The following is a 288,358-nucleotide window of genomic DNA, read 5'->3' as shown; positions in this document are numbered from 1 at the left end:
CGATACGTTTTATCTATAATTTCTCTCCATTATTTATCTTCATATGACAAGGATTGAAAAGGACTTGATTCATGATGAAAGCTACTGTACATATAACGTGATTTCATGTTATTTTATCTGTGGCCAATGACGAGCCTTCTTTGATGTACACTTCTAATGTAACTCTATGTCAGCACCCAAATGGCTAGAATTTTTGAGGTCTCCCCTTAGACTTTGCGGTGACGTAGTTTCCCCATGAGTGATAGAACACTGAGTCAATCACAGCGCAATGCTATGTATTTTCTGCTGGCTTGCCCCACCACCACAGAGAGCACTGAGCTGGGCTGAAGCACCTGCATTTTGGAGCTGCCTTACTCAAGAAAACAAAAAAGAGACCATGTTTGTATGCGGCTTTATTAACTCAATGATATACACTACCGTTCAAAAGTTTGGGTTAATTTAGAAATGTCCTTGTTTTTGAAAGAAAGGTACATTTTTGTCCATTAAAATAACATCAAATTGATCAGAAATACAGTGTGGACATTGTTAATGTTGTAAATGATGTAGCTGGAAACGGCTGATTTTTAATGGAATATCTACATAGGCGTACAGAGGCCCATTACCAGCAACCATCACTCCTGTGTCCCAATAGCACATTGTGTTAGCTAATCCAAGTTTATCATTTTAAAAGGCTAATTGATCATTAGAAAAGCCTTTTGCAATTATGTTAGCATAGCTGAAAACTGTGGTGCTCATTAAAGAAGCAATAAAACTGTCCTTCTTTAGACTAGTTGAGTATCTGGAGCATCAGCATTTGTGGGTTCGATTATAGGCTCAAAATGGCCAGAAACAAAGAACTTTCTTCTGAAACTCGTCAGTCTATTCTTGTTCTAAGAAATGAAGGATATTCCATGCGAGAAATTGGCAAGAAACTGAAGATCTGGTTAAACGCTGTGTACTACTTCCTTGGGCGAGCAGTTTGCTGATGGGCGAGCGGTTTGCTGATGTCAATGTTGTGAACAGAGTGTCCCCATGGTGTCGGTGGGGTTACGGTATGGGTAGGCATAAGCTATGGGCAACAAATACTATTGCATTTTATGATGGTAATTTGAATGCACAGAGATACCGTGACGAGATCCTGAGGCCCATTATCGTGCCATTCTCTGCCATCACCTCATGTTTCATCATGATAATGCACAGCCCAATGTCACAAGGATTTGTACACAATTCCTGGAAGTTGAAAATGTCCCAGTTCTTCCATGACCTGCATACTCACCAGACATGTCCCCCATTGAGCGTGTTTGGGATGGATCGATTCCCGCCAATACCCAGCAACTTCGCACAGAGGAGTGGGACAACATTCCACAGGCCACAATCAACAACCTGATCAACTCTATGCAAATTAAATGGGTGGTGCTGCATGAGGCAAATCATGGTCACACCAGATACTGACTGGTTTTCTGATTCATGACCCTACCTTTTTTTATTTAAAGGTAAAGATATCTGTGACCAACAGATGCATATGTGTATTCCCAGTCCATAGATTAGGCCTAATGATTTCATTTCGATTTACTGATTTCCTTATATGAACTGTAACTCAGTAAAACCTTTGAAATTGTTGCGTTTATATTTTTTGTTCTCTGTATATATATAAATGTGTATCAAATGTGGGCGATTGGCGCTCTGGGTTTCAATTGCTTTTCAAACAGATAAACTGGTCAAATTGGCCAACATAAATGATGTGAAATTATATTCGCTACAATATTTTGATGCATAGTTTACTAGCATGAAACAAGCGTTTTGACAGCTCTCTCATTACACGACTGTTGAAATGAATCCCCGTGATAAAACGGATGACCTACTTCGAGCTTGTTTTGAAGTGTTGAATGGGGGCACAACACGCGGAATCGTTCTCCAGTGGAAGCGAAACCACATAAGGTTTCAATAACAAAAGAATGAGAAACTCCCTCAAACAAATTGTCGAACGCCCCCCCTCTCCTTACTTGATGCTCTGTCTGGTCTCTTGTCTCCAGCGCTAGGTTACCCGTGGTCAAGAATAGCAACAGTAGCAGCAGGATGGGCCGCCTTCTTTCAACGCTGTACGTCACATTCAGCTTCCTAGTAAGGGAATTCAAATAGAATACAGCCCCATCTTCCCGCAACACTGACAAGGTCAGCGACCAAGGACCACATACCACATTTGGGGATAGACCGCGCCTATATTCGCAAAAGGTAATATGCGTTTCCTGAAAGTTATGCGTGATGGAATAACACTTACGAAGCTGCCCGTGCGTTTTTTTGTTGTCCTACAATGAAACGCTTTGCTTCGTCCGCATTAAGAGAGCTGCTTGGTCATCGGGGCAAGAATAGTCTACAACGCGTAGGCTTAATGCTTTATAAAACAAACAACCGGCTGGATTTTGAATTATATTATGTTTCAGTTTGAAATTCACATATATTGTGCGTAATCACGGAGTTAACCCAATGTGGCACCGACAGACATGTTCTTAGAATACTCCCAAAATTGTGCGAATGATGCGTATAGACTACAGTAGTCTAGAGAATTATGAGTACTTTTTTATGTAGGCCCAGTGTAAATTATGGTATGCATATTTGGCTGGTTCCATCCGGTTTCTATCAGCAGCACACGCACACAGAGTATCTGACCACACGGATTAGGATCTACACGCGCGTAGTGCATCCTCGTTTGAGTCATCACTGATCAATCAGTAGGTCTATTGTACATCTCTCTTCTCATCACGTGCGTCTCGATACCTAATGTGAAGTAGCCATTTTCTCACCGAGAGATGACACAGTTACTAAATCCTACTAGTCTATTATTATCTAAGGATCTGATCTGAAGGTTTTTCCTTAAGCAGGTTTGGGCCAAGCAGAGGATGTTTCACTCCCCGGGTCAGCTGGTGGGCTTTAAATATAACACCGGTCAGTCACATTTGGCCTGCCTTGTTTCCACCTTGATTTGATATAGGGAAGGGAAAGGGGGATATTTAGCATGAGATAAACCTGTTTTTTACTAAATGACCTGCGAAGTCTGCCTGGTTCTTGGGTAATGCGAGATGTTATGGGAAATTGGGCAATTTATGACTTGCATTGTTGAAAGAAATGTAGACAAAGAACAATGGGCCAAAGATCTGGCTATGTGCACATATTGATTATGAATTAGTAATGCACTTGAGGTGTTTTCACGTTCCTCCCCAGGTCATTCTTTGCTCTATGGTAGGCCCATTGGAGAAGTTCTGGTACTGGCGTAGGCTGGTTCTGCCTCTGGTACTGGACTACTTTCTTTGGGTTAATAAAGGCAGGGTAGTATGTAGACATTGCAGACATGATAATCCTTTGTAGCATTGGTGTACTGTAACCCACATATGGGCCTCTCCACTTTGTTGAGCCACCACTTCATAGTTGACCTGGCAGATGGCTAGGAACCATTAAAATCCCAATAGAAATGGTGCATGCTAGTGCGCTAGTCTATGTAGCTAAATAATACATGGATGGTTATTTTCATGCTTAGCTGACTCATCTCCACAGCCCTTTGTCATCAGCCTCGTAGCCTCACCATCCATCTCCATCTGACTTCCCAACCCCTCTGGTGATAAATCAGTTTTATAGACATCCAACTCACTGGGGAAAGGGTTTGTAATCTGGACTAAAATAAACAGTGACCAGCCAGCCATCGTCAGCAGCCCGTAGGCCGTCATTCACTGGTGTGATTAGGGTAATATGACTTCTGACTCGATCCTAAATACTGGACTGTTGTCATAGCCCTCAAGCCACATTCATTGTCCTCTGCACTAATGTGGTTCACTGTTTTCATGTCAACAAAAAGCAGTGTTCCCCCTGAGCATGTGGGTAGAAAATCAAGCCTTAGGGCTGCTGAGTTGCTGAGGTTTTAGGCCTTATGTGTTACAATAATTCCCAAACAAGTTTGTGGTGTTGACATAGTATTTACAAAGCAGTAGTTATGATTATTGTTGCGCACACAATAGTGACTGGGGAAAAATCCATAGAGTTGCATTTTGCAATATTGTTTAGGACAAATATATAGATGTAATAATGTTTTTCTAATCAGCGTTAGCTAGCACTAGTCAGCTGTACCTGCGCCAGAACTCTGGTATTGTTCATCCTTAAGCTTGTTCTCTATCTTCTTTTTAAATATTGAAACAACATGTTTCCAGCACTTTTATTTCCATGACTAATCAAAACAAATTTTCTCATGCTCTCTTGTCTCTACAGCAGATTTAGTGAGCAATATGTTCCCATATTTTTGAAAATTTGGAACATCAAATCGTATCGAATCGCAATACATATAGAATTATGAGAATCACAATACATATCGTATAAGCAGCTTACCGTAAATATTGTGATAATATTTCATGAGCTCTCTGGCAATTTCCAGCCCTAGTATACATGATGTTTAATAGGTGCTTGCAAGATTCAATATGAAACCCTTTCCAGTATCCTACACCACAGAATATTAGGCATACAAATGTGCAGTTGATGTATACCCTGTAATATGTCAACTGGAGTCAGGTAGGTATTAGGTTGCATACCTTCAGTAAGTCCCTAGCCTGGCACAAGAACCCTTGATCAACAACGTGGCTTAGGTGCTGTGTCCAGTGCACCAGTCCCATGGTGCCGTCGTAGAAAACAGGGAGGGAAGTGGAGCTCAGACTCTAATCCCCTGTGAGTAGTTGAGCAGTCCTCTACAGCCGTAGTTTATTAAAAGAAGTTGTAAGAGACAGTTCATGTTCGGTCAGAGCCCAGTTTGTTTATGCTTTTTCTCCAGTTATGAATGTCCTGTTTGGTGTTTACGTAGCCTAACACTTACTCAGTGGTCCCCTTTGACCCCCTCTCAAACAAATACTTGGATTAAATGTCCCTCAAATCAATGTAAGCTAATTAAAAAATGTTTGTTGTAGAAGAATTTAGAAGAATCCTCTACACACCGTTATCAAACTACTAAAACTTTACTCTTAAAATGTGTGGTGTAATATGTCATGTTTTCCCATACCATTACTTAGGCGTTGACGCTGCAACAAATATTGGCATGGATTAACAGGTTGGTTCTTGGCACTGGCAGCACTGGATGTTGCTCCAGGGGCCATGACACTCTGCCTAGACAGAAATCACCACTTGATTTAGCTCGCTCTGTGCGCCAGGAGGGCAGGGCTGGCACTTAAAGACCAATGGAACGGTTCCAAAAGTTACACCACCTACCTGGCGTGCTGGGTGAGCTAAATCAATCGCACCTGCTGACTATGCACAAACACCGCTCAAGGCCTTCCATGGTAATTAAAGGTACTTACTTAGCAGCTGAAGACATGTCTAATAAGTAGTCTAAGTGGGTGTGGTTAACTGGTAGATGGTAGATTAGTCACCAACCATGCATTTGAACAAAATCAGCTTGGTAATGGGTTAAGAGAACCTGTAGTAAAAGGTATCCGGTAACACTTTACACCAAGTTGTTCTCATACCTGTGTAGTAACTTGGCATTTACTCTTGTAATGCCATTATATTAACAGGTATATTGTTGCTCAAAATGTCTCCTTATAGCCCTAAATGTGGTAGATAGACTTATTGTGTGCTTTGCCATTACCAGTTGTTCATGTAAGACTACTTTCTGTGTGTGTTGCCCTAGAAGTTAGAAAGCAGAAACTACAATAATAAGGTATCGGACACCTATTGATTATTTTCATGGAAAGACCCCTGACTGCTGGGCAGGGTGTGTCTACTCTGGCTGTCAATGCCCCCTTTGTCTCTCAGTAGTCTTTCTTCTATTGAGAAATCATTGAGGTTGTAGTTCCTGTTGCGTCTTTACTATACAGGTCTTCAAAGAGGCAACTGTATACTGGATCAGTGTGTCTGGTAGATTACTTTCCATCTTGATGAATGTTTATGTCAACGTTGAATCACTTTGTGTGACATGAGAGTTGGCAGTTGTGGTTAATAATGAACTAGGTGTAAGAATACACTTTAGCTACAGTACATGCATTACTTTAAGGTGACGTCGAGGTCAGGTGCCTGCTATCGAAAAGGCTTCAAGCCCCTTCAACCCTGGCTTACACTTTTGACATGCCAAGTCCTAGAATGACTGTATTGAGAGAATGAGAGTTCATTTGTTTGCTTTCAGTTTGCTTTCATTATATAATTGAAACACATTCTTATTTTCATTGACGGCCTAGGAATGGTGGGTTAACTGCCTTGTTCAGGGGCTGAACGACAGATTTTTACCTTGTCAGCTCGGGGATTCTATCTTGCAACATTACAGTTAACAAGTCCAACTCTCTAACCACCTGCCTCTTATTGCACTCCTTGAGGAGCCTGCCTGTTATGCGAATGCAGTAAGAAGCCAAGGTAAGTTGCTAGCTAGAATTAAACTTATCTTGTAAAAAAAACAATCAATCAATCATAATCACTAGTTAACTACACATGGTTGATGATATTACAAGTTTATCTAGCGTGTCCTGCCTTGCATATAATCGATGTGGTGCGCATTCGCGAAAAAGGACTGTCGTTGCTCTATCGTGTACCTAACCATAAACATCAATGCCTTTCTTAAAATCAATACACAAGTATATTTTTTAAAACCTGCATATTTAGTTAATATTGCCTGCTAACATGAATTTTGTTTAACTAGGGAGATTGTGTCACTTCTCTTGCAACAGAGTCAGGGTATATGCAGCAGTTTGGGCCGCCTGGCTCGTTGCGAACTGTGTTAAGACTATTTCTTCATCGCCAAACGGGGGATGACTTAACAAAAGCGCATTTGCGAAAAAAGCACAGTCGTTGCACGACTGTACCTAACCATAAACGCCAATGCATTTCTTAAAATCAATACACAGAAGTATATATGTTAAACCTGCATATTTAGCTAAAAGAAATCCAGGTTAGCAGGCAATAATAACCAGGTGAAATTGTGTCACTTCTCTTGCGTTCATTGCACGCAGAGGCAGGGTATATGCAACAGTTTGGGCCTCCTGGCTCAATTTGCCAGAATTTTACGTAATTATGACATAACATTGAAGGTTGTACAATGTAACAGCAATATTTAGACTTAGGGATGCCACCCGTTAGATAAAATACGGAACGGTTCCGTGTTTCACTGAAATAATAAACGTTTTGTTTTCGAAATGATAGTTTCCGGATTCGACCATATTAATGACGAAAGGCTCGTATTTCTGTGTGTTATTATGTTATAATTAAGTCTGTGATTTGATATTTGATAGAGCGGTCTGACTGAGTGGTGGTAGGTAGCAGCAGGCTCGTAAGCATTCATTCAAACAGCACTTTAGTGCGCTTGCCAGCAGCTCTTCGCTGTGCTTCAAGCATTGGGGCGGCAGGGTAGCCTAGTGGTTAGAGCGTTGGACTAGTAACCGGGAGGTTGCAAGTTCAAACCCCTGAGCTGACAAGGTACAAATCTGTCATTCTGCCCCTGAACAGGCAGTTAACCCACTGTTCCTAGCCCATCATTGAAAATAAAAAAAAATTCTTAACTGACTTGCCTAGTTAAATAAAGATAAAATATATATATTTTTAAATGGAGCTGTTTATGACTTCAAGCCTATCAACTCCCGAAATTAGGCTGGTGTAACCGATGTGAAATGGCTAGCTAGTTTAGCGGGGTGCGCGCTAATAGCATTTTAAACATCACTTGCTCTGAGACTTGGAGTAGTTGTTCCCCTTGCTCTGCAAGGGCCGCGGATTTTGTGGAGCGATGGGTAACGATGCTTCGAGGTTGGCTGTTGTCGATGTGTTCCTGGTTCAAGCCCAGGTAGGGGCGAGGAGAGGGACGGAAGCTATACTGTTACACTGGCAATACTGAAGTGCCTGTAAGAACATCCAATAGTTAAAGGTATATGAAATATAAATGGTATAGAGAGAAATAGTCCTATAAATACTATATTAACTACAACCTAAAACCTCTTACCTTGGAATATTGAAGTCTCATGTTAAAAGGAACCACCAGCTTTCATTTGTTCTCATATTCTGAGCAAGGAACTTAAAAGTTAGCTTTTTTACATGGCACGTATTGTCACGCCTGAACCTTAGAGATCCTTTTTATTCTCTATTTTGGTTAGGTCAGGGTGTGACTAGGGTGGGTAGTTTAGTTCTTTAATTTCTATGTTGGCCTGGTATGGTTCCCAATCAGAGGTAGCTGTCTATCGTTGTCTCTGATAGGAGATCATATTTAGGCAGCCTTTTCCCACTGGGTTTTTGTGGGATCTTGTCTATGTATAGTTGCCTGCGAGCACTACATTGGCTTCACGTTTCGTTTTTGCGCTTTATTGTTTTCTGTGAGTTTCATCAAATAAACATGTGGAACTCTATGCACGCTGCGCCTTGGTCCATTAATTCAACCAACGTTCGTGACACATATTGCACTTTTACTTTCTTCTCCAAAACTTTGTTTTTGCATTATTTAAACCAAATTGAACATGTTTCATTATTTATATGAGGCTAAATAGATTTTTATTGATGTATTATATTAAGTTAAAATAAGTGTTCATTCAGTATTGTTGTAATTGTCATAATTACAAATACATTTAAAAATTCGGCCGAATAATCGGTATCGGCGTTGAAAAATCATAATCTGAACCGAGGGCACACTGATATTTTATTGATGACCTTATGAGCTTTGTATGAATTCATTACCCAGTGTCTGGTGGAAAGCAGCCGGCAAAGTTACTGTCTTTTGTTGTGACTTTGTACAAGACTCTCTGGCTGTTGTTTAGAGAACATTGGTGCTGTGAGGTAAAACAAAAAGGGGGTGGGGGGAATATGTTTAATTGTCACATACAGTGAAATGTGTTGCTTTAACAGGGTCAGCCATAGTAGTACGGTGCCCCTGGAACAAATTAGGGTTAAGTGCCTAGCTCAAGGTCACATTGACAGGCTTTACACCTTTTTCAGCTCAGGTATTCGAACCAGCGACATTTAGAGATGGTAGAGTAGACATTTCTTTTGACTTCTGCTCTGGAGATGTTCTCCCTGAATTGATGTGATCAATAACTGCTCTCCATTTTGTTCTCCTGGAAAGTCCCCTTTACAAGCACTCATCTTCTCCCTCTCTATCAGTCTATTTGCTCTCCATCTCTTCCTCATGTCTTCCTCTCCCACAGGCTATTCAGACCACATAATCAGGTAGTGTATGATGCTTATGAAAACACTTGGCTCAAATCTCCTTGTCAGTTTCATCCAAGGTGACACAATATTCCTTGAGGACTAGACTGTCACAGGAGTGGCCTGTACCTGCCTGAAGGCCTGTGGATACACAAACCAGAGTACAGCATGGTGACGCTAGTGACCTCGCAATGCCTGAATGCCATTCATACCTCTGTGCAAGGGCCCAACAAGAAACTTCTACACTGCCTGTTTTACATTTAGGCAGTGACTAGATATGAGAAAAATGTAAGTGTTTGTTTATCATTGTTTTACTTCAACTCTACAACGGTGGCAAATGGAGTAGCTGCTATTTATAAAACCAAAATTATAACACAATGTCAATGGAAAAAAGGGTGATTATCCTGTAAATTGCACAGCTCAAAACCGCAACCAGCCTCAGAGTGGCTCTATATTTACTAAAATTGTTCTGTCAGCGTGGTGCCAAGATAGCTCTGAGTAGGTTACCTATCCATTTTTGTTTTCACTCTGCACACTCTATCCTACATAATCCTGTTGGGTGTACCAAGAGACACAAAGCCACCAATCCTGCTCGTCATGTGGCTCATGGGCAGTCAGTCGTGTTGCTGCAGGTGGTGCATTGTGTCCGTTAACTCAGTTACACGTCTTCTCTGTGTCAGGCTCCATGGTTACTCAACGTAGTTCACCTGAAACAGAACACAGACAGATTCACACACACACACACACACACTATTGTGTTACATGCTTTGATCAGCTTGTCATTGAGATAATTAAATTAGAGGAATGCTGTTGTAGTTGTTGGCTGCCTGCCTCTGCATTCTAATTCTAAGGCTCCATTGTCCATTTAACCTTCCCCGAAGTTTAAGATAACAGGAGTGTTTTGAGCACAGGTAGACCTAAGGTAGGCACACTGTTTGCTCAGTTCAACAACGGGCAAGGACAGGCATCTGAGGTGCCTTGTGTTTGGCTTAGTCGGGACACATCCCTCTGGCTGGGCGGGACTGTGGTTGGTTGTCTCTGGCTGTGAAAGCATCTGCCCATCCCTCTGGTTGGGTGGGACTGTGGTTGGTTGTCTCTAGCATCTGCCCATCCCTCTGTGTCAGCTGCTATTCTGAGACACCAAACAGAGGAAAGACACATTACAGAGGACACATGATGACATCATGGGGACAGGGGAGAAAGTACTGTGGGGCACAAAGAATGTATAAACTTCTCTTGAATAACAGTAGGCTCATGTATGTCAAATAGCCTAAACAAACTTGTTTTGTTTACTCAGAGAAAGTTTTTTTTTGTGCGTGACCGCACATTTTTGTGTGACTTATCATCGCTTACACTGTGTGTTTTGGTATTTTCAGTATACTATTCAGATTTATAAACCTAAGCAGCTTATGAGTCCTGAGACCATGTTATGCATTGTCGTCACGTTTAATCAATCAGCCCCACTATCAACCCCAGACAATAATCAGATTAAACTGTATTACCATATGGATGTTTTGAAAAATAGACAATCTCTTGAGTTTAATTAAAAGAGCAACACGTGGGAATATGCACAGAGGATTATACAGTATATTTTAGTGATTAGCAAAATTTTTAGCTTAAGTTAGAATTGTAAAAAAAAAAAAAAAGTAAGTCAAGCACCTGAACAGAGTGACGGGAAGATGCCCAGAATGCCTGTAAGAATACATGTTCAGGACCACTTCACCCTCCGTTAAGCCCTCATAATACAGGTCACAAATACTCATGGTGTCTGTTAAATAACAACCGTGTTTACATAGTTGTGATGAAACAAAACCTTTATTTAGAAAAGCTAGGCTGGAGGTATTCCTTACCTAAACAATGTTATGTGTGTGTGTGTGTGTCAGAAGTCATGTAGTAGTTATAAACCAGCTGATAAAATCTCAACTTTCAACTACTATCAGTTTTAGCATTAAACTAAAATAGACTTTTTAATGTCTTTATAGTGACGTTGAGCATGCACGGACCAACTGTCAAGTGTCTTCACTGACATTTTCAACCTTTCCCTGACCGAGTCTGTAATACCTACATGTTTCAAGCAGACCACCATAGTCCCTGTTCCCAAGGAAGCGAAGGTAACCTGCCTAAATGATTACCGCCCCCTGGCACTCACGTCGGTAGACATGAAGTGCTTTGAAAGGCTGGTCACGGCTCACATCAACAGCATCCTCCCGGACACCCAAGACCCCACTCCAATTTGCATACCGCCCCAACAGATCCACAGATGACGCAATCTCAATCACAATCCACACTGCCCTTTCTCACCTGGACAAAAGGAACACCTATGTGAGAATTATGTTCATTGACTACAGCTCAGTGTTCAACACCATAGTAACCACAAAGCTCATCACTAAGCTAAAGACTCTGGGTCTAAACACCTCCCTCTGCAACTGAATCCTGGACTCCCTGATGGGCCGCCCCCAGGTGGTAAGAGTAGGGAACAACATGTCTGCCACGCTGATCCTTAACACTGGGGCCCCTCAGGGGTGTGTACTCATTCCCCTCCTGTATTCCTTGTTCACCCACGACTGCGTGGCCAAACACGACTACAACACCATCATTAAGTTTACTGACGACACAACAGTGGTAGGCCTAATCACCGACAACGATGTGACGGCCTATAGGGAGGAGGTCATACAACTGTCAGTGTGGTGCCAGGACAACAACCTCGCCCTCAATGTGAGCAAGACAAAGGAGCTGATCGTGGAGTACAGGAAAAGGCGGGCCGATCAGGCCCCCATTAACATTGATGGGGCTGTAGTGGAGCGGGTCGAGAGTTTTAAGTTCCTTGGTGTCCACATCACCAACGGACTATCGTGGTCCAAACATACCAAGGCAGTCGTCACGACAAACCCTTTTTTCCCCCTCAGGAGACTGAAAAGATTTGGCGTGGGTCCCCAGATCCTCAAAAGGTTCTACAGCTGCACCATCGAGAGGATCCTGGCCGGTTGCATCACCGCCTGGTATGGCAACTGCTCGGCATCTGACCGTAAGGCGCCACACAGGGTAGTGCATCACTGGGGCCAAGCTTCCTGCCATCCAGGACCAATATAATAGGCGGTGTCAGAGGAAAGCCATAAAATTGTCAGAGACTCTAGTTTCCCAAGTTATAGACTGTTTTCTCTGCTACCGCACGCCAAGTGGTACCAGAGCGCCAAGTCTAGGACCAAAAGGATCCTTAACAGCTTCTACCCCCAAGCCATAAGACTGCTGAACAATTCATAAAATCGCCACCGGACAATTTACATTGACATTGCTGCTACTCGTTGTTTGTTTGTTTTCTATGCATCGTCACTTCGCCCCCACCTGCATGCACAGATGACCTCAACAAGCCTGTACCCCCTCACACTGACTCGGTACCGGTGCCCCCTGTATATAGCCTCGTTATTGTTATTGTGTTACTTTGTATTATTACTTTTTATTTTAGTCTACTTGGTCAATAGTAAGCATTTCACAGGAAAGTATACACTTGTTGTATTCGGCACATTTGACAAATAAGATTTGATTTGAGTAACTGTCTTCATTCACGTTTTCCTTTTTCCTTCTGAGAGGTCAACCAATCACAGCACATGGCGACTAGTTTAACTAATTGCCTGCCATTGACAGCTGAGACAGGGCTGAATATGAATGAGGCTCCACAGCAGTGCAATCTGATCTGGCCACGTCTTGATGAGAGACAGAGACATATAATTTATTGATGCCACTGACTTCAGTGCACCCTGTTGTTGTCATGGAGCCTGTTTTACAGCCACTCTTGAGATTGAAATGGGAGGTTCTAGTTTTAGTGTTTTTGTGCCCTTTGGTTTGGTTGGAACTTCAACCACTTTCCTCAACACTTTACCTTGAATTTATTTTTTTAAATTTTTTTTACCTTCATTTAATTAGGCAAGTCAGTTAAGAACAAATTCTTATTTTTTGAATAGAGTTAGTGTGCTATGGGTCGCCTTTAGACCTATGTGTCTCCCTTCAATCTTCTAACCCACCTAATCAAAGCCATGCCATACCCCAATCAAAGCCATGCCATAGCTTTATCGTCTCTAGAGTATGGCTGTGCATGTTTTGCTAAACTACGATAATCCCATTTGAATAAGCTTTTACTTGTGACGTTGAAATGCCTTCATAAGCCAGTGGTTAGTTGTGTCATGTCAACGTATGTGAAATCAGAATTATATAATTGATGCAATAGTTTTGTTGTTGTTGATTAAGCTCATTGGATCACGGAGGCACATATCAATATCACTCATCAGGTGTTGTAGATTGTGTGCCTGGAACTAAGCAGCTGCCTCTTACCCATGATATCTCTTGAACAATTTAGAAAGTGTGTATGTGTGGTGTATGTGTTTATATACGATCAGAGACATGTTTGCTTTGTCAATAAAGACAAGTGATCTTGGTCACTGCTGCCCGTACACCTCTCCCCTGTCACACCAGGGGGATACCCTCAAGGTGAAAAGTGGGTGGGGCAAGGGCTGGTCTGGTTTCAGGTAGAAACTCAACCTTGTGACAAGGGTGATTAACTTTGTTAGTGTGTGTGCGCCCACGTGCATTCTGGAGCTGAGATTTGGTCTTATGACCCAACAGTCAAGAGATTAAATGACAAAAGGGACATGGCCTCAACCGGTGGGAAACAATAGGGCATACACTTAAAACATGCCATTGTCAATGTGGTAGCTACAATTGTCTCCAAACAACCTTTAACCTGAATATAGTGCGTAATGGTCCACATAAGTGGTCCACCTTATGTAGGAGAGAATAGTCCACAAGTAGTCCACATATGAGACCTTTTTTTGTTACACATTTTTTATAAATTACACTTTTTATTTGTTTTTCAAGCCTAAGTTTACAGTACAGAAATTCATCTTAGAAGGAATGGAGACGTCATTATCATCATTATTGTTCAGTTCCCCAACCAAGAGAGCTTTTCAACGGTTTCTCTTCCTCTTCATATTTCCCCTGTACCCACCCTCTCTTCCTCTTCATATTTCCCCTGTACTGACCCTCTCTTTCCTCTTCATATTTCCCCTGTACCGACCCTCTCTTTCCTCTTCATATTTCCCCTGTACCGACCCTCTCTTTCCTCTTCACCCTCTCTTCCTCTTCATTTCCCCTGTACCGACCCTCTCTTGTCTCTCTTCTTTCCTCTTCATATTTCCCCTGTATTTCCCTTCTGTCTCCCCTGTACCGATGTCTCCCCTCTCTTTTCCTCTTCATGTCTCCCTGTATTTCCCTTCTGTACCGACCCTCTCTTCCTCTTCATATTTCCCCTGTACCGACCCTCTCTTTCCTCTTCGTCTTTCCCCCTCCAGTAAACAGTGAGTGCTGAGAGCCAGCCGGGCCAGAGATGCCACCCCCTGCCGCAGGCCCCCCAGCAGTGACCCCTCCGGACGGGGGCTGGGGCTGGGCCGTGGTGCTGGGATCCTTCATCTCTATCGGCTTCTCCTACGCCTTCCCCAAGGCCATCACCGTCTACTTCAAGGACATCCAGAAGATCTTCGACTGCTCCTACAGCCAGATAGCATGGATCTCCTCCATCATGCTGGCCGTCATGTACGCAGGAGGTAAGACCAAGACAAGAAGCTGGTGTCCAGGTAGTCTCTTGAGGAAGTCGTCTGTCTGATTTGTTAAGAAGAGTTGGGTTTCTGTATATGTCGTGCCCTGAGATTATCCTCACCATGTGACCTGTCCAGGGAAAACTCAGGCCCCAAGTATGGGGCAAGGTACCTGTTCTGATCTGATTGTGTGTCTCCTATGAGAACCTATGACCATATTTAAATTGACATTCAAGAAGAACACACGGTTTCTGTGACTAGTCATAAGCGTATTTTAGTAGTAATGCATCACGTTCTCCTTCTCAGCATGACTTTACCCCTCACTAGGTTAGCCAGTAGGCACCTTGCTTGGCAATGCCACGCTGGCCATCTGTTAGCGGATGCCATCCTATCCAGTCATTTCTAATGGTTGCTGTCAACAGGGTTTGTTGTATCCTAGACCGTTGTTGTGAGGATGGTGACAGTGATGGCCAGTTGGCCAAAGAGAGAGAGCCAAGGACACCCAATACCATCCTCTATATGTGACAAGCCTGTACAAGGCACTTGTCCCTCATTAAAATGTTTAGTGTAATTCATTCATATTGATCTCTGAGCAAAGGGGAGAACAGAGCTTCATCAGCTATTCATTAAACACCTGCTCTCTTGTCCTATGTGTTTGCACCAGCTGTAGGCTGATAAAGCAATTGTCCATTCAGTGTTTAATGCATTCTTTATTTCTACAAGCAACGGACATATGCTGCTCTCTGGAATAACATGGCGGAAAAACAATCACGCATCACCAAATATTTACCCCAATCAGAGAGCTGCTTATTGAGGGTGTTTGTCCTCTTGGAACAGGAAGGAGACTTGTGGCTATTTTACAACGCACCTGTTGTTTTCACATCGCCTGCTGTCTGTGCTGTTGACGCAACTGCCACCTCCACCACTAGTTCAGAGGTCAGACATTTACTGAATTCTCCAGGGCAGTCATCAGGCAGACAGACTCCCTAACTGATAAGATAGCAGTGCCACTTATGATGCTGATTGGACCGAATCACAGAGCAAACAAACTGGAAATGCTTGTCATATCCTCAAACATCAGGATATGCCAATGTGTGGCTCTTGCTGATTTCAAACAGCAGCCAACCTATTTTTTATGATGAACGGCCTCACACACATATAATTAGATACGACCACAAATGCGCAACAACTGGAAGTGAAGGCAACTATTTCAAATCTTCCTGGATGTTTGTCTCTAACACAGACACTGAGATTAATGATTAGTAATGATGATGATGGGTACAGAAAAGAGCCCAAAGGGAAATATTGTGAAATATTGCACACTATTGCATCATCTATATGCCTACTGCAGATGTCATGTTCTCCCGTCCCTCCCTTCTAGCCTGGCTGAGTGTCGCTCTGCAGTGACGTGCTAATATGGAGGCTGTGTGTGTGTGTGTCAGTGTTGGATCAATGTCACTAATCCACACAGAGAGAGGGAGAGTTCACCTTGACTAGGCTAGGCAGCATGGCTACATACAGTACCTTCCTCTGTTGACAGTCAGCACAGCAGAGCTCTCTCACTGCCAGGCACATTAGCCTCAATGCTAACGGAACTGTCCAGAAGAAATATGGCTAGCTAAGCTGTGTTATTAGTCGATCAACCACTGATAGAATTCATGTTTGCGTCCTTGTATGACTGCTCTGGAAAACAACTCTAAGCTTCATATAATATCAGCGCTTTTTCCATAATGAGAGAGACATTAATAGTATGATGGATTGCAAACATCAGTTTCCTGCATAGTCAGCTATCTTGATGGTTTATCAACCTTTTCTTTTCCAACCTCACAAATCAGGGAGTGGTATACAAACGTGTTACACAAACGTCCATCTTTCTGCTGTCTAGCTTTTATGTCCTGTGAAATAAATCACGGCTGAAAGGGTAAATGACGGGTGTACCCATCCTCTTGTAGGTATTTGTTTCCATGATTGAGCCCATATTTTGCCTCAAGTCTAGACACAAGCAACATTAAGTTATGGCATCTGATCATACTTCAATAAAATGTTTTATTAATGAGCCGAAGGATGTTGGTAGGGGCTGAGATACAGTATGTTCAAAGATGCCATGTTGAATGTCAATAGTAGTCAAATTGTTTGGCCTTATAGTTACTGTCAAAACAAACTCCTAATTTGCTTTTGGTAACCTGGAAAGTGTGTCCAGCTATTGCAGCAATTAAACTTCACTTATGAATTCCTTTTTAAAATGAGCTAATATGAAACCTCAAGGGCTCCCTCCACTTGGCCTATCCAGGTTTCACCACCAGACTCAGGAGAATACTGATAAGTGCTCTGTATGCAAATGAGGAGGGCTCCTCTCCTCAAGGTCGGAAAAAGATTCACGCAGAGCAAATGAAGTCAGGCGACTTCTTCCCCAACCTGTTTTTAAATAGCACCAGTCCCCGAGTCCGACACAGATACGGCACATCTTCTGCTTGCTAATGGGGGCATTATTCAAAAAAGGGGAAAATCTTTCATTACTCTTATCGTTTCTTATTCAATTTACTCCTCCTTTTGTTTAAAGTCTGTCATGAAAGGGGACATTGTGACATGCCATAGAAGCAGAGTCATGCCTCACCCTATCAGGTAATGGAGACCAGAGGTTCAAACATAACAGGACTTTAGAAATACAAAGGACAAAGTTTCCCTCAACAACAACTTTTAGAAATTTGACAAGGACACAATTTAAAAGGAATTGTTTGGACCTTTCAGATTGATGTACTATCAATGACCATAGAGAGGGTTCAATAACAGGGGTTGACTCACTAAAACCAAAATCTGCTAAGATTCACTTCCTGCCCGTTGTCTTGTGTTGTATGCCTCTACGAAGAAGTTGTGTGGCAAGCCCTTATTGAAGGTAACAAGGAAATGGAAAGTGCAGTGTGGCATAGTAGCGCGATGCTGGTCGGCCCCACTCAACTCATCTGTGCGTTTACTACCAATATCAAGTGCTTACTGTTACTCATGATTGTGAATTACAGAGAAACTGAGCTGAGGGACAAATGGGCCATGGAGCCAAGGTCTTCAGCTCACTTCAAGGTGTGTGTGTATCATAGTTCATGATTCCCCCTCTTTTCAGATATGAAAACATTGCATTGCAGTGCACTTTCAGCAAATATATCTGGGGATGCTCCAATTCAACAGAGTCCATTTACGTTAACCAGCATTCTCTCGCTGTCACATATGAAACCCATCTATGCCCATACAGTGTGTATTCATACAGTCAGTGTCTATCATCCACTTCATAAGATAACTGGTTGCCACGTTGGGTCTCTGTTTTGCATTAGCATGGCAGCTGTGCCTTGAAAGCTTATGAGACAGAGAGACCCATTGCGTGTCCAACCAGAGCTCAGTTCAATGTCTTCGCTCAGCGTGTCGATGATGCTTGACGGGCTTGATCGATTCTGACTCATTCCGTTTGACTAACACTCTCTGTTTGGCCCTCAGCTCTCAGTGCAACCTGTCCAAGGCTGACAGGCACCCATTGGTTAATTGTCTAGGTCCTGAGTTATGTCCAAGACCTCACATGCACTCTGTGTCATTGCTCTTGTTGGTCCAACAGTACATGTATTGCTTGTCGAGATGGGTTCTCTGATGCATATGTAGCTAATGTGGAAAATAACAGATTTTTTTTCAACGTGCTCTGTACTTATTGGCAATAAGGCCATTTGTTTGTTTGACTACTAAGATAATGCTGTGTTATTCCCATGCCTGTTTGTTACTGATCTCTCAATGCAGCCCTCGCCCCCTTAAGAATACATGCAGAACACACAACACGATGTTGTACATTGTTTACCAGTATCAACAAGGTCTTGTTACGGTACTTCTATTTCCAGAGCTGGGAAGTTTCACGCTGTCTTTCAACGCTAACAAGCTTAAATCGTTAAGTAATCACTACATGATTACCCGAGTCTATAGCAGGCTGAATGTATGGGTTGGATGAAAGACCATGTTTTTAGTATCTCATTTGTTTCTCTTCCAGGTCCCATAAGCAGTGTACTGGTAAACACATATGGCTGCAGACCTGTCATGATCATGGGGGGAGTACTGTCTTCTATCGGGTTGATATCCGCTTCCTTCTGCAACAGTGTGGTGGAGCTTTATGTTTGTATCGGTCTTATAGGAGGTAATTCCGATGAAATCCATTTCACCTCATTCAGAGTTCATTTGATTATAGTGTCAAACTCCTTAAGTGGCCGGTTGAAAATAGGCCTACAACTGATTCTGAGTTTTCCATTCTGTGTTTCACAAAGATCATAGTAAAATACTATAGATACATTACAAGAGTACAGTTAAGCTTGATTTGTCAAATCATTTAATGACCACTGTCTGGCTACTTGAAGAAAATGTATATTATTCCGAATGTGTACTTTATGCTCACTGTCATATATGCCTGAATTATCTTATCAGATCATTTTCTTGTTAGAAATGTTTGTTATTTTTTTTAAACTCTAAATCATATTATCCTGTCTCCTCATAAAGGCCTGGGCCTAGCCTTTAACCTTCAGCCAGCACTGACTATGATTGGCAAGTACTTCTATAAGAAGCGTCCCATCGCTAACGGAATAGCCATGGCCGGTAGCCCAGTGTTCCTGAGCAGCCTAGCCCCTTTCAACCAGTACCTGTTCAACTCCTTCGGCTGGAGGGGCAGCTTCCTCATCCTGGGGGGCATACTGCTCAATTGCTGTGTGGCTGGCGCCCTGATGAGGCCCCTGGGGCCACCGCTGGGCAAGATCAAGAAGGATGAGGAGTTGGTCGTTGCCAAAACTGCCACCAAGAAGAAGGAGACGACCACTTGTTTGGGGACTGTCAACAAGTTCATTGACCTGTCGCTTTTCAAGCACCGCGGTTTCCTCATCTACCTGTCGGGCAACGTCATCATGTTCTTGGGCTTTTTTTCACCAATAGTCTTCCTGACGGCCTACGCCAAGGACATAGGCGTGGATGAGTACTCGGCCGCCTTCCTGCTCTCCATCCTGGCCTTCGTGGACATGTTTGCCCGGCCCTCCATGGGGCTCCTGGCCAACTCCAAGTGGATCCGGCCCAGGATCCAGTACTTCTTCAGCTTCGCCGTGCTCTACAACGGGGTGTGCCACATCCTCTGCCCCCTGGTGGAGAGCTACACAGGCCTGGTGGTGTACGCCGTGTTCTTTGGCTTTGCCTTCGGCATGGTCAGCTCGGTGCTGTTTGAGACCCTGATGGACCTGGTGGGGGCTCAGAGGTTCTCCAGCGCCGTGGGACTCACCACCATTGTGGAGTGCTGCCCTGTCCTCATTGGTCCACCTCTGGCAGGTATGTCACTGATCTCTCAACTCATTACTACTTCATTCAGTTGTGAGACATTGCTTACTTTTTAAGCAGTTGATATGCCAAAGGAATAAATTAAAGTCACTCAATTATAGTTTTAATGAGTGCTATTGCTTAGTAGTCATTCACTTGGTTTGATCTTGGTTATAGAGTTTGCTGACTTAGAGTGGAAAAGCAATATTACATTTTGGAATTCTTATAATATGTGCTTATTTGTCTAATTACAATAACAACAAATGGAATGTTAATTCTGTGATTATTGGTCCTTGACAAAATGCTTCATTTATTTGAGATAATGTTCCTCATTAAAGATCAGTAGACATGAAGAAACTGATAAAGGCATATTTGGAAATGCAGAAAATAGCGATATGACAGACCTTCATCACATTTACCCTTTCTATGCTCTTATTTACAGGTAAACTGGTGGACATCACCAAAAACTACAAGTACATGTATTTTTGCTGTGGGGCTGTGGTGATCATGGCCAGCATTTGGCTGTTCATCGGCAACTTCATCAACTACAGACTCCTGGCCAAGGAGCGCAAGCAGGAGGAGATGTACAAACGGACTGAAACCGAGGACCCCGACCGGGACCAGGACCAAAAGGAGACAGACGGGGACGCCCAGGCCTTGGAGGACATGGTAGACCCCAAAGATGAGGACGCCATGCAGAGGGAGACCAACATCTAGAGCCCCTCCCTACTGCCAACCACACCCCCTTCACCACCACCTTCACGTCCCCCTCTGCCACTATCAAACTGCAGACTGAGCTCAAGGGGGGTGCCTCCTGGTCTTTCCCTCTCCAGGGTTCCGCTCGGGGGCCTCCCCGCAGTGGCCCCTCTGTTTCCGAAACACTCAAACTGCCAGAGTAACAATGACAACCATGTCGTGGGATACTGCGAGGCGTATTGCTGGAGGAAGGGGTGACTGCCCTGACTACTACTCAGACATCAGACTAGCCGGAGATAATGGTGTAAGATACAGAACGCATGTTAGGAGGCCACAAGGCTTGGAATATGAGAAAGAAGCTTTTGTCACGTATCTAGGAATCTGTGAAATGCGACCTGTCGACAGAAATCTAGTACTGCTCATGTATTTAGCATGTGCCACTAAACCTACCACACCAGCAGCCCAATTCAACTGTTCTGATTGAAATCAATACAGGTTAATATCCTAGCTTCCTATGCTGGGAGCTGACATGCGAGGACACATAATGTCTGTTAGTACCAGGGTTATGGTGAGAGATATCGTTGCAACACAGGAACAGAGATGAGTTCATGGTTTGGTGGCTCCAGTGACCATGTATTATACTGTCCTTTAGCGCACTGTGTCAGTTGTGTTCGTTAGCTAAACCTGCACAACAGCCAAGCTTCTAATCTAACGATAACACACCCACTGTTTTATTCACTATTGCATATTGCACATGGAGTCCGTATACGCTGCACTACTTCTAAACTGGCCATGTTTAGGCCTCGTCCAAAACAACAATGAAACAAATGCAATTTAATCATATTTAATGAGGTTGGATGTAAATTCGTTTTATTGGCTGTGTTTCCAAGGGCCTTATTAAGAATACTTGATATTCACAATCAATATCATCTAAATGTGCATATTGTTGGTTTATACCAAATAAAGAATCCATGAGCAATATAACCTATTCCTAGCCATTGTATTGATGTACGTATATACAGGGATATTCATTTTTGTAGTCAATGGTCATTTCTGGGAGTAGCTGTTTAACTTACACCAATGATACATTGCCTTACGTAAAGAATGCAACTAAGTTGTGTCAAATATACAGTACCAGTCAAAAGTTTGGACACACCTACTCATTCAAGTGTTTTTCTTTATTTTCTACATTGTAGAATAATAGTGAAGACATCAAAACTATGAAATAACACATATGGAATCATGTAGTAACCAAAAAAGGGTTAAACAAATCAAAATATATTTTATATTTGAGATTCTTCAAAGTAGCCACCCTTTGCTTTGATGACAGGTTTTCACACTCTTGGCATTCTCTCAACCAGCTTCACCTGGAATGCTTTTCCAACAGCCTTGAAAGAGTTTCCACATATGCTGAGCACTTGTTGGCTGCTTTTCCTTCCCTCTGCTGTCCAACCATCCCAAACCATCTCATTCGGGTTGAGGTCGGGTGTGGAGGCCAGGTCATCTGATGCAGCATCTCATCACTCTCCTTCTGGTTCAAATAGGTCTTACACAGCCTGGAGTTGTGCTGGGTCATTGTCCTGTTGAAAACAAATTATAGTCCCACTAAGCGCAAACCAGATGTGATGGCGTATCGCTGCAGAATGCTGTGGTAGCCATGCTGGTTAAATGTGCCTTGAACTCTAAATAAATCACTCACAGTGTCACCAGAAAAGCCTACTCTGCATCTCACAAAGACACAGTGGTTGGAACCAAAAATCTCAAATTTGGACTCATCAGATCAAAGGACAGATTTCCACCGGTCTGATGTCCATTGCTCGTGTTTCTTGGCCCAAGCAAGTGTCTTCTTCTTATTGGTGTCCTTTAGTAGTGGTTTCTTTGCAGCAATTTGGCCTGATTTACGCAGTCTTCTCTGAACAGTTGATGTTGAGATGTGTCTGTTTCTTGAACTGAAACATTTATTTGGGCTGCAATTTCTGAGGCTGGTAACTCTTATCCTCTGCAGCAGAGGTAACTCTGGGTCTTCCTTTCCTGTGGCGGTCCTCATGAGAGACATTTTAATCATAGCGCTTGATGGTTTTTGTGACTGCACTTGAAGAAACGTTCAAAGTTCTTGACATTTTCTGAATTGACTGACCTTCATGTCTTAAAATAATGATGGATTGTCGTTTCTCTTTGCCTATTTCCGTTGTTCTTGACATAATATGAACTCAGTATTTTACCAAATAGGGCTATCTTCTGTATACCACCCCTACCTTGTGACAACACAACTGAATGGCTCAAAAGCATTAAGAAGGAAAGAAATTCCACAAATGAACTTTTAACAAGACACACCTGTTAATTGAAATGCATTATAGGATACTACCGCATGAAGCTGGTAGAGAGAATGTCAAGAGTGTGCAAAGCTGTCATCAAGGCAAAGGTTGGCTACTTTGAAGAATCTCAAATGTAAAATATATTTTGATTTGTTTAACACTTTTTTGTTTACTACATGATTCCATATGTGTTATTTCATAGTTTTGATGTCTTCACTATTATTCTACAATGTAGAAAATAGCCAAAATAAAGAAAAATCCTTGAATGAGTAGATGTGTCCAAACTTTTGATTGGTACTGTGTGTACATGAAAAAGTATACATGAAAAAGTATTTATTGGAAGTATTATAGAAATGACCAAATGAACATGCTTATTCAGAAACGGTAAAACAGCTTCTTGTGTGACCTTCATTTCTAAGTACAGTATTTCTTCCTTTCAACTTTAACTCTCTGAAATGACTTTTTGAGGGAAGTTGTAGTAAGCATAATGTTTGCTTGAAGAATCTTGTCAGCAATTTCTATTAACATAATTATGAACAACGTTCATGTGCAGTACCGTATTTACACAATTCAAAGTAAGCTTCACTTAATTAATAATATCTCTTTCACCACAAATGTCAATATGATTTAATATATGTTTAATTATAATTTGTGCAAATAATTACCTAAATTAACAGTAATTAACTATATAATGTTATATGCAATATATTTCAATGTGCAATATACCATAACATTGTTTGACATTGATTCTAAATCCGCCGTTGGCTGGATGCCATCTACAGTGAAAATTATTCATATTTTTTTTTAGAATTCTTAACATCCATCACTTCTTGTGTTCTGGTCAAATAGCTCAACACAGCTTGAAACAGATTTATACACTTGTTAGATTGTGGTAATTTGCTTACCGTCCCAATTTATGTGTAGCCTATTTCATATTTAGAAATATATTTTTTCATATCATTATGTGGTTCCTGGTACTTTTTAACTTGACTGTGGGCTCGAATTACATTGGCAAGTGCCACTTGTTAACTGGCCTACTTTTCGCTTACGGCTGCAGAGTCTCTATTCCCAGTCACTGACAACAGGGGTCAGTATGCAGTAGTTCTTAAAGGATGAATGAACTGTACAATCATTTTTATATATCAAATAGCACTGCCCCCTACTGGTTTCAAAAGACCTAGACCAAATGTTACAATCTGAGCTGCCCTCAAATAGCAATAGTGACACATTGTTCTCAGTGGCTGCTCTTGTGTGATGTCAAAAGATAAGAAATTCCAAAATGAAATAAATAATAAATAAAAAATGATCTCTCTTTAGTTTCGATGTTCTGTATTTAATTTTTTAATTTTTTAATTTTTTTTATGGCCATTGAATATATTTTCTTTGTACTTTTATTTTCCTTCTATAGCTTCAACAGGTGTGTATATACTAGTATTTCACAGGGTGTACATTAACGGTAGATTGACTTAATAAACACACTGCATCCATGTGCTGCTGTGGCAAAGCAATTTGTAGGCAATTATGTTTGTTCTGGAGCAAAATCATGTTCATTTCCATTTTCAACCATGTGTAGTATGTGTATGATTTGAGTTTGTGTTTTGTATCATCAGAAGCATTATTTCTAAAATAATAAAATCCCAGTGTTGCTTTTCCCTTTAGTTACCATATCAATTGCTTATTGTCATTCCATAGACAATGTGGATGAGCTAAACTGAAGGATTTGTTGTGCTGTTTTTGGAATGATTTAACTCTTCAATATTCAGCGGTTTCTTTCCTTTTCTTATAAGTTATATCCTGTTTTTATTGTGAAGGAAACATAATCAAATAAGGTTGTAACACTGATTTATATAGTCTTTTCTTTATTCCAATGCAACGCAGTATAACGACCAGGCTGTAACTTTGATTTGTGCCACAATTACGTATTATATATATGACTTATATTGAAAAAATAATAATACTTCACTATACTCATTATATACAATGAATCTACAGTATCCAGATTGTTCTGTACATAGTAATGTGAAGGCGATGTGATGCGTTTTTAAATGTGTCATGTTGAAATGATTTGCATATTATTTGAGGACCAAAAGGAAATTATATTGATTCAGACTATTATTAATGTCAATATTTAAATTTGGGTCAATTGAAAAACAATTATGCACCATTAGCCTTATCAAATACACTTGGCTCCTATGTATGAAGGATTCTGTATTTTGGGCATGTTTGGTCTGTCGGTGACTTATAAAATATATATTTTTTCTGTACAGGTTCATCTGAACGAAATGCTAAGCCTAAATAGTTATACATGGAATCAGATGGTCAAACAGCATCCGATACATCACAAGGAATTTCAATGAATGTTTCTACTTTTTATTTTTGTTAATGCATTTTTAGTTTTGATCTCTTATACGCACATGTCTTTTATCCTGCTGTAGCTATTGAACATATGGCCTAATATGGTAAGGCTGTAACTCTAGTAATTATGTATTTAAAGATGGAGTTCTCTTGATGTGCTGACTCTGGACATAATGTAATCGACTCGGGTTGTGTCATAGCGTAACGGAAATTGTTTTTGGAAGTAAAACAATCCTCTTTTGATTAATTCACAGCTTAGACTGTATCTCAATTATGACTCAAACAGGACTTGTGACAAAACACTTTAATTGTCATTCTTTTTTTAATCAGAAGGGCTGAAAAACACTTAGCAGCTTAACCGCGCAATGGACAGTGTTGGTGTGTTAAGGAAAACACTCTATAAGTATGAAAATACATATTTAGCCGCAATCAATTTTTATTTCACACATCTGTTTTCACAGATGGATCTGGATATCAACATGGGGATTAAAAACTGCAGATGATTTGCAATTGCAGAAATGTCTCGCTGTACTAAGAGGCTAAAAGCTGTCATTCATTTCACACTATTGAAAAGGTATTATAAATAAATGTTTAAGTTAACAAGTTACTGTGCCTTATTAGACCCTGATGAATATTGCATTTAAATATTATCCATCCATAAGCAATTAACAATTAATTAATTAGGCTATAATCAACCTTGTTTAATTGGTGTTGACACTGCATTTTGTGAGAGTCAACTGTGACCGTATTTCTTTTCTTTGAATTTGTCCATTTTTTTCTCAGTTTACTCCTTGATGTTTACAAATCCTTATCCATCATCTGATCTAATGTGAGTAATTCATTTAGAGAAATTAATATGACATTTATTTTTATTTTCAGTCTTCCGCAGTTGTTATGTTCAGCACATTTTGAGACCATACCCTTGGATTAATGTGGTAGGGAACCCAGCCACAGTGACAAACAAAAATCCTAACATTTCAGTACTTGAATGTCTGCCTTACATAAGGGCTCCTGATTGGCACTGCGGTCTAAGGCACTGCACGAGGCATTGCTGCAGTTCCTGGTTCAAATCCAGGCTGCATCACATCTGGCCGTGATTGGGAATCCCATAGGGTGGTGCACAATTGGCCCAGTGTGGTCTGGGTTTGGCCGGGGTAGGCTGTCATTGTAAATAAGAATTTGTTCTTAACTGATTTGCATAGTTAAATAAAAAATAAGGACACAAAGAAGTCAATGAGCATAACACCTTGGTGATAACGCCTCTTAAACAATATAAAAGGCCATGTTTTCAACTACGTTGGTTGTATGCATAACAACACATACATTACCATACTAGTCTAAGGGTGCAAGCACGTAGGAAAGTTTAATGCACCGATTCTGAGCGAATGATGTATATGATATGGTTTTGTGTGCCCACTTCAATGATTTCACTTAAGCAGGTACAAACATTAGCTTCAGTCAGTAGCTGAGTCCCAGTGTTGTAATAGAATAGACAATCATACTATATGTCAGATTGTGTCAGTAATTCCACTACCTCTGCAATTGTCATTTCAAGGCAAGGATAAGTATCACACGGGTTACGCAGACGACCAATTACATGTTTGTAATTGTAATATAAAGAAGTTGCATCACAAGAGTCAAATAAAAGATTATGGGAACACATCCTCTGTTCACCGCACAGTGTTTCATTTATTCTGTCTGTATAATTGGTGTGAATCTCTGATTGATCGTCTGGGCATGATTTGCTTAATGAAAATGCTAATACTGGCTACATTGACTTTCATTGTTTGTTGTTCGAAAATGCTCATGTTAGCGACTTGTAATAGTGGCTAGATGTAGAAAACGAAAGCATGGATTACTGCCTCTCCTTGTCCATAGACTGCGTTCAGGGTAAGGAAATAAATAAGTATTAAGAAATGTTGATGAACTATCCCTTTAAACCTATAGTCTTGACAGGCGCCTTATGATGATCCCAAAATCAAAATGTGAAGTGGTATTTTGAGAGAGGCAAATCAGCTGTCACTCTTGTCGTGTCTTTGGCTATGCCGGATTAAGTGATATGACATGCTATTCTATAAATAATTTCTCCGTAATTAATATTACCTGATTGAGCTAATCATGTAAATGTAATTAACTAGAGAGTCGGGCACCACAAAATAATATTTATAGAGCTGTTATCTTCTGAATAAACTCTTAAAGACCTAGTAATATTTTACATCAATAGCAGTCAATATTAATCATCATCTTAATTCAGTCTCATCTGAAAGTTGTAAATTCTTGGTTATCTGCACAAACCCTGGTTAACAAGTTGAATCAGCAATACAAAATTGGGTTTAATTATTGATTTACTAAATACCTAACTAATCACACAGAATTACACATACACATATTTAAATCATAGCTTCATTACAAATGACGTCATAAAGGAAAACGTCCCTAGCGGGCGGAACATATATGACAGCTGGTTACACAAAAGAAAAGGGGCTGGGTTTGAGTGAAAGAGCGGGAAGACTGAGGAACAAAGGGCGAAGCTGTAAATACAGTATCTTATGCATTCTAAATTACCGCCATTTGGAAAAGGAAAATGCAATAAATATTTACTCTGAGCTGCACTTCGGTAGGTTGGTGGTAGATGGAAGGCCGTGTTGTCCTTTGACCTAAGAAGAATGTCTGCTGGTAAAATGAATACGTTGTAGTAACGTCGTTGTGTGGTAGATGGGATATTCTGTCTGTTCCTCCCTAACCCTCGTTTGCAGCGGCTGTTGCTAACTCAACGGCTAGGAGCTATCACTTCTGTTGTGAATAAGAGTTCAAAGTTCATACCATTCGCAACCAAAGCTCACGCTGATGTTGGCTTCGTTCTGTAGTTATTATCTGAACCATTCTGACATCGGACCGTCGCCACTGGTTGAGCAGGGCCCTATCTTATGAAAACCGAAATCTCACATTTTAGAAGCTGAAATCAAATTTCATCCCATCACGAATAATTTCATATTCAAACATTTCAATTGAACAATTCCATATGAATCCGATGAGAGTTTATGACATCTTATCATTGATGAGAATGTCTCAGATGACAACCGAACTGACATCATATTCATTATGAGGCGGCACGGTAGCCTAGTGGTTAGAGCGTTGGACTAGTAACCGGAAGGTTGCGAGTTCAAACCCCCGAGCTGACAAGGTACAAATCTGTCGTTCTGCCCCTGAACACGCAGTTAACCCACTGTTCCTAGGCCGTCATTGAAAATAAGAATTTGTTCTTAACTGACTTGCCTGGTTAAATAAAGGTAAAAAAATAATAATAATAATAAAAGTACCACCGCAAATATGTTCAATTGGTCGGATTACCAGAATATTGTTAATTTCCCCCCACTTTCTGATGTTCCCAGAATCTCTATGTTAACCAAGGGTTTGCAAATGTAACATCAGTAGGGTAGAGAGAGGAAAAAGAGGGGGAGGAGGTATTTATGACTCATAAACCTACCCCCATGCCAACATCATGACACCCTTCTAGGGCCTGAAACATTCTAAACCATCAACCACCTGATAACCCTATCAGTGAACAGTGTGTTTGTGTTTGACTTTTATTCCCTAACATTCACCATACAGGTAGCTTTACATTTGTATTCTATCAATAGTCAATGTGAAAGTGCATGAAAGCTTTCAGCACGCGCGTCCCCAGTTCTGATTCAGCATTTGCCTATAAGTATGAGAGATCGTTTCTATTGTCACATTTTAGGATGCAAGCCACAGTCTCCTCCAACTCTGCGCATACCCTCTCGTTAGTATGCAATGCTGTTTACCAAGGCATGCGTGCCGATGATGGCTGAAGACCCTCAGGCTGGGTTTCAGGCTAGATTTTAATGGGGCGGTAAGGGTCAACAGGAGAGGGGAGAACAATGAGCCTCTCTAGTTTCCTGTGATAGGCATTTTAACAGGGCAGGGGACCCCAAGGGGATGGTATGGGGTTTGAATGCAGGAGGAATTGACCTTCAAAACAGTGTCAAACTATTCCCTGGTAAGCTGCAGAGCCTCAGTTCAACACCATTCCCCCACGGCTTCATTTAGTCCTCATAGTTTGCAGTTAATTGTCCCCATTGTGTTTCGACGTAGACACAGAACCTATTTTCTTGACGTTGTTGTGATAAGTTGATGTACTAAAGGGGGGCCCCTGGCACATTAGGGGCAAGTTACACATTTCTTTAATGTGTAACAGACAGGACAGGGTTTTTACAATGACTCGGCTCCACGTATCTCATGTAACAATTGTGTAGCAGTCAATTACTCCATATTCCCAAGCAAAACAAATAAATTGCATCCTCATTTTCAAATTCATTCTGGATGTGCCAAATATAGCAAGTACATGAAAAGGGCCCATCTGTCCATGTCTTAATTAGTGATAAGAATACATAGATCTTTGAAGCACTGTACATATACCTAATACTTTACACCACTATATGTATCTAATACCCCTACACCACTACATCTACCTAACACCTCTACACCACTACATCTACCTAATACGCCTACACCACTACATCTACCAAAGAACCTTACACCACTACATCTACCTAATACCCATACACCACTACATCTACCTATTACCTCTACACCACTACACCTACCTATTACCTCAACACCACTACATCTATCCAATACCCCTACACCACTACATCTCCTAATTCCCCTACACCACTACATCTACCAAAGAACCTTACACCACTACATCTACCTAATACGCCTACCCCACAACATCTACCTAATACCCCTACACCACTACATCTCCTAATTCCCCTACACCATTGCATCTACCTAATACGCCTACACCACTACATCTACCTAATACCCCTTATCCACTATATCTACCTAATATCCCTACACCACTACATCTACCTAATACCCCTACACCACTACCTCTACCTAATACCCATACACCACTACACCACTATATCTACCTAATACCCCTCCACCACTACATCTACCTAATACCCATACACCACTACATCTACCTAATACCCATACACCACTACATCGACCTAATACGCCTACCCCACTACATCTACCTATTACCTCTACACCCATACATCTACCTAATACCCATACACCACTACATCAACCTAATATGCCTACCCCACTACATCTACCTATTACCTCTACACCACTACATCTACCTAATACCCATACACCACTACATCGACCTAATACGCCTACCCCACTACATCTACTTATTACCTCTACACCCCTACATCTACCTAATACCAATACACCACTACATCAACCTAATATGCCTACCCCACTACATCTACCTATTACCTCTACACCACTACATCTACCTATTACCTCTACACCACTACATCTACCTAATACGCCTACGCCACTACATCTACCTAATACCCCTTATCCACTATATCTACCTAATATCCCTACACCACTACATCTACCTATTACCTCTACACCACTACATCTACCTATTACCTCTACACCACTACATCTATCCAATACCCCTACACCACTACATCTCCTAATTCCCCTACACCACTGCATCTACCTAATACGCCTACGCCACTACATCTACCTAATACCCCTTATCCACTATATCTACCTAATATCCCTACACCACTACATCTACCTAATACCCCTACACCACTACATCTACCTAATACCCCTACATCTACCTAATACCACTACATCTAACTAACACCCATACACCACTACACCACTACATCTACCTAATACCCCTACACCACTACATCTACCTAATAACCCTACACCACTACATCTACCGAATACCCCTACAGCACTACATCTACATAACACCTCTACACCACTACATCTACCTAATACCCCTACATCTACCTAATACCCCTACATCACTACATCTACCTAATACCCCTATATCTATCCTAATACCTGTACACCACTACATCTACCTAATACCCCTACACCAATACATCTACCTAATACCCCTACACCAATACATTTACATTTAAGTCATTTAGCAGACCTCTACCTAAATCCCCTACACCACTACATCTACCTAATACCCCTACACCACTATATCTACCTAATACCCATACACCACTACATCCACCTAATATCCCTACATCTACTTAATACCCCTACATCTACCTAATACCCCTACACCACTACATCTACCTAATACTATACACCACTACATCTACCTAATACCCCTACACCACTACATCTACCTAATACCCTTACACCACTACATCTACCTAATACTCTACACCACTACATCTACCTAATACCCCTACACCACTCCATCTACCTAATACCCTTACACCACTACATCTACCTAATACCCCTACACCACTATATCTACCTAATACCCCTACACCACTCCATCTACCTAATACCCTTACACCACTACATCTACCTAATACCCCTACACCACTACATCTACCTAATACCCCTACACCACTCCATCTACCTAATACCCTTACACCACTACATCTACCTAATACCCCTACACCACTCCATCTACCTAATAACCCTACACCACTCCATCTACCTAATACCCCTACACCACTCCATCTACCTAATACCCCTACACGACTACCTAATATCTCTAAACCAACATCCTCCCTTCCTCTTTTCCCACCTGATAGTGACAGGTCAGTATCACCAGCAGCAGAAGGGGATGTTGGACACATAAGGTAGAACAGGCTGTGTGACCATCCCTCCGTGCTGCTGACTTATCCTCCCAGCTTTTGAGGCATTGAAGTAGTTGCAGCATCAACCAAGAGGGGATTGGGTGAAAACTGCCGTCTCAAGCCATTTGTGAAAAACCCTATTTATGTGCTAGTCGTCGTTGTTACTGGGTAAATGATACCTGTATTGCCAGGCCCTGAGGCAGTCGGCCCAAACTGGACCTCAGACTTGCCATACCCAAAAGCTACAAGCTGCTCAGCTGTCTCAACAACACACACATTAACCTTTTTTGTTATATTTCTGTGGAGGATCTCCCACTTTGAAGTGCTTCTATTTAACCTTCATTTAACTTTTGTGTTGTGCGCTCCCCGGTGCTTCGTTTCTGACAGTGGAAGCCTTTAGAACTGTTGAAAATGCCTCGGGGCAATCGATGGCATATTCCTCTGCACATCTGTCTCCTCTGCGGCGCCAGGTTCCAACTCGGAACTGGAAGCACCACATTATTCTGCTGTTGGTCGACACGCCTGATCCTTTTATTAATCTCAATCCTGTTCTTGGGTCGAACTGTTGAGGTCTTTACTCTTTCAATAGGATGTTTACTGCATGCCTGGGGTTCACCTACATTTGAACAGATTTTGTTCACATTTTGTTTACTTGCTAATTCCCCTGCATTAAATGCAAATGCTTACAATGTTATTTGTTTGCTTGATCAAGTTTTGTGCATCATGTGCTCCCTACTAGTATTAACTACCAAGTGTGCATTTTCATTTGGCTAAACTTCCAAGTGAAAAGGGAATGATTCATTAAAGGTGATACGTGTATTTGGAGCCGTTTGATAGCCCTCTAGAGACTACGTGACAAAAGCACTCAAAATCCCATCGCGGTCTGCACATTACACTGTGTATAACACAACACAGACCATATGTTCTCAGCAAACCATTATTTCCTTATCATGATCATTATGCTTTTCAAGAAGATCCTTGGTAATACTGTACAACCCAAGAAGATCCCTGGTAATGTTATATAACCCAAGACGATCCCTGATAATACTATGTAACCCAAGAAGATCCCTGGTAATGCTGTATAACCCAAAAAGATCCCTGGTAATGCTATATAACCCAAGAAGATCCCTGGTAATACTGTATAACCCAAGAAGATCCCTGGTAATGCAATGTAACCCAAGAAGATCCCTGGTAATACTGTATAACCCAAGATGATTCCTGGTAACACTGTATAACACAACAAGATCCCTGGTAATACTGTATAACCCAAGAAGATCCCTGGTAATACTGTATAACCCAAGATTATTCCTGGTAATACTGTATAACCCAAGAAGATCCCTGGTAATGCTATGTAACCCAAGAAGATCCCTGGTAATACTGTATAACCCAAGAAAATCCCTGGCAATACTGTATAACCCAAGAAAATCCCTGTTAATACTGTATAACCCAAGAAAATCCCTGGTAATACTGTATAACCCAAGATGATTCCTGGTAACACTGTATAACACAACAAGATCCCTGGTAATACTGTATAACCCAAGATGATTCCTGGTAATACTGTATAACCCAAGAAGATCCCTGGTAATGCAATGTAACCCAAGAAGATCCCTGGTAATACTGTATAACCCAAGATGATTCCTGGTAACACTGTATAACACAACAAGATCCCTGGTAATACTGTATAACCCAAGAAAATCCCTGGTAATACTGTATAACCCAAGAAAATCGCTGTTAATACTGTATAACCCAATAAAATCCCTGGTAATACTGCATAACCCGATTTGGGAATCCACTTATGTGCCTTATTGGATACACCTGAATGGTTTCTTTGATACATGTTTTATCAGCTATTTGTTGAATTATTGACCATTCTACTGTATTATATAAACACATATAAAATATCCTGCATGTGATGGGACTATGTATACCTGGGTTACTCAGGCATGATATAAATATAAAATGCAATAATACTGATTGAGCATTTCTTACAACGATAAGGGCACCAATTGTAGACACCCTGAATGGTTAACGAGTTAATTTCCAATCTATATTAGGAATATGTGATTTATCTTAGCAGGCACGTCGTGGATGAGGTCTTGACAGGGTCTCTCTTGGTTTAGTGGATAAGACAGTGGAGATCTGCTGGCGGAGCTCTTTGATCTGACCTGTCTCTTCATTTAACTCCATTTGACACTGCGCTTAGAAATGGCATTTTGAATGGGAACATTTGTGATGTATCTTTCACCTTCGGTACACCCTTATATCTGAGGGGAAGACCAAAATATGTTTAATTTAAAACGGAGTATCTGGGCTATTGGTTATTGGCTGTTGGTTATTAAAGCAAGAAATGTCAGGAAATGCTTAAAATGAAAACCCTTGTCTGAGTAAAAGTGATTGTGTTGTTATTTGATCGTTTAGAATCAATTGTAATAGGTTGTATGGAACCAGTTTGATTATTGCAGAACTAAATACCAATCCGAAATAAAAGCGAGGAGGAAAACATAGCCTGCATACAGGGGGCACTCTTCTCTTGTTTATTTAGTCTCTCTGTAAGCTCAGGCTGCAGATGCTCACGGTGTCATCCAGAGAGTCCACATTTAGCTGTGAAAGGAGAAAAGGTACAAATATATATATATTTAGGGAGGTGAGTTTTCTTCATGTCAGCAGAGCTACAAAGCATTTCTTACATTATAAACGTCATCAGCACAGATTACTATAAATAGCCCATATGATGAGAAACTAATGGTGCTCATACTAATCAGTGGCAAGACAGAGTATTTCAAGTGTTTGAAGTTCTGTAAAAGGATTTCAAAGGCTGTCTTTGGGAGAGATGTTCTGAAAGTGCAAACACCTTTTCTCTTGTTAAACTGTTGCATGGGGATAATTGAAATTTGCGATAACAAACGATCAATCAAAGTATGTACCTGGAAAAATTATAAATGGGTTCAGGAATGATAGAGTAATATTTGGAGAATTATTTGGGGAATGAATTGTGCTTTGTGCTGTATAGAGTCAGACTAGTTGGTACAGTACGTCTGGGAAATGAATAATTTAGACAATACTCCTATAACAATACACTATTCTCATGCAGATAGATGACACATATTTGTATTTACATTTCCATATCATTAATTATGTCCTTCAACTCAGCTGTGCACTGATTATTCACCGGCTGCCAAAGTTGGATAAAACTGGGACACCTCTGTTCAGTTCTGCAATTTAATTACAATCAAACTGCTGACTTCAAACTAACATGCTTCAAGTCCCAGCACATTCTGTGACATTTCTGCACCATCGAAAAGAGAGACAAAAAACACCTTACTGTTGTTTGCACTGGGTCATTTGTAATTCTACCCTATTTTACCCACATAGGAATAATCCACATGCATGTATTATGCAAGCTACCTACCCAGAGAACACAATTGTTGTCACAAAAGCTATCAGATAACCTTAACTCGTCTAATCACACATTTTATTTCCCGTAGATATGCTTGTTAGAGAGGTCTGCTATTCTAATTATGAAGACGCATGCAGAACTTAAAAAGCTACAGTATTAGTTGTGAATAGTTATAAGCTGGCAGATTTTAATAGAAACCTAACCAGGATATTGGCAATGTGAGGCTTGTTGGACGCTCTGAGCTGAATTTTGATCTTCAATCAAACACTCCCTGGTAATTATCTATGGCTTCACTGTAGGGGGCGTCACCTTGGGCGAGCAGAATCCACAGGATAGGGTCACTCCAGACTCAAGTGCCAGCGTGTCTCCACCCCCTCCCATGATGCAAGGTAAAAAGGCTATCTCCATTGCTGCGCCACGAAACACAGTCTCAAATAAGTTAATGATGGTTCGCTCACTCCTTCCAAGCTATAACAGATATTCCTCCTAAAATATTTGATCCTCATTCAATAGCTGCATTTGGCAACTTAATATTCCAAGGTAGGAGCTCTGAATTAAATTGGGGAGAATCTTCAGATGTTCCAAGTATTCTCCAAGTGAAAACACAGCAAGTGATTGGGTTTACAAAAGTCAGAGGACATCTAAATCAAAGAAGGCCTGTTTTTCTGACGAGGTAACCCAGACAGGCTACCCGCCGAACTGCTATCACACTGCAGGTGGCTACACTTAAGCATGTCCTCTCCGCAGGGCGAGGTTTCTCTGGATTCATCTAGCAGCAGGTTCTGGCTCTCTCCCCATGTCATTAGGTAGAAAGGTTATACCTCTGTCTGCAGTCACCTCTCTGGGAGGTGTTACAGCTCTGTTGACTATTGGATGAAGCTGGAATTAAACCCAGGGTACGTCCTAAATTGAGCCCTCTTCAATATATAGTGCACTGCTTTTGACCAGGGCCGATAGGGCTCTGGTCAAAGTAGTGCCTATTTAGGGAATAGGGTACCATTTTGGACACAACTCCAGAACTGCAAATGTGAAATGTGGTGGATAATATCGTAGAGTAGGACACACTGTAGACGTACATGGGAATCATTAAACACTTCCTAAATGCTAATTAACCAGTAGGTAATTGTGGAAAGCAGCAGCATAGCAACTACAACCGGTTCGGCAGAATTGACCCTCTGGTGACTACTTGATAGCACACTAGGCTTTAACACTTTGTCATCATCCCTAGGGTGAGAGACAAAACGGCACATCATTAGCTCAATGTCATCATGCCTTATCAGAATTCTGTGATATGCACAGTGTCTGTCTATACAGAAGATATCTACATTTAGTGATCTTTTACTGTGGTTTATATGATATATCTTATGAACAAACACAGAGAGAAGCTAGTCCTCTCCACCTCCAGCACCTGCCATGCTACCTCATCATTAAAACAGATGAAGGATCTCGACCATTTTAGCTACGAGCCATCAGTTAGTCTTAAGTGTCTGCAAAAGCCCTTTGCCAACCCAGGCATGAGAGTTGCACTGTTCCTCATCCATCCACATTTATGTCCACAGGGACATGACTAAAATACACTATGTCCCACAAACCTTACAAACCCATCCTGAAGTCCCCCCCAACCCTCCTCCAACTCCATTCATTTTAGCTTCATGTTGTCACACAGGATGTATAGTGCTGTAGTACCAATGATCTAGATGACATAGCGAATGTGCACAAGCTACTCTAGAGATGGTTGAGGTAAGGTCAGTATCCATGCTTTTCCCTGAGTCAGGCCAGAGCCCATGCTAACAGCTCCTCCCTGGTTCTGCTGGTGGTTTTCATGGATTCACCGTGCTCCTCTTCTGGAAGGAGCTCACCCATTGTTAATATGGCCTCCCAGGAGAATGTCCGTGCACTCAGCTCAGCGAGGAACGCTCTTCTTCGATGCCTCACTAAGCATTATCTGGCTATGATGCACACCATGCATTCAAATGGATTTATCTTCAAATGGAGCTGAACCGTTGCCGGTCCTCAGCAGTGTAAGAACAACGTGCGAGTAGGGATGAAGGGATGTCTGGAAAGTATACAGTACATCCTTCAAAAGTCAACCTTTCGTTTTCTGGAAATATTTTCTCAGATGGTGCTCAATTCTTGTCGTTTTGGAATGTCTACAGCTACATCTTCTTAAAAAAATGTATTTAACTTCCATTTAGCACTAGTTTCCACTAGACACAGGTTCTCGGTTTAAAGTTTGTTATCTGAACAGTTGGCCTTTGCTTACACTGTGACCAATGTGTTGATAGCCTCTCCTTGAAGGGAAGCTGAACTGACAGTGAGGTAAATCTGGTGTGACCAGAGACCATAGAAGGGAGTCTTGTTAGTGCCATTGCCCTAGGACGTGAGACAGACCCAAAGGAGAGGCAAACACGGAAGGTGAAGACAGTACAGAGAAGACTTTTAATGTATGCTGTTTGAAAAGCCTCTCTCTCTCTCTCCTCCTCGGCTCTCTTTCTCTTCTTGTTGAGGCAGAACTTGATGTGTCCACAGGCCAAAATAAAGTTGCACTCCAAACAGGTTCCCTGGAGCGAGTAGAGCAGAGGCCTCCACTCTATTCCACAAGGAAAATCGGACTTCCACTCAAAGACTCTGACTTGGGAGTACGGGAGTATGGGAGTACGGGAGTATGGCATGGAAATAACTTCTTCCCTTGCACTTTCCCTATTCCTTCTTTTTTCCTTCAGTGTTCCGAGTGGTTTGTTGATTTTGGGGGAACATATGCTGTTACGTACGGTGGTCCACTAGGGATTCAATGTTTTCTGTTCGTCTGGGCTTGTCATCCCAAATCTGCTGCCATCTAAGTGAAACATTCAGAGGCTCATGTAAATTCTGCCATTACTGTGTTGCATTGGTCAGCTAAAAGGGTCATGTCATCTATGGTTCACAGTTCAATGACTCTGCCTAGCTCAGTGCTATCTTGTCCTTTCCTGTCCCTATTTCTGCCTTAAGTGACATTCATACATTATATTTAGTGAACATTTTTAATGTGTACTTGAGAGGCATGCTCAGTGTTACCTAGGCCTACACAAGATTGTTTTCGTGCAGCTGTGTAAGACAAACGGCTCACCATATTTCAATGCTAATTCATGCTAATGTTATTCTTATGAGCTAGTCATGCTAGATTAGCTTTTGTTTGTTATCGCAGGGGCATGCTTATATCCTAAATGTACAATCATTTCAGGTCAAAATAAATGTATGCTATTATCTACATGTGAGTGATTTCATATAGGCCTATGCTCAGCTCATGAATGATGCATTAGCTAATGAATGATCATTTACTAGCTAATAACATATGATAATCACAGGGAGCATGATGTATATGATAGTATGTGTGTAGAATAGCAAGTGAACGCTGTGCCATTCCACTAGTCTGAGACTCCCAATTCTTCATTGTTGGTCCATGTGTTCAGCTATTCATCTCTCGAATAGAGCTAGATGGAGTCAGGGAAAATGTACTGCATTTATTAAAGCTTATGGGGAGTGTTACCGACTGGCATTGAACCCTGGTTTTCAGTGTTCCACTTGTCAGAATTGACTGTACACAACAACAGACTGTATAGCTAGCTTTGCGTTGGAGGATGCTTCTTGACATCCTAGTAGCCTACAGTACCACCTCAGGTCGGCTGCATCCTTTAAAACCCGGAAAGTTCTCTAATCAATTCAGAGTGCATATGATATCACACCACTGGCCATTAATCAAATATTACCCTCTCCTATCTATTACAGAAATATAATGAAGTTCTGGACTGTGTCGGATTAATGGGGACAATAACTTTTTCCACATGAAGACTGTCTGTCCACCAGCTCATTTCAACTCTTTCAGGCTCCTTTTCCAATTTGAATTTCTAAGTGAATGACATCTCTATATTTAGATAGTGGCGTGTGATCCTGATCTCTAATGAACATATGATAAGACGGTCTCTGCAGTAGGTCTCTCTGGATCATTTCCTCAGAGTGTGTGGTGAGTGTATGGAGGTTGAGCCACGACTTACACACCTGTCCATCATTCAATACAAACCAGTTGTTCAAAACGAAATCAGTATTGAAATCACATTAAATCATTTAAAATAATTGTGTTTTCTGGAAAGTAGTTATTTAAGGAAAACGGACTGCAATTAATGATATCTGTAGGCTTACATTCACTTAGGTGAATTTGCCAAAGGCGAATGTTAACATTGGCCGGTGGAAACCCTTGCCTCAATGACTTGCCTCACAAATAGGAATATATTAGCCTGGTTGCTTCACCAACTTGTTTTTCAAACAGAGATCGTCTGAAAATAGCGCCTAATGCATGAAAACATTTACATAAATAAAACGTACTGTAGGCTGTGGATAATCATTACTCAAGCCAAATTAATCTGCGTGCATTCATAATCTGTACTAACTGTGACGATGCTGATGAATTCGGAAACACAGATTTGTAAGACCTTTCTGGTTATTATTGTCCATTTGTGTGTGCGCATATATAACTGTTAATGAGCAAAACACTGTCATAGTCATGAAGACGTAATGTCCCAGAGAGACTTCAATACGTACAGCATAATATCAAACTGGATGTTGTGTTGCCTGTGTGCCTCCAAATATAGATCTATAACCCCTCTTTGTCCCTGTACTCAAGGATGGCGAGGAAACAACCTGTCAGGGTCATGTAGAGTATGAACGTGTTAGACAGAGGGATACTCTGTCACACATACACACACACACACACACAGACCACACACACCGAGACCTCACACACACTCACACTAGTGGTGGTGCAACTGAATTTCATCTCTCACTTTATCCTGTCTGCTACAGTATCCATTTTTCATGCTGCTTTGGCGCTATATTAGGCATCAATCAATGGGAGCCAAGGGCTGCTGTTACATGGAGAGGTCCTCTCTTAATTAAGGGCTTCTGTTACATGGAGAGGTCCTCTCTTAATTAAGGGCTGCTGTTACATAGAGAGGTCCTCTCTTAATTAAGGGCTGCGATTGAAACCATGAACCATGTATTTTATCGAAGGGCCCGTGAAGCAATCAGATAAACAAGGTGACTCATTCTTGTAATCGTTGTAATTCGTTTTGTTCAGAGGCCCTCATAGCACATATTAACCTGATCAGAGAGGAAGGATTCTCCTCTACACTTCCTGTCTCTAAAAAAGCCAATTGTGCAGAATATTGTCATGCACTTGTTCATCTCGGACCTATTTGTTCACTGTAATCCCAGGACAATGTGGTATGATCAACCAAAAATGGCATTCTTAGTTACTGCGAGACAGTTTTGTGACTGCCTTGGAATGTGCAATGTGTACGGATTGAATCCTTCAGCTTTTACTGTGGTCATGAAACGTAATTTGTGTCCATGTTGTTTATAGGAACTCGCTCCTGTAGCTCCAGAACTAACCCAAAGTGAAGTGTGTATGAGTGTGTGTGTGTTCCCATCCTGGGACTTACCTGGCGTGAAATAAATACTTGCTAAGACCAGCTGCAAGAGTATGGAGGCCACAGTCACCGCCAACACCAACTGCGCTGGCTCGGGCATGTCTTCAGGATGTCTCAGGAGCGCCTGCCGCAGAAGATTGTGTATGGCCAGTTACACCGTGACCGGCGGTCTGCAGGGGGGTTAGCGTTACGAGGACCAGCTGAAAACGTGGCTGAAGAAGTACAACATCAAACCCACAGACCTGGAGGACGCTGCTGCCGAACATCCCACCTGAAGGCAGCTCTGTCAGAGCAGTGTACAGAAGTGGGAGGAGGAGAGGAACACAAAGAGACAGCAAAAACAACCTTCCCCCACCAACACAGAATACACATGCCTTCCCCCACCAACACAGAATACACATGCCTTCCCCACCAACACAGAATACACATGCCTTCCCCACCAACACAGAATACACATGCCTTCCCCCACCAACACAGAATACACATGCCTTCCCCCACCAACACAGAATACACATGCCTTCCCCACCAACACAGAATACACATGCCTTCCCCACCAACACAGAATGCACATGCCTTCCCCACCAACACAGAATATACATGCCTTCCCCCACCAACACAGAATACACATGCCTTCCCCACCAACACAGAATACACATGCCTTCCCCCACCAACACAGAATACACATTCCTTCCCCCACCAACACAGAATACACATGCCTTCCACCACCAACACAGAATACACATGCCTTCCCCCACCAACACAGAATACACATGCCCCACCTGCAATAAAGCTTGTGGATCAGATTGGACTCTACAGCCACCAAGGACTTCACCCTTACCTCAGAAGTGGAAGTCATCATGGACAACCATAAGCAAGTAAGTGTGTGCGAACATGCCCTTGACTATTTTTGGGAACAGTTTTGCTCACAACTGGAAGGGGGCATCAGGGGCATCCCTATCAGCGTGCCCAGTGTAAGGGACAGCTGGCACAGACACCAACCAACGTCATATATTAGCCAGGTGGGTCCTCTCAATTCACCCATAAACACCGACATGAGCGATAGATGAGCAATAGAAAACAGAGAGAAGAAACTGAAGACTTTGCACCATTCAGTCAATTAGCTGGGGGTGTAAGAGTTACCATTTGGCAACCCCTGAAGAGGAAGACAATGCCTTTTGAATAATGTACTTTGTTGTGACACTGGACAGATGCAAGTTCAGAAGCTTCAAAGCTGTGGTAACTAAATCTGAAAAAGCACTTCTTGTGATTCGCAAAGGGTCGCAACATTCAACATGTCGGTTAATGGGTTTGAGTGTTCTGCATGGTGTAATATGATCAAGTCCACTCGTCAAAGACAGATTGACACTTCACTTATTGGTTGATACCTGAAATGCAAAGATAGCCTTTTCCATGGAAACAGAAACTACGAACATGATCTGAAGAGTGCTTTGGATTTCGTTCATGTTTATCGCTCCCATTCTTTGTTCAATCTAAATTTAAGCTTGATATCGATCAGCCTTTAAACAAAACCTCTTTCAATATCAAATACTCCAACCAAAAAAAAAAATATTTTCTAGATTAATACATTCCTCCACTCAAATGTTTACCTATACATCCATTTGACAGAGTCTGAAAGTGACAGTAAGCCTTATTATCAAACAATGCTGAGGTCAGGAGGCAAACCAGTCTAGTTGATAGTGTCACCAGTTTTTCACTGAAATACCAGCTGGACTATTAAAGGGGAACAAATACTTGTTGTGCTGGCAGTGCAACACTCTCTTTCATCTCATGTGTGGATGCTCCTCCATCTTCCTTTGGGATTTCCTGTCCACTTTAGACATTGTCCTTTGACCTCCTCTCTCGCTCTCTCTCCTATACACACTCTCTTTCTCCCAGTCTCTTTCCCTATCTCCCCCCACTCTCCCCCTCACTCTCTCTCTCTCTTTTGCTCTCATTTTCTCTCTCTCTCTCTCTCTCTCTGGCTCTCTCTCTCTCTGTCTCTCTCTCTCTCTCTGTCTCTCTCTCTGGCTCTCTCTCTCTCTCTCTGGCTCTCTCTCTCTGGCTCTTTCTCTCTCTCTCTCTGGCTCTCTCGCTGGGATCTCTCTCTCTCTCTCTCTCTCTCTCTCTCTCTCGCTGTCTCTCTGTCTGTCTCTCTCTCTGTCTGTCTCTCTCTCTCTCTCTCTCCCCTCCTCTCTCCACCTCACTCTCTCTCGTTCTTTTGCTCTCTCTCTCTCTCCCCATCTCTCCGTCTGTCTCTCTCGCCCCTTCTCTCCACCTCATTCTATCATTCTCTCTCTCTTTCTCCCCGTCTCTCTATCTGTCTCTCCACCTCATTCTATCTCGCTCTTTTGCTCTCTCTCTGGGATGGAAAGATCCTCATTATCTTTCAGTCACATTAAAGCTTATATGCGGCAGCCAGCAGAACCCCCTCGAGGTGATGAGGGGCGAAGGGCCAAGTAAAGGGTTTCATCTCTCTCAGCCTACAATGTGACTCTCAGCACACACACACACGCGCACACACACACACACACACACACACACACACACACACACACACACACACACACACACACACACACACACACACACACACACACACACACACACACACACACACACACACACACACACACATCATCTTGGTATTACTTGGTATTACCTGCCACATCAACTTAAAGGTACAACACCTACACCCATGCATATACGGTATTATTCAGAATCCAATGCATGAGGTTTTAGGTGTCCCTCAAGCTCACATTGAAGTTAACATACTCTTACCTTCTCTTTAATATCTTCATACCACGATACTCTCCCTATTTGTGTCCTAAATCAATCTCTCACTGTCTTTCCTCTCGCTCTCTGACACACACACACAGGTACACACACACAGGCACACACACCTTGCCTTTCCCTGGCGCAGTGGCACTGACAAGATACATGATGAACGCAACCACAGTGATTTATAATAAGTCACTTCAGAGCGATGCCATTGCAGAAGAGGAAATTGAACAAACAGGCCATGCTATCTGTCACCAGATGACCCAGTTCAAGTTCAAGAAGCTGCCTGTCAAGTACAATTGACTGCACAAGTGATATATTAGACCTTAATGGCAGCAGAAAAAAGACTGTCTTAACGATTGCCTTTGCTGGATATGCGAAGGTCCCACTGTAGGGTGGATTGCAAAGAGGAAACAAATGATTTCCCGGTGAAGCATCTTCCCTCAAAAAACACATTCGATACACATCCAGAAACGGCACTGGCAAGGAAGTTACAGTACGTGACCACTATTCAACCTGCTTCTTGATTGAAGCAAAGCCCTTTGAGAAGGAGTTTAGGTGAACATATTACTGTACTGTATTTGTAGTTTGCTCTTTGGCATTGTAGAAGAGGGTGTGCTATGAGAAGATGACAAGATGACAAGATGAAAACCCAACAGCTGCTCAGGTGTTCTAAGTATTACTCCTTCAGAATGTATTCACAACCCTTAACTTATTATTATTATTTTTTACATTTTGTTGTGTTACAAAGTGGGATTAAACTTTGATTTAACTACTATTTTTGTCAACGATTTACACAAAATACTCTGTAATGTCAAGTGGATGAACACATTTCTAACAATAATAAAAAATAATAAGAAGAATAAAACAGTAATACAGTATATCTTGATTAGATAAGTATTCTAACCCCTGAGTCAATACATGTTAGAATCACCATGGACTACAGCGGTGAGTCTTTCTGGGTAAATCTCTAAGAGCTTTCCACACATGGATTGTGCAACATGATTCCTGTCAAAAGTCTACAAGATCTGTCAAATTGTTTGTTGATCATTACTAGACAACCATGTTCAGGTCTTGCCAGATTTAAGTTTAAACTGTAATTTGGCCACTCAGGAATATTCACTGTCTTCTTGGTAAGCAAGTCCATGGTAGATTTGGTCTTGTGTTTTAGGTTATTGTACTGCAGAAAGGTGAATTCTTCTCCCAGTGTCTGGTGGAAAGCAGACTGAACCAGATTTTCCTCTAGGATTTTAGCTCCATTCCATTTCTTTTTTATCCTGAAAAACTCCTGACCTTAATGATTATGAGCATACCATAACATGATGCAGCCACCACTCTGCTTGAAAATATGGAGAGTGGAACTCAGTGATGTGTTGGATTGGATAACACTTTTCATTCCGGACAAAAACTGAATTTCTTTTCCTCATTTTTTGCAAAATTACTTTAGTGCCTTCTTGCAAACAGGATTCATGTTTTGGAATATATTTATTCTGTATAGGTGTACTCCTTTTCACTCTGTCAATTAGGTTAGTATTGTGGAGTAACTAAAATGTTGTTGATTCATCCTCCTATCACAACTGGTAAACACTGTAACTGTTTTGAAGTCACTTGTTGTGAAATCCCTGAGCGGTTTCCTTCCTCTCCGGCAACTGAGTTAGGAAGGGCGCTTTTGTATCTTTGGGTGAATTGATACACCATCCAAAGTGTACGTTTTTGTTTTACCCCTCTACCAGTAAGTGCCCTTCTTTGCAAGGCATTTGAATAACTCCAATGTCTTTGTATATAGATGAATCTCTGTTTGAAATTCACTGCTCGACTGAAGGACCTTACTGATAATTGTATGTGTGGGGTACAGAGATGAGGTAGTCATTCAAAAATCATATCAATCACTATTATTGCACAAAGAGTGAATCCATGCAACTTATTATGTGACTTGCTAAACACATGTTTACTCCTGAACTTATTTAGGCTTGCCGTAACAAAGGGGTTGAAGACATTTCATCTTTTTGTTTGTTATTAATTTGTAAAAAAAAATCATCTAAAAACACAATTCCACTTTGACATTATGGGGTATTGTTTGTAGGCCAGTGACCAAAAAAACTATATTTAATCCAGTTTAAATGTAGGCTGTAACACAACAAAATGTGTAAAAAGTCAAGGGGTGTGACTACTTTCTGAAGGCACTGTATGTAGTGGGACCATATCCAGGGGCATGAAAATGTGTTGACAAAAGATAAAATACCATTGACCTTATTGTCCCCAAAGGGGATTTTTACTTGGACACACGGTGCTGCTGTGTCCAAACAACACAAATGATATAAGATGATCTCATACAAACATTTGAAGCAAATGGAAACTGTGGAAACTCTTTCGATCAGCAGCTGCGCCACATACGATGCAGTGCTGTCTAATCATCATTAGAAAGCGGTCATGAAAGGCCTAGCAAAAAAGACTCATCATTTGTTCCCCTTACTAGATAACAACGATGAAAAATGGTTATGTCACAGGTGACATTCTCTAGCATCTGACATTTTCCGCTGGTGGTATAAGAGTTAAGGAGTTCTTTACAAGGTGACAATAACAAAGCAAAATTAAATTGAATGGCATTATCAGAAAGCATGGGGGAGCATATGTCGCAACAGATGGTCCAAAAAGTGGAACTATGGATTTTCCAATCAGAAGGGAGGATAGGGGTGTTTAACTTGGTTTAGAAAGTTCCCAAAACCCAGCACATGGTTGATTGTGAAATACACATTAACCTTTTCACTGAGTGGTGTGGAATGGAAGGCACAGATGTGTTGGGGAAATAGGAGAGCTGTGGAGGTGCATTCCGATTTGCATGCTAGTGGCCCCGGATGTGTAGTTGAAGCGCCCTTTTATTTATTTTTCTCATTACACTACACCAGACCTAATCACATGCCACAGTGAGGGCAATCTAGCGACGCAATTGCAGTCATGTCAAATTGCAATCAATAGACACTGAGGCCCACCCCTGGGGTCAGTTTACTGTTTCATTAGCCAACGGGAATAAAAGGCCTAGGAGGGCCTTGTGGATTCCATTTGAATGACAACCCGTAAAATGATCACTTTTCCCGTTGACACAGCAAACCCTCTGTACGTTCGCCACTTCCTCTTTGATCCTTGCAGAGGATTTCCTTTCTGATGTGAATTTAGCATATGATTATGCCTATCTAATCTATAGTACTTCAGTTATTACATCTGTTATATGAGTGTGATTGGTTAATGCATGTCTAAATGTTTTCATTGCTATTTCCTACCTTGAAATACTGCTGAGTCAGACAGTGAGTCAGACATTTTATGATAGGCGTTTGCTTCAGTAACATCTCCATAAATATTAATTATTTTAAATAATGGTTTGCCCAGTGAGGCTTGGTCCACCCTGCAAATAGAAATGAATGATGAATTAAAAATACTTCATATGAATCAGCATACAAGGCCCAATCGTTCAAGTGTTTACCTTGAATAGGCTTACTTTGAAACGTTGAACTCCATTGTATTCCTAAAGCAGTTAGTGCAAACAGAGCAGCAATGGTGTTAGTCCTCACACACCTGAATCAGCCTCCCTGCTCTAAAAACAAGAGAACAGTTGACGTCGGAAGTTTACATACACTTAGGTTGGAGTCCTTAAAACTTGTTTTTCAACCACTCCACAAAGTTCTTGTTAACAAACTATAGTTTTGGCAAGTCGGTTAGGACATTTACTTTGTGCATGACACAAGTAATTTTTCCAACAATTGTTTACAGACAGATTATTTCACTTATAATTCACTGTATCACAATTCCAGTGGGTCAGAAGTTTACATACACTAAGTTGACTGTGCCTTTAAACAGCTTGGAAAATTCCAGAAAATTATGTCATGACTTTTGAAGCTTCTGGTAGGCTAATTGACATCATTTGAGTCAATTGTAGGTGTACCTGTAGATGTATTTCAAGGCCTACCTTCAAACTCATTGCCTCTTTGCTTGACATCATGGGAAAATCAAAAGAAATCAGCCAAAAATTGTAGACCTCCAAAAGTCTGGTTCATCCTTGGGAGCAATTTCCAAACGCCTGAAGGTACCACGTTCATCTGTCCAAACAATAGTACGCAAGTATAAACACCATGGGACCACGCAGCTGTCATACCGCTCAGGAAGGAGCCACCTTCTGTCTTCTAGAGATTAACATACTTTGGTGTGAAAAGTGCAAATCAATCCAAGAACAACAGCAAAATACCTTGTAAAGATGCTGGAGGAAACAGGTACAAAAGTATCTATATCCACAGTAAAACGAGTCCTATAACGACATAACCTGAAAGGCCGCTCAGCAATGAAGAAGCCAATGCTCCAAAACCGCCATTAAAAAAAGCCAGACTACAGTTTGCAACTGCACATGGGGACAAAGATCATACTTTTGGAGAAATGTCCTCTGGTCTGATGAAACAAAAAATGATATGGATATATTGAAGCAACATCTCAAGACATCAGTCAGGAAGTTAAAGCTTGGATGCAAATGGGTCTTCCAAATGGACAATGACCCCAAGCATACTTCCAAAGTTGTGGCAAAATGGCTTAAGGACAACAAAGTCAAGGTATTGGAGTGGCCATCACAAAGCCCTGACCTCAATCCTATAGAAAATTTGTGGGCAGAACTGAAAAAGCGTGTGCGAGCAAGGAGGCCTACAAACCTGACTCAGTTACACCAGCTCTGTCAGGAGGAATGGGCCAGAATTCACCCAGCTGATTGTCGGAAGCTTGTGGAAGGCTACCCGAAACGTTTGACCAAAGTTAGACAGTTCAAAGGCAATGCTACCAAATACTAATTGAGTGTATGTAAACGTCTGACCCACTGAGAATGTGATGAAAGAAATAAAAGCTGAAGTAAGTCATTCTCTCAGCTATTATTCTGAAATTTCACATTCTTCAAATAAAGTGGTGATCCTAACTGACCTAAGACATGGAATTTTGATTAGGATTAAATGTCAGGAATTGGAAAAACTGAGTTTAAATGTATATGGCTAAGGTGTATGTAAACTTCCGACTTCAACTGTAAATGTGATTTTAGAATGTCTCTCTGTGTTATCCATACCACAGCAGGAGGTAAGACAGCTCTCAGACAAACACTAGTAAATAGTAATTCATCGCATAAAAGCAAATGTCTTTGGAGGAGGCGGGGTGAGTTATAACTCTGTTGGTGGAAGATAGAGGACGAGAGGCTTGAGGGTTGCTCATCTTTAAATAATCCCTTCCTTGTGTTCTCTTGTTTCATACAGCAGTGCATTTATTATCTGTACGCAAATTACTTCAAGAGTTCAATCAATTATTAATATTTGTGAATGTTTCATGAATCGTAGTGTTGGCAAACTGCAGATGAATTAGAGTTGTCTGTGCTATTGTGTAGCATGTCCTTTATAACTCAGCATTTCAAGGTAATACACACACGAGAGGGTTGTGACTGAGGTCGATTTTCACCTTCCCAGACATTGGGAAGACAGACACATGAGACAGCCCTGAGTCTCTGTGCTTGCAGGCAGAGAAAGCATTAAGTCACTCCTTTCCAGGTAAGACTGCCAAAGCAGGATCAATATGACGCTCTCCAAATGGGAACAAGTGCTTTCTCCACTCAGAACTAATCTATTTGTTACAAATTATTCCGGGAGACATTGGGGGGGGGGGGGGGGGGGGGTTGACGACAAGATGGATGCAGATGTCTACCCAGAATATTGGGAACATATATGCATCTGTAAATGAAGTTCCATTGTCATTATTTTACAGCAACACTGTCATTATTACTGTCATAAATTGAAGTTATGGACTCATGAAAATATATTTCTGTCTGGAAATAGCTGGGTTTAATTTATATGTAAATGTGCTCTGTGTACATTATTTGTCAGCAAATTGTTTGTTGAATTGTGACATGGGAGGAAAAGAGCTGGATTGGAGGCCTGCTCTCAAAGTAAAGGGGAGGGAGAAAAAGAATCCCAACATAAACATTTATACTCAAACCCCAAAGGAATTCATCACTGCTTTGAAGTATAAAACCAATCTATCCAACCCATATTAAACAACCAAATTCAACAGCTTTTCAATGGATGGAAAAATACAGATTACTCAAACCCTTTGCTTTGTGTATTTTTAAGAGAAGACAATGAGATCATTATGGAAACTAATATAGGGGCACGGGATTGGAAACAAATTTTGTGAAGAAGAAAATAAACAATATTGCAGTAGAGCTCACTGCAGCATTGAGCATTGAGTAAATTCTCCATTCTAGCTCTGGGAATAGAGATAAGCTTCACGTAAAGTATTACAATATTGCCCTGTATTAGTCTGTAATGACCATCGCCTCAAGTCACAAACCCACTCATAGTAAAGAGCTGTGGAAATATTGCAGTTAGAGGATCAGGGGGCCTTTGGCTTGTGGAACTATACTCTGTGGAATCACAAACAGAATAGTTTTATGGTTCAGATTGTATTATCTTAATGTCTATCTAGTGCCCTGGGACAATAGTGTCAGGCTCGGCCTGTAACAGTCAAACTGAGTGTGTTCTGGGTTTAGGAACCATTTTAGATACTGAGGTGTTGGATCTTAATCATGTGACAGAGTGCAGTGTGAAAGCATGGGAATTTGTTCAGTGAGCTGATCTAGCTGATTGACTATCTTGCACAAAGGAAATTGAACTCAGCTTGAACTAATGTTCTTTCAAGACTCTTAACAAGTCTCGGATGTTGTGTCCTACCTAGCAGACTGCAATCTAAGGAGGATATTCTTTGAGGTTCCGACTATCTGTTCAACCAGAGAAATGAGACTCTTGCATAGATCACTGCATTTCCTTTCGTCTCTGCACATTTCAATCCGATCTAACCTGTAAACCGAATAAGGACACGCAGACTTAGAGTTCAAACATCTTTAAGTGGAGGTGTCAATGTCCTCAACCACTCAGATGAATTATTGAAACAAACCATTACACACTTAACAAGACATGACCTCCTGATTGTGCTCATGTTAATTGACTCGATGCATTTCACAAAGGACAAAGGATAAGTGTCTGTATTCAATCAAATCTATTGAGAGCCTGGAGAATGGTTGGGGTCGAATATGCAAGGTAAACATGGAATTATGAGGATTCTATTTCCAGTCTTGGGGGTCGCCGGTGATGCTATCTCATATCTGGACTCGGTGATCTGCACAGCGCTCTGATTCCAGGGTTAATCAGATTAGTTTAGCGCCGAGGCCCAGATTATCTGATTGAGATTAGTTTAAATGTCAGCTTCCATAAATGGTCTCAAATGTCAGTGCTCTCTGAGGTGAGATTCCATTTCGTAAAAAAAAAAGAATACACGCCTAAAACAATCTTTCAGCTTTAATTATGTTATGATCCTTTCATTGGTGTGTGTGTGTGTGTGTGTGTGTGTGAAAGAGAGAGAGAGAGAGAGGAACCCAAGAGAGGTATAGTATGTACCTTGGGTTTATCATCCTCTTGGAAGTGTGTAATCACAGGGTTTCCGATCAGACCTAATGAAACAACATCCCTTGGCCAAGACCAAAGCTACCTCTCGTCAGAACAGAGCAGTGGGCACATGAACTTAAAGGAGGATCATGCATGATGGGTTCAAGGGTGAAGATAATCTCGGCACCCATAACAAATACGAGAGACTAGGGCCAAGATAAAATTGGAACCAAATCAACAACAAAAACATTTGTCACATACACGTGTTTAGCAGATGTTATTGCGGGTGTAGTGAAATGCTTGTGTTTCTAGATACAATAGTGCAGTAATATCTAACAAGTAATATCGAACAATTTCACAACACTTCACACATACACGCAAATCTAAAGTAAAGGAATGGAATTAAGAATATATAAATAATTGGGCGAGCAATGTCAGAGCAGCATAGACTAAGTTACAGTAGAAATGGATAGAATACAGTATATACATATGAGATGAGTAATGCAAAATATGTAAACATTATTTAAGTGGCCAGTGATTTCAAGTCTATGTATATCGGGCAGCAGCCTCTAATGTGCGAGTGATGGCTATTTAACAGTCTGATGGCCTTGAGATACAAGCTGTTTTTCAGTCTCTCGGTCCCAGCTTTGATGCACCTGTACTGACCTCGCCTTCTGGATGATAGCAGGGTGCAAAGCAATGTGAAGGGTTGTGAAGAAAGGGCCAATATAACAAAGGATTTCCCAAAAAGCACAGACACATTTTTTGTGAAACGCTGAAAATGTTCTCATTGTTTCCATTGAGCATTAAGGGCAATTATGCATTTCACTAAAGCTCTGTAGTAAGTGTAATTTGCATGATTTACGGTAAGTGTTGCATTGTTTGAGTCTGCAAGCAGTCCCCAAAGATATATATTGGAACTGAAATCAAATGAGGTCATGTGGGCATGGCATGCAGACACACACAATCACTCCACAACGAATCCCTTTAGAAAATGGCATTCACACAATTGCTTTTCCTTTCATTGTTCTTACAATATGTTTTCTGTTCCATGAAGGACTTACAACCCTCTACCCCCGAGTAGCTTTTTACTTCTAAAGGACCACTTAAAGCTTCCCAGCAGTCCACGAGTGCTGATGTGGAAGTAGCTACAGCAAAGTGTACACAGGAAGACTAATTGAGGGGCAAAATGGAGGTAAAGGGCAGGTTGGCTGAAGACTAATGGGAATGATTATGAATATGGACTGATTTACCATAAGGGAAAGCACTCTACGCTATAGTCTGAAGGAGCTCACTGTCACTGCAGTGATACCACTATATGCACTCAAGTAATCTGCTGGCCAAGTCCCAAGCTTGGCAAGCCAGGGCAATCTCCAATATCTCTCGTGTAGCACCTCAAATCCACATTGATCTTAGTCACGTCTTTCCCTCTGAGAAGTGCCTAATGCAAATGCTTTGGCTACGGTGGCTGGAATCAGTTACAGTAGCTAACTTCAAGGCACGTGCACACTTACACTGCTATGAGTCTAAATGTGTTACTAAGGTGTGGTGAAGTCTGTTTAATGTTATGTTGTTGGCATGCAGTGTTAACTCAACACTGCCTCATCACTGCCCTATCAGGTCTAATACGACGCGCTGGAGTGTAACCTCTTCAGCCGTCAATAAGTATTGATGGTGTAGAGTGGTCAGGTGAGGACAAAAACAGAAGTTGATCTGTTCTTACCTCATTGTGTCCTGTCAGCACTCTGGTTGTGTCAGCTCCATCTGACAGACTGGGAACTGATCTGGTGCCATTTCTGTTAACCTTTTATTGCAGTTGGCTAAATCAGGGTCAAACACAGTGATTCTTGGTACAATCAAATCTATTTTGAAACAAAAGCATACACCTCGCACACATGGTTATGGGCATCAAAAAGAAGACACCTGTACCATATCAGATAGAGAGATGAAATGTATTCCATTTTGAGTTTGCATCCCAATATTACACTTTATATACATCACAGAAGACTGAAATATAACAAAACTGTTTGACATAAAAACATCGGATTTTCATCAGGTTTTTTCAAATAATCTTTATTAAGTTATGAAATGATTAATAATAACATTCCACCCAGGAGACCAAAGAGGGCACTTTTGGTCATTGACTGCAGGTAAGGGCTACGCAAATGTCCAGTACAGTGTTAGACGCCATTGTTCTGTTGTCTTATCACGGTCTCAAACAGCAATTATTACTGTTCAACTGATATGACGGTTAGCTATATCAAACAACATTTGGAACTGTCACATTCTGACCTTGATTCCTTTGTTTTGTCTTTATTTAGTATGGTCAGGGTAAGAGTTGGGGTGGGCAGTCTATGTCCGTTTTTCTATATTTTCTATTTCTGTGTTTGGCCTGATATGGTTCTCTATCAGAGGCAGCTGTCTATCGTTGTCCCTGATTGAGAACCATATTTCGGTAGTCTGTTTTCCTTTGTGTTTTGCGGGTGGTTATTTTCAGTCTTTGTGTGTCTGCACCAGATAGAACTGTTTCGGTTGTCACTTTGTTGTTTTGTATTTTTGAAGTGTTCAGTTTCTTATTAAAAAGATGAACACTAACAACGCTGCGCTTTGGTCCTCTCCTTCTTCCATAGACGACAGCCGTTACAGGAACTTTATTAAACTGTGCCTATACCCCGAAATCAAATATATTCAGTGTCTTCCGAAAGTATTCATACCACTTGACTTAGTCCACATTTTATTGTGTTACAGCCTGAATTCAAAAATGTAATAAATAGATTTTTTTCCCCACCCATCTACATACATTATCCCATAATGAAAAAGTGAAAACGTGTTTTTAGACATTTTAGCAAATTTGTTGACAACGAAATTCAGAAATATCTCATTTACATAAGTCTTCACAGCCCTCTGCTATAACACTCCAAATTGAGCTCAGGTGCATCCAATTTCCTTTGATCATCCACCTGTGGCCAATTCAATTGTTTGGACATAATTTAGAAAGAAACACACCTGTCTATGTCAGGTCCCACAGCTGATAGTGCATGTCAGAGCAGAAACTATAACATGAAGTCCAAAGAACTGTCAGTCGATCTCAGAGATATAATTGTGATGAGGCATATATCTGGAGAAGGGTATAAAACCATTTTTAGAGTGTTGAAAGTTTCCAAGAGCATAGTGGTCTCCAGCATTGGGAAATTGAAATAATATGGAACCACCCAGACTCCGCCTAGAGCTGGCCATCTGACCAAATTGAGTAACCAGGTAAGAAGGACCTTGCTCAGGGAGGTGACCAAGAACCCAATGACCACTCTGACAGAACTACAGATGTCCTTGGTTGAGATGGGAGGACCTGCCAGAAGGACAACAGTCTCTACAGTACTTCACCAATCGGGGCTTTATGGGAGAGTGGACAGACAGAAGCCACTCCAGAGAAAAAGGCACATGACAGAATGCCTGGAGTTTGCAAAAAGGCACGTGAAAAACCTCAGAGCATAAGGCAAAATATTCTGTGGTCTAATGAGACAAAAATGTAAATATTTTGCCTGAATGCAAAGAACCATGGTAAATCGGCAGGGACTGGGAGACTAGTAAGGATAGAAGGAACAATGAATAGAACCTAATACAGGAAAGTCCTTGATGAGAACCTGCTTTAGAGTGTATAATGACCTTAGACTGGGGCAAAGATTTACATTTTACGTTCTTACAGGACAATGACCCCAAGCATACAAAAAATCCTTGAGTGGCCCAACCAAAGCCCAGGATTGAATCCCATTGAAAATCTCTGGAAAGACTTGAAGATTGCTGTTCACCACCGGTTTCCATCTAACTGAACAGAGATTGAGAAAATCTACAAGGAAGAATGGGAGACAATCCCCAAATCCAGATGTGCAAAGCTGATACAGGTATACCCAAGATGACCCAATGCTGTAATCGCCACCAAAGGTGCTTCTACAAAGTATTGACTCAGTTTTGTGAATACTTATGTAAATGAGATATTTCTGTATTTCATTTTCAATAAATTATCAAAAAATTATATTTTTTTACTTTACGGGGGTATTTTGTGTATATTGGTGAGAAACATTTTTCAGGCTATAACACAACTAAATGTGGACTAAGTCAAGAGGTATGAATACTTTCTGCCATGATATTAAAGGTATGGTAAGGTCAGTATATGACACACAGAACCACATAGATTATTATTTAATGATTAAAGGAGCTCTAAATTACATCTGTCCATTTTAACATCCATATTTCACAATCCTTGTTACCAGGTCATTTTTAAAACCCAATCCTGCAAGCATCTACTCATATTTGACGCAAGCTTGCCCAGTTACCATGACATAATAAACGTTCACTGATCTTTGAGTCTATTTAAACTATAACATTAGAAATACATGGACACAGCATGCTATTGACTTTCTATTCCCTGGAGTTGAGATCCTCACTAACCTGTTCAGGACATGGTGGTTCATAGGATATCGCTTCCTCAGCCATATCTGACTGGGACCAGACGGGCTGCCTGGACAGCTAGTCCCTGACTGTCCCTGACCTGCATAAGGCAGTTGTCACATCTCTCTTTCTACGGAGAGAAATTGAGTTTGACTCTGCCTGTTTGTGCCCTGAATCCTCTAGGGGCTGTATTAAAAACGCATCGAAGCAATGTTGACAGGAATACATTTATCGGAATTGTGTCGCCTTTCAAGAGCCGGCTGGGGGTAGCGGGTAGCACATGCTGCCGCGGGTCGTCTTGGCTGGCTGGTATGGTGTTTGATCTCCATATCGTCTGGATTGGACAGCCCTGTTCTTGCTGGTTTGGTGCCGACTGTGGAATTTCAGGCAATGAAGAATTTTGAAAAAATATCAGGCTACTTTTTGTGTAATGCATGGAGACAAAACATTGCAAAACATTGTGTTCGTTGTTCATGTACTGCATGTTCCCTGTTTTGAATGTATGTCCTGGTTCAAGTCCGGTAATCAACAGTTACTGTACAATTATTTTTCATAAAATGTCTATCAATAACAAGAACGAGCTGTTCAACTGATGAACGCTACACAATTTCTATGAATTTTTAAAAACTCTAACGCAGGGTTATCTTTGGTCTGATTTAATTCATATACACAAACACACAACTGCATACACACTCAACACAGGACGTGTACAGGTCATGCTAGGCCGTGGTATGAATCATAAACGCAAGAACGTTTGTTGTTGAAGGTAATATTTTCCTTTTACTTACACTAAACAGGGCATGAGCAATAAGCTCTAGTGTAGTTCAAGGTAAAATGACAAGTATGGCAGGGCAGAAGGCTCGAATAGTATTGAACCGAGTGCTTGACCTTGCTAGTATTTCCATGTAGTGTATTCATTGATCTTAGCATATCCAATGCGTCTGTATGACGTCATGTTTCATCTTTAAAGAAATGAATCTGCACCACACTGCGTACCTTATGTAGGATGTTCATTTGAGCCAGTTTGCTACAGAAGGAAAATAATCCTGGAAATGTCCATTATTATTTGGATTATAATTCATGAACATTTTGAAGGTGTTGATACATTTTTTCATCAGGGAAAATCAAGTCTGAAATTTCAAAGTGGAAATGACAAACTTCAGAAGCCTTTTTAAACCTTAAATAGACTACAATTTAAAAAAGGTCCTGCATTGCAGGAAAGTACTCCTGCAACAGGGTGATCCAATTCAGATCCTACATCTGTACTCATTTATTTGAGGCATGGTGCCATGGAGAGGCTTGGGTTGCTTATTGCAGTCTCCTTGACGCCTCCTGTCAGGTAGCTGCACCGCAGCTGAAAAACTCATAAGCAGTGAAATCTGACAACATTGTGTGGGTTGACGATTTGGAACTTGTCACACAGTTAATGACTGTCACAGGAGGAGGCCCTTGGAGCTACGGTGAAATATGGGTGTCGGCTATGAGGAAAATGTTTGTGTGTGTCTATGTATGTCTCAGTCCCTGTGTGTGTGAGAGAGAGGACGAGAAAGAGAAAGAAAATATGCTTGTTTGTGCGCCATGCATGTCATACCAGTCTGTGTTGTTTGCCAAAGTCTACATGCTTGGAAGAGTCTACCTGTGTGTGTAGGCTAATATGCCTGCAATTTGAGGACATAGGGAAATGAAACTGAAAGTCATTCCTTAAACGGTGTGATTTCATAATGGCCTTTTATACGTGGTTGTCATTTCCTCTTACCTGTAAGCCATCGTGTGGTACCTAGGAACACCCCTCCAGGCTTTGAGAGGATATCATCTGAACAAGGTACGGATCAAATCTGACTCTGACGCAATTCCTTTTTGACGGGAAAGTCATTACCAGGCGATTATGAATCAAACATTTAGTCCAAAATCAGGTTCATGAGATGGATTGCTCGGGAACACCGGCCTCTTTTGCATTTAAATCACCTCTCGTGGCCCACTCAAACACTGTTTTATTCATGTTCACCGAGGCTAATGACGTCGAACGCCCTATTAATTGCTGGAAATTCAGGCTCGGGATTGTCATGTCACTCTTTCCGAGATATATCTGTTGACACAATGACCCAAGCCTGGAGACGATAGCATGACTCTGCTACGAGCCAATGAGGAAGGTTCGGCTCACGAGGATAAAGAGCCTTATCAGGAAGTAAGCCGTCGGAATTCCAAGTAAGTAGGCCTCTACAATACATGCTTTAGCGCTACCTCTTGTCTTTGGAGTCTAACCAGTGCACTCCATCAAATAAAACGATTGCCTGTTTTTGGCCAGGTTTTGCCTTGAAAACATCAGTACTGACAATCACTGGGGTGTTGCCGGAGGCCCCTGCAGCCCCAACGAGGTGAGGGGGGCCCCAAGCAATTAAGGGCCTCCACCCAAACATTCACCTATAGCCTTCACTAGAGTATTGCATGTTTGGATATGTCTGTTGAGCATATGTCTCAATTGTTGATTACAGTGCACTTAACGCATTCATAGACGCTAATTACCTTTAGCGCCTATTAGTGATAGTATCTTCTGGCCGGGGGAGTTTTGTTAAGAGACCTAACACTCATTCTGAATGTTAAAATGCAATGCTTGCGGTATGGTTTTGGAAACATGAGGAACATATCTTTCACATCAGTGAGAAATCATTTTAAAAAATGACTACATACCTTTTAAAGGGTAGGCTTCCCACACAGTCATATTTGTTACAACACTCGTTTACGGAAACAGACAGAAGACAGAGGCCTGCCGGGTCTTAATTAGCTATATGCGTCTCCGAACACCTGTGTGTAAATGGAAGACGGACGCCACAAACGTGTTGTCACTGAAATATACCGTCGGCTGCAACTGTGTTAAAACCGGTTAAAATAGTTACAGAAAATGTATATTTAGCATTTGTGAAAATATTTCAATTTGATATGAAAGTAGAGCACTTTATGTTTCGAGAACTGTACCACAATTGAGAAATGATTTGCGTTTAGATGGAGTATTTGGCTGTTTTTGGATGCCAGAGCCAATTCACCTCTTAACAGAACATGTAAGGTCCTTGGACAATAAGGAGTAACATTAGTCTCCTTTACTCTATTATTGGGCTAGGTCTTTGTAGAATGGAGGTGTTGCCCTGGTAACATGGTCCTTTGTAGCTTAGTTGGTAGAGCATGGCGCTTGTAATGCCAGGTTAGTTGTTTCAATTCCTGGGACCAATGAAATGTATGCATGAATGTAAGTTCCTTGGGATAAAAGTGTCTGCTAAATGGCATACACTATATTAGTAGGGCTAGCTATCACAATATACATTTTGAAATAAATGTTTTTATCATCACAATGAACATGTTATTTATTGTAAGTGTGTGCTGAACACATGCAGGCTAGATTGTATTGCCAGTGTTTGTTATTCCTGTTCTGTTTTGCCTTTGACAATCAATTTGACTGTAAAATAAAATGCTAGTGAGGTACTGCATGATCTCAGTCAGCCTGCATCCCAATCAATATTACATCCTCGTTAGAGAGACAAATTACCCCTTGTCTCAGTATACAGATGTCACCCCGTCCTCATCGCTGTAATCCTGGCTCTCCCATCTCCCCGTGTTGAGATCATTTCTAATTACACCTAAAAGGAGCATTTTGATAGAGATTAATTGCATCCCTTGACACCCTCCCTCCCATACCCATTGATCCCTTAACCCTCGTTTCTCCCTGGGGTATCAATTTAACCCTGGTAAAACAGCCCATACTAAGACAGGGTACAGTATCTGCAAGGAAGTGATCTCATCCCTGGGATCAAACTGAGTCACCAGGGAGGGTTGAGGCAGTTATGGAGAGGTGGATGCGGATTTTTTGATTGTGTGTGTGTGTGTGTGTGCGCGTGTGTGTGTGTGTGTGTGTGTGTGTGTGTGTGTGTGTGTGTGTGTGTGTGTGTGTGTGTGTGTGTGTGTGTGTGTGTGTGGAGCAGTAGTTTTACCAGTGTGTGCGCTGGTCTTTTTCTCCCCCTGGTTCATACTCCACACCTGAGTGGCTGCCAGATCTGACAGTTGAGCTTCCCAGAATTCCGGGGAGACCGACCTCTAGAGGTTACAGGGTCCCGTTGCTATGTGAACCACACAAAGCAAGATGCACTGCACCGAGGGCTATTTTTCCTCTCCCAGCGGCATCTCAGGGCAGCGAATGGAATATGTAAACCACTGGAGCCTTAGACAGGGGGCAACGTCGGACTAAGCAAAACAAAAGGACTTGCTGATGCTCGATAAACACATGCATAGTCCCTCAGGCAGAGAGAAGGAATGCGTCAGGAACATTACCTTCTGTCTGCTCATCTTTCTGTCTGTTAATCTCTGTTGGAATCATCTGTCTTTGTGTCGGCCGATATCTCGGAATATCCAAAGTTCTACTTCTCATCAATGCCAGCAGCACCCACTGTGTCTGTTTACCAGACGCAGCACGTATCTGACTATCTTCCCAACTGCAGATCAGACCCCAGGGGGTTCGTCAGACAGGGAGATGGTCAGATGTGTGAGAACAGGTGTGAGACGAATGTTGTCACTGCAGAGAATACCTCCTAAAGTCTTCATCATCTGCCTCATTTCATTACAGGAAATTAAATGTATCTCTCAGACACCCGAAAGGAAAATTGAGCTCTGGGTATCAACACATTTCACACTTCTGACTATTATTACAAGTCAACCATTTATTGTTGGATAGGATCTGATTTTTATACCTTTCTCTTACTTCATCTTTGTAAATGGTGATTTTATAATTGTTTTTTACGTTGTTTACAAGTAGTAGTCATTTTGGTAATACTGTATAGCTAGGCTATGCTTTATAGACAATCATACCACTGGACTAGGTCTTGCTCAGGCTAGGAAATATGTAGCGTTTGGGAGGAAATGGGTTCAACAGCATTTCAGGAGAAGGTAAAATACAAAAGGCCAGATTCAAAAGAAACCACAGTACAACAACAGGACTACAGTAATGTCTGTTGCATTGGATATTAGATTATTCCTTCCAGTGTGTTCCTTTTTTAAGATATTTATTCGGCTAGTCTGTGGGTTGTTCCTTTGTCCATTTAATTATGGACTTTACCAAACTTAACCAGACAGTCTTCGTGGTATCCTCAGTATATTGTATTGACTAACATATCCTGCATTTTGTCGAAAAACCCTGCATTTACCCAGAGAAAGTAATTTGCACATATTTTCCGACTGTTTATGCTTCTATACCCTTCAGGTATGCAATCAAACCAACCAATGGGATTGTGGTGGCACTTAAAAATCTGGAATCGCAAACCCAGAGGTATCACAGACGGAGATGAATGAAATTAGTGGCAAATTGAAATTCATGATTAATGCTTGGTCCACATTTCTGGCTGAGCTCCAACGAGTGTCTATAAAAAGAGCAGTGTGTGACTCTCTGGCCCCTCTCCCAGTTGTGGCCAGGTGCTTGGGCTTATACAGGCCAGGGGAAAAGGGGTGGAGGGGGTAGAGGGCAGGGAGGCTTAGGTGAAGACGTTTGGATGTCGTGAGAGGGACATCCTGTCCCTGACATAGTCACTTTTGCTTTCAAGTCATCGCTCAGGAAATGGGGGGCTTGAGATCGCCCCTATCATCAATTACCCACGCCTAGTCTCTGAAGGTATTTAATCCTGCCTCTTTGCTCCCTTAGTGAGCTGTGGCGACAGTGGTGTCAGTGTGCGTGGGTAGGGCGGGGAGATAGCTCTGTGAGGGATTGAGATGGGAAGCCTCAGAGGTATAACTGGCAGACTCTGTAAAAAGTATATTTGTAGATTTCACAAGCTGGGTAAGGTCCAAGTCATCTGGTGGCTGGCAAATCACCTTTGCATTCAGCCTGCGTCTATATTGTGCAATTCGATCACCATTTAAAAACAAAGTGTATTTGTAGTGCTTATTGGATTTGAAATGAGAAACAGAATGGAACCAGTCCAGGTCTTAGGCAAACTGACTTGCTAATGTCTACTCTACTCTACATCTCATTACTGAAAAGCAAACAGTTAAATGTAACACTGCCCTGTACTTACTGCCATAGATGCCTCACACAGCTACACAACACAACAGCAAAAAATAAATTTTATCAATAGGCTGCTTTGCCAGGAAATCATTCACCTATATAATTACAAATCGACAAAAGGCAATTTGCGCAGTATCTGATTGCAGGTGAGAAATGCATGTGTGCAGGGTAAATATTGTTTACCTCAACCAGATCAATATCCTCCTCAGTCCCTCTTGATGAATTCTGTACTCATGAGGATGTGTCTGTGTTTGGGTCCTAACACATAGGCCTAACCGTTTTCTCACCTCAGAGAAGCAGCTCTCTTTCACCCATTTTCACACTCTCCCTTCAGTTTTTCATCTTTCCTGGCATTCTTTCTCCCCTTCCTCCTTCCTCTCTCTCTTGCACCGTCTTTCGTTACCCCAATCTCCCCAGCTGTACCATCTCTCCATTCTTCTCTCATCCTTTCTCTGCTTGATTCTACTGAAAACCTGCCTATCTTTTCACCTCCCCCTCCCACTCCTCTACCTCTAACCCTCTCTTCCTTTGTCTCCCCCACTTTCTCTCTGTCTGTCTACTACCCTCCGTACCTGGGATGGAATGTGTGTCTCAGAATAATAACGTGTCTATCTGGCTCGCCGCTGCTCTTGATGATAAGAGTTATTGTGCTACCTGAGTCGGGCTGCGTCCAGCCTCCTGCCTGACAGGGCCACTGGGCGATACAGGCGTGGATGAAGGTGACTGGGTATGACAGGCAGCCAAATGCCTTTTTACCTGCGGCTGATTGCTAAATGCACACGTCCTGATTTAGACAAATGGGAGCGGGGGCCAGCCATTACGGCGTGGCCGACCTTCAGCCTGTGTCTGCGCGTCGGTGTTTGTCCCTCTTTGATGAAGCTGTCAGATGCTTTCGTGCCCGACCCTTTACCTTACTCTCTCCACAGACAAATGTACGCACACACACACACACACACACACACACACACACACACACACACACACACACACACACACACACACACACACACACACACACACACACACACACACACACACACGCACGCACGCACAAACACACACAAACACACACAAACACAAATGCACACTGAATCACACACATACTCAGATGCACACACTTCTCACCTTTTCACCTGGAAATACATTTACTTCCCTGATTTCTTAGGTATTAGGTGCTTGTATATGCAGAAATATTTCAAATGAAATTGATTTGCAAGCTATTCAGACATGTTCTAATTTGATGTATTCAACATTTTCACAATAAGCACTTTGTTTTATGACTCATTTTACCGATGAATCTTCTATTATGTTCATTTATTATGTAACAACAGGTTCTTCATCACTCTCCAAAGTTTCTCAGGAAATGAGAAAGAGACAAGGGGGAAAAGGCCCCTAAATTCTTCATGTAATGATTCAATTTAAATACAGAGGTCAAGAGCCCTCATTATTTGCACTTAAATATTAAAATACTGTTAATATTTCATGGGCCCAATTATGCAGCCAGGGGTGTAATGCACCCATTATTTTAGATGGGGCACGAAGTACGTGAAGATGGAGTGGAAAGTCAGAGAATGGAGCATTTTCCAAACACCTGAAACTTATTTTTCCTGGAATCTAGAGCCATAATCATTATGCCTAATTCTATGTCAAAAATATGTCAATTTCTCTGCATAGGTTATCTAAGCATACCTCTTTACCTGTTCAATTGTTAATGAGGGTGTCATTCTGACTGTTGGAAATCACACATCTCAATATACTGCACTAACATGCCTAGGATTTTACATCATAGTGCAAAATTAAAACATAGTACATGGTGGATCATGACACACATCATTAATACATATATATATCATAATATTCTCATTAGGTGCCAGATTACATTTAAACCAAGTATTTGTCTGCATATCTAAGCTAGAACTAGAATGTTTCTCTGCATCTCACCTAAAATACGGGTAAAAGATTGAAAGAATTTCTTCAGTACATGCTAGTAAATGCTAGTTTTTCTTTTTTTTTCAATTTAAAGTTTTATTAAGTTCTTGTTTTTCAATCAACCAACAAAACACATTCCACATTCACATTCACAGACATTCACAGATGTGACAGGCTTTAAAAAAAATAAAAAGTAAAAAAATAATACATTTGAAAAAATTTAAATACAATTAAAATGAATGATAAAGTCAAATAAAAGCATTTATTTTTCTTAATCTATATATTTTCCTTGGTACCTGTATATACATACATACATACATACATACATACATACATACATACATACATACATACATACATACATACATACATACATACGCACATATACATACACACACACATACGCACACGTACTCAAAAACTAAATTAAAATAAAAACACACACACAACAAAAAAAAAACATACCACTTGCAGCAGCACTATCAAGGTTCTTATCAGCTATTTCAAGCATTCGCTGAGACGATGGGCCAATCATTCGTTTTTAGGTTTTACAGTACCTTACACAAAATGTATCTGCGCATTTCCCTAGTCACCCCGTTCACTCTGTCCAGTTTGAAATATAGTTGAATAGTGGGGACCAGAGTCTATCAAACTTGGGCTGTCTCTTGTGGAGGTCATAAGTGAGCTTTTCAAGAGGAAGGAAGTCAACAATCTGGTCAATCCACATTTTAAATGTAGGGGGAGTATTAGAGGCCCACAATAGAAGAATACATTTCTTAGCAAAGTATGTAATAGTCATAAGCAAATTTTCTCTGTCAGGATCAAGAACAAAGTCCTGCTGGGCATTAAGAAGATAGATACATGGGGTCATATCAAACTGTACCTCTAGTATTTTCTGTGCAGCGGTATGTACAGATTGCCAGAATCTGGCAATCTCCCTACAGCTCCAAAATACATGCATATAGGTTCCACATTCAGAGGTACATCTTTTACAGTTAGGAGACATATCTGTTTTCATTCTATGGAGTCTCAAAGGAGTATAATAAAATTTGTACAAAAATTTGTAATTAGATTCTTTCATTTTTACACTGGTAGAGGAGCAGTATACCTTGTCGCAAACCTCCACCCATAACTCATCACTAATAGTCAGACCAAGGTCCTTTTCCCAGATTATTTTCAAAGGAGTAAAGGAGGAGCTTCCTTTCTCAGAAAGGAGTCTATAGATGCAAGATATTTTGCCTTTAATGGATTGTGCTGTGACAAGAAGGGTTTCAACTTCGTTCAACTGAGTTCTAAACCTCCTCTTGGAGGTAAATGAGGAAATTACATGTCTAATTTGAAGATATTTAAAAAAATGGGATCTTGGCACGTCGAATTCACTGCAGAGCTCTTGAAAGGATTTCAGTGTAGTGGTTTTCTGATGAAATAGGTCTGAAAAGGTCCTGATTCCTAGAGTATGCCAAAGATTAAAGTTGGCATCCCTCAGGGCTTTTGGCAAGTCTGGGTTGCCTACTATAGGCGAGTGAGAACATATTTGGGAGGAAATGCCCAGGTATTTCTTACAGTCCCTCCACGCTAGTAGGGTGCTGTAAATCACAAAGGATTTGGCTATGTTGCCCACTTCGCTAAAGTTATTAATGAATATAATTGAGCTTAAGGGCAATGAACCACAGGATTGGGCTTCTATCTGAATCCACGTTGACTCTTGTCTGTTTGTGATCCATGTTAGCATGTTGCGGATTTGGGCAGACCAGTAGTACAATTGAAGGGAGGGAAGGGCAAGGCCACCTTTAGATTCGGGTTTTGATAAAGTGGAAAACTTGATCCTAGGTTTTTTATTGCCCCATATAAATTTGGTGATGCTTTGGTTAGTTGTTTTGAAGAAGGAAACTGGGAGATAGCATGGGAGCATCTGAAATAAGTAGTTCAGTCTAGGGAGGACGTTCATACGGATTACATTAATTCTTCCTACTAAGCTAATTGGGAGGGAGATCCAGGTTTGGAGATTGTTCTTGATTCGATCCAGGAGTGGAAGATAATTTTCCTTAAAAAGGCTATTCAGATCTGGTGTTATGAAGATCCCGAGGTATTGAAACCCCTGTGTTTTCCATTGGAAAGGACAAAGTGTCTTCATAGAGCTGGTGAGTGTAATATTGAGAGGGCAGACAGTGGATTTGTTAAAATTGATCTTATAACCTGAGAACTTGCCATACTGGGCAATTGTGTCTAAAATGAGAGGGAGGGATTTCTCAGGGTTGGATATGTAGAGCAAGACATCATCCGCGTAAAGCGAAATCTTGTGCTGCAGGCCACCTGCAGAAACACCCATAATACTTGGATTGCTCCTTATCAGCTCTGCCAGAGGCTCCGCCCCCATCAAGTAGAGCAGCGGGGACAGCGAGCACCCTTGTCTTGTGCCCCGCTCCAGAGGGAATCTGTCAGAGTTCAGTCCATTAGTAGTCACCATGGCATTTGGATGAGAGTATAGTGATTTGATCCATTTAATAAAATTTGGGCCCATATTGAACTTTTCTAAGACTGAAAACAGAAAGCTCCACTCCATCCTGTCAAACGCCTTCTCAGCATCCAGTGAAGCCAGCAGGACAGGGGTCTTTTGTGCGTTTACTTGATCAATAATATCAAAAAGACGGCGAATGTTATCAGAAGAGTATCTGTCTCTAATAAATCCAGTTTGGTCCGCTTTTATTATTTTGGGAAGAAGAGTGTTTAGTCTTATGGCGAGCAATTTGGTAATTATTTTATAGTCGAAATCCAACAAGCTTATGGGCCGGAAGGACGAGCAGGATAGGGGGTCCTTGTCCTTTTTTAGCAACACTGTAATGCGAGCTGTGTGCATTGAGTCTGGGAGAACTCCGTTTTTGCAAAAATCCTCCAGCATTGGCATGAAGATAGGGCTGAGCTGGGGCCAAAAAGCTTTATAGAACTCTCTGGGGAATCCATCTGGGCCTGGGGACTTATTAGGTGGCATGGAGGTAATTGCCTCCAGGATCTCCTCAGGAGTGAAGGGGGAGTTGAGATCTTCCTGGTCGGTCTCTGATAGTTTAGGTAGCGAGATTCCCTCTAGGAAAGAGTGGAGTTCTGCCTCCGTGTGTTTTCTCTCAGAGGTATATAGTTTGCAGTAAAAATCATGAAAAGTTAAATTGATCTTTTTTGGGTCATATGTGACCTCGTCCTCTGCTGTTCGGATAGCCATGATTGTACGCTCTGACTGCTCCTTTTTTAATTGGTAAGCAAGCAATCTACTGGGCCTATTGCTACACTCATGGTATTTCTGTTTAGTAAAGAAAACTTTTTTTTATCTCCCGAGTGTAGTCCAAATTCAGTTTGGCTTTGGCTGCTTTAAGATGACTCCAGGAAGTGCTGTCTAGGGATTGTTTATGTATTTTTTCACAGCATTCCAGCTCCCTCTCAAGATCTAGCCTGTGTGCTTCCATTGCTTTTTTCTTAGAGGAAGCATATGCAATTAGATGACCTCTTAGTGTGGCTTTAGCAGCGTCCCACATTGTGGCCGGAGAAACAGGGGAATCTTTATTGTCTTGTGTGTAGTTGTCTATCCATGTAGTTACTAATGTATGGAACTCGTCATTTGATAGCATGGAGGTGTTGAATTTCCAGCTCTTTGACCTCGGGATGTTTTTGCAGAGGTCAAAGCGGAGGTGGACAAAGGCGTGATCTGAAAGTGCTATGGGTCCGATTGTACAAGTGGCTGAATTTATGAAACTCTTTGGGATAAAAATGTAATCTATACGGGAGTAGGTGTTATGGACATTAGAGTAGTATGTATAGTCCATAGATGAGCTATTATTCTCTCTCCAGATATCTATCAGCCCCATCTCTTTAGTAAGAGAGTTCAACATCTTTGCAGATCTAGGATTTGTGGTGGGGACTTGAGATGATTTGTCTAGGGTTGGGTTAAGGGTACAATTAAAATCTCCGGCCACCACACCAAAGGAGACACAATGCTCATTGAACAGGGTTATAATTTTTGACATGAAGGCAGGAGTATCTGTGTTAGGGGCGTATATGTTTAATATAGTAATTGGTTGACCATATAGTGACCCAGTTATCAAAATAAATCTCCCCTCCGGATCAGATATGTTTTTGTCTATTATGAATGGAACATTTTTATGGATAAGTATGGCTGTGCCTCTACTGTTTGATTTGAAAGATGAGAAATACACCTGTCCCACCCAAGCTCTGCGGAGTTTGGCATGTTCAGCATCACAGAGGTGTGTCTCTTGTAATAGCGCAATGTCTGCTTTTTCCTTTTTTAGAGCACATAGTATCTTTTTCCGTTTTATTGCATGCCCTAGACCATGGCAGTTCCATGTCAATAGATTTAAGTTACTAGTCATCGTCATCGAGCAGTAATCGAACTTTAGTGCAAGTCATCGCTGGGTAAAAGTGGATAGTAATTACAGCTGCGTTCACATAAAAAGGAAAATAAATGGTGTACATAAAATAATAATCTCTGAACACCCCAGCCGAGTTCCCAAACAACTCGACACATCCCGTTGGATCTATTACCCCCCCGCTCAGTCTCAATTCTGTGTTCCGAATAAAACAAAAACCGGGAACAGTTAGCAACGCACAACGTCTCCCTCTCCCCACCAAAGAAATGCCTCATCCTCTCCACCCCGCATTGAGTAAGTAACACAGTTGCCCTCGTCCAGACCTCAGTAAAAGAGGGGAGAAAAATAAAATCAATAGCCCAGCCTACATATACCTCCCCCAAGGGACATAGGGAACCCCAGGTAATAATAGCAACAACAACAACAAAAATAAACAGGGAAATAAAAGTAGGCTGAAACATTAGTAGGCCTAGGTTAGGCTATACAGCCCATCCCTCTCAGTTAAAGGAAAATAAATATAAATTGGACGGCTGTAATGACATTTAGGGGGTGGGTCTCTGGATATCGGCTATATGTCGTCTTACCTCCTTTAGTAATGGCATTAATCGCATTTAGTCATTGGTCTGTTTCTCATTGGCCAGGATTGTCTTTCAAAAAACGTTTTGCCTCTTCGGGAGTTTTGAAGTGTCGCAAGGCTCCTTGGTGAAGAATCCTGAGCTCGTTTGGGTATTTGAATCCCCTGAAGATGCCTCGGTCAATGGAGTATTTCTTCACTTCGTCAAATTCTCGGCGCTTTCGGCGTATTCCAGCTGACAGGTCCTGGTGTAAAGCGAGTTTGGCGTTTCCCACTGTGATGGTGTTGTTTTTCGCCGCCTGTAGGACTCGTTCCTTGTCGGTGAATCTCAGGAAACGTATGGTGATTGGGCGCGGTGGTTGTCTGGCTGCTGGTGGGGGCCTCAGTGCTCGGTGAGCTCTCTCGAGTTCTATGGGCCTGTCGGTGGGCAGGTGGAGCCACTCGGGAAGTTTGTCTTGCAGGTAGCGGATCAGTGGCATGTTTCCCTCTTCTTTTCGCCCAGATTGAATAGAACACAATTATTCCTTCGCCCCTGTTTTCCAGGTCCTCTGTTTTCTCTTCCAGATGCTCGATTTTCTTTTTAGCATATGCTATTGTTTCCATGGCATCTGTCAATAAGTTTTCCATGGATAGGATTCGCCCCTCTGCCTCGTCCAGGCGCCCAGCGTTTATGGTTATCTTGTTGTTGATGTCAGGCAATGCGTTTTCCAGGATTGTCACCTTGCCCCCTATCGCACTGAGCTGAGAGTTAATGGCATCTAATTTGGTGTTTAGTTCTGTACGTTGGGATCTCAACTCAGAGAGGATGTCTTCGACAGAGTGCGAGGTTGGCATTCGTTGTGCCTCGTGGGGGAGCGGGTTCTCTTGCTCCTGGCTAATGGCGCTAGTTTTTTCTGAAGCTAGCTTCTTCTTGGAGGCTTTTTCCGTCGCTAATACTCGAGTCCGGGTAAAAATGTCACCTGTAGTGTCGCCTTTTGTAGCCGCCATGACTTTTTCTTACTAAAGCTAAATGAGTGTGAACTTGGAATGGAGGTAAGATTAGGAATTGGAAACTACTTGTGCGGAGCTCTTAGTTCACGCGGCCATCTCGTTCAAGGGTCACGTGATCCCTCAATGCTAGTTTTTCTAAAGTCTAGCAACCTTGCCAGCAGGCATGTCAGCTAAGATAGTTAGACAAGCTACTCTAACTTGATTTATAGTGTTTTGTATGGTATGTATTCATTTGTGGATGTCCATCACACATTTCGTATGATATGTTACGAATTACAATTTGTATTATATGCTACAAATCTTCAAAACGCATGATATGTTATGAATTCTAGCTAGGTGGCTAGGTGGCTAACGTTACCTAGCTGGCTAACGTTAGCTAGACTAGGGGTTAGGGTTAGAGTTAGGTTTAAGATTAGGAATTAGGTTAACGTGTTAAGGTTAGGGTTAGGGAAAGGGTTAGCTAACAGGGTTAGGGTTAAGGGAAGTTTTGTCTAAAACGGTTAGGGTTATGGGAAGGGTTAGCTAACATGCTAAGTAGTTGCAAAGTAGCTAAAAAGTAGTAAGTAGTTGAAAAGTTGCTAATTAGCTAAAATGCTAAAGTTGTCCATGATGAGTCTATGAGACCAGGCTGAGGTAAGGATTAGGTTTAAAATCCAATTTCATTACTTTTTGGCTGTGCTAGCTAGTGACCACTCTGCAGAGCTGCCTCCAGGTCAAGAGTCATGATAATGAATGCCAACCTGCCAAACATGTAGCAGAGGAATTTTTGCCCAAGAGAACAATATTGGGATTCTAAAATGTTCAGACGCACAGTACATTGCAGGTCTCCTCTTGCATCAGGTGAAACCAGCATGACGCAATGAATCATGGGTAAAAACATCTGGTGCACCTGCAGATATGTTTACCCTCAGCTTGATCACCTTCTCTTGTCTCCGTGTTTAGACAGACTGGAATTATCCAGGGGGAGAAACACACCCAGGGAGTCCTGAATTTTCCAATGCTAGACATTCAATAAGAAGCCTACTACTTCCATCACTTTGCTTTAAATGGTGATACCCAGAGTCACGGTAGAAAAAAATACAAAAAAAATATTAACAAAGATTAATTTCAGTTAAGCATTATCGCAACTTCCTGTTTCCAAATTATGTTTAGTGGTGCTTAAAAAAATAAACAAAATTACTTACATACTAGCTAATAAGCAATACTGTAAAATAAAGTCTAACCACTAAGACAAGCAAGTAAATTATTCAATCACAACATCCAGAAGTAACCCAGATGCTCCAAAACAGAAAAAACAACAACACAATTCCAGAAGTTTCTGAATAGAACAAGCTAGTGTGATGGACAGGTTTAGAAAATTGTCACATTCAAGCAGAAGCTTTTTATATCCTTGCATACATTCGGTAAGACACGTCGTGCATGGATAGTGAGGGAACTGTCTTTTTCAGCTTTAATTAGTTCCGCTCTAGAAACAGGGAAAGTGGCGAGATAATTGTCCTAACTGTGGCGGGAAAAACGCTTCTCTGGGACAATGGTCCTCTGGTGGGGCAGAGGGTTATGCTGTGGCACAGTGGCATTAGCTGTATTGTACAGAAAGAGGGACAACATAAAGCATAGGGTACATAAAGTAATACAGTAAGGTCAATTTAATCAATGTACTGTACTGACTACAGTAGGACAGCTACTGTAACCCACTGTAATTGTGTTGTGTTGAGTGTGTCACATCAAAACCATGTGTTGTGTCTTTGAACCGCCATGTTAAATTGCCTCTGTCAGTCACAATTTGTTATATTTACACCATACACCGGGTGTTCCATGTAAGTGCCACTGTATGAATTACTTGACATTGTACTACCACACTGTATGATTTACATTTGTGGGAGAATCTCCACATTAGTTTAATGAGATGAATCTAACAATACGCTTGGACATGTCATCATTGTCTTAGGTCGGTTTTGTTCCCTTAAAACCAGGCTTTTTTCCCAGGTTTGAGGTTTATCTATTCTGCACACGTGCCATGGTAATGTTTCAGCTGCCATGCAAGCTAGTAATGTGGAAAAATGGATCCCTCTCATTTTGACACACATTTGTTAGGCAGACAGCACAGGGGACAGATTGCTATTATTTCCCTGTATACTATCTCCCTCCCAGCACATTGTTTCACGCACAGTCACACACCCCCTGTGTACAGTAATAAGCTAGTGCTGTACGGTGTGTCGAACGATAGTTTAACAGGAAGAAAAATGACCAATCATCTTGGGTTTGCAGAATTCTGTATTCTTTATTATCATTTTGGAAATAATTGCTTATCATACTGTGTATATTTTTAACTTCAGATGTGTGTTTTAATGGGCTACATACAGCCACACTGCTATTTTATATGTTTTCCAGCCCACACAGAACAGTTTATAAACCCATTCATGTCACTACACCACACAGCTTCTCAAAACCTGTTTAACCCAGAACGCATTGGCACTGCATTGTGTGCCACCAGGAGAGCATCCTACAGTATAGCTAGAGGACATGGCAAAACACCAAGTGCAACTGTCACTGAGGTTTGTACCTGTATTGAGCTACATCCTCAGTCCCTCCAGTAACAGATCATAGTGCAGTCACAATGGTCTTCTTTTCACTGAAGTTATGATTGAATCACTCCAAACTACTCCCCTTATGTAGTCCTGCCCACTTGACTCAGTTCCTGATCGAACACAAATGTTTTTCTACTTCCGGGCTGGCTCATTGACAAACAAGTGAAAGCATCGTTAAATATGAGTTACATTTGTCAAAACTATTAAACAAAGTGCACAGAATTAAACAAATATTTGAATTCTCCGTTGAGGAAATGTTTTTAAACTTTTTTTTTCATGTAGTACAAGCACTCGGAAGTCAACGTTAGCATAATTAGAATTTCCATAGATAAATCCTCTTAGGGAAGCTGCGAATTTTCGCAGCTTTTTGTTAAAAATCGCGCAACATTTCAGCGCCCTGTTATTCATGCCAGGAATATAGTATATGCATATGATTAGTATGTGTGGATAGAAAACACTCAGACGTTTCTAAAACTGGTTAAATCACGGCTGTGACTATAACAGAACGTGTGTTTCATCGAAAAGTGCAGGAAAATCTGATCACTGAAAATGGAAATAAATATCCATGCGCCACTTCCATGAATTGTTAAAGGTGAACCGGATTAAATGAGGTCGAGGTTGCAGTACCTACAGCTTCCACACGATGTCTAGAGTATTGTCATTTGCTTCGGCTTTGTTTCTTGGTCAAACTGACACAAGGCCGAATGTTTCCGGACATTATTTCCAGACGGACACCTATAGAATTTACATCGCCTCCTGATGAATTTTATCGCTTATTAACGTGTACTAATACCTAAAGTTGCATTACAAAAGTATTTCGAAGTGTTTTGTGAAAGTTTATCGTCAACTTTTTTAATTTAAAAAAATGACGTTACGTTAGAAAACGCTATTTTTTTCCGTTGTTCACACAGTATTCATAGATCGATATCTAGGCTATATATGGACCGATTTAATCAAAAAATACCCAAAATGATGTTTATGGGACATCTAGGAGTGCCAAGAAAGAAGCTCGTCGAAGGTAATGAATGTTTTATATTTTATTTCTGCGTTTTGAGTAGCCCCCGGCTATCGCAAAATCTGTCGTTAGGTGACGTTGCTGTATTCTGGGGGATACATGCTATCAGATAATAGCTTCTCATGCTTTTGCCGAAAAGCATTTTACAAATCTGACTTGGTGGATAGATTCACAACGAGTGTAGCTTTAATTCAGTACATTGTATGTCCATTTTAATGAAAGTTTGAGTTTTATCAACCACTATAGGTGGCGCTCTTGAACATTTCCGCTGATTGATGTTCCCACCACGGGACCACGGCCCTAACAAGATAACATGGCAGGTTAGCTAGTTAGCTTATTTGACTGTATCTAATGGTCGTTAACCATACAGGCTGTATTCCTTTTCAATCAAAGATCAGTGTATGAAAGGCAATGTTGTTCGACACAGAATGTCAAAGACAAAAGACAGAAACTGTTCCAAAATGTTTTATGTTGATAACATTTGGATATTTGCAATCTAATGTGTGACAAAGCTAACTAGCTAACCCACCATGTTATCTCTGTGAGAATGCTTATTACGCTAACGCCGGCTTCCGAGTGCTTATGCTAGTTGAAAACGACAATTTTCCTCACCAGAGAATTACCATATATTTCAAATTCTGTGCACGTTATTTCATAGGTTTTACATTTCATTTATATTTAATCACCAACTGCGTGTCAACACGCCAAAAGTTGGAAAACAACCACAACAAATTGGCTGCACCCTTGTTGGAAGGCTGCATAAGGTGGGTAGGCCAATTGTGTAAGGACCGATGCTGGAGTAGAGAAGCAGGTACGGCAAGTCAAACATTTAATCGGAGCAGACATGGAACAAGACAGGAACAGCGTCAGCACACGGGTATACAAGGACATATGACCATCAATGCTGAAGTGGGGAACAGAGTGGGGGAACAGACAGATATAGGGGAGGTAATGACAGAGGTGATTGAGTCCAGGTGAGTCCAATAATCGCTGATGCGCGTGACGGGGGAAGGCAGGTGTGCATAATGGTGGTGGCAGGTGTGTGTAATGCTGGGGAGCCTGGCACCCTCGAGAGCCAGGGGGTAAGAGTGATAGCAGGCGTGACATATTGATTCAACTCATCTATTTTTCTTTCAAATATTGATTTGGAATTCAGAGTATGCTGACTTCCAAATGCACATTGTTCTTTGAGGGAATATAGGCTAGTCAATCCCTGGCCTGGTTGTCATGGCAGTCTTGTAAAAGACAACGCATTAGCTTCTAAACCTCCCACAGTACAGTAGGCTCAGAATGTAATCACTGCTACACTTGTCATCATGCAAATCATGATTTAGATTGGGGTCTTAGTGTTACAAATTGTCTTTTGTCATATCCCATCCAATCTGCCTGTGGGTTAGAGGGGTTATTTCAATATAACACGGAGAGCAGTTTGAAAACAGTAAACATTCTCACCTGTCGTGCCGTTTGAACAGCAAACATTCTCACTTTCTCATCCAACAACCTCTACTCTCAAACTCTCAACTATCGACTTTTACTCTTCCTATCTCGTCACCGGCGCTTTCCCTACCGGTCCCTGTATTACCTGTCCCCTCCCTGCCTCCCCCTGGTTCAATCTCCTCCCTCGCTCCCTCTTTCCGCTGACTGACTCCTTGAGATGGACGTAATGAGACAGGCCCATGCAGAGGGAGATGGAGCGAGGGATGGAGGGAGGGAGCACCGCGGAGGTGTGCAACCGTAAACAAGGTGAACAATAATCAGGGATTGGGTCTCTCTGAGGGCCATGCCCAGTCCAGGGCTCGGCTGAACAGGGAGCGATGGGACAATACATCACATTCTCTTTTAAAAATTACTCTTTACCTTCAGTCAGGTATGGTTAGGTATCCCTCCAGTATATTCTTCGTTGTGTTCCCCATCTTGTTTTCCTGTTTTTGAAGATCTATGTTGAAAGATTCAAACTGATCTATTATTTCAAATGAGTCATGATAACACACCCTTGGCATATAAGTGTTTGTGCCTGCTGCACATACAGCATAGACGTTTTAGCATTGACCACACTTGATAATGTCGTATTCTTATTCCATAGAGCCAAATTGTTATGCTTTGTACTATTATTATTTTTTATTTTTTTACAAATTATTAATTGTTTTGTCTTCCTTCACAACAACTCTCATGATTGTCTGCACAAACAAAACACAATTGTAGAGTTATTGTAGTCCCACATGTATTTGCTAGTTTATAGCACTGTTGAACTGTAATGTTAAGTTCAATTAAAGAAAATACTTTTTCTTGGTCAAAGGAAATGTAATAAAGTATGATTTTCTTTAAGGAAATGCAAAACAGATGACCCGTCCAAGAATATGCAAAAAAATATAAAAAATGGAAGAAGACTAACGTCACAATCACAACGGGCACAATCATGTCCTGTTCAAAAACACAGACCTCCATAGTCCACATTCACTCTCTCCGTATTTTCCCAGGACAAACCACTTCCAATAGACTGTTCTCAATCTCTCCACCACAGTCTTGGCTAAAAACACACTACTCATTGGCATTACAGTATGTAACCGAGGGCCTCAAGTACTGTTCTATACGAATACAAACAACCCAACACTTTTATAGGCCACCACCTCCCTTTCCCAGCCTAGAGGATTCGCTTCAAGCACCCCTAAATGTTGCTGACGCGAGGGCAGGTATAATCAGATCCTACTGTGGATGCTGCCTCCCTCCCTTGGCCGCAGATCCAGATTGGATGAGTTGAGTGGGGCCAGCGTAGTCTGCGTGGTCCCCAGGCCTAGTGTGGACTTGGAACGAGGTGTGCAGACACAGCACTAAGCCACCGTGACGAATGACCCAAGCTAACGGCCCCTGGAGGCAATTAAAAATAGCTGGCGGACAGACTTTCGACCAGTTAACCCTGGAAAATGTTACACTTCAAAACCCTCTCCCAGAGGTACTGTAGGCTAGGTTACCCACCGGCTTGTCTTGGGATACTTTGTTGTGATTATTCTGCTGGTAAGAAGCTTGGCTTCTAAAGGGAACAAGTGAGAGTTCTCATCAGAGTTTTGGCTCTTATACTTTTTGTAAGTAGTGTTATTGAGTTACTGTGTGCATCTCAAATAATAGGCTACCTCATCAATGGTAGTAAAATAGGTCTTTGATTTGTAGCTGTTAGCTGTTTGTTGATTGGTTTTACAAGTTCAGCACAGTGCCATAGTGAATAAATAGCGGCCTTGGAAGAGCTATTAAAGACACACTCATGATTCACTATTTTACGACTGTATACGGTACCTCTTTTGTCCAGTGTGTTGATGTGTCGGTGTGTCAACTCTCACTTCACTTTCAAGTGCTGAATTATTGGCAGTGTAGCTACTAGCCTTGCATTGAAGAATCAGTGTGTTCTGCAAATGATCTCTCAGGGTTTAGAGTAGAGTGAATGCTTTGATTTCCTTCTACAGTGTACATGCACTTTCTTCTTGTAGTTCCAAGGCAAAAATTATCCAACCAATCCAAGCTTAGTCATCTATATTTTCTTTTCACCGTATATACCAGGGGTATTCTGATATTACTGTACAAGGTCCTGACTTCTGCTGGTTTTCTGATAATTAATTGCACCATCCGAAGTTCCAGGTCTAATTCAGTCCTTGTTTAGAGAGGAAGAATGGGGAAAAAAGCAGTGACTGGCTTCGAATTTGAGATTTGAAATGAAGGGCTGTAGACTGTGACCAAGGTCCTAGTGATAGAACATTTTCTTCTTAACACATTAAATACTCTACTGATTTGGATTTCTGCCCAAATGATTACTACTGAGAATCAATTTAGCGGTTGGGTAATTGATTGGTAATTGATTGGACAAAAGGCCATTTCCACAACCAGCAGACCCAGTGGCTCCCGGGGTGCAATGGCAGGGGCCGCTGAGAACAAAACTACAGGCTACTGTTTGTGTAACAGACAGTGTAGTGGCACTTGTCTTTTGTAAAATATTTTGGTCTTGTGCAATATAATGTGTACCAGATGATTCAGAGAGATATAAAAGTTTGAAACTGCAATAGACCTATTTTTGGTCCATTAATTTACCTTGACAGTTATTCAATAATAACATTGGTTACATTGTATAACAGTTCAAACAAAAAGACTCAAATAGGTTGTTTCTAAAATATGTGGGGATAAAATATTTGTATTACCCAGCGGACTCAAAGGTATCATAATGCCCTTCACGCGGTAAAATGTATTTGTGTTTTACGAGGCCTCTCATAATTCGTTTAGTGGGCTTTAACGCACAAACACTGAGGAGGCTATGGTCATTGGCTCATGTTTAGCTGGGGACTGACCCAGCCATTCAACGAGTCCCCTTTAATCCTCCACTGTTTGAATTGAAAAATAAAACGCTAACCGGCCTTGATTGCTTCCCTGTGTAGACGATTAGAGGATGCAGATACGTGATTCCCTGCACTATTACGATACGTGACTCCCTGCGACATGAAGATATGTCTGAAGGTCTGTTCAATTAAAGACAATTCATCCTCATTGCCGTACATTTCATTAGTGCAGGTAGCAATCTGGGCTCTAGTCGAATTTGCGAACCCGCGCTCGACATTAGTGGCCAATAGCCTCAGAGGCCTCCGCCATTACAAGGGGAGAAGCCGGTTTTCCAGGAAAGCAATTATTCATTAAACAAGTGTGGAAACGAGGTAAGGGTGGTTGCGTACTGATGAATTACAGCGGCGAGTAATTTGCACGGTAATTAAAGATTGGGGGCCCATGCTGTGGAGGTGAGCATAAATCACATTTGCAAAGGTGTTGGCGGGAATCTGTGATGCACTTTACCTTACCGGTCACCACCAACCTGTGTGTGTTTTCTCTATTTGACTTAATTGTTTTGCAGCATAGTAGAATTATCTATAGATCAGGAACAAGGGAAGTACATAGCACAGTCTTCATTCCATTAGATTAGCCCATTACATTCAACAATTTGAACAGTAATATTCTATCACTGACAAGCTTGTAGCCTGTGTGTTGATTCATTTAGTGGGCAGCAGTACTGAATGAGATGTGTAGAAGAAATGCTGGAAAAAAGTCCCTCTGGAAAATGACAGTTTCTAAGAGATGCAAATGTACAGCAGCCACACTCATTATGGTATGTAGGATTTGGCAGTTGTCGAAGATGGTAACCTTCTCATAAGTCATCATCATCCATTTATGTCTAAGTTGCTTTATACAAGGTCATTTCACAAAGATCTTTAGAGAATGAAATGTATCATCTAAGCCTAAGGCAACAGCGACAATGCAATGTCTCCAATAAATAATGTTTGGTGGAGGAGAATATTCCACAAACTCTCAATGAAATTCTCTCCCATTCTCACATACTGTATACATTTGGCAATATGTACCACTCAAATCTCTATGACAAGGATTCAGTATGTTCCAGACCAGGACCACGTACCATATCTGCCAGAGATATAATTCTACATCTCTTTTCTTCCTAAAATATCTATTTGTTTTGCTCTAGCTTTACGTTGCTAATGAACTGGGGTCTCGTCTGATATGCTTACACTTTCTGACATTCTTCCTCTGCCAGACTACACAGCAGATACTTGGCATTGTTTAATTAAGAGGAGCTGCTTTGCCACAAAAGGACATACATATTCTGGGAAGATGAAGGAACTCCTCTGCTGGGATTTCTTTCTTCTGTAAAAGAAATGAGTGTGTGGGTGGAGGAGCAGAGATATGAACGCTGGAAAAACCGACTCCCTCCCCTATCTCACCAATTCCCCAGTCCCCCTCAATACTGACAGAGCCCCGGGGGAGTTTGTGCAGAGCAGAGCATTCCTCCCTCTCCCTGAATTCCCTTTCCCAATAGCTTTGGCAATGAATATGACTTGTGTGTTGCTAATTCATCAGGACCATTTAAGCTCTGTCTTCTTTAGCAGTGAAGGCTTTGAATGAGAGGGAACCGTTTTCCAGAACCCTGTCCCTGGAACTGAAGGTGTGATTTAAGGGACTGTGGGAACCCTGGAGGTGTGCAGCTCTTCCGTACCATAGAGAATAGAATAATCATGATATAGCATTCTGATCCATCATAGCATATTTCATGCCATCATATTCATCCTTATCTTTTTTTATAGAGAAAAAAACCCGAAATACAATGGAACCTGCACCTACAGGCCATGCAGCAACTGTTTAATCATGCAGTGCCTCCATCATTATTTCATTAAAAGTTACTCGGCTATATGATAGGCCTACGTCATGTGTGTAATAGGCTATATGATAGGCCTACGTCATGTGTGTAATATTGTCTGGAATGACATCATTTGTTGAACACTCAACATTTATCTACTTTACTCCACACTAGAGGTAAACTCTTCTTTGAGAATATTCTTCGAAGGCTTCCTGGAAGTGCACGAACCGAAATGGCTCAATATTGTCATGTCAAGCTGCCGGTGTCTACTCCCAGTTTTAATTACAACCCAAGCCCCGTTAGCACTGAAAGCTAATGGAAGCTCTGAGACTATAAACTGCCAAAGGCACCGAACACCATCTGTGACTTCGGCCAGACAGTTCCCTTGCCCAGCCCGATCAGCCAAGATCACACGCAAGATCTGCTGCATCAACACTTCCTGTTGAGATCTGGCGCCGCTCTCAGCGGCGAGAAGGGATTCTCTTTACCTGGAGCCAAGATCTGACTGCAGCACTTCCTCTCTCCAGCTCCCTCTCAAGCATTGGGGAGGGGAGGACCAGGCATGCCTCATGTTTTTGCAGAGGAGGATGCTGAGATGAGAGAGGCTGTCAAATTTTCTTTGGCACCTGATCCTCAAGATAGGATCATTCAACTGCTGCATGCCTGCAAACCAGTACACAGTGCTCCAGTCTTTTCATCCTCTTGTCTTGGAGATGCCCAGAAAACTTTGAATAGACTTTAGGCAATTGTTGTAGTGTCATGTTTTCAAGTAAGTGGATTTGAAATATTGGGTTCCTCTTACCACATCTGCACATCTGAACGAGACTTGTTGTTTAGCTGCAAGGCTGAATGATTGGCATAGAGTACATTCTGGAGGGAAAAAAACAATTTCCCCCCCCAGTTTACAGTAGGAATGAAAATATATTTGTGAATCACTTTAAGTTGTTGTGGACTGTCCAAACTAAAACAGACATATACATTCTATATTGGCTAAACAATGTAAAGGATTTGTTCTGAGCGAAGCTGGTTTACACAGTTCCCCCTTGATCTACTGTATCTTAGTCTTTCATCCTATATGGAAATAAGATGCTTTTGTTTGACCATGTAGGCTTACTGTAATTTGTGTACAAGGACTGATTTGCAATGCACGCAATGTCTTTTCAAAGGCTCCGTATTAAAGTTGAATCAAAAGAAGATTAGTAAAACACTGAACAACTAATTACAGTGTTACAAATGAAGATGTTGGATTCCCCATAAACGTGTCTTCACATCAACATGATTAAATAGCAGATGAGGGAAACAGTTGTGCCTTGAACACAAATAGCGTTTGGTTTACAGCCTCTCTGTGCGTCACAGGGTACGTAAGGGAGGGGGAAGCTAGCCTGTCGTGTGGCTGATTACTTTTAGGTGCTCACAGCGCCGGGCTCTTGGAGAAAGGGCCTGTGTGGTGCCTGGTACGGCATGAGGGCACCAGGTGGGAGTCGTGGAAATGAGAGGGTCTAATGTATTCATACAGGTGTCCCAGTACCCACTTCAGCTCAGCCTCTCACTAAGGCTCCTGTCTGCAAAACAAACAGTGACCTATAATGTAATGAGGGCATCTGTTATTGAGTAGCAGAGCTCACAATGAATCAGTGGGCTGCATCCACTCATCATGGAAAGTAGAGAAATTAGGAGGAGGGCGAGATTCATTGTGTGTGTGTGTGGATGCCCCATTTGGTGATGAATGTCGCACGGGTAACATAGAGTAACATAGAGTCTGTAACTTCCAAAAGAATCTTAATGACTCACTCTCATATTACACAATACTGGAAGGAGAAAGAAGGGGATTCCTTCTAGGAGGTAGTCCTATATCTACATTTAAGTAGCCTCTCTAACATCATTTTGTTGGCTTTATAATTTGTGGATTTTTTCATTTTGTGGGTTCCAAATAGAGGTTCCCAATAAAGAGTTCTCCTTTCTTTTGTAACCACCACTGATCTGCCATGTTGCTTTTGCCTATCCACACAGACTTGGAGTGTAGCAAAGGAGACAAGGAAGTGAACCCATTAAACTTATTGGGACATAAAAGGGATCTGCCTGGTCGCAGTCCGCTGTAGATCAATGCGAAACAGCTGATCAGTCTTCTCCTCTGAATTCTCTAAAGCCTCTGCGATAGGGTCACCTCAGCCAACCAAGTCCAATTTTTCGCCTTCAGTCAGACAGAATACATCTTACCAGCTCATCCCTCCAGAGGATGCTGAACCGAGTCCTCCAGCCCTGATGCCGATTGCTGTTCCGCTTCCATGGTTCCTCCCTGTTCTACCCCAGCCCCACCCTCCCATCTCTCTTTCTCGAACCAAGACCTGAGTCCAAATAGAGTTGTAGAAATGAGCGAAGGCCAGGCTTAAAGAACAAAAGGAGAGGTAGAGTTCAAGGGAGCCGGAGAGATTAGAGATGTCAATCCCAGTGTCTTTTGCACCATCCAAGGCCCCCTTGTGGGATCAACCAGAAAGTTGTAATGAAAGCGCAGGAACTTTTCTCTCCCTCCCTCCCCACAACCTCCTTCCCTCCCTATTCAATCTCACTTCATCAGTGTGGAGGTGAAGAGAGGTTTAGGCGGGGGTGAGTGGGTGGGGCGATTCTGATGCGGACCCGCAGAGAACTTTATCTGAACTTGTGTCGGCTTTGTGTCTCCTGCTTTCATCTCAGGTCACTGTCAGTGGAGGATTTATCGCAATAAAGATGAGACAGCCCTAAAAATGAGGTTGTCCGAGGCCAGGCTTCCATCAGAATCTAAAGGATCATGCTTTTCTTTCTTTCAAAGTGTAAAGTCCGGGTCATGACCTGGGATGTTGTCAAGAGGCTGATGTACACAGATGAGGGCAAGTAGTTCAGTATTGTCAAATAATTAATAAGTGAGTTGAAACATTCTTGAAAGGGAAAAGTACAAGTTTACTAATTATACTGTATCCCAAATTCAAATGACTTCAAAAACCCACCCATAAAAGTTTGAATTATAGTATTAGAGGTTATGATAAAGTTATGATAAATCTGAACGGGTATATAAAAAAAGAGGGCAGTCGTATAATAATGATTTGATTATGATTCACCATAATTCATCAGTGACAGACTCATCTAACAATACCACAAAACGACTTGGCCACCAGGCCTTGATCATAAATTGAACGGCATGCCTTCATACCATGCTTTAATCATGCAGATAAAGAAACAGGTCAGAAAACAAAGAACCTGACAAACTTAACAAAAGACACTACCCGCTTTTTCTGATGTTCCACCAGAAATGTGACAGTTATTAAAGTTGCCTGCTTTCATTGAAAACCCTGCCATTTCACTCATTTTAAATTGGTTATCGTCAATCTTTTTTTCACCATTGTTGTTGCAAGCAGGGTTCTCGCAAATGATCAATTCATAACACAACAATGGGCGATACAATAGCAGTGCAAATCACTGTGGCAGCCGTTGTCGTGTCTGCTTCTCCTCCATCGGATGCGTTGTTAGACAGGTATATAGTATGCTTGATGACAGTGATAGGGAGGGTCACCGGCTCATCCAAAACATCATTTGTTTGCTTTATTTATTTACAATTGGTTGAACTGCGAGCCAACACCTAATTTACCACCCCTTTCACAGGGAATGAATCCATTTTCCACACATTAATAAAGTGGGGAATGACAGACAATGAACAGATGGCTTTGTTAAATGTCTTTTCTCCCCAAAAAGCATCTTATGTCAGATGGCCAGATTTCTATTGTATATATGTTTGTTGTGTTGTTGATTTCTTGTGCTCACACCAGAATAATGTGACGCTTTTTAATACATTTATTTTGGCTTAGGAAGTTACCGCTGCCATGACGTTGGCCTCTTTGGGTATAGCAAGCCCCATCCCCCTCTCCCTGCCTCCCCCTTGCCTCCTTCAACTAGGCTGCTGTGGTCAGAGAGAGGTCGTAAATTCCTGAGAAGACCCTGCCACATGGCCACATAGTATAAGAGGCAGAGTAGATTTTCATGGAGCACAAAGGAATTTCTTCCACCTCACAGAACTTGAGGTCCGAACAAATTTCATGTTCCGGGGAAAGTATAAAAGATCGGTGAAGAATCCAGCTACGAACTGGTCCATTTGTTACAACTTGGGGAAGCTCATGGGAGACGGTGTGGCCACATTACCATAACACTGTTTATATAATAGCCTCAGATATGAGGTTTACATCTAATTGTTGTATAAGATGAATGAGTGAGTATGATACTGTTTGTATAATTGTGTAATATGATTTTGGACTGTTTAATGAAGAAAAATACAATTCCCTTTTGATTTGAACTAAATCAGAGGACCGCCCCTGAGGACAGTTAGGGTCAGGCGTCCTGGGACAGCCCTTTTCTGCCATTCCGAATAAAACCCAACTTTGAGAAATTATCACCAGGCGATGTTTTTCTCCATTAGGAGAGGACAAGGGTTGTGGACCATTGCTGAATCTTTTAACCATACCACGTGGTTAAACTCTTAGACTATCGATACCGACAGAACAAGAACAAGTCTTTGATACAAATTACTAGTCTGCAGCTAGGAATTCGGTATCATTGAACGCGAAGAACGACAACTGACGAAACATCCATTCTATAACAAATGAATGAATGTTACTCTGAACTATCCCCTCTAACCACAACCGAGAGAGAGAGGGAGAGAGACGGACAATTCTACAAAATAAACTAACTTTTCACCAGCGATCAAGACGACAGACTGAGCGTAAATATATATATATTGATTGCAATTGTTCCCGAATGAGTGAGCAAAGGATGTGCAAAGGATTAGCATTTCAATTGTTATAATTATCAACTTTGTAGTGTCTTATCTCAGTCGACCCCCACTTCCCTTTTGTCTAACAAGCCGCCATGCCGGTTTAGCCCACTAGGGCACATTCTCCTATCATTTCTTGTAAACACATTTACCTTGTTTGTTTGTTTATGCATTTCTGTGAATTACTTAGTTAGCAATAAATAAAAGATTTGACACTTGATGTATGCATGACTCATAGTGAAGACTGGGTTTGTGCAGATAACCAACAATTTATGACGTTTGGAATGAGACTAACGTGAGGACAAGTAAATAATTCATTAATTCGAAGAATAATTGATCAGATAAAATGTCTGAAAAGTTATTTTAGGAAATGATAACTTTTTAATCTGAATATTTTTCCTTGGTGCCCCGACTTCCTAGTTAATTACGGTTACCTGATTAATCAGTCTAATCGCGTAATACTAATTACAGAGAATCTTTGATAAAAACCATAAGTCTTCAGTTTAATGATAGCAAAGACACGACACCGCCTACGCAGGTTTATATTGATAATCAATTTTGGTGTTTTTCCCCAAAATAATTGACTGACTGCTCCTCTAACTACAAGGTTCTGTGTCCAGAAAAATTATCATAAAAATAACTGCTATGAATAATAATAAGGGTGGATGTGATGCAACTCTGAAAGCAAGAATTCTTGATGGCTGCCCTTCACTTAGTGATTCCATTGACCTGATTACATAGAAACTAAACTAGACAAACAAAAATCTATACTTTTGAAATCCAGTCAGTTGAACTCCCAACATCCCACTGGGCAAAAACTGGTGGAATCAACATTGTGTCCATGTCATTTCAACCCCAAAAATATATGTGATGATGTTGAATATATGTGGAAAACTGACTGGATTTGCAAAAAGTCATCAACTTAAGGCCATGTCTTTTTCTCAGCCAACTTTCAACTTAAATCCAATGACAGAGTGACATGTTTTGTTGATTTCACATTGAATTCACATTAGTTGACAACTCAACCAAATGTAAACCAAAACTAGACGTTGAAAACGATGTCTGTGCCCAGTGGGATCAAAATTCCAACATAGGCCTACAAATATGGCAAGGGCATCCCATCTTGCCATGACACCTGGAGAGAGAGCCTCCAATTTAACCATAACATGTTATCATGTTCACTAACCCTATCAACATACGGTTATGGAAGTACAGTGGTATCAGCCGAGCGGATGAGAACTTTGCAGACCTCCCTAGGCACTTGATTAGAGAGTGCACTGATGAAATGTGGAGAGCACAGCCAAGCCTGTACTTTGACACAGAGGCAAGGCATATGAGAAAGAGGGGCGAAAAGTATTTAATCTATCACTGGAAACGAATCTCCTCCGCCTCCTGTGTTATACCAGTATGTTCCCTCACTGTGCTGTATGAACGATGTTCCGGTGAGCTCGGGGGAATGAGCCTGCCCAGCATGATCCGTCATGGTCTTAATTAGTGTCTCTCGCTCTCACTGTTGAATTTGGACTGAGATAGACAGGACACATGTTGAAATATTATCAAATATTATCCAAAATTTCTGCTCAGTCATTTCCTGATCCTCCCCCACCCCCCCATTCCAATTCAGAATGTAGCTTTCACAGGGCCGGCTCTAGTGAAATTTAGTTGGGGGACCATGATTACTACAAGTTTAGATAGCTGGCTAATTGAGTGACTGACATAACAAGAGAAAAATTGGTGATGCACAACAAAATTTTGAAATTGCATATGCTGACAGATGGGCAAAGTAAAATAGGTTAATAAAAGTATCCTCTCTTAATAATTTATCACCTCTGTCAGTGCAATGTATCAGAGATCTGTGACATCGTGTGACCTTTTATGGGGTTAGCCCAAAAATAGATGTCGCACTAACTACTTTTTGAAACAGTAATCATTCCAGAAAAGGTAAGACATAAGAATAAGTTTAAATCTAGTCACTCTTTTTGAATTGGCAATGCAGTATCATACGGTACGATTGTCAGACTCATATATTGACATTCTTGTCAAGTGAAAATGAGTAGTGAGCTATGAACTGGAATACAACCTGTGCTAATTGACTCAGAAAGCTTACTCGTTTGGAAGTTCCCGCAACTCCTTTTGTCTTTGCTAGACTGACTTGTCTCACTTCAACAGTACTTTACTGTAACACTACCACACATGGTCTATTGTTCTAACAGGGAGATTTTTAGCCACGCTCTCCTTGAATATTAAAATGTGTCAAAGGCAGATCTAGTGGCCTTATCCTCAAGTACATAATGAAGTCGGAAAGTAACCTTCTTTCAAATAATTGCAAGTACTAGAGTACAATAGTACCCACGGGCTATATGAGATGGACCACTCTGAAAAACTCTAGATTTACAATTACCTTGGCATGTGGAAAAAATGCTGAACTGGAGACAGAGCCTCCAATTTGACTGCTGACATTGTCGCCTTATAACCATTTTGTCTTTAATGGCTTATTCATCTAGTTTGCTATCCTGCATGGCTTACTAGATCCATTATCTATTGTATAGGATACCTCCCATCCCCAAGAGCTAATATTTATTTAACATTGGCAGACTTTTTACCCCATTGTTCTCTGTTAAACGTGCTACACCTAGAATTTCTCAGAATATCTCCACTATGTGGAAGCTAGGTCAATTGCTACAGCACTAGGCTGCATTAAAAAAAAATCTCCCACCTCCCCCGCATCCCATTTCCCCGTAACATGGTGGAGACTCGCGCTTGAGCCTTTTACTTTCGTCCACTAGCTTCAAACAGCTGTAAAAACTATATGTTTTATTGTTGAAAATATATTTCACATCGATTTAGATGGTACAATGATTGTTTTCTCACATAAACTGAAATTGAGCGAACAGTGTAGAATGTTAGCAACCAGGAAATGACAGAGTGATTTCTACATTGGCCATTTGACCCAATGTCCACTAGATAACACAGCCACTAAGTCAAAACAGCTTTCCCATTTTGACAACAGATGCCGCTCCAGCTTGAGAAATCAATAGGCAAATATCACAGCCAATCACAACACTGGCAGGTAAGTAATACTGTGAAACACTATCATGACACTATTACTGCAGATATACACTGAGTGTACAAAACATTAGGAACACCTGTGTAATATTGAGTTGCACCCCTTTTTGCCCTCAGAACAGCCTCAATTTTTCGGGGAATGGACTCTAAAAGCTGTCGAAAGAGTTCCCCTGGGATATGTGTAGCACCTTTAAGGGAAGGGCAAGGCGCAGCTAGTATCAATTATTTCTATTGATTTTGTAGGCAAATTTGGTTTCGCTCAAATAATGTTCAGCTCAATTGAATGTGTTATAGCTGTATAATGGTGTGCCATGGCATTATTGTATTCTAAGTGAACTTTGCCATTTATGCTATGCATGATATATGCAAGCAAAATGTCCACTTGGCCATTAGGAGGGTTCAGAGTTTTTTTTGCTAGTCATGGTTGACTGGGTTTGCTGTTCTTTGGTTTCAACCCAGCAAACGCACCATTACAAGCCATGATTAGATAACGAAAATCGAACACTTGAAGTCTTCAAGAAGATGAAATAATGAGGTGTTTTACATGGTCCTTTCAGGAGAAAACTTAGGATTGTGGGGCTTTTCCATGTTGTTGTTGTTTTATACAAGTGTTGGTGTTGTTAAATAGGTCATGTCAAGATCGTATTCACGATCGAACATGGAAGCATATGCAAATGACATAATTAAGCAATAAGGCCCGAGGGGGTGTGGTATATCGCCAATATACCACGGCTAAGGGCTGTTCTTATGCAAAACACAACACGGAGTGCCTGGATACAGACCTTAGCCGTGGTATATTGGCCATATACCACAAACCCCCGAGGGTTACCAAAGTAATGTTTTGTCATACCCGTGGTATATGGTCTATTATAAACTGGGTGGTTCGAGCCCTGAATGCTGATTGGCTGACAGCCGTGGTATATCATACCACGCACCACGGGTGTGACAAAACAGTTATTTTTACTGCTCTAATTAAGTTGGTAAACAGTGGAATATTGGCCATATACCACACCTCCTCGGGCCTTATTGCTTAAATATACCACGGCTGTCAGCCAATCGTCATTCAGGGCTCGAATCACCCAGTTTAGAATTAAGCAATAAGGCCTGAGGATGTGTGGTATATGGCCAATGTACCACGGCTAAGGACTGTTCTTATGCATGACGCAACGCGGAGTGCCTAGATACAGCCCTTAGCCGTGGTATATTGGCCGTATACCACAAACCCCCGAGGTGCCTTATTGCTATTATAAACTGTTTACCTGTCACACCAGCCTTCGCTTTGGCTCCTCCTCCTGTCCAGCTCAGGCGTTTTGCGTCGCCGGCCTTCTAGCTGCTGCCGAACTTGCTGTTGGCAAACGCCCTTCACTCCTCAACCCCGGACTTGTCTCATCATCATTACACACACCTGGTTCCAATCTCCACTCTATCGCTGTATATATACTCCCTCTGTCATTTGTCTTTGTCGGTCAATGTAAATGTTGCTTGTTTTCCTGAGAGGAATCTCTCCTACTATTTCCTGAGCACTTTATTATTTTGCACATTGGATTTCGTCCTGCTTTTATAATTATAGTGCTTTAATAAACTCAGTAGTTCTAACCTGCGACTGCCTCCTGCCTACTCCTCTCTACACTTGTGACATTACCAACGTAATTAGAGCAGTAAAAATAACTGTTTTGTCGTACCCGATATACCACAGCTGTCAGCCAATCAGCATTCAAGGCTCAAACCACCCAGTTTATGATAGACAGTAAATCACAGTCATTATTGGTTATTGTGTGAGCACTGTGGTCTGCTGCCTTGAGCAATGATGCATTTTATGCCCCCAAACCAACTTCAAATACTTACAACCTCATATACACAACACTCAATTTGCGTTCTCTCTCTCTCTATATCTCTCTCGCACACAAGCATGCACACACTCATACAAATACCTGTACACACAAATGTATGGTAATGCAGCAGCTCGGTGGTGGGTTGTAACACACCCTTACTCTCACACTTACATTTACATTTTACATTTAAGTCATTTAGCAGATGCTCTTATCCAGAGCGACTTACAAATTGGTGCATTCACCTTATGACATCCAGTGGAACAGCCACTTTACAATAGTGCATCTAAATCTTTTAAGGGGGGTGAGAAGGATTACTTTATCCTATCCTAGGTATTCCTTAAAGAGGTGGGGTTTCAGGTGTCTCCGGAAGGTGGTGATTGACTCCGCTGTCCTGGCGTCGTGAGGGAGTTTGTTCCACCATTGGGGGGCCAGAGCAGCGAACAGTTTTGACTGGGCTGAGCGGGAACTGTACTTCCTCAGTGGTAGGGAGGCGAGCAGGCCAGAGGTGGATGAACGCAGTGCCCTTGTTTGGGTGTAGGGCCTGATCAGAGCCTGGAGGTACTGAGGTGCCGTTCCCCTCACAGCTCCGTAGGCAAGCACCATGGTCTTGTAGCGGATGCGAGCTTCAACTGGAAGCCAGTGGAGAGAGCGGAGGAACGGGGTGACGTGAGAGAACTTGGGAAGGTTGAACACCAGACGGGCTGCGGCATTCTGGATAAGTTGTAGGGGTTTAATGGCACAGGCAGGGAGCCCAGCCAACAGCGAGTTGCAGTAATCCAGACGGGAGATGACAAGTGCCTGGATTAGGACCTGCGCCGCTTCCTGTGTGAGGCAGGGTCGTACTCTGCGGATGTTGTAGAGCATGAACCTACAGGAACGGGCCACCGCCTTGATGTTATTTGAGAACGACAGGGTGTTGTCCAGGATCACGCCAAGGTTCTTAGCGCTCTGGGAGGAGGACACAATGGAGTTGTCAACCGTGATGGCGAGATCATGGAACGGGCAGTCCTTCCCCGGGAGGAAGAGCAGCTCCGTCTTGCCGAGGTTCAGCTTGAGGTGGTGATCCGTCATCCACACTGATATGTCTGCCAGACATGCAGAGATGCGATTCGCCACCTGGTCATCAGAAGGGGGAAAGGAGAAGATTAATTGTGTGTCGTCTGCATAGCAATGATAGGAGAGACCATGTGAGGTTATGACAGAGCCAAGTGACTTGGTGTATAGCGAGAATAGGAGAGGGCCTAGAACAGAGCCCTGGGGGACACCAGTGGTGAGAGCACGTGGTGAGGAGACAGACCCTCGCCACGCCACCCGGTAGGAGCGACCTGTCAGGTAGGACGCAATCCAAGCGTGGGCCGCGCCGGAGATGCCCAACTCGGAGAGGGTGGAGAGGAGGATCTGATGGTTCACAGTATCGAAGGCAGCCGATAGGTCTAGAAGGATGAGAGCAGAGGAGAGAGAGTTAGCTTTAGCAGTGCGGAGCGCCTCCGTGATACAGAGAAGAGCAGTCTCAGTTGAATGACTAGTCTTGAAACCTGACTGATTTGGATCAAGAAGGTCATTCTGAGAGAGATAGCGGGAGAGCTGGCCAAGGACGGCACGTTCAAGAGTTTTGGAGAGAAAAGAAAGAAGGGATACTGGTCTGTAGTTGTTGACATCGGAGGGATCGAGTGTAGGTTTTTTCAGAAGGGGTGCAACTCTCGCTCTCTTGAAGACGTAAGGGACGTAGCCAGCGGTCAGGGATGAGTTGATGAGCGAGGTGAGGTAAGGGAGAAGGTCTCCGGAAATGGTCTGGAGAAGAGAGGAGGGAATAGGGTCAAGCGGGCAGGTTGTTGGGCGGCCGGCCGTCACAAGACGCGAGATTTCATCTGGAGAGAGAGGGGAGAAAGAGGTCAGAGCACAGGGTAGGGCAGTGTGAGCAGAACCAGCGGTTTCGTTTGACTTAGCAAACGAGGATCGGATGTCGTCGACCTTCTTTTCAAAATGGTTGACGAAGTCATCTGCAGAGAGGGAGGAGGGGGAGGGGGAGGAGGATTCAGGAGGGAGGAGAAGGTGGCAAAGAGCTTCCTAGGGTTAGAGGCAGATGCTTGGAATTTAGAGTGGTAGAAAGTGGCTTTAGCAGCAGAGACAGAGGAGGAAAATGTAGAGAGGAGGGAGTGAAAGGATGCCAGGTCCGCAGGGAGGCGAGTTTTCCTCCATTTCCGCTCGGCTGCCCGGAGCCCTGTTCTGTGAGCTCGCAATGAGTCGTCGAGCCACAGAGCGGGAGGGGAGGACCGAGCCGGCCTGGAGGATAGGGGACATAGAGAGTCAAAGGATGCAGAAAGGGAGGAGAGGAGGGTTGAGGAGGCAGAATCAGGAGATAGGTTGGAGAAGGTTTGAGCAGAGGGAAGAGATGATAGGATGGAAGAGGAGAGAGTAGCGGGGAGAGAGAGCGAAGGTTGGGACGGCGCGATACCATCCGAGTAGGGGCAGTGTGGGAAGTGTTGGATGAGAGCGAGAGGGAAAAGGATACAAGGTAGTGGTCGGAGACTTGGAGGGGAGTTGCAATGAGGTTAGTGGAAGAACAGCATCTAGTAAAGATGAGGTCGAGCGTATTGCCTGCCTTGTGAGTAGGGGGGAGGGTGAGAGGGTGAGGTCAAAAGAGGAGAGGAGTGGAAAGAAGGAGGCAGAGAGTAATGAGTCAAAGGTAGACGTGGGGAGGTTAAAGTCGCCCAGAACTGTGAGAGGTGAGCCGTCCTCAGGAAAGGAGCTTATCAAGGCATCAAGCTCATTGATGAACTCTCCGAGGAACCTGGAGGGCGATAAATGATAAGGATGTTAAGCTTGAAAGGGCTGGTAACTGTGACAGCATGGAATTCAAAGGAGGCGATAGACAGATGGGTAAGGGAGAAAGAGAGAATGACCACTTGGGAGAGATGAGGATCCCGGTGCCACCACCCCGCTGACCAGAAGCTCTCGGGGTGTGCGAGAACACGTGGGCGGACGAAGAGAGAGCAGTAGGAGTAGCAGTGTTATCTGTGGTGATCCATGTTTCCGTCAGTGCCAAGAAGTCGAGGGACTGGAGGGCGGAATAGGCTGAGATGAACTCTGCCTTGTTGGCCGCAGATCGGCAGTTCCAGAGGCTACCGGAGACCTGGAACTCCACGTGGGTCGTGCGCGCTGGGACCACCAGATTAGGTGGCGCGGCCACGCGGTGTGGAGCGTTTGTATGGTCTGTGCAGAGAGGAGAGAACAGGGATAGACAGACACATAGTTGACAGGCTACAGAAGAGGCTACGCTAATGCAAAGGAGATTGGAATGACAAGTGGACTACACGTCTCGAATGTTCAGAAAGTTAAGCTTACGTAGCAAGAATCTAATTGACTAAAATGATTAAAATGATACAGTACTGCTGAAGTAGGCTAGCTGGCAGTGGCTGCGTTGTTGACTTTGTAGGCTAGCTGGCAGTGGCTGCGTTGTTGACACTACACTAATCAAGTCGTTCCGTTGAGTGTAATAGTTTTTACAGTGCTGCTATTCGGGGGCTAGCTGGCTAGCTAGCAGTGTTGATTACGTTACGTTGCGTTAAAAGAACGACAATAGCTGGCTAGCTAACCTAGAAAATCGCTCTAGACTACACAATTATCTTTGATACAAAGACGGCTATGTAGCTAGCTATGTAGCTAGCTACGATCAAACAAATCAAACCGTTGTACTGTAATGAAATGAAATGAAAATGTGATACTACCTGTGGAGCGAAGCGGACCGGGTTGTTGAGTGCGGAAGTTCTATTCGGTGGACGTTGGCTAGCTGTTGGCTAGCTAGCAGTGTCTCCTACGTTAACCTGTTGCTTCTACTCGGGACGCTTGCGTCCCAACTAGAGCTCTGGAAATGCAAATGCGCTACGCTAAATGCTAATAGTATTAGTTAAAACTCAAAAGTTCATTAAAATACACATGCAGGGTATTGAATTAAAGCTACACTCGTTGTGAATCCAGGCAACAAGTCAGATTTTTAAAATGCTTTTCGGCGAAAGCATGAGAAGCTATTATCTGATAGCATGCAACACCCCAAAAGACCCACAGGGGACGTAAACAAAATAATTAGCATTTCGGCGTTACACAAACCGCACAATAAAATAGAAAACATTCATTACCTTTCACCATCTTCTTTGTTGGCACTCCTAGATGTCCCATAAACACTATTTGGGTCTTTATTTCGATTAAATCGGTCCATATAAAGCCTAGATATCGTTATATGTAGACTGTGTGATAAACGAAAAAAACATAGTTTCAAAACGTAACGTCATTTTTTTAAATTCAAAAAGTCGACGATAAACTTTCACAAAACACTTCAAATACGTTTGTAATGCAACTTTAGGTATTAGTAAACGTTAATAAGCGATAAAATTCATCAGGAGGCGATGTAAAGATCATTAGCTGTCCGTCTGGAAAAATGTCCGGCTAGAAACTCAACGAAAATATCCGGTCCTAGACCGGATTAGATACGGTGTCCTGTATGTGTTTGACCAAGAAAAAACTCGAAGGGAAATGACAAGACTCTAGACACCCTGTGGAAGCTGTAGGTACTGCAACCTCAGTCAATTAATTGTGGTTCACGTTTATCAATGGGTTCAAGTAGCGCATGGATATATTTTCCCCATTTTCAGTGATCAGTTTTTCCTGTGCTTTTCGATGTAAATGCCGTTCTGGTAAAGCCACAGCAGTGATTTAACCAGTTTTTTAAACGTCTGAGTGTTTTCTATCCACACAGACTAAGCAAATGCATATACTATATTCCTGGCATGAGTAGCAGGGCGCTGAAATGTTGCGCGATTTTTAACAGAATGTTCAAAAAAGTAGAGGGTCGACTGAAGAGGTTAAGGACGACAAATAGCTGGCTAGCTAACCTCGGTAAATTAAGATAATCACTCTAAAACTACACACTCTAAACTACACAATTATCTTGGATACGAAGACAGCAAAGACAACTATGTAGCTAGCTAACACTACACTAATCAAGTCGTTCAGTTGAGTGTAATAGTGTAATAGTGCTGCTATTCGGTAAACGGTGGACGTTTGCTAGCTGGCTAGCTGCTGGGCAGATAGCAGTGTAGACTACGTTAGGACGACGAAATACGATAATTACGCAATTATCTTTGATACAATGACGGCTATGTAGCTAGCTAAGAAGAAATTGCTAAGATTAGACAAATCAAACCGTTGTACTATAATGAAATGAAATGAAATGAAGTGTGTTCCGGAGTTCCAAATTGAGCAGCTGCTGAAAAATGAGCTCCTGTATATATTGAGATTTAAATGTTTTTTTAGAGTGAAGTACATCGAAAAAATCAAGAGAAAACTGCAAGACTCAATAGAAGACAAAACAAGGAACAAACCAAAAAGACAGGCTTTTGAAGAAGTAACTATTTTTCATAAAATTGTACAGTTATCTTAGCTAGCTGAATTGCTAGCTGAATTGTTTACTTGTTGCTAAGCAGTTGCTAGGGACTCTCCTGGAAGAAGCTAGCTAGCTTACAAAGAATAACAACAAAAAATATCTAGTTAACAGAAGAAAGGAAGACAAAATAAGGACAGAAGAAAAAGGAAAAGGACAACAAAGTGAAACCTCTAAAGAAACAAGAGACCATAATACAAGAAACAGCACTATAGAGAGATAGAACAACAACAACACAGCCACTGCCAGCTAGCCTACTTCAGCAGTACTGTATCATTTGAATTATTTTAGTCAATAAGATTCCTGCTACGTAAGCTTAACTTTCTGAACATTCGAGACGTGTAGTCCATTTGTCATTCCAATCTCCTTTGCATTAGAGTAGCCTCTTCTGTAGCCTGTCAACTATGTGTCTGTCTATCCCTGTTCTCTCCTCTCTGCACAGACCATACAAACGCTCCACACCGCGTGGCCGCGGCCACTCTAATCTGGTGGTCCCAGTGCGCACGACCCACGTGGAGTTCCAGGTCTCCGGTAGCCTCTGGAACTGCCGATCTGCGGCCAACAAGGCAGAGTTCATCTCAGCCTATGCCTCCCTCCAGTCCCTCGACTTCTTGGCACTGACGGAAACATGGATCACCACAGATAACATTGCTACTCCTACTGCTCTCTCTTCGTCCGCCCACGTGTTCTCGCACACCCCGAGAGCTTCTGGTCAGCGGGGTGGTGGCACCGGGATCCTCATCTCTCCCAAGTGGTCATTCTCTCTTTCTCCCCTTACCCATCTGTCTATCGCCTCCTTTGAATTCCATGCTGTCACAGTTACCAGCCCTTTCAAGCTTAACATCCTTATCATTTATCGCCCTCCAGGTTCCCTCGGAGAGTTCATCAATGAGCTTGATGCCTTGATAAGCTCCTTTTCTGAGGATGGCTCACCTCTCACAGTTCTGGGCGACTTTAACCTCCCCACGTCTACCTTTGACTCATTCCTCTCTGCCTCCTTCTTTCCACTCCTCTCCTCTTTTGATCTCACCCTCTCACCTTCCCCCTCTACTCACAAGGCAGGCAATACGCTCGACCTCATCTTTACTAGATGCTGTTCTTCCACTAACCTCACTGCAACTCCCCTCCAAGTCTCCGACCACTACCTTGTATCCTTTTCCCTCTTGCTCTCATCCAACACTTCCCTACTCAGATGGTATCGCGCCGTCCCAATCTTCGCTCTCTCTCCCCCGCTACTCTCTCCTCTTCCATCCTATCATCTCTTCCCTCTGCTCAAACCTTCTCCAACCTATCTCCTGATTCTGCCTCCTCAACCCTCCTCTCCTCCCTTTCTGCATCCCTTGATTCTCTATGTCCCCTATCCTCCAGGCCGGCTCGGTCCTCCCCTCCTGCTCCGTGGCTCGACGACTCATTGCGAGCTCACAGAACAGGGCTCCGGGCAGCCGAGCGGAAATGGAGGAAAACTCGCCTCCCTGCGGACCTGGCATCCTTTCACTCCCTCCTCTCTACATTTTCCTCTTCTGTCTCTGCTGCTAAAGCCATTTTCTACCACTCTAAAGTCCAAGCATCTGCCTCTAACCCTAGGAAGCTCTTTGCCACCTTCTCCTCCCTCCTGAATCCTCCTCCCCTCCCCCTCCTCCTCCCTCTCTGCAGATGACTTCGTCAACCATTTTGAAAGAAGGTCGACGACATCCGATCCTCGTTTGCTAAGTCAAACGACACCGCTGGTTCTGCTCACACTGCCCTACCCTGTGCTCTGACCTCTTTCTCCCTCTCTCTCCAGATGAAATCTCGCGTCTTGTGACGGCCGGCCGCCCAACAACCTGCCCGCTTGACCCTATTCCCTCCTCTCTTCTCCAGACCATTTCCGGAGACCTTCTCCCTTACCTCACCTCGCTCATCAACTCATCCCTGACCGCTGGCTACGTCCCTTCCGTCTTCAAGAGAGCGAGAGTTGCACCCCTTCTGAAAAAACCTACACTCGATCCCTCCGATGTCAACAACTACAGACCAGTATCCCTTCTTTCTTTTCTCTCCAAAACTCTTGAACGTGCCGTCCTTGGCCAGCTCTCCCGCTATCTCTCTCAGAATGACCTTCTTGATCCAAATCAGTCAGGTTTCAAGACTAGTCATTCAACTGAGACTGCTCTTCTCTGTATCACGGAGGCCCTCCGCACTGCTAAAGCTAACTCTCTCTCCTCTGCTCTCATCCTTCTAGACCTATCGGCTGCCTTCGATACTGTGAACCATCAGATCCTCCTCTCCACCCTCTCCGAGTTGGGCATCTCCGGCGCGGCCCACGCTTGATTGCGTCCTACCTGACAGGTCGCTCCTACCAGGTGGCGTGGCGAGAATCTGTCTCCTCACCACGCGCTCTCACCACTGGCGTCCCCAGGGCTCTGTTCTAGGCCCTCTCCTATTCTCGCTATACACCAAGTCACTTGGCTCTGTCATAACCTCACATGGTCTCTCCTATCATTGCTATGCAGACGACACACAATTAATCTTCTCCTTTCCCCCTTCTGATGACCAGGTGGCGAATTGCATCTCTGCATGTCTGGCAGACATATCAGTGTGGATGACGGATCACCACCTCAAGCTGAACCTCGGCAAGACGGAGCTGCTCTTCCTCCCAGGGAAGGACTGCCCGTTCCATGATCTCGCCATCACGGTTGACAACTCCATTGTGTCCTCCTCCCAGAGCGCTAAGAACCTTGGCGTGATCCTGGACAACACCCTGTCGTTCTCAACTAACATCAAGGCGGTGGCCCGTTCTTGTAGGTTCATGCTCTACAACATCCGCAGAGTATGACCCTGCCTCACACAGGAAGCAGCGCAGGTCCTAATCCAGGCACTTGTCATCTCCCGTCTGGATTACTGCAACTCGCTGTTGGCTGGGCTCCCTGCCTGTGCCATTAAACCCCTACAACTCATCCAGAATGCCGCAGCCCGTCTGGTGTTCAACCTTCCCAAGTTCTCTCACGTCACCCCGCTCCTCCGCTCTCTCCACTGGCTTCCAGTTGAAGCTCGCATCCGCTACAAGACCATGGTGCTTGCCTACGGAGCTGTGAGGGGAACGGCACCTCAGTACCTCCAGGCTCTGATCAGGCCCTACACCCAAACAAGGGCACTGCGTTCATCCACCTCTGGCCTGCTCGCCTCCCTACCACTGAGGAAGTACAGTTCCCGCGCAGCCCAGTCAAAACTGTTCGCTGCTCTGGCCCCCCAATGGTGGAACAAACTCCCTCACGACGCCAGGACAGCGGAGTCAATCGAGTGCGAGTGAATCCCCAGTTGTAGTGAAACCACAGTTGCATTTGGGAGTGCCGTTTGATGATGACGAATGCCCCATGTTGATCTTTGATCTCACCATCATCATTAGAAAAAGAGCTTAGACAGAAAAATCATGGGTCCTCTGATAGAGGTTGTGTGTATATCATTTGTGTATGTGTGTGTACATGATCTAAATTTGATCACTCTTTTGTTGCTGATAATTTTCCTGTGCTGCAGGAAATGCAGTGTTACATTTCGGTGTTCCTCAAGGTTCCGTTTTAGGACCACTATTGTTTTCACTATATATTTTACCTCTTGGGGATGTTATTCGAAAACATAATGTTAACTTTCACTGCTATGCGGATGACACACAGCTGTACATTTCAATGAAACATGGTGAAGCCCCAAAATTGCCCTTGCTAGAAGCATGTGTTTCAGACATAAGGAAGTGGATGGCTGCAAACTTTCTACTTTTAAACTCGGACAAAACAGAGATGCTTGTTCTAGGTCCCAAGAAACAAAGAGATCTTCTGTTGAATCTGACAGTTAATCTTAATGGTTGTACAAATAAAACTGTGAAGGACCTCGGCGTTACTCTGGACCCTGATCTCTCTTTTGAAGAACATATCAAGACCATTTCAAGGACAGCTTTTTTCCATCTACGTAACATTGCAAAAAACAGAAACTTTCTGTCCAAAAATGATGCAGAAAAATGAATCCATGCTTTTGTCACTTCTAGGTTAGACTACTGCAATGCTCTACTTTCCGGCTACCCGGATAAAGCACTAAATAAACTTCAGTTGGTGCTAAATACGGCTGCTAGAATCCTGACTAGAACCAAAAAATTTGATCATATTACTCCAGTGCTAGCCTCTCTACACTGGCTTCCTGTCAAAGCAAGGGCTGATTTCAAGGTTTTACTGCTAACCTACAAAGCATTACATGGGCTTGCTCCTACCTATCTCTCTGATTTGGTCCTGCCGTACATACCTACACGTACGCTACGGTCACAAGACGCAGGCCTCCTAATTGTCCCTATAATTTCTAAGCAAACAGCTGGAGGCAGGGCTTTCTCCTATAGAGCTCCATTTTTATGGAACGGTCTGCCTACCCATGTCAGAGACGCAAACTCGGTCTCAACCTTTAAGTCTTTACTGAAGACTCATCTCTACAGTGGGTCATATGATTGAGTGTAGTCTGGCCCAGGAGTGGGAAGGTGAACGGAAAGGCTCTGGAGCAACGAACCGGAGGGGTCAGAGACAGCCCTTGCTGTCTCTGCCTGGCCGGTTCCCCTCTTTCCACTGGGATTCTCTGCCTCTAACCCTATTACAGGGGCTGAGTCACTGGCTTACTGGGGCTCTCTCATGCCGTCCCTGGAAGGGGTGCATCACCTGAGTGGGTTGATTCACTGATGTGGTCATCCTGTCTGGGTTGGCACCCCCCCTTGGGTTGTGCCATGGCGGAGATCTTTGTGGGCTATACTCGGCCTTGTCTCAGGATGGTAAGTTGGTGGTTGAAGATATCCCTCTAGTGGTGTGGGGGCTGTGCTTTGGCAGAGTGGGTGGGGTTATATCCTTCCTGTTTGGCCCTGTCCGTGGGTGTCCTCGGATGGGGCCACAGTGTCTCCTGACCCCTCCTGTCTCAGCCTCCAGTATTTATGCTGCAGTAGTTTATGTGTCGGGGGGCTAGGGTCAGTTTGTTATATCTGGAGTACCTCTCCTGTCCTATTCGGTGTCCTGTGTGAATCTAAGTGTGCGTTCTGTAATTCTCTCTTTCTCTCTTTCTCTCTCTCTCTCTCTCTCGGAGGACCTGAGCCCTAGGACCATGCCCCAGGACTACCTGACATGATGACTCCTTGCTGTCCCCAGTCCACCTGGCCGTGCTGCTGCTCCAGTTTCAACTGTTCTGCCTTATTATTATTCGACCATGCTGGTCATTTATGAACATTTGAACATCTTGGCCATGTTCTGTTATAATCTCCACCCGGCACAGCCAGAAGAGGACTGGCCACCCCACATATGCTCTCTCTAATTCTCTCTTTCTTTCTCTCTCTCGGAGGACCTGAGCCCTAGGACCATGCCCCAGGACTACCTGACATGATGACTCCTTGCTGTCCCCAGTCCACCTGACCGTGCTGCTGCTCCAGTTTCAACTGTTCTGCCTTATTATTATACGACCATGCTGGTCATTTATGAACATTTGAACATCTTGGCCATGTTCTGTTATAATCTCCACCCGGCACAGCCAGAAGAGGACTGGCCACCCCACATAGCCTGGTTCCTCTCTAGGTTTCTTCCTAGGGAGTTTATCCTAGCCACCGTGCTTCTACACCTGCATTGCTTGCTGTTTGGGGTTTTAGGCTGGGTTTCTGTACAGCACTTTGAGATATCAGCTGATGTACGAAGGGCTATATAAATTTGATTTGATTTGATTTCATGATTTATCATAATTTCAATGAAAACCCGCACTAAAAAATGGTTAAATTAACATCATTGCACTTTTCATGTAGCCACATTTTGGCAAACTAATAGCCTAACCACTGACATGTTATGGACTAAACGTTAAAATCCTTTTGCTGCAGGATTATTTAGCTGCAACAATAATGGTCAAATTAAGATCCAACATCTGTGTGTGTGTGTGTGTGTGTGTGTGTGTGTGTGTGTGTGTGTGTGTGTGTGTGTGTGTGTGTGTGTGTGTGTGTGTGTGTGTGTGTGTGTGTGTGTGTGTGTGTGTGTGTGTGTGTGTGTGTGTGTGTGGCTACGAGTGATTAAGGTTTAATGAGGGCTCTGGCTGCTGGCTGTGCATAAGAAAACTGGTACACCTTGGACTGACGTAGGGAACATGAAAACTATACAATTATCGGCCAATCTGACCACCAGTCCTACCACAATATGATTGTTTTGGGCTTTGTGTTCGAGCTTTAACTGTTTCTTATTGGAGGACACCATGTTGCAGTGTTTTTTATGATTCCCATGACCTGTTAATAGCAGCTAATTTTAAAGCATTTGAGAAGGAAAGGGGACCGAACAGGTGATCATCATTAGCAGCTGAGAAGCAGAATGAATCACAGGCTGTGACTCGTTCAGTCCGTCATGGAGCTGCTTCAATATAGCAGGTCAGAGGAGGGCAATTTGAAGTTTGGCAACAGTGAAATTGATGAGTAGGACAAAATGTTCTAGTGGCAGAAGGTTGTCCAACATACAGGTTGTAGGGACCATTAGCAATTAGAGTATTAGGACCTGGGTCTACAGAATGCATCAATATAAAAGCTGTTTTTTTGTGCTTAAAGTGCAGGTGTACTGTCACGTTCTGACCTTTATTTCCTTTGTTTTGTATTTATTTAGTATGGTCAGGGCGTGAGTTGGGTGGGCAGTCTATGTTTGTTTTTCTAGATTTGGAGTATTTCTATGTTTCGGCCTAGTATGGTTCTCAATCAGAGGCCGGTGTCATTAGTTGTCTCTGATTGAGAATCATACTTAGGTAGCCTGGGTTTCACTGTGTGTTTGTGGGTGATTGTTCCTGTCTCTGTGTTTGCACCAGATAGGACTGTTTAGGTTTTCGCACATTTATTGTTTTGTTAGTTATTTCATGTCTAGTTCCTTTATTAAAGAACATGAATAACCACCACGCTGCATTTTGGTCCGCTTCTCCTTCACCTAAAGAAAGCCGTTACATGTACTGCTGATCCTAGAGCTGTGCTTACCTGGGAGCTCTTATTATTAGCCCTGGCGTAGCAGAAACCCCTGCAGCCCCGCAAGGCACCAACTCTGGGGACCCATGCACCCCCATCTCACACCTATGTCTACATTTGATTTATTTTTTATTACAATATAGTTGTCATACATCTAACGTGCCTATTTCTCAGCGGCGGCTACAAAACGTTGCGGGGGGTGTCCAGAGAAACTGTGCTCGGCCAGTAATTATTAAGAACAGGAAATGGTGTAATTTTGCTGGTTCTCCACACATGCTGTTGACTAGTCAGTACACTTACTGTCAAATTGAATACTATGAATTGTCTAGGGAATGAAAAAAGAAATTGTCTGGCTAAATGCGTTATCCGAAAAGTTCATTATCAGCCAAATAATCTCCCCATATGCTGTCTCTTTACCAAGTCCACACATATCTCCAAGCCCGAGGAAAGTTTAGGGGGGAAAAACTATAGGCTATCAACACTCCCTGTCTTAAAATGATTAGAACGATTCATTCCATATCTATACTTTTTCCAACATGTAAGCTTGACAAGTCCTTTTGTTATGCAAAACTATCAAATGAAATGAAAGTACAAAGCTGGCGATAGCATCACCAATGTTTTACACTGAGCTTCTTTAATGAAATTTTCCTTTCCCAGAGAATCGACAAGCTCCATTCCCCTGGCGGAGCATTTAATTACAAAACCCACGTAAGATTATGAAACTATACAGCATATGGTTAGAGGAACGGGATTCCTTTGATGTACATTTGTAATGGCAGCAGTGGAAAAAAGAACGAGACAAATGCCTTTACCTCATTTGAATCAAGAAGCATCAGAGAAAGAAAGAGAGAGCTCCCTAGTTCAGTTCTCTCTTTCATTGCTAACTCCACCACCTCCCTCACCTTACCCATCACAGCATTGAGACGTGTCAGAAAGCGGCAGAGAATCTGTGAGGGTTGTTAAAATGTCAACCCGTTTTAATGCTCTGAGGCTTGCGGGGTGTCATGGCCTTCTGATGGTGGAGAGTATGTGTTGTTCGGAATGGGGCGCCCTTTGTAATCGAAGGTGAAGCTCTGTGTTTAAAGGAAGCACTTGCTCGTCTAAGAGGAATGCGCAAAACATGACAAACTGAGACGCTCGGGGCAGCAGCCCTTCGTCTTCTGCTGCCGCTTCAACACATTTCACAGACTTAAGGGTGGGAGTGAGTTAGCAGGCTTGGAAAGCCATGTCATTCAAGACGGTGTTGTTTGACATAGTCGGAAGCGGTGCATTGCAAAGAAACCTCAGTGGTTCAGTAAGAGAGGGCATTGAGGCTGCTGGGAGATGATATGAGTCAATCGTACAAGGATTGTACAAGAATAAAACATGTGTCCATGAAAATCTAAAGAGGAGCCAAATTAACTATATAAACATGAGGCACCACCTTGAACCTTACTGTATACCGTACCTTCGTCAAGTGGACTAGAGTACAGTAAAGGATTCATATTGCCATGACCTAAGAAAACAAAATAAGTAGCCTACTGTTTTGAGCCTAGTCCTTTCGATACAACTGACAATCTAAGTGAACATGCTGTTTTTCTATGTTATATTGCCCCAAAGCAACTATACACTCATAGAATTACTGCACTGGAAATACACATTTTAATAGCTTCAAGAAAAGCATTATTATTATGTTGACATTATGCCAGTACGCCATCCATTTACTGGTATTATTCTCGCAGTTCCATGCCTTTTCAGTTGTGATTTTATGAAGATTTTTTCTCTCCTGGCTGTCATGTTCTTGGAACTCAATAACCCCTAGATTTCATTAGCTCCTCTCTCGGTGTGATGTATTTACTCTGGTGACATCAATGTTTGTCTGCCCATGAAAGGCAAACAATGGTATTCTTGAGGGGGAGCATTTGAAAAGGTAGGTTCTAGTTGAGTGGGGATGACAACTGATTTTGAGTTTGTGGGCTTTGCTTTCATAATGGTTGAAAATGTCCCATACATTACCAATTTATGATTTGTAGTTTGCTATGTTTTTATCTTTTATCATGAAAATCTTTAATGTTCTGGATCTACATTTTCAAAGTGTGTGTGTACGTATTTAACTATTCTAGCAAACAAACAAAAATTTGACCAACTGGGGACATTTTGTTCATCCCCACAGGGTCAAATGCTATTTCTTGGGGGTTTAGGGTTAAGGTTAGAATTAGGTTTAGGGTTAGGAACTAGGGTTAGGTTTAGGGTCAAGGTTAGGTTTTTGGGTTAAGGTTTAGGGTCAAGGTTAGGTTTTTGGGTTAAGGTTAAGTATAGGTGTATACACATATTTGTCTTGTGTACACTATGTGTTGTGGCATAGCCCATAAAGAGGACTCTGAAAGGAATCAATGTTCCATTCCACAATAGAGATACTCATTCTAAGGGTTGTTGCATAATCATTATGAAGCCTTATCAGCTTCATACTGTAGCCTACACTGTGTGAAGCATAGCTAAACAGAGTCAATCTCTGGTTTCTTCTTCCTACACCTGAGGAGGTTAAGGGTCACAACACAAGCATTAAGTTAAGACACAACCACAGTTTATTATTCGAAGATGTTATCACTTGCAAAGACGAAGGAAGCGTCAGAGATACCTGTTGAAAAGTTATCAGCGAATCAGAAAGTAATTTTAAAAAGTACTTAACACTTAACCGGCCCCTACCAACCCCATGGACTATAGCCAGTATTGTAGAATGAATGCATTTTAGCTTGCATACATTAACATAAACATTACATGGACATTCGAATCTGAGCTTCAGCATTGTGCAACATAGACAAACTAACTGGATCAGCTAGCAGTTGATAGGAGGATTTTCAAAAGAACATAAGCAAACGCTAAGCACACGAGGGGTAACTCATTTGTGCACCACTTTCATTCATGTGTACATTTTCAAAAGTATGCACCTAGTGCCCCAATCTGCTCTAGACGAAATGAAAGATGATGCCCTTGGAATAAAACATGCAAATCAAACATGACCTTCAGTTTTCAGTTTTGGTGGTGGAAATCCTACATTGTAGCCTGCCTTATAGATCAGTAGTCTACATCGATTTGTCCTTGGATACATCACATTCTCTCAACTGTCATTGGTTGGCCATTGATTGCAACTCTCATTTGAATAAGCCATGTTCCCTGCGCGCAGCACCATCGAGAATGGCCACCCACAATGATGGCCACCCATTTAAAAAATATGGAGGTGTACATACGCCAATTCCAGTACCTGTGCCTTTTTTGTGCTCCTTTGAAAATCACCCTGCATGTTCAATGATTGGCTCAATACAATAAGGTTCACCAATTTTATATTTCTTCTTATTACCATTTTCTGACCATCATTTAATTGATAAAAACTGGAACGAATTCGACTCGTCCCTAATATTCATGGGGGAAATTCTTGATATTGATGATACTCTGTTACAGTAATGATGCACAATGCATTCTGAGGGGGAAAAAACTATTTCCCTAAGAAAAACTATCACTTTCCAAATAATGTTTTTAATGTTTTGGCAAAATTCACCATTGTAATCCACTATAAGCAGAACAATGTTAGAGAATAAAAAGACCTAATGTCCAATGTGGTGGTAGTCATGTCTGGGCTTTTCAAAATAAAGGTCCCCTCTACTGAGCAATCATTTAGTAGTGTCCACTCTTCTCTTCTCATCCAGATGTCCTTTGTTACCCTGTGCTTGTAAGTCTTCCAGAAGATTCATAGTATAGTCTCCAATAGAGGGAGTCTCTATTTACAAAAAGGGTCGCTGCAATGTTCTTGAGTCCATGATGGTATTCCACAGGTAAAGACCCAGTAACATTTATTGATCCACCTGTAACACAAACACATTTCCATGAACATCAGGCCATCCTGATTCCATCTCACAATTAATACAGTATGTGCAATACAACCAACGTCAGTGTTTTCACCACCCAGTTGTTGAGTTAGCAAAGGATTCTAAAGAGTGTCATTGAAGTGTAGACATAAAGGTTAATGAACAAATTAATTAAAAATCCATTGTTCTACATTCAATCCCGAGTGACTACAGAGTCAGTTTCTATCTTGTACTTTTCCCAGAAGAATTTGAGGTTATTTGGTGCAAAGTAATCACAAGTCAATCGCAAGGCCTTTTGCATCTAAAGTTTACGGTTCATCTGCCCGTATTATGAAATGACCTTTTTTGAAAAGTTTACAATTCTTAATCTCATGACCTAATCTTGTATGAATTAGGTGGTTGGTTTTCTTTGCTAGTTTTAATGACAAAGGGCAATAAAGTGAGCAAAGGAAAGCTATCAGGAGATATTAGCGTCTTCACTCACAGTGGTCAACAAACAAAGCAAACTCATTAGCGTTCTCAGTCACTGAAATTACCTCTGTCACACTGGCTGCACAAGTCACATGATTTTGTCCACTTCTTTTTCCAGATAGGGGCAAAACAATAATGATAAGCATAATACTAAATCAAGATTTGAAAGGCACAAGTGCTTTCCCCTGGATAAAAATGTGCTTTTCCAACAAAATGCCTATCCCCATCCGTGCTGGGAAATGATTTGTAGTTGTAGGCTACACTCAGTGGGAGGAAATTCCTTGAAGAAAATTGAAACAGAGAATATGTTTTGCAGTTAAGGCCAAGTTGTTGTTCAAAAATGTTCCTGTTCCACCTTCTATATAAGATTGTAGCCTATCCTGACAGGGATGGTGTTTTTAGGACTTGTGTGGATAGAATTTGCCTTACCTTATAGAATGAGGTTTTCTGCCTCCCCTAGTTTAATGCTGTCAGATACTCTCAGCACTTCGGACCCTTCACAAGATTAAATTGCCCGTCATGAAGCTCCGGCTCTGACTGACAGCTCCTCGGCTCAGGCAAAAGTACATTCCGGAAAGGGCTTAAGAAACGTGCCTTGCGAGGAACACCCATAACACCTTCATAACGACGTTCCACTATCGATTCCAGCAGACTGTCTCCTGACTAGGCCAGTCTGACAGCTGCCACGGGAGTTGTCAAGCTACATTTTTACTGCTGAACTTTGCAAAGAAAACAGGCACCTTTGACAGACTAATCAGACTGTGGACAGGCACATTTTTCACATGTCATAATACACTGCATTCTCTGTCTCTGAATAAATCATCTTAAAATATAGTGATCAAAAAATTAAATGACAACCCCCAGGCATCGCCTAACTTCATATTAAAAAATCTCTCATAATCATATCAAACATACTCTCAGTAAATTCCACAGATATTTAGGTTAGCACTACGCCACTTTGCATATGTGTAAGGAAAGAGCGTCTTCTTGTCGTTCATATTGCAATAAATTCTCCCCCCCAACGAGCCATTTACATATCCGAGCTGTCACTGTGATTAATGTGGTACTAATTTGAGAATAATTCCATGCTACAAAGACAAAGAGAAGGTGCGGGCTTTTGTCAGCAGAGAAAGGAGCCAACACGAGACAGATCTAACGGCATCTCCGTGGAGTTGTCGCAGAAAGGGGGAAATGAATGCATCGACTGAGATCATCATCACCAACAGAAGACAGGAGGAATTAAATAGGAATGTGGCACCTTCTGAAGGTTTTTCAGGCGGCTTAGAAAACATTTAACTCACAATCTCTTTCGGAATCATATTCAATCACATACATTGTGTTAAACCTAAGGCTGAGGGAAAACAATGAGCGAAACAGGCCTATAGCTGCATGGGTCAGAGGGTGACTCATGAAATCTGTAACAGAAAGATACCCAACCTGGCTCGGCTCATTATTCACTGTACAATTATCATTTTCCAATCTATAATGGCTAAATGGGTTATTTGGACATGTTATGCTAGATAATCATTCTCCTGTTCATTCTCCTGCATTCTCAATAGGTTTTGCCCGTGGCAGGGAAGCACATTAGCGGGTAGATGGAAATATGCTTTCATTTTAATGTAAGGCAATTTTATTGAGATGGCATAATCACATTATGGGGAAGCAATGTATTTTCCATCTTCCAAAAGATGTTGAAGTATCTTGGATGGCAGGTAAAGCAATTAGAACACTCTCCCCAGCTGTTTTGTTGAATTTATCTATTTAAACCATAAATTATCCATGAATAGTCATTACTTGCATCCTAATAAGTACAATTAAGGAGCATGGTGTAAATCGTATTTCCTCATTAAGCAAATGTTCAAACTAATAGAAATGGTTTGTTTGCTGTTTCTCACCAGCACTTGACACAGTAGGATGCAGATAATGTTTAAACTGTAATATTCAATACTTGCATTAAAGGCTACAGTCTGAATTCAGAAAACAATGAACATTAACACGGATACTGGTCTAATTCAATCAAATTCATCTAACAAGATTGCATCACCTTGATTCGGTTCCCGTGGCATCAAGGGTTACCAGAGCTGATCCCTGTCCGATGAGATCTTTCCGGCGTTCCGTGTGAACAAAGACAGGGGGAAAAGAAGAAGTGAAGAGATGAGTTTTAAATTTCAACCCAGGCGGAATTAACACGTGCGTGAGGTTATTACGGTTGATCAATCCATCAATACTGCTGCAGCAATACCGGCCAGCAAAAAAAAATACATTCCATTTTGAGGTGCCGACTAATCCCTGGATCGATAATTACAGGCTCCAGACAGGTGTGGTGTGGCCAGTTTAAATAATTAAGTACATGGAAGGAGGCAGAACTCAAGTCTAGGGGTCGTCATAACCCAGGGAAGGATATGGGCATCGGGTTACCGCGTTAAAAGCATGTAATTGGAGTGAGTAATTTGCACGTTTCGGTCCTCAAAATGGCTCTGATAGTGCTAAGGAGACATGTTGGCCCCTCAGATATAGGCCCCCTGGGTCCCAGTAGTGACTGCAAACATTAGACAGTTTTAGCAATGGCACGGTAGAGTGCTGTAATTTCAGACTAAACAGTTTGACCTTGACCAATGATACAAGTAGGCAAGGTCAATAGGTTGAGAAACAACAGGTTCCTTCTTAAACTGAAGTTGACTGTACTTGGTTACTATGAGGACTACTATGCCGCTACCATGTTGGTACTCTGTACAGCTGAAATTAAATTCAATGCCTTGTTGCCACTGTCTAAAGTGCAATGTGTTGATTACGATGACCCTTACCTTGGTAGTCTTTATCTTGTTCCCCGTGGCGCAGCTCCATCCCTTCAGATCTGGGAGGACTTTACACTCCTCCCCATCCAGACATGGATGCATCTGACACCACCACTTCTGCGCCACTATAGAGGCTAGGGGAGAACAGAGACATCGTTATAATGAGCAGCTTTGAGAGATACTAGGGAGACATACAGGAACAGACTGGCAATTACTTAGGTGCCAATACGATATGTATTGCGATTCTCACGATTCTATATGTACTGCGATTTGATGTTCCCAAACTATATGTCTGCTGCAGAGAGAGACATTAGAGAGCCATGAGAAAATTTTGAAAGTTTTGATCAGTCAGGGAAATAAAAGTGCTGAAAACATGTTGGCTCACAATTTAAAAATTAAGATGGAGAACAAGCTATAGGATGAAAAATAGCGGCGTTTTGGTGCAGGTGCAGCCGACTATCGCTACCTAACGCTTAGCTACCTACCTATTTCTTTTACAAATCAATACTTGGAGTCAAATATTGATACAATATTGGCAAAAAATAATATGGTGAAAGGTAACGGTATAGACCCCCCCCCGCCATCACCACAAAATACCATGAAGTAATTGTATTGTATTTAATGAGAGCCAAACCATCATGCACAGGGACTTATTTGTATCCCACAGGCATGATTAAAACAGCAATTTTGTGTAAAGCACCTTTAGAAGTGACAGTAATTGTACAACGTTGGCTGTATCATACGGTTTGATGTCCAAGCAAACTGTTGGAACAGAATACATTTCAAACACTTAACAATGCTTTGAGGAGGTGATCAGGCTCAAACTGAGATGAGAGCTCAGGTAATCCCTGGATGTATAAAAAATAATAATTAAAAGGTTAAGTGCTGATCATTTTTCAGAGATCACCCGTGGAGCACTTTAAACTGGGCTCCATTGGCACAGCGCTTTAATTTGCTGAGAATGTCAATACTCAAATGTCATCAAATAGGTCAAACGCATCTGGTGCCAGACTTTAGGTGTGAACTGCTTTTCAAGCCCAAATTGAGGCAGCTCTTTCTGCCTGGTTGGTGGTCTGACTGCCACATTAGTGTGGGTAAGTGATGTTCTGGGACTGACATGGCATAGATGTAAGTCAACTTCAAGTGCCTTTTTCGAAAATGTGAGGGTTTCAAATCGTCCCCTTCCCTTAGAAAACATAGTGATTGCTGTGCTCTTTCTATTCATTTCAAAGCAGAAACGATTGTTCTCTTCCCACTTCCCGTAGACCTAGTAGCATAATAAGGACTTTATGGGACAATGATACAATAGTCTTACATTCTGTTAAACACCACTGTTAATCACCTACGTTCACTGTGCAATACAAGGGAACAGGTTTGGAGCCTTGCAAATTCATCTGTGAGCTTTTGAATATGATACCAGGTGCACAAGGAATGCAGCAAATATAATATCAGATTAGCAAAACTGGGAGGGTTGTGAATTCACGGTTCTGTGGTCAAAACTTCAGCCTTGTGGAATTATAAAGCGGTTTTGAGGATATGTAAAGCTGAGTTGACTTTGCAGTGAGGCCTGTTGAAGTGTAGCTAAACCTTGAATGTGGAAATCAGAGTGGCTGTGTGATATAACGCAATGAAAGGAAACATGACGCAGCAGTCGTCAGCTTTATGCTTCAGAAGAAGCACATTTACCATGAGGGCTTCCGAGTGGCGCAACTGTCTGAGGCACTGCATCTCGGGACTAGAGGCGTCACTACAGACCCTGGTTCGATTCTAGGCTATCACCAGCCGTGATTGGGAGTCCCATAGGGCGGTGCACAATTGGCCCAGCGTCGTTAAGGTTTGGCCTGGGTATGCCATCATTGTAAATAAGAATTTGTTCTTAACTGACTTGCCTAGTTAAAATAAAGATAAGTAAATCAAGTACATTTCTTTCTACTGGCAATTTTGAAGCATTCAAATTTACAGTTCACATGCAAACATACACTGATTTCATCATTGATTCAGCATTAGACCTATAAAATGATGGTCAGTATTGACATTCTTATCCTGTACATTGAAAACCTCTTACGAATCCAGAAAACATAGAAGAGAATAGAAGAGATTTAAGGAAGACATTTGTTTTTGAAAGCCAAGAATACTCTTGGCATACTTCGCTCACCACATATGAATCAAATGTATATCTAATTTCACACTTATTTCACGGAAACACATTCCCTGCTTGCCACACATGAGATTCACTCCAAAACAAGGAGCAGTCACTTATACCCCTGATCTGTCAGTAATTTGAGGATTAAGTCATACGGTATCAACGGTAGGTGAATCCGGCATCAAATCAAATTGCGTTAATCACATACGCCGAATACAACAGGTGTAGACCTTACAGTGAAATGCTTACTTACGAACCCCTAAACAACAATGCAGTTTAAAAAAACTACGGATAAGAAAAATAAATAAAAGTAACAAGTAATTAAAGAGAAGCAGTAAAATAACAATAGCGAGACTATATACAGGGGTGACTATGCATAGATGATAACAACAGAGAGTAGCAGCGGTGTAAAAGAGGGGGGGCAATGTGAATAGTCTGGGTAGCCATTTGACTAGATGTTCAGGAGTCTTATGGCTTGGGGGTAGAAGCTTTTTAGAAGCTTCTTGGACCTAGACTTGGCACTCTGGTAACGCTGCTGTGCTGTAGCGGGCTTGGGCCCAACGTTGCACTGAAGGCGTAAAATTGGGTTCTGGTGGGAAAAGACAACACATTTCTGGGTGCCTGAAGATAACACTCATTGACACGGCTCTGAGATTCACAACATCTACTTTCACGTCCTATAGGTACAGTGCCTTCAGAAAGTATTCACACCAGTAGAGGCTGCTGAGGGGAGAACGGCTCATAATAATGGCCGGAAGTGAGAAAAAGGAATGGCACCAAACCCCTGGAAACCATGTGTATTGATGCATTCTGCTCCAATCATTATTACGTGCCCGTTCTCCCCAATTAAGGTGCCACCAACCTCCTGTGATTCACACCCTTTGAGTCAATACATGTTAGAATCACCATTGGCAGCGATTACAGCTGTGAGTCTTTCTGGGTTAGTCTCTAAGAGCTTTGCACACCTGGATTGTACAGTATTTGCGTGTTATTCTTGTTGATCTTTGCTAAACAGCCATTTTCAAGTCTTGACATAGATTTTCAAACCAATTTAAGTCAAAACTGTAACTAGGCAACTCCAATGTATATTTGGCCTTGTGTTTTTAGGTTATTGTCCTGCTGAAGGTTGAATTTGTCTCACAGTGTCTGTTGGAAAGCAGACTGAACCAGGATTTCCTCTAGGATTTTGCTTGTGGTTAGCTCTATTCCATTTATTTTAATCATTAAAAAAACTCCCTAGTCCTTGCTGATGGCAAGCATACCCATAACACGCCGCAGCCACCACCATGCTTGAAGAATGGTACTCAATGATGTGTTGTGTTGGATTTGCCCCAAACATAACGCTTTGTATTCAGGACATAAAATGTATTTCTTTGCCATATTTTTAGCAGTATTACTTTCTGTATAGGCCTTCATTCTTTTCACTTTGTCAATTAGGTTAGTATTGTGGAGTAACCACAATGTCGTTGACCCCTCCTCACTTTTCTCCTATAACAGCTAATCAACTCTAACTGTTTTAAAGTCAACATTGGCCTGGTGAAATCCCTGAAATCCCTCTCTGGCAACTGAGTTAAGAAGGATGCCTGTATCTTTGTAGTGACTGAGTGTATTGATACATCCAAAGTGTAATTAATAACTTAATAACTTCACAATGCTCAAAGGGATATTCAATGTCTGCTTTTTTAAAAATGTATACCCATCTACCAACAGGTGCCCTTCTTTGCGAGGAATTGGAAAACATCCCTGGTCTTTGTGGTTGAATCTGTGTTTGAAATTCACTGCTCGACTGAGGGAACTTACAGAGATGAGGTAGTCATTCAAAGATCATGTTAAACACTATTATTGCACAAAGTCCTTTCAACTTATTAGGTTACTTGTTACTCCTGAGCGTATTTAGGCTTGCCATAACAAAGGGGTTGAATACCTATTGACTGAAGACATTTCAGCTTTTCATGTTTTATTCATTTGAAAAAAAACATTAAAACATAATTCCGCTTTGACATTATGGGGTATTTTGTGTAGGCCAGTGACAAAAAAATCTAACTTTAATTCATTTTAAACACGGGCTGTAACACAACAAAATGTGGAAAAAGTCAAGGGGTGTGAATACTTTCTGAAGACAGTGTATTTGGCATGTTCAGCTCATTCTAATAGGACCACATGGAGTACAATTCAGCAAGGCCATTACTGTAAAAGGCAGAGACACTACTGAGTTGTAAAGCACCATACTCCAATAAATGTAAGGAATTTTAGGTTGAAAAAACAGGAGACCAAACTAATTTCCCCTGAGGATACGACTATGGCACAGGAGCACTTCTGGTAAACACGTTTTAACACATTTCATTACAGTTTAACACTTGTAAAGTGCATTGTAAAGTTTAAGTATAAAACAAAGTATAAATGAAGCCTCTGTGGATGGCTATGACTAAGCACCTTGTGGTCTGAAGTGTTACAAAATTAACAACAATTCTTAAGAGCAGTTTCACTAAGGAAGACGGTGCGAGCTCACAATATAACGATTTAATGATGATCTCAGCCTAACCTCCTCCTATTAGTCCGAGTGGAACAGACCATCAGCAAAAAAATGACACATCGATAGCACATTAAATATTCAGCTGGAACGTACCATCTACACAGGACGGGGCAGCTCTGGTCGTCCCGGCCACTTGTCCAGGGAAGCAGGAGCATTTAACCGTTTGGGAGCGTTCTTCTATTTTGTTCTTGTTGCAGCATCGATGCAAAGCCACAACCTCGCAAGTGCCGGTTCTGACTTGATGCACTGTAGAAAACATAAAACAGATTGAAATCAGAATTAGCCAGTTGATAAGTCAGTAAATGCTTGCCAGAACTAAAATAATGCAACAGTACTTCCACATAGCCTAAAACTCAGGTTCTCGTCAAAGTTCAGCACAAGAAAAGAGCCACAACGCAATTACTATTGTATTACTTATGCTGTGTGACTGCAAAAAAAGTTAGAATCAAGCGTTCATTTTTAACAGGCAATAGAGTAGGCCTACTATACAGTATGTCCATTGTAGAGTTAACTTTGTATTAGATTGGCTAACAGCCTGTTCACATAATCAGAACGCTGGAGGCAGGTAGCCTAGTGGTTAGAGCGTTGGACATGTAACCGGAAGGTTGCCAGATCAAATCCCTGAGCTGACTAGGTAAAAATCTGTCGTTCTGCCCCTGAACAAGGCAGTTAACTCACTGCTCCTAAGCTGTCATTGAAAATAAGAATTTGTGACTTGCCTAGTTAAATAAGTAAAATATACCTGTCAAGGGAGGCTCCCAAATACTTATGCGGTATCCAAACCCTGAAGGTACAGAATAACTACAATTAAGCTTTAAAAGAGTTTTTAAATGCAAGTATCAGCCGAGGAATTAGTAGGTTATTCTGCCATTCAAAAAACAATTGAAAAATATCTATCTTAGGAGTTGCTGTATTTTGAGCCAATTTACAGCTCAGGCTACATTGCCTGAATTATTTAGACACTGCTGCTTCCTGCTCTTTTAATTACATGTGACATTTTCACGAGGAGTCCGTCCTTCTGCAGAGGCAGTTATTGCTCATTTGGTAAACAACAAATGAAAAGTGCTGTGGAACCTTCCCACTGATTGCTTTACTTTATACCAGTGAAGCCAGCCAAGCTTATTTAATTAAATTGCTTTTGCATGCCTTGTTATGTTATTTTCTTTTTTTCTATTAGGCAGAAATGTCGTAGGAGGAGGTAGGGTATTGAGTCGACTGTATTGCAGTTGCATCAACACCTAAAGTAACATCCTCAACACCACCATTACTGGGACACAATGTGGAAGAATCACATCTCAATCAATAACATTTGAATGTTTCCAATGGCTTCAATCAAACTGAATGCAGTGGTTGATGAGCTCACAGTAGCAGATAAGAGTATTATTGCTCAGGTGAGATTCCTCACACTAACTGTTAGGAGTTCAAGCAGATGAGTAGTCGTGGGGGAGGCGGAGCTCTTTTTTGATAATACACAAGTTTTGATAGCGCTTCTGCTATCGCCGTCCCCCCTGTCCCTGCTCATACATCAAAATAACTGAGGAGCAATCGCTTGAACGTAGCGGGAGTTTGACTCACACTCTAGTCGTATCAAAAAAGATATGAAAGACAAATACGTTTCTGCCGGCGTTGCTTAGATCTGTGTAAAAGTAGCACCACGCTTTACACAGAGAGGAAGAGTTTTTTTGAGTAGATTTGGAGCTCTAGCCGTATGACCACTGTGCTGTCCTGCTATGAAACAGAGGTTTTTTATATACTTGGGAATGAGTCTTTTCCCAGAGAAGCACCTTTCCCTGCTGGGCCGGTGCATGGGAAAGGAGTGAGTGGCTTTATAGACTAGTGAAAAGCATATTCCAAGGTGATGAAGAACTGGTGACCCATGTAATTGCTATGCACTGACTACAAATTGATTCTCTGGGTCCGTGTTACGAAAGTGGTACCAACACTGCAGTTCATGATTATATTCACTTTTTATTTTTTATATAGACATTATTTCTCTCTGTTTGAGAGGCTTTTGGCCAGGCCGGTCTCAGATGTACAGTACAGAATGTCTCGATTTTTTAAACCTTCAAATCAATTCTGAATTTTAGCAATAGTGCAAGTGAAGATAACCAGCGGCACAAATAGCTTTTCAAATCATTGATCCGTATGGTGTTCTGCATCTGACATCCGTAAAGCTTGGGCCATAGATAGAAACGTTTCTTCTCGTTTTGATCATGTAAATTGGTTGTGAACACATAAGACACATTTTATTGCAGGGCTCCACTGAAGCGGACAGTCTGTGTAGTGAAATCCTCAAGGCACACTACAAATCAGATTAAGAAGTGAAATCAAATGTATTTTCCGAGGGCGATGCAATTGCTGATCTATTCCTCACCAAGAAGTATTGATTATGCTGTTTCAGAAAAAAAGAAAAGAAAAATAAGACTCCCAAATGGTCGGGAACTGTGCTCTTGAGGAAAATAATAATGTTTATTTTTTTTGGCAATCCATTTGCACTGTTACCAGCCAACTGATTTCCCAACAAACACTGGAAATCGACAAAGAAGATCAAATGCACTTACAGACATTATAGGACACTCGTTCTGGGTTGCCCATAATTCAAATAGAATTGCTCCCGTATAATGGGGGGATAAGGACATTCTCATAATGTTTTTAAGTAGGCTGAATAGGTCGTAAACCTCTGGAGTGAGACCATTTGACATTTTATTGCAATGCGCTAATGGTCTATGACAGTAATTGGACAAACTAAAGCTATATGATTAGTCTCAGTGCTAATTGTATATGTCCAGTGTTTTCCCATTGGATCAATACTTGGAATACTAGGAACAATATAGATGATCAGAAACATTCCTCCACTGACTTTACAAGGACAGTGGACCATTGTAGTGATAAGGATTGTAAAGGTCCTTGGACATCTTATTCCAAGGATGTGTATCCGGTAGGAGTGCCCATAGGGCCAAGTGCTCTTGTTGTGCCTCTCCAGTATTGCACCTTGACCGTGTAAACAACTCAATACAATGGCAAATACAAGGTGAACCAGAGAGAGCAACTCGGAAGGCGAGGCAGATCACTCTTCCTGCACATCTCAGCAAATTAAAGCAGACACGTCAAAGCGAAAAGAGGGAAGAGTGTTTTGAAGATATACAAATTTATGCAGCTTTTTGCTGACAGAAGCCGCGAATATAAAAAAGTATTGCGAGCACTCAAATAGGACACAAAGTGCATTAGAAAATCAATTTCTTTGCTTGCCGAAACCAACAATATTTACTAAGGGTGGATCTTTTTTTCAATGGTATAATTTATTTTTTTCTTGTGTTCTCTGGGAATAATTTTTTTGCTTCGACTTTGAACGTGTTCTGGATTGATTTCATCCCTGGAATGATAACAGGTTTACAGCAACAGAAATAACACCCGAGGGAAATTAGAGGGCTGCTGAAGCTATCAGATAGAAATTGAACGTGTGCGAGATTATTCTGATCCAATTCCTGCAGAAATGATGAGCGCCTTGAGTAAGGATCGCTGCCAATCAAAAGCCACATGCTGGAGGCCCATGCCCTACTTTAATTGGTCGACAGAAAAAAGCTAAATATTTTCTGTCATGTCCACGAATGGCCATCCTGCATGTCTACGGAATCACCTTGCCAATTATCTGCGAAAGTGGATTGTCAGTGAGGCTCTCAGTGTTGAAACCAATGAGGTTAAAACATTCGAGTTGCCCCACACTTGTAATGTTACTGAGATGCTATAATTGATCTCACTGGGTTCTTGTGATGTTCTAGTGGTGTCCCAGAGTGTCAACAGTCTTAACAAGACAAGGGAACTATTTTGAACTATCTCTTTCACACATTTAATCCCTATCACACAATCCTTTACCGATGGAACATCAGGTGCATTTAATCATCTATGACCTAAGATAAAACCTCTAGGCATACTATAGGCTATAACAAGTTATTATAATGTGAAGGCTCAGATCAGACATCACCTAAACTAGCAGGATGACTGTAGTTGCACCCCCTTTTGCTCTCACAACAGCTTAAATTCCTTGAGGCATGGACTCAACAAGGTGTCGAAAGCATTCCATCGGTCCGCCTGGCACCTACTACAGTACCATACCCCGTTCAAAGGCACTTAAATATTCTATCTTGCCCATTCACCCTCTAAATGGCACACATAAACAATGAATGTCTCTATTGTCTCAAGGCATGAAAATCCTTCTTTAACCCGTCTTCTCCCCTTCATCTACACTGATTTGAAGTGGATTTAACAAGTGACATCAATAAGGGATCATAGCTTTCACCTGGATTCACCTGGTCAGTCTGTTCATAATGTTTTGTACACTCAGTACATATACAGTAGGCATCTGCCAAAATTAGCGTAAAAAAATGCAATGCGCATGCTCCACTTTGTCCATGACAGCCAACAGACGCTCATCATAACACGCCCCTTCTTACAGGTGTACCGTACTGTCCTTACCTCTGTGACCTTCTGTTGGTCTAGCCATCTCCAGCAGAGTCACCATGCAGACCATTAGAAGTAGAACCCCTTTACTTCCTTGCTGTGTGTGTCTCTCACTCATCCTGCGAGAGAAAAACAGAGAGGGTGAAGAGAGATGTACGGCTACACTTAGTTTGTTTTAACAATGGTTATACACTTATACACAAGCATCTCATTGTCTATTTCAGCATCTCGCACGTTAGGCATTTAGGTCATCCAAAACATGGCCGTTGCAACTCAGTGGTCTTATGAGACTTCCTCTCTCCACACAGCTATTATTCATCAACGTTGATCTGTAACAACTGGACAGGTGAAAGAAAATCATCCCGTTGGTTTCTGCCATATTACTTTCACCAATCGTGTCTATTTGGATCAGTGCGAAAAGAGGAATACATTTGACTATTGAAGTCCCATGGTTCACATTCATTCTGCTCCTGCCTTTTCAAATACACTTCCAAGAAAGGCACAACAAGCGTCCATCTAGTAGTGTCTTCTCTAGTGTTGTAGGAGATGCGCTTTAAATTGCATCAGGCATCATGCCAACCTCTGCTGACCAGAAGCCTACACACTAGCCAACTACTCATCTCCACCTTCTCCTTCATTATCCCCCTCTCTATCGCACTCTCCCTCTCTATCTTTTTCTGCCCATCCCCTCATCTCCAGTTTCATTCACTTGCTTTACCTCCGTCTCTACCATATTTCCTAATTAACTCTCTCTCACTCTCTCTATGACGGAGCCAAAGGGCCACTCAGAGCAGGTGAGTCCCTCTGCCACCCCCACACAGGCCCTTGCCATTTCAGTAGGGCAGTATGGCAGAGGCCCGTGGGCTGTGGCTCCACACAGGGAGGAGACGAGAGAAGATCCTGGGTTCTTCTACTCGGAATTAATCCATTCCTTCTGCCTTACCCTGGGCCTTGCACTCTTTTCTCCCTAATGAAGTGTGGTTGAGATTGGGACGGAATACATAAATCATTTGGCATTGCTTGCTATCCTTGACAGGAAATGATCAAATTTCGAACACAAGACACAAGTGGTGCAGTAATTACTGGAAGAGGCGAGGTATCAGATGCCATGAGGCAGAGACAGTTACATGCTTTGTCTACCCTTTTTATTTCACCATCCCCTGTCTTTCTCCACCTCGGTCATTGACATATAGATTGCGTATCTCTCACAGGGATTATCAGATTATTCATGTAGTTCATTTTATTTTTGCCATCATGAAACGGGAGCCGGCCTTTGAGTGCGGAAATAGTGATTAAAAGATGGCAGGTCGATAAAACATATACAAGTCTAACCACTGAGCTGCCATTGTGGCCTTGCACAGGATTACATTTTTTCAATGAAAGATTTGTCAAATGTACTGTTCATTCCACGTCTCCCATAATAAGTGGATGTTACTATGACGCTGAATAACTGTGCCAGTATATCAGCCATGCACAGCACAAACAAACACATTATTAGCCTCTTTCTAGTCAACAACCCCATTTTCCACCTTGCTCACTGACTGTTCAAAATGATTCCGATAATCATGAGGGATCAGGGAAAGTGTTGATTTAGCAAACTATTCATCCTCTTCCTAAATCTTCACTCCTCCCTGAACACTCACATATACCACTACCTCACATGAGTGGTTTCTCTGAGAAAGCACAAGTCTGTGAAGTAAAGAACCATTTTGTGCATTATTAGTATTCTTGAAAAGGCTTTTGATTGCAAGGGAAACTATGAAAGGGTGCAGATAATAACAGTCCCACTTCAAGCTGTGGGATTTGAGTTACCTCCATATTCCACATCGCCATTGTGTGAAATTACTATTTTTAATTGTACTGTAGTTTTAGACAGAAAGGAGGAGACTCGCACTTATTTTCGAGTTAAGATAGTGTCAAAGTGCAAGCGTCAAGTTCTAATTTGTGTGTTTTATTCAAATACAACTTCATGTTTAATGCATGGTTTTGTCACAGAATAGACCCAGAGGAAATATGCATAATGTATGCCACTGATTGCTTGCAGGCACAAAACACAAATATCACACAAAAGTTTAGAGGAGAGCAAAAACAAACCAAACAGGAATAAACCACAGAGAAATGTACTATATAATTAAAATATGGTTTGTGAGGATGAGTTTCTTTTTCTTTCGCCTCTACTCTATGGATGTGCGCTGATATTAACGATACAATACCTCTATTAAAACTGTTAATTTGAAGAACATAGTATTGTTAACTGGTGCCACCTCAGTGGTTTGCCTTAATTGATATCTGTGTTCAAATTCATCTGGAATGGGACTTTTCTCCCTTTATATCGCTGTAGCAGTAAGGTCTGCTGTTTGATGTATGGCCTATGGAGTGTGGATTTGATTTTCTTTCAAGAGTACAAAGTGCATTTGTTTTAAACTGAATGAAGCAAGATTTTTTTTTCCTTTCCTGTTCGTTTGCCCCTTCCTATTCTATTGACTTCTTCGCTCTCTGAAACAAATGGAATAGTTACAGACCAATGTGCAGGCTTTCAAAAGACTCAACTTGACCTTGCAGAGGGGAGCGGTTGCATTGGCTATCGAAGGACCACTTCAAAAATAGTTTTCCCGCACAGAAAAACCATGCATACACAGCTGATCTATATGTAAAATTAGCGGACGTGAGTTCAATGAAAAATAAGGGAATTGACTGTATATTTTGATTGAATTAAATTGTAATATAAAAAGGTATAAAAGGCTATATAATATTGCATTAATAAGATGTAAATACGCATTATTACCTATTTAATGTAATAATATCTATATTTAGCAGGTTTTCATAAAGTCAGGTGTTGGATGTTAAATGCTGTTACTGTTTAATGACCAGAAATAACACAGGTCTTCATTGAGCGCCAACGATTACTAATGCAAATATGACAGAATTATGTAATTATGCTGTTTTTGCACATATTCATGTTAATTACTATATTCTTGATATATATCTGAAACTGTGTCATAATGCATGGCTTTGATATGAACACATTGCCACTTCTAGCTGTGAACTGAGTGTTTGCCACATAACACCAAATACTCTGGAGTACAATTATTGGTTAGACTGGGTAGTATTACTAAATAGGCCAACTGTGAATGGATGAAGACCATGTGATTCATTCCTATCCACAAGCTACAATGGACTGCTTACGAGGCTGGTCCTCACTGTGGTTCCAACAGGTCATTATGTCAGCATGTGGTTCAAATCAAATCAAATCAAAGTTTATTTGTCATGTGTGCCGAATACAACAGGTTTAGACCTTACAGTGAAATGCTTACTTACAGGCTCTAACCAATAGTGCAAAAAAATGTATTAGGTGAACAATAGGTAGGTAAAGAAAAAAAAAACAGTTAAAAGACAGTGAAAAACAGTAGCGAGACCATATACAGTAGCGAGGCTATAAAAGTAGTGAGGCTACATTCAGACACCGGTTAGGTAGGTAGCTTGAGGTTGTATGTACATGTAGATATGGTTCAAGTGACTATGCATATATGATGAATAGAGAGTAGCAGTAGCGTAAAGAGGGGCTGGTGGGTGGTGGGTGGCGGGACACAATGCAGATAGCCCGGTTAGCCAATGTGTGGGAGCACTGGTTGGTTGGGCCAATTGAGGTAGTATGTACATATGTACATGAATGTATAGTTAAAGTGACTGTGCATATATGATAAAAGGAGAGTAGCAGCCAGCAGCGTGAAAGAGGGGTTGGGGGGGGGAACACAATGCAAATAGTCCGCTAGTCATTTAATTACCTGTTCAGGAGTCTTATGGATTGGGGGTAAAAACTGACGAGAAGCCTTTTTGTCCTAGACTTGGCACTCCGGTACCACTTGCCATGCAGTAGTAGAGAGAACAGTCTATGACTGGGGTCTTTGACAACTTTTAGGGCCTTCCTCTGACACCGCCTGGTGTAGAGGTCCTGGAATGCAGGCAGCTTAGCCTCAGTGATGTACTGGGCCATACGCACTACCCTCTGTAGTGCCTTGCGGTCGGAGGCCGAGCAATTGCCGAACTAGGCAGTGATGCAACCATGCTCTCGATGTTGCAGCTATAGAACCTTTTCAGGATCTCAGGACCCATGCAAAATCTTTTTAGTTTCCTGAGGAGTTATGGTCAGCCTTCCACTGAATGTTAGCCTATTCCCCAAAATCATTACTCGATTCTGCCGAGCTCCTTGGCTGATCTGTGGAGAGCGCAGTCGTGTTCACAGACTTTGATAAGTTCCCCCTGTGCCGTTGTGGTGAGGAGAAGGTCGTAGGTCAGCCTTCCCCATGGACAGACTGATGGATTCTGACCTGAGGTAAAAGCGAGATGCTGGCACTCTACAGACAGAGCAACATACCAAGAACTCTTTCAACCCAGAGTGAGTGTTTGCATCAGTAAGTCTATTCAGGCTGATACAAGAACAAAGACGAGCGATGGAGTGTTCTCACAGCCAACGGGTCAAGCTGCTGCAAGTTTTAGAACTTTCGTCAGGGATGGATAGCATAACTAGGTTACTTTTTAAGAAACTTGAGATTCAATCATTTAAGAGCGGGGCTGAAATCTAAGACCACGTTTGCCAAGGGGAACGGATAGCGGAAAAGCTGTATTCCCTTGTGAAGACAGACTGTATCAATGGGATACATGTCAAATCATTCTGTCCTATTTGTTAAACCTAAAAATATTTTGCCGCGTAACACATATGTCACTCATATCCCAGCCTTGAAGGACCAATCTATAATAGGTTTCATAATGTGGACAAAAGACTCCATCGACCTTGGCCTACATACATACTGTAAAGAGGAAAGTACTCCGGAAAGGGAAGACATTTATTCATCAAGACTTACAGACGTAGGATCTTAATTTGAGCCAGTTTTCTACAGCAGGAAAATAATCCTGCGGCAACAGGAAATGTGAATTATTATGTGGATTATAATGAATGGACACTTTTTGGGGGCTTGATACATTTCATAGTGGAAATTACTATCCTCAGAAGCCTTTTTATACCAAATCAAATTAAGATCCTACATCTGTATTTACATAGTGGAAAAAAGTAAGGGCCCTATTAGCAAAGACAGAGGCCATACAGGAGAGGAGACTCTGATGGTACTGTAATGGTGGAGCCATTATAGTAAGTAAGATCTGCTGAAGTTGCAAAGCTATTACACAGTTAAGCCACGCATGATGAGAGCTGTTCCTACGCCACTGTGCTGTGCAAACCTCTTTGAGACGACCCACAGTAACCGACAGAGGGATTTGTGAGGCCATAACAACAAAGAGCCCTGACACATTCGGCGAACAAACATGGGCTTTTATTCCTATAGACATGGCCCAACATATGATAAAAGCCTCAGTGTAATAAAGTGAGGGAGAGGGTGGCGTGGGAGACAGACAAAGCTGTGGATGGGGAGATTGGCAGGCAAGCGAGTGAAATCGTTAAACTGCAAAAACCTGGACTTTCCTCTCTGTCCCTGGAGCTGGATTTGATACAGGGATTATCTCTCCCGTCTCTCTCTCTCACTCCCCCTCTCCCCCTCCCCCCCCCCTCTCTTTCTCTCTTTTCTTCGACCGTGACAGGGACTGTCACCTCGGACAGCTGCAGTGGGCCGATTGCACGGTCACAGAACAAGCATCTCTGCTACACAGATGTTCTCCACTGACAGTATGAAGCGAAAGTAATGCTTTTCCCCCTCTGTCACACCAAACACTTTTCATGATCCTGCTTTAATGTGAATGTAAACGAGACGTGACACCAGTCATAACAGTCTGTGATTTTTAGGTCGAAACTATCAACAAAATGACCAAACCCTGTCACAAAATATTCTCTGGTTCAATGTCTATCTTGAGCTAACCGGGTCACTCTGGCTAATGAAAATTGCAATGCATGTCCGGAAGAGATAAAAAAAACACAAACAACATGTAGAAGCTTCCCAATAAACTGTAAGTAACTGACATGAAAATGTAGGGAACCCTAAATGCATGACCTGACTTCAGTTTGGAACCCTTTCAAAAGTTTTCACTTCCAAGTGTTCACTTGTTACCAGACACCAACGCTGAGTGCCCTTTCCGAGTGGTAACCGTCATAATGACCTTCCGTAATGACACCTTCCGTAATGACACATCGGAGATGTGAAGCCATTTGAGAGGGCAAGCTCATAAACGTAGCAGGCTGCAACATTCAACCCCGTCTCAGACAGGCGTATGGGTGCCAGTGTGATATTTCAATCCGTTTCCCATCAAGTTCACTCTGGCACCAATCAGGAGAAACCAGTGCATTCACACCAATGGATTGGATGGCTGCCTCTCTTGCTCTCCTTTTCCCACTTCCTCCTCCTATGAGTTATGAGGTCATAGTACAATGATCTATTTTGGAATGGACCGTAATTGCTCTCTTAGCCGAGGCTTTATGAATTATGAATGAATGTAGTCTAAACATTTTAGTAGTAAGGCATTGCATATATCTTGAGTGTTTCCTTTAATGAAGGGTAGTACAGGAAGTAGTCATACAGGATGGGCTCCTTGACTGCTACCCAATAATGACTTCCACATGATGAAACCGATTGATCAGAGAGAGATGAATATAGGGGGGGGACTATGAAATAACGTCTTTGAGTTCTGCCGTTTACATTCACTAGTTATGCCCTTTTGTACGTTCTATTAAGTTTGTCTTCTTGATTGATGCGACTGAAATAAATGTAAAGAACCCAGCAAGAGCTATTTTCCTTTTTTTTAACCTTTATTTAACTAGGCAAGTCAGTTAAGAACAAATTCTTATTTTCAATGATGGCCTAGAAACAGTGGGTTAACTGCCTGTTCAGGAGCAGAATGACAGATTTGTACCTTGTCAACTTGGGGGTTTGAACTTGCAACCTTCCGGTTACTAGTCCAACGCTCTAACCACTAGGCTACCCTGCCGCCGCTTTAACGCATATTGGTCTTGTCAAACTTGATAACAATGGTAATATTACTTACTTTTTTTCTCTCTCATCAACACACCAACACCACATTAGGCCTACCTCCACGGGACATTTCTTATGTGCACAGCTGATATTGATGAAGTGTTGATTATTGTTGTGGGTGACCTTTGTCGCATCCGCAGAGGAAGTGTGCATCATCTATCTGCCTGTACTAGTAATGACCTGATGAGGTTTGTGTTATTTACAGGCAGCATCCACACCGCCACCCAGGCTGGCGCTGTCTGCGCAAACAGACACGTTAGAATACAACCAAATTGTGGAGATAGATTATCACGCCAGATAGTCACTTCCTGTGCAATTCAGACACTGGTCTCCACCAGCCTCAAAGAGTTAGAGCCTTGACATATTTGGGTCCTTTTATCTAACCACACATCACCATTGTCTTCAGTGTCTGTCATAAAATGTATTGGTTTTGATTTGGCATTTTTTCTCGTCTTTATATTATCCTTTATGTTTAATCATATTGCTTTATTATGCTTTTGTCATCTATTTGTGGCAAGGCCTTTGGGCTGCACCGCAGTATGAATTACACTATTACAATAACATGTATCATGAATGCCACTAGATGAGGGTATGATGTGGGATGTCTTCCCTGACTGTATGCAGCATATTTCCCCTCTCGTCACTCTTTACCATTCTCTCTTCAGAAGTGCAACACTCGTTACGGCTATTGACATGCTAAGGCAGCCTTTTGAAATATTCATGTGCAATATTTTTTAAAGCAATGTTTCCATCCCTTTACAACCTAACCCCAGAAGACGATGCTACAGAAAGAAAGCAGTGTATTGTGTAGGGAACATAGGCTACGTCCCAAATGGTATCCTATCCCCCTATAGGCCTATATTACATAGGGCTCTTGTCAAAAGTAGTGCACTATGTAGGGACTAGGGTGTCATTTTGGGATGCTTCCATAGAGAAGTGGCACCACATTATGCCTTAGTGCTGCAGGGTGAATAGGTCCTAGCTGTTCAGCAGGGAGCAAATGACTTCAAAGATCTGGCACTTGACAACATGTCGAAAACGGAGAGCCACTTGAATTATCCAATCATGGTGAATGATGCAGATTGTTACGGAAGGTGTGCATGCGGGAGTGTGCACGTGGCCATGCCTGTAGTGTGTGAGGCCGTGGGTGTGTATATGTGTGCGTTTGCGCGTGCATGTGTGTATGTAGGCTATGTCTACACATGCTGTGTGCTAGCATTAGACCCCAAAACACTGTAATTTATTCTTGTATAGAACCACCTAGGCTTCGGAGTGTTTTCCCCCAGTATTTGCTTGAGGTGCAGTAGCAACATATAAAACAAACCGAGGGTGCCAAGTGGTCTGACCTTTTAAGGTAGGCCGCTTTTCACAAACACTTAACCACCGTATGGGAATCAACGCAGCCCAACAGAATCACCACAAGACGGGGGTTGCATTGATTCTTCTTAGAACAAAAGACAATGAAATGTGACCTGTTATCTGCAATTACAAGATGGGGCTCGTAAAGGACACAGTAAAGGGTACCGTTCCTGATCCACCACCATTGTTTTGTAGCATCCACGTGGGTGATGCAGCTAGGACGCAAATTTGGGACAAATAAGAAACCTGAACACCCCTCTTGTTTTCAATCATGACGTCCTTATAACAAAAACTGTCGTTATGACATCATTGCAACCAGGAACTGTCATGATGACGACACCTCCAACTTTGCCCACTAGGGAAAGTGACCTTCAATCGAGACCCTTGGGAGAGCTGGCGGGTACACAGATGCTGAGGTGCATTCACACCTGTAGCAGTAATTTGGTTTAAACAAGCCTAATATTACATGTCATTTAAGGATCTGTTGATGTGATCGGACAGGAGAGCTGAGACCTAATTTAGTTCCAGAAACCTCGGGATCACATATTTCACCAGTGTTAATGCACTGACTTGGTTTATATGTCATAGTAGAGTTGTGTTCATGGGCTTGGCTGTTTAACACACCTCTAAACAGTTGTTACCTCAGACTCCATCTGTTGTGACTAAAACGACATTCCCTTTAAAGGTCCAGTGCAGCCATTTTTACCTCAATATCAAATCATTTCTGGGTAACAATTAGGTCCCTTACTGTCATTGTTTTCAATTAAAATCGTCAAAAATGAATACAAATTGCTTAGCATAGAGCAGTTTCTCAAGCAATCATTTTGCTGGGACAGTCTGAGAGAAGTCTGAGTGGGGAGGGGAAAATTGAAAACTAGCTGTTATTGGCAGAATTGTTTGGAACTGTCTTTCTTATTGGTCTATTAACTAATTTGATGACAGCAGGCAAGCCAAACTCCATCCCACCAAAACAGACACATTTCAGCCGCTCTTTCCAAATAGTTATTACACTAAAGGGTCCTTTAATCATCATTTTCACAGGATTATTTCAACTTCATAATGTGGAAATATATATAAATCACATTTTTGACTGCACTGGGCCTTTAAAGTTAAGATATTGTACCGTTAAATAACGACACAATGTATCCCCCCGGGGGCCGCATCCCGCATTCAAAGTCACAGGCTCAATTTTCTTAGCCTAACTTGGTGTGATCGGAAACCAAAAATTCCTACCTCGGATTAACGGAAGCCAATAAGCGAGAGGAAACATGAATAGAGTGTCTAAGCCGTGCTCGGGCGCGTTGAGCTCCTCTTTGATGAGAAAGAGAAGGTGAAAAGTGAGGCGTCAGAGCGAGGGAGCGCTCTATTTTTAGGAGGCTTGATGAAACTTCTCATTTCTGTACCAAGGACAGGCGAGAAGAGACAGGTGATTATTTCATGCCTTTAATTAGCCACAGAAACTGACTGTTCTACCTGTTAGCCAATTATCGTCTGAGCACTCTGCACCCGACTCTTAATAACTTTGTATCTGAATCTGTAATATATCACTTCCTGGAAAACATGGAACTGAATATGTTGCTTTATTGCGCAGTAAACCGTAGTCAGGGATGGGTAAATGATGCACAGCAAATAATGGGTAGTACTGTATATTGTTTGGTACTGAAGTTTTCATTTCAAGTATTCAAGATGTATGAATTTCTAAGACAATGGTAGGGCTTTATTATGCTATCTGTACCAACTACCTTGGTGACGGATTAACGTATAAAAAGGTGTTGTAAAGCACCCTGCCTGCCACATTGTCAAGCTGCCCAGGAACCATTAGGTGTGATTTTACAGTACCTCAGTTGCAATAGTAACACCTTGCAGCAAATGTCATCATGCCATTATCATTCATCAAGATCATGTGCAAGATCAAGCCGGTGATTAGCCTGACATGATTCTGTAGAAGAGTTGCTGTCTTCATCTGAGGTTATATACAGTAGCGTAATTGTATCTGTAGCTATTGAAGATGCTATTCAAAAGAGTGACTGGAGATTTCTGTTCTGCTGTCCTTGCCTGCCTGCAAGTGGAGAGACCTTGTGGGGCAATGTTTCAACGGCTCCTTCTTTCCCCCATTGAAGCCGGGGAACCATTTGTTCAGAGGTTCAAGGTAAGACTGATAGGGGGGAGAGACAAGGTGAGCAGCCCTTCCCCAGAATAGAACCGTGTGTGTGTGTGTGTGTGTGTGTGTGTGTGTGTGTGTGTGTGTGTGTGTGTGTGTGTGTGTGTGTGTGTGTGTGTGTGTGTGTGTGTGTGACCCTGACAGCTTATCAAAACCAGGCTTCAAAACCTTTCTTCAGTGATAATTTGTAGGTCATGACCATTCCGAATGCACAGCCTATGACAAGCTATGCCAGAGCAGGCCATGAATTAACAACACCTTTCATTCTCTTTCTCTCACTCATGTCAGCCTCATTCACATGTCAGCACAGCTACGTAGGCATAGGGGTGGAGTGGGTGGCTGGGGCCAACCAGGCATTGATTTAGATTAGCGAGGGAGGCTCCTCGAAGTCCAGAAGGGGATCAGGGTGTGTTCAAATGAAACAGGCAGGCCTTATTTTAATGGGGGGGTGAAGGAGAGAGGTGACAAAAAAATGTTTTTAATTACACAGAGAGTGATTGAGCGGATTAAAATGAAATGGTACACTTTTTTCTTCCTTCTCTCCTCTCTCCCCCCTCCCTCTCCTTCTCTCCTCTCTCCCTCTCCTCTCTCCTCCCTCTCCTCTCTCCCTCTCCTCTCTCCCTCTCCTTCTCTCCTCTCTCCCCCCTCCCTCTCCTTCTCTCCTCTCTCCCTCTCCTCTCTCCCTCTCCTCTCTCCCTCTCCTCTCTCTCCCTCTCCTCTCTCTCCCTCTCCTCTCTCCCTCTCCTCTCTCTCTCCCTCTCCTCTCTCTCCCTCTCCTCTCTCCATCCTCTCCTCTATCTCCTCCATCTCCATCCCTTCCTCTACTCCCTCTCCTCTCTCCCTCTCCTCTCTCCATCCTCTCCTCTATCTCCTCCATCTCCATCCCTTCCTCTCCTCCCTCTCCTCTCTCTCTCCCTCTCCCTCTCCTCTCCCTCTCCTCTCTCCATCCTCTCCTCTATCTCCTCCATCTCCATCCCTTCCTCTCCTCCCTCTCCTCTCTCCCTCTCTCCTCTCCCTCTCCTCTCTCCATCCTCTCCTCTATCTCCTCCATCTCCATCCCTTCCTCTCCTCCCTCTCCTCTCCCTCCCTCTCCATCTTGCCTCCCTCCCTCCCTCCCTCCCTCCATCTCGCCTCTCTCCCATCTCCATCTCGCCTCTCTCCTCTCTCCTCCTCTCTCCCCTTCCTCTCCATCTCGCCTTTCTCCCTCTCTCCACTCCACTCTCCTCTCTCCCCCCTCCCTCTCCATCTTGCCTCTCTCCCTCTCCTCTCAACCCTCACTCTACCCCCTCCCTCTCTCCCTCTTCCCCTTCCCTCCCTTTTTCTCCCGTTTACATCCTGGAACAACGAAGCAGAAGTTATTTGAGCTTGTGCTCTCGCGGGGGATATAATCCGGCCTAAGCGACAGGCTAATTTGTGGTATTAGATTACTTTCATCAGCGCGTTTCGTTGGGGCCTCCTTTGAACGCAAAGGGGCATAAACGGCCGCTCTGCTTGGATGGCCACGGTGACTCGTGTGCTGTTCACGAGGGCTGTCAAGGGGGGTATCACAACACTGTGGTGGCTCAGAGGAGTCACACACACTTGCCCATTGCCTTGTTCCAACTCCTTGATGACTCACTATGAAAAAATGTGTACATGGATTCTACACAGATGTGGCATGTTAGAATTGTGTCCTTTTAGCAGGTGTCTGGCATTGCATTGCAGTACTATGCAAGTGGCTCGCAAAGGTTATGTTGCCAGAGACATTGACAGAAGACTCTTACAGAGCTTGAATGTAACATTAAGGGATCATTACAGTAAGTAGACCACTTGGACAAGCATCAGTTCACAGTCCACAACAGCTGTCTAAAACCTTTATGAAAATGGTTCAGAAATGAAAAATGGCCTGCCTAGCTAGTCATCTCAAGTGAGGATCCACCAGAACAAGGTGTCACTCATTACCAAACTATAGGAGACCACACACACACACACACACACACACACACACACACACAGAAAGAGAGAGAGTGAGAGAGACGGAGACGGAAAGAGACAAACAGAGACACAGAGAGAGAGAGAGAGACGGAGACGGAAAGAGACAGAGACACAGAAAGAGAGAGAGAGTGAGAGAGAGAGACGGAGACGGAAAGAGACAAACAGAGACACAGAAAGAGAGAGAGTGAGAGAGACGGAGACAGAAAGAGACAAACAGAGACACAGAGAGAGACACAGAGAGAGAGGGAGAGACAGAGAGACACAGAGAGAGAGAGAGAGAGTGAGAGAGACGGAGACGGAAAGAGACAAACAGAGACACAGAGAGACACAGAGAGAGAGAGACACACAGAAAGAGACACAGAGAGAGAAGGAGAGACAGAGAGAAGCAAAAACATAAGCAAACATTTCTTAAAGTCACAATGGGAAATGCGTCTAAGTCATGTTATTGCAGGAGACCATTCAGAATGTCAGAGGCCAGAACAAGTAATTAAAGGCAATAGAAAAATAAGGATTAGTTGGAATTAATCCGCAACTTTTCTCATTTTCTGGGCTGAAAATGCTGGAATGGAACGATATGGAAATGTAGCTGAGCATGGCAGAACTAATGGGGCTGCAGCTTCTCCCTGAAATGAGAAGTAGCTAATGGATGGCCAGGCCTGGATAAGATGGCTGAGTGAGATTGCATGTGGATTTAAATGATTAGGAACATGGTGGCCGGGGCTCTCTTTGTGCAGAGAAAAGTAAAATGTGACAATGAATGCTAAAATATGAAATCCGCCATTTAAGAAATACATGTTATTTTCTCTTATTCAAAATACAGGCCATGTGACCCAGAGACACAATCCATATCCACCATTCTGGAAATGCATGTCATTTAAATGTATTATTTAAGGGGGGTGATAATGGACCTTTGTGTGGCGTGTAACAGTGAGCGTCTGCAAACAATTCCTTGCACCATTAAATACATTTATCGACATGATACTTAGATGTTAACAGGTTGTAGTTTGTATTATTTTATTTTTTTACTCAGCCAGCTGTAGCTTCTGTTGTGTGCACAGTATTTAAGACTCACACACACAGCTTGTTGAAAGCAAAAGCAGCTTACTCTAGTCTGAGTCGACATCAGAGACAAACACTAACAGCCTCAGTAGATGGGTGGCTGGGTGGGTAGAAAGACAAGATGGGGAATGTGATGGGCTCTGACACTCAAATGGAGAGCTGATCGCTGATGGCTGTGGATCAGAACAGGCTCCGCCCTCATTACAACCAGGAATAGAAAACTGGAAGCAGTGCTCGATGCTCGATGCTCTGTCGGGAGGGACTGGAGCAAACAGCCTGACTACTTCACTGTCCGTACAGCTGCGACCAAGTTGGACAGGTGCGGGCCGATAATTGGTTGCCGTGTGGACGGGAAGCACGCCGAGCCTGTCTCCAGGAGCTCATTACTATCACTCAGAACACGTCCAACCCCCCCCCCCCCCCCCCCCCCCAAAAAAACTGGACCAAACCTCCAAATGGCTAAACTTATTTCTGTATTAATTCTTGTGACGTGCCACTGTTTAAGGAGAGCATAAAATACAGAGCAGCGGCAGCCATCTTTGATAGGTGAGAAATGACCAGGCTGTTTATCTATTTGTGGCCTGTTTCTAGAATGTTCTAATAGGACTAATTTAAAACATAATTTACAGTAAATGAACCTGAAAGTGACTTAGACATGCTGTTTGGAGCATAGATGTCCTACAGGTTCCACCACCCTATAGTGCAGTGCCATGGTTCTCTGAACCATTCTAGACTAGTGGTCACCAACCGGTCCATCTTCAAGGCATTTCTAGTCGATCACCAAACATTTATTTTGAAAAGCCAACGATAAAGCCTTGCGCTTTCTTCGTCTTGCACTGCTGGCGGTAGGTGCACTTGATTCAGAATCCCTGCTGTGCATTGGTCTGAAAGGACAAACTCCGCCTACCTGGTGGACCAGGAGAGCTGTGGCTAAATCAAGTGCACCTACTGTGCTGGCCAATCGGATAGCTCAAATCACTGTGCCTACCTACAGTTTCCACGACCCCACAGTAAAGTTTGATACAAGCCTATGTGAGATTTCATCATTTTAAAAACCATGACCAGAGAGAGACTGTCAAAGAATACAGAAGACCTGGTGTTTTTATGAGGGGGTTCATGTTTAAGTTTTTATTCAGCACTGTCAACACTGTTTTAGTCAACATATTAACAAAGCAAAACGCTCTTTTCCCTACTTCCACTCGCGTTGCAGCTGCAATGAATGAGTATCCAAGTGTATAGATAGCCCTGCGTTTTTATTATCAGCAACCTGTAGTGTCTATTTTAATATAAAATAATATTTCACTTTCTCTGGTCATGGGAACAACATGAATCTGTGCATGAGGCAGAAATAATGCAGTGCGACTCGAGTTTCGCCATCAGGTGAAAGACGGTGTCCCCTCTCTCTGGTCTCACCGGAGGAAAGGAGAGAGCAGGGACTGCGAGAGGTAAGACCTCTCCCTCCCTCCTCTAATAATTTGCAGATACCATCAGTCCAGTAAAATTACATTTAAATTATCAGCAAATTACTTCAATTTATGCTCAGCTGTACCTTGAAATTGATACAACAACTGATCTAGGCCTATTTCGTTATCAAAGCAAAGTTTTTAAATATAATATGGTCTGAGATTAACAATATTGGCAGGCCAAGCATAGCCAATATACTATGATATTGTATTAAACCTATGGCACAACCCACTGGGCACACACTGGTTGAATCTACATTGTTTCCACGTAATTTCAATGAAATGACGTTGAACCAACATGGAACAGATGTTGAATTGACGTCTGTGCCCAGTGGTAAACAAACCTCATTCCTACAGAACTGTTTGTATTACGTTAATGTTGCATAGGCATGTTTTGTTTTCAATTTTCTGAGCGGTAGATCTTGGCTTGCTTTTTGCCAGAGAAAGTGATCTTGACTTGACAAGAACACAAAGTTGGACACTTGGACACTGAGAAAAAAATGTTGAGCCTTATGCCTACATTCAGGGAATGTGTTAAGACCCCAAAATGATTGTCTGGTTTGTAAGGCATACAGAAGTTGATGCGTTGTTGGAAGTGGCAGTCACTCTCCAAAGCCACCAGTGGATACAAAGCCATGACTGGGGGGCATCATTAAGCTACACAACTCAAGCATGAGTAGGAACTGTTGTCTGAGAGCCCTCTGTGGTAGCCTACATAGTCAGAGGGCTGTGAGGGACAGGCTGAAGAATTACAAGAGAAAAATCTAAGTATATCAACTGTTCAGCTCACATTTCCATGATGAACAATTGGGCCCGGATATACACTGTGATGTACTGTATGATCCAAACCAAATTGCCCCTTTTTTCCAAATGCATGCTGGATAGTGGTGCAGGGTACAATTGTCCTGACAGCTTATGAATGTATAGCCTATAGGCCACAATATTAAGATTCTAATCAAAAAAAGCTATCTGCCGTAACTTCAAACAATAGGTTCAAAAAATAAGCCTATTTCTTTTGAGAAGGACTTCTGATTAATTGTTTGCCTTTTCTGAATAAGAATGTGTTGAACACACTATTTCCCCTTGTGTCATCTCAACACACACACACACACACACACACAGAACAGAAAAATGCATCGCTGAGCAGATGCTGCTGAGTATGTGTCTGATCTTGTGCCTTTAAGTAAAGTCTGGTGTGAAAAACTGACACCTCCGAAAACTGCTGCAAATTGGTGGAGTGTGGCACTGTCTGGGTAGTTCTATAACAGCATGGCCTAGGAAATACATATGAGCATAGAGGACTGACATATGAACATAATATAATATTGATGAACCTAATAGGTGACTGAATCAGCCTTCGGAAGAAAATACAATCAAGCTACACTGCAATAATGTCCTTCACACACTGTATACTGCAAAGACCCCATAATAAGGCCTGCATTTTTCACGACCTTTAATAAACAGGAACCCACCTTTCTTTTGCAGCTTATTGATAGGATTATGGATGTGCTGTTTAAAAAGCAGACTGATAGTGAGGGGAAAAGCCTGATGCACGGACAGAAGGTGAAGCTCTGTCCTTGACAACTACTGAGATTGAACAACCATCCAATATAGATGTATCTGCTATAGGCACACATTGAGTTTGTCGTTAACTACAGATAAGTAGCTTGCAACAACACTTGACACGTGATGGGACACACTTGAAACAGATTTACATCAGTTTGTCTGATTTCGTTCACTCTATAGTTTACAAGAAATCCAATTAGGCTAACACTCAATTATCAACTACAGTCTTAGAAGAAAAGGTACTATCTAGAACCTAAAAGGTTTGTTTGGCTGTTCCCTTACGAGAACCCTTTCAATAATCTTTTTTTGGTTCCAGATAGAAGCCTTTTGGGTTCCATGTATATACAACAATTCCCAGAGGGTTCTACATGGAACCCAAAAGGGTTCTACCTGGAATCAGAAAGGGTTATCCTATGGGGGCAGCCGAAGAACCCTTTTGGAACCCATTTTTCCAAGAGTGTACATCAGGGTTCCCAAATTGGCACCTGTGGGGGATTTTGTTTGCCTCCCCAAGTTTTTTTTAGTAAATAAAGCAAAAAAATAAAAATGACTAAAAACAACAGGAAATCAGCTCCAAGTTATTTTTATTCAGGAAATCTATTCCAAGTATTCCCATGCATAATAGGAAGACACGTGATCGTATACATGTAAGCAAGATTTGAAATTATTATGTTTTAGTCAAACATTATATCTGTTTGGGCTTCTTGAGGTCAATTTGCAGTCTACAAATGATTTGTAACTCTATCCCGGCCCCCCGACCATCCGCTCAAGAAAATAAATCTGCCCACAGCTGAATCTAGTTGTCGATCCCTGGTGTGTACAGTATGTGGTACATCCTGCATGTTGCCACAATGTGTGACCCTTTAGGGGCTGACAATGTACAGATAAAGCATGCATCATGTTAAGATAATGATATTTACAGGCAGGGAGCAAGGTATACTATACAAATCCCTCTGACTGAAGAAAAAGCAGAGCCAAACAGGTGGAGGCTGGTGGGATAACAGAAAACAGACATGCATAGCGAGTAATGCATGTTAAAGCAACAGCAGGGCACCACTAAACTCCAGCGTATGGCTTGTGGGCAGCAGTTAGTGATGAATGTAATTGGTGCAATATCAGCTGAAGCTATCACTCTGGTTTCCTGCATGAACCGCCTTCTCTTGATTAATGAGTGACAAACTTCTTCATTGCTAAATGATTCATGTGACCTAGACTAGAGTCCCTGCCTGCAACCATAACAACCAACAAGAGCTTGGAGTCTACTGGCTTGTGCCATTGGCTTAGCAACAAGAAGCCTTGTTTTTATGCATTCACGGCATGTTACTGTACGTGCATACTGGTGTGATTGGATTTCTTTCTCTTCCCCTCAAGTCTGCCGTATTCTGACATTCAGGAAGTGTGCCCGGGTTGACAGGGTACTACAGGGCCAAAGACGTGGCTTTGAACTCCTCAGTTTCTTCCTCCTCCACCTCTCTCACTTTCTCTCTCTCGTTCTCTCCCTCCTCCTCTCTCTCTCCTGTGGAATCATTTCTGGTACAGTCACCCCGGTAGAATGCAAATGAGAGCATGAGTGAAGCGTCCGTGCTAGTGTGGGCCCCGCTGTGGTCCCAGATCTCGTTAGGACACGGGTTGACATTTACCCAGGGAGTGTGTTGATTCGCCATGTGTTGCACAGAAATGTGAACACAGAAAAAGCTTTTGATAGACTAAAATTTGGTTGCACTTGGCTTCAATTTCATTAAAATATTATATGCCAACCCCTCAGCCATAGTAATAACAGGCAATACCTGCTCTGTTCCATTCAGAATAACTAGAAGTAGCAGGCAAAGTGATCCCATCTCAACTCTGCTATTTTTATTCTATGGAGCCCCTGGCCCAGGCAATTCGACAATCAAAATAAATTACACTAATCTCTCAATTCTACAGGTCCCGTCACCTCATTATACGCAGACAATATCTTACTTAGACAATGTCTCTCAGTCCCCCCCAAAGACTTTGAAGATCATAGACAAATTCAGCTCCATCTCAAGTTATGAAATACATCTAACCAAATCTGCCCTGCTGCCTCTCAAGACCACGATGAAGTACTCCATCTCTACTTATGGAATCCCAAATGTTTTCCATTCTAAATATTTGTGAATAGATATATTTCCTCCCTTAAATACAATCATTGCCAGAACCATTAACAGAAAGCTCAAATCATTTCAATCCAACCTCAGTAGATGGACTAATATCCCAGTTGCTTTAACAGGCAGAATATCTATTGTCAAAATGAAAATATTGCCATGACTGAATTTCTGTAGTTTGCTTCCCGTGGCTCCCCCTTCTGGCTATTGGGATAAAATCCATAGTGCGGATTAAACATATTTATTGCAAGGTAAGCGATCCTGGATAAAATTAACAAACTTAGAAAGTGGGAGGACTATCTGTACCAAACTTTAAATTGTATTTCCATGCACTAGCATTTCGTCCCATCCTAAATTGGTTTAGACATAATTCTTCCGCCCCCTGGATGAGTATAGAGAGAAATATGGTGTCTTCTATTGACCTGGAAGAGGTGGTTTTCACTGATATATTCCTTAAAAAATATAAACTATGCTTTGGTCCTATTATTGCTCACACAATTTCTATTTGGTGCAAAATGTAAAAAACAATGTATCTGGGAATCAAAATTGCATACCCATACTTCATAATAATGCCTTGCGATCCCTAAAGGTGGCATTTTGCATCCCCCACAATGGTCTAATTGTGGAATGCGTACCCTTGACGATATCATGGATAGTAATGGTTTGAGAACATTCCAAGATTTGAGAGACTCGTAAACATTACCAGTTAAAAATCTTTTTTCTATATTATCAATTTAGGTCAGCTATGCTGGCTATGGAGTCCCTTGGGAAACTCAACTACAGAATCATCCAATGATGGATTTTTAAAATGAATTATCTGGGCTCCTGAAAGGACTGATCTCTATAATATATAAACAACTTTTGGAAAGCTCATATTCTGAGCTTGCCATTAAAAAAGTATGGTCTGTGTGAATCCTAACAACTCTTTAAATGAAAATGAATATGTAAAAATACTTCCTTGGCATCACGTAATCCCAACCATCCATTTATACAAGTTTGTTCACAGACTGTATTTAACACAAAGGAAATGTTTTACAAGGAAATTGGCCCCATTTCCCAACTGTTCACCATGTCCCCTAAATCAGGTAGGCACTTTCCTTCATATGATGTTCCCTGCAGTTAAATACTTCTGGGCCAAAGTTTTTTTTTTTACATTTTGAAGTGCATGAATGTATGCGTTGCATCTACTATGTTACTTGTTGATGATAGCTCTCCTTGAATCTCTCAATCAATCAGAGAAGATGACTGTTGACAGTTAGCATGGCCGCAAAAAAAAATGTTGCCTCTTAGATGGCAATCACCCCACTCTCTCCCAATTCGCCAGTGGATACAGTTACTATTAGAAGTTAGAACATTAGAATTATCGACAGGGAGAATGAATAGTGCTAGTAAAGGAACAATTGAGGCCTGAACAAATATACTTGACTCCGGGAAGTATAATCTCAGCTAAAGCCTAGCACATACAACTAAAATATCCATAAAGCCCAACACATACATGCAATCAATGTACATGCAAACACTATACATACAAAAGTATGTGGACACCCCTTCAAATTAGTGGATTCGGCTATTTCAACCACACCCGTTGCTGACAGGTGTATAAAGCACACAGACATGTGATCTCCATAGCCAAACATTGGCAGTAGAATGGCCTTACTGAAGAGCTCAGTGACTTTCAATAGGATGCAACTTTTCCAACAAGTTAGTTCGTCAAATTTCTGCCCTGCTAGAGCTGCCTCGGTAAGTGCTGTTATTGTGAAGTGGAAATGTCTAGGAGCAACCGCTCAGCCATGAAGTGGTAGGCCACACAAGCTAAAGTGCTCAAACGCATAGCGCGTAATTTGATTTGTCTGTCCTCGGTTGCAACACTCACTACTGAGTTCCAAACTACCTGTGGAAGCAACACCAGCACAAGAACTGTTCGTCGGGAGCTTCATGAAAGGGGTTTCCATGGCCAAGCAGCCGCACACAAGCCTAAGATTACCATTCTCAATACAAAGCGTTGGCTGGAGTGGTGTAAAGCTCGCCGCCATTGGACTCTGGAGCAGTGGAAATTCTCTGGAGTGAGGAATCACGCTTCACCACGGACAAATCTGGGTTTGGCGGATGCCAGGAGAAAGCTACCTGACCGAGTGCATAGTGCCAACTGTAAAGTTTGGTGGAGGAGGAATAATGGTCTGAGTCAGTTTTTCATGGTTAGGACCCGTGAAGGGATATCTTAACACTGCAGTACACAATGACATTCTAAACAATTCTGTGCTTCCAACTTTGCGGCAACAGTTTGGAGGAGGCCCTTTCCTGTTTCAGCATGACAATGCCCCCATGCACAAAGTGAGGTCCATACAAAAATAGTTTGTTGAGATTGGTGTGGAAGAACTTGACTGGCCTGCACAGAGCCCTGACCTCAACCCCATCGAACACCTTTGGGATGAATTGGGATGTTGACTGTGAGCTAGGCCTAATCGTCCAACATCAGTGCCTAACCTCAGTAATGCTCTTGTGGCTGAATGGAAGCAAGTCCCCGGAGCAATGTTCCAACATGTAGTAGAAAGCCTTCCCAAATCAAATCAAATTTTATTTGTCACATACACATGGTTAGCAGATGTTAATGCGAGTGTAGCGAAATGCTTGTGCTTCTAGTTCCGACAATGCAGTAATAACCAACAAGTAATCTAGCTAACAATTCCAAAACTACTACCTTATAGACACAAGTGTAAGGGGATAAAGAATATGTACATAAAGATATATGAATGAGTGATGGTACAGAGCGGCATAGGCAAAATACAGTAGATGGTATTGAGTACAGTATATACATATGAGATGAGTATGTAAACAAAGTGGCATAGTTAAAGTGGGTAGTGATACATGTATTACATAAAGATGCAGTAGATGATATAGAATACAGTATATAGGTATACATATGAGATGAATAATGTAGGGTATGTAAACATTATATTAGGTAGCATTGTTTAAAGTGGCTAGTGATATATTTTACATCAATTCCCATTATTAAAGTGGCTGGAGTTGAGTCAGTGTGTTGGCAGCAGCCACTCAATGTTAGTGGCGGCTGTTTAACAGTCTGATGGCCTTGAGATAGAAGCTGTTTTTCAGTCTCTCGGTCCCAGCTTTGATGCACCTGTACTGACCGCGCCTTCTGGATGATACAACCCGACAGGATGCTCTCGATTGTGCATCTGTAAAAGTTTCTGAGTGTTTTAGGTGACAAGCCGAATTTCTTCAGCCTCCTGAGGTTGAAGAGGCGCTGCTGCACCTTCTTCACGATGCTGTCTGTGTGGGTGGACCAATTCAGTTTGTCTGTGATGTGTACGCCGAGGATCTTAAAACGTATTACCCTCTCCACTACTGTTCCATCGATGTGGATAGGGGGGTGTTCCGTCTGCTGTTTCCTGAAGTCCACAATCATCTCTTTAGTTTTGTTGACGTTGAGTGTGAGGTTATTTTCCTGACACCACACTCAGAGGGCCCTCACCTCCTCCCTGTAGGCAGTCTCGTCGTTGTTGGTAATCAAGCCTACCACTGTTGTGTCGTCCGCAAACTTGATGATTGAGTTGGAGGCGTGCGTGGCCACGCAGTCGTGGGTGAACAGGGAGTACAGGAGAGGGCTCAGAACGCACCCTTGTGGGGCCCCAGTGTTGAGGATCAGCGGGGTGGAGATGTTGTTGCCTACCCTCACCACCTGGGGGCGGCCCGTCAGGAAGTCCAGTACCCAGTTGCACAGGGTGGGGTCGAGACCCAGGGTCTCGACCCTGCCCTCCACCCACAGAAAAGTGGAGAATGTTTTAGCACCAAAGGGGGGACCAATTCCATATTAATGCCCATGATTTTGGAATGAGATGTTCAACTTTTGCTCATGTAGTATATACAGTGCCTTTGGAAAGTATTCAGATCCCTTGACTTTTTCTACACTTTGTTACGTTACAGCTTTAATCTAAATGGATTAAATAAAGCAAAATCCTCAGAAATCTACAGACAATACCCCATAATGACAATGACAAAACGGGGTTTACATACTTATTTACATAAGTATTCATATCCTTTGCTATGAGACACAAAATTGAGCTCAGGAGCATCCTGTTTTCATTGATCATCCTTAATATGTTTCTACAACTTGATTGAAGTCCACCTGTGATTGTGTCGAGGCACAGATCTGGGAAATGGTACCACAACATTTCTGCAGCCTTGAAGGTCCCCAAGAACACAGTGACCTCCATTATTCTTAAATGTAAGGAGTTTGGAACCACCAAGATTCTTCCTAGCTTCATGAGGTAGTCAACATCAACTGTTCAGAGGACACTGTGTGAACCAGGCCTTCATGGTCGAATTGCTCACGACGCCAGGACAGCGGAGTCAATCACCACCTTCCGGAGACACCTGAAACCCCACCTCTTTAAGGAATACCTAGGATAGGATAAAGTAATCCTTCTCCCCCTCCCCCCCTTAAAAGACCTAGATGCACTATTGTAAAGTGGCTGTTCCACTGGATGTCATAAGGTGAAAGCACCAATTTGTAAGTCGCTCTGGATAAGAGCGTCTGCTAAATGACTTAAATGTAAATGTAAATGTAAGAATCCACTACAAAAGACACCAATAATAAGAAGAGTCTTGCTTGGCCCAAGAAGCACAAGCAATGGATATAAGACTGGTGGAAATCTGTCCTTACGTCTGTCTGATGAGTCCAAATTTGAGATTTTTGGTTCCAACAACCGTGTCTTTGTGAGACTCAGAGTAGGTGAACGGATGACCTCTGCATGTGTGATTCCCACCGTGAAGCATGGAGGAGGAGGTGTAGTGGTGTGGAGATGCTTTGCTGGTGACACTGTCAGTGATTTATTTAGAATTCAAGGCACACTTAACCAGCGTGGCTACCACAGCATTCTGCAGCGATACACAATCCCATCTGGTTTGCTCTTAGTCCCACTATCATTTGTTTTTCTACAGGACAATGACCCAAAACACACCTCTATTCAGTGTAAGGGCTATTTGACCAAGGAGAGTGATGGAGTGCTGAATCAGATGACATGGCCTCCACAATCAAATGACCTCAACCCAATTGAGATGGTTTGGGATGAATTTGACTGCACAGTGAAAGAAAAGCAGCCAACAAGTGCTCAGCATAGATGGGAACTCCTTCAAGACTGTTCGAAAAACATTCCAGGTGAAGCTGGTTGAGTGTGTAAAGCTGTCATCAAGGCAAAGGGTGGCTATTTGAAGAATCTCAAATACAAAATGTTTTGATTTATTTAACACTGATTCCATATGTGTTAATTCGTAGTTGATGTCTTCACTATTATTCTACAATGTAGAAAAGAGTAAAAAATAAAGAAAAACCTTGAATGAGTAGATGTTCTAAAACCTCTGGCCGGTATTTTAGAGCACACTATAAGGAGTATAATGACACCAAGATATCTGTTCCATGTACAGTTCACAGATCATAGGGTCTTATAGGTAGAATGTAAACAGTTGAAGTCGGAAGTTTATATACACTTAGGTTGGATTCATTAAAACTTGTTTTTCAACCACTCCACAAATTTCTTCTTAGGGCTGCAATCCCGTTAACGGGTTCGATATGACAGCAGCCAGTGAAAGTGCAGGGCGCCAAATTCAAAACAACAGAAATCTCATAATTAAAATTCCTCAAACATACATGTATTTTATACCGTTTTAAAGGTAATCTTGTTGTTAATCCCATCACAGTGTCCAATTTCAAATAGGCTTTACAGTGAAAGCACCACAAACGATTATAGGTCACCACCAACTCACAGAAAAACCCAGCCATTTTTGCAGCCAAAGAGAGGAGTCACAAAAAGCACAAATAGAGATAAAATGAATCACTAACCTTTGATGATCTTCATCAGATGACACTCATAGGACTTAATGTTACACAATACATGTATGTTTTGTTTGATAAAGTTCATATTTATATTTTTAAAAATCTCAGTATACATTGGCACGTTACATTCACTAGTTCCAAAAACATCCAGTGATATTGCAGAGAGTCACATCATTTTACAGAAATACTCATTATAAATGTCGATAAATACAATTGTTAGACACGGAAATACCTCTCCTTAATGCAACCACTGTGTCAGATTTCAAAAAAACTTTACGGAAAAAGCAAACCATGCAATAATCTGAGACGGTGCTCAGAAGAATAAAAAAAATGTATCCGCCATGTTGGAGTCAACAGAAATCAGAAATAACATTATAAATATTCCCGATCTTCATCAGAATGCACTCCCAGGAATCCTAGTTCCACAATAAATGTTTGATTTGTTCGATAATGTCCCTTATGTCCAAGTAGCTACTTTTGTTGGCGCATTTAGTACACAAATCCAAACACTCATGCAGGTCCAACCGAACGTCGGACGAAAACTTCAAGAAGTTATATTACAGGTCGAAGAAACTTGTCAAACTAGGTATAGAATCAATCTTTAGGTAGTTGTTATCATAAATCTTCAATAACGTTCCAACCAGAGAATTCCATTGTCTGTAGGAAAGCCATGGAACGCAGGTCGCTATCATGTGAAATGCGGGTGACCAGGACCTGGCTCTCTGCCAGACCACTGACTCAAACAGCTCCCATCCGGCTCCACAACACAGTAGAAGCCTCATTCAAGTTTCTAAAGACGGTTGACATCTGGTGGAAGCCGTAGGAAGTGCAACATAACCAATACCCCACTGTGTATTCAATAGGGGCTGGGTTGAAAATCGACCAACCTCAGATTTCCCACTTCCTGTTTGGATTCCTTCTCAGGTTTTTGCCTGCCATATGAGTTCTGTTATACTCACAGACGTCATTCAAACAGTTTTAGAAATTCACACAGTGTTTTCTACCTCTGGGCTCCTTTCATCCAAGCTACTCAATACTGCCCCTGCAGCCATAAGAAGTTATTAACAAACTATAGTTTAGGCAAGTCGGTTAGGACATCTACTTTGTGCATGACACAGGTACTTTTTCCAACAATTGTTTACAGAAAAGATGACTTCACTTATAATTCACTGTATCACAATACCAGTGGGTCAGAAGTTTACATGCACCAAGTTGACTGTGCCTTTAAACAGCTTGGAAAATTCCAGAAAATGATGTCATGGCTTTAGAAGCTTCTGACATCATTTGAGTCAATTGGAGGTGTACCTGTGGATGTATTTCAGGGCCTAACTTCAAACTCAGTGCCTCTTTGCTTGACATCATGTAAAAATCTAAAGACCTCAGAAAAAAAATTGTAGACCTCCACAATTCTGGTTCATCCTTGGGAGCAATTTTTTAAATGCCTGAAGGTACCACATTCATCTGTACAAACAATAGTACGCAAGTATAGACACCATGGGGCCACACAGCTGTCATACCGCTCAGGAATGAGACTCGTTCTGTCTCCTAGAGATGAACGTACTTTGGTGCGAAAAGCGCAAATCAATCCCAGAACAACAGCAAAGGACCTTGTGAAGATGCTGGAGGAAACAGGTACAAAAGTATCTATATCCACAGTAAAACGAGTCCTATATCGACATAACCTGAAAGGCCACTCAACATGGAGGAAGCCACTGCTCAAAAAACGCCATAAAAAAAGGCAGTCTAAGGTTTGCAACTGCACATGGGGACAAAGACCATGCTTTTTGGAGAAATGTCCTCTGGTCTGATGAAACAAAAATACACTGCTCAAAAAAATAAAGGGAACATTAAAATAACACATCATAGATCTGAATGAATGAAATATTCTTATTAATTACTTTTTTCTTCACATATTTGAATGTGCTGACAACAAAATCACACAAAAGTTATCAATGGAAATCAAATTTATCAACCCATGGAGGTCTGGATTTGGAGTCCCACTCAAAATTAAAGTGGAAACCACACTACAGGCTGATCCAACTTTGATGTAATGTCCTTAAAACAAGTCAAAATGAGGCTCAGTAGTGTGTGTGGCCTCCACGTGCCTGTATGACCTCCCTACAATGCCTGGTGAGGTGGCGGGTGGTCTCCTGAGGGATCTCCTCCCAGACCTGGACTAAAGCATCCGCCAACTCCTGGACAGTCTGTGGTGCAACGTGGCGTTGGTGGATGGAGTGAGACATGATGCGCTCAATTGGATTCAGGTCTGGGGAACGGGCGGTCCATAGCACCAATGCCTTCCTCTTGCAGGAACTGCAGACACACTCCAGCCACATGAGGTCTAGCATTGTCTTGCATTAGGAGGAACCCACACCAGCATATGGTCTCACAAGGGGTCTGAGGATCTCATCTCGGTACCTAATGGCAGTTAGGCTACCTCTGGCGAGCACATGGAGGGCTGTGCGGCCCCCCAAAGAAATGCCATCCCACACCATGACTGACCCACCGCCAAACCGGTCATGCTGGAGGATGTTGCAGGCAGCAGAACGTTCTCCACAGCGTCTCCAGACTCTGTCACGTCTGTCACGTGCTCAGTGTGAACCTGCTTTCATCTGTGAAGAGCACAGGGCGCCAGTGGCGAATTTGCCAATCTTGGTGTTCTCTGGCAAATGCCAAACGCCTGCACGGTGTTGGGCTGTAAGCACAACCCCCACCTATGGACGTCGGGCCCTCATATCACCCTCATGGAGTCTGTTTCTGACCATTTGAGCAGACACATGCACATTTGTGGCCTGCTGGAGGTCATTTTGCAGGGCTCTGGCAGTGCTCCTCCTGCTCCTCCTTGCACAAAGGCGGAGGTAGCGGTCCTGCTGCTGAGTTATTGCCCTCCTACGGCCTCCTCCACGTCTCCTGATGTACTGGCCTGTCTCCTGGTAGCGCCTCCATGCTCTGGACACTACGCTGACAGACACAGCAAACCTTCTTGCCACAGCTCGCATTGATGTGCCATCCTGGATGAGCTGCACTACCTGAGCCACTTGTGTGGGTTGTAGACTCCGTCTCATGCTACCACTAGAGTGAAAGCACCGCCAGTATTCAAAAGTGACCAAAACATCAGCCAGGAAGCATAGGAACTGAGAAGTGGTCTGTGGTCCCCACCTGCAGAACCACTCCTTTATTGGGGGTGTCTTGCTAATTGCCTATAATTTCCACCTGTTGTCTATTCCATTTGCACAACAGCATGTGAAATTGATTGTCAATCAGTGTTGCTTCCTAAGTGGACAGTTTGATTTCACAGAAGTGTGATTGACTTGGAGTTACATTGTGTTGTTTAAGTGTTCCCTTTATTTTTTTGAGCAGTGTATAAATGTTTGGCCATAATGACCATCGTTATGTTTGGAGGAAAAAGGGAAAGGCTTGCAAGCCAAAGAACACCATCCCAACCGTGAAGCACGGGGGTGGCAGCATCTTGTTGTGGGGGTGCTTTGCTGCAGGAGGGACTGGTGCACTTCACAAAATAGACGGCATCATGAGGTAGAAACACCCCAGTGTTTAATTTGCCGTACTATAATAATTTTGCCACTATGGCCTATTTATTGCCTCACCCCCTTATCCTACCTCATTTGCACACACTGCATATAGACTTTCTCTATTGTAATATTGACTCTATATTTGTTTATTCCATGTGTAACTCTGTGTTGTTGTTTGTGTCACACATCTTGGCCAAGTCACAGTTGTAAATGAGAACTTGTTCTCAACTAGCCTACCTGGTTAAATAAAGGTGAAATTTAAAAAAAATGAAAATTATGTGGATATATTGGATATATCTTAAGACATAAGTCAGGAAGTTAAAGCTTGGTCGCAATGGGTCTTCCAAATGGACAATGACCCCAAGCATGCTTCCAAAGTTGTGGCAAAATGGCTTAAGGACAACAAAGTCAAGGTATTGGAGTGGCCATCACAAAGCCCTGACCTCAATCCCATAGAACATTTGTGGGCAGAACTGAGAAAGCATGTGCGAGCAAGGAGGCCTTACAAACCTGACTCAGTTACACCAGCTCTGTCAGGAGGAATGGGCCAAACTTCCCAACTTATTGTGGGAAGCTTGTGGAAAGCTACTCAAAAAGTTTGACCCAAGTTAAACAATTAAGGCAATGCTACCAAATACTAATTGAGTGTATGTAAACTTCTGACCCACTGGGGATGTGATGAAAGGAATAAAATCTGAAATAAATAACTCTCTCTACTATTATTCTGACATTTCACATTCTTAAAATAAAGTGGTGATCCTAACTGACCTAAGACAGGGAATTTTCACTAGGATTAAATGTCAGGAATTGTGAAACTGAGTTTAAATGTATTTGGCTAAGGTGTATGTAAACTTCCGTCCTGTCTGGTCCAGCGACGGTGAGTTTGTGCCCATAGGCGACGTTGTTGCCGGTGATGTCTGGTGAGGACCTGCCTTACAACAGGCCTACAAGCCCTCAGTCCAGCCTCTCTCAGCCTATTGCGGACAGTCTGAGCACTGATGGAGGGATTGTGCGTTCCTGACGTAACACAGGCAGTTGTTGTTGCCATCCTGTACTTGTCCCGCAGGTGTGATGTTCAGATGTACCGATCCTGTGCAGGTGTTGTTACACGTGGTCTGCCACTGCGATGACGATCAGCTATCCGTCCTGTCCCCCTGTAGCGCTGTCTTAGGCGTCGCAGTACGGATATTGCAATTTATTGCCCTGGTCACATCTGCAGTCCTCATGCCCCCTTGCAGCATGCCTAAGGCATGTTCACGCAGATGAGCAGGGACCCTGGGCATCTTTCTTTTGGTGTTTTTCAGAGTCAGTAGAAAGGCCTCTTTAGTGTCCTAAGTTTTCATAACTGTGACCTTAATTGCCTACCGTCTGTAAGCTGTTAGTGTCTTAACGACCGTTCCACAGGTGCATGTTCATTAATTGTTTATGGTTCATTGAACAAGCATGGGAAACAGTGTTTAAACCCTTTTACAATGATGATCTGTTTCGTTATTTGAATTTTTACGAATTAACTTTGAAAGACAGGGTCTTGAAAATTTTAAGTTTCTTTTGTATACTCATATGTTTTTACTTTCCTTGCTTTCAGGCCCACGGGGAAGGGGTGGTACGTGGAGGGTTTTATCTGGGTGCCAGGGGTGGGGGGGGTGGATGGAGTTGGGGGTGTAGGCCCATCTCTTTATTTATTTGTCTTTAACTACCAATTTGACTTTTACAATATCCTCAATATGGTAATTTGTATTTCTTACCATTGTTTTTCTTTTCAGTGGCAGCCAAAATCTATTCATAGAATTTGATATTGGACCTGTAAACCTCCCAACAAAAAATAACAAAACAAATAAAAACTTTGTCAATTTTCTTTAAAAAAAATTACAATACACACACAAACACATGCATGCACAGCACGCCTGCATACACACAAAATATACAAACACTTAACTGCCAATTCCATTGACTGCTATATCACTATGTCATAGCATTTGACTACCAGATATTTCATGCTATTCTTGCTGGTTCCCGGTAACCAAGGAACAATGTTAGTTTTAATGAATTGAATTGGGTCCTCTTATTCATATTTCTCAGCATTCCTGAGGCCAGTGTTTTCCCTTGAGGAAGACTCAACCCCCCTGTTTTTCTGTGGTCTTCTTATCCTGTTAGTCTCGCCTGACTCCATGTCAGCCTTATCTCCATCGTCACTACAGTCGGCTGCCTGATAGAGCACTGGCTGTAAAGCTATTAAAATGGCCTCTTCACCAGATAAGAGCAGGAAAGTGGTCACATTGAAAGCCACAGTCTCTGAGGGTAGTCTTTAGGTTACAGCCCCTGTGTTAAATAGCCTGAGGGAGGCAGAGAGCCAGATCAAGCCAGGCTCTGTGTGTGTGTATGTATGTATGTGTGTATGTATGTGTCTATCGCATCTTAGGGTCTCCAAATCTACAATTAGGCGCCACCTGCATGCCAATAGGCTAGTATTCAGAACCCTTGACTTTTTCTACATTTTGATATGTTACAGCCTTATTATAAAATTGATTTTTTTTTTAAATCCCTCATCAATCTACACATAATACCCAATAATGACAAAGCAAAAACAGGTTTTTAGACATTTTTGCAAATGTATAAATAAAAAAATACGGAAATAAGTATTCAGACCCTTTTACTTAGTACTTTGTTGAAGCAACTCTGGCAGCGATTACAGCCTCGAGTCTTCTTGGGTATGATTCTACAAGCTTGGCACACCTGTATTTGGGGAGTTTCTCCCATTCTTCTCTGCAGATCATCTCAAGCTCTGTCAGGTTGGATGGGGAGCGTCGCTGCATAGCTATTTTCAGGTAATTCCAGATATGTTCAATCAGGTTCAAGTCCGGGCATTCAGAGACATTTCCCAAAGCCACTCTTGTGTTGACTTAGCTGTGTGTTTAGGGTTTTTGTCCTATTGGAAGGTGAAACTTTACCCCAGTCCTAGTGCCGGAGCGCTCTGGAGCAGGTTTTTTTATCAAGTATCTCTCTGTACTTTGCTCCTTCGTCTTTCCCTCAATCCTGACTAGTCTCCGCCTCTGAAAAACATTCCCACAGCCAGTGGTACCCAATTTTTCTACTTGAGTAAAAGTAAAGATACCTTCAAAGAAAATGACTCAAGTAAAAGAGAAAGTCACCCAGTAAAATAGTACTTGAATAAAAGTCTAAAAGTATTTGGTTTTAAATATTTATTTTATTAGGCAAGTCAGTTAAGAACAAATTCTTATTTTCAATGATGGCCTAGGAACAGTGGGTTAATTAACTGCCTTGTTCAGGAGCAGAACGACAGATTTTTACCTTTTCAGCTTGGGGATTCAATCTTGCAACCTTTTGGTTACTAGTCCAACGCTCTAACCACTAGGCTACCTGCCGCACCCAAATATTCTTAAGTATCAAAAGTAAAAGTATAAAGCATTTAAAATTCTTCTATTAAGCAACCCAGACAGCACAATTTTCTTGTTTTTAATTTATTTACGATAGCCAGGGACACACTTCAACAGTCAGACATAATTTACAATCGAAGCATTAGTGTTTAGTGAGTCTGCCAGATCAAAGGCAGTAGGGATGACCAGGAATGTTCTCTTGATAAGTGCGTAAATTAGACCATTTTCCTATCCTGCTAAAAATTCAAAATGTAACGAGTACTTTTGGGTGTCAGGGAAAATGTAAGGAGTAAAAAGTACATTCCTTTCTTTAGGAATGTGTCACGACTTCTGCCGAAGTCGAAGTCTCTCCTTGTTCGGGCGGTGCTCGGAGGTCGACGTCACCGGTCCTCTAGCCATCATTGATCCATTTGTCATTTTCCATTGGTTTTGTCTTGTCTTCCTACACTCCTGGTTTCAATCCCATTCATTACCTGTTGTGTATTTAACCCTCTGTTTCCACTCATGTCTTTGTCAGAGATTGTTTGTATTTCAGTGTTGTATATATTCTTCTATTGGTGCTCGTCGGGTCCTCGTACCCATTTTTGTTATTTGTTACATTTAGTGTTTGGAGTATGTTTCGTTCATTGTTATTAAATAACTCCATTACACTCAGTTTGATTCTCCTGTGCCTGACTTCCCTGCCACCTGTACACACGACTCTGACAAAATCTCTGACCCATAAAATGAAGTCAGCAGGAGAAGGTACCTCGGCCATGGATGTGGAGGAAGACGTCATGGAACAAAAGGAGATGATTGACAATCTGAGCGCCGCCATGGATCGCGTTGTCCAGAATATGACCCACTGGGAGAGACAGGGAGTTTTTTTCCAGCGCATTCACCAGCACATCCGGGGTCTCCCTTGAACGCTTTTTCCCCTTCTGAACTCAGCAGGATCCATTTATCCCTGCCTAAGGGGTACAATGGAGATACTGCCAGGGTTTTCTCCTTAAAGTAAGCTTGTATCTGGCCACGGTCCACCCAGTTCCATCAGACTGTGAGAAGAGTTACAGCCTCGTCTCGTGCCTCACCGGGAAAGCCCTGGAGTGGGCCAGCGCTGTGTGTGGAGAAGATGTGGCGTTGGACCATTTTGAGGAGTTCACCCGCCATTTCAGGACAGTATTCGACCACCCACCCGAAGGCAGAGCGGCGGGTGAGCGCCTCTACCATCTGAGGCAGGAGACGAGGAGCGCACAGGAGTTTGCTCTGGAGTTTAGGACCCTGGCTGCCGCCGGGATGGAGCGACAGGGCCCTGATCAACCATTACCGCTGTAGTCTACGCGAGGACGTCCGTCGGGAGCTGGCCTGTAGAGACACCACCCTCACCTTCGACCAGCTGGTGGACATGTCCATCTGGCTGGACAACATGCTGGCTACTCATGGATGTCTAGATCGGGGTCTGGTTGTTCCATCCTCCCGCACCCTCTCTGCCGTACCCATGGAGTTGGGAGGGATGGTGGGCAAGGGAGACCGGAGGGGGTTCCCGCTCGAGCACCATATGTGGGCGCAGAGGTCACACTGCTGGTCGGTGCCGGGTTGGCTCCTCTGGGAATAGAGGCAGCAGGCAGGGCACTCTAGCATCACCCCAGGAGAGTAGGCACCATTCTCATCCAGAGCCCTCTGTTGCACATTTCTTTGTCTCTGTCACTTTTCATGAATTTTCCCCGCGTTCCCAGTATAAGGCGCTAGTAGATTCAGGCGCGGCTGGGAATTTCATTTAATAAAAGTTTAGCTCATAGTTTAGGGATCCCCATTGTTCCTGTGGATATGCCTTTCCCTGTATTATTTTCCTTATTGATTCTCCTGCGTATTCTGTGGTGCTATACCTACCCTTGTTAGTTTGTCATAACCCCACTGTTTCTTGGCCACAGAGGGCTCTCACGGGGTGGTCGCGAGAGTGCTCAGGTAGGTGTTTAGGGGTTTCCGTTGGTGCTACTACGGTGGAAAGTCCAGACCAGGTCTCCACCGTGCACATTCCCCCAGAATATGCCGATTTGGCTCTCGCCTTCTGTAAAAAGAAGGCGACTCAATTACCACTCCATCGACGGGGGGATTGTGCGATAGATCTCCTGGTAGACGCTGCATTTCCCAGGAGTCACGTGTATCCCCTGTCGCAAGCGGTGACGGTGGCTATGGAGACATATGTCTCTGAATCCCTGCGTCAGGGGTACATTCAGCCCTCCATTTCACCCGTCTCCTCGAGTTTATTTTTTGTGAAGAAGAAGGATGGCGGTTTGCGCCCGTGCATTGATTATCGAGGTCTCGATAAAATCACGGTGAGATACAGTTACCCTACACCTCTTATTACTACCACTGTAGTGGTGTATATCGATGATATCCTGATATACTCCGCTACACGCGCCGAGCATGTGTCCCTGGTGCGCAAAGTGCTTGTTCGCCTGTTGCAGCATGATCTATATGTCAAGGCTGAGAAATGCTTGTTCTTCCAACAATCCGTCTCCTTCCTAGGGCATCGGAGTGGAAGTCAGGAGTGGAGATGAAGAGCGATGGAGAGCGACTGCATTGCAGCTGTGCGTAATTGGCAGAATCCCACCACAGAAAAGGAGGTGCAGCGTTTTTTAGGGTTTGCCAACTACTACCGGAGGTTTACCCGGGGTTATGGTCAGGTTACTGCTCTCATTACCTCACTGCTAAAGGGGGGGGGCCGGTGCGCTTGCAGTTGTCGGCTGAGGCAAACAGGGCTTTTAGGCACTTGAAGACTCTGTTTCCCTCGGTTCCTGTGTTGGCTCATCCGGATCCCTCTTTGCCATTCATAGTGGAGGTGAACGCGTCCGAAGCTGGGATAGGAGCAGTGCTCTCTCAGCGTTCGGGTAATCCACTGAAGCTCCGCCCCTGTGCCTTCTTTTCGAAGAAGCTCAGCCCAGCGGAGCGAAACTATGCTGTGGGGGACAGGGAGCTGTTAGCTGTCGTAAAAGCCTTGAAGGCGTGGAGACATTGGCTTGAGGGGGCTAAACACCCTTTTCTCATCTGAACTGACCATCGAAATCTGGAGTATATCCGGGAGGCGAGGAGACTGAATCCTCGTCAGGCAAGGTGGGCCATGTTTTTCACTCGTTTTGCGTTTACCCTCTCTTACAGACCAGGCTCCCAGAACGTTAAGGCAGACGCATTGTCCCGGCTGTATGACACAGAGGAGCGGTCCATGGATCCCACTCCCATACTCCCAGTTTCTTGTTTGGTGGCGCCGGTAGTGTGGTAGCTGGACGAGGACATTGAGCGGGCGTCATGTGCAGAGCCCTCTCCCCGTCAGTGTCCAGCTGAGCGTATGTACTCGCACGTCACCCTCCTCTGGTCATCCTGGGATAGGTCGGACGATGCGCTGTCTTCATGGGAAGTACTGGTGGCCCACTTTAGCTAAGGACGTGAGGATTTATATTTATATATATTTAGAGTTTCCTCCTGCTCAGTGTGCGCCCAGTGCAAGGCTCCTAGACACCTGCCCAGAGGTAAGTTACAACCCTAACCCGTTCCACAACGGCCGTGGTCGCACCTGTCGGTGGATTGTTTAACGGATTTTCCACCTCCACAGGGAGGGGTACCTGAGGATATAGTGTCTGATCGGGGTCCCCAGTTCACATCAAGGGTCTGGAAGGCGTTCATGGAATGTCTGGTGGTCTCGGTCAGTCTTACCTCAGGTTTTCAGCCTGAGAGTAATGGGCAGGTGGAGAGAGTTAATCAGGATGTGGGTAGGTTTCTGCTGTCTTATTGCCAGGACGGAGGAGTGGGCGAAGTTTGTGCCCTGGGCAGAGATGGCCCAGAACTCTCTACGCCACTCCTCCACTAACCTTTTTCCCTGTCAATGTGTATTAGGGTATCAGCCGGTTCTGGCTCCTTGGCCACAGAGTCAGACCGAGGCTCCTGCGGTGGACAATTGGTTCGGGCACGCGGAGGGAACCTGGGAGGCCGCCCACGTCTGCCAGAAAGTTGGCGCAGACCTTCACCGCAGAGAGGCCCCGGTGTTCGCACCAGGGGACAGGGTCTGGCTCTCGACCCGAAACCTACCCCTCCGCCTGCCCTGCCGGAAGCTGGGTCCGCGGTTTGTGGGGCCTTTTAAAGTCCTGAGGAGAGTGAACGAGGTATATTATAGGTTACAGCTACCCACTAATTACCGTATTAACCCCTCGTTCCATGTGTCTCTCCTCAGGCCGGTGGTGGCTGGCCCGCTCCAGGAGGCTGAAGTGCGTGATGTTGCTCTGCCCCCTCTAGACATCGAGGGGGTCCCGGCATACTCCGTTCGATCCATCTTGGATTTGAGATGTCGGGCGAGGGGCCTTCAGTACCTCGTGGACTGGGAGGGGTACGGTCCGGAGGAGAGATGCTGGGTTCCATTGGAGGACGTATTAGATCCTTCCATGTTGCAAGAATTCCACCGCCTCCATCCGGATTGCCCTGCACCTCGCTCACCGGGTCGTCCTTGAGGCCGGTGTCGACGCGCGGCTCCTCGACTTCTGCCAAAGTCGAAGCCTCTCCTTGTTCGGACGGTGTTCGGCGGTCGACGTCACCGGTCTTCTAGCCATTATTGATCCATTTTTCATTTTCCATTGGTTTTGTCTTCCTACACACCTGGTTTCAATCCCATTCATTACCTGTTGTGTATTTAACCCTCTGTTTCCACTCATGTCTTTGTCAGAGATTGTTTGTATTTCAGTGTTGTATATATTCTTCTATTGGTGCTCGTCGGGTCCTCGTACCCATTTTTGTTATTTGTTACATTTAGTGTTTGGAGTATATTTCGTTCATTGTTATTAAATAACTCCATTACACTCAGTTTGATTCTCCTGCGCCTGACTTCCCTGCCACCTATACACACGACTCTGACAGAATGTAGTGGAGTAAAAGTTGTAAAAAATATAAATAGTAAAGATACCACAAAAAACTAGTAAAGTAGTACTTTAAAGTCTTTTTTCTTAAGTACTTTACACCACTGCTGTACCATCTGCTTCCAACTCACACTCTCAACCACATAGATCCCCTGAAAGCAGCTCACTTTCCAGCCCACTTTCTAGCTCACACATTCAAACACATAAATACCCTGAACGCAGCTCACTCTCCAGATCCCAATCATTTGAATTCTGATCAGCTGTTCACACACCTGTATGTCATTATCACACACTATTTAGTTCAGTTCTTTGCACCCCATCACTGTGAGGTATTGTTTGCTTTATAACACACTTCTAGTCGGAGCTCTGTTTAATCTTCCCGTGTATGACAGTTTTTGCCTGTGACGCCTATTCCCTGCCTGTACTTTAGCCTATTGGATTTCCTGTTATCAACCTATTGCCTGATCTCCCGGACGATGTTACTAGCCTTTTCCCTGCCTGTACTGTTGTCTAGTTTGGACCCCCTGTGTATGACCTTCTGCCTGCCCCTGGACCCCGCTACCTGCCTCCTCCTGTGGTTCTTTAACTTCTTGCGTCGAGCCATCCCGGATCCGGTATCGTGACTACAGCCTCAAGCTCATTACCATAACGCAACGTTAACTATTCATGAAAATCGCAAATGAAATGAAATTAATCTATTTGCTCTCAAGCTTAGCCTTTTGTTAACAACACTGTCATTTCAGATTTTCAAAATATGCTTCTCAACCATTGCAAAACAAGCATTTGTGTAACAGTATTGATAGCTAACGTAGCATTTAGCGTAGCATTTAGCGTTAGCATTCAGCAGGCAACATTTTCACAAAAACCAGAAAAGCATTCAAATAAAATCATTTACCTTTGAAGAACTTCGGATGTTTTCAATGAGGAGACTCTCAGATAGCAAATGTTCAGTTTTTCCTGAAAGATTATTTGTTTAGGACAAATCGCTCCGTTTTCTGCATCACGTTTAGCTACGAAAAAAAACCTGTATCCAGGATTGTGTAAATCTATCCGCAAGCTCATTAGCATAACACAACGTTAACTATTCATGAAAATCGCAAATGAAATGAAATTAATCTATTTGCTCTCAAGCTTAGCCTTTTGTTAACAACACTGTCATCTCAGATTTTAAAAATATGCTTTTGAACCATAACTAAACAAGCATTTGTGTAACAGTATTGATAGCCTAGCATAGGATTATGCCTCTCTTTCAGCATGCAACATTTTCACAAAAACCAGAAAAGAATTCAAATAAAATCATTTACCTTTGAAGAACTTCAGATGTTTTCAATGAGGAGACTCTCAGTTAGATAGCAAATGTTCCGTTTTTACAAAAAATATTATTTGTGTCGACTAATCGCTCCGTTTTGTTCATCACGTTTGGGTAAGGAAAAAAATAAAATAATATTAAGTCATTAAAACGCTAACTTTTTTCAAAATTAACTCCATAATATCGACAGAAACATGGCAAACCGATGTTTAGAATCAATCCTCAAGGTGTTTTTCACATATCTATCGACGATAAAATCCTTCGTGGCAGTTGACTTTCTCTTCTGAAGAAATGGAACGCGCATGGACCTACAGATTACGCAATAATTTCGACACAGGACACCGGGCGGGACACCAGGTAAATGTAGTCTCTTATGGTCAATCTTCCAATGATATGCCTACAAACACGTCACAATGCTGCAGACACCTTGGGGAAACGACAGAAAGGGCAGGCTCATTCCTGGCGCATTCACAGCCATATAAGGAGACATTGGAACACAGCGCCTTCAGAATCTGGGGAATTTCCTGTATGAAACTTCATCTTGGTTTCGCCTGTAGCATTAGTTCTGGGGCACTCACAGATAATATCTTTGCAGTTTTGGAAACGTCAGAGTTTTGTCTTTCCAAGGCTGTCAATTCCATGCATAGTCGAGCATCTTTTCGTGACAAAATATTGCGCTTAAAACGGGCACGTCTTTTTATCCAATAATGACATAGCGCCCCCATAGGTTGAAGAGGTTAATAATAAACACCTGCTGCGCCTTGCGCTTGAAACCAGCTCTCTGTCACCCATCATGTTCATTACAACTGCCCACAGCATGATGCTGCCACCACCATGCTTCACCGAGGGAAAGCAAAGTACAGAGAGATCTGCACCATTGCGCTCACACACTAGGACTGGGGTAATGTTTCACCTTCCAACAGGACAAAAACTCTAAGCACACAGCCAAGACAACACAGAAGTGGCTTTGGAACATGTCTCTGAATGCCCAGACTTGAACCCGATCGAACATCTCTGGAATTACCTGAAAATAGCTGTGCGGCGATGCTTCCCATCCAACCTGACAGACTTGACATGATCAACAAGTGGATCTCCCAGCAACACAATGACTCCAAGCGCACATCAAAATCCACAGAAATGGTTCATTGAAGACACCTATCTTTTAGAGATTTTATTTTAATCACTTGTTTTTTTCCCTCTGATCAATTGTAGAGGTATAATAAACATCACTAAGCAATGGACCCTGGGACAGAACACCACCCTTTGCAACTGGATCCTGGTCTTCCTGATGGGCTTGGCCCCAGGTGGTGAGGGTAGGCAACAATACATCCGCCACACTGACCCTTTACAAGGGGCCCCCACAGGGGTGGGTGGTTAGTTTCCTCCTGTACTCCCTGTTCACCCACGACTGCGTGGCCGTACACGACTCCAACACCATTATTAAGTTTGAAGATGACAAGACAGTGGTAGGCCTGATCACCAACGACAATGAGACAGCCTATAGGGAGGAGGTTAGAGACCTGGCAGTGTGGTGCCAGGACAACAACCTCTCCCTTTTAACGTCAGCAAGACAAATGAGCTGATCGTAGACTACAGAAAATGGAAGGCTGAGCATGCCCTCATTCACATCAACAGGGCGTTAGTGGAGCGGGTCAAGAGTTTCAAGTTCCTCTGTGTCCACAACACTAAGGATCTATCATGGTCCAAACACAGCCTTAAAGAGTGCACTACAACGCCTCTTCCCCCCCGTGAAGAGGGCACGACCACACCTCTTCCCCCTCGAGGCTGTAAAGATTTGCCGTGGGCCCTCAGATCCTCAAAGTTCTACAGCTACACCACCACTTGGTATTGCAACTGCTTGGTATCCGACCACAAGGCGCTAAAAAGGGTAGTGTGTACGGCCCAGTACATCGCTGGGGCGGAGCTCCCTGCCATCCAGGACCTCTATACCAGGCGGTGTCACATTTTTTATCCAAAGACTTCAGCCACCCAAGCCACAGACTGTTCTCACTGCTACCGCATGGCAAGTGGTACCATTGTACCAAGTCTGGGACCAACAGGACCCTGAACAACTGCTACCCCCAAGCCATAATACCTCTAAACAAGACGGCCAAATACCTAATCAGATGGTTATCAGGACTAAATGCATTGACCTTTTTTGCACCAATTCTCTTGCACTGACTCTATGGACACACACTGGCCACTACCCAAACATTCATACATACAGTACTTACACTGACACCCCAAAACACACACAATACTTACGCCCACACACATGCATACTGACGCCCCCACACACACACACACACTCACTGCTGCTGTTGTCTATTATCTATCCTGTTGCCTAGTCACTTTACTCTTGTAGAATACAGGGCTACCTCAATTACCTCGACTTGGTACTTCTATTCCCTGTAGAAAGCCATGTTATTGTTCTAATCCCTGTATATAGCCATGTTATTGTTCCACTCCCTGTATATAGCCATGTTATTGTTCTACTCCCTGTATATAGCCATGTTATTGTTCTACTCCCTGTATATAGCCATGTTATTATTCTAATCCCTGTATATAGCCATGTTATTGTTCTACTCCCTTTATATAGCCATGTTATTATTGTAATCCCTGTATATAGCCATGTTATTATTGTAATCCCTGTATATAGCCATGTTATTGTTTCACTCCTTGTATATAGCCATGTTATTATTCTAATCCTGTATATAGCCATGTTACTATTCTAATCCCTGTATATAGCCATGTTATTGTTCTACTCCCTGTATATAGCCATGTTACTATTCTAATCCCTGTATATAGCCATGTTATTGTTCTACTCCCTGTATATAGCCATGTTATTGTTCTACTCCCTGTATATAGCCATGTTATTGTTTCACTCCTTGTATATAGCCATGATATTTGTTTACATGTTATTTATATTCCTTATTCACTGTGTATTCCTTTTTATCTTATTTTTTACCTCTGCATTGTTGGAAAAGGACCTGTAAGTAAGCCTTTCCCTGTTAGTCTACACCTATTGTCTACAAAGCATGTTACAAATACACATTTATTTTATTTGAACAGGAAGTAAGCTATCTGCTAAACTATTTGCACTGCATAGTTATGTTGAAGGTATGTGTGATGCCAGACATTTGTAAAGGGCGCTAGTCTAAATCTCTAGTCAGGTATTGACAGGCTGGAGGTTGTGATGTCACCTTGTCTTTGACCTAAAGACAGCAATTGCCTCCAGGAGCTATAACCTTGGCTTTAGCTCAAAGGATTAATGCTGTCAGTTCTGAAGAGCCAGAGACCTACTGGTAAACAACAGTTTGATGTAGCTACAGATTTGCCCCACAAACCAACAAAAAGCAATGAAAAGAGTTTTCTTCCTACTGTCAAAGGTGTATTGGTATTTGTGGCGACTACTCTGGGCCTTGCTGGCAAGCTGCGTGAAGGCCGCATGTTTTTAAGCCACTGGGCCACACGCAGAGCCCTGCTAAGACCCTGCAGGAGAGATAAAACGGCCTTGGTGGGGAAAAGGCGGACGCAGACCAGCGGTGTGAAACAGGATCACAGACGGCTGGAGGACGGCCCATGAAGAAGGAGGGGGTGGAAGAGGGGGAGGAAGGGGATGTGAGAGCCACCGCACCAGAAGAGAAGGATTCTGGGACAGCAATGGCTGCCAGCCATCTTCGGAGACAATCACAAGTATAGAGAAAGGGAGAGGTTATAGATACAGTATGTTAGATTGGTGTGCACACATGGAGTCCGCATGTAATGAGGATAACGAAGCATCCCACTGGGCACTGACGTCAATTCAACGTCTAGTTTTGATTTACATTTGGTTGAGTTGTCAACTAACGTGAATTCAACCAAACACCCTGTCGTTAGATTTAGGTTAAAAGTTGGGTGAAAAAAATACGAAATTCCCTTTACACTGATGACTTTTTGAAAATCCAATCAGTTTTTCACATTGATTCAATGTCATCACATTTCATTTTTGGTTAAAAGTACGTGGAAACATGGTCAACAACATGGAACTTAGAAGAGCATCAAGTTCAATAACCTACTGTTTTATAATTGTGTAAGTAATGTTGTCTGTGAGTCTAAAAAGGTAGCGGCCTCACATCTCAATTGCTGAAACCGAATGTCGACAACGGCAAAGACCTTCTAGGCCACCCACTTAAAACCATCACCATCCACAGTAAACAGACGATTCACAGGGCCAGTTTGATAGGCCAATGTGGTACCCTTTAGTCAGTAGAACACACAAACAGGAAGTGACTCAAAGCATGGTGAAATGCTCTATATTTCACAATAGCTAATCCTACTATAAACCTCTTTCCTCCTACTAAATTGAAACCACCACTTATAGAAGCATGTGATGCACAACACAGTGCCAAACAGCTGTGCTTCACTCTGTATTATTTCATGGTGAAATATACAATGCACCTCTCCAGAGACAAGAGGGTAAAGAGAGAATGAGAGAGAGATAATAAAAGAGTGAGAGAGCGCAAAAGAGATGGAGAAGGCAGAGAGATGCGAACATTGTCGAAAACACCACGGACAATGTGTTAAATTGGAAAAGGAACAAAGCCTTCCGCCTCTAAACAAAGACTAACGAAGGCGGACATGATGCTAACGAACGCATCCGCACGGCATTGGCAAATGGACCCTGAGAGGACCTATCAAAACCCTGGCACTACAATGCCAAAGCCCACAAATGGAAGATTGGATAGAGAGCAAGGGGGAGAGAGTAGGAGAGAGGGAAATAACATCTATGAGGTGTATGTTAAGAGTGTGTGTGGGGGGGTTGTGTTAGATAGGGAAGGAGGTGCTGTTATTTTGGCATTTCTGTTCTCTTATTTATTCTGCGGCTGGTGAATTTGTTTAAACTCCAATTGGAAAAGGCTGATCAAAAAGAATGGGGCAGGCAGAGAAAGAGGGGAAAAAAGCCCTCGCTTCCGACTTACATCAAACGCAGGCACAGCGGGTGCCAATCAACGACCAATTTTTTTCATACATTTCTATAGTTTCTGGAGAAAGGAGCGAGAGCTTGGCCTCTGAAGTCTTTTGTTTTGATCACAAAGAAAATGGAGCCCAGAACAGTCGAGAGCTACAGTATAGGTTCTCTCTTTGCGGAGTAATATAAAATGTATCACATTACAATGTCTTTCAAGTGACACCACGGATATGTCACAATGATATTAAAAGTTGTGACAAAAGTACTTAAGTTCATAGGCTACATCTATTTAGTTTGTCTGTGTGTCCTTCTGAAGGATATTCTACCCATGTAATCTAGGCCTGATTAGAGAAATTGTCTACTAGATTAAATCCTAAATGTATTGATTTTATAGAATCACCATTAGGACTATAGGTCATGTACCTGTGACCCGTATCAATCTGTGACCGTGGAATGAGTTTTACAGCTCAGAAATGTCAGCTGAACCACCAAAACTAAACATCAGCACGTCGTCAAAAGGTTGCTGTCAGTGAACTAGGAGAAGGGTTCCCAATCTTGTTTTGCATTCGGGACACCTTTTGTGATAGAAAATATATCAGGGACCCTCTCAGAATACCAGAACACAACTCTTATTTAGAGTGTGACTAAAATAGCATACAAGCAGTTTTACTATGACTTCTGCAGTGCATGGCCAGACTAATCAAGTCTCGGACCCTGAGAAAGAACATTTTACATTCTCTGGAATCAGAGAGAACATTTTGCAGTTTTAAAGCTAATTTCTTGCAATTCTACACATTTTGCCATAGGGCAGAGTAAAAGAGCTGTCACGCCCTGGCCATAGAGAGGCTTTTATTCTCTATTTTGGTTAGGCCAGGGTGTGACTAGGCTGGGCATTCTAGTCTCTTTATTTCTACGTTTTGGCCAGGTATGGTTCTCAATCAGGGACAGCTGTCTATCGTTGTCTCTGATTGGGAATCATACTTAGGCAGCCTTTTTCCCACCTGTGTTTTGTGGGTAGTTATTTTCTGTTTAGCTGCCTGACAGAACTGTGCGCTTTAATGTTTCTACTTTGTTATTTTGTTGCGGTGTTCAGTTTAATAAATATGAACGCCTACCACGCTGCTCCTTGGTCTCCTTCTTCAACCCACGAGAGTCGTGACAAGAGCTGCAGTTTTAAAGCTTAAATTACACTGCATTATGTTCAAAACAACATTTTGGGGGAATACAAGAAGAATTGAGTAGAAAAAAATGGTAAATGATGGAGTACTGTGGATACAAATATCCCTGTGAGCCTCCCATGCCCATGTTGGGTATCTAAAAGGTTAAGAACAGAAATTGTGGATGAATAATATTACATTGTATTGTACCCTCAACTTTTTCCACGCATCTCGTACAAAATTCATTAAATGGTTCTTGCTAGCAATATTCATAAAAGGGTTTAAAAAAAAAAAATATATATATATATAGACATATATTGAGGTCTTACAATAGACCCCCTGCAGTATCTCCTCAGACTCCACTTTGGGAACCCCTGAACTCGGATGGCTCATTGACTCTTACTGAAAGGTCAAGCCAGACACTACAGAAAAGCTCCAGAGGGACTTGAACCACAATGGTTTATGGGTTAATATAGCAGCAGGTCAATGTAGGGTTCACCAATAAGACATTTTGCTCATTTAAAGGCCTAATCTGTCATTTCAACAGCCTAACCCCTGCCACTTTATTTGATAAAATAAAGGAATGAGCTGAGGGAAATGTAACCACTCTCAAATTCATAGATGGATGGATCAATGGTAATGCCCTGAATGGGAAAGGGCACAGTACACACCAGGGATGTGACATTGGAGAATCATCATCCGGCTCTGGCCAGACAGCTGCAGACAGTTGGCACCAGGTCACCCAGCTGGAGAGGGCATTCCTCTGTGATATGTCCCCTCACAGTGTAGCCAGTCTGATAAGAGCCAGGGATGTGCACATCAATTGTCTGTCTGAGGGAGTTGAGGCAGTTATCAGTAGATGTTATTGATGTTGATTAACTACTATGCATGCACCTGTGTGTGTGTGCTCACTAACGTGCGTGTTCGTCCTCCTGCGAGTGCAAATTCTTCCTGTCTTTGAAATCCGTATGCCCTCTCCCTGAGGTGTAATATAATTGTCACTGGTGACAAATGCTCATGTCATCTGATTAACAATGTCAGTGTGAGACGAGATGAGCAGGAGAGATACAAATATGGGATATTTTAAGAAGTAACAGCCTGACAAACAGCTTAGATATTCTACTGACTGAGATTTATGATAACGTAAATACCTGAACACCACAATGCTCTTCAGACTCCACATTTACTTGATATAATTTATAGTGTATCATGGTATGTATCAAGGCTGTCATTAGCTTGCCATGGCTGCCAGTATTTCATACCAAGCCTCTCAGTAAATCTTTACGCTGCTGGTGGTGATGCAGGAACACCTCGTGCCTCTGAATTGGTATGGAGGGGTGTAAGGTGCAGGCACACATAAAAATAGAAAGAGACAGACAACCTATTTGATTGAAAAGCCAGGTTTTGATAAGACCAAAACACATTTGGCTTCTCCACAGTGAGAGAGCATGTTTGTAGTTTTGAATCCCTGTTGTTTTTAAATGCTATCATAGATTTCAGTTGGCCTACATAAATCCCCTATGCTTTTGTTCTGGTATACTGTCTTGGGTTGAACAGCTAGTCATTAGGTTGCATGACTATCCAGAGGACACACTTGCCCTTCTGATGCTTTTAGCCTGTGAATTTACAAGCCTATTTAGTATTGGACCTCGACAGTGGACCAATGTTGAAGCAGAAACTCTGACTTGTATGGCAGCCCACTGAATAAACAATGGTTGCACTGTCGGCAGACCAATGGATGTCTGTGCATAAAATGAGTGGATGGAGAATCCCCATATATGGTCCCCTTATTAACGGCCCCAAGACCAAATAGACAACTAATTTGACAGTTGAACCATATTTAGGGGACATAAGGATTAAGGGATGTCTAATTTGTAATTATAATCTAAATAGTTACAATGATGCCGGAAATGTCAGTGGTTCAACTTTTGATCTAGAGAAAATAAATAATGAGCGGATGCTGTTAGCATAGCCTAATAAATGCTGGTCCACACATCATTCGAGGTGCACTTTCTCGAGATGAGGGCGATTGACTGGCAATTAAACTCGTGCTGTGAGCTAGTATGATCAACATCAAGACTAAAACGAACCCAGTCATTATCGCGCTAATTATTTCAGACCTGATTGGATATTGATGAGATTCAAGTTAAGAACTTCTTGAGATTGCCCACTGGGGGAAAAAACGTGGTTGAATCAACGTTGTTTCCACATCATTTCAACAATAACAAATGTGATGACGTTGAATCAAGGTGGAAAACTGATAGTCAATTACTTTTTGCAAATCCTAAGGTCCTCTTTTTTTCACCCAACTTTTAACCTAAATCCAATGACATGGTGACATTGTTTATTTCACATTGAATTCAAGTTAGTTGACAACTCAATCAACTGTAAATCAAAACTAGATGTTGAAATGGCATGTGCCCAGAAGGTGAGCTCCTTGTAGACGAATTATCTTGTAGCACGCAATAAAAAAATTATTGACTGCGCACACTAAAGAAAAAAAGTGTCACTAGCTAGGATGCCTCATTGACTCTTACTGAAAGGTCAAGCCAGACACTACAGAAAAGCTCCAGAGGGACTTGAACCACAATGGTTTAAAGGGCGCACAAAATTGACCAAGTATGCTAAAATCATGATTTTCATACCTGCTGCCCGCTACCTTCGCGCCCTCCAAATGTTTTAAGGTTGCCCTTTAATCCATCGGCACTGCTACAATCCAGCGGTGCGTCTGTCCGCGGGCGACATCAGCACAGCCTAGATTTGTGTAAGACTGGTCCAATATTGCTTGACACAGTGATTGATATCCGAAAATTAAATCCACGCGCACACAAACGCAACACTGCTCGTTTTCTTGGAACAAATGCTTGACTGTAGATTGATAGAGCACAGAAAATTATTCAGTGCTTTCTCTTCCTCTTATGCTTTCTGATAAGAGTCAGACTATGTATTGTCCAACGTGTGAATACACTGTCATTATTGTTTCCCAGTCTTAACCGAGTGTGATCACCCTTGAAGTGAGAGAAAATAAAATATAATATAAAATTGAGTAATAAACTCAAAATTGAAGTGAAATTGTCCCGACTTCTGCCTCAGTTGCGGCACCAGTCTGTATTCCACTGAGTTCCATCAGAGACTGACTGCATGCACGCCGTGCGCACTAACTTATTATCATACAGACACCTACCGACCGCAGCGCTCATCACAGACTCTGGAATAACCCATCATAGTGGCACAAGGCCACTAACACCATCAATCGCCACTGGCGAACACACTAATAAGCCTACATTGGTCAATCACATTAAGGGACTACACAAAAAAAAGTCTTTGCTCAGTTTTACGCAAATAAGATCAATGGGAATTTCGATTCATGACATTGAACTGCATCATGTCGTTAAATATGATTTTTGAAAGTTGTAGGAGACATGACATCATAGCCTAGGAGTAATATTTGCATTGGTCTATTAACGTGCAAGATTTAATTTAACTTTGGCAGATGTAAGCCTTAGGGGACAGTTTTGCACAAATAGATATATTGTATACCTTTTAATTGTCATGTGGGAACAGGTGTGTTTGGATATCGCACCGACTTAATTAAATGAACCTCTTAAAAGGCTCAGTGCAGGCAAAAACGTGATTGTCTTGTGTATATATATATCCACACTATGAGGTTGGAATAATACTGTGAAATTGTGAATATGAGAAATTGCTCTTTGCCAAGAAGTAATTTTGACCATTATAATTTTAAACAAAATCACAGTAAGGGACCTAATTGTTAGAAAACGATTTGATATTGAGATAAAAATGGCTGCACTGGACCTTTGATTCCTTGTGAACTTCAGCAGAGCTGGACTTGGACTACAGTGCAGTGAACTATGTTGGTTTTACAGTCAGAAGTGGTGCAGCATTGCCACCATGTGGATTGTTTCAGAATAAGTTCCAAACTTCACGTTTAGCCTACATATCACTTCATTCAATCGTTTCAGGAATGATTGCTAGACTTAGGCTTCAAGCAATAAGGTCAGATGCATTTTTAAGAGATCAGCCATACAAATTGATCAAAAAGATTTATTCTGTGGTGAAAACGTTCCAGCTACACACCCCCTCCCATTAGTTGCACAAATTGCAACATTTTCTTATAGTTAATGCACACATGGGGAAGAAAAATCAACAATGTATGACATGACAAGCATGAAATGATTGATTTGCTGTGGCAGTTCAGGGAAAAGGAATGTCTTATGAGATATACTTTTCACCAGGTCCTTTGAACTCCTTGCATTAAGACAGAAAACAACTGATAAGATTTGTCTGGAAAGAAAATCTTATAAAGTTTTAAAAGGCAATCTAGAGACGTCACCATCAAGTTCCTCTGAGTTTTGGATAGAGTGAATGTCCGGGTGCTCTTGGTTTGAAACGATTGTTCGAGCAGCTTTCTGAAAGGCATCAGCGGCTGTAGTAGTTCATCGCTTTAGTGGACTCCATTTCCCAGAGGCCTCAGCATTCCTCTTTGATGTAGATTTGATCGTCTGTGTCCGACTCTATGTGCTCCAGCCTGTCAGTTTGTCCACTCATAATCTCATCTGGGGTTTTCATGAACCTGAACCACACATACACAGTGGTTAATCATTAGTTAACTCAAACTGGACAAGTGTATATACATTTTTTTTTTTTTACTTCAAATAAATATTGGGTTTTAACTAAACCCTACCATACCTGAATAAGAGTCTCTGTCCTGGCTCTTTCCTGATAATGTTCAGTTTGTAGTAGTGTCTCAGTGCTCGTGACATCTTCTCGTACGTCATATTGGTCCTGTTCTGTTACAACCAATAGAACAAGATAGAATGTTAACACAGAACTTTAAGAAAACCAGCACTGCGAGAAAATGCCTTTTCCAATCAAACACTGGGGGGTGTAGTTCGTTACCTTGTGGTTCCCCCACAGGCGAGCCAGGCCGTTGGGGTCCATGATGCGGAAGACTTTGGTCTCTGTGTCCTCCCAGCGGATGTAGTTCTCGTACCGGCTGTCTGAGAGGAGCTGGTAGACGTAGTCCCACAGCAGCCTGCAGTCTGGGAACACAAACACGTCAGAGGTGACACATTTCAGACAGTACCTGTTAACTTCAACTTTAGCCACACTTCCTCCAGAGTTGGTTGAAGCCGTGAACACCACCCTCTAAGATTAACCTTTAGGAGCGTTAGTTACCTGCTATCCGTCCAATGGGCATTGCCTGTTCCTCTGGTGGCGAGACGGGCACAATGACGTGGTGGTTCCTGTAGAGCGCCTCCTCCTGCTGATGTAGAGCGTGCTGCTGGTGGTGGGCCAGTGCCAGCTGGATGTGGCCCTTCCCCTCACGCCCATTTTCATGGGGGGCCTGAAGTGGTGGCCCCCCACGACCGTGCCTGAAGTCTCCAGCGACACCTCCTCTCCCTGGGCTAAGCAGCAGGGGGTGCATGATGGCGCTGGGCATGAGCTGGATGACACGAGGGGGGGCAGCGTCCTGGCACCCGGGGCTGCCTGGGCAGGGGGCTTCGCGGGGCGTGGCACAGCGGCCGTTAGGGGCAGCAGGGGACACCGACAGAGTGTACAAGTCCTCTGGCAGGTGGTGGTTGCTGTCGGGCAGCTGGGAGGACGTCTGGAGGTGGTCCTCGGCACCAGGGCGTGGGTAGTTGGGGTCCAGGGGGGAGAGGCGGGGAGGCGAGCGGGAGCGGTGTCGGAGCTCAATGGTGGGTGGGTGCTGGGGTTGGGGCTCTGTACCACGTGGTGTTCGCCGTACCGTTTCTGCATAAAGGGGAAAGGAGGATACCTAGTCAGTTGTACAACTGAATGCCTTCAACTAAAATGTGTCTTCCGCATTTAATCTTACACACCCCCGCCCCCCCGAATCGACATCCACGGTGCTCTGGGTTAACTGCCTTGCTCAGGCGCAGAATGACAGATTTTACCTTGTCAGCTCGGGGATTCGATCCAGCACCCTTTCGGTTACTGGCCCAACGCTCTAACCGCTAGGCTACCTGCAGCCCCTAGGATATATGTTTCCAATATATTTACATGATGTCCAGTAGATGTCACTACACACATTTACAAACTTCATCATGTCTCAATGTATGTGGGTGGTAGATTATTAGTGATTGGTTTGGACTGCCCTCTACTGGGTAGAACATTACAACATGTTGAGTACACATTTACTTAGTGTTAACATGTGAATAGCTAGTATGCTTTGCCTCTAAGCAAGAAAGAAATATCTTTGCTTCTGCATACCAAAACTAGCATACCGAACAACAAGGAAGTCCTGAGCATCTGAATCATCTAACCCAATCACTTCCCCTATAAAACATGTAGAGATGAGGAACTGTAGATAATCAACTCCTAGACCAAAGGTTGTTTAAATATAGAAGCATTTCCTTGTGGAGCAGGTTTCAATGTCAACACCTCTCCTCTATCCTCCCATTTCATTCTAACCATTCCAGTGAAAGGAGTCCAAAGTGTAGCACAAAGAAGGTGAAGTCCTTCCTCTTTTCAGGTGGATAGTAAAAAGAGACTTAAACACCTCTCTCTAGAGTCTAGAGTAGACCAATATACCACTTGTTACTTTTGTCAGAATCACTTAAAGCATACTTGCGATGCTTTCTTGCAATTGTATTGCTACATGACCAACTGATTTTCTCTGATCATGTGTAATTAAATACTTGAATTGAAGCAACTGTATAAGATTGTTGAGTAACTCCTGTGAAACAGAAGTCAGATCAGTTGGGTTCTTCAGGGGAAATTACTCACGACAAATCCCCCTAGGCATGAACAGAATTGTGAAATCCTTCTGGCAGAAAAGTTGGATGAATAACAAAATAACATTGTCAGGAAAGTGACGCAATGGTGATGTGTTCAATATTCCACTCCATAATGTTGTCTTTCCCCCCCATAGGCTAATACGTTGATTTCCTATTGCCCCCCCCCCATTCAATGCTCTCCTGTAATCACCTCTCTATTCTTCCTTTTTATTTATTTATCTGTTATTTTACCAGGTAAGTTGACTGAGAACACATTCTCATTTGCAGCAACGACCTGGGGAATGGTTACAGGGGAGAGGAGGGGGATGAATGAGCCAATTGTAAACTGGGGATTATTAGGTGACCATGATGGTTTGATGGCCAGATTGGGAATTTAGCCACTCTTACGATAAAGTGCCACGGGATCTTTAATGACCGCTGAGAATCAAGACACCCGTTTAACGTCCCATCCGAAAGACGGCACCCTACACAGGGCAGTGTCCCCAATCACTGGCCTGGGGCATTGGGATATTTTTTAGACCAGAGGCCTACTGGCCCTCAAACACCACTTCCAGCAGCATCTGGTCTCCCATCCAGGGACTGACCAGGACTGACCCTGCTTAGCTTCAGAAGCAAGCCAGCAGTGGTATGCAAGGTGGTTTGCAGGGTGGTATGCTGCTTCCTTCAGTAAGTGTGATCTCAAGAACATCATCAGGCTGGTGTTCAGTAGGGAGAGTGAAATGTAATGCATAACCTGAACTTGTCTGAACACAGATTTACATTTGCCATTACAAAGCCTTTTGCTACAGTGTGCCCTAATGAACATCACTGACCTTCCAGTTTGTGGTGCTGGAGAGCTCCCTCTGGCAGAGGGTGGAAGGAGTTGCCGGGGAAGTAGGCGGAGGGGTAGGAGGCGTGCGGCTTCCTCTGCTTCAGGATGTGCTGCAGCAGCTCGTACAGGACGTCCCCTGCAGGATACACAGGTCAGTGGTTAGAGGTCAGATGTTAGCGTATGAGCACCTCCAATGGTGCACCCCATAGACAGGGCAGCAGCTGTCAATCAATGTCATCAAAAGGATCAGGCTCCGACCAGAGATCTTTACTGGAGTTTAAAAACATGGTCTGGACCAAACAGATGGTAAATGAGGCCAACAGACCAAGACAAGAGTCATAGTGTTGCTAATGAGTCAGCCTGCCAAGAGGCAGTTCAAGACTTGATATTATTGCCTGGTAACTTCCATACCTCATCTGTTCTCCTACAAAGCAGCCTACTTGAGGTGGTCATGGACGTGACAGAATCCTAATGGCAAGTCTAGTCGTAAACCAACCATGTGACTCACTTTGTAGCACCTCCAAGATTCCTGTGCTAAGGCACGGTTGATTGTGTCAAGACAATATGAACAAAAGCCTGTAGTATCTTCTACAACAGAGATGGCATTAGCATAACATGGTTTATGCTCAATGTGTAAAAAATGGTATTATTAAGCCACCCTGAAAGATTTAACTTGCTACCTGTATATGAAGGGCTCTGAGAGAGTATTTCCCTCAAAGAGAATCAATAGAATGGAGGGAGTTTTTTCACTTCAATTTGAGAGGCTTCCCGTCAGATCATCAAGGAAATAGTTCTCATAAAGGAAGTGAAGACGCCACAGGCACACACACTTGCACACATAAACCCCTTTCAGTTCTCACTTTCTGTCCCTGCTGTTTAACACGGCACTGCAGGGGAAATTCCTGGTGTTAGCAGGTGACGGTTGAGTTTGGTTTGCACTTCCTGATCGGCCGTTTACCCAACCAGTCTCCTACTGCCTGCCTCCAACAACAAAGACAGACCGCAACGCCACTAAGGAAGCTGCTGAGTCACCTGATATTGCTCTTCCGCTTGCTTTCTTCCAGCTGAGCAGATCTATCAACATATTTGACAAATATAGGCTAAAGGTCTATCAAAAGACACTCATTGTATGCTCTAGACACATGGCCATTATCTTAGGTCAGTGTGCCATTTCTCCAAAGTCATTCCCCCTTCAAAATGCATTATTGTTAAACATGAGCATGTTGTTAGAAAAAAATGTGTTCCAATAACATAGCAACCGTTTGAATTAATAAGGGCAGAGGCGTGGGAGGTGGGCGTACCGGAGTGGGGCGACCGGTAGCGGAAGTCCTCCTTGGTGAGGAGGAGCAGGGCCTTGCCGTTCATCTGGAAACTGCCACTGGTGTTGGGACGCAGGGCAAACTCCCTCTCGGCCCAGCGCAACCACTGGCCCACGTCCTCCCTGCTCCAGAACACCGGCTGCAGGCCTGGGGGTGGAGGGAGCGAGGGGGGAAATTAGAAGAAAGTGTTGGGAAGGAGGGAGACCGGGGGAAGTAAAAGGAAGGAGAAAAGGGAGCGAGGGAGGAAGGAGACAGAGGTGGCAGTAAAAAGGGAAATGAGGGAAGGAGATCAAAGTAAGAGGGATTGATTCGAAGATTAGCAGAGAGGGGGGGGGAGAGAAGGGGGAGGGTATGAGGGGAGATAAGCAGAGTGCAGGAATGGAGGAGGTGTCGAATAAGAGTTAACTTCAGTCAAGCGTACTCACATACAGTATGTTCATTTCATATTTGCTTCATCTTTGTCAGTACTTGTGAGTTAACCTTGGTAGATTGCAAAGGAAAACCTGTGGCTTTTCTCAGTCAGTCTAAAAGGTAGATTAGTCTGATACACATGTATTTATACACTAACACATAGTGAATAAATGGCAAGGACACACTGAGGAATACCAAAGGAAACAGCTCTGACGTTTTTCACCCTGCAGGCTCTGAAATATTTATTTCACTGCCGTGGGAACTTGCGAGAGCGAAACATCTGCACTGATGGATCGCCCAAACGCATTAGTGACTGACTGCAATGAGGAATAGCCCAGGAATCAACACTCACCACAAATGTGTGTCCGACACCATTACTTAGAAAATTATAAACTTGTTCCTTGTAACCTAAACAATAACAATGTGGTTGATTCAAACCTGGAGGTGCATTCCATTCATTCATTTAGGAAACTGACATCATAAATAAAAAATAAAAAAGAATAACATTACATTTTTCGTTCAACCCACACATGGACAATACAATAGTATTCAAAGGGAAAACAATGGTGTGGGTGAGTGCGGGAATCAGAGAGCAGTGGATGTCTAGAAAGTAAACCGCATGTAATTCATATCAGCTAGAAAGCCTACAATGGGTTTATACGGCATATGAGTGAAGTCGTATTGTTTTTCCAGTCTTGCTCATCGTATTGCAATTGAGAGTACTAGATGTTTAGCACATAAATCATTGACAGAAAAGTCATTGTTGTTTGTCAGGAACTGTTTCTTTGTCTGTAGCAGGAGGGTATCTCTCCAGGAACAGCATTGGAGAGCCCTGATCTAGATGACTTCATTGGGTACTGGGTGGCCTATATTTACATTCATACTAGCCTCTAACCTTTAACCTGTGAACAGATTTACAATATCGCTGTGCTTCACCTCACACACACACACACACCAAACCACCAGAGCAGCATCCATCACGCCTACACCAGACAAAGGGCAGCAGTTTCTACGTCTCACTTATCACCAGGCCTCAAACACTTCCTCTTGGAATGGGACAGCTGTTATCTTTGGCCAGCGGCGCGCGCAATGTCACTGTCACAGGAGTAATCGGAACCCGTGCGCGGTTTCAGAGCGATCGCTCCCCCCCTCACCCGTCAAACAAAGGACGTTTTATACAGGGAACAATCAATATAAAAAGAAACGGCTCGTAGACTGCCAGTTTCCCATTTCCCTTCCATATTCAGATAGAGAGAAGAGACATTGGCAGGGCTTGTGGTAGACTTGTGAAGGGAAGTTCATCTAGAATATAGCGGATGGACATAACTATATAGCCAGTGAAGAACCTGATGTGTAATGGAATGTTTTATGTGGCCCATTCCATCACTACAAAGGGTCTACTTACATAGTCTCCACAAACAGTCAAGCCAGAACCAGTCTGTGAAAAATACTACAGATTGTCACAGGGGCCATGCATCTGGTTGAGCTGGATTTTCAATCAGGGGCCAATTGGCCCCCAATGGGTCACATATGACAAGTAAAGAGCCCTTTTATGAGTAAAGTTGTAAATCATACAACAGTTGGATACTGGTGTTCAAGAATAACATGAGGACTACAGCCCATTGTATGTAGGGATTTTAGAATGACCCAATGAAATGTGTTTTCATATCCTTTCAACTAGATTTATTTTTCTAATGGCAACTCTAGATTTTAGATTGAACAACCGAACAATGCCATTGACTGCCATGGTGAGAACAAACACCATCAGTAAGTTACCGGTAGCACCTAACAAGAGAACAGATCTAATTACCATATGCTTAGCATCCACCAGCTGTGTCGCCTACGGGTGACCCCTTAATCACGTGACCTTAGTGATGCGTACAGCATGCAGGGAGGACCTGGTTGTGAGGTCACTGCAGTGGTATGTTCTCTCCAGGGCTGGATTGAGAGAGGGGAAAGAGAGAGCAAAAGAGGGAAGGCACAACGCTGCCAAAACTCCTCTGAGATCCGGCCTGCCGGACCAAGCCATCTGCACAGGGCCCAGCGGAGGAAGGAGTGGGGGAGGGAGGCCCAAACAAACGTGTCCCACAACGCACTTGGGCAGGAAGCGATCCAGCATGGGCTCCGTTTCAGCACAGGAAACTTCCTGCGGTAAGGTTAGGGAGCAACGCTGTGAGGTTTATCAACAGTCAGCAGCAAAGTAGAGAGCAGAGAGAGAGAAAAGGATAGAGCAGGGAGGGGAGGAGAGAGATAGTGATGGGAACCAGAAACAATAACGGAGAAGTGGTAGAAAAAAGAAGACCAACAGGAAGAGAAACGGATATTAAGAGTCAGCAGACACAAACACACACACAAACACACACAGAGAGAGACAAGCTGAGGCAGCCAGAAAAAGAGCGGGAGGAAAGAGAGTGACCGTGCCTCTTTGATTAGCCCTACATCTTACTCTGTCCCTCACAGGCTCAGAGAAGTTCCCCTTTTTGCCCAATCCTGTTCACATTTCAATTGTGTAAGAACCTGCAGATTTATTGTTTCAGTGTTCATGACCAAATCAATTTCAGCCCTCGCTCTCGTTTCACCATCCGTGTCTTTGGATGTCGTTGAACCCATCTCGGGTTTCTGGTGTGCAGTCTGTTTGTGTATGGGATGAAACACTCTCGAACACGACCGGCGAATCCACCCGAAAGGCCCTTGACTAAACCATGGGCTACTAATCCTCTCTGATGACACATAATTTTCACTCTGTGGATTTGCAGGCCCCCGCACACACACACACAGTGATGCACGCTGTTGCCGGGGCAACTCGTAAGCGCATGGGATGAATGAAGGAGAGAACGGATGAGATCACTGGTATCTTGTTTCGTTGTTACCCTCCACAACCCCCAAACCTCTTTAACTCCTCTCTCGGCAAAACAGAACATTCAGGGGAAATATGTGTCCATTGTGTAGACCGCTAAAAGTCTGACCGGTAGTGTCTGTACAGTTTTACCTGGAATGAATAACAAAATATGTTTTGTACATGCTGTACTGTAAATGCAATAGAAGTTTGCAAATGCTTTTGACAGCTCAGGACTTTGGTCAAAACATCAAGTACGTTTCCTCTCTCTAGTCATTCACCTCTTGAATGAGAGGCGAATATTGCTCTTTCATTCTTGATTGAAAATAGCTTTTCATCATGCAGAGTCGGAGGAAAAGGGAGGCCTTTTGACCTTGTGAGTCAGACATGAAGGGTGACACCTTACACATTTCCCCTACTCACACCCTCCCTTCTCTCACTCTCCCTGCTTCAGTCCTTCACTTCATCCCCTCCTCTCTTTCTCTCGCTCCAGGTCAATATGCAAACAACATACTTCACCTCATCAGAAACTGTGTGTTCCAAATGCAGCCAGATTGGACTTCATCCAGTCAAAACAAGCGTAAAAACAGATGACCAATCAAACGCTCGGTTATTGGGCAGGAAGTTGCGCAACCTGTTTGATAGTATGTTGCGCATTGGGGGCAAGCTGGCTCATGTACTGTAGTTTGTTTTCAATAGGTTCCCGCCTTCACTGATTCTATTTATGCTTTTTTTTATGAGAGAAGGCCAACCCTCTTTTAGAAAATGCAGCAACGAGTAGTACTGTACTAATGCTGTACCTCATAAGCTACACTTGTGAATCTTAAAATGCACACCTACCAGCTACCATGCTTTCCTTCTCTTTGGGTAAACAGACCACTGAACATGTACATGCTAGATAGAGGTTATTGTTCAAACAGACCAAACAGGGCCAGCTATGCCCTTGAATGTTTCAACTGACTGCTTTTTAAAATCTTATTGTGGACACTGGTTCTCAAATGTGAGCTTAGAGCCATAGAATAACAACCAAGAAATTAGAATAAATACAATGTTTCACGTTAACAGACGCTTACAGGGTTGAAGGTCACACACACATACAGTTGAAGTCAGAAGTTTACATACACTTAGGTTGGAGTCATTGAAATTTGTTTTTCAACCACTCCACAAATGTCTTGTTAACAAACTATAGTTTTGGCAAGTCGGTTAGGACATCTACTTTGTGCATGACACAAGTCATTTTTTCCAACAATTGTTTACTGACAGATTACTTCAATTATAATTCACTGTATCACAATTCCAGTGGGTCAGAAGTTTACAAACATCAAGTTGACTGTCTTTCAACAGCTTGGAAAATTCCAGAAAATAATGTCATGGCTTTAGAAGCTTCTGCTAATTTACATCATTTGAGTCAACTGGAGGTGTACATGTGGATGTATTTCAAGGCCTACCTTCAAACTCAGTTCCTCTTTGCTTGACATCATGGGAAAATCTAAAGAAATCAGCCAAGACCTCAGGAAAAAAATGTAGACCTCCACAAGTCTGGTTCATCCTTGGGAGCAATTTTCAAACGCCTGATGGTACCACATTCATCTGTACAAATAGTACGCAAGTATAAACACCATGGGGCCACGCAGCCGTCATACCGCTCAGGAAGGAGACACGTTCTGTCTCCTAGAGATTAACGTACTTTGGTGCGAAAAGTGCAAATCAATCCCAGAACAACGGCAAAGTGCTTTGTGAAGATGCTGGAGGAAACGGGTACAAACGTATCTATATCGACAGTAAAACGAGTCCTATATCGACATAACCTGAAAGGCCACTCAGCAAGGAAGAAGCCACTGCTCCAAAACCGCCATAAAAAAAGCCAGACTACGGTTTCCAACTGCACATGGGGACAAAGATCGTGCTTTTGAGAAATGTCCTCTGGTCTGATGAAACAAAAATAGAACTGTTTGGCCGTAATGACCCTCGTTATGTTTGGAGGAAGAAGGGGGAGGCTTGCAAGCCGAAGAACACCATCCCAACCGTGAAGCACAGGGGTGGCAGCATCATGTTGTGGGGGTGCTTTGCTGCAGGAGGGACTGGTGCACTTCACAAAATAGATGACATCATGAGGTAGGAATATTATGTGGGTATATTGAAGCAACCAGCATCTCAAGACATCAGTCAGGAAGTTAAAGCTTGGTTGCAAATGGGTCTTCCAAATGGACAATGACCCCAAGCATACTTCCAAAGTTGTGGCAAAATGGCTTAAGGACAACAAAGTAGACGTCGACCAATTCATCGGAATGGCTGATTAATTAGGGCCGATTTCAAGTTTTCATAACAATCGGTAATCGGCATTTTTGGACACCGATCATGGCCGATTACATTGCACTCCACGAGGAGACTGCGTGGCAGGCTGACTATCTGTTATGCCAGTGCAGCAAGGAGCCACAGTAAGGTGCTAGCTAGCATTAAACTTATCTTATATAAAAAACATCTTAACATAATCATTAGTTAACTACACATGGTTGATGATATTACTAGTTTATCTAGCTTGTCCTGCGTTGCATATAATCAATGCGGTGCCTATTAATGTATCATTGAATCACAGCCTACTTCGCCAAACGGGTGATTTAACAAGCGCATTCGCAAAAAAAAGCACAGTCGTTGCACCAATGTGTACCTAACCATAAACATCGATGTGTACCTAACCATAAACATCGATGTGTACCTAACCATAAACATCGATGTGTACCTAACCATAAACATCGATGTGTACCTAACCATAAACATCAATGCCTTTCTTAAAATCAATACACAAGTATATATTTTAAACCTGCATATTTAGTCAATATTGCCCGCTAACATGAATTTATTTTAACTAGGGAGATTGTCACTTCTCTTGTGTTCTGTGCAAGCAGTATATGGTGGTATATGCAGCAGTTTGGGCTGCCTGGATCGTTGCGAACTGTGTGAAGACCATTTCTTCCTAACAAAGACCGTAATTAAAATTTACCAGAATTGTACGTAATTATGACATAACATTGAAGGTTGTGCAATGTAACAGCAATATTTAGACTTAGGGATGCCACCCGTTAGATAAGATACGGAACGGTTCCATATTTTCACTGAAAGAATAAACGTTTGGTTTTCGAAATGATAGTTTACAGATTTGACCATATTAATGACCTAAGGCTCGTATTTCTGTGTGTTATTATATTATAATTAAGTCTATGATTTGATAGAGCAGTCTGACAGTGGTGGTGGGCAGCAGCAGGCTCATAAGCATTCATTCAAACAGCACTTTCCTGCGTTTGCCAGCAGCTCTTCGCTGTGCTTCAAGCATTACGCTGTTTATGACTTCATCAACTCCCGAGATTAGGCTGGCAATACTAAAGTACCTATTAGAACATCCAATAGTCAAAGGTATATGAAATACAAATGGTATAGAGAGAAATAGTCCTATAATAACTACAACCTTAACTTCTAACCTGGGAATATTGAAGACATGTTAAAAGGAACCACTAGCTTTCATATGTTCTGAGCAAGGAACTTAAAACGTTAGCTTTTTAACCTCTACAACAAAGTCAAGGTATTGGAGTGACCATCACAAAGCCCTGACCTCAATCCTATAGAAAATCTGTGGTCAGAACTGAAAAAGCGTGTGCGAGCAAGGAGGCCTACAAACCTGACTCAGTTACACCAGCTCTGTCAGGAGGAATGGGCCAAAATTCACCCAACTTATTGTGGGAAGCTTGTGGAAGGCTCCCCGAAACATTTCACTCAAGTCAAACAATTTAAAGGCAATGCTACCAAATACTAATTGAGTGTATGTATGTAAACTTCTGGGAATATGATGAAAGAAATAAAAGCTGAAATAAATCACTCTACTATTATTCTGACATTTCACATTCTTAAAATAAAGTGGTGACCTAAGACAGGGAATTGTTACGAAGATTAAATGTCAGCAATTGTGAAAAACTGAGTTTAAATGCATTTGGCTAAGGTGTACGTAAACTTCAAAATTCAACTGGATGTATGTATGTATGTATGCATGCATGCATGTATGCATGCATGTATACACACACATGCATGCATACATACAATGCTGCATACAAAATTATACAGATCATGGAAATTAGCATGTCATCTATGCTAATGAAATCTGCAGTAGACTCTTCATTTAAAGAAGGTCAACTGCCCCTTAGGCCTTTTAAAACCAATGTTGGTTATATGTGGCATCGATATGAGTTAGAAACATGAATTCTAGGGTCAAAAATATCTACAATGTGTAAATACGATAATTTTGGTCATGAAATCAGTCTCATCCAAAACAGTGTTCTGTAAAATAGTTTGTTGCGACTTACTGGTGGGGGGTTGGGTATGGATTACAATCATCATGGCCACTAACACGAGAGAAGCAGCTGTACTGATTGTGCTCCATCAGCTGCACGCGCTCTATCCAATCATAGCAGCCAGAACCTCCAGACAGTGAAACAGATCTGCCCATTACACAGCGCCTCTTGACTTGTTTACATAAGACAACTGATTCGCCAATGTTACATTGAAATAACCCTTGACCCTAAGCCCTCTATGGAGTGGCCACTTCCTGATGTTTGATAGTGTCAATCACTCAAGTCAGCCACTTTTTTCGGCAAAATGAGTATTGAGATCGGAGACCACTTTTCAATATTCTGAAACCCACCTTGTGTCCCCCAGCGACCTGTTTTGTAACACGATTCCCTATTAAAACACTGCCAGACAGACTCACATTCTGGTAATAGATACTGAGAAAGTAAAAAAATATATTTTAAAAAAATCACAACTCTCCACTGACTTGATAAACAGTCTAGCTTCCACATGCTAGCTTCATTGACAAACAGAGTTAGCAAGTGATTTTGTACACTGATAAACAGTATGTTGCTTGTGCTTTCTTTACAGTAATTTGACAGCTTGGAGATGATATTGTAAAGATATTGTTCTCAGAAATCAGTCCTGAGCGCGGAGTCAGACTTTCCTGGCTCGATAGACTGTATGCAGTGCACAGACTAGTTTTTCATGCAAATGTTTTTACTTAAGAATTACTGCACCAAACACCTTAGCTAGATGCTAGATGCAAAATTGCGTGACTAAGACCTCTGCAAAACCGTCTAAATTAATTAAAATTTTGAGGAAGTGGTTGTTTTTGTTGCAACAGTGACTCAGGAGGGACAAACACCTGCCAAGGTACAATAGACCCATTTCTGTGTTGCAAACATTGCCTCACGAGGGCGATACACACAAGTTGGTGGAAGAACACGGGGGAGTTCTTATAGAACGCCAGCAAAAAAAAAGCCTCTATATTTACATGTTGCTTTTGATAGCATTTCACACTACTTTTGGATTATAATTGGATTAAGGCTCATATGATTGTTTGTCATCATCACAAATCAACTGCATTTTACTTTAATTTTTTTTAAACACTACAACAAGTAAAATGGCTCTTTGGCTGGCTTTTGCTACAGACTATGTCAATGAGCGTTAGCATTCTAGCTAACAAATGCGGCATCCAAAATACTTATTTTTCAAAGATCACAACCAAATATTTTCTTAGCGACTGTTCAAGCTATAATCAAAACATCATTGTAAGTGTATGAGAACCACAAAAAGTTATTTTGTTTAGAAGTAATAAAATCTAAATCTAGGCTGTTGAATGGGCACAGATGGCAATGGCTTTCTTACTGCAGCCAAGAGCCCCGTGCATCTGTCAGTGTGTCGTGTACTGGTAAGGGTCTATATACAAACATAACACACCCACCTCAAACCACACCCCGAAGACAACTCTGGTTTGGCTTCAGTCATGGTCTCCATTGAGCAACCGTCAAAACAAAGCCAAAGGAAGTGCAGTCGCCCTTTAAAAGGGAGAATGGATAGCATCCGCAACATAGTGATGTCTTTTAAGCATCAGTCTGTCTGGTGGGCTCAGTTTGCTCCCTGTCGGGTTTGGGGTGGGGAACTATGACCCCCTTCCTTCCATGATGGCATGTGGAGTGTTTCATACAGGAAGAGAAGGGGCTTCTCTCCACTTGGCTGTTGGCATGTGAGAACAGTTTCCCCTTTCAGAGGGAGAAAAGGGAACGAAGGGGGGAAAAACAACATTTATTCAGGAAGCGCAGTCTGCCCACTCAGGAAATTCCTGAGGATGAGAACGGCTTCCAGGGGCAGGAAATTTCCCTTCTGAAAGGCACTGGGATATACATAGTCACACACACACACCCTTTGTATGTACTGCACCATTGATATGCACGCAAACATCTTTACACATACAGAAAGACTCCACAAACGAATATGCAGGCACACGCACACTGTACAATTACTCACAGAGTGACATGCAGACACACACACACACACCAACATGCCTGTGCACAAAGACATTCTCACACACACTCACACTCTCAGCCACACACACACACACACAGTAGAACCCCAGCTGTGAGCAAAGCAAACACAATCTATTGAGAAAGGTTTACAAAGAAAAACAGCAGCAGGCCAAGTTTCCAAGAAGAGGCTTCATTCTCAGTCATCCAGCAAGTGATTTCTCATGCTCAATAAGCTTCCATGTTCAATGTAAACTGTACTCTCCATACACATTCCCATAGACACCCACTCCCTATTCTTTGAACTTGTCCCTTTGCACAGGTGTCTCAATGTTACATCCCCATCAGTGCCCACCCGACTCGCTGTGACGTCAGTAAATAGCGTGAATCCCTGACTGCAGTGAGCCTGAATGACACTGCTACGCTTCTTAGTGTCTGCTAGGTGGGTGACCTTGAGGCTGACACATCACAAGACAATTAAGTAAACACGATTAATGGAATGGAATTGTGAGTTGAAAAGTCATCCATTTCACTCAAGTGCGGACATCTAGTGCAACCAAACAGTAGAATTAATAGTGTTTTACAGCTGTGCTTATTTTCTTTTCATTTGCATGTTCTATAGTTCAACAATGAGACAACTAACAGAAAGGAAATTGGGAGGATTAACGTGAAAATCCGCCAATGTGATGGAGAAATGTAACTAACTTCACCACTTCAAGAACATTCACCCAGACACACAGGGAGAGGCAAACCTCTCCCATTCAGAGTGGGGTGGTTTCTAACACTCCTGGCTAAACGGGTTCAAAAGAAAAGAAGCCTTCTTTGAGTGTGGGGAGAAGGCTGCAACTCTCACCCTGATCTAATCCACTTCCTCCTCAGGAAATAGAGAAGGCGGATTTCTGCCCACACTGCAATTTCCCCCCCCTTTCATTATTTCTTTCTCCCTGGACAAATTGCCTTTGAATGTGGACGGTTTGTCTCTCGCAGTATGTGTGCCAGTTGGATCCAGCTGTGTGATGTGTTCAGAAGGGGAGCAAACGTGTTACAAGTTGTCTAAAAGATCATTGTCAGGAAGAGTGATGGCTTTGAGCCAAAGAAGGTTCCAATAAGAAGTTTGGGTACTGTAGGCCTACAGGTGAAGGGTAGTTTATATATTCAACAGAGTTAAAGACATGTAGAAGAGAGGGAAATCTTGCATAATCTAAAGATTCAAACAAAAAAGTTGAATCGAAGCTCACAGTCCAGCAGACCACATTCACCACGCCCAGATAAACGGCCCTAACAGACAACCTCAGACCAAAACAGACATGTTAAACGTTCTTCCTTTTTCTATGACAATACAAAAGGGGAAGTGGAAATGGGGAATTTCCTCTGTATGGTCCACGTGGATAGACACTACAGGTCATTTCTTTTAGATATTGAGATTACCACAAAGTGTGTTAATATACTGGTCTAATTTATGAGAACTGCACCATATCTTTGCTAAACACACATCAACAAACCGCCAATATTTAGGTCAATTACCCTCAAAAGTTCCCACAACAACTCATTGGCACATACTGGTATAATTAACGTTGTTTCCACATGGTTCAACGCAATTTCATTAAAACTAACGTGGAATAGACGTTTAATTGACGGCTGTGCCCAGTGGGAAGATTTATATCCAAACTCACTGAAGAACTACAAAGATGAATCTCTCAAGTCCTAAAAGTCATACATGTTAAAAGGTGCCTGGTTAAATATGAATAGTTTTTCACACAGAGCAGGCCCAGTGACTCTACGACTCTATAAACACCCAGTCTATATCCTGGCCGTGATCCAACCCCGCCTGATGTTTTATTGGGTCAGGCAGTGGCCGGTTGAGACCTGCCGTCAGCTCCACCAGACAGCACACGGTTGTCATGTTCCCTTTTCTCCTTGTCCCTCTTGATTCCTCTCTTTTTTGAGGCCCTTGGTGATTTTACTGGTCTTAAGAATAGGTTAAAAAAAAAACATGGTTTCGACCAATGCTCTCACTTTTCCAACCATGTCAGATCAGTAAACACCTCAAATCGAAGTTTATTCGTCACGTGCACAGGATACAGTGGGTGTAAATGGTACAGTGAAATGCTTACATGCCGCTCTTCCTCATCAGTGCAGAATAATGTAAAGTAGCAAAGTAAATCAATATACGCATCTGCCCTCTCGATACAAATCAAATCCTCTCTTCACCTTACCTCATATTTACAGTCATCTCCCTACTTTCCTTCTTGTCCGCCCTGTCCTATTCTATCCTGTAATACCTCACTCTCTCTCCCTAATTCTAGACTCTCCCCAGCCCAGCCCATCTCCTACTTCCTCTCTTCTCCTACCTTTACATGTTATACTCCTCCATTACACTGGGCTATTATTCTGTGCTGTTCGCTATCCTCTTGTACTGAGCTATGTTGTGTTGTGTTGTGTGCTGTCCTTTAGTACCCTGAGGTGTTTTTGTACTGAACCCTGCTGTACTGCCGTGTACTGAGTTGTGTTGGCTGTCATTGTCCTGCGGTGTTCTACTGTGTAGTGTTCCAGTACAGTGACTCTGCTATGGTCCAGGAAAGACATCTTGTGTTGGTCCTTGACCCTGGGTCTGCTGCACCTCAGAGGACGGACACATGAGTAGGTCTGTCTGTCCACATGGGGAGAATGATGCCCGTTGGAGTCATGACGTGACATGCAAGTAGCTAAAGTAAATCATGGCTTTCAATCTGCCATTTTCTGAGGTCAAAAGCTCTCAAAACAAATGTTTATGGAATAAGGGAAATGCAGGCTGAAAACACCATTTTTGTTTTGTTGATTATGACTGTCATGTATTCTCTGTGTGTGCCTGTCATGAGTTGTGTGTGTGTGTGTGTGTGTGTGTGTGTGTGTGGCGTGTGTCTGCATGTTTGTGTGTGACTCACGCAGGTGCACGGGCAGCCTGGCAGGCTCGTCCTCCATTCGGCTGGCTGGCCTGGCTGTGGGAGCATGGACGGGGGAGGAAGTGGAGTTTGGCAGGGGGCTCGCGGAGGAAGGACTGAATGAGCTCCTCTCCTGCTATGAATAGATACACAGAGACACAAAGCATGCCTTAGTTACAAACCTCCCCGAAAACCATCTTTAAATCCAAACAGCCTGAGAATCACCCGCCGAGAAACTATAACACCATTTAAAGACATTCTTTATCTACGGGATAAGGTACCTACACATAGCCAATCTTTTTATTCATAAAAAGGTCAATGCAGCCAGTCACTAAACAGGAGGTTGAACTTACTTGTATTTGTGCACATTTACTTATACAATATGTAACCCGTCAACACGACAATATATACATGTGCTGTTGTGTACAACGATATTCTAACATCATTATTTTGCCTCTTTCTACTCTGTACCTTCTATGGACAGCAACAGTTAACAGGTGAGTATGTATGGGCCAATCAGTGCTGCTGAATATGTTTATAGGCTTGTTTGCCAACAGCAACATCTTATAACATGGATTGGTGATTCATCCAACCAGTCAATCTAAAATGGCTAGTTCCTATTAGCTTACTGTACTAGGAACTCACTGTGGCATATGTAGCAATGAGCTTTTAATCTCATTTTATTATGCAGACCGCTCTACTCTTCATAGCCAACAGTAACACACTATGTCAAGTCTTACTTTTACAAGATTTTGCATTTGTACAGCCCAGATTTGACAAGGTTGTGTACGGTCAAAAAGGGGTTCAGGTACAGATGGGGCCAAGAAGGGAGCAAGAGACTGAGTTTCTGTGCGAGCGTGTGTGTTTAAGGGCATACCTATAGCCTACATTATCTCTGCAAAACATTATCGTTCCAAAATATCTTTAGGCCTACTCGTTTAGGCTGCATCCCAACAATACCAAATGGTTTCCTTGTCACTTGAAATTTGAAGATCCATCTTTAGACCATTATTGTAATGTAATAACATGATAAACAGCATGCATTTTTGCACTGGAACTGTTTTACATATTTTAGGCCTACATATTTCAGGTTTACATATACAAAATGTATTGTATAGAAAATGAGTTACCCGTGTGTATGCTATATAATAGTGACAGATACATGTATGTTCCCATTAATAGTTTCAACCGGTAACATTAATTGTAGGCTAATATGATCCCTAAGGATAGTAACATTTCTGGTGGTTTTAAAACAAGACATATGGCGCGTTCAAAACAACTGGGAACTCGGAAATCTCCGACTTTAGCGCGTTCAGGACAACTGTTAACTCAGGAAAAAAAACGAGCTCCGACTGGGAAAAAAATCGTATCAATGGTCATCCAACTCGGAATTCCAAGTCGGAAACGCGGGCTTCTTTCTATAGCTCCGACCTGAACATCACTGACGTCATGATTTGACCTCGTTTTTTCCCCCGAGTTCCCAGTTTTCTTGAAAGCACCAATAGCCTATGAAAATGAACGTCGTGACGAAAAACGTTTATCTCAGGTGTGCTGCGAAGTCGGTAAACTTGCGCACAGCATGGATGGACTTACCATGCGCTGATATAGTCTACAACAGAGCCGCGAAACGTTCCCCTCAGCAACAGATGATTACCGACACATACGATGCAGTTGTCAACAACACGACTGCGTCAAGCGCATCTCACCCCGGGGTCCTAGAACTTGATTCTGCTTTATAAAATCAACAAATACCTTGGTTATGATCTGCGATGGGGATTCTGACATGTCTCGCTAAATTCAGGAAGTTCTCCTCTTCCCACTTTCCTTTTCCCGTTCTCCTCTTTGAAATAAACCAGAAAAAACACCCACACCCGACTCCCTGACTTGGAGGGTTACGGGCCACGTAATAAATACGTTTAAGGTTTGTTATCAATCCATTATATGACCATGTTCATCATAAACGCGTGAAAGTTCTTTGTTTTCTGTTGGTGCTGTGCTCTACATTTCGGCGACGCGTTGGTTAATTCTCTTCCTGGAAGACTGGACTAAAAGGCGGACATCTCCGCGGTGCTGCTCATTGACTTGGATGTGTAAACGGCGAAATGACGTAAATTCCCAGCATTGAGCCCAGCCCCCTTGTTGCAGAGGGTTTGATTGCAGCCTAGATAAAAAGGCGTTCCTTGTGTAGAATTATCTTATTGGCTTCCCGAGTTTCGTAGGGGTTTCTTATTGGGGAGAAAGATCTCCAAATTGTTCATTGCTAGAAAGAGACGCCTACGAGATCCAGGGAGCCAATTAAATAATAATATTCAAGAAACACACTTAAGTCTACCCTGCAGCCAGACTCCTCTGTAGCCACTACTCTCTTAAAGGGATACCCCATATCTGGATATTGCAGATTATATTTACACAGGGAAGGCCGAGTGTCTGCATGTTTTCGCATCACCCTTGTACTTGAGTGGTTGGTTGTCTAGGTCTTAAATGAAAGGAAAAAACTCAAACCTGCAGACACTCGGCCCTCCGTGGAATGAGATGTCCATTCATTGCCATCAAAAGTGGGCCCAATAAAAATGTAAATTAGTGGCCCAGGGGCCACATAGGCCCCTCGAACTAAACTCGGGACCTCGAAGCCAGTTCCACTGCATTTTTTCATTGTTCCTCTCTAATCGGGGACTGATTTAATTATCTTCCTGAAAGACTGGACTAAAAGTTGGACATCTCTGTGGTGCTGCTCATTGACTTTGATGTGTAAACGGCGAAATGAGGTGAATTTCCAGCATTGAGTCCAGCCCCCTTGTTGCACAGGCCTAGTGTTGTGACCTAGTGGTTAGAGCGTTGGGCCAGTAACCAAAAGGTTGCTGGATCAAATCCATGAGCTGACAAGGTAAAAATCTGCTATTCTGCCCCTGAACCAGGCACTGTTCCCCGGTAGGCGGTCATTGTAAATAATCATTTGTTCTTAACTGACTTGCCTGGTTAAATAAAACAAATAAACTAATTTAGACCTGGGAATTAATTATTAGGTAGAAAAAACCCAGCAGACTGAAAACCAGAAGACTCCGAACCGCGTAGGGTAAGAGTTGAGTACCACTGATGTAGGATATTATATGCTTAATATCGGCTAATTGGCCCTACTCTCCCTATGTGTACTTTTGCATGAAGCCCAAAACGGCACTCAATAGTACACTTACAACATAAGCCAGGCAACAGGGGCAATCCCACCTCTACCACCAACGTAATATGAGAGGGTTTCAATCCTGCTGTGCAGCCGTGAGTGTGGTGTGTAACTCCCTGGCATATGGTAACAGCAGCACAATCACCAGTGGAGGCTGCTGAGGGGAGGATGGCTCATAATAATGGCTGGAATGGAGTCAATAGAATGGTATCAACCACAACCACATGTGTGATTCCATTCCAGATATTATTATGAGTCATCCTTCCCTCCGCAACCTCCACTTACACTCACGTAGTATGCAGCATTACACTATAAAAATGATTCAGACATGTAAAGGATGGACATTACAAGAAATTCATGGCAATATATTGACAATGACATGTCAAAAAATTCTGATCACTCAAAGTGATTTGACTGACATAAATTTTCCCTAGGCCTAGAGTTTGGATGGGATGCATCTGACATCTACTGGGCATAGTTGGTATTTTTTACAGTAGACAGGGAACACTGTAAGACCTCCATATTTACGTTCCAATGATGAAGATTCCAGGCCTATTTATATAAATAGTATATAACACATTGGCTAGTGTCAAGATCTTGCTAATTATTTTGTGCAATATGAAGGCTTCATTGCATTTGCAGAAGAAGGAAAGATCATAAAGGTTATGCTAAGTTTCAGTTTCGATTCACTCACCAGCTCCCTTCTAAACACATAGTGTTCCTGTTAGTGTTCCGAACCAATTGGAAAGAATATAACGTTGTTTAACCGGTTGAAGAAATGACGGAATCGACCATAACTAAACTTATTTGTGCTAACCATGGATCAATGAACGTCGATGAATTAGATGCGAATTTTTACAGTGACTTGCCCGTCTCGGTGCGGGATGTAATTACGAATCAAGCTAAATTTTGTTTTGTTGTTTTTGACGAAGAGCAAAGGGTGTTAGCCAGGACTGGAGTTCGACTGTGCAGATCCAGCGATTGCCAGGGATGCCGAAATTTACATTTTTGTAAACGATTCCTGCTTGGAGATTGCCCGTTCAGTCGGAGAAGGTATGGAACTTCAATTCTTCGCAATTGTGTTACTGTTGTTATAATCGTTTGTTAGTAACGTTATTTTAACCACAAGGCCCGCTCTGGGGAACTTTTGGCACATAGCCTTTCCCTTTGCTTTATGGCAGGGATCATAATTACCAATATTTTTGCTGCAAATTGACCGCAAGTATCCCACACATTTGTAGACGATCAAGTGTCTCTCCTATTATGCGTGGGAATACTTGGGAACAGATTTCTGAAATTAAAATCATTTGGAGCTGATCTGCTGGTGTTATTAGTCTTTTATGTAAAAAAATAAACAAATAATAAAAAATATATATATATATTTGTTTTTTTTGCTCAGAAAACTTTGGGGAGCCAATAAACAACAACCGTTGCTGCCAGTTGGGAACCCTGCTTTATGGCGTTATTGGTGTATATAGAGAACCACCAGGGTTGCCAGGTGTAGCTAATACTTTTAACAAATGACCCCTCAAAACCAACCCACACGGCCTGAGATCTATCTAGCCCCGCAGTAGTTTTTTTTTACAGCAAGAGAGGAGTTGCCACATTTATCCAATAAACTCCTTTTTCTAAAATCAGGGTTTATAATTGCAATTCAACTTTGCCATGGTTTGCTGAACTAGATGCAGGTAGCCCATAGCCCCTGATAGGCCACCTACATCTAATTTCTGGGAAAGTCCACAATGAAACTGACATTGAGCTGTGACCATGATCACAATTGATAACTTCCAATTTAATTAACTTAACATTGCCATTAATAATTGCATAATAACACAAGGCTACAACAACAAACTGACGTTATAGGCTATTTATTAAATATGTTTTTCAGCTCCAGGTAGGCAACACAAGTGGCACAAATTGATTTGCAATGACTCAAGTGATATCGTAATTTCAACGTATTTATTGTATCAAATGGCATATAAATTAATAGCCTACTTGATGGCCAACATATACAAATATATCTATCATTCTCCACATTTAATGTCACGTTGTCCTATAACAGAAGCACGTAGGGGAATTCCATAACTTCCATTTCAAATTTCCACTTGCACAGCACTCGAGACCCAAGAACTGCGCATGCGTAAAACCCTTTGCTTGATTTGGTTTTCCCTAAGAAAAGTAAACATTAGAATGCAGTTTACGTTAAACCAACAATCTAAAGCACTCTAGTGTGCCTAAAGTCGTTTTCCAATGCTTTGTCTCCGTCATTTCACTTCTTGCACATGAATATGTTTTATGGAAAAAGATTTGGAAATAGGTGTCTCCATAATGACTAATCTAAATAACCTACCTACAACTGGTAAAAAGTTGTCACAATGTGTGCGTGTGCTGCTCTGTCACCATGACTCAGCTGCCTGCTGCAGTGCTCTCTCAACTAGTGCTCTCAACACACACAAGCACCTCTTCCCACCACTCACTCAGTAACAACCTGCTCACTGACTGATAGTCAGTAACAGGTCACAGTGAAATTTCCACCATACATTTTTCCTATAGGGGATTTTAGAAACATTTAAAATAAGGGCTGTGTTCTGTGTAGGCTTACCCTGGTGTGACATTTTGATAACCATGTAAATCTCTCTAGGACAAGGTGACTTTTATCAATATATTCCCCTGTATTTACCCCCCCTAAATGAAATGCTAATTAGCTGCTAACTTGGCTATCATAAGGAACTACAAATGCTATGATGATCTGGACGAGACTGCCGAATCGAGGCAAAGGTAAGAATCTCTGAATTAACTATCTAATGTTAGCTAAATTTACTAACGAATACATTGGCTACATTTCTTTTAAATTGACAATTCTGTGAACTGTCTTGTGTAAGTTTTAAATTGACACAATACCTGTTCGCAAAGGTGTCAGCTAGAGATGATGTGCAGGAGTTTGCTGGGATTTGTAGTCCTGTATGATGTCTACTTTGAAGCTAATTAGCATTTTCGAATATGAGAGTAAATAGGGCCAAATATATTGATAAAAGTCACCTTCTCTGAGAGAGATTTACATGGTTATCAAAACGTCACCCTAGGGTGAGCCGACACAAAACACAGCCCTTATTTTAAGTGTTTCTAAAACTCCATATGGGAAAAAGGAATGTTGGAAGAATCATTTCCCTGTTTGACCGCTAGTTTTTTGGGGGGGTATAATGACACCTCCACTGTGGGGCTCTATTAGGTATTTGCAATTAGATAACATGTTGGGCCTAACCCAGGAAAACAATATAATCTGTAGCCTAGTTTTAGGGCCAAGTGAAGAGAAACAAAAATGGTGATGGGTGGTGGCACTTTGATTTGCACGGATAGTACTTTGAAAATATACATTTCATGAATAAAGTGGCAATATTTTGAGAAAGTCAAAATTACATTTTAAGAATAAAGTGGCAATATTTCGAGATTAAAGTGAAAATATTTCGAGAACAAAGTGTCTATAGTTCGAGAATAAACTCACAGTTGTATTTCAAGATTAAAGTAGGGGTTTTGGTTATTAATTGGCTGCCTGTTGGCTGCCTGTTGCTGTGCGCGCCACATTAGTACATGACTGTTAAAACTATACTTTAGAATTGGCATTAGTAACAATGAAATCCTTGCTCTTTTAGCTAGAGGTCGACCGACTATGATTTTTCAACGCCGATACCGATACCAATACCGATTATTGGAGGACCAAAAAAGCCAATACCAATTAATCTGCCAATTTTTATTTTATTTTTTATTTGTAATAATGGCAATTACAAGAATACTGGATTAACACTTATTTTAACTTAATATAAAACATCAATAAAATCAATTTAGCCTCAAATAAACAATGAAACATGTTCAATTTGGTTTAAATAATGCAAAATCAAAGTGTTGGAGAAGAAAGTAATATGTGCCATGTAAAATATGTGCCATGTAAAAAAGCTAACGTTTAAGTTCCTTGCTCAGAACTTGAGAACATATGAAAGTTGGTGGTTCCTTTTAACATGAGACTTCAATATTCCAAGGTAAGAGGTTTTAGGTTGTAGTTAATATAGTATTTATAGGACTATTTCTCTCTATACCATTTGTATTTCATATACCTTTGAATATTGGGTGTTCTTATAGGCACTATAGTATTGCCAGTGTAACAGTATAGCTTCCGTCCCCCTCGCCCCTACCTGGGCTCGAACCAGGAACACATCGACATCAGCCACACTCGAAGCATCGTTACCCATGGCTCCACAAAAGCCGCGGCCCTTGCAGCACAAGGGGAATAACTACTCCAAATCTAAAAGCGAGTGACGTTTGAAACAGTATTAGCGCACACCCAGCTAACTAGCTAGCCATTTCACATTGGTTACACCAGTCATTAGGCTGATAGACTTGAAGTCATAAACAGCGCTGTGCTTGCGAAGAGCTGCTGCAACCGCACTTTGGAATGACTTCGATAGCAACAGTAAATCTATTTGGTTATTAATTCTCTTAATAATAATTCTCACAATAGCACATTGGTTGTAGTCAGTGACAAATATCAGGGCTGGGCTTGGTTAAAATCCTGTTTGGGAGACCAAAGGGGAGCTGTAAATCAATTATCCAGTAGGAGATGCTGCCCAGTCTGTTTTTTAAAATCTGATATTGGATATAACGTTGAAGATCTGACATGATTTCAAAGGTACAAATTCAACATATTTTATACAAGCTTTGTCTATATGGAAATTTCACCCTCAGAAACGTTTCAAATCAAATGTACTGTCACGACTTCCACCGAAGGTGGTTCCTCTCCCTGTTTGGGCGGTGCTCAGCGGTCGGCGTCGCCGGCCTACTAGCCATCAACGATCCTTTTTCTTTTTCTGTTAGTTTTGTCTGGTTCTTTCACACCTGGTTTCATTTGCTTTCATTTCTGTGATGTATAATTACCCCTGTTGACTGCTTAGGTTTGTGCGGGATTATTCATATTATGTTGCTTGTTTAGTTTGTGCCTGTTTATTTTCACATAATATACCGAGTGTGTATAAGTTCTAGGAGCCTTTTGTTTTCCTTCTTCTGTGAGTAACTGGTTTCTCTTTTGTCGAGAGCGTTTATTTTGGTATTGTACCTGACCTATATGTTTTTGTGGACTTGCCTATTAAAAAACGCTACTCAGACATCTCTGCTCTCCTGCGCTTGACTCCTTCACCTATATGTAGACACAATATCGTAACATGTACACTGAGTGTACAAAACATTAGGGTCACCTGCTTTTTCCATGACATAGACTGACAAGGTGAATCCAGGTGAAAGCTATGATCCCTTATTGACTTGTCAAACCCACTTCAATCAGTGTAGATGAAGGGGGGGAGGAGACAGGTTAAAGAAGGATTTTTAAGCCTCGAGACATGGATTGTGTATGTGTGACATTCAGAGGGTGAATGGGCTTGACACATAAGATTAAAGTGCCTGTGAACGGGGCATGGTAGTTGGTGCCAGGTGCACCGGTTTGAATGTGTCAAGAACTGCAACGCTGCTGGGTTTTTTTATGCTCAACAGTTTCCCGTGTGTATCAAGAATGGTCCACCGCCTCCCGAGTGGCGCAGCGGTCTATGAGGTGTCACTACAGACTCGGGCGATCCCAGGCTGTGTCACAACCGGTTGTGACCGGGAGTCCCATAGGTCGGTGCACAATTGGCCCAGCATTGTCCTGGTTATGGGAGGGTTTGGCCAGGTGCTCTAGCGACTCTGTGGCGGTGTTATGTGGAGTGGAACAGGGGAACACAAGAGCAGACCCAGACGAGGAGACTGGGAGGAAGTAACCAAGGTATTTATTGAAACACAGGGGGAGATGGATTGGAGGTTAGGGGAAGCTCGGGCGGGTTGCTAGAAACCAGGTGCGGAGGCTGAGGCGTGAAGGGTTGAGACAGGATAAGCAGGTCCGGAGGGGAATCCAAGGGAGTAGTAGAGTGGGGAATCCAGGACCGAGTAGAAGGATGACAAGAAGTGGGACTGGATACAGGGACCAGAGTCAGAGCGGGCAGGACTGTAGCGGAAAGGAAAACAGGCACAACAGGATAACAGGATCTGAATAGTAACAAACGGCTAGAAACGTAGACTGACTGATCAGAGATTACGATCTGGCAGCGTGGAAGTGGCAGGGCTGAGTATTTATAGAGTTCTTGATTCTGGAACAGGTTGCAGCTGGTGGGGATCTTCTCTGACTCCAGCACACCTGTCTCCGCCCACACAATCGCACACACACACACACACACACACACACACACAGCAATGGAGATGGAGAGAGTACTGGGGGAGTGGCGGCAGGTCAAGGAGACACAGGATGAGCAGTAGAGGGCATTGCCGGAGCAGATGTGACAGGCGGGCCAGCTGCCTGCAGACTGACTTCGGTCGTCAGTTGAACGGTGTTTCCTCCTACACATTGGTGCGGCTGTCTTCCGGGTTAAGCGGGCGAGTGTTAAGGAACGCCGTTTGGCGGGTCATGTTGCGGAGGACACATGACTCGTCTTTCGCCTCTCCCGAGCCCGTTGGGGAGTTGCAGCGATGAGACAAGATTGGAATTGGATCATAATTTGGATATCATGAGAAAAAGGGGGTAAAAAGAAAGAAAAAAGAATCGTCCACCACCCACAGGACATCCAGCCAACTTGACACAACTGTGTGAAGCATTGGAGTCAATGTTGGCCAGCATCCCTGTGGAACGCTGTCGACACCTTGTAGAGTCCATGTCCTGACAAATTGAGGCTGTTCTGAGGGCAAAAGGGGGTGCAACTCAATATTTGGAAGGTGTTCCTAATGTTTTGCACACTCAGTGTATTTTCCACGTAGATTTCACGTTACAATACATTGACAAATAACGCTGATTCAACCAGTTTGTGCCCAGTGTGATGGAAGGGTGTATCAAGAAAATGTTTCCTTTTGACAACAGAGGAGGATGTCGCTTCAACCATGACCTGACTTCGGGGGACAACAGCAGAGTCCTGAAAGAACACGGACTGGAGGAACTGAACAGATCTGAGCTGTGCACCCTGCTGCTTCAGAATGATGGCTTTATCTTACCACCAGTACGTAACACTGCAGTAGGCCCCTTTGCTAAAGTATGCTCTGTCTGGTTAAGGCGTTGTGTTTAGTGATCATGATCTAAATTAAGTTCATGTTCCTCCAGTCTTGTGCTGTAGTGTGTAGAAATATAAATGGAATATCCCAGAATATTGTGTGTGTGTACTCCTACATGCATGTGTGTGTGTGTGTGCGTGCATGCATGTGTGTTTGTGTGTATTTTTTTCTCATACAAACATTTTCCTTCTGCTAGGTGTGCCACAACTACAACAACGGTGTTGGAGAGTATGGCAAATGCCAGGATGGCGAGACATGCAAGAGGCTCCACATCTGTGAGATGTATCTCAGGGGTAGCTGCAACTGTCCCAGGTGCCATGATTTCTACGAACCCCACCCATTAAAAATCCTGCAGGACAGAGGGGTGCCCAACGAGCTCATTGCCTCCCTGAAGTCTGTGTACATGAACAGGGAGTGGTTGCAAAAGCAAGACCATGCCAAGCAAGGCAAGGGGCAACATCAAAGAGGTAAAGCTAATGCAACTGCTAACACAAGTAACAAGTCTAACAGAGGCCCACCGAGTCACGATAAGGGCTACACTGTTATTAGCATGTCATAAGTCATTAAATAGTCATTAAATAAAGTGAGTTTGTATAATTTATGAGAACATAGCATTTAGTGGAACCTAATGCTATGTCCTAATATCTTGTAGGTGTTAGAAGAAATAGTGTGTGATTATAGATGCATTCTCATAACAGCAACCCACCTCTCACATGACAAGGGCCCACTTTGGGGCCCAACTCATTGTTTAAGAGAACCTGGGCAAGAGTATAGGCTGCTAAATAAAATATCCATTGGCACTGGCTTACCCATTGTTAAAGAAGGCATGAATAGTAGGCTACTCACCGGTGATGGCCGATTCGCTTGTGCCAATAAAAAAAAATGTGCTGTTCGCTTAATATTGGGAGTTGTTGAGAAAACATTTGGTAGCATCTGCAGACAGATTCGTCTTCTCTTTTCAACAAGAGGCATTTTCTTTTCAAACTACATTTTTCCCGCGATTGTATTTAGACATTTACAAAAGGCCTATAGCTGCCCTTCGCTGACAACCGCAATGATAGAAATAGAATCCATAGAACGGTTGTGTCCATTGAAGTCAGGACTGGCAGCCATCTTGAATGTACTCATGAGTTTACCAGACAAATTGCCAGGGTCAGAGGTTCCAAGACCCTTCCATTGATTCTATTTCTATGGCCACAACGCAACAAGCAGTTGGATATTTGGTGCGCTTGCTGCCCAAATGGCGTCTCTTTGGTGTATTATTTAGAATGCTTTTATACATGTCTATACAGACAGGAGTAGGCTAATTATATATTTTTGGAGGGTGCTGCAGCAACTCCAGCACCCCTATTCCCCACTCCTATGCTTGCCATATTCAGGGCACTCCAAGAGATTGAGCATGATGCTGCTATTGCCACCGTTAACATAAGCCAGCGGTCCAACAGACCTCGTCATGGTAATGGCAAGAGGAAAGGGGGATACCTAGTCAGTTGTACAACTGAATGCATTCAACTGAAATGGGGGTTAACTGCCTTGCTCAGGTGCAGAACGACAGATGTGTACCTTGTCAGCTCTGGGATTTGATGCGGCAAACTTTCGGTTACTGGCCCAACGCTCTAACCACTAGGCTACTGCACATAGCATGGTGGTCATGCAGTCATAGCCCATAATTGATGACAAGAATCAATACGTAGCTTAATTGTGGATTTCTTGTTTAAATTAACCTAAAATTTAGCAGAAACTATTTCATGTGCTCAGTTACAGTGTATTTACATGGTTATTAACTGGCATTAAGAGCCGATGAATGATGAACATTCCCAGTCACAAGCTATCAAAATGTATAGATGTTGATTCTATTGGCCTTGGTAAATGAAATATCCTGTTCTCTTTTTCAGATAAATCTGAAATATGTATGTACTTCATCAAGGGCAGTTGCATACACGGTGGTAAGACAGCATTTTCAAAGCATCATTTTAAGAATAATCAATAATCAGCTTAATAAACATAAGACTTCAACACCTAACTTTACTCATATTTCAGATAAGTGCTTTAAAGCCCACTCTACCATGCCCTACCAATGGGAGGTGAAGGAGGGACTAAACTGGACAGCTCTACAAGACAACGAGGTGATTGAGAAGGACTATTGCGACCCAGCAAAGACATACAGGTGGGCTCTACCTTTAAGAAGAATGAACTTGAATGGACAGTAACACGTAGGCCACTTGGTCAATGGTGGGCAAATGTTGCTAGTTGCTAATACGATGAGATGTTAATGCCGTATACGCTTCTAGTTAGTGTGATATACAGCTTCTCCTATTGTGATTGCTGATTGTTCGCTGTCTTTTATTCTCTCTTGCCTAGTCGTGGAGTCCAGCCTGTGTGTTTCGATACGATGACCTGCGGCCTGAACAAAGCCCGGCGTCTCTCCACCGTCTCCTCTGTGCTACAGCCTATATTCATCCTCACCACAGAGTGGGCCTGGTTCTGGGAGGATCAGTTTGGAAACTGGATCCAGTACGCATCAGCGGTGAGTGACGACGAGCACTGTTGAATAGTGATGGTTGAATAGGACAGAGTTCAGTCCCTCTTTGAATCACAATTATGCTAACAATGCATAACCCCCATGTTTTCTGTCTTGCCCTACAGATCAGTGGACACAGGGCAGCCACCATCACCAGTGAAGACCTGGAGAAGAGGTTCCAGGAAGACAACAAGGCTGTGATGGAGTTCACCGCGGGGTCACAGACCTATGAACTCAGTTTCCCAGGTGAGCACAAATGACATGATATCCAAGATAAACCAACTGCAGCCTTAAAACCATATACACCATACATAGTATATTACGAACAGATATGCAGTGATTCTTACAGCTACTACTGTATGTGACAAATTGAGATAGTTCTGGATGATCACTATGGCAAGGAATGACATCTGAATGTAAAGTGAACTGTCTGTTGTTACAACAGCTCTGTTCCTTTTCAGACATGATTCAAACAAACAAGCAGTACAACACCAAGAAGGTTGTGAGAAGACGGCCTGTGTTTGTCTCTTCAGCTGATGCACAAACTATCAAAACCAGGTAAGATAAAGCTGTAAATGTTTTTTGTATGGATCAATTTGATCTATAAATGACTCTCCTGGGGATTGTTCACTCACTTCACCACTAGGCTCCTCGTGTGTTCTCTTGCCTTGAAAGTTAGTCTATAGAAGAGGAGTAGCTGACCGGGTGCACGTTTTGATTTTTGCCGTAGCACTATAGCCTCGTACGAACCATCCTGATCACGCAAGCTTACATTCTGTTTCGCCACACGGATACAGTCTGTCAACAACCAGATTAAGACCATTTGAGCACATCCCTCTCCCTCCACCGTATGGCCGGACCGATCAGCGTCCTCTGATAATCTGTGGGGGTGGTTTAGTTGATGATGACAACGGGATTTTACAACTACAATCTGTACTTAGGACAAAACTGATAAATAACAACTCAATGTCAAGTGTGCTTAAATCTAACAAGGAAGTAGGGAAAAATGTTAACTTAGGACTATTTCTGGTGTAGCGATCGGTGACCGCAGAGCTCGCTGCCCAGACTTGGTGCATCATTAAAAAGAGGAGATTCTCCTGATAAAAAAAATATGTCCGATGTGAAAAAAATCTAAATATACACATTGTGAGATATTTGGGGAAGTTGACAGACATGTCATGTCCTTGTACAATTTCCCCATAGAGAAACAGCCTCGTTCCAACAGTAATGTGTGATTTCTGACATTTTAAAGACTAGCGTTTGATGACAGCAGAGCTCGCTGCCCAGCCTTAGATCATTACAAAGAGGAGATTCTCCTGATTAAAATGGTGTCAGATGTCGTGTCTTTGGCATCATTAAAGTGAAGACTGTTATTTTATCAAATTAATTCTCTGTAATTGTTATTACGTGATTAAACTAATCATGTAAATGTTATTAACTAGGAAGTCGGGGAACCAAGGAAAATATTTATTGTTCTTCTACATTTCAGCAAAAGGGCTCCGATCAATCACTCAAATTTCAGAGCTTTACCAGGACACTGGGACAAGGCACAAACTCCTGAAACAGGATACAAGGTATTATATACAGTACATACCAGATGCAAGGAACCTGCTATTTAGACCAATGGAGATGGCTGTTTGTTTTGTTCCTGGGCAAATAACTGCTCCAATCTGTCCCTACATGGTAGGCTAATGGTGTATTATGACAGTTTCTCTCTCTCCCATCATGTCCCTATTAGAGAGTCGACCTTCCGTGCTTGTCAGTGGAGTTTAAGGAGATTCAAGGGTTTTTTCAGAAGACCATGAGAGGCTTCAGCATCCGCCAAATCGAGAGGATTCAGAACAAAGCCCTTTGGGAAGTCTTTCAGTGGTACGTTCCCTAAGACTACATACACTTTCAACTGACAATCACCTGAGTTATTGATTGGTCTAGAATAGATTTATTTTTTCATATTTTTTGCTGATATTTTTTTTAAATGTATTTGTGTATGTATATATATATATATATATATATCTTTTTTTTTTTTCAAGTCAGTTTTAAGAACAAATTCTTATTTACAATGGTGGCCAAACCATAATTGCACATTATACAAGCATTCTCTCTCTCGACTAACTTTCTGTCACAAATATCATCTCAAAAGAAATACATTTTTTAAATTTCCAATACATTCTGCACACTATCTACAGTGCTTCTAGAGGACATACACTGATTGAAAGGCAAAGAGATGTATTTGTGTAATTCTGATTGCAAGGCAAAGGTATTTATTTTTTATTATTCTGATTGCAAGGCAAAGGGATCTCATGAAGAAGAACAACAGAGGGAGGAATGTGACGGAGAAACAGCTTTTCCATGGCACAGACTCCAAATACCTCCATGCCATCTGCCTTAACAACTTTGACTGGCGGATCTGTGGACTAAACGGAACAGCCTATGGGAAAGGTGAGCTGTGTCATGTGCTTGTGCTATTACATTTCTTTCTCATTATTAACATAAAGCGAGATGATATATCATTGATATAATATATTTTCCTGTGATTAATGATTACTGCTTACCCCTTCATCTCCTAACATCCAATTTCAGGGAGTTACTTTGCCAGGGATGCCAAATACTCCAACAGCTACACTGGCCAATCAAATATGAGGTCCATGTTTGTCTGTCGTGTGTTGGTGGGAGATTACACCGAAGGGCACTCCCACTACCTCCGCCCCCCCTCGAAGGACGGAGGGGACACCATCTTCTACGACAGCTGTGTGGATGACGTCAGCAACCCCTCCATCTTTGTGGTGTTTGAGAAGCACCAGGTGTACCCAGAGTACCTCATCCATTATGGTGATGACGACGCATGGTCGCAAGACTACCAGCAATACTACCGTCCAGCTCCTGTACCTGTACCTGCTCCAACACCTAGACCAGCACCAAAATACAGACCAGCACCAACCCCTGCACCTAAATCTGACAACTCATGTGTCATTAGTTGAGGCTGACTGTGAGGTGTGAACCCTTTGATATTAAACTGAGGCAAAAACTTATGCTTTCTTGAATTAGAGAAATGGATTTAGCACTCTGTTAAATGTGTTTGACAAATTACAGCTAATCTTGGGATGCACCTTACTATGATTACTAGATGTGCAAGACCACATGAGGGAGAAGGATGTCTTCCCTGTAAGAGATTGTAATAACAACAAGTGCATCAGTTCAACAGTTACGGGTTTCAATCATTTTATGAATGTAATCAGTCTGTTTTCTTTGCATTGATGGGTTCTGACTTAAAATATGAAATATCCTTATTCATGTCACTGAGGAAGGGAATGCAGAACGTTTACATTCTGTCAGAACATGTTATGGTTAGACATCAGGTATCCTATGGAAAGGAGAAGGGCCACAGTCTGGTACAAGTCAACAAGGCACACGTGAGTTGGGGAGAAGTGAGGAATTTGGGACGAAATCAAGTCAGATGAAGTGAGAAAGAACAGGAATCACTGAAGTCCTGTCTAGCAACGGTGATCTATTGGCTGTCCAGATGTGTAGGGAGGAGACTCGGCATAGGAGGAGGGTTTAAATACCAGTGTAAATATGTCTTTGTCTTTCAGCTGTTTGAACCATTGGGTGAATAAACTTGGTTTGAGCTTTACTACTCGTCCGTGAGTTTTTACTCTGTTTATTTAGAAGCTAACAGTTGGCGCTGCGAGCAGGGTTCACCACTATTTACAGTTGAACTAGAGTCCGAATCAGTGAAACAGTAGCCGGTACCAGAAATATGGTAGGCACAGTTCCTACACCTGTTACCACTCATTCTGAAATCTTGGGGAGTTGAGAATTGGACCGAGAAAACCTGAGTTTATTCAGTAGGCCCATTGTGTAACGAACGGTTGTAAGTAAACTCAGCAAGAAAAGAAACGTCCTCTCACTGTCAACTGCGTTTATTTTCAGCAAACAACGTGTAAATATTTGTATGAACATAACAAGATTCAACGACTGAGATATAAACTGAACAAGTTCCACTGACATGTGACTATCAGACATGGAATAATGTGTCCCTGAACAAGGGGGGGGGGGGGGTTCAAAATCAAAAGTAACAGTCAGTATCTGGTGTGGCCACCAGCTGCATTAAGTACTGCAGTGCATCTCCTCCTCATGGACTCCACCAGATTTGGCAGTTCTTGCTGTGAGATGTTACCCTACTCTTCCACCAAGGCACCTGCAAGTTCCCGGGCATTTCTGGGGGGAATGGCCCTAGCCCTCACCCTCCGAATCAACAGGTCCCAGATGTGCTCAATGGGATTGAGATCCGGGCTTTTCGCTGGCCATGGCAGAACACTGACATTCCTGTCTTGCAGGAAATCACGCACAGAACGAGCAGTATGGCTGGTGGCATTGTCATGCTGGAGGGTCATGTCAGGATGAGCCTGCAGGAAGGGTACCACATGAGGGAGAAGGATGTCTTCCCTGTAAGAGATTGTAATAACAACAAGCTCAGTCTGATGATGCTGTGACACACCGCCCCAGACCATGACGGACCCTCCACCTCCAAATCAATCCCGCTCCAGAGTACAGGCCACGATGTAATGCTCATTCCTTCGACGATAAACGTGAATCGGACCATCACCCCTGGTGAGACAAAACCGTGACTCGTCAGTGAAGAGCACTTTTTGCCAGTCCTGTCTGGTCCAGCAACGGTGGGTTTGAGCCCATAGGTGACGTAGTTGCCGGTGATGTCTGGTGAGGACCTGCCTTACAACAAGCCTACAAGCCCTCAGTCCAGCCTCTTTCAGCCTATTGCGGACAGTCTGAGCACTAATGGAGGTATTGTGCGTTCCTGGTGTAACTCGGGCAGTTGTTGCCTTCCTGTACCTGTCCCGCAGGTGTGATGTTCGGATGTACCAATCTTGTGCAGGTGTTGTTACTGCAAGGACGATCAGATATCCGTCATGTCTCCCTGTAGCGCTGTCTTAGGCATCTCACAGTACGGACATTGCAATTTATTGCCCTGGCCACATCTTGCAGCATGCCAAAGGCATGTTCACGCAGATGAGCAGGGACCTGGGCATCTTTCTTTTGGTGTTTTTCAGAGTCAGTAGAAAGGCCTCTTTAGTGTCCTAAGTTTTCATAACTGTGACCTTAATTGCCTATCGTCTGTAAGCTGTTAGTGTCTTAATGACCGTTCCACAGGTGCATGTTCATTAATTGTTTATGGTTCTTTGAACAAGCATGGTAAACAGCGTTTAAACCCTTTACAATGAAGATCTGTGAAGTTATTTGGATTTTTACGAATTATCTTTGAAAGACAGGGTCCTGAAAAAGGGACTTGAGTTTACTGAGTTTATATGGTGTAGGGTAGGTTCCATGTAGGATAGGTCCCTAGTGGGGGTATTCCCCTCTGAGATCTGTAAGAGGGACAAAAGTCCCAGCCACAGCGACATTGAGGCAGTAGAGTGTATGAAGATAGTGGTAAAAGGTTGCCTATAAGTTCTGGAGGAAAGCCTCATCCATGGTTAGAAAAGGAAAAAGATATTCAAATGTTGTTTGAACATGATTTGAGTGTATTAGCAGACAGCGATAAGGAGAGATGTTGGCTTATGCCCTATAGGGGGGCAGGACCGTGACAGATTATATGGAAATGAGAAGACAACTGTGAATAATTTTGGTTACATAAATTGTCAACAACAATGATATTTGAATAAGACATGTGGTCACCTGTATTCTCCAGTAGTAAATTGTGTGGTAAAATTATTGTAATCAAAAGGAGAGGCTTAGATTTCTTCAAAACAATCAAACTTTATTATTTAATTAGTGCAGTAATGGAGCTGGTCGGTAATCACCCCTGGAGGTGATCACTAAGAACTGAACAAGCTTGTTTCAGTTACAGCATTTTATAGCAAAGTCCATCCTCCTTCAGTATACATGGTAAACAACAGATGTATGGAATGGGCCACAATGTAAAGATTTGTATGAAAGATACTTGTAATTCACAGACAGTATCTGCTGTAAAAACTGTGTAGAGACCAGGGTCTGGCCCCCCAGCTCCATACTGGAGCCATCTCCCCCTGGTACCCCAGTACAGAAACATTAACTCTGGAATGCGGTGTCATCCAAAGACATCATAAATCTCCTGTCAGTGTTAAATCCCCCAGAGGCTCACTTTCAGTTCACACAGACACAGTAGAGTTATAAGAACCCTCTATTCTGTTCCATAAAACAGCCAGTTGATGCAATTACAGAATTATAACATAATCTTGCAATTTTGCTCCCACAATTGTCAGAAGCTTCAGTATTGTTTCTAATACAAGGTATCAGATCCAGTGACCAAATTATTAGGTACCGATACCGTAACTACTCTCCGCGAAGTGGGATAGCTACATAAAAATATACAGTACCAGTCAAAAGTTTGAACACACCTACTCATTCCAGGGATAAAAAAAAACTATTTTCTACATTGTAGAATAATAGTGAATATATCAAAACTATGAAATAACACATGGGATCATGTAGTAACCCAAAAAGTGTTAAAAAATATATATATATAATGTATATTTGAGAATCTTCAAAGTAGCCAGCATTTGCCTTGATGATAGCTTTGCACACTTTATTAAATAATGGCAAATAGCGAACCTCACAACATGAAGTAGTTGTGTACATTATAAGCTTTATACATTTATAGTACAGTACATTTACAGTATCTGCTGCTGTGCATTAGTTGAATGTTTGCATAATTAGGGGTTTCCTTCATTTTTTAAATATAATCCATCTGTATTCTTTGCATTAAACACAATTTTGTAAACATTTTGAAAAGTATATTTTTGCTCATTAAAGTAGCACTTTATTCATGAACACACCACAATGTAAGTGTAAAGTTATGCGCCAAGAATGAAATTAAACCAAGTGATTGTAATTGTAATGATGGGTTGGCTGACAACGTCACATAAATAATGCACGAGCATTGATGTGGACGGAAGCTGTGCTTTTTTATGATTCTAAACGGTGAGATAGCTGTTAACAATTACAAGAAGTTGCCGTGTGGGGAATTGTAGATGGCTCGTTTCAGCTAGTTTTATCTTGTGCTTGATACCATGTCTTGTTTAGATTTTTTGGGGACTGATTTTATGTCAGTGCTAATATGGCAAAAATTCACTAGCAAGCCAATCAACAACTGTTACGATGTATTTGAGAGACAACAAGTGCTCATTATGCAAATATATTTATGTTTCCATTAAACATTTGGAGAAATAATAGAGTTAACATGTTGTCGACCATCTAAGATAACCCCATCTGTTTTGCCCCATAGTTGCGCATATATCGATTTTGTTGCTAAACATCCAACCCGTCTATGAGGACTGCTCCTGCTGAGGAGTACCAATATGGCGGACGGTGGCTTCAAAACCTCTCATTGGGCAAGACAAATATCAGCAATTTAGGGTTTATCATCATTGGTAAAAAAAAAATTAAAAAAACAAGTGACCGGGTCCAAAAATCGGACTTGTCATTGTATCCATTCGGGTCTGGTCACTTTTTTATTTTAAATGACCGGATCCGTTTGGATCCGGGTCTGATTGTCCTCGTTCGGGTCTGGGACCAACGTTTTGGACCTGTGAAGTAGGGTGTCATTTGGGTATGGCAGAGTATGGCAGTCACCATATCCTACCTAGCTCAACCATTTAAAATTGGCAACTAAAATCATTCCAATCCCAATTAAAAGGCTAATCCAGTTTAGCTGTATTATAGGGCTGACTGTTTGCCCGGTTAGCTAGTTTTAGGACTATGGTTAGCTGGCTAACCCTAGGATTAGGAAATGACGCCCCTGACATGAAAACCTCAACGCCTGGGAGCTTCATCCTCATTCTCCATGGAATAAATTACAGTTTGATCAGGTTTGTCACTAGGGAATGTCATCCAACCAACTATGTGGGTTTCATACTGTACCGCTCTGCGGGAGGTCCCCATCAATAGTTATGTATCTTGTCCCATAATAAGTCCCATATTTTCTCTTGCTGCGCAAGGTTGCCTCCATGCTGATTTAAAATTGTTGCGTACACAGCTGTCTAGAACTATGTGGACAACCTTTTACATAACAGAAGGTCATTTTGTGTAAACTGTCGCTGTCAACTACTTTATAGTCCTGACATGGAACTTTACAGGCAAATGACACTCAATGCTGTTTTAAAATACTGTATGTGGCGACCTCAACAAAGCCCAACAATAAGATAAGATAGAAATCGGTAGAAATGAATGGCACTTAGCCCAAAGGCCGGCAGATGGCGATATCATGGACTCATTTTCGTTAGTTTCGTTTTTACCTAAAGTTTGCCAGAAATAGAAAGTGAAAGTGATGCTGCGGTAGTCGCGTCAAGTCGCGTCTTTTCCATATGATTTTTTTCCCCCAAGGCTGTGGGTCGTCAATGAGATTGATAAAGTAAGTGAAATAGTTGCTGAAAATAAATACATATTATGCTATATGCAGTGTTTTGGATTCACAAAAAAATGCACCTCTAATGTTAGACGAGTTTCTCAAAGTTGAGTAAACTCAGCTATGTAAGAATGTATGATGACGATCCAGTTATTAATTTGTATTTCACTCACAGGGAGGTGGACCCCTTGGACTTCTTAACTCAACAACAGTAGTCCAGCAATAGATCAGCTAAAACGATAGCCATGATGTCACGAATAATGTTCTCAATGTGCGGCCGTAGTTGGAGTCTACCTATCGGGAGTAGGTCACAAGGTATGGGCTTGGATTGAATGCATATGATGGAAAGTAGATTCTGAAACAAGCCAATGGGCTGGTTATTTTTCCCTGATCACGGGACCTGTTTCACACTTTTCCCTATAACTGAACCCTACTGAGGCGTGAGGCGCTATAGGGTCCTGAGTTTTGCCTGTTCAGATCACATGGTCAGGAAGAAATTCTGACCATAATCAGCAGTAGCATCACTGCAATTTACACCACACACTTTGCATTGATCAATATGGACACAAGCACAGAAGGCTGCTGAGTGAATGGAATGGCATCAAACACATGGAAACCATAGGTTTGATGTATTTGATACCATTCCACTGATTCTGCTCCAGCTATTACCATAAGCCGGTCCACCCCAAATGAAGGTGCCACCAACCTCCTGTGAGACATTATTATTATTACTTAACTGTCTGGATAGAATTGAGGCATGCAGCTATGTTGTTCTGATCATATTGATGCCCATAGGCCTAAGAGGTCTGAGGAACTATGGCCTGTCATGCTGTGTGAACGCTCTGCTGCAGTCCTTCTCTGCCACCTGGGAACTGGTAGATCTGCTAGAAGGGTAAGCCAGGTGGCAGGTTACAATACTTTGCTATTAAGAATCAACATGTAACAAAGACATTAGTTAGCTTACTGGTAGTTATCAGGCTGCTTGTGGGAAAGCATTGAGTGCTTGGAATGCTATGTTCTTAGGTGGAACCCAGTTGACAAGGAGAGTGTCCCTCTGTATCTGAGGAAGGCGCTACTAGCCATGCAGAGTGACCAATCCCAGCCTGCTCCTCATCGAGACTTCCTGCACTGCCTGGACAGAAATGACATCTGCTGTATGAATAGTCTACGTGACATTACATGGAGAGAAAAAGCAACAACATTTATGGATTATAAAGAATATAATTTTTCTGTCTGCAACTTTAACATTGACAAGAATGTGTTTCTCAGTCTATGTTCAGCAGGATGCAGATGAGGTATTCCTCTCCATTCTAAACCTTATCCAACAACAGATGAGTGACAAGGTCTTAGTATGTACTACTTAAAATGACATAATATTAGATCAACTAACAAATAACAACAGGGACATCCAACAAAAAGCATGTTGGAGATGATACGATAGGAAGTTTCTCTGCCTGTGTTCTCCATCCCCAGGCTCAGGAGATTCAGTCTCTGTACAAGGTTACCATGGAGACATACCTTCAGTGTCTAGAATGTAAACACATCGAAACTGGGACCAGCTTTCTACTCAGCCTCCCCATGCACATAAGGGAGAGCCATGACTCCCTGGTGAGGGTTCCCTAAAACTTGGCTTGAGTTTTCTCTTATATTGGGATTCTATTCAATGTACTTAGCCCTGAATGTTACATTGCCCTTTCTTGATAGCTGTCAAAGGGAGGATGTGGTTTGTTTAAAAGTCTCTGTGTCTTTCCTATTCTGTGGTCTTCCAGGAGGACTGCATACGGTTCTTCTTCGAGCGTCAGGAGCTAAGGGATGGAGATAAGTGCTACTGTGAAAGGTGTGGAGAAAAGAAGCCATCCCAACAGGTCAGCTCTTTATAACTGAAATGATGTTCCATTGTAGAGACTGTTGTGATTTGCCTGTTCACTGAATTACTCCATTTTGTTCTTTCTTATGCAGGGCTTCAAACTCATCTCCCTGCCCCCTGTCTTGTGTCTTCACCTGAAGAGATTCCGTAATTCCCGTGGTTACACCAGGAAACTACACTACAAAGTCACCTTCCCAGAAACCCTGAACATTTCTGAGATCTTGGCAGCAGAGGCACTGTCAGAACGTTATGTACAGGTAGATAGGCATATGTTTACCATATTTGTTTGAGGTATGCTAATATACTACATTATGCTCATAAACAAATTACACATGGACCTACAAACACAATTACATTTTTTCACAACATAATTGGAGGGAAATAGTACAGCTTTACTGACAGACATCAAATTGTATTTGTTCGTTCTTTCAGAGTGACAGCCAGTACAGTTTGTGTGCAGTCATAGTGCACTCCGGCGTTGCCATGTTTGGACACTACACAGCATACGTTCGTCACAAGAACCAAAGCTGGTACTACGCTAATGATAATTCTGTACGGCAGGTAAGAGAAAATGAGCGGAAGAATGTTTACACCACCCAGCAAGTTTGTATTACGCCTATACCTTTCTTTGGTATCATTAAAAGTAACAACATTTGCACAAACACAGGTTAGCTGGAAGGAAGTACAGAACACCTATGGAGGAAGTCAAAGGTAAGGTTTTAACACACAATTACTTATCTTTAGAATGGCGACATCTCTCAGTAATATACATGATCAATTCTGGGGGGGGGCGGCATCAGTTGACAGGTGTCTTATCCTTTGTTAACAGAGAAGACACAGCATATATGCTGCTCTACAGACAAACCCCAGAGGGAAAGCAACAGGAGTGGTCCTCAGGCTGACGGAGCTAAATGGATAAAGAGTGGAGACTGGAGACCGTAGGAATCAAGGACCAAACACAAGGTGCACTCACTGCAGGGTGAACTACCTAGTGGAGGGGTTGTTGTCTTCATGTAGCATTGGGGATGTCATTTATCTTGATGATTTTCACTTTAAAATGATGGGTAATGGGTCATTGTTTATGTGCAATTATATGGATTTGTTTAAGTATATTTGGTGTGGTGTGTTTATGTTTAGAGGTCTTGTTTATGCTGGATACGTTGGACATTCATAGGCCATTACTGGGTTTAGCCAATAGGTGGCGGCAAAGACCCTTCACCCTGTCATTAGTACAGTCATCTTGTAAGCTTCAGAGACCACACGTTCTGAAACCACGATAAGACGGGTGGTTTGAAGAGTGTGCTGAGTTGAGGTATTCTGGGGGAAAAACCTGAAAAAGGCCATTGACTCATTGGTGATAATATTTGCCTGACATGGAAATATGTGACTCACCTTGTTTTAGAACAATTGGTTTAGACAGTAGTTACCGGTACTCTGTTCTGTTTCAATTTCACTACCAATATAATGCTGTCAACAGAGAAATAAACTGTAATTTTCCCAGGCAACACCTGAAAATGTTTCGCGTCTTTTTACAGTTACTGAAGTGAGCTCTGCAAGACCTAAAACACCCACCTTATGTGCCACAGGCTCTCTCAATACTCGTACTTAAATGTGGTTTGGAATGACATGCATTGAAATGTTATGTTCTTCTGTCGTCTTCTCTATTCTGTTATTTTCTGTTCTTCTATATCATTTTTCTTCTATTGGCCCTTTGCCAATCATCTTTCTCTCAGAGAAGGAGAATGAGGGGCAGATAGAATATCTCCAATCCACCTATTCCTTCTCAACATACTTCACAGTACATACTTTAGAGTACATGTAAAACTTGGTAAAGACCGTCTGTCTGGGGAATCTCACACATAGTTAATAAAAAACTGTTCCCACTACCTTAGCCAAGACACTGAGGACCAGTTGAAATGGTGCCCGCGTCCTCGCAGCCTGCCTCGCACTGACAGAATGGAAGACATCTGCACAGTGCCACTGGTAGTAGCCTCCGTGGGCATCTCCCACCCACAGTCAACGGACAGTAGCAGAGTAATGATGTACATGGGGCGGCAGGGTAGCCTAGTGGTTAGAGCGTTGGACAAGTAACCGGAAGGTTGCGAGTTCAAGCGAGTTCAAACACCTGAGCTGACAAGGTACAAATCTGTCGTTCTGCCCCTGAACAGGCAGTTAACCCACTGTTCCCAGGCAGTCATTGAAAATAAGAATGCGTTCTTAACTGACTTGCCTGGTTAAATAAAGGTACAATTAAATTAAATTAAAATGTACAGTGGTGATGTACAGTGCTTTTGCTGGCATGTCACTTCCTTTTAGATGTTGCATTTCTAGAGTTGACGCTTGAGTCTACTCTCGACCCTACATAACCGTGACAGTTTTGTATCTGCGTCTTAAACCTCACTCTTGATTGGCAGATATTTTTGGGCTGCCCTCTATAAATGCTGCTCTGTTATTTAATAAAATGTCATTTGTCACATGCTTCGTGAACAACGGGTGTAGACAAGCAGTGAGATTCTTACTTACTTTCCAACAATAGAAAAATAATAACACGAGGAATGAACAGAAAAATAGGACGCAGGTGTGTTTGCATCTGGAGATATTTGACCTTGATAGTTCAAATAACAGTTTTGAATTTCAGTAAAACAATGACATAGAACAATGCGTCCAAAATAATGCTGAGCTTGGAGTAAGATGACAGACCTCTTTCTCTATTTATGTCTCTTTCTCTTCTGTTATAGTTGTAAATTAATTATTGATGCCCAGTTACAATGAGGCCAACACTAACCAGGTGTTATTGCATGAATGATATAATCACAAGATGGCTGGCGTGTGCCACAATTTTCACTCGGGGAGAACACCTGCCGTGACACACCCCTCCATACCACATCCAGTGTACACTTAACTTACCTTAACACAAGCGACACATTAGCTCCTATTCATACGTGTGGCACACGCTACATGTCTGCACCACCATTGTTGAGCCTCCCAGTCTGTCGTCTGTCCTTTGTACTGTCATTACCCACCTGGACAGTGGACACCTTATGGGAGGCACCTTATGAACCGTTCTTGTATTTGGAAGGTTTTCAATCGGTCTGGAGGGTATTGGTTACTGTACTGTGTTTACAGGATCTACTCTTCTAGATCTTGGCAAGGTGACTTATCTCTGCCCATAACAGTGACAGTTCTTGACATGCCAAGAGCGAGGGAAGAGACTAAACTAGCATGTAGGTCAGCTGAACTCATTGCCTGACCACAGTGTCATCTATTTCTATGGGCACAAGCACTGTTCGTGACACACACTGTCCACAGCCCTCTTGTTGGTAGAGAGAACATTTTTCAGGTTTAAAACGTATTTCCTGCCATTCTACACATCTTGTCATGGGGTGCAGAGAACATTTTGCAGTTTTAAAGCAGATTTTCTTGCAAATCTATTTATTTTGCCATGTCTAATGTGTATTATTGATGTGATATTTGAGTGACTCGAACATCATTACAAAATCTATGGGCTGAAACACCTAGCTAAAAAGCTTTAGCTGACATGGGCTACTTCATCTGGACATTTCTGACAAGTTATAAATAGCTCTCTAAGGTATGCAATGACTGACATGACAAAAGGAAAACTGATAATGTACTACCCAATTTCGAAATTGCACCTTGTGCATTCGTTCTACCATTACAAGTTTCTAGAGTAAGTTGAAAGCTGGACTGAATTCCCCCCAAAACTGATCTAGGCGATGATATTCTACAGGCTTTGCAGTGTGGCAGCGCTCAAGTGCTAGTGTTGTCTTTGGACAAGGCTTCCTAATGCTTCGGGTTCTTTGTTTATGTGTGTGTACCAGTTACTAGGAGAGTGTGGATGGTTTATGGTGGAATTCAGGAACTCAGGTCAGTGGTTTGCTTGAGAATGTGAGTGAATCTTTGTGACATATCCCTACCCATCCCAGTATTCCGTCTTTCTTGCCAAAGATGGCAGTTTCAGAATTCAACATGGCTTCCTTCGGGCATTTCTCACTGCTTTGATCGACTTAGTAGCTGTGAAAGAGGGGTGTTACATCACTGGTGTCATCCGTCCAGTCTTCCTTCCTTCCTCTTGAGCAGTGTTTACAGTATATGCCGTTGTGCAGAGGATTCCATTCACAGAAATGCCCATTGACTCTCAAGGCTTAGTAGTCTAATGCAACATTTTCTAATTATTCAGAGGACAATGACTTTCGTAGGATTGAGAGACAAACCACCCCTTTGTGTTGCCTTTGCAGTCACCATCTCGTATCTAGAACCAGGACATTGCCAATGGCGTTAGTTAGAATAGTTTGATTTAGTGCTGGATTTTCACTTACTTCACCATGAAGAAAAGCCTATGTTCCTCCATATGTCCACTGACCACGACTTTCATCTCTGACATTCACCCTGTCATGACTCTTCTACTTTAATCCAAGTCAACCTGTCATCGTGAAATCTCTAGCTCATCTATCGGCTGTCATGAAATGGGTTTTCAAAGAGGAAATGATTCTGCTTTGCTCTCCGTGTTGAGTGTGCAGACCCTGGTGTCCATGGTGAAGGGAGGATGTAAATAATAACAAACAAGAGCTGAATGGGAATGTCTTTTGCATGACTTTGATATTTCCATTCGTATCAATGTAGAATAATATAATGGAATGTAGCACTGAAACACTATCCACTTGTTGTCTCTTGAAAAGTAAAGGTGCATGATTCTGACCTGCCACAATAGGTTTATCAAAAATGATAGCTGTACCGTCTAGTGGTAAATGTAGGCCAACGCCTAATTCTTTTGAGATGGTCTTCCATCTGCTGAGCAGTGAGACATCCATCTGTCAGTTCATTGTGGAGGTATCCCTGTGATGTACTTTGATTGGTGGCCTGTGACACTTCACCGTTGCTTCTAGGGTCATGACCCTTGACTCATATTGATGTCAGCACTGACTGACTGTGAATGCAGGCATGTGTTCCTACGATACTCTGGCTAAATGGTATTCCAAATAGTCCTAGGTTCTTACCAGTAACCCTTGTCTAAGATTCACTCATAAATTAAACTGTCTGGAAACATCTATAGGTCATCTATAGGCTGCCGTGCTTCAGCTTTCCCCTTCTGAGTTCATAAAATATATCCTCTCCAGAGGGAGTCTGGACCTCATGAAGTTTACCGCTCCCCTCGGTCAGCTTTGCTCCCTATGAGTCTAGTTGGCGTGAGGGTCGTAAAACTAAAGCCGCACGTCTGCATTTTCTAAGAGGATGTTGTATCATATGTCTGACCACCAGAACTAAAGATTCGAGACTGAGGGAGAAGTGTGGTTCGGATTTGGTTCGCTTTGTGTTTGTAGACAGTTGGCAGTGTCTGCTGCTCACCCAGGAAATGAATTCAGACAGTCTAATCTTCTTCAGCGCGTTGGCTAACAGCTAACATGATACGATGTCCCAGTCTCTATTCATTCCACCTCTATTACTATCCCTCTGTTAGCACCTTATCTTCGTTAGTTGTCAGACCGGGATTCCAGGCCAGATCAGGGATCTGTCTCACTCCGTGAGATAAGCCTTCTCAGGTTGCAGGGGAGAAACGGTCCTCTCTGTTGACTTCACACAGGGCCCTGATAGCTGGCCCTGCCTGTGCATGCCATCGCAAAAGACTCTGTATTCTCTTGCTCCAACATGTACAGCGGCATTCATTGGTTCCCACACATACAGTGGCTTTTTATTTTGGCTGGTATTGGAAATGATTGCAAATGTTTAGATTCCTCTCAAGTTTACTTTGAGAATGTGGGTTTCTTGTTCAAGGAGTTACTCATGTCTCATGTAGCCTATCAAATGTAACAATATTCATACGCTATCAGAAGAGCAGCATGCTGCCATACCATGTCAGGAAATAGGTGCATCGGTTTAGGAATTTCATCACAAATTGCTGTGAATTTAATGAATTTATGCACCGATTATAACCCTTCTCTTTTAATGAATTTATGCACCGATTATAACCCTTCTCTTAGCAGTGCTGAAAGCCCAGACTATGCTTATTTAATCTAGCATCCTCAGGTCTCTCTCACTGTGCTGTACTGTCAGCATGCAGGAACGTATGGAATTAGAACTCCAGGCTAAACGACTGCCTCGTCATTTCAAGCTCTGGGCTGAAATGATAAGTCCACAGCACAGTGTTATATCGGCTCCTGACACATTTGGGCTGTGTCCCAAAGCACCCTATTCTCTATTCCCGAAGGGCTCTTGTCAAAAGTAGTGCACTATATTGAGAATAGGGTGCCATTTGGGACGCTACCTTAGATAGTGATCGTGTCGAGTGTGCTATGCGTGCAATCAGTTCTCTCATCAGCAGAAAAGTTAATGATTTGTGCGGGGGGGGGCGTGTGGGGGGAGGCTCTTGTGACCCGTGACTCCAACTCTTGTGACTCAAACTGAGCAGACATGCTTTTTTTGCCTCTCTGCTTGTGCCCCTTTGCCATGTTTAAACTTTGATCCAGACTGTATGTACTGTTCATTTGCTAAGGATTGTGGACTTGGCTCCTTCGAGCCGAGGTATCAACTGTCAAAGCTCTTTGACCTGTTCTCTTCTTCAGCTGCTCCTATTTCCGGACAAAGGCCCTCTAATGCAGGTAGCTGGTGTTGGCATTCGGGCTGCATTCCTACCATGGGGAAGTTGCTGGGATCTGGAGGAAAAATGCATGAAAACAAAGGCAGACGCTCATTCACAGGGTTTAAAGTTCTGTGGGAAAATGTGGGCAGGGCAGGAGGTGGATGGCAGTGGAATGTGAACCATGGCATAGCTCACCAGTTACTATGAGAGTGACACACACAGCCTTGCAGACTGAAAGGGTGGAGGTCCATAGAGAGAGAGAAGGGCAGCTATATAATAGGGTGTGATCTTAGTCAAGAGGACAGAGCAGAGTTATTATTTTAACATTTAAGCATAGACTGTCGTTTTCGTAGTTGTGTAGACATTCAACAAACCATCAGTCTATCATGAGCCATGATTGACTGAGATTTAGCGAGGGGACTTCTGATTATGAGGTAATTTCCTCTTAACCCCAGACCAGACTGTCCTATGGGTCTTCTCAATGGTGTTCTCTTAAAGATGAGGAGGATTTTGAACATGGCGTAGCATACGAATGATCAGTCTTCTGTTGAGCTAAGTTACATTGTCTGAAGCCCCACATCGTTCTATGGTAGCCAGGCTAGTTCTACCACACACAATCACACTTTCAAAGGAGTGAGACAAGGAGAGTTCAAAGTTTATTGAGGTTTGTTAAGGTTCTGACCTCACCTTACTCTATGACTCTCCTGTGAAGATTAACAGAGGGCTTTCCATTGGGGCGGCAGGGTAGCCTAGTGGTTAGAGCGTTGGATTAGTAACCAAAAGGTTGCAAGTTCAAATCCCTGAGCTGACAAGGTACAAGTCTGTCGTTCTACCCCTGAACAGGCAGTTAACCCACTGTTCCTAGGCTGTCATTGAAAATAAGAATTTGTTCTTTAACTGACTTGCCTGGTTAAATAAAGGTTACATTTTAAAAATCTAAGTGCTCTGCTCTCAGCAGCAGAAGAGGAGCCCAGATGCTCTTGAAAAAGCATTTTCAACTTACGTTGGAAAACGTTCCGTCAGTGAAAGTTATGTGTCTACCATGAAGCCTCTTACTTCTGAGGATGATAAACATTGGGCTTAACCTGATGTCATCCAGGAAGATTGAAAAACATCCTGAATGTAATCTGTTGATAAACACCCCAGTCATTTTCAAATGTCATTTTGTTTAGCACTTTCTCTTGTCTTAACCTGCCATCTGTTCATCTTGTTTTATGTATGTGTTGGTTGGTTCTTCTTAGACACAGATATAATTAAGTGCATTCCTGTCTTGCAGTTTCTGAGACCTTCAGGGCACTGCTATATTTAAAAGAAAACTCCACCCGAAAACGATATTTTGGTATTTGTTTCATTAGTCCATTCTTGACATAGTCTGTTTGTCAGCAATCACATTTTCAAGATATGTAACTTTCAAAATACAGAAACCGTCGGTGTGTGATGCAAAATGCATCATATGTGGATGATTTCTGTATTTTGAAAGTTACATATCTTGAAAATGTGATTGCTGACAAGCAAAAACAATGGACAGATGAAACAAATACCAAAACATAGTTTTGGGGTGGAATCGTCCTTTAAAGGTGTACCACCTGATGATGCCATGGAGTTTCCCTGTCATAACATTCATTGAATGTCACTGCACTAGCAGTTTTTTCAAACTATTTCCGTTACACGCCTAAATAGTGCAAAATAAATAGTTATTTCTTAGAGTGGGGTTATAGAAAGAGCCTGTACTCCTGGTGGGGAGTGTGTGGTTGGAGAGTTCTGGATGAATTACATGGGGAAATGAAAGGAGGTCTTCTGTAACCCACAGGTCCATTCTGGGAGGGGAGACAGCCTCTGATGTGGCTTTATAACATTTCCTAAAAAGCGCAAAGCCCTCTGGGATGATACCAAAACCAGTCATCAATGGAGTGGTGTGTGTGTGAGTGTGTGTGTGCCTCATTGTGCTGTATTGTTCATCCTTCCTTTGATATCTGAGGACACAGTTGGCTATCTGTGGCTTTCCACACAAAAAAATATTGTCCTCCAGAGCCCTAGGCCAGGGGAGCACACCCCTTCAGTCGGTTGTTTTCTCTCCTTTACACCGTGTTGTGTCTTCAGGGGTGTGGTTCAGTCAGGGGTGTGGTTCCTCTCTACAGAGGTCCTGCCTTGGAGGCGTTTTGTGCTGGCTAACAGCTATGACATCAGTCATTAATACCCATGTGGTCGGCCACACCCATCTGTAGCCTGGGTTGTTATCTGAGACTGCTGGTGCACTAACATCAACTGTCGGCGTGTTTCTAATTAAATTCTTACACAACTTTTGATTTTGCACCGCAAAGTGACGCAAGCACCTATTAATATTGAGGAAATATTAATTCTGTATTAGAGGTCTGTGTTTCTGCAGTTTGTACAGTCAAATCCTCCTTGTTTTAAGTCTTCAGTGCCTTTGCTGTGCCTGTGTGAGGCACATTCATTCGGCTTGAGACCCAGCCCTCTCTAGTCCAAACCCCCACTCATCTGCAGTCTGTTATGGCGGACCGGGGGATGACATCAGGCTCGTCTCGGAGAGAGCAGTTGCTGGTAATTGGCGCGCTCTACTCCACCAGCGATGCGGGCCAAACGGAACACACACGGCGGAGCCAGGCAATGCAAGTCAGATGCACTGCTGGGTTTTTCCAGAGTGGCTGACTTGACTGGGGCCACAGAGAGAGCCAGATACAAGAGGCCTCCGAGAGGGGGCTGCTCCAACTGTAAATGTCAGAAATGAATGAAGGGGCCTCAACCTAAAATTGAATCTGATATAATGCGCCCCAGGCTAGCCCAGACGTTTGATCTGATTCACAATGTGGCGCTGTCGTCGACGTCAAAGTGGATAGAGCTGTGCCTTTTCTGGATGTTATGACATGGCAGTAAGTATTTTCATGTGTTCTTGGATGCTTAGGCAGAATCAGAGCTAGGCCTACATCATTGAGTGCACATCTACCCACACAGTTTTCAATTGAAGTAGCATTGAGGCTCTGTACCTCTGGAGATCTCTCTGGTCAATAGGCCTATAATGGTGTGTGATATTAAAATCAACCCTCTGTCTCCCCGTTTCAAAGCGGCTGCAAACGTCTTAAGGGCGTGCAGGGGGCGTGGTTTTGTGTCTTTGGTCTTTATAATGCAAAAGTCCACGAGGCATTGATTCACCGCTTATTCTGAAACCCTTAGCTCATGTTTGGTGATGGTGAAGGAAGATTACACATCTGGAAATAAGATTATGTATTTGTTCACGGTTTAGATGTGTGTCTTGGGGACGCAAATTACATCAGTGGGACAATAACATGCAAAAAAAAAAAAAAAAGATAATCCCATTAGTTTTGTAACCAGCAATTTGTTGCGGCAACGTGAGGAGAGGCTATTTGGCTACAGTGAATATGTGAAGAAAAGCATGCTTTTGCCCTCCCTTTGGCCAGCCAGCCACCCACCTCTGTCTCGCAAAGACTCCTATTTGTTTGTACAGAGAGCTGTGCAGTCATGCCACCATGTTTCCTGCTATGTGGTTGTTGAAGGCAACACCAGAGGCGAGGCATGTTGATTCTGTGATATTGTTGTTTGTGGAAATGTTGCATAAGCTTCCTCCTCATCTTTGTTGTTATCTGTAGATGTTGTGAGAACATGTTCGCTGCAGTTGGCACGTCTGGGAAAACCCATAGAGTATGACAAACAAGTGAGGGCAGAACTGAGCGTGTTGGCATGTGCCCATCTCACCCACCTTCTCACCCTCCTGTTTCTGAGCGCTGGTGCCCCCTATATTTATACGAGGCAGTCTGGGGGTTGAATGGAGGGCAGGGGAGAGGCTCAGCGTGGCTCGTGGGTGGTGAGAAGAGATCATCACAGTTCCTGTCAAGAAGAAAGTGCAACTCGGCGTCTGTGGGTAAAGAGCAGAGTATGCAGAACTGTCAGAGGAAGATGCCTCACTGACTATCGAAAGGAGATGTGTACTGTAGAGTGGTTGTTGCAATAGCCAGGCCTTGAATTTGTTAATGCATCATATAAATGGGTATCTTAGGCAAGATAGTGATGTAATTTATCACACGTATCTTTGTCTTTGCAGTCACCACCTATTTCATTCATTTCCATTAAAGTGAAGAAATATTTGAATCACACTTAATGTAAGATAAAAATGTATTTTTTTCATATAAACTATTCCTGGTTATAATTTATTCTCTGTGGGCTGTGTTGGGAAATGCATGCTAGTTTTAGTTTGGCTGGTGTACGCCGTTGCTGTGATGACCTAGCCTCCTGACTTCCTGTGACAAGTCATCTTGGGACACGAAGTGCAGCTTGTGAAGGGTGACCCAGCTAGCTCCAGCCAAAGCCTATCTCATGACACTGCCTATTGCCTTGACTGTGAAAAAAGACGTTTCCAATACTGCTGAAGCGTCTTTCCTTTTCTTCTACAGTAACTCAATGCTGAGGCATATTTTCCAGCACATCCTCTCTCAACTGGTGAGCTAGCTGTTGAGGCAGCAACATTGCCTGAGAGAGGAAATGAGTGTAGCTTAAGGGAATGTGTTATCTCTCCTCTTTCTCCTAGTAGATCCCTCATGCTCCATACCGTACCCAACACACTTATCAGTTAAGGTGTGAAGAAACACATTTGGTGGCTCTGACTGAATGACATGTTTTCTTTCTGTCCGACCTCTTGATGTGAATTGTTCCTGACGTGTAATGTCAGCCAATGTCTATTCTAAGGTCATGTATATTGAAATGTGTTTGCCAAATGTCATGTTGGTACTTGTGTTTAGCCGGCACACAGTGGAAAGTGCCTGTATCATGTTCCCCTTGCATGTACCACTCTCTTGAGGAAGCAGACACAGCTGGGTAGGCATACCTCTGTTGTTCTTCTTCCCTTTTTTTGTGTGAAGACGTCAAAACTATGAAATAACACATATGGAATCATGTAGTAACCAAAACAGTGCTTAAAAAAACCCAAATATATTTTATATTTGGGAATCTTCAAAGTAGCCATCCTTTGCCTTGACAGCTTTACACACTCTTGACATATCTCAACCAGCTTCATGAGGTAGTCACCTGGAATGCATTTCAATTAATTAACAGGTGTGCCTTGTTAAAAGTTAATTTGTGGAATTTCTTTCCTTCTTAATCTGTTTGAGCCAATCAGTTGTGTTTTGATAAGATAGGAGTGGTATACAGAAGATAGCACTATTTGGTAAAAGACCAAGTCCATATTATGGCAAGAACAGCTCAAATAAGCAAAGAGAAACGACAATCCATCATTACTTTAAGACATGAAGGTCAGTCAATGCAGAAAATTTCAAGAAGGTTTCTTCAAGTGCAGTCACAAAAACCATCAAGCGCTTTGATGAAACTGGCTCTCATGAGGACCGCCACAGGAAAGGAAGACCCAGAGTTACCTCTGCTGCAGAGGATCAGTTCATTAGTGTTACCAGCCTCAAAAATTGCAGCCCAAATAAATGCTTGACAGATTTCAAGTGACAGACACATCTCAACATCAAGTGTTCAGAGGAGACTGCGTGAATCAGGCATTCATGGTCGAATTGCTGCAATGAAACCACTACTAAAGGACACCAATAAGAAGAAGAGACTTGCTTCAGCCAAGAAATATGAGAAATGGACATTAGACCAGTGGAAATCAGTACTTTGGTCTGATTTTTTTCCAACCACCATGTCTTTGTAAGACACAGAGTGGGTGAACGGATGTTATCTGCATGTGTGGGTAATGTGGAGGAGGTGTGATGGTGTGGAGGTGCTTTGCTGGTGACACTGTGATTTATTTAGAATTCAAGGCACACTTAACCAGCATGGCTACCACAGCATTCTGCAGAGATACTCCATCCAATCTGGTTTGCGCTTAGTGGGAGTATTATTTGTTTTTCAACAAGACAATGACACCTCCAGGCTGTGTAAGGGCTATTTGACCAAGAAGGGGTGTGATGGAATGCTGCATCAGATAACCTGGACTCCACAATCACCCGACCTCAACCCATTTGAGATGGTTTGGGATGAAGGAAAAGCAACCAACAAATGCTCAGCGTATGTGGGAACTCCTTCAAAACCGTTGGGAAAGCATTCCAGGTGAAGCTTGTTGAAAAAATGCCAAGAGTGTGCAAAGCTGTCATCAAGGCCAAGGGTGACTACTTTGAAGAATCTTGAATATACACTGCTCAAAAAAAATAAAGGGAACACTAAAATAACACATCCTAGATCTGAATGAATGAAATATTCTTATTAAATACTTTTTTATTTACATAGTTGAATGTGCTGACAACAAAATCACACAAAAATGATCAATGGACCAACCGCACCAGCATATGGTTTCACAAGGGGTCTGAGGATCTCATCTCGGTACCTAATGGCAGTCAGGCTACCTCTGGCGAGCACATGGAAGGCTGTGCGGCCCCCCAAAGAAATGCCACCCCACACCATGACTGACCCACCACCAAACCGGTCATGCTTGAGGATGTTGCAGGCAGCAGAACGTTCTCCACGGCGTCTCCAGACTCTGTCACGTCTGTCTGTCACATGTGCTCAGTGTGAACCTGTTTTCATCTGTGAAGAGCACAGGGTGCCAGTGGCGAATTTGCCAATCTTGGTGTTGTCTGGCAAATGCCAAACGTCCTGCACAGTGTTGGGCTGTAAGCACAACCCCCAGCTGTGGACGTCGGGCCCTCATACCACCCTCATGGAGTCTATTTCTGACCGTTTGAGCAGACACATGCACATTTGTGGCCTGCTGGAGGTCATTTTGCAGGGCTCTGGCAGTGCTCCTCCTGCTTCTCCTTGCACAAAGGCGGAGGTAGCGGTCCTGCTGCTGGGTTGTTGCCCTCCTATGGCCTCCTCCACGTCTCCTGATGTACTGGCCTGTCTCCTGGTAGCGCCTCCATGCTCTGGACACTACGCTGACAGACACAGCAAACCTTCTTGCCACAGCTCGCATTGATGTGCCATCCTGGATGAGCTGCACTACCTGAGCCACTTGTGTGGGTTGTAGACTCCGTCTCATGCTATCACTAGAGTGAAAGCACCGCCAGCATTCAAAAGTGACCAAAACATCAGCCAGGAAGCATAGGAACTAAGAAGTGGTCTGTGGTCACCACCTGCAGAACCATTCCTTTATTGGGGGTGTCTTGCTAATTGTCTATAATTTCCACCTGTTGTCTATTCCATTTGCACAACAGCATGTGAAAATGATTGTCAATGAGTGTTGCTTCCTAAGTGGACAGTTTGATTTCAAAGAAGTGTGATTGACTTGGAGTTACATTGTGTTGTTTAAGTGTTCCCTTTATTTTTTTGAGCAGTGTATTTTGATTTGTTTAACACTTTTTTTAGGTTAATACATGATTCAAATGTGTCATTTCATAGTTGTGATGTCTTCACTCTTATTCTACAATGTAGAAAATAGTAAAAATAAGAAAACCCCTGGAATGAGTAGATGTGTCCAGACTTTTGACTGATACTGTATATTGAAATGCCTTTGCCAAATGTCATGTTGGTTCTTGTGGTTACCCAGCACACAGTGGAAGGGCCTGTATGATGTTCCCCTTGCATGTACTGGGTAGTCATACCTCTGTTGTTCTTCTTCCCTTTTCAACAGATTTGCAAGCAGGTCACAGTGTAGACTAATAGCCTGTTTGTTTTGGGGAACTGGGAATCTCCACAGGACCCCATATTCCCACTAGTGTGTACTCACTGGGCACAGACATAATTTCAACATCTAGTTTTGATTGAGTTGTCAACTAATGTGAATTTAACTGAATGAATAACAAAAATGTCAGGTTAAAAGTTGGGTGAAGAAAATCCTAAATTCCTTTTCGTTGATAACCTTTTTCAAATCCAATCAGTTTTCCATGATGATTCAATGTCATCACATTGCAGTTGTTGTTGTTTTTATGATGTGGAAACAACGTTAATTCAACCAGTTGTTATCCCAGTGGTTATACCCTGGGCCTGCAAACACACACTCAGTTTACACACCCAGGAGTAGTGATCTCAGAAGGAATGACTACCATGACAGCAAAGGACATGGAGAAAAGAGACACACCTTCAATGCCCTGTCATGTCTACAAACATCTCGGTTTGGATAATCACTCCTCCCACACTGTACATTGCAGAGATTCCTGAAAGATCTTTGGTCTCTTTACCAAGACAATTCGATTAGTTTGCAATGAAAATGTCCTGTTGCATTGTGGTCGGTTTCATTGCTCAGTTTTGTACGTTGTCTGTTATTTTTGTCTGTTATTTTTGAAAGTCCTCCTCCATCTCCCTTGGAGTATTTATGTCTACCAGGGCTAACCATAAAGAGAGCCTCCCTTTGCCTTAAATTCCTCAGTGACAGTGGGAATCCTGACCAAGGGCCTGAGCCCCAGCACAGCCATCGCTCCAACCATTACATATGCCTCACTACTTCCTGTTATGGATGCTTACATAAGGCTCGGAAACACAGACATCCAAGGTTGTTCAATTCCAAAAACAGCAAGGACACTTTCTCTGTATTTGGCATCAATGAGACTTCCAATAGGGTTATTGTTCTGTAACCCAACCTTGCTTTTTTCTTATCAAGACATTCCCAGATTTTATAATTACAGAATGTGCATCACTGTGTAAATTGATGACGGCAGGCAGATAAAGCAAGATTTTTGATTATGATTTGTTTACATGGCTTTAGTCTGACATAGAATAATGGAAAAATGCAGCTTCCAGCAGAAGAAAGTTTGTTTTTTTAAACATTGGATATGTCACATTCATCATTCCTGGAAATGAAAAGGCTACAACAATCTGAGTGCACTGTATGTCTGATGGATTTGATAGAATGGCCATCCAACAGTGCACTATGTAGGTCAGTGTGATGGCCTGGTGGGCCGTTTTCCCAGTCCGGAAGACCACGGAGGATCCAGAGCGATGGGGGCCAAAGCTGGACGAGTGATCCCCAGGGATGTGGCCTTGGTCCTGGGAAATGGTGGCCCAGGATGAGCCTGGAACATCGCAGTGAAGACTCGGAAGCACTATGAACCTCGCTCTCTCCTCTCACACAAGTGGACATTGGAATAATAATGTTTAAGGGGAAAAATCCTATATTCTTCTTCCCAGAATTTTGGTGGGAAGAATCGATGACTTCCTCTCGTTTGACCTCAGGGTGGAGGAAGGATATGTCTCTTCAGAGGGGTATCTGGTATTAAAATGCCCAATGGAGTGAACTGAACAGTCCTTGTGGGAATGTTTTAGTCTTGATTGTATATCACTTGTTTCTCAAAATGTTTAAATAAGGCTTGTGTGTGTGACATGTTGTGTGTATAATATACCTGCTACTCTCTGAGTGGTCCCTTCATAACCCTGCGCTCTGATTGGCCCGGCCTTAATTATGACATTATGATATCATCATAACACTTCTTTCTGATTGGTCCCTTCATAATGACGTTATAACCCTGCTCTCTGATTGGGCCCTCATTGTGACATCTTCATAACTCTGCTCTCTGATTAGTCCATCATAAGATAATTGTCATTAAGAAAGGACAAATCAGAGAGCAGGGTTATGATGATGTAATAATGAGGGACAAATTTTACATTATACACATTGTCTTACCATGGCATTTATTTTTGATTGGCTTGAAGGGCATTTGAGAGCGTGCATTATTTCCCTACAACTCACTGTATCAGCACGGTAGAATTCAATGGCTTATAGTTCATTCTTATGTTTTATGTTTGTGCTGTTTTTGAAAGCAAAAGTCGAATTGAAAATATTATTGGCATTGTTTAATTTTCATAATGGCAAGCTAGGACTGATGGTTTGGTTAGCCAAACTAGCAACTGTTTGGTTACCAAGGAAACTACTGTAGCTATCTAGTAAACTTGCTAGCTACAGTAGATGTTGAACACATTTCTACCTGCAAATGGACACATTTCTAGCGTCAAATGTGTTAAATTATAGGCATGGTATAAAAGCGATAATCAACTTGAAACAATGAAACTCCGTGGAGGGTCAGTTCCACGTCGCGCTAGAACACACCATCCACTTCGTTCATTATTTTCCATAACATGCATATCCTCTCGTTAATTATCCCTTACATAACCCTGCTCTCTGATTGGTCCCATCATAATGCCATCACCATCATCAGCCTGCTCTGATACACCTCCCATTTCTTGGGTGTCTCTAGCTTTGTGTGACAACACCAGTATCAGGTCTTATTAGGTTCTTCATCTCCAGGTTTGAATTTCAACTGGTTTTCACTGTGGAGAAAGAAAGTGCTTATTGCCCTCTTGCTAAATAAAGATCCAGTCTGTCGAACTGAATTTAGGCTCCCAGCTAAAAAAAGGTCTGTGCCCAAAGTAATGTGTCATGTGAAAAAATACATTGGAAAACAGTGACCATAATTCTGAACGGACAGGCAGGGAATTATGGGAGAACAATTAAACATATTTTCAGTGTAATTTGGGGGAGGAGGAACAGGGAAGAAGAAGAAAAAGGACATGACTTATCACAACACCACATTATTGAGCAATCAACACTGGCTCCATACCATTCATGTTTGAGTCTCATATTTCTCCAATTGAGTTTTGAGATTAGAGGATTTCAGTGTGCAGTATGTGAAATTCTTTGGCTTGGTCCAAAGGAATGCCCTGGTGGGTACAGAGCACTGACATACCAGCCTGATGGCACCACGCTCTGATCCCAGGCAGACCACCGCAATACTGGTACCACCCTGGTCAGGTCAGCCTGCTCTGCCTCCCTGGTCCTTCACTCCATAAGAGAAATCACAGGATCAAAGCCAGGCCGTGTCCCTGGGGGACGGGGGGTAGCAGGCGGAATGGTCACTGCCGGTCACACCGACCTCACCACTCTAATTCATATCATGGCATTTCCTGCAGTTAAGGCGATAAGACTGGTATGCCTGGTGCTTATCTCGGATCTTCTCTAGGCTGTTTGGAATGTAAGATTATGCAATCTTGTTGGGATTTTTTAAAATGACCATCGTAATGTGAGAGTGTTGGTTTATTTGATTCGTTAAACGCCGGTCTGTGCTGCTGGACTGGTTTGTGGTGAGCGTTTGGGAGTGGACTGTAGATGGCCACTGCCATCTCTGGGCGATAGGCCCTACCGCCCCCACCCTATGGTCCCTAAGTGGGCTAACCAAGCCTGTGCTGCAAGATTCTACTTGACCCAGCCATGATTCCTAGAATGGTTTTTCACTTTGAGAGAAATATGTTGGGAAATCAGTCAGAAAGACTTACTGTACCTCACAGGCTTTCCCCCCCCTTGAATTGCTTGAAGCCCAGCAGTGTCCCCAGCCATTGCTGTGTTTGAGGATAACGCTCTGTGCTTGCTCCAGACCTGGGTTCAAATACTATATGACATTTTTCAAAATCATTGAGCGTTTGCTTTAGCTTGGCTGGAGTGCCAGGTGAGCAGGTTTTGCACTTATAGAGAGACTTTTCTATTGGTCCATTAAACCAGGCGAGCACAATCAAGCACAGGCAAAGTTTTTGAAATATTCTAATTATTTCAACCCTGGTCTGGCTTGCACAACCCTTTTATCAGGATGGAATCCAAGTCCCACTTTGGGCTGCACAATGACTTCCATCGTCCTGTTGAATGGCTGAGTCTGGCGACAGGGAAGCTCTCTCGCCCTGCGTCCTCCCTCAATCTAATCAAGCAATGAGACCAATAAGGTGAATTAAGATGTGAGCTGAGATGGCTATCCTCTCACAGAGGTCTCTTTGTGCCTGGTATAGGAATAAGAGGCCCATGGTTAGCATGCATCATACACAGGAAAGGAACAAGGCCCCCAGAGCAGACCCAGGAGTCTACCCTCCCCTGCTAGCGATTTATAGGGAGTCGGATCACCTTGCTATAGCAGTTTTCAAAGCACTTTCTTCAGCCATGTGAGCTAGGGCCCATTTCCTCCTTTCTCTCTGTAGGGAAATGTAAGTGTGCTGGGGAGGAAACGTTGCAAAGACAGAGGGAAGTCACAGAGACAAAGAAAGCAATGTTATTTGTGGACAAGTGGGGCCAGTGCCTTAAAATAAACTTAGCTGAAAATGTTTTACTGGAAACTGCTCGCCACTGATTAACACACCATATTTTCAACAGGCTACAGAAAAACAGCAATCATCAGTTTGTACAGAACTGTATGTATGACCAGCTACTCAGTTGGTCTATCTGCCCCCTGGGCCTGTCTTCCTGTTGGACATCCTGTCCCTGATGAATCAGCCTTTAAAGAGGAAGCTGGTGGTCGCAAGGACACACCCCCTCAGCCCAGCAGCATCCTCCCCATTCAGAAAGCACCAGCCGACGCTGCTGACAGGAGCTCCCTCACCGGAATCTTAGTTGTTTGTGTTCTCCCTTCCCCTGATCTTTGACCGCACAGACCCGGTCCACTTGTGACAGGCAGCCCACTGCCTATTGGCTCCCACTCAGACCACTTCCCTTCTTCACCGCCTTGAGATGTCTGTGATGTGAGGAGAGGAGAGGCAACCGGAGGGAGAGGAAGGGAACTGACTCAGTGAATGCTGCTGAGGGGAGGACGGCTCACAATAATGACTGGATTGGAGCTAATGGAATGGCATCAAACACATGGAAACTATATTTGATGAAGCTGATACCGTTCCACCAATTCCGCTCCAGCCATTACCACAAGCCCATCCTCCCCCATTAGGGTGCCACCAACCTCCTGTGAACTGACTGTAGAGCTGACAGACGGAGCAGCATGGGGGGGGGGCTAAGCCTCAGCCTGGTTAGTTATATAACGCAGAGTCCCTCTACCAAGAATGGCATTCACAGGAACTACATCACTCGCTCATAGCCTACACACACATCACACTCATGTACGCATACTGTATACTGTACGTACAGGTTGACATACAGAGACACAGACCCCGTCTCAGGCTCATCACAGTGCGCTCTTCAGGCATCAGAGGATGAGTTTTGTTCTCTGTTCAGAGGAGAGGATGTGATCTCACCCTGTAAAAATCCGACCTATTTCGCTAGCTGCTCGTGACTTAATCCAAGCTCCCCCTTTGTGCTAGGCGTTCCCCCCTTTCCTCCCTTCCTCCTCTCCCCTCCTTCTCTTGCGCCCTCTCTCTTTCTCTCACTCCTGAGTGTATGGAAGGAACAGAGTAGGCCAATGTTCTCGGAGAGATGCTGGTTACGAGTGATGAATGTCAGAGACAGAGATAGAGGGAGAGAGATATAGAGGGAGAGAGAGATCGAGGGAGAGTTGTATATAGGAGGGGCTGAGAGAAGGGGGGATAGAACCATTGACTCAGGTCTGTGTTCAAGACCAAAGTCTTCTCAAATGTTGCCATTGGGTTTTAAATAAGGGCTTTCAGTTTCCCTGAGAATCTCTCGATGCAAAATCTCTCAATGCAAAACCCCTCTTTTTCTTGTTCTGAATGTATAGTTTTTTCCATTAATTTCTCTCTAGCTCGTCTGAGGGTAAATTTGACTGTTTATGCATGTCTGCATAGACTACATCTGTGTGTCTGTCTATGTTTTCTATGTAAATATTTTATAATCTTCCCTCAGTCTTCAACAGGACTCAAATTGAAAGGAATTTTGCTCTCTATGGTTTTTATTCTGTGCCAGGTCAGCTTTTCCGCATTCATTGGCTTCTTCATAGGTTCACTTTGCTCTGCAGAAGAACCATAGGAGGGATGGGAGTCTCTTATGTAAAATGCCTACTACCCTACACATACATAACTCTACCAAATGTGTTAACCCCATTACCACACACAAACCTTGAAGCTGTGCATGTCATGTCCATTACCCAATATCTGTAATGCAATTATCTCACCGCATTGGCTTCCAGTACCACTCCGCAGCTCTGGGAGAGTTTCTCACTGCATTGGCTTCCAGTAACACTCCGCAGCTCTGAGAGAGTTTCTCACTGCATTGGCTTCCAGTACCACTCCGCAGCTCAGAGAGTTTCTCACTGCATTGGCTTCCAGTAACACTCTGCAGCTCTGAGAGAGTTTCTCACTGCATTGGCTTCCAGTAACACTCTGCAGCTCTGAGAGAGTTTCTCACTGCATTGGCTTCCAGTAACACTCTGCAGCTCTGAGAGAGTTTCTCACTGCATTGGCTTCCAGTAACACTCTGCAGCTCTGAGAGAGTTTCTCACTGCATTGGCTTCCAGTACCACTCTGCAGCTCTGAGAGAGTTTCTCAGTTCATTAGCTTCCAGTACCACTCCGCAGCTCTGGGAGAGTTTCTCACTGCATTGGCTTCCAGTACCACTCCGCAGCTCTGGGAGAGTTTCTCACTGCATTGGCTTCCAGTAACACTCCGCAGCTCTGAGAGAGTTTCTCACTGCATTGGCTTCCAGTAACACTCTGCAGCTCTGAGAAAGGTTCTCACCACTGACTGTTCACACACAGGCATTCCAGCTTGGAATGCTCGTCTCTGCTGCAAATAAACCAAAATAGACTTTGTGCCTCTTCATGTCCCATCGTGGTGCCCTGAGTTTTCCCTGATGAGTCAGACTGTCAGCAACAAAACTGGGGGCCCTGGCTATGTGGGAACGGTATAATCAGGTTTGGCAGTTAACTGACACTTCATTGCTGTATTTATTTACCTGTTTCGCTTGCATTACTCACTCGATCACACATCATTCATAATATAATGACGTTGACCTTTAGGCCAATTCAGGGATTAGCTAATATCTTTCTTTACCCCACTATCTTTCTCTCACCCAGTGTGTGTGTGTGTCTGTGTGTCTGTGTCTCTTTCTCTGACCCTGGTGTCATTCTGTGATCTGCTCTGATCTGGGGGCCTGTAAGTCTCGGAGCCCCTGCTCTAATGGGTTCAGTGGGCTGGTATGCAGCAGGAATCTTTGGATCAAGGTGATTTCACGCTCCTCCACGTTTTCCCAGGGCTCTGCCCAGTCTCTGTTACCTCTGTGCGACTTGGACTGTGTGATAGTAGCTGACACGTGTTATCATTAGACACATGCACACACAGCAGCACTGACTAAATGGAGCTTGATCTTTCTGACACCTCCGTTTCCCCCAAGGTTTGGATTATGGCTGCCTGGTATGAACATAGCAGCCAGGGTCCCAGCTGAGACTCCTGCACACCATAACTGAGTTATTTAGCTTGTTCCCCCATAGGTCTATATTAATTGCATATCTGTCTGACCTGAAAGTGGAATGCAAACTGAATGGTTTCAGCCTGTCCTCTTTGAAGTAAAACTAATCTGACTAACCTTGACATTCCCATAGAGACAATTCCCCCTCTCTTTCTGGGCATTCCGTTCTCACAAAAACTCAGCAGATGCTGCAGCAGTTTGTTTCTCTCAATGAAACTCCATATTTCATTGTTATTTTTGGTAATGATTGTGAAAGAGGACATTTGTGTACTTGTCCCAGTAAGATGTTGCTTTTTCAGCTCAATGATGTTTAGTTCCTCTTTCAACAGGTTAGGATATTGTTATGTAAGCATTGAAATAGTTGAACTGTAGAAAAGCTTGCAGTTTAGTTTGATAGATTCCAAGCTCTTGATAATTAACCAATTAAGTGCCAATTAAGAATAGCCTAGTTATAACACGTTTATTTCATATTTGTTAGCCGTAGTAGAAGCAGTAGCCAGGTTAAATATGACAAACTAAGATGTAAGAGATACATAACCTCACAACGCTAGTGTGATCGATTAGGTTTTTGCCTGACATTTCTATAGCCTAATTTTCGATTTCACTGCATCAGCGCATGTGTGAGACCGGAGTTGGGGTGGGGAGAGGGACAAGTTAAACGAGTGAGGTGGCATTCATCCGGTTCCTGCTTCTAGCAACACAGCAAGAGACAGAGCAAAAGCTTGTTGTTTAATTTATCACTATAGCCTAGCCAACTGTTGTGCAGAATGAGATATGCTTGCATCATAGCCTATAGCCTACCCTGCGTTTATTCAGACTTCAATAAGCGGCAAGTAGCCTAAAGCCCAGGGCTGAGAGGAAACAGGCTATCGAGTGGCAGGACTACGCTGGAATAAACGCTGCAGTCTCACCCACCCATGCTTCCTCCCGAATAGACTACTTATCCATCTGTTTTACACTGTCCCCACTACTGTTTTGACGTATTTTTTCTGAAAGGGCAAGATCCGAAACATGGAACTTATTTGCTTCGAGGACAAAGTCGTGCTAGCCAAAAGTGACCCCAACATTCTTGATGACGACAGAGTATTGCAAAATCTGCTAACCATTGAAGACAGGTTTTTACCTCAATGTTCGTATTTTAAATGTGTCCAGAAGGACATTCAGCCACACATGAGGCGAATGGTTGCAGGATGGATGCACGAGGTTTGTGTTTTTTTAGCCTACATGTGCATTGGTCAGGTATATTGCTGTTTTGAAGGAATGTGTGCATTGGTCTGGTATATTGTTTGACGGCATGTCATTTACTTATATCACTCGAATAAGTGTGCTATGTATAATACGATTTGATTTCTATAATCCAAATGAACCTACAGGGGGGTGTGTGCATTTTTGTGTAAGAGTTTTGCATGTTGCTCATAAGGTTGTGTATTTATTCAGATGGTTTATTGCAGTTTCATATCATGGTTGTTTTGAGAGCTGACATGCATGGCATGTAGCCGAATTTTTACAATTTAATTCACTGAGAAATGACCCATGCCAGGCATGTGGTGCCTCGGAAATTCCACCAGGCTATTTAAAGTCATCACCATGCATTTAAGTTCGCTGAATGTCAACAGCCTGGATTGTATTGGTCATGGAATCAGTCAATTGAAAGAAGACATTCTAATCTTCATTTTCATGTTGAATCTATCCAATTTGTCCGTTCTGAATAATTATGACAATTTTTTTTAAATATTTCCAGTTGTTGCCTCAGAACAACAAGCACGCACAGGCTACTTTCGTTTTTACCATTATGAACTTTAATCGAAAACAAATGACTCTCACAATTTTCGGGAATGGTTTAGGAATGGTTTATGAACATTACGCATACAATTTCACTGCTGTAGCTAATTTATTTATATTTGTAATTATTTTTTGAAAATATGACGGACATCTGCGAAATGAGCAGCGTAGGTGTTTGGGCACGATTTCCGCTATAGGCTATGATGACTGAGAGATCTTTGATATTGAAGCTTTTAATGCGGATCCACTGACTGAATATCTACAACATAGATCACATTTGGTTTTCCCATCATGCACATTTTTAAATGGGATATGTTCTTGTTTCTGCAGACATTCATGTAAATATTGATAAAATAATAAATAAAAAATAGTAGGCCTAATATAATATATTCTCTCCCACCAGGTTTGTGAAGAGGAGAAGAGTGAGGAAGACGTTTTCCCCTTGGCTATTAATTATTTGGACAGGTTTTTAGCGGTGGCGCCCACTAGAAAGTGTTATTTGCAACTTCTAGGAGCTGTATGCATGTTCCTTGCAACAAAGTTAAAGGAGAGTCGTCCATTAACTGCAGAAAAGCTGTGCATGTACACAGACAACTCCATCACACCAAGGGAGCTGCTGGTAAGAAACTATTGTTTTATCTTAGTGCATGGAAAAGTATGCATTTACTTAAAGCATCATACATTCAAATATAGCTCAATAATTGTACAATATTATAATTGTTTCTTCTGACATATTTAGTTAAATATGTCAGTGTACAGTTCTGGAGACTGATTAATTCCTTGGCCATACAGTGGGCCTATGCATGCATGAGGAGAGTGCCTGATCAGGGATGAACTAAAGTGGCCTGTGTTGCCACCTAGTGGCAGTTGTTCAGTTTGTCTTGTTGTAGAAGGTAGATTTCCAATATTGTGGATTAATCATTTGTAGAAAGGAACAGTAGTGCATAAATCCACAAATGGTTCTGTTAATATCCACTGGCTGAGTAAGTTTATATGCATTAGTTCTATAATATCTAACCGTGTATTCTTGACCACTCTCTGTTTTTAATTGAATGATTGGTCTCTCCCAGGGGCCAGTTATTCACAGGTTATCCCACAGGGGACTCCCAGTTAACCAGCCCACCCTCTTAGCAACCATTTAAAGTCTGTCACTCCCTAGTATCAGATAACACATTCCTCCCTACTATTACATCAATATTTCTACAGTAAATGGCATGTCCCACCCATGTTGCTCAAGTGGCCAAATATGAATCACCATAGGAGAGCTATAGGACTGTGTCCTCTTCTCCTCTGTTGTCCAGCTGCTGGGGTTTCATCATCAAACTCCCTTGTGCTAGAGGTTTCCTTGGAAAAAGTGAATGGAAACTTATAGTTAGAGGCTGGTCCCAGATGTGTTTGTGCTGTCTTGCCAATTCCTAAGGTCACAGTAATGCCAACTCATGCTAGACGGCACGAACAGACCTGGGACCAGGCTAAGAAGAGACATGGTGAAATGTAGATTCTTTGTCAATGAGCCACTGCTGGTGCATCAGCTGGGAGAGAGAGGGGAATTCAGGGGGTTTCTAGCAAGGGCAGCTGTCCAGGAAGTGAGCACAGCAGCGATGACAGACCTCCTCCCTGCACATCTTCAGTCAACATTCTCCACAGGTTTACCATAGGTTAATCGTTTGCATGTGTGGCGCTGTGCTGGTTGGAAACACATATAAATGAATGAAGTCTTGCTGTATGGCTGGCACTTGTCCTGGGCTGCCCCTGTAATCTGAGAGAGCCGCTCAGAGAGGGGCCTGTCCCTGTCCACGCTAATAGAGGGGTTTCAGTAAACATGGGCGTTCACTGCCACAGCCTCCGTCTCGGGTTGACACATCATCTCAAAAGATGAAACCAGTCGGGGGATCAGTTGAATTTGTCACATCGGCTGATTTGTTCCATTCCTTTTCCCCTTGGGGTGAGGTTGCTTTTAACACGAAAGCTCCCCGCGGCGCACTAACCAACGCGGGCGGTGCAGACCAAAGAAGCTAGCTAAGGCTTGTGACAGGAAGGAAGCAACTGTGGCTGCGATGCTTCTGTCTCTTTGGTTGGAACCAGTGGCGAGGCTCGACACGTCACACAAAGAGCAATGAGAGAACCATTGCAGACAAATGTTCAGAAAGAGAGACAGAGAGGGAGCGAGCGAGAGATGGAGCAAAGAGAGAGTCAAGGAAAATGTTGCTCTGGTGTTGAATGATCTCTCCTCTGAATTGAGACAGACTTGTTGGTATGCAATGGTATTTCATGGCAAACAGAAGAGTAACAGGATCAATAATACTACTTTAATAAAGTATTTCAGTTGTGTATATTACACTTGTTTTATTTGAGGACTATTATTTCATTCCATGTCATCATCTCATCTCTATAGAGCTGCTGCCTGTGCTCTGACAAAATCACTATTTTAGTAGTTCTTCAAAGTAAACAAGGCATACTTTTATGACTGCTGAATACCAACAATCTATTTTCAGGTAGAGATTCCTTGCGAAGCAACAGCTGCTCTCAATTCTTCTCATGCTTTGTTTTCTTCCTTCCGTCTCTGTCCTCTAGGAGTGGGAGTTGGTGGTACTAGGGAAATTGAAGTGGAACATGGCGGCAGTCATCCCAAACGACTTTGTGAATCACATCCTACACAGACTGCCCCTGCCCAAAGAGAAGCTATCTGTGATCCGCAAGCACACACAGACATTCATCGCCTTGTGTGCCACAGGTAATAACAGGAAATTCCTGATAGGATAGTCTTGCCAATTCTCGTTTACAATCTATCTGACATTGTGACTCCTCATTGATTGCACTCATCTGACCCTATACTCAGCAGTCTAAGGGCAGGTACCACAAACACACATCCATCCAATGGCTGCTCTCCGCGTTTCTCTTCCCATCACTGGAACGCTGCTCGTAGCCTAATGGGGTCTTCTTTACATTAGAACGGCTGCTAAAAGCAGATGCAAGCTGTATTGAGAGCACTTTGAGCATATAAGGCATTAATAGTATAGTTAAAGGAGGCTGGGAGAATCCTCTCGGTGCGTGTAGTGTTTAGGTTAGCCTCCCCCTGTGATGACAGTGGGTGGATGAGTCTCCTCGCCTGCTGTTTGGCTCCCCTTCCACCTCCTCCTCTGTGTACTAGGATGACTCGGGTGCAGCAGCTGGGTTGCTCTCTCTCTCTCTCTCTCTCTCTCTCTCTCTCTCTCTCTCTCTCGCTCTCTCTCTCTCTCCCTCTTTCTCTCTCGCTCTCTCTCACTCCCTCTCTCTCTCTCTCTCTCACTCTCTCTCTCTCTCTCTCTCTCTCTCGCTCCCCCTCTCTTTCTCTCTCGCTCCCCCTCTCTTTCTCTCTCGCTCGCTCTCTCTCTCTCGCTCCCTCTTTCTCTCTCGCTCCCTCTCTCGCTCTCTCTCTCTCTCTCTCTCGCTCTCTCTCTCTCTCTCTCTCGCTCTCTCGCTCCCTCTCTCTCTCTCTCACTCCCTCTTTCTCTCTCTCTCTCGCTCGCTCTCTCTCTCTCTCTTTCTGCGTATTGTTTTTTGACAGAGGCCCTTCCAGGTTTGATAAGTCAGAACTGGCGGCCGGCGGTCTTCCTCTAAGGGTGAATCCCAATGGGTTTGTTTCCTTTCCTATATACTACTGTATGCCCTACCTATATGTCCTTGTTCAGATTGAACGGACTGCATTAATAAGACAGTTACAAAAGCTGACCTCTCTTCTATACATTGCATCTTTCACGTAAGACCATTTTAGGGGGAGGAAATACAGCTTCGGAAAAAGTCCACTTTGGTGTATTGAGATTTACTGCCTTGTGTCTCTTTGATCCGATCTGGCCCATAAGTCCTTGTTTACTACTTTGTGGTATTCAAGCCATAGTCTCCTTCAATGAGGTTCATGGCCTGTGGCTGTTAAGTGCCATTTTAGTGTTGCATTTTTGGGGGGTGTGTTCCAGCGGTCTCCCCACTATTCATAAGCAGACCATTTATATCACAAGCGCAAAACAGCCACAATAAAAAAAGAGTCAGCTGTGGTTTAGCAGTAATGTAAATGTTTGGGGTTTTATGTGCTGCACTGAATGCTGTTCTCATGACAGGGGAGCTCTCTGGCCTCTGCACAGCTGGCCTCTTGAGGAGGAGACGAGAGTGGTTGGACTACTCCCTGGGGTTGATCCAAAGCTATCAGTCGCATCCTCTTTCTATAAAGAGAGAGGTCTGTGGGTCTGTGCTTGGCTGGACTGTGCTTGGGCTAGAGCTGGAGCTGAAGCTAAACCCAGTCCACTTTAGGGCTGTTTCCTTTCCTCCAGGCCCTGCTTCCTCCCTCCCCCGCCAGCCGGCAGGGCTATTGTCGCTGAGCGCTCTGGGCCTGGTTGATGGAGAACAAGAGGAAGTAGTTCCTGGAACTCATTGCTCACAGAGTAGGAGGATTCCTGCTCTGTTTTCCTAATCACAGCTGAGGCAGAGTGAGGGAAAACACACAGGCTCCACCACGGCCATGTGTTAGACTGTGGGAAAGTTGGGTTAAGCTATTTAAGAACCTATATTAAGAGATTATGACGATGTTTGAACGTCTTTAAATGCTCCGCTCCTGTACTTCATTTGGACTACATCTTATAGTGCATCTTGTGGGAATGTATTAGTCTGTGGGAAAGTACAGTTCAACTCAGTTTTTAATTGATATTGTAGATTTTTCCCCTCTTTCGAATGCTTCCTCACTTACTTTGGACGACTCCTTGACTTGAATGTGCAACTATGATTCTGGTTTGTCAACCCCTTGACTGTTCTGAACTCACTGATGTCCGACAGGTTACTGACGGATCGTGTTGTCTCTTGTCCTCAGATTTCAGCTTCGCTATGAACCCCCCCTCCATGATCGCTACGGGAAGCGTGGGGGCGGCCATCTGCGGCCTGCAGATGGACCAATCAGACCAGGCCCTGAGTCGAGACCGTCTGACTGACCTGCTGGCCAAGATCACCAACACAGAGGTGGTAAGTAGTGTCTATAGCCTGATCCCAGGTCTGTTTTTTGCTGTTTGGCCAATTCCTTGTTACATCAATGAATGACAAGGAGTTAGCGAGACAGCACAAACAGATCTGACATCAGGCTAGGTAAGTGCTACACGGCCGACATTTTAGGAGCATGGCGAAGAACTTCTGAAGAGGTGGTAATATCAGGGTTGGCGAGCGTGTAGCGCAAAATACTTCATGTGTTCCAACATTGGGCACCGACACCCTCTTCACCCTGCCTGTTAGACCTAGCAGTTCACCAATGTTTCTGGGCTTGGAGCACGGAGATCTTCCTGGTAAACAAGAGCGATGCTACAGTATGCCTGCAGTAGTCGCACATTGAAGTTATTTACTTTTCATGGAGTCAGAGCCTGTGGGTCTTGGCTCGGGACCTAGACTGCAGCTATAAAGAGCAGAGGCGAGGGAATGTCTTCTTAGAACCCAGGGCCCACATTCTTGTGGTAGAACACAAGCAGGCAGTTCCTTTGCACGGCTCCCACTTTAGCTCTTCTCTTATGCCTAACAGAGGCTCCATCTTTCCAGGGGAAATGGCAGATGAGAAACACACACAGATTTCCTAACTCCTTAAGATGACATGCATTGAGAGCTCTCTCACACCATATATATTAGTGGAGGCTGGTGGGAGGCACTATAGGAGGATGGGTAATGGCATTGTAATGGCTGGAATGAAATGAATGGAACGGTATCAAAAACATAAAACATATGGAAACCACATGTTTGACTCTGTCCCATTTATTCCATTCCAGCAATTACAATGAGCCCATCCTCTTATAGCTCCTCCCACCAGCCTTCACTGATATATATATATATATATAAGTATTCAGGCCCCTTGACTTCTTCCACATTTTGTTAGGTTACAGCCTTATTCTAAAATTGATTACAAAAGAAATGTTCCTCAATCTACACACAATACCCCATAATGACAAAGCAAAAACAGGTTTTTAGGTATGTTTGCTAATTTATATATATATTTTTAAATGGAAATATCACATTTACATAAGTATGCAGACCCTTTATCAGTACTTTCTGGAAGCACCTTTGGCAGTGATTACAGCCTCGAGTCTTCTTGGGTATGATCCTCTCAAGCTCTGTCAGGTTGGATGGGGAGCGTTGTTGCACAGCTATTTTCCGGTCTCTCCAGAGATGTTCGATCGGGTTCAAGTCCGGGCTCTGGCTGGGCCACTCACGGACATTCAGAGACTTGTCCCGAAGCCACTCCTGCGTTGTCTTGGCTGTCTCCTTAGGGCCGTTGTCCTGTTGGAAGGTGAACCTTCGCCCCCAGTCTGAGATCCTGAGCTCTCTGGAGCAGGTTTTCATCAAGGATCTCGCTGTACTTTGCTCCGTTCATCTTTGCCCCGATCCTGACTCCCAGACACTGCCACTGAAAAACATCCCCACAGCATGATACTGCCACCACCATGCTTCACCTTAGGGTTGGTGTCAGGTTTCCTCCAGACGTGATGCTTGGCATTCAAGCCAAAGAGTTGATGCTTGGTTTCATCAGACCAGAGAATCTTGTTTCTCATGGTCTGAGAGTTTTTAGGTGCCTTTTGGCAAACTCCAAGCATGCTGTCATGTGCCTTTTACTGAGTAGTGGCTTCCATCTGGCCCCTCTACCATAAAAGCCTGATTGGTGGAGTGCTGCAGAGATTGTTGTCCTTCTGGAAGGTTCTCCCATCTCCACAATGGAACTCTAGAGCTTTGTCAGAGTAACCCCTCTGATTGCCCAGTTTGGCCGGGCAGCCAGCTCTAGGAAGAGTCTTGGTGGTTCCAAACTTATTCTATTTAAGAATGATGGAGGCCACTGTGTTGTTGGGGACCTTCAATGCTGCAGAATTGTTTTGGTAACCTTCCCCAGATCTGTGCCTCGACACAATCCTGTTTCGGAGCTCTACAGACAATTCCTTCGATCTCGTGGCTTAGTTTTTGCTCTGACATGTACCGTTAACTGTGGGACCTTATATAGACAGGTGTGTGCCTTTCCAAATCATGTCCAATCAATTAAATCCACCACAAGTGGAATCCAATCAAGTTCTAGAAACATCTCAAGGACGATCAAATAGAAACAGGATGCACCTGAGCTCAATTTCGAGTCTCATAACAAAAGGTCTGAATAATTATGTAAATAAGGTATTTCAGTCTTTTATACATTTGCTAACATTTCTAAAAACCTGTTTTTGCCTCGTCATTATGGGGTGTTGTGTGTAGAATGCTGAGGATTTGTATTTATATAATCCATTTTAGAATAAGGCTGTAACGTAACAAAATGTGGAAAAAGTCAAGGGGTCTGAATACTTTCCAAAGGCACCGTATATGTATATATACTGTAGATGCGAAAATCGTATCATTTTACATCACAGATTAAACCGCTGTTTGTAGTCTAAGATATTTCTTTATCACTGTAAGTCTGCTCCCTTGGCTTACACAAAGGAACCTGAGGCCAATACAGCAGCACACAGGGACTCAGGGGCCACAGTCAGTCTAAGACTAGGAACAACCCAGCATCTCTCGATAGACCTGTGGTTATTATGTGGCCATGGCAACGCTGGAGCTCAGACTGCGGCCCATTAAGTTTTAATTATCCGTACATTTCAAAGGAATGTTGGCCTCTGCGAGCTGTGTGCACTCTTTAAGGCCGGCGCTTTCGGCTCCGTAGAGTCCGACCTCTCACGAGAGGACGCACGGAATCAGAGAAATTACTTTTGAGATTCACCCACTCTCCTGAGTGATGAGAATGGTTTCTTTGGTCTCAGAGCTGTTGTGTTCCTCTCAACAACCCAATGGGCCTTGGTCAGAAATGTTGCACTAAAAATAGACTATGTAACCATTTGGAAGTCCAGCCCATTCTCCACTTTAGGATTATTAGGAATGTTCTAGCCACACCTCACGTGTGTTTAGGAGGATTCAAGGGCCCAATAGTTGCCACTCTCTGCCTGGTGTCTGTGTGCGCTGGTACCCATTGTTCTATGGACTGACTGGTCATGAAACAGGCACGACCACCTATCACAAGACTCATAATACCCTCCCGGTCTGACCTGCCATGCATGTGACCAAAGCTGTTCCAATAACAGTCAGATGTTGAATATGAAACTGTGTGACAGCGATAAGTGTTCGTCCACAGGTGTCTGGGGTCAATCAAGAGTGTGTGTGTGTGTGTGTGTGTGTGTGTGTGTGTGTGTGCAGCACCTAAAGTAGAGGTGTTAGTGTATTGATGTCTCTTCTCTGTGTCTGTTGCAGGACTGTCTGAAGGCGTGTCAGGAGCAGATAGAGAGGGTGTTGGCCAGTAGCCTGCAGCAGGAGCAACAGCAGCAGAGGCAGGAGGCCCTAGGCAGGTCGGGCAGCAAGGCCATGGAGCAGCAAGACCAGTCCAGAACCCCAACAGACGTATCCAGCACCCCAACAGACGTACGCGACGTCAACCTATGAGCTTCCCATCACCATCTACAAGAGTGAAGTCCACCAGCGAGCTCCCACCAATCGCGTCACTCTGTCAATCTATGGGATCCAACAACATGCGCAATGTCAAACAATGAGCTGCCAGCACATACCCCAAGTCAACCAGTGAACTCCCACCACTAAATGCCACACCAACCTACGAGTTCCCACCCTTGTTTGTTAAGTCAACCTGTGAGGTCCCACAAAGTTTGGGATGGCAATCTATGAGCTGTCAACAGCATCATGCTGGAATGATCAACTGATAAGAACTTTTACAAGCAATATAGAGAATAGGTCAAAAAAATTAAATGGGCGGCTCCCATCTATATTTAGCTGGTCACATATTGACATATTAAATTAAACAAGCTCTTTTAGACACAAAATGTATTTGAAAACTTTGAAAGAGCCTTAGGTTTGCAGAAAGGAAACCTGAATAGATTTGCATACTTGAATTATGAAATATAGAAATATTAGTTTTTTACTTGATAAAAAATACCAAATATAGTTTTTCACTTGGAAAAAAGCTAGCAAAAACATTTAGTTATTATTCATATTATTGTATTATAATTATTGTTATTCTAAATATTGTTATCATTATTTCAATATAATTTAGTTGTATGATCATTTTTTATAATAATTGTTAATCATTATTAAGCATTTATCAATTTCACAATGAGTGGGTGTTTCCCTCAGTTTCAAATACAGGAAGCCCCTGTAGTACTGTGTGCATTACATTAAGTACTGGTTTGGTTCTGCACAGTGTTCATACACCTTTATTTAGGAGAAGCTCGTGTACAGGACGAGGAGAGCTGCATCTCCTGCCTGCTAAACTGTGCATCTGTAGCACTGCTTCCTATTTATGCTCTTATATGCTGGCCAGGAGAGGGCTGGGCCCACTCACACAGAACACAGAGAGAGAGAGAGTGAGTGAGGGGGTAGAGAGACACACGTGTGGAGTCCTGAGGGTGTGTATATACTGCCCCCTAAGGGTGAGAGTGAGGACAGAACAACTATCAGCTGTCACGGTCTTGATTTCATTGCCAAGTTAACACCAAGCCAATATTTACTTTTCGATTTGAACAAGGCTATTTTTGTAGTTATATGTTATTGAATTGTCTGCTCTGAGAAACTCCTGCACGTTATTAGAACATTATTGAGGATCATATATACCTTTTATACCAGGGAACCCTGTTTTAAGACTGCCAGTAAAAGTTGGCGTGAAAGCATGTTTTTGTTCTGGGTCAGACAAAGCCAATACTAGAGAAAGGGAGACGGCATGTTGGAGGGATGGTCTTAGTCTGGAGATGAGAATGAAACTACAGTTGTTTGTTAGTGTCAGATGGATTGTTAAAAAAGTTTTGTGGAGTTGGAGTGTATGGAACATTTAGAGCAGTGAAAGTTTGGCAAAGGTGGAGTAGCCTATTGGAGAGTGAGAGGAGATGGGAAAAAAAGGGAGGTTTTAAGAGTGGAACTAGAGATGGTACGATTGGTGCCATGAAATGAAGGACTGCAGACAGTTGAAATGAGGGGAAAATGGATGAAGACATGGTAGGAAGCTCCCGATCGGCACACCGGAACAAGCCTGTTCTTAATTGGAAGGGCTGCAGACAGTTGTCATTCTGATAGGTCAAGAGTTGATCATGAGGGAGCAGTTTGGTGTGCTGGAACATTTCCTGTAAGGGCCTGTTGTTGTTAAATCCAACTAGATATTTAAGTCATGGTCAAAGACTTGGATCAACCTAAATGCACTTTTAAAAACATGTTCCTTAAAAGCTGAAGGGGATGGTTATCAAACGGGGTAGGTGGGTTTTCAATGTTTTATTTTTTTATAATGATTTTTTTTCTTTAAGTTATTTGATATTCTCTGGGCTGGATTCCCACTTAGGGTGATGCACGAGGACTAGAAAGCATTTCCTGACCAATGAGTAGGAGTAGGGTTTACCAACGTGGAACCAAATCATTTGCAATGCAAACCTAGGAAAGCTTTAAAAATCACATCTAGACTTGATTCTTTGATTACATCCATTTAACTTGAATTTTGTTTTTGCCTTCTTCATATCCAAATCAATATGATGGTCCTACGAAAGGATAACACATCATAATGTTTTTTTTCTTCTGGTTCATAGTTTTTTTGTATTTTGTTTTGCTTCACAGTTCAGCTTGTTTTTCAGAAAAAAATAATAACATATGGTCTTTAAACCTATAGGCAGAAAACTTTGCTCTTTACTTTTGGCTTCCACGTTCAACAATGCAGAAAGTACTTAAAAACATATTTGCTTTTTCACATTTAAACGCAATCTGCTATAAACTGAGAAAAGATATGGGTAAACATTTAAAGTTGTGTTTATGTGAATTACTTAAATGAATTTCCAAGTGATGAAAGCCAAAATGGATCTGTTTATCTTTGATATCTTTTTCTTGCTGCTATTAAGCTTTTTGTTTTTCAATCTTAGAATTGTGATATTCACTTGAGTGTGCTGCTAAATGATGAATTTTAAAGTATCTTATTGTTTCCTTGCCTTTTCCTTGTTGTATGTAAACTGGAGAGAGTGGTAAAGTGGGACATGTCTTCAACTGGAAGTACCTTCTGCAGTTTTCTCCAATAGCATGTTTTACTCCCTTCTTTCCGTTGATCTGTTTGTTTCCTTGCTGCGTTCTACCATTGAAATGTTGTTGTACCTCAGGTTCAGTGGACAATACCTCACAACTCAGCAGTTTTTCAGGGAGTTAGTGGAATCAAATCTGACTCTGATGCGTTTTGATAGGTTATCCATTTTTTTTTTCTGGATGAGAGGCAGGAGATTCACGTGGCACCTACTCTCTCTAGACAACAGATATTCCTTCTCATCTGTCAGATTACACTGATCTGTCGTTTGCTAAGTAGAGGACCATATACCAGATATTTCATATCATACCTGGTGCCAAATAAAAGACGGCTATTTGAAATGTATTTGGAAGACAAAATATATATATATTTGTATCTTGTTTTTTCTACTTATGAGTTACAACTTAATTGCCACATTTAGGATCTGTGTATTGGATTAGGTGGAATGCATTTTGTGAGGTACCCATTTAGTGAGTTTTTTTAATGATCAAAAAATAATGTTTATGTGTACTCCTTCAGTGTGGAAAACTGTGGGTTTCTAGTTCGTTTTGACCCCCACCACTGCCAACCACATGTACCTCAGAAGTGTCTGATCCACAGCTTCTGTTCAATAAATTTGACCCACAAAAAAGAGTGAAGTATCTTTACTGGCTAGTAATGTACCTCAAATCAAATCAAATTTATTTGTCACATACACATGGTTAGCAGATGTTAATGCGAGTGTAGCGAAATGCTTGTGCTTCTAGTTCCGACAATGCAGTGATAACCAACAAGTAATCTAACTAACAATTCCAAAACTACTGTCTTATACACAGTGTAAGGGGATAAAGAATATGTACATAAGGATATATGAATGAGTGATGGTACAGAGCAGCATACAGTAGATGGTATCGAGTACAGTATATACATATGAGATGAGTATGTAGACAAAGTAAACAAAGTGGCATAGTTAAAGTGGCTAGTGATACATGTATTACATAAGGATGCAGTCGATGATGTAGAGTACAGGATATACGTATGCATATGAGATGAATAATGTAGGGTAAGTAACATTATATAAGGTAGCATTGTTTAAAGTGGCTAGTGATATATTTACATCATTTCCCATCAATTCCCATTATTAAAGTGGCTGGAGTTGGGTCAGTGTCAATGACAGTGTGTTGGCAACAGCCACTCAATGTTAGTGGTGGCTGTTTAACAGTCTGATGGCCTTGAGATAGAAGCTGTTTTTCAGTCTCTCGGTCCCAGCTTTGATGCACCTGTACTGACCTCGCCTTCTGGATGATAGCGGGGTGAACAGGCAGTGGTTCGGGTGGTTGATGTCCTTGATGATCTTTATGGCCTTCCTGTAACATCGGGTGGTGTAGGTGTCCTGGAGGGCAGGTAGTTTGCCCCGGTGATGCGTTGTGCAGACCTCACTACCCTCTGGAGAGCCTTACGGTTGAGGGCGGAGCAGTTGCCGTACCAGGCGGTGATACAGCCCGCCAGGATGCTCTCGATTGTGCATCTGTAGAAGTTTGTGAGTGCTTTTGGTGACAAGCCGAATTTCTTCAGCCTCCTGAGGTTGAAGAGGCGCTGCTGCGCCTTCTTCACGACGCTGTCAGTGTGAGTGGACCAATTCAGTTTGTCTGTGATGTGTATGCCGAGGAACTTAAAACTTGCTACCCTCTCCACTACTGTTCCATCGATGTGGATAGGGGGTGTTCCCCTCTGCTGTTTCCTGAAGTCCACAATCATCTCCTTAGTTTTGTTGACGTTGAGTGTGAGGTTATTTTCCTGACACCACACTCCGAGGCCCTCACCTCCTCCCTGTAGGCCGTCTCGTCGTTGTTGGTAATCAAGCCTACCACTGTTGTGTCGTCCGCAAACTTGATGATTGAGTTGGAGGCGTGCGTGGCCACGCAGTCGTGGGTGAACAGGGAGTACAGGAGAGGGCTCAGAACGCACCCTTGTGGGGCCCCGTGTTGAGGATCAGCGGGAGGAGATGTTGTTGCCTACCCTCACCACCTGGGGGCGGCCCGTCAGGAAGTCCAGTACCCAGTTGCACAGGGCGGGGTCGAGACCCAGGGTCTCGAGCTTGATGACGAGCTTGGAGGGTACTATGGTGTTGAATGCCGAGCTGTAGTCGATGAACAGCATTCTCACATAGGTATTCCTCTTGTCCAGGTGGGTTTGGGCAGTGTGCAGTGTGGTTGAGATTGCATCGTCTGTCGACGTATTTGGGCGGTAAGCAAATTGGAGTGGGTCTAGGGTGTCAGGTAGGGTGGAGGTGATATGGTCCTTGACTAGTCTCTCAAAGCACTTCATGATGACGGAAGTGAGTGCTACGGGGCGGTAGTCGTTTAGCTCAGTTACCTTAGCTTTCTTGGGAACAGGAACAATGGTGGCCCTCTTGAAGCATGTGGGAACAGCAGACTGGTATAGGGATTGATTGAATATGTCCGTAAACACACCGGCCAGCTGGTCTGCGCATGCTCTGAGGGCGCGGCTGGGGATGCCGTCTGGGCCTGCAGCCTTGCGAGGGTTAACACGTTTAAATGTCTTACTCACCTCGGCTGCAGTGAAGGAGAGACCGCATGTTTTCGTTGCAGGCCGTGTCAGTGGCACTGTATTGTCCTCAAAGCAGGCAAAAAAGTTATTTAGTCTGCCTGGGAGCAAGACATCCTGGTCCGTGACTGGGCTGGGTTTCTTCTTGTAGTCCGTGATTGACTGTAGACCCTGCCACATGCCTCTTGTGTCTGAGCCGTTGAATTGAGATTCTACTTTGTCTCTGTACTGACGCTTAGCTTGTTTAATAGCCTTGCGGAGGCAATAGCTACCTGTCTTCTGTTCTGTGCTGGTTAAGGGAAGGTTAACCTCGTCCGCAGGCTCAAATTGCTGGCGTATAGAGAGCCAGCTGGTGGACAAGATTACGGGAAGGTGAAATGTGTAGAGTGATTGGGTTGGTGGTGGTGTACTGTGCAGTCAAGTAACTATGCAGGCCCATATGAAGGTAAGTTAAAGATTGAGGGTGCTAAATGGCTTCTCATTTGATTGAAGATATGCTGCACCAAAAGGCTATTGTGTGTATGCAGCTATAGTCTTATCTGACCTAGTGTCTGAGGGTTCAAACTTCTTATGGGGTGAGATCCTTACGCCAGAACCACAGACTCCTTCAAACGTTCTTCTCTTTGTAATTTTGACATTGAGAGTTATAAAAACGTATACAAAAGCACACATGGATGATATTAAACCCACAACCTCTTGGCTGTAAGTCGATGCTATGACTAATAAACCACCAAGTCTGTGCCCCTTTCCTGCAGACAAATGACCTCATGAGTGGAATCGTGTTCATATTTGACATCATTTCAACTCTATCTGATATGGTACCATTTTTTTCCTTCTTTTTTTTAAGGTCATAACCTTGTGTTTGAGGTGTATACTTGTGTTTCAAAACGTACACAAACGCACACACAAGATGATATTTGAACGTACAAATTCTTGGCTGCATGTTATGGTTTAAACCGCAGAGTCACACACCTCTTCACACTTCTTACAATTCTCTTTGTATATTTGACATATAGAGTTTTGGAAATGAACACTAAAGCACCAGTTGTTTGGGTATTATATCTTCTCACTAACAATTACAGTACTGAATCATCAGGGGTGACATACTAGTAATGAGTAACTACTATATAGCAGCTTTCATTTAGATTATAAAATATACAGAGTGGTAAACAGTCCATGTTTTTGAAGAAAATATATACAACCCAAATTCAATGGTTTTGTACCTTTTCAGTTGCAAGCATCCTTACTCCCTCTCTTCAATGAATAGGCTACATTTATCAGGTACCATTCCACACCAATGGCTGGTAGACAGGCAATCCAATTCGGGTAATTTACCATTAATTCAGGGTCCCCATACAAAACTGGTATCTTCACCTCACGAAAGATATTTAGGGTTCATTTAATGATTATTCTAGACAACAATGTTCTAAGAATTGTTCAATTGTTCAAATAATTGTGTTTGATCAGGGAACAATCTTAATAAGAGTAACATTTGTATTCTTGTTAACTAGACCATTTATTATTCATTTTTCACCTTCTGCAATGCCATTGGTCTGTTAGAGTAGACCTCGTGACGTCACGTGTCATAGAACTAGGAAGAAACCCGTAAACATTGAGCCAGTAAGGAGGCAGAAAGTCTTTTGGAATAGCCTAAAATGCTTACATTTAGCTTGACCGTTGTTAGACAGTAAGTAAATAACACCACCTTTCTGTTTTGTATGCTGTTTAGATGCGGTATGTATAATATATTTGATCAAATGTACGTAGGCTTCTGCATACGTGAGAACCCTATTGAACCACTTCAAGCGAAGCTGTCCGTTGCCGACAAGATTAGCTAGCAAGCGTGTTGCCTATTCAAATCAAATGTATCATCTAACAGTATTATTCTGTGCCAAAGCGGCTGCCTAGTTAAATCCATAGGTTTCTTATTCTGCCACCATATCGAAGCAGTGTCACTCTGAGTGTCCTCTCCATAGACCGCATATAAAGCCTCTCTCACATGCTACTAACGTTAACGTTTAAGCTATTTGTACACCTCTAGAATTTCCCTGATGCTGTGTATTCTTAAAAAAAAGGCCATGCCTGTAAATTTCAAAATGATTATCTTCTCACTTTCACAGTGGGGAGACACAATACAACAAGGAGAAGTTGCTACAAGGTATGCTGTTATTTATAAACATTCCAACCTTGACCAGTAATGACCTTCACTCGGGAATCCTGTGTGATTTAAAACCAAAGGCTGTAAGAACTAGCTTACACACCTTTCCTTGTTTCTCATGTATCAGCTGATAGAATTAAAGTGATTGATACTCATCTGTTTCCATGTTCACTTGAGGGGGAATGTTAAAAGAAAGGTCACTCACACAAACACTGACTAATCCCTTCTCCAACTGGTTTTCTAAGTGTGTATACCTGTTGGTCTTGTGCTGTCAGGTCAGGGAGTGGACACTTCACTCTCGGAGCCGGGGCTCCAGCAGGCAGAGGCTGCAGGACTGTACCTCAGAGAGCTCAGGTTCTCCAACGTGTTTGTCAGTAACCTGCAGCGCGCCAGACAGGTGAGTTTTCCTGAGATGCCACTGGTGTAACATGTGATGTCGACTTAGGTTACAGGTAGGTGACCACTCGTCCACCCAGCTGGCTCTATGTAGCAATTGAGCCTGGGAACAAGGTTAGGTGACCATCAGAAATATTAACAATGCACAGCAGATGTAGGATGTAACCTCTGTTTAGTTTAGATTCCCAGTGTGCGACTTATAATTGTGGGCACCGGCTACACTGTCACTGCTGTTCAATTACAGGAAATGGCAGGAGGTGTTGGGAACTGATGTCAAAGTAAAATGCTTCCCTACTGCAACACCTTTTCAGTGGGAGACACTCAGATAAGACAAAGTCACTTCAATAATTCCTGGAACAAAACTTCTCCATTGTATATGTTACTGTTGAAGGAGGGACGAGAGCAGAGGATATATTAAGACCACAGATATAGACTACAGGATATGAGAAATGTCAGCGGGTAGAACTAGAAGTAATGTTAGTTTATCGTGATGGCCTAGTAACTGATTTGGTTGTGGGTGTGGAGATTAAGACAGTGCTGTCATTGTTCACACATCCTTATCCTTTGTCAGACTGCAGAAATCATTATGAGGAACAATGTTCACTCCTCGGGCGTTGAAATGGTCTTTGACCCTTTACTCAGAGAGAGGGTAAGTCTTTCATATGCCTCCTATTTCCTATTGCATGTATGTAGTATAGAATTGTTCCAGCCCAGTCTACCTCGACAGGGACCCTAGAGTTTGACATTCAAATAAAATGCATAGAAAATCTGCATCAAAGTGGTTCATCAATCATGCAGGGTTTTGGGATCGCAGAAGGACGGCCCAAGGAGGATCTGAAGAACATGGCTAACGCAGCCGGCCAGTCATGTCGAGACTATACTCCTCCTGGAGGGGAGACCTTGGAACAGGTTAGTCTGTGATCTGAACATTTTTATCAGCTTTCCCTTTGGTCCTGCTGTTGGTTAGCTGCCAACAGCTCAGAGTTGGATTCCATGGCCAACAGTGCCATGCAGGGGTTCAACTCCGAACTTCAAGGCAGAAGCTCAACACATCATTAATAGGTCATTAATTTTTCTTCGAAGGAGATGAGTATTATTTTAGTCCTTGAATAATTTTAACGTGTGTCTATGTCTTCCTCCAGGTAAGGCTGCGATGCAAGAAGTTTCTGAAGTCGCTTTACCAGCGTATGGTTGAGGACCACAGCTGCTCAGGACAGAGTTCTGCTGCTGTAGGGACAGAGGCTGGGGCCGGTGCAGCCGAGTCTGGCACAGATGGGCCCCTGGCTGGTTTGCCTGACGACGGGATGGAAGGTGTCTCTCTCCATGCCCTGGTGGTGAGCCACGGTGCCTACATCCGCGTGGCTGTGAGACATTTTGTGGAGGACCTGCAGTGCTCTCTGCCCCAGGGCCTGAAAATGTCCAAGGTGTTGTCAGCCTGCCCCAACACAGGCATCAGCCGCTTTGTCCTCACCGTGTCTCCCACAGAGTCTGGCCTGGCACTCTCTGCTGTCCGCTGTGTTTTCACCAACAGGAAGGACCACCTGACCTCCCGTAACATATGTTACATCACACATTAAAGATGGACAAGGCAACACAAGGTTTAGTCACTACTCTGTTCTGTTTAAGTATTATTTACTGTAGAGAACAAACCACTAAAAGTAAAGAATATCTGGGACAGTGACCTGTCTACTATTTGATGATATGAGTTGGGGGGAGATTTTAGTAGGGTCATCGAAGAACCCCAATCACCCATTTATTATTTATTTATTTTATACACAGTAAATAAATTAAGCATTTTTGCACAGTTTATATCTTCGCCTGTTTTAAAACCTTTTAAGTAACCTCCACGTTGTGTGACATATGCATAAGTATTGGAAGTGCCCCAAAGTGGATACATTTTGAAGATCGGTATCTTCTACCTTATCTGATGTTCTTGGAGTCACTATACCAGTCCTTAATGATGACTCATCACACACACTGTCACTCCAACAATGATGTGTAATGCTGACAGGTTTAACAACAGCAGACAAGATGCTGGCACTGCGATGGCAATAACACAAAAAAATGTACTACCTCAGTTGTTCTTTTGATTGTGTATTTATTTGGCTAGGGGTTGGGTTGGCTTGAGAGGTTGGGTGGTGGAGCTTGTATCAGTCTGAAGTTGGGTCCACATCTCTGTTGTGATTTCATGTATCTATTTTACATCATGTTTTGCTCTGTTGTCATTGAGGTTTGTCTGTTTTCCCGGTCTATTGAAAAATGTAATCAGAAATGTATCACAAGAAGGGAATGACTACTCGACCACAGAGAATGACACTGAGAAGTAGAGGACACAATGTATTATGGGAATACAGGGTAAATTATTTGCTTTTTAGCTGTTAATGGACCCTTTTTACAGTAGAACATTGCTCAGTGCAAATTCTGCAGAACTATTGGCAAGATGTATGTATATCCTGGATGAGTGGATTTCCCGGTCTTCCAATAATTATTCATGTGATTTTCTATAGAAATGAAGCACTTCCTGTGTCATAGTCAAATGAAATGAGGACTTGTTTGGAATGTTTTTGTGTGGATAATGTCATATTATACCAAAGGCAGAAAAGTGGGATGAATGTCAGTGAGTATCTTTTAAAGCCTTTACAATTCAACATGGAGTTATCTCTTATTGTGGTCCATGTCCATTACAAGATAATAAATTATACACTATCAGAAGTTGATGTCTTTTCTCTGAGACTGGTGTGCTATGCATGAACTCGAGCAATACTGCAAGCAACCTGTCACTGCTACATAGTTACAATTATATCAGACAGTTGTATCATAACAGTTTAAACATAGTATACTTATTTTTACAAACCAGCTAAATGTTACACATGGACAGTTTTTTGTCTTTATTGTTACACATTGTCATTTTCATATACAAGCAGTACAGCGTTACAGTATTGTTTGGTATTGTATTGCCAATAAAAGGCTTCAATATTGGTGTTTAACATGTTCAATGGCCATGTATCTCAAGTGTTCATAAATGGTCACAAGCTTCCTCTGATCTTGCACAAATGTAATTGTCACTAAAGGTTGCATAAGAGGCAATAGAGTGTGCAAGTATTGTAGTTTCTTTATGCAAAGCAGGATTTGAACCAGTGGATGTTTGCAGGTTGGGAAATATCAGGTTTAATCACCTGAGGGGCCACTTCTGAGTTGCGAACTTTCTCACGTTTTAAACATGATATAATTCACTTTGTTTCAGTGTTCAAGCTGAGCGTGACAGATCAAAAGAACTGGGGCAATTGAAAATTATGCGACAGCTACTGACCTGTGTCTAGATTGTTCCAGAGACAACCATGAGTAATGTTCCGAAGGCACCAGTGGCAGCATAAACATCTGTACTAAATCTGATCCTTCAACATGAATGGGTGGGTTTGCTTAAATCTTATTCAACTTGAGTGTTATTACAGTTCTTCCTTTGAAGGAATATTGCAACATTTGAATAAACTGCCTCAAAAATATTGAAAAATATCTACAGTATATCAATCCCCCCCAAAAATGTGCCTTCACTCATGACCGCCACCGATTGTTAAGGCTCCTCTCAGATGTAACAGCCAGGTCAATTTGGTTTAACCTCAAAGTGAAACAGGACAAAGGTTAGTGGTCACCGTCATGTGTTCCTTTGACTAAAACACCTCCAACATGTTACTTAGTGAGATTGAAACAAAAATAGAATGTGGAAATGTTTATTTTTAGAAGATGGTTTGGCAGGATCTAAGATATGCCAATTTTCTCCATAATGAGATGCGGAAGCGTGGGACACGCAACCTTAATGACTGGAAGCTCAAAGTGAATGAGTCAATGGTCAACCTGCTTACGCACTTAATGTGACACAGAGCTTCCTCACACATTTAGCCTGTACTTATATGATTGCATCATACATATAATTCTAGGATGAAGTGGTTGTGAGTATACAGTTCTTCATCCTGAAGTTCTAAAATATTGATCTAAAATAGAATATAAATTCATTAATTGGAAAAAGTCCTATTTTCTTCAACATAATAAAAAATATTCAAGATAAATGTCACTAGCCCCCACACACATAGTCTCCTCATAACTTACAGGTTTTCAAAATAACTCTTTAACAGCTAAGCATCCATATAAATAGTATACAATAAATAACAATAAATGGATTTAAATAAATAAATTCTTAAAACTTTAATGGAATTGGCTTTGTTGCTTGCTTTTGGTGGCCAGCATTTATAACATGTGGTTTATATTCGTTCTGGTACCCTGTAGAGTGAACCATTCATTTCCGTTTAAAATTAAACGTCTCACTTGAAGAACATGCATTATAACATGCATGCCTACTGGCATATTCAACATTATAGTAGGGCTCATTTTAGATGGAATATGTTTAAGTTTCATATCAATGGTATTTTCTTGCAGTCTTCTTGCATTATATAACATTTAATAAAGTGACTTCAGCTCAACTTTTTTTTTCTCCAAAAAAGACTCACAATTATTTCGGATTTCAGCATGATTCTCATAAGAATCCTCCCCGTAAACAGAGCGCAATCAAATACAGAATACAGAATTTGCGTCCTGGAATCAACAATCACGGAAACCAATAGTTACTCACTGTGCTATAGTGAAGAATGGCCGAAATAAAATGTTCCCATGTGGTATTTTTTTGGCTACATATTTCATATTATGACTACATATAAATTACCAATATGCCCTAATAATATCTGTATAAAACTTTGAGGGTTGTTTGCAGAACTGCTGGAAAAGACCCAACGTGAACGCATACATACAGCTTACATTGATAAACCGAAGTATACAACTGCGGGTGTCCTGTCTTCTTATCCCATCATTCCATTCATGATACGGGGGCTGGGAGGGGGGTTTAGGGAATGCACGTTCCACGGGTCGTCGGAGGGAGACTGAGGGGTCTCCCGGGAGATGTTGCGTCCCTCGGGGAGTTCAGCCTCCTGGTCCACCTCCAAGGTGTCATCCATTTGCGGCATTGCCCGGGAGTCCTCCTCCGTTTGACCCAGCATGTTGTACGGATCAGAAGGGTCAACCGCCCGGTTCCTCTTCTCCCGATGCAAGAGGCGCTCCAGCGGCACGGTGTTCTTCTCCGACAGGAAGAGGGAGGTTTGCGGTAGATTCTGACCCACTGTGTACACTTGCTTTATCCCTTCCAAGTTGAGCAGAATACCAGTTCTACAAGAGTAGTACACGTTGCGGTGGTTTTCCAATAGCTTGTGGTTAAAAAGGCAGTCTTCCTTGAGGCAAACAGTCTGCAAACAGATAAATGGATGAATTCACGCAAACAGACCACTTAGGAACGTGCATCAATTCAATTCATTTTCAAAGTGTTACTTGAGTGCTAAACACAAGAACACTTCGCCCAATGTAAAAATATGATATTATATTGTCTGTGTGTTTACGCACGGTCTGAAATCCGTGCGTAAAAGCGCATTTTTGGTAGACATATGACAGAAAACATGTATTTCAGTTCAATGGACAATGAAAATGGGAATTTACTTACAGAGCTGAAAGGGTTTCCCAGGGCATCCATGCACAGGTAGCGGTTACTTTTGACTCCAAGTATCGCCACGCGCTCTCTTGTTTCCGCCTTCAATAACATCACACCTGTTGACAAAATTAATTGTGTTAGCCTATAGAAGCAGATTAAAGACAATGCCTTAGAACTACATTTCAATCAAATCCAAACGCCCAAAATGTAATAAGAACTTACTGTATGAGCTTCGAAGTGTAGTTTTGCTCACGTGGCCATTTAAACTGATCTCAAGGTAGAAATTGTTCACGTCTGAAGACGTCTGCAGGTGTACGTATCTTCTCGGATTCCCCCAGTTGGATCCCAGGAGAGGTGATGGGTTTGGAAGAGCGTCTACTTGTCGAAATCCCTGAAGAACAGCCAGTAAGAGCACAAGAACGGCGTTCCTCATCCCAGATGTCTTGGTTATTTCCATCTTTTACCCCCAAAACACAGAAAATGTATCCCAGAGATTTCGGATGTAGCTTTGAGTTCTGCAGCAAGCTGTTTGCAAACTTCAGCTGATCTGATAGTCCAAAGTTTAAGGACGGCTCTATTTAAAGGGACCCAAGTGCCACTCCTGCTCACATCCTTTAGCCTACGCAGCATTCGCAGATGTGGGTCTTTCTCTCGGCGGAAGGAAGGGGGTGCATCTCCACCTGCCTGTTTGTCTAAAGGTATTGGTCACCAAATAACGTAGTAGTCTCATTGAGCAATGACTGTACAAAAGTGACATCGTATTTTTTTTCCAAACATCAGCACTTTCATAATCATGATCCTTGCACTAATCTTTAAATCGCATATGTCATCACAGTGTGTGCAATATGACCCTCTGTCCAGTAAGCATATTATAATAGACATGGATATTTTTTATAGATATGGAAACATATTAATAATTGCACATTGAAAAACTGACTTTAGATAAGTCTATGGATAATCTATACAAACAATTCCCAAGCTTTCCTGTCCCTAATTTATACAACCTATTCCCAACACCTTTCCAATGTTTTGAAAACTGAATTCTATGATAGTAATCAAACATTATGGTACAATCTGTTCAAATTAAATGACAAGACAACAACTTAGATTTAGATAAATATTAGACCATTTAAGAACACAGATCTATTGTAGTGCTGTATTTCTATCTAGTATTTTCTATTTCATTATAAAAACATAAATCCATGCCTGAATATGACTAATTAAGCTCCAAATTAACATTACACTGTGTGTATATGTGATGATGACTGGGGGAGCTAGACTTACCCCAGTCTATAGTCCAATAAAACACCTTGTGTAGAATCAACACTGCCGCTTCTTGTTAAGGTTACTTCCTACATGAATTGCACAACCATTGTCCTGTCTTCCTTTTGATTCCTACACATCTGTAAGGGAATCACTTCACCATGCAGTCCTAGTTTGTGCAGCAGGTGATCTTGCCGAACAGATGTCTATTGCAGGAACAGATTGCTGCTGCTCCATCCTCCTGTTCATTCAATACCATTTGCAACGTCCTTTTCTGGAAATCTGGAATCAGGTGATATTCAACAAAAAGCTTGGGTTCTGATACGCCATCCCATCTGGTTTGCGCTTAGTGGGACTATCTTTTGTTTTTTCAGCAGGACAATGACCCAAAATACACCTCCAGGCTGTGTAAGGGCTATTTGACCAAAGAGAGTGATGGAGTACTGCATCAGCCCTCAACCCAATTGAGATGGTTTGGGATAAGTTGGACAGTAGAGTGAAGGAAAAGCAGCCAACAAGTGCTCAGCATATGTGGGAACTCCTTTAACACTGATGGAAAAGCATTCCTCAAGAAGCTTGTTGAGAGAATGCCAAGAGTGTGCAAAGCTGTCATCAAGGCAAAGAGTGGCTACTTTGAAGAATCTCAAATATAAAATATATTTTGATTAACACTTTTTTAGTTACTACATGATTCCATATGTGTTATTTTATAGTTGTGATGTCTTCACTATTATTCTACAATGTAGAAAATAGTACAAATAAAGAAAACCCTTGAATGAGTAGGTGTGTCCACAATTTTGACTGGTACTGTATGTCCATTGGAGGCAAGTCATTGTATTTCTGGGGGCACTTGATCTCGAGGACCATATACCCATGGCAGTCGTCCAGGAAATCCCATCAGGTGAATCGGCTAGGAAGGGTAGGGCATTGTAAACAACAAGGCCTGAGGGTTTCATGTGAAAGTTGATGTGCTGGTCTGTCATCTGTCGACAGCATTCCTTTCTTGTAGTTTCCTCATGCTCAATGTCCCATTTCACTACGGGCACATGGGAAATGCTAACAGTGTCATACTACATGACAGCTGACTCACTGTTATAGTGAATGACGTTGTGCATATTATTGACCTTGTGCAACAGTCACCCTGTTGAAGGGTAGGGAGTAGGGACTTTCCTTGGGGGAATAACTTTCAACTTTTGTGACTTGGGCCAACCAGTGTGGGACTGGTGGGCAATGTTCCCTCTAAACTGTGCACAGAAGAAATATCAGCCTGCGCAAAGAAGCAAGAGATTGAACTTCAACGCATTTTCAATACATTTTCAGAGCAGAGCAGCTGATATTTCTTATGCAAATAGACCATTGCCATTTATGGATCTGTGCTGTTCACTTTGAACTGGATTGTGTTCCCATCATGAGTGGTCTAGATACGCTTGTTTTGAGAACAAAACATGTAGCCATGTTTGCTAGTAATTTAGTTATTAGCCCAGTTAAAGCTCATTTCTAGTCATCAATGGGGACGTGGTTGCTTCCTACAAAAGCACAAAACCTATGCATTTCTAGCTATCTTTGAAAAGTGAATCAGGTAAAGCGCTTTTTTCTATCTTAAAGGGGCAGTGTTATATTTTGAGACAGGCTTGAATAAGCTAAGTAGCCAATAGGTAGAGGGTAGCATAATTTGTCTGATTCTCTATAATAATGATATGGGAATAAATATGCATTTTATTTTGTAAAGTGGTTTCTTGCATCAAACACATTTTCAATCACCTCCTTGTCTGAAGGACAAGTGGATAAACAGGTTAATGTCAAGCCCTGTATGTTTTTTTCCAAAAGTCTCATGGAATGTAGCCCTACATTGAACACCACACATTGGCTGCTACTGTTGGCTTAATGATAGAACAGCTATTTCCATGTTAAAAGGTTACGGGATGCATTTTCTTCATTGTTTTTAATGGTATGCCACTCTGGTAGGCCTACATTATGATAAAATAGCCACAGTAGTCTACTTGACCACTGTTAAAACTGTAACTTAAAGTGGCTACAACCTCAGTGTTCTCAGTAAACATGCGCCAGAAGTTGCACAGAATTTTCACAATTTTCAAGTTTGCGTTCAGCAGTTCCATCCTCCCGAGATTAGAGGGACCTCGACAGGACTCCCTTTCCTGTCGTAAGTTTTTTAGAGTTCCAACCAGGTCAGGTCATGTATAGTTTAATTATCCTCTGTATTTTCTTAGTCACACACACACATTTCTCTCCCTTACATGTCTCGACCAAACCTTATTGGACTTAACTTCTCTAGGATAGGGGGCATCATTTGGAATTTTGGATGAAAAGCATGCCCAAATTCAACTGCCTGCTACTCATCCCCAGAAGATAAGATATGCATATTATTAGTAGATTCGGATAGAAAACACTCAGAAGTTTCTAAAACTGTGTGAATCATGTCTGTGAGTATAACAGAACTTATGTAGCAGGCGAAACCCAGAGGACAAACCATTCAGATTTTTTTGTTTGTTGAGGTCACCCTCTTTTCAATAGGGTTTTCATTGGGAATCCAGATTTCTAAGGGACTTGCTTGCAGTTCCTACCGCTTCCACTGGATGTCACCAGTCTTTAGAAATTGGTTGAGGTTATTCCTATGTGTAATGAAGAAGTACGGCCATCTTGAACGAGGGTCACTTCATGTGTACTGTTTGATAGAGGCGCATGACCAGAAAGCATGCTTGAGTTTGTTTTCTTCCTGTATTGAACACAGATCATCCTATCTTCAATTTTATCAATTTTATCGATTATTTACAAACCTGAAATGTTTTGGCAAAGTTTACAGTTAACGTTTGAGATATTTTGTCGTCACGTTGCGCCAGTTGGAACCTGTGTTTTTCCGGATCAAATGCGCCAAATAAATTGACATTTTGGATATATATGGATGGAATTAATCGAACAAAAGGACCATTTGTGATGTTTATGGGACATATTGGAGTGCCAACAGAAGAAGCTCATCAAAGGTAAGGCATGATTTATATTTTTATTTTGTGTAGCGGCTGCAGGGTTGAAATGTTTTCTCTATTTTGTTTATGGAGGTGCTATCCTCAGATAATAGCATTGTTTGCTTTCGCCAAAAAAGCATTTTTGAAAGCTGACATGTTGGCTGGATTCACAACACGTGTAGCTTTAATTTGGTATCTTACATGTGTGATTTCATGAAAGTTTGATTTTTATAGGAATTTATTTGAATTTGGCGCTCTGCATTTTCTCTGGCTTTTGGCCAAGTGGGACGCTACCGTCCCACATATCCCAGATTAAGTTTATCACTCGAATTATTCATTAGACATGTTACATAATCTAATCATTAATAATAGTTCCGTTTGTCTAATTATTCATTATACATTTACATAATCTAATAATTATGTTTCAGGGTGGAATTCTTTAGTCATTACCTTAAACATATAAATTCCCTTATCAATCCACCCTTTGACTAAATATTACACACTGATACGTCAACCGCCATATGGAATCATAAATGTTACACAAAAGCAAACAAAACCAATACATGTATTTACATCAGATACTCATCAATGACTGTTCTAGGCCTATATCCAATTATAACTCTTCTTTTTAGGATTTTCATTATAATCTTCATTAAATAAAGTCTGTCTAAACATTGAAGATAGTCTCATCCAACATGGGCTCCTCGTGGTTGAAAGAAACGGAGCCATCTACTAGGCCTGGAGGCATGACGTTGTCATCCCACTGGCCGGAGCTTGGAATCAGTCCATACCTCATCATTTGTTGCGTCATCGATCTCTCTAGAGTCCTGGTGATTAAACCTCTCACACATGGGATCAAACAGCATCCACACAACACCAACACACTCATGCAGGTGAAAGCAGCCAACAATACGGTAATTACAACATTTTTCCATTTCCCAAACATTCTATCGAACCACCCAGTCAGGGAGGTATCCACCCCAGAGTTCTCTGCTAACTCATGAGCTAATGTGGTTCAACCGTCCAGGGCCTTGGTCACTGATCCATCTGGAGCTGTGTTATTAAAAATAAACGTACAGCAATGAACCCCTATCATTCTACATACCCCACCCTTTTCTGACAATAACATATCGAGAGTCAGTCTATTTTACCAGGTCATGAGGGAGGTGGCGGATAATTGGTCAGAGAACCCCTTTACTGCATCCCCGGTTTCATTCATGAATCTCTGTTGATTATAATAGATGTAATTAATCCAATTCACATTTTTTATTATTGACAATCACGAAAAGAACGTAGTGGTAAAGCCATACATCAGTTATAGGTGCTGTGCGGTTAAGAATTTTCTCCTGTACTTCCAAACCTAAGTCAGACACATTAACGATTGCCTTACAGCCATTAAAATTAACCTAGGTTCTTGGTGCCCTTCTTGTATCTATAACACTGGTGCTCATCAGGAGTTAAAGTGAACCGATGTGGGTTGACCGAGTACTTCAATCTGGCCAACTAAATCCCTGTGAAGTTATTTGTTTCAGAGGAAATTGTTTAACCTCTCTGGGATTGTAACAGATTTCCTCCTCTTCGTCTGAAGAGGTGTAGCAAGGATCGGACCAATACACAGCGTTGTAAGTGTCCATGTTTTAATAGAAAGGACTGAACATGACACAAATACAAAATAACAAAGTGAAATAGTCCCGTGTGGCACAAACACTGACACAGGAAACAATCACCCACAAAATACCCAAAGAATATGGCTGCCTAAATATGGTTCCCAATCAGAGACAACGAAAAAACACCTGCCTCTAATTGAGAACCAATCTAGGCAACCATAGACTTACATAAACACCAAGATGGAAACAACCCCATAAATCTACAAAAACACATAGACAGTACAAACACCCTAGATGAGACAAAAACACACATACAGTGGGGCAAAAAAGTATTTAGTCAGCCACCAATTGTGCAAGTTCTCACACTTAATAAGATGAGAGAGGCCTGTAATTTTCATCATAGATACACTTCAACTATGACAGACAAAATGAGGAAAAAAAATCCAGAAAATCATATTGTAGGATTTTTAATGAATTTATTTGCAAATTATGGTGGAAAATAAGTATTTGGTCACCTACAAACAAGCAAGATTTCAGGCTCTCACAGACCTGTAACTTCTTCTTTAAGAGGCTCCTCTGTCCTCCACTCGTTACCTGTATTAATGGCACACCTTGAGTTGGACCAGCCCCTCCCCCCTAGTACATTTCGATCTGTCCTTTAAGGAGCCTAACGTTACCATTACTCCTTAAAGTCCAACAACCTTATGTTATTTTCAGCAATAGACTGGCTCTGGCAGCCCAAAACAGCCAAATACTCCATCTAAACATGAAACGATTTTCAATTGCAATATGTTTCTCCCCTTGTTCATTCAATATAATCTATCAATGGTTAAGCTGACCTCATGATGCTGGTTGAGAGAATGCCAAGAGTGTGCAAAGCTGTTATCAAGGTGAAGGGTGGCTACTTTGAAGAATCTAAAAAAAAGAATTGTAAACTTTTTTGGTTACTACATGATTCCATATGTGTTATTTCATAGTTTTGATGTCTTCACTATTATTCTACAATGTAGAAAATAGTAAAATAAAGAAAAAACCTTGAATGAGTAGGTTTTGACTGGTACTGTATATAATTACCTAATTAATACCTCTGGTCTACCTCTGGTCCCTGCACTGGTGAAGTGTTACATGAGTACAAATCACTTGATGAATACAATTACCATGTGTGTGGTCATCTAAAGAGCATCAGGCCATGACTTATCTGAAGAAAGCCCAGTCATATTTGTGGCAGCCACTGTGGATCCAGGCCAGAGAGTCAGTTAACTGCAATACAAACCTTGGCTGTGTCGAGACACGAATAATGGCTATGCAGTGGCACTGCACTTGTGCTGCAGGTACATAGCTGCTGTTTTGTTTGCTGTTGAGGAGTGCACACAAGCCACTGCCAATAGAGAGCTCTCATGCGCTGATGTTAATTGTATGTGGAAAGGTTATCAGAAGAGAAATGTTACAAGCCATGTAGCAGAAAACCTAGACATGGATAGGTCACTTGCAAATGTAGGAAACGGCAAAATCCACCAGGCCTCTCCAGTGAGGAACAGCAGGACGCTCTTGCTCAGCTACATTAGATTAGTCAGGAGTAAGGGGATTTATAAGGGGATTTATATGTTTAACTTCTTGAGTGTAGGGGGCAGGATTTTCGTTTTTGGCAACAAAAAAAACGTACCCATTTGAAACTGCCTATTTCTCATGCCCAGACACGAGAATATGCATATAATTGTCAGATTAGGATAGAAAACACTCTAAAGTTTCCAAAACTGTCAAAATATTGTCTGTGAGTATAACAGAACTGATATTGCAGGCGAACACCTGAGGAAAATCAAACCAGGAACGGCTGTTTTTCCTGAAAGCTCTCCGTTCCATTGGATGCCTTGCCAACATTTAAAGGGATATCAACCAGATTCCTTTTCCTATGGCTTCCTCAAGGTGTCAACAGTCTTTAGACATAGTTTCAGGCTTTTATTTTGAAAAATTAGCGAGAAAGATAACATCGCGTCAGTGGATAGCTGGGTGTTCGCAGAGTTTTGCTTGCGTAACAGAATGGGGCAGCCATAGTCTCTCCCTCTCCTATTGAAAAAGCGACAGTCCCGGATGACTTATTATCGATTATATATTTTAAAAACAACCTGAGGATTGATTATAAAAAACGTTTGACATGTTTCTGTGGACATTACAGATACTATTTGGAATTTTCGTCTGCGAAGTCGTGACCGCTCGAGCCTGTGAATTTCTGAACATAATGCGCCAAACAAATGGAGGTATTTTGGATATAAAATAATCTTTATGGAACAAAAGGAACATTTATTGTGTAACTGTGCAAACATCTGAAGATCATCAAAGGTAAGCGATTTAATCTATTGCTTTTCTGACTTTCGTGACCAATCTACTTGGCTGCTAGGTGTTTGTAATATTTTGTCTACTGAGAGAGATGTTCTTACATAAACGCTTGTTATGCTTTCGCTGAAAAGCTGTATTGAAATCTGACACGCCAGGTGGATTAACAACAAGCTAAGCTGTGTTTTGCTATATTGCACTTGTGATTTCATGAAAATTAAATATTTTTAGTAATTTAATTTGAATTTGGTGCGCTGCAATTCAGCGGGTGTTGATGAAAATGATCCCGCTAATGGGATGGGTGCATCAAGAAGTTAAGGTAATGACTAAAGAAATCCACCCTGAAACTTAATTATTAGATTATGTAACACGCAAAATGAATAAATAGAGTGGTAAACTTAAATCCATTAAGGTTTGGTCAAGACAAGTAAGGGAGAGAAATGTGTGTGTGTGTGTGTGTGTGTGTGTGTGTGTGTGTGTGTGTGTGTGTGTGTGTGTGTGTGTGTGTGTGTGTGTGTGTGTGTGTGTGTGTGTGTGTGTGTGTGACTAAGAAAATACAGAGGACAATTAAACTATACATGACCTGACCTGGTTGGAACTCTAAAAAAAGGAGGTCCTGTCAAGGTCCCTCTAATCTCAGGAGGATGGAACTGCCAGCCTGGTAGTGATGAACGAGGAATGAGAACTGTGGGGAAAGATACACCCCACCTACTGTTTGTGTGTCTGTGTGCGTGTAAGTAGGTAGGGGGGTGGAAGTTATAAAATGACATGTCTTTGCATTTTTTGACTTTAGAACATTCTCGTGAATAAAGAACCAACCTTTTGAATAAACTGAGTCTTTGCCTAATTATTATTAAACCCAGGGTCTTACATACCTCGGGGATTGGTCAAAGCTTAAATAATTGTTTAGTTATCATCATTGGGATTGAAAATTCTCGTGACAGCTTGGTCCTTCGAGCCGAATCTCAATACCTGCTTCTGTCGGTCCATGGAGACACTGAAATTATGCACGGGCGGATGAAATATCCGTAAATTAAAGACCTGGCCCCATTCGGAGGGTTCTTTACAGACCGGTGGCAAACTGGTATATGACAGAAACGGTGACGAGATCCAACCAACATTGAAACGTCAGCTGCAAAAAAGTAAGGTCAGTGCTCTTTATTCACGGATTCAGGGGATAATATCTGTATGATTAAATGATGTAAAGGATTTTAATGTACTCTGGGTGTTAGACGCTGAAATATCCAAAGGGGTTTATGTCTGGTGATCTGTCTTTAGAATTTTGAGTGGAGAAAAATGTTTTAAAGGTAACCAAGTATTCTGTGCAAATGGAAGGCAGGAATTGGACATAGATCAAAATCTAACGTAAGAGTTCTGGGAGGGAGGTCCCGCAATAACCCTAGGCATCTGTAGCCACTGCCGATTTAAACTAGCTAATATTGAGACCTAAGAGGAAAACTGGTCAAAATATATATTAGGCTGCAAACGTAAGAGTTCTGGTGAACGTAAGAGTTCTGGCGAAAATAAGAGTTCTGGCGAATGTAAGAGTTCTGGTGGGGATAGTCGAGATCTACCGGAGGGGCGCAAAAGAGGTCTGATTATTCCATGAAAGGAGGTACACACACATAGAGAAAATACACATTGGGAAATAACGATAGTAATTGAGTGAGAAAATAAAAAGCACACACATAGACAGTTTTCAACGCAGATAAGAAGATAATTACTTGCGTCTAAGATAGACATATTAACCAGTCAAAAGTCATAAGAAATAACGGTAAAATAGGCTGTTAACCAGGACCTTACAACCCCTGGGAAATAGCTTATTGAACGTAAGAGTTCTGGTGTTGTATGCGTGTGAGACCTAATCATTTATCAAAAGTCGTGAAAATTATCATTCTAAGATCCTAGAGGAAATTAATGGGAGGTATTTATAATCATAGAAAGTAAAAGCACACACATAGATTAAGGATAATAACAGATTATAGAAACACACACATAGATTTTCCAGAATAACAACAATGGTAATTGAATAAACATGGGTGCTAAATCCTCTAAGGTGATTCCGGAATTAACCGGAGATGAGAGATTTATGGCCCGAAATGGAGAAAGAAGTACAAATTTGATGGACGTTTAAATATAGAAAAACTAGAAGTAATGATCAAACAGATACATAAGGTATGTGGGGACCGGACAGAGAAGCAACAGGCAGAAGGGCTTGACACCGCTAGGGTGTGGCTGACTGAAGCCCGGAAAAGAAGTGTAGAGAAAGAAAGAGAGAAAGTTTCAAGAAGGATATCAGCAGGGGGAAATGATGTGCATGTGAGACCTAATAATCAAAAGTCACAATAGTAATTATTCCTAAATTCTGAGGAGATAGAGAGAGTGACGAAGTTAGAAAAGAAAGAACAGAAAGGAGGTCAGTATCTAATAGTAACTATCGGGGTAATTGTAGATCAGCATAAATGAGGCTTTAACCACATCTGGTTTTCTGGGGAAACGGAAGCTATATCCCATCAAAGGATAACTCAGAATTCCTCTTTAACAGTTAAGCATCCATATAAATACTAGAAATAACAATAAATGAATAGATTTAAATAAATAAATACTTTCTTTCAACTTTATTGGGATTGGCTTTGTTGCTTTCTTTTGCTGGCCAGCACCTATCACCAACCTGTCCTTTCTATGTGTTCTGATACCCTGTAGGGTGTAGGCCTGCCATTCATTCCCGTTTTAAATTAAATGTCTCATTGCAAGAAAATGGCCTATAACATGTAGGCATACTGACATATCCAACATTGTAGTAGGCCTAATTTTATATGGAATATGTTTAAGTTTCATCATCATAATCTGTCCTTGTACTTTTAGACTGGTCTACTCAAGAAAGCCATTGGTCAACTACAAAACATAAGGAATGCTGCAGCACGGGTACTGACCAAGACCAGACGGAGAGCACACATCACACTGGTTTTAAGGTCTCTGCATTGGCCGCCTGTGAGTTTAAGAATTCATTTTAAGATGATTCTATTGGTTTTTGAATCTATCCACGATTGTGCTCCTCAATACATTAGACATGCTTTTATATGTTAGGTCCCTCAGGTCCAATGGCACTGGCCTTTTAACTATCCCAAAGCCAAGGACCAAGAAGCATGGAGAGGCATTCCAGACAACCTGATGGGTGGTAAAACGGTGGACATATTTAAAAGAGATCTTAAAACACATCATTTTAGCTTTGCTTTTCCTTAGGGTCCTTTTTTGTTGTTCAGTTTGTGTCCTTCTTTAGTTTTTAAAATCTTATCTTATGCTGTATTTCTATCTAACGTTTTCTATTTCATTATAAAAACATAAATCCATGCGTGAATATGACTAATTAAGCTAATTACACTGTGTATATGTGATGATGAGTGGCCCCCTTAAATAAAGTATGGTTGTTGGTGCCGACTGTCCATCACAAACAATTCCACCATTACAGAGTTTGACCAGCAGAGGGAACCACAAGGTAATTTATGTCGCAATATGGACAGCACAGGGGGTTTCTAGTGTGGGACCAAATAAAAATAAAATGACCAGTCATAACTATCTCATTTCATATATGTGGCCTATTGCCCTTTCAAATTCATTTTATTATTCTGTTTCTATGTTTTATGTACTTGGTCTTATTAAGCACCTGACTAAATGAAATCCCCCTGGTGGGACAATAAAGTTGAACTAATCTAATCTTCAGACATGATGATTTCATGTTAGACACTTTTCAAAGCAAGAACTACTGCAGATTTGCCTTTGTTGTTGGTGCTTCAACATAAGAAGTGTCAACATTCTATAAGGGGGTTCAGGGGTCACATTTTGCAGAGCAGTGCCCTTGAACCTTAAAATAGTAGATCACCTTAAGTATTGCAATAGGCTGCAGAGGGCACAGTGCACTGGTCAGTGTGCATTACACACTATATGTTTGGTAAGTCACTCATCTTTGTGTGGGAGGTGCTAGGAGGAAATCAAGTTGTGTACAAGTGTACATGATTCTCTGTCACATTTAACAAACCCATACAGCCACGGGCTCAATAAGAAACCAAGAGAGCAACAAGTATAAAACAAACGTTTATTGGTATCTCAGGAATACAGTAGAATGCTGTGCACAGCACATACGTACAAAAATAAAAGGAAAAACATTTTCAATATATTAGTATTCTTACGTACCCTTGTCAGTTTTTCAGAAATAAATGATTGCAGAAGTCTACTATTTTACAATCGTCATAACAAAGTAAAACTAAGGCAGAAGGTGAGGTATATGTTAACAGAGAGAAGGGGCATAGGTGGAAGCTCACTCCCCTTAGTGCAGGGGTACAAAACCAAGAGAAAGAAAGTTTTCCCGAAACACACAAAAGGGAAACACATGCAGACACACTCCCAATCAGCTTTAAGAGTTAGCGGAGCATGATAACAGGACGCCTTCTCTGCTGAAGCTCATTGACACATTTCACAAATCATTTTCAAAAAGAACTAGAATTTATTGCGGTCGTATGTTTTGGTCAAGTCTGATAGGGAACAGAATATGAACCTGTAATCTTTAGGCTTCCAGCTTTTAATTGCCCTCACTATCCCGTTACCATGCTCAGACATAGGAAAGACACCATTTTATAAGCTACTTTGAAGATAGCAAACCTTCACTTTCCACAAGCAGCACTACTTTCAATATTTTCAAGATCTCTGATAAGGTGCACCTTTGACATCTTGTTGACTTTGAGGGAGGGTGTGCAAGACTCTCTCTCTCACACACACACACACACACACTTCACACCCTGGTATGTTGACATGAGGATTAAGCTGTTCAAATGAACTCACATTGAACTTATTAAAAAGATATTTGACTCACTTTTATCAGAACAATGTATCTGATTAATTTTTCCATTTGTACATTTACCAATGTCAATAACTATCCCAGAATGTTTTCATGTAATACATGCAGTCACAGCAGCAATACGTCTTAAGTCTGATCTCTGAGACCACTCTTTAACCAATAGACAAACAATAGGATTTACTTCCAGTACATATATTCTCATTACAACAAGTTAGGAAAAGGAGATTTGATCCAGGCCACTATACCATGTGACAGATTCATTGTATGCCCATAACAATCCAGCCTAAAAAAAAGTAAATTCCTGTTGCACACCACTAGTAAGTGTACAGGTAGGTGTTGCCCTTTAGAGAAAGCTTCCATCACTCCTGAAAATAACCTCAACGGACTCTTGTAAACTGTGGAAATTGTTTAACATTTACACTGCAATATGAAACTCCCTTGCAATACTCCAATGTGCCACTAAAATCTTTAAATAACCGTTCCAAGACCTCTCGGTTAATATTGCGAAAGTGTAAGGGAAGGGTTGTTTTAGATAGGATTGGAAGCTCTTGTCCACAGTCTTTTGATATCAGAGCCTTGGTTCTCAGGCAGAGCTAGGGGATTCCTGAAGAGCAGTTGGTTGGTTGACGTCACAGTGGCCCACAAGGCCTGCTGTAGAGACAGAGAACTGGGAGGATAGAGACTTGCAGTGACTTTGCTCTTTGTCTCAAGTACTGCATCAAGTCTGCAGAGGTCCCCTCCCTGGAAGTATTTGGATATAGGCTACGCACAAGTGTGTGAGGGAAGGGGTGTGAGAGGAGCAAAAATGAAATCTGCATTCACATTAATGCAGTGCAGAGACGCATCAAACCAAGTGTTTGAACTTCGGCAAGAGAAATTAAAGACGTAACTCAAATAACTGTAGATTTCAGACACATGCATTCATTCTCAGCCAGGCAATCAGATATGAAAATGACAATGACAGTTTTTTTTTCTAAGCTACAGTCTATGATTCGAAAAACAAAACGCTGCCTAGCCACTAGTTTTTATAGTTTTAACCTATTTTTAACCCACAGTGTTTGTTTACAATTACATTGTTCACAAACAGTGGAATAAACCAAGCTTATATTTTGGGTTCTGATGGGGTGAGACTGTTTAACTAAGGTCATGAGGCATTTCTAAGTTATATTCGTTAAGAATAAATGGCTATAAAGGCTCATTACATTACACTTAAAGTCCAAAAATGGATGCACCAATCACAGACTGTAGCTTTAAAGCCACGCATATAAGAGCAATTAAGGACAAGATGGAAGTCTTGGAGACCACTGATGGTCTTTCTATGGAGACCATTCAAACAGTGCATAAAGAATTCCATAAATAAATAATCGACCCAGCACAGCCCTGTATGTCCCTTTAAAACCAATCAACTAGCTTTACATCAAATTCATTGCAAATTAATCAAATAGAGAGATAACACTATCAAATAGTGACAAACATTGATTTGATGGGGGGGGGGGACTCAAATAGCAGACCCCCCTGGACACAGAGTCAGGGTCAACACTGGTCCATGACTCGGACTGTGAACTAAAAAAGGACTAAATCAGGAGAAGAAGCTCCTGGGTTACTGCTGGAATCCCAAGGTCCCTCCAGCCCCATGGGTTTTCACAGGGCTGGGGTGGTACTGGTTAAAGGGGAGTATGTGGGGAGCAGCCAGTCCTCCTGGATGAGACACATTCTTGCAGGGGATTCAACAAACAGCGACAGCAGGCCGCATCCCATAAGTCTTTTCTAGGTTAAAATAGTCCTGCTCCTCCTCGGCTCCACCAAAGAGAACATTCCCAGAGGGTGACTTGGGGTGGGTAGAATGAGAAGCCTCAGTTTTCAAGTAACCAGCAGCAGAGGAAAGAACACTATTAACTATGAGGCACTGCACTGTCCTTCAGTCCAGTGCTACACATTGACTCCAGGAACTGAGCCTCCCGTAATTACATTTAAAACCATCCAACTACCGCTTCCAACAACTTTCTGCCACTGCAGTGCTGCTGCAGAGCACACTGATCTGGGAGGGGTCTATGGGATTTCACCAAACACACTAAACAACTAAATAAATAATCATGTATGGGAACGATTCTCAACAACAAAAAAGACATCAGGCACCATCATGGATGGTCACTGTGCAACCTGAACTACGCAACTTGTTCCTGGATCTTTTTTTCTGATTCACATTTGTCAATATTTACATCATTTTTCATTGGTTTAATAAGACATCTTTATGTATGGCGATGCACAAAAGCTTGCAATTTTACATTTCACACACTCACCCAAAGCCAAACACTAAAGATTTTGGGCATTTCAGCAGTGTCCTAGTTTGTGAGCAGATACATGTTTTATTGTGCGTTCTTATGCCAGTCCCTTTTTCAGTTCATTTCAATACATTATGCAAATGAGCTCTGAGACAAAGGAGGTTTGAATCCAGTCTGTAACACATAACTGCCCCACCGTGTTTAAATGACCTTGTGGAGAGACTAGAGTCTCACATGGCGGTTAAACTTCTACTGTGGGTGGGCAACTGAGATTCTCTACCTCCCCACACTCATGGCTGAGTTCTCCTCTAGTCTTCTCTCTGTGTACCAGAGTGTATATTACTTAATCAATCTAATTACAGAAAAAGAAAATAAACCAGAGATAGACCTGCCCCCCTGAGGCCCTCCTCGGAGTGTCAGCCCTATTTCTGACTACAGCGGGTGTCTCTTACATGCAATTTTAAGAGGGCCACAAGTGGGAACACCAAGGCACCTTCACATCGTTCAGCAAGGGAAGTGCATTTAAGTAGTCTCGTTCTCAATCCCCCTTTTTGCTAAATAATAGCAATCTTGAACACAGGGGAGTGAACCAGCAAGTGCTCAAAGGTCTCAGAGAAAGGATAGACTAAACAGGTATTACTTTGAGCATACAGTAACTCCATGCATCTCTTTATCCAGTCAAGTGGTTCTTTGAGGTAATAAAAAGTATCAATTTCACTCCTAAAAGCTAAGGATATTTGTCATCCACCCCAAAGACAGGGTGAAGCTGCCCCAGTATCTATGAGTTAGAGAACGCCCAGGAAGCTCAGATTCAAGCTCCCATTCGACAGCTATGCAAGCGTTATAATGTCAAAAATCTTGTTTGTTTTGGAGTTTGGCTAAGCAACTATCTTGATTTACTCCCGTTACGACCGGTATGTACTTCCAGAAAAGGTGTAAATACACTCCTCAATCGATAATGATAAGCAGCAAATAATGGCATATACATAAGTTCTAATACAAAGGTAGCTATCCAAATATACATATATAAAGATAATAAATACTTGTGTAGTTTTTTGCAATCCTTTTGTAATGGTATATATTTATATTGTATAATTCTATATTACCTTGGAGAACCTCCACATGTGCAAATTAGTGAGTTATTGCCAGCTTTGATCATGATAATCGTGGGAGGAAGTGTGTGACAGTCATGGCGGTGGTGGCCTTGTTGCCTCTCTTTGCGCGGCCATGTTTGCTGAGGGCGATGTAGGAGCCCTTGTAAACCGAAGACTCATAGGCATTGTAGTTGTTTGGCAGCAAGGTCTCCTTGAACTTGCACTCATCCCGGAAGAATTTCTAAAAATGGCAAATGGAGAGACATGGTCAACAAAAAAGCTTTTAGCATAAAAACATTTGGAAAGAAATGCCTGGAATTTCAGCCTGTTAAGGTGGGATGGAGTTTTTGGCCCACAGCATGACATCATAATTTGATCTGGTTATTCTGAACAATGACTGGTCATCTTTTATTTGCATATGTATCCTCCTACTGTGAAGGGGTAAGCGGGTTAGGCTTTATAGTCTAGACAATTCTATCCACCTATCTATCGGGGTTGTATATGTAAATATATGTACATTTCTATCAACCCGCATACATGATCAGACATAATTTCAATGGCAAAAGGAGGTGCAGTGAAATAAATTTTAAAAATAAAATTGGAGTTATTTTCCATGAAATAGACATACAGTGAGGATTAAAAATGTTAATTAAAAGGCTGCATGCTGGCTTTAAATGACCACTTCAAACTTCTAAAACCACATGCTCTAAATTTCTGTTGTAACGCAGTCATTCATATTCAATAATTTCCAAGTTCTATAGTAATCATTTTTTAGATAATTTTTCATGATTCAAGTATTGGGTTTTCTGCCGATCTAACATAAACATACAGACAATAAACAATTTCAAGAGTAATCCAAATACAGAGGAAACAGAGGACTGGACTAAACGTGGTTAAAAAGAGTTCTGACACTCCTTGTTCATCAACGTCACGATGAATCATTGCCTGCTGATTTACAGTGTCTTGTCAAGCTGAACACATTAAATACATTTCAGCAAGTTGTAGATCTCCTCCACGGCAATAGATTTGGATGTTTACTGCAGCTAAACACTACTCTGTTCAGTCCCAGTTTATCAAACCAGAGGCGCAACATCGCGAGACTTCCGAAAACACTTGAGAAGTCAATGAGGGAAGTGAAAAAAGTATTCCTTAGTTGTTAATTTTCTCGAAATCTAAAAGGCACAACCTAGATTGACACTTACATGTTTTAATTTTCGTCAAAACAACTTTATATCAAAGGAGTGCCTTTGATTAGTGGCCTGCACATGCGCAGTTCGGCGCCAAACGACCATTGTACCGATGACGCGTTTCTGCGCATGACTTTAGCTAGCCAACGTTGCCATGACATCACCTACAAGCGAGATAGGGGATTTCTATTGGAGAAGCAGTTTCTACATACTGTACAACTTCAAATAATATCCAGAGCGGTTTATTTGCTTCAGTCACCAAACGCAACTGGCGCTTACATTATAACACTTGCAGATCTGTCTAATGGGAGTTTGAATTGGAGGCTTCCATTTGAGCAAGGCATCTATTGCTCAATAACATGTTGAAAAGACTACCACACTTTGTGACCAGTATGACCAGTATAAACATTTTAATAACACATCCACTGCAGATCAGACTTGCAATGACTAGGCTCCCTATCACACACCGCAATTTCAGCTTCAGCATCATTCTCTCACTCTTTGTATCCACTGTAATTGAGGCGACCATGTCAAACCACACTGCAGTCTTCATCCATGGCAATAATGATGCTCTCCTGTACCTTATTGCGCAATCTTTACCATATGCACTGAAGTTCACGTGTAAACAATGCATTTAAACCCATCGTTTATTCGAAACAGGCGTTGATTTGCTGAAATGTGTGACGATGCCCGGCTATTAAAAGAAACAGGCGGCTATTTGAGACTGCATTTTATTGAAGTTTTATTGTATCTTCATACTAAAACATCTTTTACTGCAAGCCAAAAGCAGGGTGCAGTTTTATAGGCTAAAATGTCAGAGCCAAATGTTTGCCAATTCAGACCAATTTACAGCAGTACGCCAACACGTAGACGTGCAATATGGTGCAATATTTTAATTCAACATTGGCCCATAAAATCAATCTTAATATAATCAATGCTAAAGCACCTTCTCTTTAGATTAGTATTCCTACCTTGAACATTGATTGATTCCTTCAATACATAGCTTCAGACATTCAACTCTCAGAAAAGCAATCAGATGATTGATAGACTATTTGGCTAGTGTTAACTCACGAGTTCAATAGGCATCGTTTATATCGTCTTATTCAACAGATCATATTTCAATTAGAATTCAATTTGTGTTATCCTTTACAAAAACCCTTTCCATTATGCTACACAAGCTACAGAAAGACCACACGGAAACAAGTTATAACCTGGGCAATTGGAAATTATGAATAATTTACAATGGAATCATTCCGTGCCTCATGAACGCTCCCATCAAGTGAGGTAATATTTGATTCACAGAGAACAAAATAATGCAAAGGGTCTACTTAACAAAACAAATTCTTAAAAATATATAATTGGTAATAACATATGAACAAAGAAGTTAGCTAATCTCAAACACATTGCGTTTTTCTCCATCTCTCGTATCTCTCATGCCAGCAAAAGAGGGAAATACAATAGCGCACACCTACCGTTCCATACAACCTTCCTCTGCTGTTCATTGCGACAAACAGCTCACTTTTCACCCCATACATACTTATCACTCCTCTCTCCACCGCAGAGATCTCTATTAGACCTAGTCAAACAAAGTATGGTGTTATACAGAGGAACCTTGTCAAATTGACAGTGTATCAATGCGTTTGACTATGGGGGAACAAAGACGGGCATGATGCCGCGGTGGGTGTAACCTTGTAGGTGGCTACTCTGCATGCATCGTCTTTGTTCTGGATCATTTGTGGAGCAATGCTGTTCATTTCCTATTGCCCAAATGAATATCTATCATAACTGCACTTTCTGGCGTGCATGGCAATCCTTTTCTGGGCCACAGAAGGAGCCAGTGTAAAAATAAGTTGGCGTCTATATTGGTCCAAGCATTCATGTCATGTTTTGGCCTGGGAAGATATTTAGCACTGAATGATACAAGGTTTTTTAATAGATTTGTCTTTGCTTTGAGAGACATTCAATGTTGTCGACCCCAATGATTAAATATCATGCAAGACCGACAAGGAGCTCTCAAGTCGCCTTTACTTGGGACCGCTCATATTATATGTTATCTATGGAATTACATTTCAGGATGCGACTCACTGTACTGGTTCTCATTATGTACACCGTTTATCCTGCCGTCAGGGAGGATCTGCAGGTGAAATCCAATGCCCACGTTGCAGTAAAGTCGCCGCACTCTCTTGATGCCCATCAAATAGTCACTCTCCCAGTTCATGTCCGATTTCGCCCCAGAGATTCCCAGAACAGAGCGGGAAAAGAGGGTCTCCCACCTTTGCTCCAATAAAGTTGCATTAGTCCTGCTTGGAATCGGATATGATGACACAATTCCCAATAGAGACCCCAAGAGAACAATTGCAGTCAACGTCGAGTGCGTGCTGGCCTCGTTGCACATACCGATGAAGAACCTTTGCGCAATGGCCATCCAGTTTACCTTCGGGGCACGTGGTCAAAGTTAATGGCCCTAAAAATACCTGTCTTCTTGTTTTTCTTCCTTCGGCATGGTGGTAAAGGCTTATTTTTGGAAGGCAGATAAGGTCTTCTGGCATGAAATGACAGCCCGAAAGAGGAGTAGAAAAGGGAGAGAGCGTGACAGAGCTTGAGGTGGTGGTGATGATCATCTTTTGCAGCTCCGCGCCACTCTCGATAGGCAACGCTGGCGCCTCTCTCGATAGGCAACGCTGGCTGTGGAGAATACCACTCACCAAAAACCTATGTCACATTGCCAGGCACTCGTATCCTTATATGACATCACTCTGACTTCATTGCTGCCCGTCAAAGTGAGGGAGGGGAGAGAGAGAGGAAGAAAAAGTTGCAACCCAGCAAGTGTATGCAGCAAGCGCTGAGCTGCAAGTCTGATGAGAGTATGTGCAGCCGCTGTCACCTCACATGTGAGATGGGGCAGGGGGAGAGGAGTTTCATTGGGTAGAGTTGAGCAATCATGGGATGCGATGGGGTACTTTGACCGAGCCCAAATTGGGACGCTGGTCATATGTCTGACAGGCTGCTTCCTTATTTAGAATGAAGGTGTAAAAACAGTCCAGTAGTCACCGGAGAGCAATGGCAATCCTGTCCGCCACTTCCTTCGCTGTTCGTTCAGGAAGTTTACACAACCACAAATTTCGGAATTCCTGGAAAGATTTCTGTGTATTATAGAGAGAATGCACAAATTAAAAAAGGAAAACCAATATTAACATGTCACAGGAATGTGAGTGATCTTTCCGTCTACGGGTTCCTTTACCCCCCAACCTTCAGGAAAAGGCGGTGTTATTGTCAGCCTTGAACAGACTACATAACGCATACGCCGCGGGGAATGCCTATACGTCAGAGAGTACCATGATACGTGGTTCCCCAGGTGCTTAGGTTGCCAAGGAGCACAAGTCAAGTCATACCTTGGCAACCACAAAGAGGGGCGCTGTTGCTGATACACAAACAACAGTTATATGAAATCATTGCCTTGCTTTGGTAAAATTCTCAATTTGAAAAGACAAAGCATTTGGTCTGCTACATCACATTTTTTATATCTATACATTTCTTAAAATCAGAGTGTAGGCCAGTTTCCATGATAAATAACATTTTAGCCTTTAACATTGTATTAACATGTTATTACATAGCAAAGATTGCATTGCAAATATGACTACAGGAATGGAGTTGCAGCCTGATTTTTGTTCTTCCAGAAGTGGATATTCTTCCATTTGTGTAAAATCATAAACCACTCCATTACTATACAATAAGCAATGACTGTTGTAAATGTTTTAACTTCCAAAAATGATTTCTATAGAAATTCTAATTGGGACAGTTATATTTTGGGACAGCAATATTTTTCACAATTATACAGTTTAAGTGATCTACAGTTCAAATGAAAGGGGAACAGTAGAATAGACAAGCATGGCAGAGAGGCCAAAAAACAGTTAGAGGCCAACAAACCGTTACAGAGGCCAACAAACCATTACAGAGGACAGTAGACAGTTACAGAGGCCGACAAAACCGTTACAGAGGCCAACAAACCATTACAGAGGCCCGACAAAACCGTTACAGAGGCCAACAAACAGTTACAGAGGCCAACAAACAGTTACAGACGCTAACAAAACAGTTAGAGGCCAATAAACCATTACAGAGTCCAACAAACAGTTGCAGAGTCCAACAAACAGTTACAGAGGCCAACAAACTGTTACAGAGACCAACAAACAGTTACAGAGGCCAACAAACAGTTACAGAGGCTAATAAACAGTTACAGAGGCTAATAAACAGTTACAGAGGCTAATAAACAGTTACAGAGACTAATGAACAGTTACAGAGACTAATAAACAGTTACAGAGGCTAATAAACAGTTACAGAGGCTAATAAACAGTTACAGAGGCTAATAAACAGTTACAGAGACTAATAAACAGTTACAGAGGCTAATAAACAGTTACAGAGACTAATAAACAGTTACAGAGGCTAATAAACAGTTACAGAGGCTAATAAACAGTTACAGAGGCTAATAAACAGTTACAGAGGCTAATAAACAGTTACAGAGACTAATAAACAGTTACAGAGGCCAACAAACAGTTACAGAGGCTAATAAACAGTTACAGAGACTAATAAACAGTTACAGAGGCCAACAAACAGTTACAGAGACTAATAAACAGTTACAGAGGCTAATAAACAGTTACAGAGGCCAACAAACAGTTAGAGACTAATAAACAGTTGAGGCCAACAAACAGTTACAGAGGCCAACAACCCATTACAGAGGCCAACAAACAGTTACAGAGACCAACAAAACGTTACAGAGGCCGACAAACAGTTACAGAGGCCGACAAAAAGTTACAAAGGCAGACAGTCAGTTACAGAGACCAACAGTCAGTTACAGAGGCAAACAAACAATTACAGAGGTCAACAAACAGTTACAAAGGCAGACAGTCAGTTACAGAGACCAACAGTCAGTTACAGAGGCAAACAAACAATTACAGAGGTCAACAAACAGTTACAGAGTCCAACAAACAGTTACAGAGGCCAACAAACCGTTCCAGAGACCAACAAACAGTTACAGAGTCCAACAAACAGTTACAGAGGCCAACAACCTGTTACAGAGACCAACAAACAGTTACAGAGGGCAACAAACCGTTACAGAGGCCAACAAACAGTTACAGAGGCCAACAACCTGTTACAGAGGCCAACAAACCGTTACAGAGACCAACAAACAGTTAGAGGACAACAAACCGTTAGAGGCCAACAAACCGTTACAGAGGCCGACAAACCGTTACAGAGGCCGACAAACCGTTACAGAGGCCAACAGTCAGTTACAGAGGCCAACAAACAGTTACAGGGGACAATAAACAGTTACAGAGCCCAACAAACAGTTACAGAGGCTAACAAAACAGTTACAGAGGCTAACAAAACAGTTACAGTGACCAATAAACCATTACAGAGGCCAACAAACAGTTACAGAGGCTAACAAACAGTTACAGATGTCAACAAACAGTTACAGAGGTCAACAAACAGTTACAGAGGCCAGTAAACAGTTACAGAGGCCAACAAACCGTTAGAGTCCAACAAACAGTTACAGAGAGTAATAAACAGTTAGAGGCCAACAAACAGTTACAGAGACTAATAAACAGTTACAGAGGCCAACAAACCGTTACAGAGGCCAACAAACAGTTACAAAGGCCAACAAACAGTTACAGAGACTAACAAACAGTTAGAGGCCAACAAACAGTTACAAAGGCCAACAAAGAGTTACAGAGACTAACAAACTGTTACAGAGACTAATAAACAGTTAGAGGCCAACAAACAGTTACAGAGACTAATAAACAGTTACAGAGGCCAACAAACCGTTACAGAGGCCAACAAACAGTTACAAAGGCCAACAAACAGTTACAGAGGCTAATAAACAGTTACAGAGGCTAATAAACAGTTACAGAGGCCAACAAACAGTTACAGAGACTAATAAACAGTTACAGAGGCTAATAAACAGTTACAGAGACTAATAAACAGTTACAGAGGCTAATAAACAGTTAGAGACTAATAAACAGTTACAGAGGCCAACAAACCGTTACAGAGGCCAACAAACAGTTATAAAGGCCAACAAACAGTTACAGAGGCTAATAAACAGTTAGAGACTAATAAACAGTTACAGAGGCCAACAAACCGTTACAGAGGCCAACAAACAGTTACAAAGGCCAACAAACCGTTACAGAGGCTAATAAACAGTTACAGAGGCCAACAAACAGTTACAGAGACTAATAAACAGTTACAGAGGCCAACAAACCGTTATACAGAGGCCAACAAACAGTTACAAAGGCCAACAAACAGTTACAGAGACTAACAAACAGTTAGAGGCCAACAAACAGTTACAAAGGCCAACAAAGAGTTACAGAGACTAACAAACTGTTACAGAGACTAATAAACAGTTAGAGGCCAACAAACAGTTACAGAGACTAATAAACAGTTACAGAGGCCAACAAACAGTTAGAGACTAATAAACAGTTACAGAGACTAATAAACAGTCTGTTTACTTCCTGCTGATCGGGGTACTGTCCATGGTCCTTAATGTTTGAGCATTGTCTATTCTGTTAACTTCGTGCTGATTAGGGATCTGTCCACGGTGCTGAATGTTTGTGCGCCGTGGTATTAGGGGGTATTAATATGCAGTGATGCATCACCTAGCCACACTAGCTTTGTCCAGAGTGGCTCGTCATGTGGTTGCTAGCAAGCTAGGTAGTGCTCAGTATCAACAGGCAATCCAGTAGGGGCTTGAAGCTATAGTGAGCTTCGATTGGTCAATAGCCCTGCTTTATTGCTGAGTACTTGCATGAAGTTCAGCTTTCCCAAACTTAGGTCCCACCATGGTCACACTCTCTTGCCCATGCTCGCATCGCCCAACTGTCCCCCGCCCACTTCACTTCTCATCGCTTTTCTTTCATTGAAAATGAATGGCTTCCAATTGTTTCATCGCCCCACATCGTCTTCATTTAACACGGGCTGTTAGTGCACAACAATGACCATCACTATCTGGCCAAGAAGCCCTGGTTTCTTAAAGTCTGATTTTGAACCTAACCCTAAGCTAATTTTTTACCCATTCATTTTAACGATAGCAAGTTAGATGTCTTCATTTTACCTGCTTCTACAATTTAAGTTACAACATCAGTAAACCCTGCTGAAAAGCACATTTATTGTATGCCTACAGCGTTTAACTGGCTGGGCAAGCAGAAAGTCCTGCAAACAGCATCTGAATAGGCAAAAGGAAGATGTCATTGACAAAGTAAACCTTAAATCAATTTTGGGAAAGCTATGTTAATGAGAACCATGCTGAGGCCCTGACATTGACGCTGCTGAGCTCTGAGACACAGACATGGACCATAGAGAGCTTTCAATAGTCTGATTAATGTGCAGCTAAAACTGCTGAGTGTAATGACAGCCTAACAGATAGTGATTTTAGGGTAGACCTTGCTATACCACCACCATCATCAGCAGCTTACCACCATATGTCCAGTCCTGACAATACTGCAGGGATTCCTAGTGATAATGTATATGCATAATATTGGCCATCACATCTGTATCGTCTGTACAAAAAAAACATGGCAAAAAAACTTTTGATTATCTGTTTTTGTCCAGAATTTCCATATCAAGTACATCTCTACTGACAAAATTTAGGGATTTCATTAGCAGAAATTCAAGAGATCAACTGCCAAATTTGAAGTGCACAGCCGTTATGGGTTGTTTAATGGTATTCACTCTTTGGGACATCCTAAAAAGAATGTTCTGGAACAAAGTTAATATTTCAAATTCTTAGGGGGGTTGCCCAATGGCCAAGTTAATCTTATTAATGACCCCTAGGCACCTCTGCATTTTGAATAGTGACAATTCTTTCAAAGCCCCAATGCAGACCATGAGGAGATGATGGCATTGGAGGAAAATGAATGGGCATCAGCCAAGAACATTGCAATTTCCTAGAGCATGTTCTGACATTCTTTCCATTAGCACTTAGAATGGATTATATCACACAGCGAGATTAAAAGACAACACGTCTAGATGCATGAATCCTTGACAGAGACAACTGCACTTGACCCATTAACAGCTGGGTTACTATCCACAGCAATCTGACTAGAAAGATACAATTAAGCACAGCTGCCTGCAGCACAAGAAGGAAACAGAAACAGGTCAACAGCAACTGCCGTTGTCGAACAAACTGGGTCTCAAATGTGTGTTTTTCTTTCATTTATAATAATATACAACCAATTTCAGAAAAACCAAGGATACCATCGAAAAGAGAAATTATCTACTTTGAGAAGAAGTAACCCCCTCTATGGAGTTCATATCATCGTTTCTCTTCCTCCCTCTCCATCACATTTCTAAGACTTTACAGTTTGTTTGATATGTAGAATATCACTGAGTCGGCAGGATTATTCAACACGGAGGGTGAAAGAGAGATTTACAGTACTATATATGATTGATAAGCAAACTCAGCCTAGGCCTACTACTAATCTGGCACAACGGCACATAATATCAAGATGTGATTTAGACTTGTAAGGTTAACAGCTAGATCAAAATGCATTAATTTACTTGCCTTGACCTCAAACATTAATAGTGTGCGTGTGTGCGCGCGCGTGTGTATGGATGTGGAATGCTTATATATAGAACAAAGAAACAGGAAGTTACCCGGAGGGAAATGTGCCAGAGAGGTTTCTTTTGTTATTGGCAGGTCAGCTGTCTCCATACCAATTATAGGGTCCTCTATTCAACACACACACACACACACACACACACACACACACAGAATGGGCCGAAGGGTATAGCCATTCATACAGGCTTTGTGTACAAGTGTAAGTAACTGGATATACTGGGATATCAAGCTCTTTCAATTAGTCTTTTATTAACGTGGGGTTAGATGATATTGAAACAACAGCTGGGGAGACCCAGTATGCATTGGAAGAGAATTGCTCAAGGATGACATCAGAACCACTAGCACACCCCCAGCAGTGTATTCAGTACAGCTATCTTCAAGCAACTAGCCCAACCAGCACTGTTAGTGTAGCCTAAATGATATTGATGCCAACAGCATTCTTTAAACATAGGATACGATGAGAAACATTGTGTTGAAAGTCAATACTGTACGACTGCATGTCTGTTCATCTATCAACTATCCCTTTCAGTACTAACATTCCTGACCATTACATTTCAGGAATTGACATCCCAGTGGGCACAGACGTAATTTCAGCGTCTGGTTTTGATTTAGATTTGGTTATGTTGTCAACTAACGAGAGTTCAACGTGAAATGAACTAAATGTGACCATGTCGTTTTCCACGTTGATTCAATGCAATAACGTAGATTTTTGTTGTTGTTGAAATGACTTGGAAACAACGTTGATTCAACCTGTTTTTGTCCAGTGGGATGAGAAATTCACATTCGAACTTGAACCCCAAACTAGCAGTAACTCTGCTGCACGAGCTCATTCAGATCACAAAGCTGAATTTCCATCTTACTGAAAGCAAGCGATAAAACTCACAAAAACAAAGTGGACAAGCATTCACTTCGGTGATATTGTGACAATTAAGAAACCCAGTAATCAATATGGGATAGACTTGAAATGAAAAGCATTGGATTTCATTTGGAATGAATATAGGCCAGCAAGTCAAAGGGGACTGGATACAACGTGGGGACTGGATACAACGTTGGGGTCTGGGGACTATTTTCTTGCTGATGCAGCTGATCCATAATTCATCAGCAGAAAAAGAGGCAGTATGACTTTGCCATTCTGCGTTTTCTACGACAGCAGGAACTGGCAGTGTTGTATTTATTGATTCATTCTGTTTGATGGAGCATGTGCTTGTACATGCATGATACTATGTTCACATACTTATGCATGCCGCTTACTCAGAAAGGTAACTGATAGCCTAAGTTATGTACTGTGGATAACATGTGCATACATAACATTCTGACAGGAATGAACACGTGAAAGAGTCAGAGGTGTATGGGAGGGATTGGGAGTAAGCTACTGAACAGCAGTGAGCACAACACACAACCCAGTAGCCTACATTCACTAGCCTAACAAAAAAACGAAATACACCACTAAACAGACAGGCTGCCACAGAGGGCCCACTGAACGTAATCAATAATAAAACCCTGGTTCAAATGGCATGCTCAGCGCGACCTTTCGGCGGCATTGAGTTGGGTAAGTGCAGCTCGGCAGACGGGAGTGTTCAGAGTGGAGAGCAGTTTTCGAGGATACAGCCTCTGCAGAGAAAGGAAAAGTGCATCTGGTACACAAGTGTCACAGAAATTCTCAAATGGGCATAAGTGTTTGAGGGGAAATGTACCAGGGCAGAGGTGACCTTTCTGAAGGTCCACAGTCATCGATGACACAGCAGAAATCATTGTGATTTTACTTGAGTCAAAAATACAATTTAAACAGGAACCACTAGCAAACTTCCAGCAAAATGTTCTGGACTGTCTTAGAAGAGGGCTGTCGTCGGAAGGATATGATACTTCTCCAGTATCTCCTAAGAGGTTTCTCAGTCTATAAATACAATACACCATATATGACAACAATGTAACCCAATGCTGATAAATTGCCAGCCAAACTCAATTGTGCATTTAAGTCCATTCAATACACATTAAGCAGAATCTGATATGAAGTCTTTAGAGACTGTATTTACTCTCATTTCGATCACAAGGTTGCAATTTCAATGGACAAAATTAATTGGAGAATGTTGACCATGGGAGCATTTTGTCCTCATCTGGCTTGAGTGGTGAAAAAGTCATTCCTGTTCGAGCCACATCACTCGAAGGCTAACTCATAGATTGGTTTTCACTCCAAATGACAAGAGGATGCTTCACAACATGTACATTAATTCACCCCGTGAGAGGTGAGGGGAACTGCAATGCCTCTTCAATGAGATGTGATCAAACAGATTAGTAGGCCTTACATGGCAAAATGTTTAACGTGTGTGCTTTCCAATGTGCATGCTCAGCACTACTAACATAGTTGGAACCGATGAAAGATTTGTGTGTCATATTCTTCTGCACTGCATATTTTTTAAATAATAATATATAGTTGTTTAAACTAATTATTATTAAGCAACTGGTTCCACAGTTTGTTTGTTTCTCAATTTTTTCATCCAAGTGTTACCCGAACAAAAACATTTAGTTGGCCCTTACTCCAACTTGAGAAAACAAAATGCAGTCAATTTAAAATGATGCATTTGCCTCAATTGATGCAATTGTCTCATATGTTCATTCAACTATACATTATTATTATTATTTGGTCTGTGCAACTGGTTACACACACACAAACAGTGCTTTTAACGTACAATGTTTTCAACTATGTAAATATGTATATTTGACACACATGATTACATTGTGCATGTTCATTTCTAGAGTAATTATTATTCAACATGTCCTTACCTGCGATTTGAAATCCTAACCTTTTGGTTCGGGGCATTCCAATCTTCCTGCTACACCACTGTGTCTGTGTCAATTTTCACTTAATCTGACTATTCTCTCATCATTTAGTATTTATTAGAATCCCCGGTTAGCTTCTTCCTGGGTTCCAAACAGGAACAACCCAACAAATTAAATAGATAAATATACATAGATAGCACTACATTTACATTATAATTGAACCATTCAGCAGACACTCCCATCCAGAGCGACCCACAGCTATTGCATTCATCTTAAGACAGCCAGGCGAGACAACCACATATCACAGTTGTATCCAAAACACATATCACATACATAATACAATACAAAATGCATAGAAATATGTCTGTGTGTCTCTTCACTGTCCCTGTCGTGCTGTAAGGTGTTCTTCTATATGTTTGTTTTTGACAGCTTGAGTTACCTGGGGTGGCAGAGAGTTCCATGTAGTCATGGCTCTATTTAGTACTGTGTGTTTCCCAGCCTCTGTTCTGGACCTGGAGACAGTGAAAACACCTCTGGTTGCATGTCTTGTGTTGTACCCATGAGTGTCCAAACTGTGTGCCAACTGCTTGAACAGACAGTCCGGTACCTTCAATACATCACACCTCACACAAAGACCAATAGTGATGCAGTCAATCTCTCTTCAACTTTGAGCCAGGAGAGATTGACATGCATGTCATTGACATTCGCCCTCCGTGTACATCTAAGTGCAGTACGGGCTGCTCTGTTTTGTACCAACTGCAATTTGCCTATGTCCTTCCTGACAACACAACTGGACAGTAGTCCAGGTGTGATGAAACTAGAGCCTGTAAGACCTGTTTGGTTGACTGAGATATCAAGAAAGCAGAGCAAGGCCTTATCATGGGCAGACCTCTTCCCATTTTAGCACTCATTGTCTATATGTTTTGACCATGATAGCTTGCTATCTGGGGTAACACCCAGCAGTTTAGTCTCTTCAACTTGCTTAGTAGCCACATTATTCAATAATAGATCCAGATGAGGTTTAAGGTTGAGCGAGTGATTTGTCCCAAAAATGAAGCTTTTAGATTTTAACATTTTTTATTTTTCATTTTAACCCCTTTTTCTGGCAACCGTGTCAGCGTGTATGCGCCCGGCCTGCCACAGGAGTTGCTAGAGCGCAATGGGACAAGGACATCCTGGCCGGCCAAACCCTCCGCTAACGATGCTGGGCCAATTGTGCGCCCCCTCATGGGTCTCCCGGTTGCGGCTGGCTGCGACACAGCCCGGGATCGAACTCGGATCTGTAGTGATACCACAAGACCGCTACATTACTTGGGAGGCCCGTATACCTTTTGTTTTTGAGATATTTAGCACCAGCCTATTGCTAGTTACCGATTCAAAAACTGACTGTAGCTATGTTAAGGGTGTCAGTTATTTATTTTACTGTTGCAGATGACGTATATAGTGTTGAGTTGTCAGCGTACAGGGACACACAGGCTTTATTCAAGGTCAGTGGAAGGTCATTAGTAAACACAGAAAACAATAATGGTCCAAGCTGGCTGCCCTGCGGTACACCACACTCAACCGAATTTGCATTAGAAAGGCTTCCATTAAAGAAAACCCTCTGAGTTTTATTGGATAGGTATCTGTCCATCCATGATAAAGCAGAAGATATTCATCCATAATCCCTACGTTTTTTCAGCAATACGTTATGCTCAATGATACCAAAGGCTGCACTGAAGTCCCTCCAAAACAGCTCACACAATCTTCTTATTACACATTTCTTTCAGCCAATCATCAGTCATTTGTGTCAGTGCCAAGCATGTTGAGTGGCCTTCCCTATAAGCATGCTAAAATTGTTATTTTTTTGTCTAATGTTGGTGGGGCATATTACTCTGTTTTAATGTCACTCCTTAATCACTATGATTAATAAAATCGTTTTTCTTGAGTGTACTTTAAACAGAGCTGAAATTTACATTAAAGTGCACGTGTAGAAATACAGGTGAAATCAGTTATTGACACAGACATGGTGGAGAAGTAGAACGACTGGAATGCTGCGAACCAAGAGTTTGCGAGCTCAAATCCTAGGTGAGATAATGTTGAATATTAATTACTGTATCAATTAACATGCACAATGTAATCATGTCAACGTGTTTTAAATATGTAAGTTGAAAACATTGTATGTTAAAAGCACTGTGTGTGATTTTCATATTATGAGACAATTTGTGCAAACACATCATTATACGTTTTTTCATTTTTTTGCCTTTGTTTTTCTCATGTTGCAGCTACGTTTGAGCCAACTAAAAATGTTAAATTCAGGTAACACTTTGACCAAAAAGTTGAGTAAACAGAAAAAAAGGCTGTGAAACCAGTTACTTAATAATATTTAGTTGAAACAGCTAGATTATTTTTTTTACAGTGTGGCTGGATGTCATAAGGTGAATGCACCAATTTGTAAGTCGCTCTGGATAAGAGCGTCTGCTAAATGACTTAAATGTAAATGTAAATGCTTAGAATTGAGTTAAGGGTGGAGAACGGAGGGAGTGAGAGAGATCAGAGGAGGTGTCAGCTGCTGAGTCGGCACCCTATTCCCCTGGCTCCTCTTTCCTTACCCCAGGAACCCAACACCGAGCCAGACTCCCCCAGACCTATTCCGGGAATGTAAGGAATTCTGTGACATATTCACTCACCGCTTCGCACGTTCTCACCCCCACACAACGTAAACTGTGCCACCGGCTTTGAGCACGGTGTGAGGGTGTGACCACCTAGCCTCCGCAGAGTGATTTGTGATGCCATATGCATCCATAAAGGTAATCATGTTGATGGAGACGCTCAGGGATGGCACATCGCTGTGGGTGTGAGTCATCGATACACCGATTCTGTCATTGCGCCAGAGACCAAAATTGACATAATCTCAGTCTATCATGGCCTCTACAGAACAGACAGGATGTCCGCATTCACTGAACTTATCAGACAAAACTGAGGGGATGAATGGAATGAATTTAATAAAGTGGACAGTGATCAAGGGCTGCTGAAAACGTCTCAAATGTTCAATAATGCTAATCAGGGCCCGCATCCACAAAGCGTCTCAGAGTAAGAGTGCTGGTCTAGGATCAGGTCCTCACCTGTCTTTACAATCAGATTGATTGTGATCTAAAAGGCTAAACGGATCCTAAATCAGTACTTCTACACTGAGAGGCATTCTGGATACAGGCCCTGGTCTTTATCTAAATCTAATAGTGTTTTACCATTTTAGTTTTAGTTTGGAAAGTTAATTTATTGGATCAACATCTGTTATTTTTGGTGACATTCTTAAAATTCAGTTCAAGCTCTTGACAGTCCACATATTTATTACAACAAGTAATCAAATTCATACTCCACCTTGTTGTCCAGATAGAACTCATAGGATTTCTTGTTTTTTTAAATGGTAGTAAGCATATTTGTTAGAAAGCACTGTTGGATCATAGTCAAAGGGCAATGCTTGACATTGATGAAAAAGACTTGGGTAGCACTGTGAAATGAGCTCGCATTCTGGGCTGCGTGAGTCATTGTTGGGAACATCGCCATCTGGTGTGGAACAGGTGGAAAGACAACACACCTTGTCCAACAGATAATAATTCACTGCATTGCAGCATTCATTGGGCCACCACCAGCACACGGCTTGACTGAACATCAACTGTCTTTAAAAAATTTTTTAAAGGACATTAAAAAAAATAATAATTAAGAACTGTACATCTGCATTGTTTTCACAGACAATCTTTCCTTATTTGGAACACGAACATAAGCAGATTAACTTCATCAAGCCAATGCATCATGCATTGTTTTAGTGATAGGACAATGTGTCAGCCCCTGCATTGCAGGCAGTGAGTCTCAGTGGAATAGAAAACAGGAAAAACTGCCCAGGAGCATCTACAAGAGGGAGCTACATTAGGCCTAAATCTTTCTAATACGGCAGTTTAATTGCTGTAACTGTTGTTCCCTCCCTAAAGATAACTCATTTGTGTCAGAGGAGTCTCAGAGGAGAGTCTGAGACTAAGTATGACAGGGAGGGTCTGATACAGACAGCTGCAGTGAACACACACGCAATACACCTATTGCTACATAAATCCCAGCCAAACTGTGTTTATAGTCATTTACAGATTTACAGATAGTCATTTACTGATTTTAACGAGGAGCAAAACATGCATATTGTACAAAGAATATGAAATCAGTTTGCAAGTTGTCTCGTTCACCAGCCGGCTTTCTATACAGTAGGAATTAGCCTGGGTGTGGACAAGGTTATTTGGAAAGTAATACAATAGCACTTGAAGGTATGTCATCTTCTCCAGTTAAATGTTCATAATAATTTTACATACGGCCAGTTACATAGTTACATACAGTTGACTCCTACAAAGGAACGCTGGCTATTAAGACATTAAGATGGGATTGTTAGTGCTAGTGTCTATCATCCAGACACTTCCTCTGGGGGAGAAATCGTTCTAATGAGGCTGATGTCCTTCAAGTGCCACGCCAGAGTGTAGAAAACTATGCTGTTTTAAAGATGCTATTTTGAATGGTGTCAGAGTGTAAGACTGGCAGCACTGAATGCTGCGAGGCCCTTCAGATGCTGCTTATATCCCCTGAGTCTGTCAACACTTGTAATCATACTGCAGATGCCTGACCCAGGGGCTGACACTGGCAACAACCCCCCACATCCCCTTCCCCAGAACTCAAGTGCCTACATTCCTCCCCAAGAATGATTCAGCATATGAATGATACAACATAATTGATATTTATTCATATGCACTATTCTGATAGTGTTCCATCATCAAATATAGAACTCTGTATTTTTGCTATATTCTATTTCTGGAGTGTTTGAGGACTTAGTTCTGCGCAAAGGTTACAGAATAATATGCCATTGCTGATGTACTATACAGCTGCAACTGAATTTGGGTGTTTTGAATATACTTCCTGTACAAAACATTTACAATTTGGATACAATGTCTCACCGTGTCCGCTAGGCTATATCACAGATATTTACACACAAGCCCAGCTCAGCTCTGGGACCGGAATATGCCTACCTCACTCAATGAAGCACTAATGAACTTGAATCTGTGGTGAGTCCCTTTGTGATTGTTTTTCTACCGCCTCACATCCCCCCGGCAATTAGAATTGTGGCCGCCTGGTGAGTGCACAAATAAAGTATCTGAAAGCAAACACTTGTGAAGAGGAGTCTTAGACAACAAACTCCGGAACGCACTGATCGAGTGACTGGTCTGGTCTACTTTGGTCCGCCTGAGGGCTGGAGCGGTGGCTGCTGTGGTCAGAACTGTTTGGTGCCCAAAGACATCAGACCTAAGGCCATTTCTGAGTTACAACAACACCACGCTGACACAACCTCAGTACCGGCGGATATCCGAAACACTTATGAGCCAGACAATCCATATTTAGCAGAGGGTTGTGTGTGCATATATACAGTGCCACCTATAGAGTACAAATTACACTATCTGGTCCAGCAGTACTGAATTAATTGGTAAACAATCAATTAAATTCAACGATTTCAATATTCAATCCAATATATTGGTGTGATTGCTGTGCCATCATCAGGGTTGTGCCTCCGTAATAACAAATAGTGAAAACCTTTGACAAGCATCCTTACGCAAATTATTGAACGAAACTTAACTTTAAAAGTAGAAATGCCTTAAACTTGTGCTTTCCAAGGATATTCTTAATGTGAATACAAAAAAATACATGCACTGTATGCATGCAATAGGTAAACGCGGGTAATGGAGGAATGTGGAACATAAACGTGGGTAGTGGATGCATGCGGTAGATAACCGCAGGCAGTGTCCCTGTGAAAGCATCTTCCTGTCGTCTGAGCCTCTATTAAAAGGGACAAGTCAAACAATGAAAATCTGTGTGGTCAGACAGCCAAACCAAACCAATATAAAATAGGGTTCAATGAGACTGTGACCAGTAACAATATCTAGCAACAGACTCATCCCAAACCATCTCAATTGGGTTGAGGTCGGGCAAAAGGGGTCGTATACAGAAAATAGCCCTATTTGGTAAAAGACGATATTATGGCAAGAACAGCTCAAATAAATTGCTGCAGAGAAACCACTACTAAAGGACACCAATAATAAGAAGAGACTTGCTTGGGCCAAGAAACACGAGCAATGGACATTAGACAGTTGGAAATCTAATCTTAGGTCTGATGAGTCCAAATTTGAGATTTTTGGTTCCAACCGCTGTGTCTTTGTGAAACGCACAGTAGGTGAACGGATGATCTCCGCATGTATGGTTCCCACCGTGAAGCATGAAGGAGGTGTGATGGTGAGTGGTGCTTTGCTGTTGACACTATCATGATTTATTAAGAATTCAAGTCACAGTTAACCAGGCTGTGTAAGCGCTATTTGACCAAGAAGGAGAGTGGTAGATTGCTGCATCAGATGGCCTGGCATCCATAATCACCCAACCTCAACCCAATTGACATGGTTTGGGATGAGTTGGACTGCAGAGTGAGGAAAATCAGCCAACAATTGCTCAGCGTATGTGGGAACTCCTTCAAGACTGTTGGAAAATCATTCCAGGTGAAGCTGGTTGAGAGAATTCCGAGAGTGTGCAAAGCTGTCATCAAGGCAAATGCTGGCTACTAAGAATCTCAAATATGAAATATATATATATTTATTTAACACTTTTTTGGTTACTACATGTTTCCATATTTGTTATAGTTTTGATGTCTTCACTATTATTCTACAATGTAGAAAATATAAAAAATAAAGAAAAATCCTTGAATGAGTAGGTGTGTCCAAACTTTTGACCGGTACTGTAAGTATTGAGACCCCCAGGTACATCCTGTTTCCATTGCTCATCCTTGAGATGTTTTTATAACTTAATTGGAGTCCATCTATGGTAAATTCAATTGATTGGACATAATTTCGAAAGGCACACACCTGTCTATATAAGGTCCCAAAGTTGACAGTGGAATCCTATCTCATAGAGCTCCGAGATAGGATTGTGTCGAGGCACAGATCTGGGGAAGGGTACCAAAAAATGTCTGCAGCATTGACGGTCCCCAAGAACACAAGGTTCTCCATCATTCTTAAATGGAGAAGTATGAAACCACCTAGACTCTTCCTAATGCTGGCAGCCCAGCCAAACAGAGCAATCGGGGGAGAAGGGTCTTGGTCAGGGAGGTGACCAAGAACCCGATGGTCACTATGACAGAGCTCCAGAGGTCCTCTGTGGAGATGGGAGAACTTTCCAGAGGGACAACCTGTCACCTGATCTGTTTCACCTGTCTTTGTGATTGTCTCCACCTCCCTCCAGGTGTTGCCTATCTTCCCCATCATCCCCTGTGTATTTATACCTGTGTTCTCTGTCTGTCTGTTGCCAGTTCGTCTTGTTTGTTCAAGCCTACCAGCGTTTTTTTGTATCAGCTTCTGTTTTCCCCCGTCTTTTCTCATACTCCTGGTTTTGACCCCTGCCTGTCCTGACACTGAGCCCGCCCTCCTGACCACTCTGACTGCCCCTGCGTGCCATCCTGTACCTTTGCCCCACCTCTGGATTACCGACCTCTGCCTGACCTGACCCTGCTAGCCTTCCTGTACCTTTGACCCTTTGCTCTAATAAACATGGTTTCTTCGACACAGTCTGCATCTGGGTCTTGCCTGATTCCTGATACAACCATCTCTGCAGCACTCCACCAATTAGGCCTTTATGGTAGAGTGGCCAGACGGAAGCTAGTCCTCAGTAAAATGCACATGACAGCCTGCTTGGAGTTTGCCAAAAGGTACCTAAAGGACTCTCACACAATGAGAAACAAGATTCTCTGGTCTGATGAAACCAAGATTGAACTCTTTGGCCTGAATGGCAAGCGTCGCGTCTGGAGGAAACCTGGCACCATCCCTATGGTGAAGCATGGGGGTGGCAGCATCATGCTGTGGGGATGTTTTTCAGCAGAAGGGACTGGGACACTAGTCAGGATCAAAGGAAAGATGAACGGAGCAAAGTACAGAGAGATCATTGATGAAAACCTGCTCCAGAGCGCTCAAGACCTCAGACTGGGTTGACGGTTCACCTTCCAACAGGACAAGGACCCTAAGCACACAGCCAAGACAAAGCAGGAGTGGCTTCGGGACAAGTCTCTGAATGTCCTTGAGGGGCCAGCCAGAGCACGGACTTGAACCCGATCGAACATCTCTGGAGAGACCTGAAAATAGCTGTGCAGCAAAGCTCACCATCCAACCTCACAGAGCTTAAGAGGATCTGCAGAGAAGAATGGGAGAAACTCCACAAATACAGGTGTGCCATGCTTGTAGCATCATACGAAGAATAGACTCAAGAAGACTTGAGGCTGTAATCACTGCCATAGGTGCTTCAACAAAG

At 42.4% G+C, this 288,358-nt stretch overlaps 9 protein-coding genes across 13 annotated transcripts; 5 read left to right on the top strand and 4 right to left on the bottom strand.

The window, feature by feature from the left end:
• The first annotated feature begins 2,007 nt into the window (after window positions 1–2,007).
• LOC115107048 (monocarboxylate transporter 2-like) lies at window positions 2,008–23,149 on the top strand. Its single transcript, XM_029630410.2, has 5 exons — window positions 2,008–2,211; window positions 14,463–14,714; window positions 18,724–18,867; window positions 19,224–20,033; window positions 20,464–23,149. Exons 2-5 carry the CDS (start codon window positions 14,498–14,500, stop codon window positions 20,736–20,738), a joined length of 1,446 nt encoding a protein of 481 aa, XP_029486270.1. The 5' UTR covers window positions 2,008–2,211; window positions 14,463–14,497; the 3' UTR covers window positions 20,739–23,149.
• Window positions 23,150–103,917: 80,768 nt separating this feature from the next.
• Window positions 103,918–164,489, bottom strand: LOC135572766 (chemokine-like protein TAFA-2). The gene is made up of 6 exons (XM_065021198.1): window positions 164,019–164,489; window positions 117,634–117,737; window positions 113,254–113,406; window positions 108,494–108,618; window positions 107,734–107,791; window positions 103,918–105,215 (listed from the first exon to the last, which is right to left on the bottom strand). The coding sequence occupies exons 2-5, from the start codon at window positions 117,734–117,736 to the stop codon at window positions 107,762–107,764; spliced, it is 411 nt and encodes a 136-aa protein (XP_064877270.1). The 5' UTR covers window position 117,737; window positions 164,019–164,489; the 3' UTR covers window positions 103,918–105,215; window positions 107,734–107,761.
• A 935-nt stretch (window positions 164,490–165,424) lies between these two features.
• LOC115133056 (transcription factor ETV6-like) lies at window positions 165,425–184,887 on the bottom strand. 4 transcript variants are annotated; one of them, XM_029665889.2, is made up of 8 exons: window positions 184,547–184,887; window positions 182,798–182,927; window positions 170,268–170,432; window positions 168,968–169,102; window positions 166,573–167,148; window positions 166,294–166,436; window positions 166,084–166,184; window positions 165,425–165,967 (listed from the first exon to the last, which is right to left on the bottom strand). In XM_029665889.2, exons 1-8 carry the CDS (start codon window positions 184,577–184,579, stop codon window positions 165,865–165,867), a joined length of 1,386 nt encoding a protein of 461 aa, XP_029521749.1. In that variant the 5' UTR covers window positions 184,580–184,887; the 3' UTR covers window positions 165,425–165,864. The 4 variants fall into 4 exon arrangements, with proteins under 4 accessions (XP_029521749.1, XP_029521748.1, XP_064877675.1 ...); XM_029665888.2 differs by having other exon boundaries at window positions 182,798–182,930; window positions 184,547–184,886; XM_065021603.1 differs by lacking the exon at window positions 184,547–184,887 and adding an exon at window positions 184,388–184,513 and having other exon boundaries at window positions 182,798–182,930.
• Window positions 184,888–186,514: 1,627 nt separating this feature from the next.
• On the top strand, window positions 186,515–199,234 carry si:ch73-252i11.1 (uncharacterized protein LOC553517 homolog). The gene is made up of 12 exons (XM_029665887.2): window positions 186,515–187,022; window positions 192,895–193,030; window positions 193,279–193,549; window positions 194,978–195,028; window positions 195,123–195,249; window positions 195,444–195,609; window positions 195,729–195,849; window positions 196,065–196,161; window positions 197,093–197,177; window positions 197,342–197,472; window positions 197,891–198,042; window positions 198,184–199,234. The coding sequence occupies exons 1-12, from the start codon at window positions 186,748–186,750 to the stop codon at window positions 198,579–198,581; spliced, it is 2,010 nt and encodes a 669-aa protein (XP_029521747.2). The 5' UTR covers window positions 186,515–186,747; the 3' UTR covers window positions 198,582–199,234.
• A 4,669-nt stretch (window positions 199,235–203,903) lies between these two features.
• On the top strand, window positions 203,904–207,386 carry LOC115133054 (ubl carboxyl-terminal hydrolase 18-like). Of its 2 annotated transcripts, none has more exons than XM_029665886.2 (11): window positions 203,904–204,010; window positions 204,180–204,319; window positions 204,800–204,896; window positions 205,028–205,158; window positions 205,274–205,347; window positions 205,478–205,612; window positions 205,774–205,869; window positions 205,964–206,128; window positions 206,304–206,432; window positions 206,539–206,582; window positions 206,701–207,386. In XM_029665886.2, the coding sequence occupies exons 2-11, from the start codon at window positions 204,250–204,252 to the stop codon at window positions 206,771–206,773; spliced, it is 1,014 nt and encodes a 337-aa protein (XP_029521746.1). In that variant the 5' UTR covers window positions 203,904–204,010; window positions 204,180–204,249; the 3' UTR covers window positions 206,774–207,386. The 2 variants fall into 2 exon arrangements, with proteins under 2 accessions (XP_029521746.1, XP_029521745.1); XM_029665885.2 differs by having other exon boundaries at window positions 205,274–205,353.
• A 20,823-nt stretch (window positions 207,387–228,209) lies between these two features.
• LOC115133053 (G1/S-specific cyclin-D2-like) lies at window positions 228,210–241,034 on the top strand. The gene is made up of 5 exons (XM_029665884.2): window positions 228,210–228,757; window positions 229,740–229,955; window positions 231,911–232,070; window positions 234,174–234,322; window positions 237,599–241,034. Exons 1-5 carry the CDS (start codon window positions 228,566–228,568, stop codon window positions 237,785–237,787), a joined length of 906 nt encoding a protein of 301 aa, XP_029521744.1. The 5' UTR covers window positions 228,210–228,565; the 3' UTR covers window positions 237,788–241,034.
• Window positions 241,035–244,523: 3,489 nt separating this feature from the next.
• On the top strand, window positions 244,524–248,214 carry LOC115133051 (fructose-2,6-bisphosphatase TIGAR B-like). Its single transcript, XM_029665882.1, has 6 exons — window positions 244,524–244,635; window positions 245,069–245,106; window positions 245,382–245,503; window positions 246,074–246,151; window positions 246,301–246,411; window positions 246,645–248,214. Exons 1-6 carry the CDS (start codon window positions 244,604–244,606, stop codon window positions 247,077–247,079), a joined length of 816 nt encoding a protein of 271 aa, XP_029521742.1. The 5' UTR covers window positions 244,524–244,603; the 3' UTR covers window positions 247,080–248,214.
• Window positions 248,215–248,405: 191 nt separating this feature from the next.
• On the bottom strand, window positions 248,406–251,542 carry LOC115133052 (fibroblast growth factor 23-like). The gene is made up of 3 exons (XM_029665883.2): window positions 251,252–251,542; window positions 251,042–251,145; window positions 248,406–250,790 (listed from the first exon to the last, which is right to left on the bottom strand). The coding sequence occupies exons 1-3, from the start codon at window positions 251,484–251,486 to the stop codon at window positions 250,350–250,352; spliced, it is 780 nt and encodes a 259-aa protein (XP_029521743.1). The 5' UTR covers window positions 251,487–251,542; the 3' UTR covers window positions 248,406–250,349.
• A 14,012-nt stretch (window positions 251,543–265,554) lies between these two features.
• Window positions 265,555–271,536, bottom strand: LOC115133050 (fibroblast growth factor 4B-like). Its single transcript, XM_029665881.2, has 3 exons — window positions 270,712–271,536; window positions 270,099–270,202; window positions 265,555–267,680 (listed from the first exon to the last, which is right to left on the bottom strand). The coding sequence occupies exons 1-3, from the start codon at window positions 271,049–271,051 to the stop codon at window positions 267,501–267,503; spliced, it is 624 nt and encodes a 207-aa protein (XP_029521741.1). The 5' UTR covers window positions 271,052–271,536; the 3' UTR covers window positions 265,555–267,500.
• Window positions 271,537–288,358: the final 16,822 nt, after the last annotated feature.

This window comes from Oncorhynchus nerka, linkage group LG8 (assembly GCF_034236695.1).
Source record: "Oncorhynchus nerka isolate Pitt River linkage group LG8, Oner_Uvic_2.0, whole genome shotgun sequence".
Classification (NCBI taxonomy): domain Eukaryota; kingdom Metazoa; phylum Chordata; class Actinopteri; order Salmoniformes; family Salmonidae; genus Oncorhynchus; species Oncorhynchus nerka.
The sequence above is the reverse complement of the archived record's forward strand: the minus strand, read 5'-3'. Positions and strand labels throughout refer to the sequence as shown.

Bases quoted from the DNA above. Each gene is read 5' to 3' on its own strand.
- LOC115133051 (XM_029665882.1), top strand. From the start codon at position 244,604: ATGCTTACATTTAGCTTGACCGTTGTTAGACA. The intron at 246,152-246,300 runs GTAAGTCTTTCA...TCAATCATGCAG, and splicing joins ACCCTTTACTCAGAGAGAGG to GGTTTTGGGATCGCAGAAGG. The intron at 246,412-246,644 runs GTTAGTCTGTGA...GTCTTCCTCCAG, and splicing joins GAGGGGAGACCTTGGAACAG to GTAAGGCTGCGATGCAAGAA.
- LOC115133052 (XM_029665883.2), bottom strand. From the start codon at position 251,486: ATGGAAATAACCAAGACATCTGGGATGAGGAACGCCGTTCTTGTGCTC. The intron at 251,146-251,251 runs GTAAGTTCTTAT...TTTTGTCAACAG, and splicing joins TACACTTCGAAGCTCATACA to GTGTGATGTTATTGAAGGCG. The intron at 250,791-251,041 runs GTAAGTAAATTC...ATCTGTTTGCAG, and splicing joins TGGGAAACCCTTTCAGCTCT to ACTGTTTGCCTCAAGGAAGA.
- LOC115133054 (XM_029665885.2), top strand. From the start codon at position 204,250: ATGATGTCACGAATAATGTTCTCAATGTGCGGCCGTAGTTGGAGTCTA. The intron at 205,354-205,477 runs GTATGTACTACT...CTCCATCCCCAG, and splicing joins AGATGAGTGACAAGGTCTTA to GCTCAGGAGATTCAGTCTCT. The intron at 206,129-206,303 runs GTAGATAGGCAT...TCGTTCTTTCAG, and splicing joins TGTCAGAACGTTATGTACAG to AGTGACAGCCAGTACAGTTT.
- LOC115107048 (XM_029630410.2), top strand. From the start codon at position 14,498: ATGCCACCCCCTGCCGCAGGCCCCCCAGCAGTGACCCCTCCGGACGGG. The intron at 14,715-18,723 runs GTAAGACCAAGA...TTTCTCTTCCAG, and splicing joins GGCCGTCATGTACGCAGGAG to GTCCCATAAGCAGTGTACTG. The intron at 20,034-20,463 runs GTATGTCACTGA...TCTTATTTACAG, and splicing joins CATTGGTCCACCTCTGGCAG to GTAAACTGGTGGACATCACC.
- LOC115133056 (XM_029665888.2), bottom strand. From the start codon at position 184,579: ATGTCAGAATCCCCATCGCAGATCATAACCAAG. The intron at 170,433-182,797 runs GTGAGTCACACA...CTCCACCCCCAG, and splicing joins CAGGCTGCCCGTGCACCTGC to GCCTGCAGCCGGTGTTCTGG. The intron at 166,185-166,293 runs GTAACGAACTAC...TGGTTGTAACAG, and splicing joins GCCTGTGGGGGAACCACAAG to AACAGGACCAATATGACGTA.
- si:ch73-252i11.1 (XM_029665887.2), top strand. From the start codon at position 186,748: ATGACGGAATCGACCATAACTAAACTTATTTGTGCTAACCATGGATCA. The intron at 187,023-192,894 runs GTATGGAACTTC...TTTTGACAACAG, and splicing joins TGCCCGTTCAGTCGGAGAAG to AGGAGGATGTCGCTTCAACC. The intron at 193,550-194,977 runs GTAAAGCTAATG...TCTCTTTTTCAG, and splicing joins CAAGGGGCAACATCAAAGAG to ATAAATCTGAAATATGTATG.
- LOC135572766 (XM_065021198.1), bottom strand. From the start codon at position 117,736: ATGAGTGAGAGACACACACAGCAAGGAAGTAAAGGGGTTCTACTTCTA. The intron at 108,619-113,253 runs GTACGTTCCAGC...GTTCTCCCCTAG, and splicing joins TGCCCCGTCCTGTGTAGATG to CCTCTATAGTGGCGCAGAAG. The intron at 107,792-108,493 runs GTAAGGGTCATC...AACGCCGGAAAG, and splicing joins ACAAGATAAAGACTACCAAG to ATCTCATCGGACAGGGATCA.
- LOC115133053 (XM_029665884.2), top strand. From the start codon at position 228,566: ATGGAACTTATTTGCTTCGAGGACAAAGTCGTGCTAGCCAAAAGTGAC. The intron at 229,956-231,910 runs GTAAGAAACTAT...TCTGTCCTCTAG, and splicing joins TCACACCAAGGGAGCTGCTG to GAGTGGGAGTTGGTGGTACT. The intron at 232,071-234,173 runs GTAATAACAGGA...TCTTGTCCTCAG, and splicing joins CATCGCCTTGTGTGCCACAG to ATTTCAGCTTCGCTATGAAC.
- LOC115133050 (XM_029665881.2), bottom strand. From the start codon at position 271,051: ATGGCCATTGCGCAAAGGTTCTTCATCGGTATGTGCAACGAGGCCAGC. The intron at 270,203-270,711 runs GTGAGTCGCATC...TTGTTTGACTAG, and splicing joins ACATAATGAGAACCAGTACA to GTCTAATAGAGATCTCTGCG. The intron at 267,681-270,098 runs GTAGGTGTGCGC...TGCCATTTTTAG, and splicing joins GAGGAAGGTTGTATGGAACG to AAATTCTTCCGGGATGAGTG.